Source organism: Lepisosteus platostomus, unplaced genomic scaffold (assembly GCF_059453375.1).
Source record: "Lepisosteus platostomus isolate fLepPlt1 unplaced genomic scaffold, fLepPlt1.hap1 Scaffold_42_H1, whole genome shotgun sequence".
Lineage (NCBI taxonomy): Eukaryota > Metazoa > Chordata > Actinopteri > Semionotiformes > Lepisosteidae > Lepisosteus > Lepisosteus platostomus.
In genome coordinates, this window is record NW_028291665.1 from 474748 (window position 1) to 740133 (window position 265386).

A 265386-nucleotide genomic window follows, 5' to 3' on the forward strand; every position below is an offset into this window, starting at 1 on the left:
CAATGCCCACAGCTTGGCATACAAGGGTTTTGCGGAGGGGTCTTGCCACCTGCCTGAAAAAAAAACAGTAAAATGTTTGAGTGCCTATAGAGTTTCTATTTTTATTTTCTTGAGAAAAGTTGATACCATTTCCTGGAAACCCCGTCTCCCATCAGTGCGCGGTGCCCGGGGAAAAATCTGTAGGGGGGCGTCTGAAATTCTGAGCGGGGGTGATATTTCGGTTGAAACGGAGCTGTACGGTGCAGCTACCCAAATGAAATCTCGCAGCTATGCCATTGATTAGTGCTTCATGATAGAAGATATCGACTAGCAATCTGGTATTTGCGATGAAGTTCAGTTTCACATTTTTCGTCACTCTCACTGGAGAGTATTGCCTGGAGCGAAAAGTACCATAAGCGTTCATTTTTGCAGCTACATGGACGTTCTGAATCGTTAAGAAAAAATGTTGTAAAACCAACAGAAAGCACAGACTGCTATAACTAGTCCTAGTTATATAACGATTTTAAGTATAATGATAAACTACTGCAAGGAATCGGTCCACCTGAGCAAACAGGATCGTAATGTTGACACTCAATAACGACACTGATATGTGCAGTTCCTGGACGGATAGCCCTCCTGCCCATCAAACAGACTGAGTGACTGTTCGTGTCATTTAGTGTTGTCTGACCATTGACAAAGTACAACTATTTTTTTAGGGCGCAAATTAAGTTAGGTAAATCTTTTTGCCCAAAACTGAAGGGGCGACATTCCCCCCTCCCCCCGTGATGCCAGGCCTGTCCCCATCCTATTCCATAATGTCATTATATATAATACCATACAACAGTGACCGATCCTTACTAACTACATGCGTTAAAATTGCACATCAGCTCATAGCAGGGGGCACATAGCCGCGATGTATTTTCAATGTTATATTTCAACCATAATATCGACAACATTAATAAACGCATACGTTGAGAAAATATCGAACCCAGCATATTTTCCGCTTATATACCACAATGCATTGCTAGTATTCGTTGGTCACCATTTTGGACACGTTTTTCAAATGTAGAAGTATATCCGCAAATATCTCAGCAATCCTCTTTTGACGAGTAAGTATGAACAATAATAATACTATCTGAATACATACAGATCTTTCTTAATATTATTTTGATTAAAATAGTACGTGAATAAGCAAAAAATGGCACATAAAATAGTGTGAATGGGGAAGATGACACAAAATCGTTTTGCCGTTTCTCTATTCTTATTCTATGTTGTACTTTCAAACTTTGGGTACTCTTTAATTAGGACAGACTTTATTGCTCAACTGCTATGATGCAAGCTAAATTTTATACATTTATTTCAGTTTTGAGCTTAGTAAACCGTTCATTTTTTAGATTATACTAAAGAAGATATTAATCATCATTTATTTGGGAAGTAATATTATAGAATTTTCTCCTAGCTGCGGTGCTGAAGTCCCACCCTACATCAACAGAAAAAGAAATAAAGGACCATGCAATGTGTTACTTGAAGAATGCATATGCAAGGCAGGGGGCCAGGAGATCTGGACACTGAAAATAATAGGTTTTTGGTTCTAACTGTTAGGACAATTAGACAGGGTTTGCAAATAGTGGACAAAAATCATCTTAACTTCCATTGTAATATTTTTTTTTCTTGGAAATATAGAAGTTGTACATTTTAAAATGTATATTTGAATCAAAATGTGGTTTTGAGTTAGTGTGTTAATGTAATTAGTTTTGTGTTTGTCATTACTATACTGTATATTGGAACAAGTAATAGGTTTATTCCATGCTGAAAAAAAGAAGAAAGAGAACACAACGTTTCGGCCGTGGAGCCTTCTTCAGGTGCTACTCACCTATACTGTATATTGCCATGTTACCAGAATTTGTAGCTGAAGTTCAAGACTAGTTGTGTTTTTTATGATTATTGCCCATATGTTGATTGTTGATTGATTGTATACAATGTATAATTTGAAATACATGTTTCAGGTGTGAATGTGTATTTTCAGAATACATTTCTAAATCTAATCATTGGCTTGGTTTACTTGTTTCTACACCTATAAAACCTATCTTTGATGTATAATAGACCTCTACCCATATACGTATAATAGACCTCTAATGTTATCCGTATAATAGACCTCTAACCATATACGTATAACAGACCTCTAACCATATACGTATAATAGACCTCTAAAGTTATGCGTATAATAGACCTCTAACCATATACGTATAATAGACCTCTAAAGTTATCCGGAACTCCAACCATATATGTATAATAGTCCTCTAAATTTATCCGTATAATAGAACTCCAACCATTTATGTATAATGAACGTCTAAACATAGACGTATAATTGACGTATAACTTTAGACGTATATTAGAATTTCATTCTAGACGAATTGTAGACCACATTTAGACGTCTAAGGTATGCGTTTAATAGACGTATATTATACGTCTTTTGCCCACTGGGTGGGCTCCAGATGCACATGGAAGAAATCAAGTGTTTCATCCGAGCTGTTTCAAAGACTGCCCAAGAGCTTTCCTTTCACAGAGGCGCAACGATTAATGATGGGGGTGCACCCTTCAATGCGCCTTACGACTCTAGGGAGTGATTGAGACGATTCGTAGCGTGTGCTCATTTCTCTCTATTCCCCGTGTTGCAGTGGTAGGATGACGTAAATTACTGCTTCGACACGTAACGGCATTATAATCAAGTGCAGGAGCTGAGGGCTTTAGTTTAGTTTCGTTTTCCATGGCGTTCGTAAGCGCGCAAATCAAAGGCAAGTCCTGCGTCTAACACGAACGTAAATGCTTTTGAAAGTGCAGTGTGGTGCAGCTTGTAAAATCCTTGTCCACATTTGTGGTTTGTTGATGTTTGTTCTGTCTGACAACGTTGCATTTTGACATCCGGACGGGGGGACTTTATCATTTGAACGTGAAGCCAGCCTTAAACCCTCTGAGGCGTGTCTGTCTGCCGGCACGTATCTTGTGAAAGGTATTTTTTTTTTAACGGAGAGCAACTTTAAAAAGGTTTCCGCAGCCACCTCGCAGTCCGTGTTTGATTATAGGAGGAATGCGGCGGCGGCGGCGGGCTCGCTTTTGTCGTGCTCGAGTGGTTAAGGCGATGGGCTCGAAATGCGTTGGGGCTTCCCCGCGCAGGTTCGAAACCTGCCGACTCCGGCGTCTGCCGCACGTCACCTTGTGCCTGCGAGGCAGAGGCTAAGTGCCGCTTCTCCTTTCCTGGTACTATAAGAACGCTAAATCGCTTGGCCCTGCTGCCATGGAAATACATTCTTCAGATAACCACACATTTTGCGTTCGCACCTCTGGTGCTCTACTTATGCCTTTGAAAACCTAATGAATACAGCTGAAAGAACCGACACAATATGTAGGTGCTCGTAAAGCACGCAGTAAAGAACTGTTAACAGCAAGGGTTTCAGTGGGTTAACTGAGGAGAAGGCGTGATCGCTAATTGTTGACTTTTTATTTGGTGTTAGAAACACTCTTACTGTGCATGACGTGCAACAAATGTAGCCACAGAAATTGCATCACGCTTTCATGTATGCTATTGCAGACACCAACGTTGCCTAGATAGAAAACCGAAATAGCCGTGGGTTTGCTTGCTGGTCTGAAGGATCTCTCTTCGAATCTCTGTCATTTGTCAATGGAAGTAAAAGGCGCTGAAATCTCATACGTTCAGAATCAAACCCGCAGCTGTTGTTCGACTTTATTTCTTGACTAATTACAACTCAGTGTCGCATGAGCAGTTACGTAAACTTGTCTGGTATATTTGAACACAAATGCCGTTCTTCAATTAAAACTAACAGTACATTGTCAGGGACATTCAGTTCTATACAAACAAGAGACAGACAAGAGAATATTTCTACCGTTCATGTGGACTACGTGTTGACTTACTGATCGGAATAATTGAAAAGTTCGGGTTCATAGCCGATGCAGTGCGTGCTAATTAGAATAGCAAAGCTGAGCTCTCAGCACCGTACTGAGCCCAGGTGTTTTTCTAAAGCTTTCAGGTGCAGTTCCTTTACATGAAGGGAATCTCTTACTGGGTACTCTTACAATGCAGTAAGTAGCACAGACTACTTAGGGAGTAGCCCGATGCGTTTAAAAACAACCCGAGCCAGGCAGGAGTCGAACTTACAATCTCCTGATCCGTAGTCAGACACGTTATCCAGTGTGATACTGCAGGACTGTAACCCAGTAAGATCAGCACTGCAACTAGTAAAATATTACCCCCGGTCCATTCTTTTCCAAAAGTGAGAAACACCTGTTTTCTACATTTTGTCTGTTTTAAAACCATATCTCTTTAAACCAAACCAAGAGTCTGTCTTTTGCACTGATATTCTGATTCATTTCGATTTCAAAGAAAAAAAAAACTATCTTCCAAAGCATCATAAAATTGTCCCTTCCTCCAGACTCTACTTCTCTCTTGTAGTAGTACAGCAGACCTTTCCAGGTGAGCAGATCACAGAGTCCGAAATGAGCTTCCTCCATCAAGCAAAGTACCTGAACATGACTCTGTCATCATAAAAGCGCCCCTGTAATAAAGAAATTAAATCCGAAATCAAGAGGGCAGCACAGTGGGCAAAAGACGTATAATATTCGTCTATTAAACGCATACCTTAGACGTCTAAATGTTGTCTGCAATTTGTCTAGAATCTCTGCACAGTGTTCGAAGTAAATTATTTTCGCAGTAATAAATTTACACGTGTATAATAAATATAGTAAATATAATAAATTTATTACTGCGAAAATAATTTACTTCGAACACTGTGCAGAGTGCCGTATACTCCTAGTTGCGGCACACACGATACATACAGTAAAAAGCCTCAGGCACTGTGTTAGATGTGTTTTCGATGTTATATATGCGTTTATTCATGTCGTCGATTTTATGGTTGCAATTCGACGTTGATTATACGTCGAGGCGACGTATATATACGTATAGCCGTATTTTCGCTGTAAATATACGTATATTCGACGAATCAATGCCCACTGGGAAGGCGCATTGAAGGGTGCACCCCCATCATTAATCGTTGCGCCTCTGTGAAAGGAAAGCTCTTGAGCAGTCTTTGAAACAGCTCGGATGAAACACTTGATTGCTTCCATGTGCATCTGGAGCCCATTTCTTATTTTCACTTCACGCCGCCCAAAGCATTTCTAAAACAGGAGATTCGCATTTGGGAATGCGCCCTGCCCTACAAATAAAACAGGTCTGCGGGTCTGAAAGCTGCTCCACGGAAAACAGTTCTGTTGCGCTTTTGATCAAAGGGAGATTCGCTGTTCTTACTTTTTGATGACATAACACCCAAAGGGGCTTCTTTGGAGCTGGATTCCAACCAGCATCCTAAAGTTTCTTGGCGGTATCCTTTACAGTACTCTGTTCGGTCGACAAGGGACAGAAGGGGGCAGCTTTCCTCACACATACAGTGCAATGTACTGTAGTGTTCCCCTTCATTGAATTCGCAGTTCTGCATCAGACATCTAACTCGTTTCCTTAGCTTGGATTTAAGCCACGAAGCAGGCTTCTACTGTATAAACGTCTAGAGGAATCACAAACTATTTGAGAGGCCACCATCCCAGGGGGAACTTACAAAGTCTATCCCTAAGCACCTAGCGCAGTCTCTCAAGAGACTGTCAAAAATCGCTTTCTCCGTTTGCGTTGCAAGTAAGTGGAAACGCGGTCTCAACCCAGAGCCACTTGGCAGCAGCGGCACGTAAATACTGTTACTGTCACTGCTCGATACCGACGTTAGCCTACTATACCATGTTCAGCCACCGCTAGAAAATGTACAGCTCTAGATCTGGAGCAAACAACAGGAGGGCCAACGTCACACATGTCAGACATGGAAACCGACGAGGATGGGATTCAAACCCATGCGTGCAGAGCACAATGGATTAGCAGTCCATCGCCTTGACCACTCGGCCACTTCGTCAACAAAACTGGGTTGTCCCAACTGGGTTGGCACACTCCAGATGATCTTTTTCTTTTTTTTCCCTTGTACTCGAGGGTCATTTTCCTGTTCCACATGCGATTTCAACATTTTCCTTGGGAGATGTCAAGCCAGCAAGCCACTGCTGTAGTTCAGTGGCCAGTGTGGAGTTCAGTGGCCCTGTTGTACACAGAAAGCACATTGAGCTCCTTGCACATGAAAAGTTCCAGATAAAAGCCATTTGTCATCCTTTCTCTTGGTGTCGATGTTGCTATTGTATGTAAAGGTGGCAACTTGCTCAGCGAGCAGGCGGAGCACACACCGAATGCAGATGTGTCTGAGTGGTGTGTCCAAGTGGCTGCAAAAGGACAGCACTCCCGGGGCTGTTTCAATGTAACAGATTTACTCCAGGGAAAGGCAGCATTGAGAGTAGCTCAAGCTTTCAGCACCCGTATCGGACTGCGTGTATGCAGACACCGCTCAGAATCCCCTGTAAGATTCTCCCTCAATTCCGTTTTGCAGTGCTTTAGCTCTTTCAGAAGGCTTCGCTTTGCTAGTCACAATCCAAGGCTTGTGACAGCATTTGAAAATATTCACCACTGCGTTGGCTGGGAATCAAACCTGGGTCAACTGCATGGAAGGCAGCTATGCTCACCACTATACCACCAACGCTCAAATGAGTTGCATGGCCAGATGGACTGTTTCCTCCAGCGGTATAGTATTGCAGTGAGACAGCAAGATGCCTGCAAGACTATGTCACGCTAAACGCCACAGATTGTGTTTGTCCGTTCGTGTCAGTCGTCCTGCAGTCACGGGAAGTGGGACACAAACATGCTGCAATGCTTTCAAGACGTTAGGATTTGTTTGTGCAACATCCGAGAAGAGTACTTGTGGCTTGAATGTGAACTGTACGTGCCCGCCCCCTTTCCACTGTAGTGCATGAGTTCCTCCCGGCATGCCCTTCGTCATTGTTCTGTCATCTTGTATTTAAAGGGTTGTATTTCTGGTGCTGAAAATAAGCAACTGTTTTCTCACAACGGCCTTTGTTCCCGACGGAGCCCTTGTCTGTCATGAAATTCTTCAAAACCTCAAGCTAGAAGAAGAAGACGACAAATATGAAGCGTTACAGCAACGACATGCCATGAGACGATCGATAACAATTTCCATAGGATCCCTGCGGTTGCCTGGCAACCGTCAGCTTTGCGCAGTGGCAGTATCGTAGCCTGTGAGGTTTAGCCGAGGCGCGATTATTGCTAGTTGAAAACTTTTCCCAATACCCTGCTTCCGCCGGTTTGCAATACAATCGGCGAAAGCAATTTTTGACAGTCTCGTCAGAGACTGAGCAAGGTGTTTAAAGACAGATTTGGTCATGGTGACATCATGGTAGAAAGAAACGAGCTTGTTACGTCTCAACAGAAACGCTCTTTAGCTCTTTCAGCGTTATGCAGAGAACAGCGTCTGTCGAGATCACTTTTGAGTCAGCGCGAACCGCCGTGTGCTGTCAGTTTGATTTCATATTGCTCGTAGCGGCGCCCGGCTTTTGTCTGTCAAACGTTAGGTTGCGCTTCTTCATGCTGCATCGTCGGCATGAGTGGAGCTTTTTAAACGTCTGTACTTACTGCGCCCCATAAGAAATCGTTTGTCCCCGTTCAAAAGAGATTGTGCGATGTCCTGCAGCGTTCGCAAAGCAAACCTTTGACAGTTTGAAAAGAGGAATTTATTCTGCTTCCTGTGCGTGCAGTAGTTACAAAGTTGAACGCCTTTACACGATCTGCTGCAGTTTTCAGTGGGCGGGCGTTGTCAAATGGCTTGGAAAAACGCACTGTGTTTCGGCTCGGGAAACATCGTGAGCAGTGTCCTGCATGTTTTCTGTGTATAGCTGTCTTTTAACGCATACAGAATTCATTCGAAATCATTGATTTCTCCAATTAACAAGGGTCCCTTTTTGAACCTGCGAGAAGCATTCTTTCAATGTAACAGATTTACTCCGGGGAAAGGCAGCATGACATTGAGAGTAGCTCAAGCTTTCAGCACCCGTATCAGACTGCGTGTATGCAGACACCGCTCAGAATCCCCTGTAAGAGTTTGAGCAATCCAGCACTGAGCGTAAAAAGATGAGTCAAAGTAACGTCTAATCGGATTAGTTTCCTTAGAGCTGGTTCAGGGTTTGCTCAAGAGTTTACCTTTCACAGATGCACAAAGAAGAATGTTGGGGGTGCACGCTTCAAGGCGCCTTACAGCTGTAGGGAGTGTTTCGAGATGATTCGCGGCGTGTGCTCGTTCCCTTATACCGTACGCCCCGGGGTGCAGTGCTAGGATGATGTACAATACCGCTTGGGCACGTAACGGCGTTATATGCAAGTGCGGGACGTGAGGGTTTTCGTTTGTTCGTTTTGTTTTGCTCTGCTTTGCTTTGTTTTGCTTTCCATCGCGTTGGTAAGAGCGTAAATAAAAAGGCGATTCCTGCGTCTACCTCTAATGTAAGAGCTATTTCAAGTGCGGCGTGGTGCGGCTTTTGAAATGCTTGTGGGCATTTCTCTGTTGTTGATTCTTTTTGTGTGTGTAACAAAGTGGCATTTTCATGTCCGGACGGGGAGACTTTATCATTCCGACATGAAGCCACCCTTAAGTCCTCTGAGGCGTGTCTGTCTGCAAGGCTTGTATTTTGGAAATGTTTTTTTGAAACGGAGAACGACTTTGAAATAGGCTTCCGCCGGCGCCTCGCGATCCAGGTAAGAATGTAGCAAGAACGCAACGGCGGTGGGGCTTGCTGTAGTCGTGGCCGAGTGGTTAAAGCGATGGACTAGAAATCCATCCGCGAAATACCTCACCCATTTTGAATGGCTGCATCTGTACGTTCAGAATCAAACCCGCAGCTGTTGTTCGACTTTATTTCTTGACTAATTACAACTGAGTGTCGCACGAGCAGTTACGTAAACTTGTCTGGTATATTTGAACACAAATGCCGTTCTTCAATTAAAACTAACAGTACATTGTCAGGGACATTCAGTTCTATAAAAGCAAGAGACAGACAAGAGATTATTCTTCCTTTCATGTGGACTACGTGTTGACTTACTGATCGGAATAATTGAAAAGTTCGGGTTCATAGCCGATGCAGTGCGTGCTAATTAGAACAGCAACGCTGAGTTCTCAGCACCGTACTGAGCCCAGGTGTTTTTCTAAAGCTGTCAGGTGCAGTTCATTTACATGAAGGAAATCTCTTACTGGGTGCAATTACAATGCAGTAAGTAGCACAGACTACTTAGGGAGCAGCCCGATGCGTTTAAAAATGACCTGAGCCAGGTAGGAGTCGAACCTACAATCTCCTGATTCGTAATCAGACGCGTTATCCATTGCGCCACTGGACGTGGTGTGACACTGCAGGACTGTAACCCAGTGAGCTCAGCCCTGCAACTAGTAAAATATTACCCCCGGTCCATTCTTTTCCAAAAGTGAGAAACACCTGTTTTCTCCATGTTGTCTGTTTTAAAACCATATCTCTTTAAACCAAACCAAGAGTTTGTCTTTTGCACTGCTATTCTGATTCATTTCGATTTCAAAGAAAAAAAAAACATTACCTTCCAAAGCATCATAAAATTGTCCCTTCTTCCAGACTACTTCTCTCTTGTAGTAGTACAGCAGACCTTTCCAGGTGAGCAGATCACAGAGTCCGAAATGAGCTTCCTCCATCAAGCAAAGTACCTGAACATGACTCTGTCATCATAAAAGCGCCCCTGTAATATAGAAATTAAATCCGAAATCAAGAGGGCAGTTGCCTACTGAAATACAAGAAGTCATCAATTTTAACCTAGCAACACATTAAAGGCTGCATCTATACAAGTACGATTCTAGAAATGCTCACCAGATTACGTTTTAAGAAGGAACTGTGCCTCAGGTTCCGCCGAGATCTTAACTCGGATGGCAGGATTCAGAGTCCGGAGTGCGGACTGATGGCGCACGGAGGGTCCATATACTGTGGATCCCTCAGTGATCTTCCGCGTATTCAAACCGCCAGCGTGTGACTCCCCTGTCCCCGTGACCTCATTGCTCTGCTCTCTCCTCTGTGCAGCCGAGCCCGACTCACGGTAAAGTGAAAAAAAATATGCCCTCAACGTGAGATTTAGTCTGGAGCGAGGATAGATGTTACCTTTTTATCATTGAACAGGATGTATGTGATGTGGCGACTAGGTTCAATTTTGTATCCTCTTTAAAAGATTAAGGACTGGGGTGAGCGTGATTTACCAGCTAAGAACCCGACGTGCGCACCGTTTAAGCTGCATAGACTCGGTCGTTTAACTCTTCTCCATTAGTAGGGTTAAGGTTAAAGAAAAAAACATTGCTGACTTCTTTTTTTTTTGCCAGCCGCTAGCGCTGATTAGCAAGGTTTGTATTTCATGTTTTGCAAGTTGCATCCATTTTAAGAAAAACAAGTCGCGTTAAAGACAGGAAATGAATACTTGCATTTAATTAAGTCTAGCTGTAGGCGGTTGTCCATAATGACCAGTACTGTTCAAGAAGACAGAACAAAGAAGGCACCGCTGGGATTCGAACCCAGGATCTCCTGTTTACTAGACAGGCGCTTTAACCAACTAAGCCACAGCACCCCAGGAGCGTTGTCCTTTTGCAGCCACTTGGACACACCTTTAGAAAAACATTTTGTTAACAGGCATTCTGCCTCAGCCTAAACACCTATAGCTTGCAAAGCGCATGCTATTAGACAGGCACCTCTGCAAGACCTTAAGAGTCTCTTAAACTAGTGATAGTAAGGTGTTCCCAATGGGTGATGTTCGGCTTTCAAATCATCTCTCCGTGGAAGCGCCGAGATGCAGCTGTTTAAGGCTTAGAAGCAGCTGACTGTTTCACTACCTAGCTGATCACTGTCAGTCAGGGAGCTTAGAGGTGAAAAGCCTGTCTGAGAGACAATTCGCCGTCGATCAGTTCAATATGTTCCGTACCAGCTCGGCGCACCCGAGATCATCTTGGTAGCCATGTAGCTCAGATGAGTGAGAGCTTGTGTGTATTTACCACCGTGATTGGATGCCGGCCCTTCTCAGGTCACAGTAAACCTTCTGCTCAAAAAAAGTGAGGTAAAACCTCACTCTGCACAGTAAAACCTAAAAAAGTGAGGTTTTATTTAATCTCTGACCAAGGGAAACGTTTCATTTTTTCAAAGAAATGTTTGTTAAAAAATAAAGTCATAGTTCCATGGGATTCAATCATAGACCGTGTGACATGGAAGTCAGGAACCTAACCCACTAAAGCACTACAGAAACATTATCGACAGACAATGTACAGCGTGTACTATTCTTGTGTTGCGGTACATGAATATAATTATATCGTTATTAATTTCTAATTTATAACTTTATAAATTTATTAACGTTATTAATTAATTTCACGACGCACAGACAGAGCGTGGGGAGCTGCCGCCTGCAAACACGGCTCCAGGCAGGACTCCGCTCTGCAGGAGCCGCAGAGCAGAGGAGATGGGGGCAGCTTAGCTCCTGTGCAGGGACCTGAGCTGTTGTTGCTGCGGACGCTGTCTTTTCTGCACTCGGGGTAGGAGTGAATGTTGAGTTGCCCTTAGAAATGAAGCAAAGCACTTCAACGGCACGGGTGTGTGTGTGTGCGCCCTGGTGATTCTGGGAGACAGATCGAACCTGGGCTAAAAGAGAGGGGGCTTAGCCCTCTTCCATTTGCTACTTCAAAGTTGTACAACCCATTTGTATCTGCTAGGCGGCGCAGTCGTCGTGCACAAAGAACGCTTTGAAAAGCGTCAAAGGCAAGTCATTCTGAGTTGGTCGTTTGTGTTTTCCGTTCAGACGCGAAATGCTGAAATGATCTCTCGGCTCCTCGGTTGTCATTTCTGCTCCGTAAAGGAATCACAGCACGCGTCGGCTTCCAGCACGGTGGGTCGGGACACGATGCCGGGGGGTCGGAGAGAGCGATGTCTTCCTCGTTAGTATAGGACCTGTCACCTGTCCCCACCTGTCACGCGGGAGACAGGGGTACATCAGGACGCGCATTGAAGTGAAAGCAGGATGCGCTGCGACATGCACTGTGCAGATCCCGCCACACTAAGAGGTGAGTGGGTCTGTTCGATCACAGCGCTAGGCGAATCCCCAATCCCCTTTTGTGCGTGGCGACAAAAGAAATCTGTTTTCGCCCGGTTTCGAACCGGGGACCTTTCGCGTGTGAGGCGAACGTGATAACCACTACACTACGGAAACAGTGGTAAGACATGCCCAGCGGCCCAGTGCTGAGCTTCGCCAATGCGATTCAGCTGCTTCCAGTGCCTTTATTGGAGTGCGCTGATGGACCGTGCTCTCTCTCCAGAGACCAGCACGCCTGTCATGGACGGAGCAGGAAAGACGGCGCCACATTCTACAGCCCTCTCCACGCAATCGACGAAATCGGGCTACTGAAGTGGAGAAAATGGCCTCTCCAGAAAGTGCAAATATCATCTTGGAGAGTATAAATCCTGTTGCCGAAGGTCAGCCCTGTCTACCAGAGTGACCCTCCCACCTCCTGCAGCGATGGTCAGCTCGTCTCACACGCGAGAAGTTTCGGCTGGAAACAAGCGCCCCCTCTTCTCGCACGTTGAGTAGTTTTAATGCGGCTCCTTCGTACACAGTGCTGATTTTTTGGAAAGCAGGAGGCAAGATTGACACGTTCCCATACCGGGAGTCGAACCCGGGCCGCCTGGGTGAAAACCAGGAATCCTAACCGCTAGACCATATGGGAGTGCACAACCCTGCTGTTCCGGGCATCATGCAAGCAAACTACATAAATATGAGAAAACACGCAAGAGAGCTGTCACTCAGAGTGTCGAAGGGTCGATGTATACTGGGGCTCAGTTGAAATGCAACGTCAGGACTTTCCCGAATTATGTCACACGAAGAGAGCACAGCCTTTTCCGCCCTGCCACGTGTGTATCGGTAACTCGCCGTGATCGTATAGTGGTCAGTACTTTGTGTTGTGGCCGCAACAACCCCGGTTCGAATCCGGGTCACGGCAGAATAGGGGCGTCTGCTTTTACTACTTGCACGAATGAAGGCAAAAAAAAGCCAATTGATGTGAACGAACGGCGCTTTACAGAGGAGTACTGCCTGACTGGATCGTTGATGAACGACAGAGACCACTCCGACCTCTTCTCGGGTTTCTTCAATGACTTACTAAGGATCTTCTTCACATTCGCCCATGCAGGGGAAGCCAGTTACACCAAAGCAAACGCAGGAAAGTGCAATTCAAGCAGAGACCAGGAGGGACTTGTTTACACCGAGAGTGGTCGGAGAATGGAACAATGCGCCCAGCCCTGTTGCTGGAGCCGATTCTTGATGAGATCTTGGGCTCACTAAGAAGCCCCCGCTGGATGCTAATCTTTCTGTTGTTCTTGCAGGTCCTGCGCTGCTATTGAGCCGACAGAGCTCGTCCTGATCTGTCGGCACAGCCCAATTGCAAATGATCGGCTCCGCATACAGAAGGAACGTGCGTTTGGTACAAGAGTGCATGAAGGCACCGGAAATACATTGGGAACAAATGACCGGTCGCTCAATACCTCTGTGAAGTACAGGAGCGTGCAAAACGAGGCTGTTTCCGCCCGGTCTCGAACCGGGGACCTTTCGCGTGTTAGGCGAACGTGATAGCCGCTACACCACGGAAACCTGCAGGGACTGCTGCTGGTGTCTCGCTTGCGTTTCGGACTGAGAAAGGGACGCGTCACTTTAGGCAGGGGGCGCTGGAGAGAGGAACAAAGGGCGCGATGAAACAAAACACCGAAACCCGGGATCTTTAGATCTTCAGTCTAACGCTCTCCCAGCTGAGCTATTTCGGCGGTGCACAGAGCCCACAGCCACCTGCTCCAGCCTTCCTGTGTTGCGGCATGAGCGCACCAAGAGTAGCGGGAGAGTGTTGCAGGAACGTCACTCAGAAGGAAAGCCACCCAGGTGCGCCCTCTGAGATCTGTCCAGCGCATCTTCCTCGCATGGACTCCTGCCTGCGACGGGCAGGAAACAATTAGCAAGAACAGAACAACACCCCATGGGTGTCTCATGACCACACCTTAGGTTGTGACACGTGCAGGTGTGAGGGGTTGCCGGGCTACTTTGGAGCAGAGCTTGGGCGGAGGGAGGGCGGGAAAGCAGACAAAGAGGTGACACCTCAAGGTCTGCACGATCACAGCTCTCCGCCGCCCCAGGCTTCCGCTCGATAAGCTGCTGGACACACCCGCCCCTCCTCACACAGACCGTGGAAAAGCCCCCGAGTCGGAGGGCTCTCTCTTCCTCCCAGGAGCTCTTGGACACGACGCACAGACAGGGTGCGGGGAGCCGCCGCCTGCAAACACGGCTCCAGGCAGGACTCCACTCCGTAGGAGCCGCAGAGCAGAGGAGATGGGGGCAGCTTAGCTCCTGTGCAGAGACCTGAGCTGCTGTTGCTGCAGACGCTGTCTTTTCTGCACTCGGGGTAGGAGTGAATGTTGAGTTGCCCTTAGAAATGAAGCAGAGTACTTCAACGGCACGGGTGTGTGTGTGTGCGTGCGCCCTGGTGATTCTGGGAGACAGATCGAACCTGGGCTAAAAGAGAGGAGGCTTAGCCCTCTTCCATTTGCTACTTCAAAGTTGTACAACCCATTTGTATCTGCTAGGCGGCGCAGTTGTCGTGCACAAAGAACGCTTTGAAAAGCGTCCAAAGCAAGTCATTCCGAGTTGGTCGTTTGTGTTTTCCGTTCAGACGCGAAATGCTGAAATGATCTCTCGGCTCCTCGGTTGTCATTTCTGCTCCGTAAAGGAATCACAGCACGCGTCGCCTTCCAGCACGCTGGGTCGGGACACGATGCCGGGGGTCGGAGCGTGTGATGTCTTCCTCGTTAGTATAGTGGCAAGTATCCCCGCCTGTCACGCAGGAGACCGGGGTTCGATTCCCCGACGGGGAGTAGCTTTTCTTTTACCTCCTTAGAGAAAGGACTGCCTTTCACTTCTCTGTTTTCTAACACAGCGTCGTGCACCTTTTCATTGCTCTCGCTTTCAGAGCCTCCGCACGGCACACGACTCGACATCAGGAAGCACATTGAAGTGAAAGCAGGGAGCGCTGCGACATGCACTGTGCAGATCCCGCCACACTAAGAGGTGAGTGGGTCTGTTCGATGCACAAAGAACGCTTTGATAAGCGTCAAAGGCAAATCATTCTGAGTTGGTCGTTTGTGTTTTCCGTTCAGACGCGAAATGCTGAAATGATCTCTCGGCTCCTCGGTTGTCATTTCTGCTCCGTAAAGGAATCACAGCACGAGTCGGCTTCCAGCACGGTGGGTCGGGACACGATGCCGGGGGTCGGAGAGAGCGATGTCTTCCTCGTTAGTATAGGACCTGTCACGTGGACCTGTCACCTGTCCCCACCTGTCACGCGGGAGACCGGGGTACATCAGGACGCGCATTGAAGTGAAAGCAGGATGCGCTGCGACATGCACTGTGCAGATCCCGCCACACTAAGAGGTGAGTGGGTCTGTTCGATCACAGCACTAGGCGAATCCCCAATCCCCTTTTGTGCGTGGTGACAGAAGAAGTCTGGTCTGTTTCCTCCCGGTTTCGATCCGGGGATCTTTCGTGTGTGAGGCAAACGTGATAACCACTACACTACGGAAACTGTGGTCAGATGTGCCCAGCGGCCCAGCGCTGAGCTTCACCAATGCGATTCAGCTGCTTCCAGTGCCTTTATTGGGGTGCGCTGATGGACCGTGCTCTCTCTCCAGAGACCAGCACGCCTGTCATGGACGGAGCAGGAAAGACGGCGCCACATTCTACAGCCCTCTCCACGCAATCGACGAAATCGGGCTACTGAAGTGGAGAAAATCGCCTCTCCAGAAAGTGCAAATATCATCTTGGAGAGTATAAATCCTATTGCCGAAGGTAAGCCCCGCTAAGCCCCGGCGCAAAATAGGCAGGCAGGACCGCACTAAGCGTCAGAGCCGCCGTGAGCGCTACGGGGAAGGCAAGGGCTCAGGCAGAGTCTATCATAAGACTGGACGAAGGGAGTCGACTGCAGCCCGCCTGGCCAGGCTTGAACAAGCCCTGCCTGAGAGATCAGGACAGGGTAAACCTTCCGCAGCGAATGCCAGAAGTGTGAATGAGCTTAGGGGGACCACGCCCCTTCTCACTGGAGGAGGCGGGGATCCGTCCCAAGCCCCTCCCTCAGTCTATCTGATTGGGTGGGAGGGTTCCTGTCTGGAAGAAGGCTGTGACTCTGAGTTGGGCGCTGACCCCGCCCCTGAAGTCAAAGAAAAGGCAGGCTTCCTACAATTCTTAGGGAATCTCAGCCAGAAAGGCAAAGCAAGGCGTATTTATATCAAGGTTTCTCTTGAAAACGTCTTAGATAGAGAAGCACTGATTGACACTGGGGCTGAAATTAGTTTGATGTCAGCCGATCTACTCAGCGAGCTCAAACGAGTAGCGAAAGGAAAAGGCATCAGACTTAAGGTAGAACCGTGTAAGATAGATATTTCCAGCTATACCCAGGATCATGCCAGGATCACACACCGAGTGTGGGTGGCACTTAGGTTCGGGCCAATGAACGTGGTGCATCCTGTTTACATCTCTAGGTTAAAAACAGAGCCACTACTCATTGGCCAAGACCTGCTTGACAGGCTGGAGCCTCTGGTGGACTGCCAGCGTGGAAAATTGTGGGCTCAGGTCAAAAACCCTAAGCCTGTTGCACAGCAAAAAGGGGGATTCAGTGGTTATGCTGTGATCACACAGTGCCCACTGAACACTATAGCTGAGTTGGAGGTTCCTCCTGGTTCCTCTGGACGAGAATAAATGTCTCTTCTTGCTTTCCAAAACTACAGGGAAGTCCTGCCCAGGCCAGCACTCCCACGGTCTCCCAACTACAGGAGCAGTGCTCCGAGCAGCTGCTTGACCCGCCAGGTAAAGCACACCCCCTTTTCATCCCTGAAGAAGAGTGGATCTCCCTGTCCGGTAATGAATGGGAGTCCTTTCTGTGCACCCTGGTACCTCAGGGGGTCCAGGACTACCACCCCATGGTGGTGGGAGGGGGTCCAGGTGGCAGAAGTGCAGGTTGATGATGTAATTCTTAGCCTCAGCTCTGAGAAGTCCATAATCAGTGAAGGTCTGTTCGAGGACCTGTCGCGAAGCTGTCAGGTGACCCTGGTGACGCAGTCACAGGTTCTGTGGTGGGCACCCCCACCTCATAGGTCCATTTGGAGCAAAGGAAGCTGTGTAGCTTCCATCTCCATCGGAAAAAGGAAGTTTGCTCACTACTTCCAGGTAGCACCTCAGCTGACCCATTCGGTCTGCATTGGTGCAGACCTATTGGTTCGACTGGGCGCCCAGCTGGACACAGTAAACAGTGTGCTGTGGAAACGGGTGGACCCAGATGCCCACTCTCTAAGCGGTGACCCCGAGAACATTCGGTCAGGTCAGACGATTCCTCAGGCCTGCCAGGTAGTAAACGAATCGGACCTGATCGTTCCTGCGTCAACAGCAGGGTTTCCGGTACGCCTTGTCCTAAAGAAGGGACAGAGAATGGACGCTGAGATGGTTTTCTTCCAACCATCAGCTCAGTTTATCAGACTGAACCTAGCAGTCTGTTGAACCCCCAGACTGGAACGGAATGGCTGAGCCACCTGCCTGTTGGTGCAGAACATAGCAAAACAAGATGTCAAAATCCCTGCTCGCACTGACATGGGACTGGAATTGACAATAGTTTCTATGATTTCGAACTGGCCATCCCAGTACTGGGGCAGCTCCCTGGTCCCTTGGCTTCATAAAAGCGCCCCTGTAATAAAGAAATTAAATCCAAAATCAAGAGGGCAGTTGCCTACTGAAATACAAGAAGTCATCAATTTTAACCTAGCAACACATTAAAGGCTGCATCTATACAAGTACGATTCTAGAAATGCTCACCAGATTACGTTTTAAGAAGGAACTGCGCTTCAGGTTCTGCCGAGATCTTAACTCGGATGGCAGGATTCAGAGTCCGGAGTGCGGACTGATTGCGCACGGAGGGTCCATATACTGTGGATCCCTCAGTGATCTTCCGCGTGTTCAAACAGCCAGCGTGTGACTCCCCTGTCCCCGTGACCTCATTGCTCTGCTCTCTCCTCTGTGCAGCCGAGCCCGATTCACGGTAAAGTGAAAAAAAATATGCCCTCAACGTGAGATTTACTCTGGAGCGAGGATAGATGTTACCTTTTTATCATTGAACAGGATGTATGTGATGTGGCGACTAGGTTCAATTTTGTATCCTCTTTAAAAGATTAAGGACTGGGGTGAGCGTGATTTACCACCCTTTCAGCTAAGAACCCGACGTGCACACCGTTTAAGCTGCATAGACTCGGTCGTTTAACTCTTCTCCATTAGCAGGGTTAAGGTTAAAGAAAAAAAACATTGCTGACTTCTTTTTTTTTTGCCAGCTGCTAGCGCTGATTAGCAAGGTTTGTATTTCATGTTTTGCAAGTTGCATCCATTTTAAGAAAAACAAGTCGTGTTAAAGACAGGAAATGAATACTTGCATTTAATTAAGTCTAGCCGTAGGCGGTTATCCACTGGGATTCAGACCCAGGGCCTCCTGTTTACTAGACAGGCGCTTTAACCAACTAAGCCACAGCGCCCCGGGAGTGCTGTCCTTTTGCAGCCACTTGGACACACCACTCAGACACATCTGCATTCGGTGTGTGCTCCGCCTGCTCGCTGAGCAAGTTGCCACCTTTACATACAATAGCAACATCGACACCAAGAGAAAGGATGACAAATGGCTTTTATCTGGAACTTTTCATGTCCAAGGAGCTCAATGTGCTTTCTGTGTACAACAGGGCCACTGAACTCCACGCTGGCCACTGAACCACAGCAGTGGCTTGCTGGCTTGACATCTCCCAAGGAAAATGTTGAAATCGCATGTGGAACAGGAAAATGACCCTCGAGTACAAGGGAAAAAAAAGAAAAAGATCATCTGGAGCGCACCAACCCAGTTGGGACAGCCCAGTTTTGTTAATGAGGTGGCCGAGTGGTTAAGGCGATGGATTGCTAATCCATTGTGCTTTGCACGCATGGGTTCAAATCCCATCCTCGTTGGTTTCCATGTCTGTTTCCATTCTGTTTTTGATCCCTATTGCTCAATGCACAGTGAAAGCATTGCATACATGTGTCTGACAATGAGAAATGGGCCCCTGAGACAGTCATTTGCCTGTTTCACAAATGATCGTATTTTACTAGAGATTCTGTTTGGGATTCAGATGTGCATTCGGACAGCAATCCCTTTCAAGAAATGATACGTTCTGGATGAGGTCAAAGGTGCATCATTTGGACACTTTGTGGGCTTGAAATACAAAGAAAATCATGTTCTATGGTACAAGATAAATACAAAACTTAAGCTTTTATTATAATTAGATTTGTTTATAAAGCATAAGCAATCATTTATTACATTAATATGTGTAAAAATAACATTTTAGCATCATACGTTTAGTATATTTAGTCCCTAATGCTGAAAGAAATGATCATAGAACATGACTTCTAACCTTACCTGCGGTGTTTTTGATCCCTATTGCTCAATGCACAGTGAAAGCATTGCATACATGTGTCTGACAATGAGAAATGGGCCCCTGAGACAGTAATTTGCCTGTTTCACAAATGATCGTATTTTACTAGAGATTCTGTTTGGGATTCAGATGTGCATTCGGACAGCAATCCCTTTCAAGAAATGATACGTTCTGGATGAGGTCAAAGGTGCTGGAACACTGTATTTAGGATGTGTTTGCAGTTATTCTGTGTTTCTAGCTTCAACCCAGTGATATATATATATATATGCTCACTGATTTTTTGGTACATGCCCAGGGCAATAATCATTATGAGGATTTATTTCCATATGTGCTAGAGGTAGTGTTGTGAAATTCTTCAACACACTGGATCGCAGGTTTAAACCTGCACTCTTACTCCTCAAATACCAACAAATGCAGATATGTAGCAATCATATTGTAGCTGACACTCATTTGCCTGTTTCACAAATGATCATATTTTACTAGAGATTCTGTTTGGGATACGGATGTGCATTCTGACAACAATCTCTTTCAAAAAATGATTTTACCTTATCGCAGCTTTGCCCCTCTTGCCTCTTTGGAAAATATCTCCATCTTGTGGTCGTTGTTGGTAATGTCTAGACAATATCTCCATCTTGTGGTCGTTGTTGGTAATGTCTTCTTATGCCCTTTTTTTATTTCAATTCTTTATTAGTTGATTCTAGAATCTCTACAATAGAGCTGAAAATATCAGTTGTGTAGCAGACAATATGACATTAGTTATAGTCCAATTAAGACTTTATTACCCTGTTTGTAACATAACAAATTAAAATTGATTAAAACTAAGTTTGGAACACCAGGGAACATAAAAAATGATTTTTAGGAAAACCATGAGGTTCTCTGTGTCCGATGCCTGCAAGGGGAGAAAGCTAGAATCCTTTGCTTTTTCAAAATTTGAAAATAAACATCATATAACAACAGCTTTCATTCCTAGGAGTGAAAAATAACCATTTTTGAAGACATTAGTTTCTAAAACACTACAATAAAGTTAAAAACATCCGTTTTATATTACTTTTAGTATTTTTAGTGAAATTAATCATTTATTGCACTATTTTTAATATAATCTCTAATTAAAAGTGAATAGAATTAAGTTTGGAGCAACAAGGAACACAAAAAAAAAAAGATTTTAAGGAAAAAAATGATGTCTTCTGTGCCAGGTGCCTGCAAGGGGAGAAAGCTAGAATCCTACCCAGGCTCCTGGAGCTCTGTCCTGGCTAAAGGAGGGTGAATCCATCCCATTCAAATCTCCATGAAAAAATGATATTTTTAAATTTGAAAAAAAAAACATTATAGAACAACATCTCTTGGTCCACAGAGTGCAAAAATCCAACTTTGAAGAAAATCCATTGACTGATCCCGGAATCCTGAAGTTTCTTCGCATGATATCGGGCTTGCAACCACTTTCTGGAAAATGATGAAAAATGCCAAAAATGAAAAAAAAAGTTATCAATTCTAGAGCCTAAGAGGAAAATAAGACAAATGTATATCTCCAAATAATTTTATGTGCTTCAGAAGAGCCCAGGAAAGTTTTTTGCATACATGAAACCACGCCCGTTTGCACGTAAGCAGACATGGTTGCACACACGACTGCATGAAAGCACGCGTGCATGCAAAATCATCCTGTTAAGCATTTGAAAAGCCGCACCACGGCGCACTTGAAATAGCTCTTACATTAGTGGTCGACACAGGAATCGCCTTTTTATTTATGCTCTTACCAACGCGATGGAAAGCAAAACAAAGCAAAGCAGAGCAAAACAAAACGAACAAACGCAAAACCCTCACGTCCCGCACTTGCATATAACGCCGTTACGTGCCCAAGCGGTATTGTACGTCATCCTAGCACTGCACCCCGGGGCGTACGGTATATGGGAATGAGCACACGCCACGAATCGTCTCAAATCACTCCCTACAGCTGTAAGGCGCCTTGAAGCGTGCACCCCCAACATTCTTCTTTGCGCATCTGTGAAAGGTAAACTCTTGAGCAAACTCTGAACCAGCTCTAAGGAAACTAATCCGAATTGATTACCTTTTTTTAGGATTCTAGCTTTCTCCCCTTGCAGGCATCGGGCACAGAGGACCTCGTGGTTTTCCTAAAAATCTTTTTTTTTTGTGTTCCTTGTTGTTCCAAACTTAATTTTAATCACTTTTAATTAGAGATTTTATTAAAAATAGTGCAATAAATGACTAATTTCACTAAAAATAATGTAATATAAAACTGATGTTTTTAACTTTATTGTAGTGTTTTAGAAACTACTATGTCTTCAAAAATGGTTATTTTTCACTCCTAGGAATGAAAGCTGTTGTTATATGATGTTTATTTTCAAATTTTGAAAAAATCAAAGGATTCTAGCTTTCTCCCCTTGCAGGCATTGGACACAGAGAACCTCATGGTTTTCCTAAAAATCATTTGTTATGTTCCCTGGTGTTCCAAACTTAGTTTTAATCAATTTTAATTTGTTATTATGTTAAAAACAGGGTAATAAGTTTCTAATTGGACTATAAATAATGTCATATTGTCTGCTATAAAACTGATGTTTTCATCTCCATTGTAGAGATTCTAGAATCAACTAATAGAGAATTAAAATAAATAAGGGCATAAGAAGACATTACCAACAACGACCACAAGATGGAGATGTTGTCTAGACATTACCAATAACGACCACAAGATGGAGATATTGTCCAAAGAGGCAAGAAGGGCAAAGCCGCGATAAGGAGATGCTGTCAGAATGCACATCCGGATCCCAAACAGAATCTCTAGTAAAATATGATCATTTGTGAAACAGGCAAATGAGTGTCAGCTACAATATGATTGCTACATATCTGCATTTGTTGGTTTTTAAGGAGTAAGAGTGCAGGCGGTTTAAACCTGCGATCCAGTGTGTTGAAGTATTTCACAACACTACCCCTAGCACATCAGGAAATAAATCCTCATAATGATTATAGCCCTGGGCATGTACCGAAAAATCAGTGAGCATATACATATATCGCTGTGTTGAAGCTAGAGACAGAATAAGTGCAAACACATCCTAAATACAGTGTTCCTGCACCTTGACCTCATCCAGAATGTATCGTTTTTTGAAAGCGATTGCTGTCAGAATGCACAACTGAATCCCAAACAGAATCTCTAGTCAAATATGATCATTTGTGAAACAGGCAAATGAGTCTCTCAGGTGCCCATTGCTCATTTTCAGACACATTTATGCAATACTTTCACCATGCGTTGAGCAATAGGGATTAAAGATACCAGAGGTAAGGTTTAAAAGTGATTCTGAGGTGCAACACATCAGCGAAACAGCTAGGCATCTGAAATGCGGGGTTTGAGAGCCCTTCAGGGAACACCGTACCCTAAAGGTACCAGAAGTCCACTAGTATAAGCATTAAGTCACTGTCAGCCCTGTTGCAATGTGATTGCTACATATCTTCATTTCTTTGGTTTTTAAGGAGTAAGAGTGCAGGGGGTCTAAATCTGCGATCCAGTGTGTTGAAGTATTTCACAACACTACCTGTAGCCCGTCTGGAAATAAATCCTCATTCTGATTATTGACCTGGGCATGTACCAATAAATCACTGAGTATATATATATATCACTGTGTTGAAGCTAGAGACCTGTATGTAATAATATGATGCTAAAATGTTATTTTCACATGTAAGAAAACCGGCTCAGGGACGCCAAATATGTAATGTTGCCATAGCAAAATTAAATGTAGTGGCTCTCTGAAGGCACCAGTTCTGTAGGGTTTGGGCATTTACTGAGACAATTATTAATTGTAGCAGTAAATCACAAAGTTGATTCTTTTGATGGCTTTAGAATCCAACCATGTGACATAACTCAAACAACGCGCACACACAGGTACTAATACACGAGGATACATTTATTAATACATAAAATATGCATGTAAACCTAACAGATCTTATCGAGAGGGTTATCAGAATACAAAAGATATATATTCAGTCAGTTACGAAGTGTTACACATATCAAGAGGACATACGTTCAGTATATCATTCATTAAGACCGTTTCGTTAATGAACTTGGTTATAACTTCTACATTAGATACTCAAACAAGTACATAACTCTTAGGAATTAAATTGATATCAACTGGTTGGGATAACAATTGAATTCTCGAGCTGTAATGCATTGAAGTTGAATACTCATCCAATCTTTGGGGATTCAGATCTTCCTGCGGGCACAAAGAAACAGTTGCAGGCTGTTGCTGTCCAATCCGCGCTCTCTGGCTCCGTGCCAGGCTGTGCTGTGCGGCTTGCGACGCTGCGCTGCTGATGCTCACTGTGGGCTTTAACTAGCAAAGTTTGTGCACAGGAGAAAAGATGACTGTGGGTCCCAGCAAGTCAGGAAGAGGACCGGTTCGTTTCTGATGAAGAGCTAGTTCTGAATAGTGATTCAGCTGTCCACAGTTCCGACCTGTTCACGAGGCCTGCTGCTGGTGCTAACCTCGGGTGGATCCTCTGGTTATTCTCTGGCAACCTCCGCTCTAGACTCTTAGAACAAAGGAAAGTTCTGGCACTCGGACACACTGGCCGTTCCGTGGTTGTCCGGGCTGAATCTCAGGATGGTCAGGAGGCGCGCTGCGAGAATGTCCTGCCCTTGGGAGCCTTCTGCTCCTGGGCCGCCCTGCCCTGGAATTCTCCTTTGAATTCCCTTTAGAATTGTCCACAGAATCCTCTGAATCCTCCCTTCTGAATCTTACTGAATCTCACAGGCTCTCTGTGTTGCCTGTTTTTACCTGGAGGAACTTCAGCTCATTGATTGGCTGAAAGTTCCATGGGCATCAGAGTCCCACGTGGGTTACTCGGCCCTACCAGTCCCTGATTGATTGATCAAGGTGAGATATGAGTCACTTAGTCCTGACACTTAGTAATGCAGTCCAGATGTCCAACTGGCACTCCCTAGACAGATAGGCGCCAATGGATGACCATTGATCATGATAGCCAGGCTTAGCTAAGTGCATCCCCCTTTGGGAGCTGTCCTAGGACCTTAAATCACCCTGCATGAATAGTCTCTCTGTGGCTGCACCACAGAGATGAACAGAGAAATGGGGCCTCATTTGGGAAGGCTCAGAACACTTAATTCTGCCTTATTAATAAGCCTCGCCGCTACACACATATATTAATATAATAAATGATTGCTTATGCTTTATAAACAAATCTAATTAAAATAAAAGCTTAAGTTTTGTATTTATCTTGTACCATAGAACATGATTTTCTTTGTATTTCAATCCCACAAAGTGTCCAAATGACGCACTACATGATATAAGGAAGATTATCACATGCATATCGGTATTATCTTTCTTACGAAAATGCATTCCTTTCATTACCTTTTACTTTTTAAAATGAACTCAAATTGTGTATAATGTAATAATTTAAGTAGAATAGATTCTAATAATATAATGATCCAGTGTGTTGCACTACTTCACTGCTTCACTGCTCTATGCCGTCAGGAAATAAATCCTCAGACTGCTTACTGCCCTGGGCATGTACCATTGATTTACAGGAGCACATCTATTTCTCACTGCGTTGAAGCAGGAGACACACAGTCTCTGCAAACACATCCTAGATACAGTGTTCCAGCACCTTTGACCTCATCCAGAACGTATCATTTCTTGAAAGGGATTGCTGTCCGAATGCACATCTGAATCCCAAACAGAATCTCTAGTAAAATACGATCATTTGTGAAACAGGCAAATGACTGTCTCAGGGGCCCATTCCTCATTGTCAGACATATGTATGCAATGCTTTCACCGTGCATTGAGCAATAGGGATTAAAAACACAGCAGGTAAGGTTAGATGTCATGTTCTATGATCATTTCTTTCAGCATTAGGGACTAAATATACTAAACATATGATGCTAAAATGTTATTTTCACATATATTAATGTAATAAATGATTGCTTATGCTTTATAAATAAATCTAATTAAAATAAAAGCTTAAGTTTTGTATTTATCTTGTCCCATAGAACATGATTTTCTTTGTATTTCAAGCCCACAAAGTGTCCTTTGATCTCTATTCTGTGGTAATCCATGATGACCCCGTTCTTCAGGTGATTCATCATGTCCTCCCTCGCCTGTTGAGAGGCCACCTGATCTCTTCTGCCGTGGCGTGCTTCATACACGCCCTCTTGAAGTGAGCAGGAAGCTGATCAAAAGTATTCAGGCACATCTTGCACACCAGGGGAATCCTCGCGGGTTTCCTTTGAAAATAAATAATACCATCTGTGTATAGAAACAAGCTAAGACTGATTTCTTAAATTATCCTTAAAATTCTCTCTCATAGTTTGAGCATAATGATTTTATTGCATTTATATAAGAATTGCTCATTGCTCCTAAATAAATAATGGTCTCAGTCACAGACTTTCCAATAGAAGCCATTGTGGAGTTCAGCAACTGCAGGTCCAAGAAGTGGGGAAGGAATTTTAAAAGAGAAATTGAATTACAATACAGAAGGAATGGCTGAGGGTTCACTGAAATGTATAAATATACAAATTCCAAAGACTGAGTCCATATAGAAACAACTACTTTTCATTTTCAGTATAAGAAAAAAAAAACTATCTTCCAAAGCATCATAAAATTGTCCCTTCTTCCAGACCCTACTTCTCTCTTGTAGTAGTACAGCAGACCTTTCCAGGTGAGCAGATCACAGAGTCCGAAATGAGCTTCCTCCATCAAGCAAAGTACCTGAACATGACTCTGTCTTCATAAAAGCGCCCCTGTAATAAAGAAATTAAATCCAAAATCAAGAGGGCAGTTGCCTACTGAAATACAAGAAGTCATCAATTTTAACCTAGCAACACATTAAAGGCTGCATCTATACAAGTGCGATTCTAGAAATGCTCACCAGATTACGTTTTAAGAAGGAACTGCGCCACAGGTTCCGCCGAGATCTTAAATCGGATGGCAGGATTCAGAGTCCGGAGTGTGGACTGATGGCGAACGGAGGGTCCACATACTGTGGATCCCTCAGTGATCTTCCGCGTATTCAAACCGCCAGCGTGTGACTCCCCTGTCCCTGTGACCTCATTGCTCTGCTCTCTCCTCTGTGCAGCCGAGCCCGACTCACGGTAAAGTGAAAAAAAAGATGCCCTCAACGTGAGATTTACTCTGGAGCGAGGATAGATGTTACCTTTTTATCATTTAACAGGATGTATGTGATGTGGCGACTAGGTTCAATTTTGTATCCTCTTTAAAAGATTAAGGACTGGGGTGAGCGTGATTTACCACCCTTTCAGCTAAGAACCCGACTTGCGCACCGTTTAAGCTGCATAGACTCGGTCGTTTAACTCTTCTCCGTTAGCAGGGTTAAGGTTAAAGAAAAAAAAATAGCTGACTCCTTTTTTTTGCCAGCTGCTAGCGCTGATTAGCAAGGCTTGTGTTTCATGTTTTGCAAGTTGCATCCATTTTAAGAAAAACAAGTCGCGTTAAAGACAGGAAATGAATACTTGCATTTAATTAAGTCTAGCCGTAGGCGGGGATCTCCTGTTTACTAGACAGGCGCTTTAACCAACTAAGCCACGGGGCCCCAGGAGTGTTGTCCTTTTGCAGCCACTTGGACACACCACTCAGACACATCTGCATTCGGTGTGTGCTCCGCCTGCTCGCTGAGCAAGTTGCCACCTTTACATACAATAGCAACATCGACACCAAGAGAAAGGATGACAAATGGCTTTTATCTGGAACTTTTCATGTCCAAGGAGCTCAATGTGCTTTCTGTGTAAACAGGGCCACTGAACTCCACACTGGCCACTGAACCACAGCAGTGGCTTGCTGGCTTGACATCTCCCAAGGAAAATGTTGAAATCACATGTGGAACAGGAAAATGACCCTCGAGTATGTGGGGAAAAAAAGAAAAAGATCATCTGGAGCGCGCCAACCCATGTCCGGACAGCCCAGTTTCGTCGACAAGGTGGCTGAGTGGTTAAGGTGATGGACTGCTAATCCATTGTGCTCTGCAGGCATGGGTTCGAATCCCATTCTCATCGCTCTCCATGTCTGACACGTGTGCCTGTTCGACATCGGCCCTCCTGTTGTTTGCTCCGGTGCTAGAGCCGTACATTTTCTAGCAGTGGCTGAACATGGTATAGTAGGCCAACGTCGGTATCGAGCAGTGACAGTAACAGTACTTACTGCGCCCCATAAGAAATCGTTTGTCCCTGTTCAAAAGAGATTGTGCGATGTCCTGCGGCGTTCGTAAAGCAAACCTTTGACAGTTTGAAAAGAGGAATTTATTCTGCTTCCTGTGCGTGCAGTAGTTACAAAGTTGAACGTCTTTACACGATCTGCTGCAGTTTTCAGTGGGCGGGCTTTGTCAGATGGCTTGAAAAAACGCACTGTGTTTCGGCTCGGGAAACATCATGAGCAGTGTCCTGCATGTTTTCTGTGTATAGCTGTCTTTTAACGCATACAGAATTCATTCGAAATCATTGATTTCTCCAATTAACAAGGGTCCCTTTTTGAACCTGCGAGAAGCATTCTTTCAATGTAACAGATTTACTCCGGGGAAAGCCAGCACGACATTGAGAGTAGCTCAAGCTTTCAGCACCCGTATCGGACTGCGTGTATGCAGACACCGCTCAGAATCCCCTGTAAGATTCTCCCTCAATTCCGTTTTTCAGTGCTTTAGCTCTTTCAAAAGGCTTTGCTTTGCTAGTCACAATCCAAGGCTCATGACAGCATTTGAAAACATTCGCCACTGCATTGGCCGGGAATCGAACCCGGGTCAACTGCTTGGAAGGCAGCTATGCTCACCACTATACCACCAACGCACACCCACAGGAAGCCTGCAGGACACCACCAGAGAATGCTTTTTTTAATTTTTTTTTATTAAACATAGAATTTACAAATACAAATACAACAAGAGGATCAGAGTCATGTACAAGAGAAAAAAAACGCAGCAGAAAAAAGCATTTAACTACCAGAGGTAATTAAGTAATTATGTGATCAAATTGTATATTTTACACGTATCATATTTTCCTTGCTTTAATATTTCTCAATTATTTATAAACTTTAGTTTCAACATGCATGCGTTTCCTGTAAAAAATAAAACTCAGCACACAGTTTTTCTTTTAACAACATTTCGAGTACCTCTGGCATTCATGAAAAGCAAATAACTAACTCTAAGACTGTCTAAACTATTGAGTTTTTCAAAGAACCATGAAGAAAGATGTGAAGACGGGGGTTTGAATTTAATCCTTTCTGTAGGGGGTTTAGACTTCTAAGTCACAAGCTGGGGTTTATGGCAGGAAAGGGGGTTAACTGATAAGGATTGCAGATGCAAGCTAGGAACCCCCCTGGGTGTAATGTTAAACTGACCATTTGCCCAGAACATCGTAAACTGGCCAAATACCATGAACCCCCCTCTTTACCATCAGACCGAGTGACGTCAGAAACGTAGAAGAAAACACTATATAACCCAAAAGTTTGTAACAGTACGTGGAACAATACTTCGGTTTTGTTGTTTCTTGCGGGAAACAAGACTTCGGCTTTATTGTTCCTTGCATGCAATAAACTCATCTGTTTTACTTCATCTCGGGATCAAGAACCTTATTTCTTCTGTTACAACAAATTTGGCGTAGTCGGCGGATGCTCCAGAAGGCGCAGAACTTCCCATCGGCAGGAGAGACGGTCAGCGCGCACATAACTAAGAGGTAAGGACTCCTCTTTTATTTAAAAGTCCCGACTCTCTCTGACCGATTGGGAAATCTCTGCTCCCTGCGAGAATCGCCCGAGATGACGGAGTAAACGTGAGTTTCTGAATTCCTCTGGCCCGGGGAAGGCACCGGTGTATGTAATGGGTTGGTTGCTGTAAGCCCAGAATTTGGTCTGGCAGGGGTTCCGCGGTATTGTGTACAGGCGTTCGAAGCTGGTGTATGCCTTAATTGCGCGTGGAGTTTTTAACGGGTTTTGGACCCTTACCGTGAAGTTCAGGACTGGTGTGGGTCTTAATTGCACCCAGAGTTCTGAAGGTCAGAACTGGTTTGGGTCTTAATTGCACCCGGAGTTCTGAGGCTCAGAATCGGTGTGGGCCTTAATTGCGCCCGGGGTTCTAGAGCAAGTGGTGCATTAAATGCACGTAGTTCAGGACTGGTGTGGGTCTTAATTGCACCCGGAGTTCTGAAGGTCAGAACTGGTTTGGGTCTTAATTGCACCCGGAGTTCTGTGGCTCGGGATCGGTGTGGGCCTTAATTGCGCCCGGGGTTCTGGAGCTGAGTGGTGCATTAAATGCACGTATAATCCAGGATTGGTGTGGGCTTTAATTACGCCCGGGGTCCTGAGATTAGCTACGCCTTGATCGTGCACAGATTGGAGTGGCGTGGTTTCTGGCGTGGCGTGGTTTTTTTTTTTGTTTTAAAGGAAACAGGAGTAGAAGAGATATATGTATGTATGTTTTTGGTGTTTTCCTTGTTTGTGAAATACATATACACACGCACGACACTAACATAAACACACCTCATAATAAAGAGCAAAGCATTAAGTAGCAGGATTTAAAGGACGTTGAGACCCGAGAATCGCCCTGATTGAGCTCAGTGCGTAAGTCCACCCCGGGGCAAAAGCAGCGATGCTGGCGTTCTGGGGATGGTGAATTACTGATCAAGAAAGGGGGTTTTCGAGGTCTCGTTTCTTACCTGTGAACAGTGCGGTGTAAGTCCTCTCTAAAGTCTCGGAGAGGCATTTAGATCTGGAGGTAACAGACGCCCTTGGCTGAATGAGTGCAGTAATGCACAGGTTTTTCCAAGTGAAAACATCCCCCTACTGAATGAGCTGTTACCTCACACACGACAAAAGTAAATCTTAAAGAGACCGAACATGTGCGCTAACTGATGGTTTGAGAAAGTGGTGGAAGGGTCCGTTTAAATATCGGAAAAGTGTAAGTTGACGGAAAAGAAGGAGAAAAATATGGAAAAAGCTGAGTTTGTCAGAGGGAATTTGGGGGCGAAGACGCCTGTAAAGAAAGCATATATGAGTATTGATTGGCAAAAGCACAAGCATGTAGCTCCCACCCTGGTGCACGGCCGGCACCAGTGGTGGCAGATACATGAGAAAAAAAAAAAAGAAATTGGGATGTGACTTAAAAGTGTGTTTACGGGGAAAACAAAAACCCGGAAGAAAAGATATTTTAATCGCTACGAAAGAGTATAGAAAAAAAGCTAAAAGAGGCAGTACAGGAGAATGAGAAACTAAAGAAGGAATTAACTCCTGGTCACGCTGCACTGGTTAATGTGCTGCAGCCAGCGACTAAGTTATATCCTGCTCTCCCACAGGGGAACAAACAGGCAGGAAACGAAAATAATTGGGATCAATTCCCTCAGTGGCCATATGGAGAAGGGGGGTCTGATTGGGATAACACTTGGTATGAGTGTGATAAAGACGGATCAGGGTCTCCCCTGTTAGAGGGAGGGCGCCCGCAGATCTGTACTCTCACTCGAAGTGGGAAAGGACTTGATGTAGCAGGGGCTGGCGCCGTTGATGACAGTGCCACTCTAACACTGTCTCGCACCCCGTCGAGGGGGTCTGCAATCGCACCTACCTTCCCTGATTTCCCCCATACGATCAAATCCAAAACCGTAAGATATTGACCGGTGGGCTAAAGTACCGCACCCGAAATTAGAAATGCAGCGAACCTGGAGTGCGCTTCAGGAATTAAAAGGATTCATGTAGAAGTAAAACAAGAATACAGCACATTGTATTACGAAGAGAAAAATATATTCTCGATGTGTATGTGTGTTTTATGAATTTGTGTGCCGGCATGTATGTGTGTAACTGTGAGTTTTGGTATACTAAATGACGGTGTGAGTGTGTTTAGCCAGCGGGACTGGCTAGAGACGTAACTAAAGAGACTTGACGAAAATCAACTTAAGGAGATTGGAAAATATAAGAGCGTCTGAAACGTATAAGTACAGTGCAGGTGGACGTAAAAGTAGTTAAACAGTTTTTGTATTATTATAAATTATTATAAATTGTAATTTATACAATTAGTTGCAATAATGGAAACAATTTGGTTTTATTCGAATGTCTCGAAACCAGACATGCTGAAACGGTGTAGGTTTAGAATCGAGACTGGGGAGAATAACGTCTTGTGAGAAAATCTGTTTACCTAACGATTAGATCCTGTAAATCCCTTGTAGCCTCCCTAAGTCTGTCCCAGTCCAGTGGATAAAAATGTACTGTTAATGGAGTGTTGGTTTCTCTGTTAGGGGATACTGGAGCACTACTGTCCTGCTTGTTTCACTCCTCTGTTCAACAGTGTACTATAGAGCAATGTATATGGGAAGATGGCAGGAGGCCACAGGAGTATTGGGACAGCAAGTTTTACTTGCCGAGTACCAGATTTTAATGGGTGGTTTTATTCCAGATCTATTGGGTTGGAATATTATGCATTACAAAGAATGACTATGCAGAACAGGGTATCACGTGGCTTCAACTGGCTGTGATCACTCAGTATGTTGATGGTATTCTGAGTGCTTCCCCTGACGAGGAAACCCACAAGTCTGAGTTGCTTCAGCTTTAGAGTGTCTAATAGAAGCAGTTATGATAAGGCCCTTTTGTGTCTAGCATTGTGAAATTTTAACAGGGCCTGGGTGCAATGTTTTTTACAGGGTGAGCACAACTCTTAACAGATCTGCTTAAGGGGGGAGTGCAGTACAAGGACAAGATTGCCTTGGTTCCCGCAGCAAAAGCCGCCTTTAATAATTTGAATCAAGTTCTCTTACAGGTGCTGAGACTGGGGTTTCCTCAGATGGATCAACCATTCCTTTGTATTATTGCAAGTTGCTGACAGAGGCCACACAAGGAGCCCGCGAGCAGGTCCTGGAGGCGTGGGGACCACCACCTGAAGGAGGGCACGACCTCATCCCAGGAGAGTGGGTGTGGATCAGGAAATTTCCTTCACAGGTTCTCCAGCCCAGGTGGGACGGACCCTACCAGATCCTGTTGACAACCGAGTCTGCGGTTCGAGTGGAAGGAAAAGATCGCTGGATCCACGCGCCACACTGCCGACGAGCCTCATCCCCATTTACAGACTCAGAATGAAATCATTTCTGTTTATAACAATAATTGTTGCTGTAGGACTATGTTCCGCAGGAATTAATGATCATCTCTCCCACAAAGGAGAACATGGAATTAATTCCTTTTTAGGCCTCTCCTATCCTAGCTAAGAAAACCAACCAAAGTGCCTGCTGGGTGTGTGCCGCATTACCCAAATATGTACAGGGAGGACTTCCTATGGGAGCCATTCCTTGGCGTCGCGAGGAAGTCATAGGCATGATCATTTGGAGGGATAATTTAGGAAATTTTAATATGACAAACTATGGGGGTTGCCATAACACGACTTTAACCTGCACAACATTACAATATCTACAGGAGCGAGGCTTAGAGCCCACGAGTTTCACAGGCTCTTACGCTCCTAAATATAACAGAAGCCATACACCACCATACCTGACTCTAAATAAGGAACGTGAGGGAAACATATGTTTTCAGCACACTAATGGTCTGCACTTGGTTGGATGGAGTCGTTGCAACCTTACCATCGCTGCAAATATATCCACCTCTACCTTCCAAATTCCAGGATGGGATCGGCACACCCCACAATTCGGTATAAGTTTCTTATTTTCAGAGGCATGGGGAGCGCCAAACGGAACATATTTCATTTGTGGAAAACGAGCCTACCCATGGTTGCCAGCCCAGTGGTCTGGCTCATGTTATTTAGGATATGTGGTTCCTCATATCTGTGTTCAAATCCACAGCCCCTTCGGACCTAACCACAGACCACAAAGAAAATTGGCTGATTGGGAATATTATTTAGGTATAATATTTCCACAAGCCGGCATGAACTTTCTGAGTCGAGAGTTAATTCAAATGGCCTCGACTTTAGAAGAATTAGCAAATTCTACCTCATCTAGTCTGAAGGCTGTTAATGATGAAATGGTAGCCCTCAGAACAGTGGCCATGCAGAACCGACTAGCTTTAGATTATGTACTGGCGGCCCAAGGAGGAACTTGTGCAGTAATTGGCACTGAATGCTGCACATATATTCCTGAAAATTCTGAGCACATCTCAGATCTGGCCCAACACATTTACAATGAGGGACAGAAATTTCAGTATGGGTAAAGTCTGTGTTTGGGGCCTGGGGTGGAACCTTTTTATAGTGTTTATCCGTAGGAGTAGTATTGTTTATATGTATAATTGTAATCATCACATTCACAAAAAAATGTATCACATCTTGCTATAACCGTGGAACGTACAATGACATGGCAATACATACCTGTTCGCCAAGAAAGGAAAGATCTGCCCTGACATTGTATTTATAAAAATAGGCTACACTGACGTATGCCATATTTTATAAGGGGGGAATGAAGAAAGATGTGAAGACGGGGGTTTGAATTTAATCCTTTCTGTAGGGGGTTTAGACTTCTAAGTCACAAGCTGGGGTTTATGGCAGGAAAGGGGGTTAACTGATAAGGATTGCAGATGCAAGCTAGGAACCCCCCTGGGTGTAATGTTAAACTGACCATTTGCCCAGAACATCGTAAACTGGCCAAATACCATGAACCCCCCTCTTTACCATCAGACCGAGTGACGTCAGAAACGGAGAAGAAAACACTATATAACCCAAAAGTTTGTAACAGTACGTGGAACAATACTTCGGTTTTGTTGTTTCTTGCGGGAAACAAGACTTTGGCTTTATTGTTCCTTGCATGCAATAAACTCATCTGTTTTACTTCATCTCGGGATCAAGAACCTTATTTCTTCTGTTACAACAACCAGAACTATAACAGTCCTTAACACTTAACTACACCATTCCAAACTAACACTAAAGAAACACTAGTATATACTGGTATAACAAATATAACCAAACATAATCATTAACTGAGCAGTCACTGGGAGCAAATCTCCTTCCCATCCACAAAGGCCCTCGCTCCCACAAAGTAGGCTCTCCTCCCCTCTCTTCTGGCAGCTTCAACCTGGGGCCACAGCTGGTTCCTGGTACTCCTGTCCGCGGCAGACAGGTCCTCTGCAAACCTCAGTTTGTTCCCATTCAAATACTCATTCTCCCTCGCCACTCGCCACAGCATGTCCCTCGCCGTCCTCTTGGTGAACTGTATTATAATCGATCTGGGGCGCACTTGCCCAGACATGTTCGCTCTCCCGAGCCTGTGAACAAAGTCAATGGCCGATATTACGTCCTCCTGGTCCGGCAGGTTCCTTTTACAGATACCCTTCACTGTTGCAACAAGGTCCTTATCACGTTCCTCTTTAACTCCAAATAATTTTAAATTCCATCATCGACGGTATCTATCTACATCGTTCACTTTCAATTCAAGTTCTTTAATATGCTTTTCTTGTTTGGTATTTACTTGTTTAAGAACTTTTACTTCACTCTTTAAGTCTTCAACCTCTTTAAACACACAGTCCATGGACTTTTTAAGACTTTCGATTGCGACTGTATTAGATCAAATCATTTCCTTCAGCTCACCCATGCTCTGTGCCATCATGTTGAAGATGTTGGTCTGGAGCTCCTCCAGCGTCAGGTCGCCCCTTCCTCTCTTGGCTGCCGGGGTTTTCACAGGTGTGCTGGGCAGGGACTCCGGCTCTTCCTCTGGCAGCTGAGTCTCACTTGGGCTGCGAACGCTCGCGTACGAGCGCATCTCCAGCACTCTTTCCACGTCCCCTCCAGCTGCTTCACTTTTCCCTTTAGTTGCCATCAATTTTCTTGTAGTGCTATACATATACGATTGAGGTTTCTTAGACTTCTCCTTCGAAGACCCAGCACTCTCTTTTCTTTTCCCAGTGTTACTCATATCGAAATTCTTAAACCTAAAAAAAAACGTTTTTTTTTCTTTCAATTATAACTGAAGTTTAAACAAGTAGTGTTAAGTCCTTATTTTTCTGTAGTCAAAAAAAGCAAAAATTAACATTCAGGTCATGAAAAACTCAAAAAAAATCCTCAACCACTAAACTTTACCTCCCACCTGAGCGCCATCTTGAACGCCCCTACCACCAGAGAATGCTCACGATTTCGGAAGCTGTCTCCGGGACGTGCTGATTCCACACATCCTGAATAAATCATGATATTGTTAGTTGCTGTAGCTAGACGTTCAAATGAGTTTCATGGCCAGATGGACTGTTTCCTCCAGCGGTATAGTATTGCAGTGAGACAGCACGATGCCTGCAAGACTATGTCACGCTAAACGCCACAGATTGTGTTTGTCCGTTCATGTCAGTCATCCTGCAGCCACGGGAAGTGGGACACAAACATGCCGCAATGCTTTCAAGACGTTAGGATTTGTTTGTGCAACATCCGAGAAGAGTACTTGTGGCTTGAATGTGAACTGTACGTGCCCGCCCCCTTTCCTCTGTAGTGCATGAGTTCCTCCCGGCATGCCCTTCGTCATTGTTCTGTCATCTTGTATTTAAAGGGTTGTATTTCTGCTGCTGAAAAGAATCAACGGGTTTCTTTGTTCCCAACGGAGCCCTTGTCTGTCATGAAATTCTTCAAAACCTCAAGCTAGAAGAAGACGACAAATATGAAGCGTTACAGCAACGACATGCCATGAGACGATTGATAACGATTTCCATAGGATCCCCGCGGTTGCCTGGCAACCGTCAGCTTTGCGCAGTGGCAGTATCGTAGCCTGTGAGGTTTAGCCGAGGCGGGATTATTGCTAGTTGAAAACTTTTCCCAATACCCCGCTTCCGCCGGTTTGCAATACAATCGGCAAAAGCAATTTTTGACAGTCTCGTTAGAGACTGAGCAAGGTGTTTAAAGACAGATTTGGTCATGGTGACATCATGGTAGAAAGAAGCGAGCTTGTTCCCAGTGGGCATTGATTCGTCGAATATACGTATATTTACGGTGAAATTACGGCTATACGTATATATACGTCGCCTCGAAGTATAATCAACGTCGAATTGCAACCGTAAAATTGACGACATTAACAAACGCATATATAACGTCGAAAACACATCTAACACAGTGCCTGAGGCTTTTTACTGTATGTATCGTGTGTGCCGCAACTAGGAGTATACGGCACTCTGCACAGTGTACGAAGTAAATTATTTTCGCAGCAATTAATTTACACGTGTATAATAAATATAGTAAATATAATAAATTAATTACTGCGAAAATAATTTACTTCGTACACTGTGCAGAGTGCCGTATACTCCTAGTTGCGGCACACAATCAATGCCCACAGCTTGGCATACAAGGGTTTTGCTGAGGGGGTCTTGCCACCTGCCTGAAAAAAAACAGTAAAATGTTTGAGTGCCTATAGAGTTTCTATTTTTATTTTCTTGACAAAAGTCCCCCATCAGTGCGCGGTGCCCGAGGAAAAATCTGTAGGGGGGCGTCTGAAATTCTGAGGGGGGAGTGATATTTCAGTTGAAACGGAGCTGTACGGTGCAGCTACCCAAATGAAATCTCGCAGCTATGCCATTGATTAGTGCTTCATGATAGAAGATAACGACTAGCAATCTGGTATTTGCGATGAAGTTTAGTTTCACATTTTTCGTCACTCTCAAGGTTTGTATTGCCTGGAGCGAAAAGTACCATAAGCGTTCATTTTTGCAGCTACATGGACGTTCTGAATCGTTAAGAAAAAAATGTTGTAAAACCAACAGAAAGCACAGACTGCTATAACTAGTCCTAGTTATAAAACGATTTTAAGTATAATGATAAACTACTGCAAGGAATCGGTCCACCTGAGCAAACAGGATCGTAATGTTGACACTCAATAATATGTGCAGTTCCTGGACGGATAGCCCTCCTGCCTATCAAACAGACTGAGTGACTGTTCGTGTCATTTAGTGTTGTCTGACCATTGACAAAGTACAACTATTTTTTTAGGGTGCAAATTAAGTTAGGTAAAACTTTTTGCCCAAAACTGAAGGGGCGACATTCCCCCCTCCCCCCGTGATGCCAGGCCTGTCCCCATCCTATTCCATAATGTCATTATATATAATACCATACAACAGTGACCGATCCTTACTTATTGCATGCGTTAAAATTGCACATCAGCTCATAGCAGCGATGTATTATCAATGTTAAATTTCAACCATAATATCGACAACATTAATAAACGCATACGTTGAGAAAATATCGAACCCAGCATATTTTCCGGTTATATACCACAATGCATTGCTAGTATTCGTTGGTCACCATTTTGGACACGTTTTTCAAACGTAAAAGTATATCCGAAAATATCTCAGCAATCCTCTTTTGACGAGTAAGTATGAACAATAATAATACTATCTGAATACATACAGATCTTTCTTAATATTATTTTGATTAAAATAGTATGTGAATAAGCAAAAAAATGGCACATAAAATAGTGTGAATGGGGAAGATGACACAAAATCGTTTTGCCGTTTCTCTTATTCTTATTCTATGTTGTACTTTCAAACTTTGGGTACTCTTTAATTAGGACAGACTTTATTGCTCAACTGCTATGATGCAAGCCAAATTTTATACATTTATTTCAGCTTTGAGCTTAGTAAACCGTTCATTTTTTAGATTATACTAAAGAAGATATTAATCATCATTTATTTGGGAAGTAATATTATATAATTTTCTCCTAGCTGCGGTGCTGAAGTCCCACCCTACATCAACAGAAAAAGAAATAAAGGAGCACGCAATGTGTTACTTGAAGAATGCATATGCAAGGCAGGGGGCCAGGAGATCTGGACTCTGAAAATAATAGGTTTTTGGTTCTAACTGTTAGGACAATTAGACAGGGTTTGCAAATAGTGGACAAAAATCGTCTTAACTTCCATTGTAATATTTTATATTTTATGTAATATTTTTTTCTTGGAAATATAGAAGTTGTACATTTTAAAATGTATATTTGAATCAAAATGTGGTTTTGAGTTAGTGTGTTAATGTAATTAGTTTTGTGTTTGTCATTACTATACTGTATATTGCCATGTTACCAGAATTTGTAGCTGAAGTTTAAGACTAGTTGTGTTTTTATGATTATTGCCCATATGTTGATTGTTGATTGATTGTATACAATGTATAATTTGAAATACATATGTTTCAGGTGTGAATGTGTATTTTCAGAATACATTTCTAAACCTAATCATTGGCTTGTTTTACTTGTTTCTACACCTATAAAATCTATCTTTGATGTATAATAGACCTCTACCCATATACGTATAATAGACCTCTAATGTTATCCGTATAATAGACCTCTAACCATATACGTATAATAGACCTCTAAAGTTATCCGGAACTCCAACCATATATGTATAATAGTCCTCTAAATTTATCCGTATAATAGAACTCCAACCATTTATGTATAATGAACGTCTAAATATAGACGTATAATTGACGTTTAACTTTAGACGTATATTAGAATTTCATTCTAGACGAATTGTAGACCACATTTAGACGTCTAAGATATGCGTTTAATAGACGTATATTATACGTCTTTTGCCCAATGGGTTACGTCTCAACAGAAACGCTCTTTAGCTCTTTCAGCGTTATGCAGAGAACATCGTCTGTCGAGATCACTTTTGAGTCAGCGCGAAACGCCGTGTGCTGTCAGTTTGATTTCATATTGCTCGTAGCGGCGCCCGGCTTTTGTCTGTCAAACGTTAGGTTGCGCTTCTTCATGCTGCATCGTCGGCATGAGTGGAGCTTTATAAACGTCTGTACTTACTGCGCCCCATAAGAAATCGTTTGTCCCCGTTCAAAAGAGATTGTGCGATGTCCTGCAGCAAACCTTTGACAGTTTGAAAAGAGGAATTTATTCTGCTTCCTGTGCGTGCAGTAGTTACAAAGTTGAACGCCTTTACACGATCTGCTGCAGTTTTCAGTGGGCGGGCTTTGTCAAATGGCTTGGAAAAATGCACTGTGTTTCGGCTCGGGAAACATCATGAGCAGTGTCCTGCATGTTTTCTGTGTATAGCTGTCTTTTAACGCATACAGAATTCATTCGAAATCATTGATTTCTCCAATTAACAAGGGTCCCTTAAAGGATGAGTCAAAGTAACGTCTAATCGGATTAGTTTCCTTAGAGCTGGTTCAGAGTTTGCTCAAGAGTTTACCTTTCACAGATGCGCAAAGAAGAATGTTGGGGGTGCACGCTTCAAGGCGCCTTACAGCTGTAGGGAGTGATTCGAGACGATTCGTGGCGTGTGCTCGTTCCCATATACCGTACGACCCGGGGTGCAGTGCTAGGATGACGTACAATACCGCTTGGGCACGTAACAGCGTTATATGCAAGTGCGGGACGTGAGGGTTTTCGTTTGTTCGTTTTGTTTTGCTCTGCTTTGCTTTGTTTTGCTTTCCATCGCGTTGGTAAGAGCGTAAATAAAAAGGCGATTCCTGTGTCTACCACTAATGTAAGAGCTATTTCAAGTGCGACGTGGTGCGGCTTTTCAAATGCTTGTGGGCATTTCTCTGTTGTTGATTCTTTTTTTGTGTGTAACAAAGTGGCATTTTCATGTCCGGACGGGGAGACTTTATCATTCCGACATGAAGCCACCCTTAAGTCCTCTGAGGCGTGTCTGTCTGCAAGGCTTGTATTTTGGAAATGTTTTTTTGAAACGGAGAACGACTTTGAAATAGGCTTCCGCCGGCGCCTCGCGATCCAGGTAAGATTGTAGCAAGAACGCAGCGGCGGTGGGGCTTGCTGTAGTCGTGGCTGAGTGGTTAAGGCGATGGACTAGAAATCCATTGGGGTCTCCCCGCACAGGTTCCAATCCTGCCGACTACGTTGTCCGCCTTCAGTCGGTGTGTTTCGGCACAAGCAAAGAAGCGTGCCTCTTTGCTGTTCCTGGTGGTTTTAAAACGCCCAATCGCTTGTACCCGCTGCCTTGGAAATAAGTTCTTCAGCGTCCGCAAATGACATTTTGCAGCTGGAAGCAGATGTCGACGCGTTTTGCACAGAGCACCAAAAAAGCGTCTTTTTTGAAGGCCCAGGCACTGAGCATTGGTGGTTCAGTGGTAGAATTCTCGCTTGCCACGCGGGAGGCTCGGGTTAGATTCCCGGCCAATGCAGTGGCTTTTGCAGCGAGCGGCTCCATCACTTGCATCCCCTTGCAACTCGCAACTGAATACCCACTGAAGCTAAGCAGGTGTGAGCCAGGTCAGTACCTGGATGAGGATGAGCTACAGGGAAAAACAAAGCTTCCAGCTGGAAGCGGTGTTAATGGTGCCGGCGGGGGGGTGCTCACCCTGAGGTCTGTGTGGGTCCCAATGCCCCAGTATAGTGACGGAGATGCTGTGTTGTAAAAGGGCGCTGTCTTTTGGATGAGATGTAAAACCGAGGTCACAGCGCTCTGTGGTCATTCAAAATGACCACCAAAACCTTTGACAAAAGCTCTTGGTAATTGATGGTCTTCAATAATGCTTCTCCTTTAGGTACATTTTAAATCAGCTGAAAAATGCTGTGAAATGGGGGGGCACTTTAGGCCAGTGTAGGATTTGGGTTACAAGAACCATGAAACTGCACGAGAAAGCCCGTACACTGAATTACACGGCTTTCTATTCAAAGGAAGACAAAAGAAATTCCCTGAGTTTGATTTTTTGCAACACAGAGAGGAGCACTGTCGTGAGGCCGGTTAGCTCAGTTGGTTAGAGCGTGGTGCTAATAACGCCAAGGTCGCGGGTTTGAGCCCTGTACGGGCCAGGTCTAGGTCCAGGTCCCTGTTTGTGAAACAGGCAAATGACTGTCTCAGGGGCCCATTCCTCATTCTCAAGACACATGTGTGCAGTATGTACACCGTGCATTGAGCAATAGGGACTGAATACACCACAGGTAAGGTTAGAAGTCATTCTGAGGTGCCACATGTGAGGGATACAGCTAGGCATCCGAAATGTAGGGTTTGAGACCCTTCAGGAGTACTGCATCCTTTGAGACAGACCCGTGCATGTTAAACAAATGATCATTTCTTTCGGCATTAGGGACTAAATATACTAAACATATGATGCTAAAATGTTATTTCCACATATATTAATGTAATAAATGATTGCTTATGCTTTATAAACAAATCTAATTAAAATAAAAGCTTAAGTTTTGTATTTATCTTGTACCATAGAACATGATTTTCTTTGTATTTCAAGCCCACAAAGTGTCCAAATGACGCACTACATGATATAAGGAAGATTATCACATGCATATCGGTATTATCTTTCTTATGAAAATGCATTCCTTTCATTACCTTTTACTTTTTAAAATGAACTCAAATTGAGTATAATGTAATAATTTAAGTAGAATAGATTCTAATAATATAATGATCCAGTGTTTTGCACTACTTCACTGCTTCACTGCTCTATGCCATCTGGAAATAAATCCTCAGACTGCTTACTGCCCTGGGCATGTACCAATAAATTAAAGGAGCACATCTGTTTATCACTGCATTGAAGCAGGAGACACACAGTCTCTGCAAACACATCCTAGATACAGTGTTCCAGCACCTTTGACCTCATCCAGAACGTATCATTTCTTGAAAGGGATTGCTGTCCGAATGCACATCTGAATCCCAAACAGAATCTCTAGTAAAATACGATCATTTGTGAAACAGGCAAATGACTGTCTCAGGGGCCCATTCCTCATTGTCAGACACATGTATGGAATGCTTTCACCGTGCATTGAGCAATAGGGATTAAAAACACCGCAGGTAAGGTTAGATGTCATGTTCTATGATCATTTCTTTCAGCATTAGGGACTAAATATACTAAACGTATGATGCTAAAATGTTATTTTCACATATATTAATGTAATAAATGATTGCTTATGCTTTATAAACAAATCTAATTAAAATAAAAGCTTAAGTTTTGTATTTATCTTGTACCATAGTACATGATTTGCTTTGTATTTCAAGCCCACAAAGTGTCCAAATGTTCTATGATCATTTCTTTCAGCATTAGGGACTAAATATACCAAACGTATGATGCTAAAATCCTGAAAAAAGGATGTGCTCCATCTCGTCAGTAGATTGGATTCCAAAACTGATTTGGGTCAATATACATTACCTTTGAAATTAAAGTACAGTCTACTGTAGGGAACCATCAACTTAGAAAGCATTGGCCTTCCCTGGGGGTCAGGTAGGTGCAAAAGATAAACCTTTATCCTATCTTTATCTTAAGATAAGTGGCCAAGCAGTATTTTTCCAAGTTTCACCAAGCACATCATGTTGCCATAGTAGACAAAGTTCTATAAAATGTTAAATAACTTTTAAAAAAAGCATCTTGGTCTTACAGTACTGTACAAGGTGAATTAAACTGTCCCTGGTAATAAAAAGTAATTAGAAGCATCTCAGAAACTTTATCTCTAGAAACATTAGCTGTTTTATATCATGTAATTTAGTGTGATGTTGTCAGAATTCAAGGACATTATCACACACAGAAATTGGTTCAGTTAAATCTAAAAAACACAGCTAAACATGGGTTTAAATGTAACAGAAGTCTTACCTCTTGTCAAAAGATTTAATTCAAGAAGCGATGTAATAAATGATTGCTTATGCTTTATAAAGAAGCTTAAGTTTTGTATTTATCTTGTACCATAGAACATGATTTTCTTTGTATTTGAAGCCCACAAAGTGTCCAAATGATGCACTACATGATATAAGGAAGATTATCACATGCATATCGGTATTATCTTTCTTATGAAAATGCATTCCTTTCATTACCTTTTACTTTTTAAAATGAACTCAAATTGTGTATAATGTAATAATTTAAGTAGAATAGATTCAGGTAGGAAATATAGAGTCATGATGTTTATGGCTGACATCATTTCACATGGGTGAATTTTAAGCTAAGAAATAAAAACATTTACAATGAAGATACCATTGCTTAATTTTAAATGCCTTTAAAAAATAAATACCTCCTGAGAATAATTTGCCACTCCCAGATCCTTGGTAAGGTACTGTTTGAATCCAATCAGGAGAGGAGCATCCAGGGAGTGCTTTCTATAGAGTCCAGCTTGGGCCACTCTCTTCCGGCCTGCTGATACTTTTTAACTACTCAGGGCCTGTAAGGATATAAAACACCGGTTTAAACATTTTATACCTATAAGACAAATTAGAATTTTAGTAAAAAATAGATACATCTGAAAAATAAAAAAGTCTTACTGCTGATAGAGTTCTTCAGAGCTCACATCTTCCCCTTCCTTATCCGCTTCTGTTTCAGTTTCTAGAGCAGCCTCTGGCATCTCTTCCTCCTGGACAGCGGCCTCTTGCTCAGGGCCGCTGGAATGCAGGTAGATTCTTTTCAACATGCTTTTACATAATATGTTGTAACAATGATTTCAAAAAGAAACTACAGAAGCCTTACAGATTAAAAATATCTCACCTTGCCAATGTGTCTTCAGGCTTCTCATGTACAAAAAGGCCCAAGGACTCTAGCAGTCTTACAACCACTATCCTGTTTGCCTCACCAGACACGATCTCTATTCTGTGGTAATCCACGATGACCCCGTTCTTCAGGTGATTCATCATGTCCTCCCTCGCCTGTTGAGAGGCCATCCTGATCTTTTCTGCCGTGGCGTGCTTCATACACGCCCTCTTCAAGTGAGCAGGAAGCTGATCAAGAGTATTCAGGTACATCTTGCACACCAGGGGAATCCGCGCGGGTTTCCTTTGAAAATAAATAATACCATCTGTGTATAGAAACAAGCTAAGACTGATTTCTTAAATTATCCTTAATTTTCTCTCTCATAGTTTGAGCATAATGATTTTATTGCATTTATATAAGAATTGCTCATTGCTCCTAAATAAATAATGGTTTCATAAAAAAGTGAACACTTACTTGGTCTCAGTCACAGACTTTCCAATAGAAGCCATTGTGGAGTTCAGCAACTGCAGGTCCTAGAAGTGGGGAAGGAATTTTAAAAGAGAAACTGAATTACAATACAGAAGGAATGGCTGAGGGTTCACTGAAATATATAAATATACAAATTCCAAAGACTGAGTCCATATAGAAACAACTACCTTTCATTTTCAGTATAAGAAAAAAAAACATTATCTTCCAAAGCATCATAATATTGTCCCTTCTTCCAGACTCTACTTCTCTCTTGTAGTAGTATAGCAGACCTTTCCAGGTGAGCAGATCACAGAGTCCGAAATGAGCTTCCTCCATCAAGCAAAGTACCTGAACATGACTCTGTCTTCATAAAAGCGCCCCTGTAATAAAGAAATTAAATCCGAAATCAAGAGGGCAGTTGCCTACTGAAATACAAGAAGTCATCAATTTTAACCTAGCAACACATTAAAGGCTGCATCTATACAAGTACGATTCTAGAAATGCTCACCAGATTACGTTTTAAGAAGGAACTGCGCCTCAGGTTCCGCCGAGATCTTAACTCGGATGGCAGGATTCAGAGTCCGGAGTGCGGACTGATGGCGCACGGAGGGTCCATATACTGTGGATCCCTCAGTGATCTTCCGCGTATTCAAACCGCCAGCGTGTGACTCCCCTGTCCCCGTGACCTCATTGCTCTGCTCTCTCCTCTGTGCAGCTGAGCCCGACTCACGGTAAAATGGAAAAAAATATGCCCTCGACGCGAGATTTATTCTGGAGCGAGCCAGTGTTGCGCATAGCTGCCTTCAAAGCAGTTAACCCAGGTCCGATTCCCGGCCAACGCAGTTGCGAATGTTTTCAAATGCTGTCATGAGCCTTGGATTGTGACTAGCAAAGCGAAGCCTTTTGAAAGAGCTAAAGCACTGCAAAACGTAATTGAAGGAGAATCTTACAGGGGATTCTGAGCAGTGTCTGCATACATGCAGTCAGATAAAGGTGCTGAAAGCTTGAGCTACTCTCAATGTCATGCTGCCCTTCCCCGGAGTAAATCTGTTACATTGAAAGAATGCTTCTGGCAGGTTCAAAAAGGGACCCTTGTTAATTGGAGAAATCAATGATTTCGAATGAATTCTGTATGCGTTAAAAGACAGCTATACACAGAAAACATGCAGGACACTGCTCATGATGTTTCCCGAGCCGAAACACAGTGCGTTTTTCCAAGCCATTTGACAAAGCCCACCCACTGAAAACTGCAGCAGATCGTGTAAAGACGTTCAACTTTGTAACTACTGCACGCACAGGAAGCAGAATAAATTCCTCTTTTCAAACTGTCAAAGGTTTGCTTTGCGAACGCTGCAGGACATCGCACAATCTCTTTTGAATGGGGACAAACGATTTCTTATGGGGCGCAGTAAGTACAGACGTTTAAAATGCTCCACTCATGCCGACGATGCAGCATGAAGAAGCGCAACCTAACTTTTGACAGACAAAAGCCAGGCGCCGCTACGAGCAATATGAAATCATACTGACAAGCACACGGCGTTTCGCGCTGACACAAAAGTAATCTCGACAGACGCTGTTCTCTGCATAAAGCTGAAAGAGCTAAAGAGCGTTTCTGTTGACACGTAACAAGTTCGTTTCTTTCTACCATGATATCACCGTGACCAAATCTGTCTTTAAACACCTTGCTCAGTCTCTGACGAGACTGTCAAAAATTGCTTTCGCCGATTGTATTGCAAACCGGCGGAAGCGGGGTATTGGGAAAAGTTTTCAACTAGCAAAAATCACGCCTCGGCTAAACCTCACAGGCTACGATACTGCCACTGCGCAAAGCTGACGGTTGCCAGGCAACCGCGGGGATCCTATGGAAATCGTTATCGATCGTGTCATGGCATGTCGTTGCTATAACGCTTCATATTTGTCGTCTTCTTCTTCTTCTAGCTTGAGGTTTTGAAGAATTTCATGACAGACAAGGGCTCCGTTGGGAACAAAGGGCGTTGTGAGAAAACCGTTGCTTATTTTCAGCAGCAGAAATACAACCCTTTAAATACAAGATGACAGAACAATGACGAAGGGCATGCCGGGAGGAACTCATGCACTACAGAGGAAAGGGGGCGGGCACTTACAGTTCACATTCAAGCCACAAGTACTCCTCTTGGATGTTGCACAAACAAATCCTAACGTCTTGAAAGCATTGCAGCATGTTTGTGTCCCACTTCCCGTGGCTGCGGGACGACTGACACGAACGGACAAACACAATCTGTGGCGTTTAGCGTGACATGGTCTTGCAGGCATCGTGCTGTCTCACTGCAATATTATACCGCTGGAGGAAACAGTCCATCTGGCCATGAAACTCATTTGAACGTCTAGCTACAGCAACTAACAATATCATGATTTATTCAGGATGTGTGGAATCAGCACGTCCCGGAGACAGCTTCCGAAATCGTGAGCATTCTCTGGTGGTAGGGGCGTTCAAGATGGCGCTCAGGTGGGAGGTAAAGTTTAGTGGTTGGGGAGTTTTTTTGAGTTTTTCATGACCTGAATGTTAATTTTTGCTTTTTTTGACTACAGAAAAATAAGGACTTAACACTAGTTGTTTAAACTTCAGTTATAATTGAAAGAAAAAAAACGATTTTTTTTTAGGTTTAAAAAGTCCGATATGAGTAACACTGGGAAAAGAAAAGAGAGTGCTGGGTCTTCGAAGGAGAACTCTAAGATACCTCAATCGTATATGTATAGCACTACAAAAAAATCGATGGCAACTAAAGGGAAAAGTGAAGCAGCTGCAGGGGCAGCAAGAGGGCGGAGGCGCCGCGCGCCCGGCCGAAGTGTTGGACCGGTGCGCTTTACGTGCTGAAATAAACACGCGACAGCCCCGAAATGTTTCCAGAGTGCTGTGCACTGAAGACTTGCCTGGTGCTCCTCCGTGCAGATTCTTTGTCCTCCTCCAGTGCGGGACGAGCCAACACAAGGGAGCGCATTCGCCAACATCCAGGCACGCAATGCGATTTGGAAAGCAGCTCCTTTCCAAAGAGTTGCACACGAACGATCCTTCAGTCCCGCTCGGGGGGCACGGAACCCCCGCCACACACAGCTTCAAGTAGCGAGTCAGGCGCCGGGGCTTTCGCTTACGGCCACACCACCCTGAACATGCCCGATCTCGTCTGATCTCGGAAGCTAAGCAGCGTCGGGCCTGGTTAGTACTTGGATGGGAGACTGCCTGGGAATACCAGGTGCTGTAAGCTTTTGCTCTCCCGGCCAGCAGGGGTCGCCGTTGGTGCCGTAGGCTTTGGGAGGAAAACCTGCAGGATGGAAAGGTGATCTATAGCCTCATCTCTAGAGATGTTTTGTTGCTGTGGCATGTGTGTGACCCATATTCAAAAAAAAAAACCCGTCTGTAAAACGAATATCGAAGCTGCCTCTAAATCTGCAAATGAAGATGAGTCGATAAACCACTCGTTTTTCGTATAACTAGACATATATTCATTTGTTACCGATTTCATTCATTGAGCACGGATACAATAGAGGTACAGCCATTCACTGTTTGACATGTCTGCACTGGTACAGAACCGATCAATCAGAAAACGGGTGAAACTGTCTTTAGACTCAGCATACAGTACCGAGGCCCCCCATGACCAAATAAAGGCTAACCTCGATAATCAGCCTAAAGAACGCAGACTACAGCAAAACGACTGACTTTGAAAAGGGAATGAACGTCCGGAAGGAGTAGTGGAACTAGCTTGAGATGCTTCTCCGGACCCCTAACTAAAAGCTAGCGAGAACCAGCAGCGGCGTCCACTCCTGTCGAACCGGGATCCTTCCGCAGCCACGCAGCTCGTGGTGTCCTAACCCTCCCGTATCTGATTTTGGACCAAGCACATCAGGGGAGAGCGCGAACGCAGTCCCCCACTATCAGAAATTATGCAGTCGAGATTCCCACATTTGGGGAATTCGCAGGGGTCAGCACAGCCGGAGTGCAATGGCCGAGCCTCGCCCTGGGTGAACCTCCTTCTTGATCAAGGTATCTCCCCTGCCAGGTAAGTATGAGTTAAACAGGCCCCTGCAAGCGGCCCGCACCCACAGCACAAATCGCGCAGCCTAGGCCACCTCCTCGCCCCGCACGCCACTGCCTCCTGCTGGGCCCACTCTTTCACACACTCACACGCCACACTAACACTCAAAAGTGTGGGCAAAACGAGAAAACGAGCGCGCCGTTTCCTACACATCTGCAGTCGCCGTTGCGCATTCGCAGCATGTCCCGGGATGCAATTCGGCCTCATTTGCATAACTCCAGACCGGCAGATGGCCACGCAAGCTCGCGACGTGCACCTGCCACACACCAAACAAACCTTTTCAGCAATTTCCAAAAAACGGGCCTGCTCGCCTGCCCACAAGGCTCCGTCTCTTACCTGCTCTCCAGAGCCTGCTGCCTTCTGTGCTTTTCTCTCGGCACCGCTGCAGTGCACACAACTCCTGCAGCGGGAGGGGGGGAGAAAGTTCCCGCGCTCCGCCGCAGGGAAGGCTCGCTCCGTGCGCACACGTCCTTTCGATGCCAGTCCAACAAGTGCTCCGCATTAGCTGCGTCGGGGCTCCGGCGTGTCGCACCTCACCTCACCTCGCCCTACCCCCTCCTTGAATGTCTGCCGCTGGGCATGCCCCGCTCTCCTCCGCCTTATCTTATCGCGTGTGAGCACCAACAATGGCCACAATGCCGGGGAATGGCACCTGTAAAGTGTTAATTGGGGCACAGGAACAGCCCGTCTCGTCTCGGGGGGGCCGGCTTCAGAGACAATACAGCAAACACAGCGGGGCGGGGGAAGAAGACGACACCACACATGCGGGTACATTCAGCTCCGGCGGGAACGAGACATTTGTCGGTCTTTTCAAGTGCCGAGAGCCGAGCAATCCTTCACTTGTATCGTTTCTCCCCGGTGACTAGATCTGGCCCTGCGACTCTCGACTGGGCTCACCCCCGGGGCAGCCCAGCAGGTGTGAGCCTGGCCGGCACCCGGATAGGAGATTCCACCCCGGAAAAGCTCCGGTTGCTGCTGCTCCTGCAAGAGGTGTGACTGGGACCAGTAGGGAGCGCTCACCCTGCGGGCTGTGTGGCTCTCTTACGCCCCAGCCTCCTGATGGCGACACTCTGCTGCACAAACAGGCGCCGTCCTTCGGGGGAGGCGTCAAACCGAGGTCCCGACCCTCCTTGGCCATTAGGAAACCCCAGGGCGTCTCTCAAAAAGAGACGCCGGGGGTGTCCCTCTGGTGTTAGTGCTCCCCTTTACACATCAGTCGGGGTCTCCTCCTAATCCCCGTCTCACCTGTAACAATCAATGACGAGGCCCCCCTGTCCGTGAGATTTAGTACTCGCGCAAGAGACCGGGGGCAGAGCGCGAACGCGGTCCCCCGCCCCCCACAAAGTGCGCGCTCCGGGTTCCCTCTCGGGGCCCTGCAACACAGCGGAAGGGCAGCGAGAAGGAGCCTCTTGCTCTGACGCCGCAAGGCCACAAGAGGGCGGAGGCGCCGCGCGCCCGGCCGACGTGTTGGACCGGTGCGCTTTATGTGCTGAAATAAACACGCGAAAGCCCCGAAATGTTTCCAGAGTGCTGTGCACTGGAGGTTTTTGTCTGGTGAAGACTTGCCTGGTGCTCCTCCGTGCAGATTGTTTGTCCTCCTCCAGTGCGGGACGAGCCAACACAAGGGAGCGCATTCGCCAACATCCAGGCACGCAATGCGATTTGGAAAGCAGCTCCTTTCCAAAGAGTTGCACACGAACGATCCTTCAGTCCCGCTCGGGGGGGCACGGAACCCCCGCCACACACAGCTTCAAGTAGCGAGTCAGGCGCCAAGGCTTTCGTTTACGGCCACACCACCCTGAACACGCCCGATCTCGTCTGATCTCGGAAGCTAAGCAGCGTCGGGCCTGGTTAGTACTTGGATGGGAGACTGCCTGGGAATACCAGGTGCTGTAAGCTTTTGCTCTCCCGGCCAGCAGGGGTCGCCGTTGGTGCCGTAGGCTTTGGGAGGAAAACCTGCAGGATGGAAAGGTGATCTATAGCCTCATCTCTAGAGATGTTTTGTTGCTGTGGCATGCGTGTGACCCATATTCCAAAAAAAAAACCCGTCTGTAAAACGAATATCGAAGCTGCCTCTAAATCTGCAAATGAAGATGAGTCGATAAACCACTCGTTTTTCGTATAACTAGACATATATTCATTTGTTACCGATTTCATTCATTGAGCACGGATACAATAGAGGTACAGCCATTCACTGTTTGACATGTCTGCACTGGTACAGAACCGAGCAATCAGAAAACGGGTGAAACTGTCTTTAGACTCAGCATACAGTACCGAGGCCCCCCATGACCAAATAAAGGCTAACCTCGATAATCAGCCTAAAGAACGCAGACTACAGCAAAACGACTGACTTTGAAAAGGGAATGAACGTCCGGAAGGAGTAGTGGAACTAGCTTGAGATGCTTCTCCGGACCCCTAACTAAAAGCAGCAGCGGCGTCCACTCCTGTTGAACCGGGATCCTTCCGCAGCCACGCAGCTCGTGGTGTCCTAACCCTCCCGTATCTGATTTTGGACCAAGCACATCAGGGGAGAGCGCGAACGCAGTCCCCCACTACCAGAAATTATGCAGTCGAGATTCCCACATTTGGGGAATTCGCAGGGGTCAGCACAGCCGGAGTGCAATGGCCGAGCCTCGCCCTGGGTGAACCGATTTCGATTTTTAAGAACTTTATTTTCTTTTCACAAAAAAATACAGGACATCACAAATCAGAAAGCTTTACATTCATATACATACTTAAAACAGTATATATGATCACATCTCATTACATTTTGACATGGTAACAGTTACATAGCAACAATTTTCTTTTTTTCTGGTGCAAATCACATTCTTTACTTAAACTTGATAATGTTTTTCACAGTTTCTTGAGATATTGACCTATGCTCTCTATTTCCCACAGATTTTCTGCTTCCTCCCTCCCTTCTCTCCACAGATCTCTGAGGTAATAGTTCTCTCGGGTGATGAACAGGGCCAGGCTACCTGCTGCCTTGACTGGGATCTCGATGCCTTTGAACAGCCCCATGTTCCTCACTCTCCACAGGGCAACTTTCCCACTGTTCACCACGGCCCAGATCCTGTCAAACACGTCAGGAGGAAGTTTGACAGGAGAGATGCCGTATATGACGAAAGCAGCGGTCAGGGTAAATTGGGGCGAGAGAGCCAGCAACCAATCTTCAAACTGTGCCCAGAAGGCCTTAGCAAAAAAGCAGGACCACAGGAGATGGGATACAGTCTCCTCCTCGCCGCAGCCCACCCTAATGCAGCGAGGGCTGGGGGTGAGGCCCCTACGGTACAAGAAAGTTCGTACCGGTAAGCACTGGTGGACGACACTCCAGGCTAAATCTCTGTGAATGTTGCACAGAAACTTAGAGGATGTGTGTTTCCACACCTTCCTTGTTTGGGCTGATGTTAAAATGCCCACATGGGTCTGCCTATTGTTCTGGGGTGCAACGAAATCTTCCAGTTTTTGGACGCTGACATCTCGGAGGGGAATATGGCCAATTGGGTGAGATCTTAGAAAACTTTTAACTGTCCCATAAATTGCAGGGCATGTGTCAGAGAGTGGGACGTCCAGCTTGGGTCTGACACCCCACACTCTGAACACCTCCCTACCTACCCAGAGCCTGGAAAAATAAGTCCAGGTACGCGCTGCAGGTGCTGTTGCAAAGCCTCTCAGCACAGAGGCCAGGAAAATGCACAGCAGCTTCGTAGCAATATCTGGGACAGACTTCCCCCCTGAGGGTAGCGGCCTGTACATTATTTCCCTTCTGAGTCTTTCCTGCTTCCCACCCCATAGAAATTGAAACATCAATCTCCTCAGCACCGCCGCAACACGGTGTGGGATTGGGAAGGTAGAAGCCAGAAAATTCAAGACAGGCAAGAGCTCGGCTTTGATGACCAGCACCTTCCCTGTCATGGTGAGGTCTCGGTCCTTCCATTGCATCAGTTTTTTGTTTAAGATTGGCAATTTGTTCTGCCAATTTACTGTTCCCATCTCTTCTCCAAAATACACCCCCAGGACCTTAATTCTCTTCTCTTGCAGCCTGAGATCATGTCCTTCTTTTGGCTCCCTCCAGTTCTGATAAAAAATCTCACTCTTAGATTTGTTAATTTTTGCGGAGGAAGCCAAAGAGAAACGATCACAGCACTGCAGAGCTCTGCTAATTGAGGCATTGTCAGAGAGGAGCAGGGTGACGTCATCCATGTATAGAGATGTCTTTACCTCTCCTCCCCCACTTCCAGGCACTGGTATCCCATTAATGGCCTGATCCTGGCGCAAGGCACAGGCTAAGGGCTCCATAGCCAAAACGCATAACAAGGGGGATAATGGGCAGCCCTGCCTCACCCCTGAACAGACTTCAAAGGGGCGTGATCTATTGCCATTAACCATGACTCTGCTGTTGCTACCTGTGTACAGCAGGTTAATCCACTTTCTCATGATGGGGCCAAACTTCATGTGCTCAAGTCCCGATGTTAAGTACTGCCGGTTTAGGCGGTCAAAGGCCTTTTCTAGGTCTACACCTAAAATGCAAAGAGGGAGGGAGCGATCCTCAGAGTACAGACAGACATCCCTCAACAAGGCCAGGTTGTCGCTCATCAGGCGTCCTGCTATCCCACAAGTCTGTTCTTTCCCTACCAGTGAGGCCACTACATTTTGTAGGTGCAGGAAAAGGGCTTTGGACAGGATCTTAGTGTCCACGCCTAACAGGCTGAGGGGTCTCCAGTTCTTTATGTCATTTTTTGCTCCTTTCTTAAACAAGAGAGAGATAGTGCCTTCTCTTAAGGAGTCAGGCAGCAATTCTGTCTTATATCTTTCCTCGAATAGGACCAGTAGCGGATCCTGAAGCAGATCCCAAAAGGTGCAATAAAATTCTTTAGGGAGCCCGTCAGCACCTGGAGTTTTCCCCTTCTGTAAGCTCTCCATAGCCTGTCTCAGCTCTTCTACTGTCAAATCCCTCTCAAGTACTTCCCTATCTTCTTCACTCAAAACGTTTTCTAGCTTTGAGGTAAAAAAATGAATTTCTTCATCCTTTACCTCTGTAGAGCTGTACAGTCTTGAGTAGAAGGCCTTGGTGCAGGAGAGGATAGCACTCGGCTCTGTTCTCTCTCGTCCCTCCTCATCAACTACACTTTCCATGACAGACTTGGAGCCTACCACTTTCCTGAAAAAGAAGCGAGTACACTTCTCATTTTCTTCCAAGAACTGCACTCTGCCTCTTAACAGCACTCCTCGACTACTTTCTTCGGCTATGCTCCGGATGTCCTTTTTTAAAAGGGTGATATCCTCGAGCACATCGAAGCCACTGTGCAGCATCGTGTAGAGACGCTGCAGCTGCCTCTGTTTCCTGGCTAGCACTCCTCTCCGTCTGGCAGCAGCCTTCCTTCCCTCAGCCATGAAAAAGGTCTTTGTCCTCATCTTCACCTCCTCCCACCACTCTCCTACTGACCCGTACAGACACTGCAAGGACAGCCACTGTGATAGTTTCTCCTTGTAGCGGGATACTACCCCCTCGTTCTCTAGCAGCTTTGTGTTGAGTTTCCAGAGGCCTGGGCCAAAGACAGTCCCGCCCTGGAGTTCCACTCTACACCCTAAAGCCTGATGATCTGAGAAGAAGACAGGCTGAAGAGTGACCCCAACAACTTTCACTCTCTCTGAGACAAAGCAATAGTCAATTCTGGAGCTGCTATTCCTCCCTGACCATGCATATCCTGCTGTTGTGGGATATATACATCTATATGTGTCTGAGAGTTTAAAGTCTTGAACTAAGTTTTGCAGGGCCAGTGAGCTGGAATCCAATTTTATCGGAGAGCTAGACTGCCTGTCTGTGTGCTCTAAGATACAATTAAAATCCCCTCCCACTATCACGTCTGTGCTACTTAACAATAGGGGAGAGAGTGCCTTGAGTAGCTCCACCCTTCCTCCCACGTCAGTAGGACAATACACATTGATTAGCCGCAGGTTAACGGTCCCCCATTCCACATCCACACACAGCAACCTGCCATCTATGACCCTCTGAATACTTTTCAATTTGAAAGCCCATCCTTTGAAAAGAATGGCCACGCCAGAGGCTCTGTTGTTATTGTCCCCTGACCAAACAGAAGGCCCTTTATCCCACCTATCTTCAAAGCTTTTATACCTCTCTTGATAGGCTAAAGCACACTCCTGCAACATCAACACATCTCCCTCTCTCTGCTGGAGGTAATCAAAGACACACTGACATTTAACTCCGTCATTGATACCTCTGGTGTTAAGAGAAATTATGTTTAGAGCCATATTACATAAGAAAGTGGAACCAGTCTTTACAAAACACATTTCTCTTCGGTCTCACCTGTTACCTTCTTCTTTTTCTTTTTCTTCTTACCAATTTCCTGCCAGCCATCCTCTGAATGAGCCTTCATCAGGGTGGCAGCAGTAAAAGCATTCACGGAGTCCATTTCAAGGAAGGGGGTAGAGGGAGGGGTGGAGGGGTTCCAGCTGTCCCCATCGCCATTCTCTCCTTCCTCCTCGCTCGGGGAGAAAACAGAGTCATTTTTCCTTTTCCTCAAGTCCAGCTCCTGGGAGCACTGAGGGGAAAGGGGTGCAGCCGATGCACCAGTCTCCTCTTCCCCCTCACCCACCAGCTGTTGCAGATCCTCCGTGATGGACTGGATGGAGGAGAGGAGGGCATCTGTAGCACTTGCAGAGTCTGAGAAAAGCAGCTCCGCTGAATCCTGGGTATCGTCGCTGGACCCGCTCCACCGGGGGGCCCCACACTGGCCCTCGTTCTGAGGAGCAGGAGTGGGGGAGGGGTCCTCGCTGTTCTCGGGGGTTTTCAAACCCTCGTGCTTGTCTGGTGCAGTCTGCGGTTGTGGGAGCGTAGTGGATTTCTCTTCCACCGGCCCCGGAGCCACAGCAGGACTGATCCTGGCTGGAGGCTGAGACTCTTTGTCCAACAAGGGTTCTTTGTTTGACTTGTTGTTTGCTTTGGCTTTTCGGGCCGGTTTGGCTGAAACAAGCACTGCCTCATCCTTTCTCATTTTGAGTTTATTGGCGTAGGCGTGAGGGCAGTTCTTAAAAACGTGTCCTTCCGAGCCACATAAATTGCACTTTGGCAGCATTGAACAGTCAGAGGCTAAATGTCCCTGTTTGCCACAGGTCTTGCAGCATTTCACAGTGCAGGAAGATGCCAGGTGTCCCACAGCACCACAGCGCCGACACACCTTTGGTTGTCCCACATAAAAAACATAGCCATTGCAGGCGCCCAGCCGGATTGTAGAGGGCAGGTGCCTTAAGCCTCCATTTACATTGTCCGGTAGTAAGCGAACCTCGAATTTCCTTGCTCCTGTTTTTATACCGTCAACATCTCTAACCTCAGTTCCATGGTGGACGGTGCAGTACTGGTTAAGCCAGGTGTGAATGTCCTCCGTCTTTGCCAGTTCCGAGAACATAACAACATGCACCGTTTTCCTCTCTCTCTGTGTCAGAGGCTGCAAGTTGATCTTCTCAAGTGCAGGAACTTTCCCTCTTTTTGCCTCAAACACATCCACGCATTGTTCAAACAGAGGATAGGTACCAAATACAACCTCAAATGCTTTCTGACCTGGGAGAGCAAAGATGAAATCCAAGTGCCGAGGTTCAAAGCCAAGTTCCTTCTGTAACACTTTTCTGCTGAACTGCATACGATCCATGAAGAGGTCATCCAAAAGCTCAAAACGTACAGCATTCTTGCGGGATCCAAAGGTTGCCATCTCAAACTGCAAAACAAACACTGCTTCCACAAAACAAGAAAACAATCCAACTACTCCAACTACAGGCTGATCAAGGTATCTCCCCTGCCAGGTAAGCCGAGAGCCGCAGGCGATGAGCCCGGAGCTGAACGGGCCCCACTGGCTCGTTTGTAAGGCCAGGTGCATTGCCAACCACGACCGGCAGGGCAGAGGCCTTGAAGGCAGCCTGGGCTCCTGCAGCTGTCCAGCCACGCACTCTGGTTTCTCTTCATCTCGTACAAATCTTTTGCCTTTTACTAAAGATTTCCATGAAGAGGAGCATGAATGAGTTCCATACAATTTTTGTGCTTTCCTGCCTTCGGGTGGGGCGCAGCTGGGCTGGTCAAAGAGAGAAAACAAAACCGCTCACAATCACTCTTATTACTGCGACTGTGGCCGTCTGCTCTGCGAGTCCTCGGTCTCCGCCTGTCTGATTGGTGCTCTTTTCTTTGGGGGGCGGGAAGTGTCCGGCCGCAAATATGAAGCGTTACAGCAACGACATGCCATGAGACGATTGATAACGATTTCCATAGGATCCACGCGGTTGCCTGGCAACCGTCAGCTTTGCGCAGTGGCAGTATCGTAGCCTGTGAGGTTTAGCCGATGCGCGATTATTGCTAGTTGAAAACTTTTCCCAATACCCCGCTTCCGCCGGTTTGCAATACAATCGGCGAAAGCAATTCTTGACAGTCTCGTCAGAGACTGAGCAAGGTGTTTAAAGACAGATTTTGTCATGGTAACATCATGGTAGAAAGAAACAAGCTTGTTACGTCTCAACAGAAACACTCTTTAGCTCTTTCAGCGTTATGCAGAGAACAGCGTCTGTCGAGATCACTTTTGAGTCAGCGCGAAACGCCGTGTGCTGTCAGTTTGATTTCATATTGCTCGTAGCGGCGCCCGGCTTTTGTCTGTCAAACGTTAGGTTGCCCTTCTTCATGCTGCATCGTCGGCATGAGTGGAGCTTTTTAAACGTCTGTACTTACTGCGCCTCATAAGAAATCGTTTGTCCCCGTTCAAAACAGATTGTGCGATGTCCTGCAGCGTTCGCAAAGCAAACCTTTGACAGTTTGAAAGAGGAATTTATTCTGCTTCCTGTGCGTGCAGTAGTTACAAAGTTGAACGTCTTTACACGATCTGCCGCAGATCTTACAAACGAGCCAGTGGGGCCCGTTCAGCTCGGGGCTCATCGCCTGCGGCTCACGGCTTGCGAGCGTGCCCAATCCGTGCGATAACTCGGAAAACACCCGGCCACACTGTGCCGGAAACGACGCACTCTGGGAAGCCGCTATGCAAAGCGAGGTCCCAAGATCCCCTGCGGCCGGACACTTCCCACCCCCCAAAGAAAAGAGCGCCAATCAGACGGCCGGAGACCGAGGACTCGCGGAGCAGACTGCCACAATCGCCATAACAAGACCGATTGCGAGCGTTTTTGTTTTCTCTCTTTGACCAGCCAGGCTGCGCCCCACCCGAAGGCAGGGAAGCACAAAAATTGCATGGAACTCATTCATGCTCCTCTCCACGGAAATCTTTAGTAAAAGGCAAAAGATTTGTACGAGATGAAGAGAAACCAGAATGCATGGCTGCACAGCTGCAGGAGCCCAGGCCGCCTTCAAGGCCTCTGCCCTGCCGGTCGTGGTTGGCAATACACCTGGCCTTACAAACGAGCCAGTGGGGCCCGTTCAGCTCCGGGCTCATCGCCTGCGGCTCACGGTTTGCGAGCGTGCCCAATCCGTGCGATAACTCGGAAAACACCCGGCCACACTGTGTCGGAAACAACGCACTGTAAGGCACCTTGAAGCGTGCACCCCCAACATTCTTCTTTGCACATCTGTGAAAGGTAAACTCTTGAGCAAACTCTGAACCAGCTCTAAGGAAACTAATCCGATTAGACGTTACTTTGACTCATCCTTTAAGGGACCCTTGATAATTGGAGAAATCAATGATTTCGAATGAATTCTGTATGCGTCAAAAGACAGCTATACACAGAAAACATGCAGGACACTGCTCATGATGTTTCCCGAGCCGAAACACAGTGCGTTTTTCCAAGCCATCTGACAAAGCCCGCCCACTGAAAACTGCAGCAGATCGTGTAAAGACGTTCAACTTTGTAACTACTGCACGCACAGGAAGCAGAATAAATTCCTCTTTTCAAACTGTCAAAGGTTTGCTTTGCGAACGCTGCAGGACATCGCAAAATCTCTTTTGAACGGGGACAAACGATTTCTTATGGGGCGCAGTAAGTACAGACGTTTAAAAAGCTCCACTCATGTCGACGATGCAGCATGAAGAAGCGCAACCTAACGTTTGACAGACAAAAGCCGGGCGCCGCTACGAGCAATATGAAATCAAACTGACAGCACACGGCGTTTCGCGCTGACTCAAAAGTGATCTCGACAGACGCTGTTCTCTGCATAACACTGAAAGAGCTAAAGAGCGTTTCTGTTGAGACGTAACCCAGTGGGCAAAAGACGTATAATATACGTCTATTAAACGCATACCTTAGACGTCTAAATGTGGTCTGCAATTCGTCTAGAATGAAATTCTAATATACGTCTATTGTTATACGTCAATTATACGTCTATGATTAGATGTTCATTATACGTAAATGGTTGGAGTTCTATTATACGGATAAATTTAGAGGACTATTATACATATATGGTTGGAGTTCCGGATAACTTTAGAGGACTAGTCTACGTATATGGTTGGAGGTCTATTATACGGATAACTTTAGAGGTCTATTATACGTATATGGGTAGAGGTCTATTATATGGATAACTTTAGAGGTCTATTATATGTATATGGTTAGAGGTCTATTATACGGATAACTTTAGAGGTCTATTATACGTATATGGGTAGAGGTCTATTATACATCAAAGTTAGGTTTTACAGGTGTAGAAACTAGTAAATCAACCCAATGATTTGGTTTAGAAATTTATTCTGAAAATACACCTTCACACCTGAAAAATATGTATTTCAAATTATACATTGTATACAATCAATCAACAATCAACATATGGGCAATAATCATAAAAAACACAACTAGTCTTAAACTTCAGCTACAAATTCTGGTAATATGGCAATATACAGTATAGTAACGGCAAACACAAACTAATTACATTAACACACTAACTCAAAACCACATTTTGATTCAAATATACATTTTAAAATGTACAACTTCTATATTTCCAAGAAAAAAAATATTACAATGGAAGTTAAGACGATTTTTGTCCACTATTTGCAAACCCTGTGTAATTGTCCTAACAGTTAGAACCAAAAACCTAGTATTTTCAGTGTCCAGATCTCCTGGCCCCCTGCCTTGCATATGCATTCTTCAAGTAACACATTGCGTGCTCCTTTATTTCTTTTTCTGCTGATTTAGGGCGGGACTTCAGCACCGCAGCTAGGAGAAAATTATATAATATTACTTCCCAAATTAATGATGATTAATATCTTCTTTAGTATAATCTAAAAAATGAACGGTTTACTAAGCTCAAAGCTGAAATAAATGTATAAAATTTGGCTTGCATCATAGAAGTTGAGCAATAAAGTCTGTCCTAATTAAAGAGTACCCAAAGTTTGAAAGTACAACATAGAATAAGAATAGAGAAACGGCAAAACGATTTAGTGTCATCTTCCCCATTCACACCATTCCCCATTTCGAATGAATTCTGTATGCGTTAAAAGACAGCTATACACAGAAAACATGCAGGACACTGCTCACGATGTTTGCCGAGCCGAAACACAGTGCGTTTTTCCAAGCCATTTGACAACGCCCGCCCACTGAAAACTGCAGCAGATCGTGTAAAGACGTTCAACTTTGTAACTACTGCACGCACAGGAAGCAGAATAAATTCCTCTTTTCAAACTGTCAAAGGTTTGCTTTGCGAACGCTGCAGGACATCGCACAACCTCTTTTGAATGGGGACAAACGATTTCTTATGGGGCGCAGTAAGTACAGACGTTTAAAAAGCTCCACTATTTTTATGTGCCATTTTTTGCTTATTCACTTACTATTTTAATCAAAATAATATTAAGAAAGATCTGTATGTATTCAGATAGTATTATTATTGTTCATACTTACTCGTCAAAAGAGGATTGCTGAGATATTTGCGGATATACTTCTACGTTTGAAAAACGTGTCCAAAATGGTGACCAACGAATACTAGCAATGCATTGTGGTATATAACCGGAAAATATGCTGGGTTCGATATTTTCTCAACGTATGCGTTTATTAATGTTGTCGATATTATGGTTGAAATTTAACATTGATAATACATCGCGGCTATGTGCCCCCTGCTATGAGCTGATGTGCAATTTTAACGCATGCAGTTAGTAAGGATCGGTCACTGTTGTATGGTATTATATACAGTATAATGACATTATGGAATAGGATGGGGACAGGCCTGGCATCACGGGGGGAGGGAGGAATGTCGCCCCTTCAGTTTTGGGCAAAAAGATGTACCTAACTTACCTAGGAGTATACGGCACTCTGCACAGTGTACGAAGTAATTTTCGCAGTAATTAATTTATTATATTTACTATATTTATTATACACGTGTAAATTAATTACTGCAAAAATAATTTACTTCGTACACTGTGCAGAGTGCCATATACTCCTAGTTGCGGCACACACGATACATACAGTAAAAAGCCTCAGGCACTGTGTTAGATGTGTTTTCGACGTTATATATGCGTTTATTAATGTCGTCGATTTTACGGTTGCAATTCGACTTTGATTATACGTCGAGGCGACGTATATATACGTATAGCCGTATTTTCGCCGTGAATATACGTATATTCGACGAATCAGTGCCCACTGGGTAAACTCTTCAGCAAACTCTGAACCAGCTCTAAGGAAACTAATCCGATTAGACGTTACTTTGACTCATCTTTTTACGCTAGGGTTAGGGTTAGCATTCCCACGCTACTTAGACACTTTGTTTACGCTCAGTGCTTGATTTTGGGAACTTCAGGACGAGTGGGAATTTTCTCCTATCTGTCAATTCTGTTTTGTTTTGGAGACTCTTGGCTGCCTATGTTGTACAGTGCAGCGTGAAGGAAACATTTTCCAAAACTGTGTCAGCTCAAAAGTTGTAAGAAAACCTCTCCAGCTGCTTTAACTCTCTTCATTTTTGTCATTTAATGTGACACTCGATGTATAACTGGAGCCTCACATATGCAAATGGTGAGGCTCCAGTTCGACACCCAGTTCAATACCACTTTACAGTAAATGACAAAAGCATGGCAGACTGTGCCGGACCGGCAGATTACTTCCGCTTATTTTTACCATATTAAACAATGGAAATCCAACCACTTGCATTTGTGACACTTGATTTTGGCTGCACCTAAGACACTCTTAAATCTTCAAACACATTTCTCTTCTCCCGCAACACTCTTGTCTGTCGGCGCTATGTGGCAGCGTTGCATGACAACCCATCTCACCACGGAAAGGAACCTAACAGCTTTGGTAAGAGAGGAGAAAAGGACCTGGCCCGTACGCGGCTCAAACCCACAACCTTGGCGTTACTAGCACCACCATCTAACCAACTGAGCTAACCGACCTCACAACAGTGGTCCTCTCTGTGCTGCAAAAAATCAAGCTCAGGGAATTTCTTTTGTCCTTTGAATAGAAAGCCGTGTAATTCAGTGTACGGGCTTTCTCGTGCAGTTTCATAGTTCTTGTAACCCAAATCCTACACTGGCCTGAAGTGCCCCCCCATTTCACAGCATTTTTCAGCTGATTTAAAATGTACCTAAAGGAGAAGCATTATTGAAGACCATCAATTACCAAGAGCTTTTGTCAAAGGTTTTGGTGGTCATTTTTAATGACCACAGAGCACTATGACCTCGGTTTTACATCTCATCCAAAAGACAGCGCCCTTTTTCCAACACAGCTTCTCCGTCACTATATTGGGACATTGGGACCCGTACAGACCTCAGAGTGAGCGCCCATTAACACCACTTCCAGCTGGAAGCTTTGTTTTTCCCTGTAGCTCACCCTCATCCTGGTACTGACCTGGCTCACACCTGCTTAGCTTCAGTGGGTTTTCAGTTGCGAGTTGCAAAAGTTGGGATACAAGTGTAGCGGCAATGCTTGTTAATAAGACAGAATTAAGCGTTGGTATGCTGTCCTAAATGAAGCCCCATCTCACCCCCCATCTCTGTGGTGCAGCCACAGAGAAAGTATTCATGCAGACTGATTTAAGTTGTTTTCTTTTGATAGGGAACAGCTCCCAGACAGGGATGCACTTAGCTAAGCCTGGCTATCATGATCAATGGTCATCCATTGGCGCCTATCTGTCTAGGGAGTGCTGAATGGACATCTGGACTGCATTCTTAAGTGTCAAGAGTAAGTGACTTATATCTCACCTTGACCAACCAATCAGGGACTGGCAGGGCGTGGTAATACCACGTGGGTCTCCAATGCCCGCCAAACTCTCAACCAATCAGCACACATCTGTGTCTTGGTCAAAAAGGGAGCGCAAGCTCAGATCGGGGCTCTCCTTGGCCATTTTCGCGCATCCTCAGAGACAATCACGTGACAACTGCTGTTGTCTGCATAGGGACTTGGACTTTGTTCTAAGCGCGAGGCCAAGCATCCCGTACGTACTCAGAATTCTACTAACGTGAATGCTCTGTTTGATCAACGGCAGCCTACAGTTGGACCCTCGTCGACAACCTGAATAGCTTATTCAGAAGCAGCGCTGGACCGGGAACGAACCAGTTTCTTCCCAGGCAAAAGAGTGACTTGTGAGGACTCGCGGTCACACTCTGTGCATAGAGACTTTCTACTAGCCAGCCGGACTGCTGGTAGATCCCCTCGGAGCAACGACTGCCCTGCGCGCCGCAGTCAGATTCCTCCGCCCGTCCTACTCCGAGCTGCACCTTGACTGGTTGGCTGGTAGCCAGAGGACGCCGACACAACGCCCATTGGACAACCGCTGGAACAGAGGCTGCAACAGAGCTTGTCAGCTGGTTTGGTGTTCGTGCCGGGAAATTCCAAATCCATACACAGTGGATAAGTTAACCCCATGTTCTACATTGCGTCTCGAGAATTCAATTGTACCTCAACACAAGTTGTTATCAATTTAATTCATGAGTAATGTATTTACTTCCGAGTTTAGAGTAACAATGGGTAATAACACTGATTAGCGATTTGGTAACCGAACGATATATATTGACATATATTCTCTGTTGTGTATCTCTTTGTGTTTGCATCTCTTCGAGATTATATATCTTGTATATTGATAACCCTCACAGTAAGGTCTGCCGCTCGTATCCAGGCAGACTAGTATATGTTTGGTGCACAATTTATATTAATAAATGTATCTCGTGTATTGAACCCGTGTGTGTGCGTTGTTAGTTGTTCTGGCGATTGATTTTCTAAAAGCCCCAACGAACAACCTCGTGATTACTGCTACAATTAATAAGTGTCTCAGTAAACCCATCAAACCACTACATTTAATGGCGTCCCTGGGTGGGCGAGTTTAGAATGAAATGAGACTCAATCGCACAGAATAACTGATGTTGCTGTGAGTTCAAGTTCAGCACAGCACCGTGGCTTTTATACGCGAATACCGGGTGTGCTGATAACTGCGTAAAGAAATCCCCCTGTTTTCTAGCGTTTAGTGTAACGTGTGCTGATTGGAAATCCATCTGCTCGGGTGTTTAGATTCCATACTGTATTTTGGTAAAAGGAAAAAAAGTAATACTCTTAAAGTTTCTCTGACGTAATGACAATGGCTGCTAAAATGTCTGAAGTGGAGTCGCTTATAAGTACTATTTCTAGCGACGACAATCCTGGTTACTGGAGCGGTATCGAAAAGTTGAACTTTGATGATATTGAGAAGCTGCAAGTAGATTTAGTAGCTAAGGTAGCGAACCAGCTTAACACAGGAGGGTCTGTGAACGCAGTTCAGGTCCTATCTAGTTTCGCCTTAAATCTAGCTAAACAGCTGGAACTGTCTTTGTCCGAGCTGACAAAGTTTCAAACGCTTCAGGGAAAGCTAGAAAGATATAAGGCGGAGCGAGTTGAGTTGTTGGATATAATCAGAGAAAAGAGAGTGAAAAGTGAGGAAAGTGAAGACAGACTCAGGGAAGTTTTAGGTAAATTAGATGACCTGTCTGCTAGAGAAACTGCGGCTGAGGTAGCTAGGAGAGACCTAGAAGCGAGCTTGAAAGAAAAAGAAAAAGAAATTGAGAGTTTAAATGAGCTCAGCCAGGAAAGGCAAAAGGAGTTAGATGCTGCCGTACTGGAAGCAAAACAGGCTAGATCCCACTTACATGCCAGCCCACCTAGCAGCCCGGAGCGCTCACCCAGGAGGTTTCTCCCGGCCAGGGTCTGTGGTCGGATCGGCATGGGGGAGATCGCCGAGTCCTGCGCGAGACGCAAGGGCGATTCAATTCAGGCATAGACCCCCTGCTCCTGATCACGGCCGTCTCCCTGCCCACTGAGAAACTGTAAAAATTAACCTCCACTCCCTGAGGCAGTTAGCCAAAGATGTAGAAAGGTTTGACCCGACAGTGTCAGGGAATAATGTGGAGACCTACATTGATGAGCTGAGATATACTTTGCAGTTTATGCCCGAAGCGTCCGAACAGGAAAAGGCTATGTTAGTAAGGAAAACTACCAGCCGAGCGGTCCACGAGTGGATGTCTAGACAAGGACCTGAGGTCTGTAATAGCTTTGAGGAGCTGTGTCAGGCAATGATCGGAGAATTTTCGGCTTTTATAGATCCCATATCTGCCGTGGCCACAGCGCACCATATTAAGCACGAAAAAGCTGAAGCCCCTCGCGACTATTACCCCTATTATATAATATTTTACTATTATATAACTTGTAAAATATTACCCCCGGTCCATTCTCTTCCAAAAGTGAGAAACACCTGTTTTCTACATTTTGTCTGTTTTAAAACCATATCTCTTTAAACCAAACCAAGAGTTTGTCTTTTGCACTGATATTCTGATTCATTTCAATTTCAAAGAAAAAAAAAACATTATCTTCCAAAGCATCATAAAATTGTCCATTCTTCCAGACTCTACTTCTCTCTTGTAGTAGTACAGCAGACCTTTCCAGGTGAGCAGATCACAGAGTCCGAAATATGCTTCCTCCATCAAGCAAAGTACCTGAACATGACTCGGTCTTCATAAAAGCGCCCCTGTAATAAAGAAATTAAATCCAAAATCAAGAGGGCAGTTGCCTACTGAAGTTCAAGAAGTCATCAATTTTAACCTAGCAACACATTAAAGGCTGCATCTATACAAGTACGATTCTAGAAATGCTCACCAGATTACGTTTTAAGAAAGAACTGCGCCTCAGGTTCCGCCGAGATCTTAACTCGGATGGCAGGATTCAGAGTCCGGAGTGCGGACTGATGGCGCACGGAGGGTCCACATACTGTGGATCCCTCAGTTTTCTTCCGCGTGTTTAAACCGCCAGCGTGTGGCTCTCCTGTCCCCGTGACCTCATTGCTCTGCTCTCGCCTCTGTGCAGCCGAGCCCGACTCATGGTAAAGTGGAAAAAAATATGCCCTCAACGTGGGATTTACTCTGGATCGAGGATAGATGTCACCTTTTTATCGTTGAACAGGATGTATGTGATGTGGCGACTAGGTTCAATTTTGTATCCTTTTAAAAGATTAAGGACTGGGGTGAGCGGGATTTATCACCCTTTCAGCTAAGAACCCGACGTGAGCACCGTTTAAGCTGCATAGACTCGGTCGTTTAACTCTTCTCCATTAGCAGGGTTAAGGTTAAAGAAAAAAAACATTGCTGACTTCTTTTTTTTTTGCCAGCCGCGAGCGCTGATTAGCGAGGTTTGTATTTCATGTTTTGCAAGTTGCATCCATTTTAAGAAAAACAAGTCGTTCAAGACAGGAAATGAATACTTGCATTTAATTAAGTCTAGGCGTATGCGGTTGTCCATAATGACCAGTTCTGTTCGAGAACACAGCACAAAAAAAGGCACCGCTGGGATTCGGACCCAGGATTTCTTGTTTACTAGACAGGCGCTTTAACCAACTAAGCCACGGCTCCCCGGGAGTACTGTTTTTTTGCAGCCACTTGGACACACCACTCAGACACATCTGCATTCGGTGTGTGCTCCGCCTGCTCGCTGAGCAAGTTGCCACCTTTACATACAATAGCAACATCGACACCAAGAGAAAGGATGACAAATGGCTTTTATCTGGAACTTTTCATGTCCAAGGAGCTCAATGTGCTTTCTGTGTACAACAGGGCCACTGAACTCCACACTGGCCACTGAACCACAGCAGTGGCTTGCTGGCTTGACATCTCCCAAGGAAAATGTTGAAATCGCATGTGGAACAGGAAAAGGACCCTCGAGTACGAGGGAAAAAAAAGAAAAAGATCATCTGGAGCGTGCCAACCCGTGTCTGGACAGCCCTGTTTCATTGACGAGGTGGCCGAGTGGTTAAGGCGATGGACTGCTAATCCATTGTGCTCTGCACGCATGGGTTCGAATCCCATCCTCGGCGCTCTCTATGTCTGACACGTGTGCCTGTTAGATGTTGGCCCTCCTTCTGTTTGCTCCAGTACTAGAGCTGTACATTTTCTAGCGGTGGCTGAACATGGTATAGTAGGCTAACGTCGGTATCGAGCAGTGGCAGTAACAGTATTTACGTGCCGCTGCTGCCAAGTGGCTCTGGGTTGAGACCGCATTTTCACTTACTTGCAGCACAAACGGAGAAAGCGATTTTTGACAGTCTCTCGAGAGACTGCGCTAGGTGTTTAGGGATAAACTTTGTCAGTTCCCCCTGGGATGATGGCCTCTCAAATAGTTTGTGATTCCTCTAGACGTTTATACAGTAGAAGCCTGCTTCGTGGCTTAAATCCAAGCTAAGGAAACGAGTTAGAGGTCTGATGCAGAACTGCACTGTATGTATGAGGAAAGCTGCCCCCTTCTGTTCCATGTCGACCGAACAGAGGACTGTAAAGGATACGACCAAGAAACTTTAGGATGCTGGTTGGAATCCAGCTCCAAAGAAGCCCCTTTGGGTGTTATGTCATGAAAAAGTAAGAACAGAGAATCTCCCTTTGATCAAAAGCGCAACAGAACTGTTTTCCGTGGAGCAGGTTTCAGACCCGTAGACCTGTTTTATTTGTATGGCGTTCGTAAGCGCGCAAAACAAGGACAATTCCTGCGTCTAACACGAATGTAAATGCTTTTGAAAGTGCAGTGTGGTGCAGCTTGTAAAATCCTTGTCCACATTTGTGGTTTGTTGATGTTTTTTTTCTGTCTGCCAAAGTTGCATTTTGACATCCGGACGGTGAGACTTTATCATTTGAACGTGAAGCCAGCCTTAAACCCTCTGAGGCGTGTCTGTCTGCCGGCATGTATCTTGTGAAAGGTATTTTTTTTTTAACGGAGAGCGACTTTAAAAAGGTTTCCGCAGACACCTCGCACTCCGGAGGAGGAATGCGGCGGCGGCGAGCTCACTGTAGTTGTGGCCGAGTAGTTAAGGCGATGGACTTGAAATCCATTGAGGACTCCCCGCTCAGGTTCGAATCCTGCTGACTACGGCGTCTGCTGCACGTCGCCTTGTGCCTGTGTGGCAAAGGCGAAGTGCCGCTTCTCCTTTCCTGGTACTATAAAAATGCTACATCGCTTGGTCCTGCTTCCATGGAAAGCAGTTCTTCAGGTAATTCTACTCTCTTACCAAAGCTGTTAGGTTCCTTTCCGTAGTGAGATGGGTTGTCATGCAACGCTTCCACATAGTGCCGACAGACAAGTGTGTTGCGGGAGAAGAGAAAAGTGTTAGAAGATTTAAGAGTTTCTTAGGTGGAGCCAAAATCAAGTGTCACAAATGCAAGTGGGAAGATTTCCAATGTTTAATATGGTCAAAATAAGCGGAAGTTATCTGCTGGTCCGGCACAGTTTGCCATGCTTTTGTCATATACTGTAAAGTGGTGTCGAACTGGGTGTCGAACTGGAGCCGCACCATTTGCATATGTGAGGCTCCAGTTATACATCGAGTGTCACATTAAATGACAAAAATGAAGAGAGTTGTAGCAGCTGGAGAGGTTTTCTTACAACTCTTGAGCTGACACAGTTTTGGAAAATGTTTCCTTCACGCTGCACTGTACAACATAGGCAGCCAAGAGTCTCCAAAACAAAACAGAATGGACAGATAGGAGAAAATTCCCACTCGTCCTGAAGTTCCCAAAATCCAGCACTGAGCGTAAACAAAGTGTCTAAGTAGCGTGGTAATGCTAACCCTAACCCTAGCTGGAGTTTGAGCAATCCAGCACTGAGCGTAAAAAGATGAGTCAAAGTTACGTCTAATCGGATTAGTTTCCTTAGAGCTGGTTCAGAGTTTGCTCAAGAGTTTACCTTTCACAGATGCGCAAAGAAGAATGTTGGGGGTGCACGCTTCAAGGCGCCTTACAGCTGTAGGGAGTGATTCGAGACGATTCGTGGCGTGTGCTCGTTCCCATGTACCGTACGCCCCGGGGTGCAGTGCTAGGATGACCTACAATACCACTTGGGCACGTAACGGCGTTATGTGCAGGGTTTTCGTTTGTTCGTTTTGTTTTGCTCTGCTTTGCTTTGTTTTGCTTTCCATCGCGTTGGTAAGAGCGTAAATAAAAATGCGATTCCTGCGTCTACCACTAATGTAAGAGCTATTTCAAGTGCGACGTGGTGCGGCTTTTCAAATGCTTGTGGGCATTTCTCTGTTGTTGATTCTTTTTTTGTGTGTAACAAAGTGGCATTTTCATGTCCGGACGGGGAGACTTTATCATTCCGACATGAAGCCAGCCTTAAACCCTCTGAGGCGTGTCTGTCTGCCGGCACGTATTTTGTCAAAGGTATTATTTTTTTTTAACGGAGAGCGACTTTGAAAAGGTTTCCGCAGCCACGTCGCACTCCGTGTTAGATTAAAGGAGGAATGCGGCGATGGTGAACTCGCTGTAGTCGTGGCCGAGTGGTTAAGGCGATGGACTTGAAATCCGTTGGGGACTCCCCATGCAGGTTCAAATCTTGCCGACTACGGCGTCTGCCGCACGTCTCCTTGTGCCTGCGCGGCAAAGGTGAAGTGCCGCTTCTCCTTCCCTGGTACTATAAAAACACTAAATAGCTTGGCCCCGCTGCCATGGAAATGAGTTCTTCAGATAACCACACATCTTGCGTTCGCACCTCTGGTGTTCTACTTATGCCTTTGAAAACCTAATGAATAAAACTGAAAGAACCGACACAATATGTAGGTGCTCGTAAAGCATGCATTAAAGAATTGTTAACAGCAAGGGTTTCAGTGGGTTAACTGAGGAGAAGGCGTGATCGCTAATTGTTGACTTTTTATTTGGTGTTAGAAACACTCTTACTATGCATGACGTGCAACAAATTTAGCCACAGAAATTGCATCACGCTTTCATGTATGCTATTGCAGACACCAACGTTGCCTAGATAGAAAACCGAAATAGCCGTGGGTTTGCTTGCTGGTCTGAAGGATCTCTCTTCGAATCTCTATCATTTGTCAATGGAAGTAAAAGGTGCTGCAATCTGATACGTTCAGAATCAAACCCGCAGCTGTTGTTCGACTTTATTTCTTGACTAATTACAACTGAGTGTCGCATGAGCAGTTACGTAAACTTGTCTGATATATTTGAACACAAATGCCGTTCTTCAATTAAAACTAACAGTACATTGTCAGGGACATTCAGTTCTATACAAACAAGAGACAGACAAGAGAACATTTAGTATATAATAGACAGAAAGAGGTTCGAATCCTGCCGACTACGTTGTCCACCTCCTGTCGTTGTGTTTCGGCGCAAGCAAAGAAGCGCGCCTGTTCGGTGTTCCTGGTGGTTTTAAAATGCCAAATTGCTTGTACCCGCTCCCTTGCAAATAAGTTCTTCAGCGTCCGCGAATGGCATTTTACAGCTGGAAGCAGATGTCGACGCTTTTTGCACAGAGCACCAAAAAAGCGTCTTTTTTGAAGGCCCGGGTTCTGAGCATTGGTGGTTCAGTGGTAGAATTCTCGCCTGCCACGCGGGAGGCTCGGCTTTGATTCCCCGCCAATGCAGTGGCTTTTGCAGCTAGCTGCTCCATCACTTGCATCCCCTTGCAACTCGCAACTGAAAACCCACTGAAGCTAAGCAGGTGTGAGCCAGGTCAGTACCCGGATGAGGGTGAGCTACAGGGAAAAACAAAGCTTCCAGCTGGAAGCGGTGTTAATGGTGCCGGCGGTGGGGCGCTCACCCTGAGGTCTGTGCGGGTCCCAATGCCCCAGCATAGTGACGGAGACACTGTGTTGTAAAAGGGCGCTGTCTTTTGGATGAGATGTAAAACCGAGGTCACATCGCTCTGTGGTCATTAAAAATGACCACCAAAACCTTTGACAAAAGCTCTTGGTAATTGATCGTCTTCAATAATGCTTCTCCTGTAGGTACATTTTAAATCAGCTGAAAAATTCTGTGAAATGGGGGGCACTTCAGGCCAGTGTAGGATTTGGGTTACAAGAACCATGAAACTGCATGAGAAAGCCCGTACACTGAATTACACGGCTTTCTATTCAAAGGAGGGCAAAAGAAATTCCCTGAGTTCGATTTTTTGCAGCACAGAGAGAACCACTGTCGTGAGGCCGGTTAGCTCAGTTGGTTAGAGCATGGTGCTAATAACGCCAAAGTCACGGGTTTGTGCCCCTTACTGGCCAGGTCCTTTTCTCCTCTCTTACCAAAGCTGTTAGGTTCCTTTCCGTGGTGAGAGGGGTTGTCATGCAACGCTGCCACATAGTGCCGACAGACAATTAAATGACAAAAATGAAGAGAGTTAAAGCAGCTGGAGAGGTTCTCTTACAACTTTTGAGCTGACACAGTTTTGGAAAATAATTCCTTCACGCTGCAGTGTACCATATAGGCAGCCAAGAGTCTCCAAAACAAAACAGAATTGACAGTCATATAATGTCCATTAACCCCGGTTTTAAACGCAGCATCATGTCTGCCATCATAAGAATATGAGTCCAATATTTTAGAATATAGTCAGAATGACTTCTAACCTTAGCTGTGGTGTCTTTAATCCCTATTGCTCAATGCATGGTGTACGTACTGCATACATGTGTCTTGAGAATGAGGAATGGGCCCCTGAGACAGTCATTTGCCTGTTTCACAAATGATCGTATTTTACTAGAGATTCTGTTTGGGATTCAGATGTGCATTCGGACAGCAATCCCTTTCAAGAAATGATATGTTCTGGATGAGGTCAAAGGTGCTAGAACACTGTATTTAGGATGTGTTTGCAGTGATTGTGTGTCTCCTGCTTCAACGCAGTGATATATAGATGTGCTCCTGTAATTTATTGGTACATGCCCAGGGCAGTAAGTAGTCTGAGGATTTATTTCCAGACGGCATAGAGCAGTGAAGCACTTCTACTTAAATTATTACATTATACACAATTTGAGTTCATTTTAAAAAGTAAAAGGTAATGAAAGGAATGCATTTTCATAAGAAAGATAATACCGATATGCATGTGATAATCTTCCTTATATCATGTAGTGCGTCATTTGGACACTTTGTGGGCTTGAAATACAAAGAAAATCATGTTCTATGGTACAAGATAAATACAAAACTTAATCATTTATTTTAATTAGATTTGTTTATAAAGCATAAGCAATCATTTATTACATTAATATATGTGAAAATGACATTTTAGCACCATAATATTACATACAGGTCTCTAGCTTCAACACAGTGATATATATATATATGCTCAGTGATTTATTGGTACATGCCCAGGGCAATAATCAGAATTAGTATTTATTTCCATACGGGCTACAGGTAATGTTGTGAAATACTTCAACACACTGGATCGCAGATTTAGACCCCCTGCACTCTTACTCCTTAAAAACCAAAGAAATGAAGATATGTAGCAATCACATTGTAACAGGGGTGACAGTGACTTAATGCTTATACTACTGGACTTCTGGTACCTTTAGGGTACGGTGTTCCCTGAAGGGCTCTCAAACCCCGCATTTCAGATGCCTAGCTGTATTGCTGATGTGTTGCACCTCAGAATCACTTTTAAACCTTACCTCTGGTATCTTTAATCCCTATTGCTCAACGCATGGTGAAAGTATTGCATAAATGTGTCTGAAAATGAGCAATGGGCACCTGAGAGACTCATTTGCCTGTTTCACAAATGATCATATTTGACTAGAGATTCTGTTTGGGATTCAGTTGTGCATTCTGACAGCAATCTCTTTCAAAAAATGATTTTACCTTATCGCGGCTTTGCCCTTCTTGCCTTTTTGGACAATATCTCCATCTTGTGGTCGTTGTTGGTAATGTCTAGACAATATCTCCATCTTGTGGTCGTTGTTGGTAATGTCTTCTTATGCCCTTTTTTTATTTCAATTCTCTATTAGATGATTCTAGAATCTCTACAATAGAGTTGAAAACATCAGTTTTATAGCAGACAATATGACATTATTTATAGTCCAATTAGAAATTTATTACCCTGTTTTTAACATAATAACAAATTAAAACTAAGTTTGGAACACCAGGGAACATAAAAAATGATTTTTAGGAAAACCATGAGGTTCTCTGTGTCCGATGCCTGCAAGGGGAGAAAGCTAGAATCCTTTGATTTTTCCAAATTTGAAAATAAACATCATATAACAACAGCTTTCATTCCTAGGAGTGAAAAACAACCATTTTTGAAGACATATTAGTTTCTAAAACACTACAATAAAGTTAAAAACATCCATTTTATATTACATTATTTTTTGTGAAATAATTAAATTGGCTTATTTCTCTCGCATTAAATTGGCTACAAATGCAAGAATTCAACCAGATATTCTTGTAAAATGTATAATGTTGCATTGCAGTTAGTTAATGTAGTTAGTCCATAGTCAGCAATCTAAACTTTATTGTTAAGCTTTAATGATTGATGTTGTACCAGTAACCTTTAGAAATACTATAGTACTTCACAAATGCTTTGTGTGTTTGGAAACCTTTTGAGTAAAAGCCTTATAAAAATAGGTTTAGTTTTTACAGGACATCACAAAGAAATAGGATGGTATAATTCTTATAATTGCTTAGTGATTGTATTTGGAAGATTATGCACTAAACAGACTTCAGGAATGCCAGTGGATCATTGTGCTATTTGGAATTATTCCAAAAATCAAGTGACCTCTTTGCTGTAGTATTTTTAGTATTATTTATTTAGTATTAATAAAGAATAGATTTATTAAAGTCGTGCGATGTGCAAGCGGGATATGTAAAATAATTTAAAATAAAGTTTTTTATTATTGTTATAGAGAAACATGATCAGATTTTCCCTGGTTCAGAGAAAAAACGATTAAAATCTGTAATCTTTCCACTTGTATGTCATCAGACATTAACGAGTACAACCCCCCTCTCTGCCGGAGTGCTGGCTGTGACGAATTAAACCAATTTCACAGGTGTTTTCAAAGTAGGAAGTACAGTGTTAACTAGTAGATGGCCTCCTCAATGAAATCGCTTCAACATGCTAATGCGTTGGTGTAACAGTCCGGGCGTGGCAAGCTTCCAATGTCAACTCGACTCGATTGGAAGACAATGAACGTATTTTAGCCCTAAATGAATTAATAGCAAACATGGTTTACATAAAAGACATTTTTCCAAGAAAGTTTATAATAATACAATCTATAGTTGAAATCTGAGCCTAAATATAAAGAAAAAAGCATTTTCAGAGAGCAATCACGCTGTGTTTATGTAGAAAAAGCGATTAGGTTTATGAGCAATCTAATTACCTATTCGCTTAAAACGCTATATAAAATAAAGTTTATTTAAAGATGAATGATAAGTGTCGCAGTTTTAATAATTTTCGTAGTAGGGCTTGGACAGATTCCAAGTGCATTTTTGCAATTTACGTTGCATTGTCCAATGTGATGTTGTAATACAGTTTAGAATACAGTAAGTCTAAACTGTATCAGCTTTATTTATGGATTGCAATTTAGAAAAAGTCAAAAACCGCACTCAAAATCCAATTTAGAGCTTTCTGGCAAGAGGAGACACCCAAATTATAATGTAACATGCCACTGTTTGTGCATGAACAAAGTTATACTGCAATTTTCCTTAGATACGCGATTAAAAAAAATAATTTTTTTGAATCCCCGGCCAAACACATTCCATAAGAATCAGCGCTTTTATACAGTATATCGCCTTTAAACACGCGTTTACGATTTAAATCAAAACTCGATTCAAATCAATATAAATGTTTATTTTGTAACGCATAGGTGACTATTCATTGTTATTAAAAAGACGTAAATTCGATCATGTTGTGATATTTAGAAATATAAATTTGTTTTGATGCGAGTGAGGTTTTATTTAATCTCTGACCAAGGGAAATGTTTCATTTTTTCAAAGAAATGTTTGTTAAAAATTAAAGTCATAGTTCCATGAGATTCAACCACAGACCATGTGACATAGGAGTCAGGAACCTAACCCACAGCACCACCAGCGCAGTCACATGCTGAGGGCTGAAAAAGCACTACAGAAACATTATCGACTATAAAATAATGTAATTAGGCACAGAAGAAGTTTACAGCACAGTACAATAATAAATGCTGACCATGACTTTAGAAGCATAAATTACCTTACACTCAATTTAAACACAAGCTGTCTTTAGCCCTCTAAGCTGGTTCATACAGAAATGTAGAGAACCAGGCTCAGAACACACAGCTTCATTAGCGAATACATATGCAGAACAACTAGAGAAGATGTTTTACAGAGGATGGATTTTTAGAAACATCCCATCAGTGACATCACTGAAGTCAACTCCTAGGTAACTGTCGTGTGGATAGTTTCACAAGAATCAGACAAAGGTTTAAGCATCGCTTATTTTAGATAAAACTGCAAAAAAACAACAACAACCCATAATGTACTTCTTTGCGGCTCTGTTTGCCCAAATCATATATTCACAACGTGAAATTAGAAAATAGTATTACGTAACCAAAAACCGCAATATGGAAACAGAACCTGTGTAATTGTTGACAGATGATGTACTCGTAACATTTTTACAAGACGAACTACAACATTTAAAAAATGACTTGTATGTACTTGATATCTCTAATCAATCCACTGCACTGCATTAAAACAAAACAAAAACTAAAACGCCCTGGGCATACCGTTTCGCGCTTCTTATCAGTTGCTCAAAAGCAATTTGACCGTATGAAATGCATAATATAAACCTAGAAACACATACGTGAGGAGTATTTACGTAGTATCGGTGTCAAGACATACCTCTCAAATACTGTAAATCAAGTTAAAAATATCTCAAGACCGATTCTGGTCATAATGAAACCATGTTTCGTGTATGTTTTCTTTAAAGTACCGAGACCAGCCATATACTGTATGTTTATGTTCCAAAATTAATATCGTTTATGGCCTTCACACGCGTTGCATTACGCTCCTATTCTTTTTATGCTCAGGCACTAAGATTTCCCTTCAGTGGTAAAATTCCATATAAATATTCAATACTTAAACGGGCACAGTTAAGACATTAAATATACATATACATATACATATACATATACAAACTGTATACAGTACAGTTTGCATACGGTAATATGTTTATGTTCCTAAATCAATCTCTTTTATGAGCATGTGAAAGGCATGGTGAATCGATTCTCAAAAATTACTGTACTTTGCATGATTGGAAAAAAATGCGTGATTGCGAAATGCTGTGGTGTTACTTTTACAATGAAGGTCAGTGAAAAAAATAATGTGGACCAGGGCAATACTTTGAGTTTACAGCTTGTCCAAGGTCATTTATTATTAATACTATTAGTAATATCTTCATTAAAGACTTTGATGGCTACAGCTCAAACATGAGAAGTTGAGCTTTATTAGCTCCACCTTGCGGAAATTCCGGATACTATTATTTTGCTAGCGGTATTTAAAATAATGCAGTATCGCCCGCACATTTTGAATGGCTGCATCTGTAGCAATCATATTGTAGCAGACACTCATTTGCCTGTTTCACAAATGATCACATTTTACTAGAGATTCTGTTTGGGATACGGATGTGCATTCTGACACCAATCTCTTACAAAAAATGATTTTACCTTATCGCGGCTTTGCCCTTCTTGCCTCTTTGGACAATATCTCCATCTTGTGGTCGTTGTTGGTAATGTCTAGACAATATCTCCATCTTGTGGTCGTTGTTGGTAATGTCTTCTTATAGATAGATACTTTATTGATCCCGTGAGGGAAATTGCAGTGCAACAGCAGCTTAACACACACAACACAGCCACAGTGTAACGAATTATATAATAATAGTACAATACTGTATATATACACTGTATATATATATATGAAACAGAAATAGAAACAGAAACAGGAATCGCTTACTCACCTGGAGAATCTCTGTAGGAATATATAGCATTTATCAATGGAAATAAAAGCTGCTTTAATACAGTGCATGTTCAAACTCAAACCCTCAGCTGCTGTTCTTGTTTGTTTTGGGACAAATTGCAACTGAGCATCGCATGAGCCGTTACGTACCCTTATCTGTTTGGCAATTTCAAGGGAGGAGTTAGGTCAGAATGGGTAGGCTGCAAAACAACAAGTAAAGATTTATTCCAAGATGAAACGTTGTGGCGGTTTTCTTATCTTTTCAGCATGGACTAAACTTTTACGTGTTCCTTATATGCTATATATGTATATATTAGCACCAATGTCGTTCTTAAAAACTAACATGAAATTGTCAGGGACATTCAGCTATATACAAAGACGAGACAGACAAAGTAATAATTCTGTATTAACGTGGCCTACATATTGACGCAATGATCGAACTAACTGACATGTTCTGATTCAGATCCCCTGCAGTTCATGCCAATTAGAACAAAAGCAATGCTGAGTCCTCCCCACCCTACTGAGCACAAATTCAGCTGCTCTCCAGTTCTGTTCTGCATGTTTTTTCATTGCAATTGAGCTCGGAGCTGGAGATGATCTCCATACAGTTCTGTGTTAACTAGCCCGCACTTGCGTGCTAATTTACGGGTTGTGGCAGATGCTTTTCTATAGTTCATATACATGACGGCAACCTGTTACCGAGGAACCTGAGAGGTTTAAAAGCCTCACGAGCCAGGCAGGACTTGAACCTACAATCTTCTGATCCGAAGTCAGACGCGTTATCCATTACGCCACTGGCCCATAGAACATGCGCTTGCACTCCACCACAGAGAGCTCTACACTGCTACTAGTAGTACACCTCCCCATCTAAATTTTCACAGCAAGAAACTTGTGTTTCCTACTATTTTTATCAGGTTTAAAATATCATCTCCTTAAAACAGAAAAAGTGTTGATGTGTTGTGCTGAAATTCCGATTGATTTTGAATTCAAAGAAAAAACGTTTTCTTCCAAAACACCGTGAAATTGTCACATCTTGCAGACAATAGGTGTATTCCATGTTGAAAAGAGAAAAAAGAAAACAATGGAGCCTTTTACAGGTGTGAGGCTTCTTCAGGTGTGAGAAGACCTCACGGCCGAAACGTTGTGTTTCCTTTCTTCTCTTTTCAGCATGCAATAAACCTATTACTTGTTCCTTTGCAGCCGAGGAATGCTGACATAGCTACCCAGCTGAACATCTTGCAGACTCTACTTCTCTCCTGTAGAAGTAAAGCAGGGCTTGCTGGGTGAGCTTTTGCTCCGGTATGTTAGGTCACGTGTCATGTTAAATCAATTCTTCTAAACACAACATTTGCTGGTGCTAGCTTTCCCCATGAAAAGAGACATTTCCCTTACAGTACATGACATATCGTTTTTTTTCTATCAATAAGTATAGAAATAAAACAAAAGAAAAAATGTTGTCGCCAAAGAATGCTCTGTCGCCTTGGGGAGGTGTCAAGGGCATTGAGCTCCTTGGACATGAAAAGTGCCCGATAAATGCCATTTCTCATCATTTCTCTTGGCGTCAGTTCTGCTATTAAATGGGACGGAGGCAACGGGCTCAGAGAGCAGGTTAAGTGCACACCGAACGCAGATGTGTCCAAGTGTCTGTAAAAGCGCGGTGCTCTGCTGGCGCTGTTCCCTAGTGGCTTAAAGTGCCTGCCTAGTAAGCAAGCGATCCTGGGTCTGAATACCAGCGGTGCCTCTCTCCGTGTCTTGTTGTGCCGAATGTCTCATTTCAGACAAACATGTACAGCTTGGTTCAGTTTAATGCAAGAATTCATTTCCTTTCTGGAATAACTTGTTTTTGAAGAAATCCATACAGCTTGTGAAAGATGAAATCCATTTCTTGGTTGTCAGTGGAAAAAGATTGCTGGCTGCAAGAAGCGCAAGTGATTGTTTTCTTTGACCATAAACCTGCAAATGTAGGGAGCACAAGTGGCCGTCAGTCTCTGTGGCGCAATCGGTTAGCGCGTTCGGCTGTTAACCGAAAGGTTGGTGGTTCAAGCCCAAAACATCATCACCGCTAAAGATGATGGCGCAGAAGGCTCCACAGTCGAAACGTTGTGCTTCTTTTCTTCTCTTTTCAGCATGGAGTAAACCTTTGCTTGATCCTTTGCAGCCTACGCATGCTGACACAGCTACCTTTCTCTTAACGCGCCTCAATCATTATTCACCAAAACCATCAGCAGAATGTGTCGCCTTTGTGGTGATGTCACTCCTCTGCTTCACAAATGTCCTTAGTGACGGACCATTTTTTTCTGCCATTTTTCCGGAGCGGTTATTGATTGCTCCATCATTTCCCTCATACTTTCCATCCCTAGATTGAAAAAAAAAACAGAAACAGGCTGACAGGACAACAATCAAATTGCAAAAACTCATCAAAGCACTCAATAGAGTATTTGAATCCACAAGTAGCTACGAGCAACTTTGTCCTGGCTTGCATGAAAGTCGGAAAATGTCAAAAAGAAAAAGATGGTGGCTTTTTCATATTTGTTCTTTCATTTTTAGTTCGTTGGCTCTTCTGTCCATTGTCCTCCTGCCTGGCTCTTGACCTGTGACTGTCTGAACGCACACATTAGACTTTCAGGCGGGGGATTTGTCCTGAGCCTCTGTGAAAGACCCACCCACCCCCATAAATAACTGCTCTAGAAACACATGAATGCAAAACTAAACCACAGCTTAAAGAGGAGCTCCAACTCAGTGCCATACTAATGTAAACAAAGTAATACTAAGACATGTTCTTATGGATTTGTCTTACCTTGAGATATGTAATTGGATTTCAGGATTAACTTCCTCATTCAATGTAGTGGTGATTCTTTGCCTGGTCAGTACCTGGGTGGGAGACCTCCAGCGAACAATTAAGCTTGCTGCTGGAAGTGGTGTTAAGAGACTCTTAGGATCTTCCAGAGGTCTCTGTCCAATAGCACTAGTTGCCTTAGAGCTGGCTCAAACATTGCTCAAGAGTCTACCTTTCACAGATGCGCAAAGATGAATGATGGGGGTGCACTCTTCAAGGAGCCTTCCAACTGTAGGGACCGATTAGAGACGATCCGTAGCATGTGTTCGTTTCCATATACGCCCCGTGTCTCAACGGTAGGACAGAGTCAAATACTGCCTCGACACGTAACAGCGTTATATTAAACCGCAGGACTTGAGGGCTGTTTTGTTTGAATGTTCAAGGCATTGGTAAGAGCGTAGGTCAAGGGCCATTGGTGCATCTCCTGTAACTGGAGCAAAAATGCTATTCAAAGTGCAGTGACTAAAATCGTCGTCCACATGTCTCCGTTGTTGATTGCTTTCTGTCTAAGAACGTTCTGTTTTCATGTCCGAACGGGGAGACTTTATCATTCCAACTTGAAGCCACCCTTAAGTCCTCTAAGGTGTGTGTGTGTGTGCTTGCACGTATGGCGTAAAAGGTTTCTTAAACGGAGAGCGAACTTGAAAAAAGTTGCCTCCGCTGCCGCCGCCGCCTCGCACTCCCTGTTCGATTGTAGCAAGAAGGCAGCGGCCGCGGCGCTCGCTGTAGTCGTGGCCGAGTGGTTAAGGTGACGGACTTGAAATCCGTTGGGGTCTCCCTGCGCAGGTTCAAATCCTGCCGACTACGGCGTCCTTTGCATTTGGTTGCGTGCGTGTAAAAGGACCAGCGCCGTTTCGTTTTCGCTGGGACCTTTAACACTCTAAATCGCCTGGACCCGCAGCCTGTGAAATCGATTCTTCAGCACCCACGAAAGGACGCTTTGCCGCTGGACACAGATACCGATGCTTTTCTGCAACGAGCTTTCCAGCTGAATTTTCTCGGCAGCTCCGTACTGAACCTGTTCTCCATTGCAACATAGCGGAGGCTCGTCACGTCTATAGCAAGGCTGTGTAGGACCGCATACGCCACAGTGACTTGTACACAGACCACATGAAAGGCAAGCAAAATACACTTTTAAAATTCCAAAGACTCACAAGGTCAGAGGAAAAGCGATGACCTGAACAGATCTGTTCCAGAAGTCTAGGTTGACCTTTTTAGAGCTGTAATTGCATTTTTGTTTAATAGAAGATCAAATCTACTCGCATGTACCAGCACCTTACAGTTTATTGATGTTAATTCTGTTTAAGTAATAAGATTGCTAACGATGTTGGACTTTAGCCGGTGTTTTTTAGAACAAATTGCTTACACTTCTGTAAGGAATACGCAGTACGTGCCTTTGTCAGTCATTGCTCACCATACCTGTAACTTTCTTATCTAACTCACTTCCTCAAATGGTGAAGGTCCACAAACATAAATGAAAAAAAAACCCTTGTTGTAGATGAGGTGCACAAAAAAGCAGCCCCTGATAGTGTATAACACATTTGTACTATTGCAGAGACACATGTAACATATATATATATACTGTATATATATATATGAAACAGAAATAGAAACAGAAACAGGAATCGCTTACTCACCTGGAGAATCTCTGTAGGAATATCTAGCATTTATCAATGGAAATAAAAGCTGCTTTAATACAGTGCATGTTCAAACTCAAACCCTCAGCTGCTGTTCTTGTTTGTTTTGGGACAAATTGCAACTGAGCATCGCATGAGCCGTTACGTACCCTTATCTGTTAGGGAATTAAAGGGAGGAGTTAGGTCAGAATGGGTAGGCTGCAAAACAACAAGTAAAGATTTATTCCAAGATGAAACGTTGTGGCGGTTTTCTTATCTTTTCAGCATGGACTAAACTTTTACGTGTTCCTTATATGCTATATGTGTATCTATTAGCACCAATGTCGTTCTTAAAAACTAACATGAAATTGTCAGGGACATTCAGCTATATACAAAGACGAGACAGACAAAGTAATAATTCTGTATTAACGTGGCCTACATATTGACGCAATGATCGAACTAACTGACATGTTCTGATTCAGATCCCCTGCAGTTCATGCCAATTAGAACAATAGCAATGCTGAGTCCTCCCCACCCTACCGAGCACAAATTCAGCTGCTCTCCAGTTCTGTTCTGCATGTTTTTTCATTGCAATTGAGCTCGGAGCTGGAGATGATCTCCATACAGTTCTGTGTTCACTAGCCCGCACTTGCGTGCTAATTTACGGGTTGTGGCAAATGCTTTTCTATAGTTCATATACATGACGGCAACCTGTTACCGAGGAACCTGAGAGGTTTAAAAGCCTCATGAGCCAGGCAGGACTCGAACCTACAATCTTCTGATCCGAAGTCAGACGCGTTATCCATTACGCCACTGGCCCATAGAACATGCACTTGCACTCCACCACAGAGAGCTCTACACTGCTACTAGTAGTACACTTCCCCATCTAAATTTTCACAGCAAGAAACTTGTGTTTCCTACTATTTTTATCAGGTTTAAAATATCATCTCCTTAAAACAGAAAAAGTGTTGATGTGTCGTGCTGAAATTCCGATTGATTTTGAATTCAAAGAAAAAAGGTTTTCTTCCAAAACACCATGAAATTGTCACATCTTGCAGACAATAGGTGTATTCCATGTTGAAAAGAGAAGAAAGAAAACCATGGAGCCTTTTACAGGTGTGAGGCTTCTTCAGGTGTGAGAAGACCTCACAGTCGAAACGCTGTGTTTCCGTTCTTCTCTTTTCAGCATGCAATAAACCTAGTACTTGTTCCTTTGCAGCCGAGGCATGCTGACGTAGCTACCAAGCTGAACATCTTGCAGACTCTACAGTACTTCTCTCCTGTAGAAGTAAAGCAGGGCTTGCTGGGTGAGCTTTTGCTCCGGTAAATTAGGTCACGTGTCATGTTAAATCACTTCTTCTAAACACAACATTTGCTGGTGCTAGCTTTCCCCATGAAAAGAGACATTTCCCTTACAGTACATGACATATCATTTTTATTCTATCAATAAGTATAGAAATTAAACAAAAGAAGAAATGGTGTCGCCAAAGAATGCACAGCTCTGTCGCCTTGTGGAGGTGTCAAGGGCATTGAGCTCCTTGGACATGAAAAGTGCCCGATAAATGCCATTTCTCATCATTTCTCTTGGCGTCAGTTCTGCTATTAAATGGGACGGAGGCAACGGGCTCAGAGAGCAGGTTAAGTGCACACCGAACGCAGATGTGTCCAAGTGTCTGTAAAAGCGCGGTGCTCCGCTGGCGCTGTTCCCTAGTGGCTTAAAGTGCCCGCCTAGTAAGCAGGCGATCCTGGGTCTGAATACCAGCGGTGCCTCTCTCCGTGTCTTGTTGTGCCGAATGTCTCATTTCAGACAAACATGTACAGCTTGGTTCAGTTTAATGCAAGAATTCATTTCCTTTCTGGAATAACTTGTTTTTGAAGAAATCCATACAGCTTGTGAAAGATGAAATCCATTTCTTGGTTGTCAGTGGAAAAAGATTGCCGGCTGCAAGAAGCGCAAGTGATTGTTTTCTTTGACCATAAACCTGCAAATGTAGGGTGCACAAAAGACTGTCAGACTCTGTGGTGCTGAAAAGTTGGTGGTTCAAGCCCCTCCAGTATGCGTGTCTCAGTTTTTCCAATGTAAACATCATCACCATCGCTAAAGAAGATGGTGCAGAAGGCTCCACAGTCGAAACGTTGTGCTTCTTTTCTTCTCTTTTCAGCATGGAGTAAACCTTTGCTTGATCCTTTGCAGCCTAAGCATGCTGACGCAGCTACCTTTCTCTTAACACGCCTCAATCATTATTCACCAAAACGATCAGCAGAATAAGTCGCCTTTGTGGTGATGTCACTCCTCTGCTTCACAAATGTCCTTAGTGACGGACCATTTCTTTCTGCCATTTTTCCGGAGCGGTTATTGATTGCTCCATCATTTCCCTCATACTTTCCATCCCTAGATTGAAAAAAAAAAACAGAAACAGGCTGACAGGACGACAATCAAATTGCAAAAACTCATCAAAGCACTCGATAGAGTATTTGAATCCACAAGTAGCTACGAGCAACTTTGTCCTGGCTTGCATGAAAGTCGGAAAATGTCAAAAAGAAAAAGATGGTGGCTTTTTCATATCTGTTCTTTTATTTTTAGTTCGTTGGCTCATCTGTCCATTGTCCTCCTGCCTGGCTCTTGACCTGTGACTGTTTGAACGCACACAGTAGACTTTCATGCAGGGGATTTGTCCTGAGCCTCTGTGAAGGACCCACCCACCCCCATAAATAACTGCTCTAGAAACACATGAATGCAAAACTAAACCACAGCTTAAAGAGGAGCTTGTCATGACCGCCAGGCAGTTAAGACCAACTCTTAAGCAATCTAAACAGCACCAGCAGAGGGTGATTATTAACAAACGCCGCCGCACGAGTTAACCCACCTGCACACACTCCACCGTGGGGTACGCAGTGCTATTTTTACCATCTTTACTTGCTTCCCGCTGGTATTGAGTCTACTCCTTGAGAGCTCTACCTGGCGTTTTTTCCATTACCTCGTTTATTCTGGATATTGGACTCCCCTTCTGCCTTTTCGACTTTGGACCTCGCCTCTCACCTCGGACTGTTTGCCACCAGTGTTCTCCCTGGATTACGACTTACCTTACGCCTCTTGACCACGAAACAAAGCAAAGCAGAGCAAAACAAAATGAACAAACGAAAAGCCTCACGTCCCGCACTTGCGTGTAACGCCGTTACGTGCCCAAGCGGTATTGTACTTCATCTTAGCACTGCACCCCGGGGCGTACGGTATATGGGAACGAGCACACGCCACAAATCGTCTCGAATCACTCCCTACAGCTGTAAGGCACCTTGAAGCGTGCACCCCCAACATTTTTCTTTGCGCATCTGTGAAAGGTAAACTCTTGAGCAAACTCTGAACCAGCTCTAAGGAAACTAATCCGATTAGACGTTACTTTGACTCATCCTTTAAGGGAACCTTGTTAATTGGAGAAATCAATGATTTCGAATGAATTCTGTATGCGTTAAAAGACAGCTATACACAGAAAACATGCAGGACACTTCTCATGATGTTTCCCGAGCCGAAACACAGTGCGTTTTTCCAAGCCCTCTGACAAAGCCCGCCCACTGAAAACTGCAGCAGATCGTGTAAAGACGTTCAACTTTGTAACTACTGCACGCACAGGAAGCAGAATAAATTCCTCTTTTCAAACTGTCAAAGGTTTGCTTTGCGAACACTGCAGGACATCGCACAATCTCTTTTGAATGGGGACAAACGATTTCTTATGGGGCACAGTAAGTACAGACGTTTAAAAAGCTCCACTCATGCCGACGATGCAGCATGAAGAAGCGCAACCTAACGTTTGCATTCCTAGCAAATTCCTTTTATTTTTTGATAAATAAAGACAGTCTTGTTTAACAAACAACACACACAACATTTTACATTGTCAATTCAATTCAAATCAATGTATTTCTATATAGCGCCTTTCACAACAAGGTTACGTGCTGTCTCTTTGAGGCAGATGTTTAAATCCTCTGAGTTAAGTGCTGAAGTTATAGTAGTCCTATCAGTATTGTTGCCTCCGATCAACAGATCCTCATTTTTCTCAGAGTTGAGTAACAAAAAGTTTTCACACATCCAAGTATTTCCTTCCTTAATGCATTTAACTAAACTGATAATAGAAGAGTTGTCGTTTGGTGTAAACAAAATGTTTATTTGAGTGTCATCAGCATATGAATGAAAGTTCATATTATTTTTTCATATTATCCTACCTAGCAGCAGCATGTAGAGAGAGAGAGCAATATTGGTCCCAGCACTGATCTTCTGGTACCCCAAATTGAACTGGTGACATTGATGAAGCACTACAATTATTAGATATTTGAACATAATGAAAACGATGAGTAAAATGTGAAGTAAACCACTGAAGGACGGTTCCAGATAAGCCAACCTCAAACTCAAGCCTGTGTAACAAAACAGAGAGGTCAACCGTGTCAAAGGCAGCTCTAAGATCTAGAAGCAAAGCACAAGCACTGTTGCATTCCCTGCATCAGTAGCTAAGAGAATATCATTTACGACTCTTGTTAATGCAGTTTCAGAAACCAGACTAAAATTTCTCAAGTATATTATTTGAATCCAGATATGATTGACGTTGGGCAACAACTATTCTCCCAAGACTTTTAGATTGAAATGGGACCTTTGAGACAGGCCTGTAGTTGTTAAGAACTTGTTGATCCAAATTTGACTTCTTAAGAGCGGTCTAACAACCGCTACCTTAAATTGATCAGGTACAACGCCTGACGCAAGCGATGCATTCATCATACTAATTATAGGTCCTGCCAGTCCTTCGAGGGAATCTTTGACTAGCTGAGTGGGGATGGGATCTAGCGAACAGGTGGTTGACTTTGTCTTACGTCTGTGTTTATGAGTCCACCATAAGAAGAAATCTGAACAGGAGTGGTGATCATGCGAGGTCACCATGGAGGAAACCACTGCTCTCCCCCCCAAAAAAACCACCACTGCCCCTCTCAAGTTTGCTAAAGACCACATGGATGTTCCACAGCAACTCCTGGAACAATGTTCTGTGGACAGTGACAAAAGTTGAACATGTTGGTAAATGTGCACAACGTTATGTTTGGAGATAACAAAACACTGCATACCAACTCCAAAACCTCATCCCACCTGGGAAGCATAGCGGAGGCTGTACGGCTTGCAATCATCGAGGGACCGATGAATTCCAAGATGTATCAGGAAATTCTACAGCAGAATGTCAGGGTGTCTGCCTGTGATCTAAAACTCGAAAGACGCTGGGTCATGCAGCATGACAAAAACAAAGGAGTACATCAACAACAGAGTGGCTGAAACAATAGAAATTCCGTATTTTGGGATGGCCGAGTAAGAGTCCTGACCCCAATCCCATTGAAGTGCTGTGGCGTGATCTGAAGCAGGCCGTTCAGTGCAAGACATCTCCCAACTGTATGTGAGAGAAAAGCAGAGACGCTCACTGAGTAAGGTGGGGTTGCAGCTTTGCAAATCAAAAGGACATTTGTACGCTCAAAAAGGGACAGTAGCACCCCAGATGGGACTCGAACCCACAATCCCTGGCTTAGGAGGCCAGTGCCTTATCCATTAGGCCACTGGGGCACACTGGGTTGGGTCGATCACGCTGATGAAGAGCCAGTTTTTTTTTTCCTTTGCTTTTTCAAAGGGATCCCCAAAATTAGGAAAGTTAGGCAGCAGAAGGTTTACTGTGACCTGAGAAGGACCGGCATCCAATCACGGTGGTACACACACACACGCTCTCACTCATCTGAGCTACACGGCTACCAAGATGATCTCAGGTGCGCCGAGCTGGTACGGAACATATTGAACTGATCGACGGCGAATTGTCTCTCAGACAGGCTTTTCACCTCTGAGCTCCCTGACTGACAGTAATCAGCTAGGTAGTGAAACAGTCAGCTGCTTCTAAGCCTTAAACAGCTGCATCTCGGCGCTTCCACAGAGAGATGATTTGAAAGCCAAACATCGCCCATTGGGAACACCTTACTATCACTAGTTTAAGAGACTCTTAAGGTCTTGCAGAGGTGCCTGTCTAATAGCATGCGCTTTGCAAGCTATAGGTGTTTAGGCTGAGGCAGAATGCCTGTTAACAAAATGTTTTTCTAAAGGGGCCTCGCACTCTTTTCCAAGCAATGGTCACCATCCCCACCGAGTGTCACAATGTAGTCATGTCCTAGGACATCACCTGTTAGTCTCCATTTGTCTGCCACCAACACTTTAGGTTAAGGGGTCACAACCGCACCCCAAAGACCAGAGGAGCCGTTGGCGTTCTGGCGGCGCAGATTGGGCTGAAGGTGGGGCGCTTGAATCTCGCTGTTGGAGGCCGTCTGAAACTGACCCAAGCCTTTCCCTTGAATTAAATGTAAATAAGAAATGAACCCCAGATGCTCATGGAATCAATCACGTGTTTCCTTTGAGCCGTTTCAGAGACTGCTCCAGAGTTTACCTTGCACAGATGCGCAAAGATTAATGATGGGGGTGCACGCTTCCAGGCGTCTTACAACTGTAGGGACTGATTAGAGACAATTCGTAGCTTGTGCTCATTTCCCTCTGTAACGCTTACGGCCGACAGGCACTGTGTAAGAGCCGGCGTACAAGAGCGGGTGACGTCACCGCCCTTCCCTGTGATAGCAGGACCACAGCTACTGGGCTGTGGAGAGATCTCTCTTTAGCTCACGGGGCTAGGTCGCTGCAGAGAGACGCGGAAGTCCCGGGTTTGAGCCTCCAGTCGGGATGGGGCCGACCAGATGCGGCAAGGGCGCCCGCCTGAGCCCCCGTTGCGTTACATCTCTATTCCCCGTGTTGCAGTGGTAAGATGACGTAAATTCCTGCTTCGACACGTAACGGGATTATAATCAAGTGCAGGAGCTGAGGGCTTTAGTTTTGTTTCGTTTTCCATGGCGTTCGTAAGCGCGCAAATCAAAGGCAATTCCTGCGTCTAACACGAATGTAAATGCTTTTGAAAGTGCAGTGTGGTGCAGCTTGTAAAATCCTTGTCCACATTTTTGGTTTGTTGATGTTTTTTCTGTCTGCCAAAGTTGCATTTTGACATCCGGACTGGGGGACTTTATCATTTGAACGTGAAGCCAGCCTTAAACCCTCTGAGGCGTGTCTGTCTGCCGGCACGAATCTTGTGAAAGGTATTTTTTTTAACGGAGAGCAACTTTAAAAAGGTTTCCGCAGCCACCTCGCAGTCCGTGTTAGATTATAGGAGGAATGCGGCGGTGGTGGGCTCGCTTTTGTTGTGGTCGAGTGGTTAAGGCGATGGGCTCGAAATGCGTTGGGGCTTCCCCGCGGAGGTTCGAAACCTGCCGACTCCGGCGTCTGCCGCACGTCGCCTTGTGCCTGCGCGGCAGAAGTGAAGTGCCGCTTCTCCTTTCCTGGTACTATAACAACGCGAAATCACTTGGACCCGCCGCCATGGGAAGCAATTCTTCAGATAACCACACATTTTGCGTTCGCACCTCTGGTGCTCTACTTATGCCTTTGAAAACCTAATGAATAAAGCTGAAAGAACCGACACGATATGTAGGTGCTGGTAAAGCACGCAGTAAAGAACTGTTAACAGCAAGGGTTTCAGTGGGTTAACTGAGGAGAAGGCGTGATCGCTAATTGTTGACTTTTTATTTGGTGTTAGAAACACTCTTACTGTGCATGACGTGCAACAAATGTAGCCACAGAAATTGCATCACGCTTTCATGTATGCTATTGCAGACACCAACGTTGCCTAGATAGAAAACCGAAAAAGCCGTGGGTTTGCTTGCTGGTCTGAAGGATCTCTCTTCGAATCTCTATCATTTGTCAATGGAAGTAAAAGGCGCTGCAATCTCATACGTTCAGAATCAAACCCGCAGCTGTTGTTCGACTTTTTTTTCTTGACTAATTACAACTGAGTGTCGCATGAGCAGTTACATAAACTTGTCTGGTATATTTGAACACAAATGCCGTTCTTCAATTAAAACTAACAGTACATTGTCAGGGACATTCAGTTCTATACAAACGAGACAGACGAGAATATTTCTACCGTTCATGTGGACTACGTGTTGACTTACTGATCGGAATAATTGAAAAGTTCGGGCTCATAGCCGATGCAGTGCGTGCTAATTAGAACAACAGCAACGCTGAGCTCTCAGCACCGTACTGAGCCCAGGTGTTTTTCTGAAGCTGGCAGGTGCAGTTCATTTACATGAAGGAAATCTCTTACTGGGTACGATTACAATGCAGAAAGTAGCACAGACTGCTTAGGGAGTAGCCCGATGCGTTTAAAAATGACCCGAGCCAGGCAGGAGTCGAACCTGCAATCTCCTGATCCGTAGTCAGACGCGTTATCCATTGCGCCACTGGCCCTGGTGTGACACTACAGGACTGTAACCCAGTGAGATCAGCACTGCAACTAGTAAACTCGGATGGCAGGATTCAGAGTCCGGAGTGTGGACTGATGGCGCATGGAGGGTCCATATACTGTGGATCCCTCAGTGATCTTCCGCGTATTCAAACCGCCAGCGTGTGACTCCCCTGTCACCTGTCCTCTCTCCTCTGTGCAGCCGAGCCCGATTCACGGTAAAGTGAAAAAAAATATTCCCTCAACGTGAGATTTACTCTGGAGTGAGGATAGATGTTACCTTTTTATCATTGAACAGGATGTACAGTGCCTTGCGAAAGTATTCGGCCCCCTTGAACTTTTCAACCTTTTGCCACATTTCAGGCTTCAAACATAAAGATATAAATTTTTTATTTTATGTGAAGAATCACCAACAAGTGGGACACAATTGTGAAGTGGAACGAAATCTATTGGATTTTTGAAACTTTTTTAACTAATAAAAAAATGAAAAGTGGGGCGTGCAAAATTATTCGGCCCCTTTACTTTCAGTGCAGCAAACTCACTCCAGAAGTTCAGCGAGGATCTCTGAATGATCCAATGTTGTCCTAAATGACTGATGGTGATAAATAGAATCCACCTGTGTGTAATCAAGTCTCTGTATAAATGCACCTGCTCTGTGATAGTCTCAAGGTTCTGTTGAAAGCGCAGAGAGCATCATGAAGACCAAGGAACACACCAGGCAGGTCCGTAATACTGTTGTGGAGAAGTTTAAAGCCGGATTTGGATACAAAAAGATTTCCCAAGCTTCAAACATCCCAAGGAGCACTGTGCAAGCGATCATCTTGAAATGGAAGGAGTATCAGACCACTGCAAATCTACCAAGACCTGGCCGTCCCTCTAAACTTTCAGCTCAGACAAGGAGAAGACTGATCAGAGATGCAGCCAAGAGGCCCATGATCACTCTGGATGAACTGCAGAGAACTACAGCTGAGGTGGGAGAGTCTGTCCATAGGACAACAATCAGTCTTACACTGCACAAATCTGGCCTTTATGGAAGAGTGGCAAGAAGAAAGCCATTTCTCAAAGATATCCATAAAAAGTCTCGTCTAAAGTTTGCCACAAGCCACCTGGGAGACACCCCAAACATGTGGAAGAAGGTGCTCTGGTCAGATGAAACCAAAATCAAACTTTTTGGCCACAATGCAAAACGATATGTTTGGCTTAAAAGCAACACAGCTCATCACCCTCAACACACCATCCCCACTGTCAAACATGGTGGTGGCAGCATCATGGTTTGGGCCTGCTTTTCTTCAGCAGGGACAGGGAAGATGGTTAAAATTGAGGGGAAGATGGATGCAGCCAAATACAGGACCATTCTGGATGAAAACCTGTTGGAGTCTGCAAAAGACCTGAAACTGGGACGGAGATTTATCTTCCAACAAGACAATGATCCCAAACATACAGCAAAATCTACAAAGGAATGGTTCACAAATAAACGTATCCAGGTGTTTGAATGGCCAAGTCAAAGTCCAGACCTGAATCCATTCGAGAATCTGTGGAAAGAGCTGAAAACTGCTGTTCACAAACGCTCTCCATCCAACCTCACTGAGCTCGAGCTGTTTTGCAAGGAAGAATGGGCAAGAATTTCAGTCTCTCGATGTGCAAAACTGATAGAGACATACCCCAAGCGACTTGCAGCTGTAATCGCAGCAAAAGGTGGCTCTACAAAGTATTAACGCAAGGGGGCCGAATAATTTTGCACGCCCCACTTTTCATTTTTTTATTAGTTAAAAAAGTTTCAAAAATCCAATAGATTTCGTTCCACTTCACAATTGTGTCCCACTTGTTGGTGATTCTTCACATAAAATAAAAAAATTATATATTTATGTTTGAAGCCTGAAATGTGGCAAAAGGTTGAAAAGTTCAAGGGGGCCGAATACTTTCACAAGGCACTGTATGTGATGTGGCGACTAGGTTCAATTTTGTATCCTGTTTAAAAGATTAAGGACTGGGGTGAGTGTGATTTACCAGCCTTTCAGCTAAGAACCCGACGTGCGCACCGTTTAAGCTGCATAGACTCGGTCGTTTAACTCTTCTCCATTAGCAGGGTTAAGGTTAAAGAAAAAAAACATTGCTGACTTCTTTTTTTTTTGCCAGCTGCTAGTGCTGATTAGCAAGGTTTGTATTTCATGTTTTGCAAGTTGCATCCATTTTAAGAAAAACAAGTCGTGTTAAAGACAGGAAATGAATACTTGCATTTAATTAAGTCTAGCGGTTGTCTGCTGGGATTCAGACCCAGGGTCTCCTGTTTACTAGACAGGTGCTTTAACCAACTAAGCCACAGCGCCCCGAGAGCGCTGTCCTTTTGCAGCCACTTGGACACACCACTCAGACACATCTGCATTCGGTGTGTGCTCCGCCTGCTCGCTGAGCAAGTTGCCATCTTTACATACAATAGCAACATCGACACCAAGAGAAAGGATGACAAATGGCTTTTATCTGGAACTTTTCATGTCCAAGGAGCTCAATGTGCTTTCTGTGTACAACAGGGCCACTGAACTCCACACTGGCCACTGAACCACAGCAGTGGCTTGCTGGCTTGACATCTCCCAAGGAAAATGTTGAAATCGCATGTGGAACAGGAAAATGACCCTCGAGTACGAGGAAAAAAAAGAAAAAGATCATCTGGAGCGCGCCAACTCAGTTGGGACAGCCCAGTTCTGTTGATGAGGTGGCTGAGTGGTTAAGGCGATGGCTTGTTAATCCATTGTGCTCTGCATGTATGGGTTCGAATCTCACTCTTGTCGGTTTCCATGTCTGACATGTGTGCCCATTTGATGTTGGCCCTCCTGTCGTTTGCTCCAGAACTAGAGCCATACATTTTCTAGCGGTGGCTGAACATGGTATAGTAGGCTAACATCGGTATCGAGCAGTGACAGTAACAGTATTTACGTGCCGCTGCTGCCAAGTGGCTCTGGGTTGAGACCGCGTTTTCACTTACTTGCAACGCAAACGGAGAAAGCGATTTTTGACAGTCTCTTGAGAGACTGCGCTAGGTGTTTAGGGATAGACTTTGTCAGTTCCCCCTGGGATGATGGCCTCTCAAATAGTTTGTGATTCCTCTAGACGTTTATACAGTAGAAGCCTGCTTCGTGGCTTAAATCCAAGCTAAGGAAACGAGTTAGAGGTCTGATGCAGAACTGCGAATTCAATGAACGGGAACACTACAGTACATTGCACTGTATGTGTGAGGAAAGCTGCCCCCTTCTGTCCCTTGTCGACCGAACAGAGGACTGTAAAGGATACCGCCAAGAAACTTTAGGATTCTGGTTGGAATACAGCTCCAAAGAAGCCCCTTTGGGTGTTATGTCATCAAAAAGTAAGAACAGCGAATCTCCCTTTGATCAAAAGCGCAACAGAACTGTTTTCCGTGGAGCAGCTTTCAAACCCGTAGACCTGTTTTATTTGTAGGGCAGGGCGCATTCCCAAACGCGAATCTCCTGTTTTAGAAATGCTTTGGGCGGCGTGAAGTGAAAATAAGAAATGGGCTCCAGATGCACATGGAAGCAATCAAGTGTTTCATCCGAGCTGTTTCAAAGACTGCTCAAGAGCTTTCTTTTCACAGAGGTGCAACGATTAATGATGGGGGTGCACCCTTCAATGCGCCTTCCCAGTGGGCATTGATTCGTCGAATATACGTATATTTACGGCGAAAATACGGCTATACGTATATATACGTCGCCTCGACGTATAATCAACGTCGAATTGCAACTGTAAAATCGACGACATGAATAAACGCATATATAACATCAAAAACACATCTAACACAGTGCCTGAGGCTTTTTACTGTATGTATCGTGTGTGCCGCAACTAGGAGTATACAGCACTCTGCACAGTGTACGAAGTAAATTATTTTCGCAGTAATTAATTTATTATATTTACTATATTTATTATACATGTGTAAATTAATTACTGCGAAAATAATTTACTTTGTACACTGTGCAGAGATTCTAGACGAATTGCAGACCACATTTAGACGTCTAAGGTATGCGTTTAATAGATGCAGCCATTCAAAATGCGCGGTAAAAACCTGCGGTACAGTAACCTACCCACATGCCACCGCGGGGCACCGGAGGGTACCGCAGGGCAAGTGATTGGCTGGCCAAAATGACCGACAGGGGCACTCGTGGTGCATTGGTTGGTAGTGCAAAGATTTAATCATTTAATGTCTTTACTGTGCACATTTTAATCCGCTTAGTTTTGAATATTTATATGGATTTTACCACTAAAGGGAAATTTTAGTAGCTGAGCATAAAAAGAAGAGGAGCATAACGCATCTGAAGGTCATAAACGATATTAATTTAGGAACATAAACATTACTGTATGTATGTAAACTGTACTGTGTATGGCTGGTCTTGGTAGTTTAAAGAAAAAATACACACCAGTCTTCCATTTCTCCCTAAACATTTTAAGCATGAAAGTTTTATGAAACGGTACCCAAATATGCGATTGCTGTATAGAATGAATTTTAATGTAAAAAAAATATTTAACACGAACATTAAGCTGTTTACATCTTCCGGCTGAGAACAGTCACCCGTTGCTACCCAACGCAGAAACACAGCCACTAACTAGCAAAGAGAGGACATTACCTAGCCAATATGATAAAGAAATAAATTATTATTTTGTTTATTTCTTTTGCACATTTATTTGAACATTTCCATCGATTGTACAAGCACTTGGAAACTGTCCAATCCCTAGTTCATCAGGCATTTTCTTTTAAGCTGCGGGCATTCTCCTGGTCTGGCGCCGGTCTGTGTCTTCCAGGATATAATGCCAGCGAACTCTTGTTTTTATGTCCACTATAACAGACAATCTCCTTTGCTTTTAACCGAGCGTTTAATAATTTCCTAAAATGAAAATGATTGACTTTATTTCCCTCACGGGATCAATAAAAGTATCTATCATCTATCTAAACTATGGGACAGAATTCTGGGGTCTCCCCATACCAGAGATTATGGTAGGGCTTCAGAATGGTGATTGGCTGACACCACCTGACACCCCTCTGATTGGAGAAAAAAGACGTGCTGGTTTGCTATACATACTGTACAAGGAAGAGGATTTCTTTCTATTCGAAACGTGTATTTTAAAAGTTTAAGAAGTAAAAACCTTACAGCGTACACAGATTTCTAAACTGATCAGGATCGTTATCTTTGTCTTATGCATAATAATGTTCACCGCTCTGTCCAGCAAATTAATAATAAACTTTATTTTATATAGCTTTTTAAACGAATAAGTAATTAGATTGCTCATAAACCTAATCACTTGCTTTTTCTTTTTATTTAGGCTCAGATTTCAACTATAGATCATATTATTAATAACCATAATAACAACCAACCAACAAAAACAACCATATAAACATAATACCAACCAAAAACATAGATAACAACCACAATACAAAATCAAATAATCAAACCATTTTACTCTCGCAAAGTCCTCCAATTATCATAATCCCGCCCCTTATGCAAAACCAAACCTTCCTCCTATCCCAGTTTATCCTGTTTATCATAAACAAAATCCACCTCAATTTTCAACATAAAGCATTACACAAAATCAATACCTCAACACTCCATACTCAACAACGATAATTCACAAGCAGCCAGAACATGTAACTACACATTCCCAAACAGACCTAATTTCCATAACCCCGCCCCTTATGCAAAACCAACATCCCTCCCCTGTTCTCTCTCTCCCCTGGCGGTTGTAATTGTTTTTATTTTCAAATAAATTTTAGCAAAGTCATGTATTTTAAAAATCTTAAGATTTTTATATTTATGTCTTTATTTAGTGGTTTCATTAGTGACAAAGGCTAAACTTTCTTGGAAAAATGTCTTTTATGTAAACCATGTTTGCTATTAATTCATTCAGGGCTAAAATATGTTCATTGTCTTCTAATGAAAGAAGGGTTCCTTTTGCCGTAGTCGGGAGCCTAGCCTTTAACTAGTAAGTACTGTATTTACTGGGTTTTTGAGGGGGGGGGGGTGTCTTTCGCTGGAAATCTCGCCTCCTACTTTGAAAATACCCGTGAAACCGGTTCAATTCGTCACAGCCAGCACTCCTGCAGAGAGGGGGGTTGTACTTGCAGTGTATACAGTACACGCGTTATGCTCTTCGTTAATGTCTGTGAAGTTTTATTTAATCTCTGAGCCATACTGATTCTTTTGGAAGCCAGTTTCCGCCAGGGAGTAAAAAACAAAAAACAATATGGTATTCTCTCCAATGCAGTGCAGTTAAAAACATACCTCTGATGCTGCTCCTAAATGAATATCGTTTATGACCATCAGAAGCTTTATGCTCCTTTTCTTTTTTCCAGTGGATTGAACAGGGAGAGGCATTTCATGATGTACTTTTCACTGATGAAACAACAGTGGCTCTGGAACAGTTTTCAACCAAGTCGTTTTATAAAAAGGGGAGATATGTACACGTTACTCAAGCTAAAAGTTTAGCCTTTGTCACTAATGTAACCACTAAATAAAGACATATAGAAATCCCTACGTTACAGACTGTATATGGCTGGTATTGGTAGTTTAAAGAAAAAATACACACCAGTATTCCACTTTCTCCCTAAACATTTTAAGCATCAGAGTCTTACATGTGGTTATTTCGAAAACGTTTGTACGTGCTCCTTCTTACCATGTTACTGTTTACTGTTACTGACCATATTAAGTTTAAGTGCCTGTGGGCACTTTTCCTGTCCGTGGGGGGTGGACCGTCTTTCATTAGAAGGTTAGTCTGTTCTACTCTGAGAATGTAGAGGGGGTGGAAAGTGCCCGCGGTCATTTAATTAGTATTAAAATCTTAGTTATCTTTCTAGTTCACAGGTTTGCATGCATAATTTAATTTTGAAAGCCACTGAGACATCAGGTACTACTGTTGTATTTATGAAAAAGAAACAAAACAACTGTGCCATCCTACTCCTTAGTTAATACATTTTATTATTCATAAACAGTTAACATTGTTAGCAAAATATTTTGAATTATATTTAACCCTATTTTTTCTTTAGTTTTGTATTTAACTTATTATATGATAGTCAGACTTAATGTATATTAATGTATATTTGAACAATGAAAATATATTTTTACAAGATTTTACATTAAGCACTTAAAATTAATATGGTTAATAATAGTAAACTGTAACATGCTGTAACAAGATCGGTTAAACTGCGAAGAAAATCCTTTCAGAGAAAATGTTTCAGGTGTGAAGAACAAACCTGTTCCCACACACCCTGCCCCCACCACCATTAGAATATACACAAACATTTTAGCGTTTCATTCTGAGCAGAAGACCCTCACACCTGAAGAGTGCTGGCTGTGACGAATTAAACCGGTTTTACAGGTTTCAATCACAGACCATGTGACATGGGACTCAGTAAAGTAACACACAGCGCCACTGGATTTGATAATACTGTACCTAACCAAAATCCGCAATATGGAAACAGAACCTGTGTAATTGTTGATAGATGATGTAATCGTAACATTTTTTCAAGACGAACTACAACATTTAAAAAATGACTTGTATGTACTTGATATCTCTAATCAATCCACGGGTTCCAGCACAAAACGAAACTAAAACGCATACCGTTTCGCGCTTCTTATTAGTTGCTCAAAAGTAATTTGACCGTATGAAATGCATAATATAAACCTAGAAACATATACGTGAGCAGTACTTAAGCACTGTAGTATCGGTGTTAAGACATACCTCTCAAATACTGTAAATCAAGTTAAAAATATCTCAAGACCGATTCTGGTCGTAATGAAACCATGTTTCGTGTATGTTTTCTTTTTCATCTTGAAATAACTCATTTCTAAATACCTTTTTCACTGTTAACATCTTGTAGCAACTTTGTGACAAAATATACACTCTGACAGTTCATCCTGCTACCAACATTAAATAAAACAAATCTTAAGATTTCTATATTTATGTCTTTATTTAGTGGTTTCATTTGAAACTTACAATGTTTAGGGAGAAATGGAATACTGGTGTGTATTTTTTTCTTTAAAGTACCGAGACCAGCCATATACTGTATGTTTATGTTAAGATTTCCCTTCAGTGGTAAAATTAGATATGAATATTCAATACTTAAACGGGCACAGTTAAGACATTAAATATACATATACATATTGTATACAGTACAGTTTGCATACGGTAATATGTTTATGTTACGCGATTAAAAAAAAAATAAATAAAACTGAAAGGTCCAGCACCAGCTGGATTCGAACACACACCCTGCCAGTTGGTAGTCACACACCTAGACCAGTAGACTACAAGACAGCTCGCATTAACAGGCAGGCGAAACAGCCCTACACAAACCTGCCGCAGTACACGGATATAATCATACCGTTATTAAATTCTTGAGATACGCAATTCCATATTATATTCCCTTTTAATCAAATTCTAAAAGTATGCTTGTTGACTCCGGTATCACGTTAGTTAAAGACTTCGAAGCTTACAATGTTTAGGGAGAAATGGAATACTGGTGTGTATTTTTTTCTTTTCATGATAGGTGTCGCATTTTAAATCATTTTCGTAGTTAGAAATTATGAAACGCCCTGTTAAAAGCAAGGAAGTTTTTATGCCCGTTGAAGTAAAACAAAATGCCTGACAAAGTATGGCTTGGACAGATTCCAAGTGCTTGTACAAATGTGCTAAAGAAATTATACTTTGAGTATACAGCTTGTCCAAAGTCATCCATTATTAATACTATTAGTAATATCTTCAGTAAAGGCTTTGATGCATAAATATTTCTGATAAAGGTAGGTTGTGTACTTTTGTCCAACTGAGCAATCTTGCTTTCATAAAATATACCAACATTTTAATGACTGATGATACCCCGGTTGGCGTGTCGCGGACTGCCGCGAAATACCTCACCCATTTTGAATGGCTGCATCTGTATCGTGTGTGCCGCAACTAGGAGTATACGGCACTCTGCACAGTGTACGAAGTAAATTATTTTCGCAGTAATTAATTTATTATATTTACTATATTTATTATACACATGTAAATTAATTACTGCGAAAATAATTTACTTCGTACACTGTGCAGAGATTCTAGACGAATTGCAGACCACATTTAGACGTCTAAGGTATGCGTTTAATAGACGAATATTATACGTCTTTTGCCCACTGTGCTGCCCTCTTGATTTCGGATTTAATTTCTTTATTACAGGGGCGCTTTTATGAAGACAGAGTCATGTTCAGGTACTTTGCCTGATGGAGGAAGCTCATTTCGGACTCTGTGATCTGCTCACCTGTGTAGCGGCGAGGCTTATTAATAAGGCAGAATTAAGTGTTTCTGAGCTTTCCCAAATTAGGCCTCATTTCTCTGTTCATCTCTGTGGTGCAGCCACAGAGAAAGAATTCATGCAAGCTGATTTAAGATGTTTTCTTGTGATAAGAAACCAGCTCCCAAAGGGGGATGCACTTAGCTAAGCCTGGCTATCATGATCAATGGTCATCCATTGGCGCCTATCTGTCTAGGGAGTGCGAGTTGGACATCTGGATTGCATTCCTAAGTGTCAGGAGTAAGTGACTCATATCTCACCTTGATCAACCAATCAGGGACTGGTAGGGCCGAGTAACCCACGTGGGACTCTGATGCCCATGGAACTTTCAGCCAATCAATGAGCTGAAGTTCCTCCAGGTAAAAACAGGCAACACAGAGATTCAACAAGATTCAGAAGGGATTCTGGAGAGGATTCTGTGGACTGTTCTAAAGGGAATTCAAAGGAGAATTCCAGGGCAGGACGGCCCAGGAGCAGAAGGCTCCCAAGGGCAGGACATCCTCGCAGCGCGCCTCCTGACCATCCTGAGACTCAGCCCGGACAACCACGGAACGGCCAGTGTGTCCGAGTGCCAGAACTTTCCTTTGTTCTAAGAGTCTAGAGTGGAGGTTGCCAGAGAGTAACCAGCAGCAGGCCTCGTGAACAGGTCGGAACTGTGGACAGCTGAATCACTATTCAGAACTAGCTCTTCATTAGGAACGAACCGGTCCTCTTCCTGACTTGCTGGGACCCACAGTCATCTTTTCTCCTGTGCACAAACTTTGCTAGTTAAAGCCAACACTAACTAGCCGGTCAGTGAGCATCAGCAGCGCACCGTCGCAAGCCGCACAGCACATCCTGGCACCGAGCCAGAGAGCGCGGATTGGACAGCAACAGCCTGCAACTGTTTCTTTGTGCCCGCAGGAGATCTGAATCCCCAAAGATTGGATGAGTATTCAACTTCAATGCATTACAGCTCAAGAATTCAATTGTTATCCCAACCAGTTGATATCAATTTAATTCCTAAGAGTTATGTACTTGTTTCGAGTATCTAATGTAGAAGTTATAACCAAGTTCATTTATGAAACGGTCTTAATGAATGATATACTGAACGTATGTCCTCTTGATATATGTAACACTTCGTAACTGATTGAATATATATCTTTTGTATTCTGATAACCCTCTCGATAAGATCTGTTAGTTTAAGGCATATTCTATGTATTAATAAATGTATCCTCGTGTATTAGCACCTGTGTGTGTGCGTTGTTTGAGTTATGTCGCATGGTTGGACTCTAGAGCCATCAAAAGAATCAACTTTGTGATTTACTGCTACAATTAATAATTGTCTCAGTAAATGCCCAAACCCTACAGAACTGGTGCCTTCAGAGAGCCACTAACATTACATATTTGGCGTCCCTGAAACGGCTATGAATCACTACACCTGTAAAGGTCTGCTGTACTACTACAAGAGAGAAGTAGAGTCTGGAAGAAGGGACAATTTTATGATGCTTTGGAAGATAAAGTTTTTTTTTTTCTTTGAAATCGAAATGAATCAGAATATCAGTGCAAAAGACAAACTCTTGGTTTGGTTTAAAGAGATATGGTTTTAAAACAGACAAAATGTAGAAAACAGGTGTTTCTCACTTTTGGAAAAGAATGGACCGGGGGTAATATTTTACTAGTTGTAGTGCTGATTTCACTGGGTTACAGTCCTGCAGTATCACACTGGATAACGCGTCTGACTAGAGATCAGGAGATTGTAGGTTCGACTCCTGCCTGGCTCGGGTTGTTTTTAAATGCATCGGGCTACTCCCTAAGTAGTCTGTGCTACTTACTGCATTGTAATAGTACCCAGTAAGAGATTTCCTTCATGTAAATGAACTGCACCTGACAGCTTTAGAAAAACACCTGGGCTCAGTACGGTGCTGAGAGCTCAGCTTTGCTGTTCTAATTAGCACGCACTGCATCGGCTATGAACCCGAACTTTTCAATTATTCCGATCAGTAAGTCAACACGTAGTCCACATGAAAGGTAGAAATATTCTCTTGTCTGTCTCTTGTTTGTATAGAACTGAATGTCCCTGACAATGTACTGTTAGTTTTAATTGAAGAACGGCATTTGTGTTCAAATATACCAGACAAGTTTACGTAACTGCTCATGCGACACTCAGTTGTAATTAGTCAAGCAATAAAGTCGAACAACAGCTGCGGGTTTGATTCTGAACGTATGAAATTGCAGCGCCTTTTACTTCGATTGACAAATGATAGAGATTCGAAGAGAGATCCTTCAGACCAGCAAGCAAACCCACGGCTATTTCGGTTTTCTATCTAGGCAACGTTGGTGTCTGCGATAGCATACATGAAAGCGTGATGCAATTTCTGTGGCTACATTTGTTGCACGTCATGCACAGTAAGAGTGTTTCTAACACCAAATAAAAAGTCAACAATTAGCGATCACGCCTTCTCCTCAGTTAACCCACTGAAACCCTTGCTGTTAACAGTTCTTTACTGCGTGCTTTAAGAGCACCTACACATCGTGTCGGTTCTTACAGCTTTATTCATTAGGTTTTCAAAGGCATAAGTAGAGCACCAGAGGTGCGAACGCAAAATCTAGGTTATCTGAAGAATTGCTTTCCATGGCAGCGGGGCCAAGCGATTTAGCGTTTTTATAGTACCAGGAAAGGAGAAGCGGCACTCCGCCTCTGCCGCGAAGGCACAAGGTGACGTGCGGCAGACGCCGGAGTCGGCAGGTTTCGAACCTGCGCGGGGAAGCCCCAACGCATTTCGAGCCCATCGCCTTAACCACTCGAGCACGACAAATGCGAGCTCCCCGCCGCCGCATTCCTCCTATAATCAAACACGGACTGCGAGGTGGCTGCGGAAACCTTTTTAAAGTTGCTCTCCGTTAAAAAAAATACCTTTCACAAGATTCGTGCCGGCAGACAGACACGCCTCAGAGGGTTTAAGGCTGGCTTCACGTTCAAATGATAAAGTCCCCCAGTCCGGATGTCAAAATGCAACTTTGGCAGACAGAAAAAACATCAACGAACCAAAAATGTGGACAAGGATTTTACAAGCTGCACCACACTGCACTTTCAAAAGCATTTACATTCGTGTTAGACGCAGGAATTGCCTTTGATTTGCGCGCTTACGAACGCCATGGAAAACGAAACAAAACTAAAGCCCTCAGCTCCTGCACTTGATTATAATCCCGTTACGTGTCGAAGCAGGAATTTAAGTCATCCTACCACTGCAACACGGGGAATAGAGGGAAATGAGCACAAGCTACGAATTGTCTCTAATCAGTCCCTACAGTTGTAGGACGCCTGGAAGCGTGCACCCCCATCATTAATCTTTGCGCATCTGTGCAAGGTAAACTCTGGAGCAGTCTCTGAAACGGCTCAAAGGAAACACGTGATTGATTCCATGTGCATCTGGGGTTCATTTCTTATTTACATTTAATTCAAGGGAAAGGCTTGGGTCAGTTTCAGACGGCCTCCAACAGCGAGATTCAAGCGCCCCACCTTCAGCCCAATCTGCGCCGCCAGAACGCCAACGGCTCCTCTGGTCTCCGGGGTGCGGTTGTGACCCCGTAACCTAAAGTGTTGGTGGCAGACAAATGGAGACTAACAGGTGATGTCCTAGGACATGACTACATTGTGACACTCGGTGGGGATGGAGACCATTGCTTGGAAAAGAGTGCGAGGCCCCTTTAGAAAAACATTTTGTTAACAGGCATTCTGCCTCAGCCTAAACACCTATAGCTTGCAAAGCGCATGCTATTAGACAGGCACCTCTGCAAGACCTTAAGAGTCTCTTAAACTAGTGATAGTAAGGTGTTCCCAATGGGCGATGTCCATGTGGTCTTTAGCAAACTTGAGAGGGGCAGTGGTGGTTTTTTTTGGGGGGAGAGCAGTGGTTTCCTCCGTGGTGACCTCGCATGATCACCGCTCCTGTTCAGATTTCTTCTTATGGTGGACTCATGAACACAGACGTAAGACAAAGTAAACCACCTGTTTGCTAGATCCCATCCCGACTCAGCTAGTCAAAGATTCCCTCGAAGGACTGGCAGGACCTATAATTAGTATGATGAATGCATCGCTTGCGTCAGGCGTCGTACATGATCAATTTAAGGTAGCGGTTGTTAGACCGCTCCTTAAGAAGTCAAATTTGGATCCACAAGTTCTTAACAACTACAGGCCTGTCTCAAAGGTCCCATTTCAATCTAAAAGTCTTGAAAGAATAGTTGTTGCCCAACATCAAATGGATTCAAATAATATACTTGAGAAATTTCAGTCTGGTTTCTGAAACTGCATTAACAAGAGTCGTAAATTATATTCTCTTAGCTACTGATGCGGGGAATGCAACAGTGCTAGGTTGCAACGGTGCTAGGAATGCAAACTTTAGGTTGCGCTTCTTCATGCTGCATCATTGGCATGAGTGGAGCTTTTTAAACGTCTGTACTTACTGCGCCCCATAAGAAATCGTTTGTCCCTGTTCAAAAGAGATTGTGCGATGTCCTGCAGCGTTCGCAAAGCAAACCTTTGACAGTTTGAATAGAGGAATTTATTCTGCTTCCTGTGCGTGCAGTAGTTACAAACTTGAACGTCTTTACACGATCTCCTGCAGTTTTCAGTGGGCAGGCTTGGTCAGATGGCTTGGAAAAACGCACTGTGTTTCGGCTCGGGAAACATCATGAGCAGTGTCCTGCATGTTTTCTGTGTATAGCTGTCTTTTAACGCATACAGAATTCATTCGAAATCATTGATTTCTCCAATTAACAAGGATCCCTTAAATGATGAGTCAAAGTAACATCTAATCGGATTAGTTTCCTTAGAGCTGGTTCAGAGTTTGCTCAAGAGTTTACCTTTCACAGATGAGCAAAGAAGAATGTTGGGGGTGCACGCTTCAAGGCACCTTACAGCTGTAGGGAGTGATTCGAGACGATTCGTGGCGTGTGCTCGTTCCCATATACCATACGCACCGGCGTGCAGTGCTAGGATGACGTACAATACCGCTTGGGCACGTAACAGCGTTATATGCAAGTGCGGGACGTGAGGGTTTTCGTTTGTTCGTTTTGTTTTGCTCTGCTTTGCTTTGTTTTGCTTTCCATCGCGTTGGTAAGAGCGTAAATAAAAAGGCGATTCCTGCGTCTACCACTAATGTAAGAGCTATTTCAAGTGCGACGTGGTGCGGCTTTTCAAATGCTTGTGGGCATTTCTCTGTTGTTGATTCTTTTTTTGTGTGTAACAAAGTGGCATTTTCATGTCCGGACGGGGAGACTTTATCATTCCGACATGAAGCCACCCTTAAGTCCTCTGAGGCGTGTCTGTCTGCAAGGCTTGTATTTTGGAAATGTTTTTTTGAAACGGAGAACGACTTTGAAATAGGCTTCCGCCGGCGCCTCGCGATCCAGGTAAGATTGTAGCAAGAACGCAGCGGCAGCAGGGCTTGCTGTAGTCGTGGCCGAGTGGTTAAGGCGATGGACTAGAAATCCATTGGGGTCTCCCCGCGCATGTTCGAATCCTGCCAACTACGTTGTCCGCCTCCAGTCGGTGTGTTCCTGCGCAAGCAAAGAAGCGCGCCTCTTTGCTGTTCCTGGTGGTTTTAAAACGCCCAATCGCTTGTACCCGCTGCCTTGAAATAAATTCTTCAGCATCCGCGAATGGCATTTTGCAGCTGGAAGCATATGTCGACGCTTTTTGCACAGAGCACCAAAAAAGCGTCTTTTTTGAAGGCCCAGACACTGAGCATTGGTGTTTCAGTGGTAGAATTCTTGCCTGCCACGCGGGAGGCTTGGGTTTGATTCCTGGCCAATGCAGTGGCTTTTGCAGTGAGCGGCTCCATCACTTGCATCCCCCTGCAACTCGCAACTGAAAACCCACTGAAGCTAAGCAGGTGTGAGCCAGGTCAGTACCCGGATGAGGGTAAGCTACAGGGAAAAACAAAGCTTCCAGCTGGAAGCGGTGTTAATGGTGCCGGCGGGGGGGCGCTCACCCTGAGGTCTGTGCGGGTTCCAATGTCCCAGCATAGTGACGGAGACGCTGTGTTGTAAAAGGGCGCTGTCTTTCGGATGAGATGTAAAATCGAGGTCACAGTGCTCTGTGGTCATTAAAAATGACCACCAAAACCTTTGACAAAAGCTCTTGGTAATTGATGGTCTTCAATAATGCTTCTCCTTTAGGTACATTTTAAATCAGCTGAAAAATGCTGTGAAATGGGGGGACACTTCAGGCCAGTGTAGGATTTGGGTTACAAGAACCATGAAACTGCACGAGAAAGCCCGTACACTGAATTACACGGCTTTCTATTCAAAGGAGGGCAAAAGAAATTCCCTGAGTTCGATTTTTTGCAGCACAGAGAGGACCACCGTCGTGAGGCCGGTTAGCTCAGTTGGTTAGAGCGTGGTGCTAATAACGCCAAGGTCATGGGTTCGATCCCCATACGGGCCATGTTCTTTTCTCCTCTCTTACCAAAGCTGTTAGGTTCCTTTCCATGGTGAGATGGGTTGTCATGCAACGCTGCCACATAGTGCCGACAGACAAGAGTGTTGCGGGAGAAGAGAAAAGTGTTTGAAGATTTAAGAGTGTCTTAGGTGGAGTCAAAATCAAGTGTCACAAATGCAAGTGGGAGGATTTCCAATGTTTAATATGGTAAAAATAAGCAGAAGTTATCTGCCGGTCATGGCACAGTCTGCCATGCTTTTGTCAGATACTGTAAAGTGGTGTCGAACTGGAGCCTCACCATTTGCATATGTGAGGCTCCAGTTATACATCGAGTGTCACATTAAATGACAAAAATGAAGAGAGTTAAAGCAGCTGGAGAGGTTTTCTTACAACTTTTGAGCTGACACAGTTTTGGAAAATGTTTCCTTCACGCTGCACTGTACAACATAGGCAGCCAAGAGTCTCCAAAACAAAACAGAATTGACAGATAGGAGAAAATTCCCACTCGTCCTGAAGTTCCCAAAATCCAGCACTGAGCGTAAACAAAGTGTCTAAGTAGCGTGGGAATGCTAACCCTAACCCTAGCTGGAGTTTGAGCAATCCAGCACTGAGCGTAAAAAGATGAGTCAAAGTAACGTCTAATCGGATTAGTTTCCTTAGAGCTGGTTCAGAGTTTGCTCAAGAGTTTACCCAGTGGGCATTGATTCGTCGAATATACGTATATTCACGGCGAAAATACGGCTATACGTATATATACGTCGCCTCGACGTATAATCAACGTCGAATTGCAACCGTAAAATCGACGACATTAATAAAAGCATATATAACGTCGAAAACACATCTAACACAGTGCCTGAGGCTTTTTACTGTATGTATCGTGTGTGCAGCAACTAGGAGTATACGGCACTCTGCACAGTGTACGAAGTAAATTATTTTCGCAGTAATTAATTTACACGTGTATAATAAATATAGTAAATATAATAAATTAATTACTGCGAAAATAATTTTCTTCGTAAATCCTGCAATCCAGATGATTGGGGTATTGGTGCATGGCTACAGTCTGTGCTAGGAACATGGAGAGGGTCTCTGGTTCAATACATATTTGTGGGTCTGGTATTATTCGTTATGATCATATCGTTAATATCCTGTTTGAAAAACATGTGGACTAAAGCTGCTGCTTCTGTGCTAATTGTACGCCCTGAAGGGATCATGAAGGTCAAAAAATGATTTCATGGGAAAGGTTCTCTTATCTAGTGGCAGAACCTGATGGGTAGAACAATATAGCTTTAAGGGGGGTTACCCTTGGGAGTGATTCCCCTAGATGCAAATGATTATTGTGGTTTGTTTGTTCATAATAAGATGTTTTGCAGGAACGGAACAAAGAGAAATTTTACAACTTCAGCTAGAATTGTTCTACAAAACGTCACAGCTGAGGCAGGGGAACAATGTGTAGATTTTTCTAAGAGTTATTACCCAGTTGTTGACCAATCTGTTGACCAATGTTGACCAAAAAAGCCTAGGATTATGCTGGGCTCCAGCCCACAGGGATTTACCTGTGCTGTAAGAACTAATGAGTGAATAAGGAGACTGGATTCTGGTGAAAGACTTCAGGAAAAAGAAATGGTGTTCACTCAGGTGGAGGGGGCTGTACCAGGTGCTGCTGACCACTGCCACTGCTGTGAAGGTCACAGAAATGGTGCCCTGGATTCATGCTTCCCACTGTAAAAAGGTCACAAACGAACTGAACAAAGTGCAGGAGTGATGTCTCCACAAGGACAGATGGGGATAACCTGCTTGGGACTGATGTGCACAGCCTTTTTCCTTTTTATGTAGAAGCCTGTCACCACCCCAAAAGAGGAAGAATCTAAACACGAAGCCTCTTTGTATACAAACTGGCTGAATGAAACTGATAATGAGGGGGATATGAGTAATTTGTGGTATAAATTTATAAATCATACTGTAAAGTTAAAGAAATTTAATGCATCTTGTTATATATGTGCTTTAATGCCTCATTCTACAGCCTCACCCATGCGACTTTTTATGAAATGTACTCTTTTATTAATATCATGTTAGAAGGCTTAGACGCTATCAAACAAGAATTAAGGGGAGTTAGATTAATGGCACTTCAGAACAGGTTCGTGCTGGACCTTCAAAATGCAGCATCTGGAGGAGTCTATGCTTTAGTAGGAGACTCCTGTTGTACATATATTCCAGCTAATGACTATGATTACGGAAATCTTACGCTCGCTATTCAGCATTTAAAAGAACTAAAAGACAAGGTGAATAAAGAGAGAGGCATAAAAGATACACCGGCTTTTCTCTCCTGGTTAGAATCACTGTTTGGGCCAGGGGGAATGTTTTTCTTTTAAGTTACTAACACCGATTATAGGGGCTGTGATACTTGTCTTCCTGTTTTTATGTTGCTGTATGACATGTATTATTCCAATGCTTCGAAATATGGAAATATGGTACCTAGGGGGATAAACTGTTCATCCTTCCAGTCTGGAGAATTGGCAGCTGTCTGACGTCAGTAAGTGATCCTTAAAAAATTAATAGTTCCATGACAGTGTGCATCACCAGAAAATCAATTTCAATGCATTAAAACTCTTGTTATCCTTCTGATCATTGAAGTGTCATTGCCCCAGCACTGTATACTCTTACTTTTGACGCCTGTCTGAAGTTGGATCCATTTCTAAGAATGGTGACTCACATATCCTCATGCTCAACTTTGGCTCAACCACACAAACTATGAAGTTAATCATCTGCTTTTGCTCCAAGATTTGTTACTAGGCTCTCTCCTGGGGATCCTCGTGTTCAAACATTGCCCTTATTGTGGATGATCCATGACAGAATTCAGGGAATTCAGAATTCTGATACCTCAGCTCAGATTCTGACTGGGCAGACTGTCATTGCCTGGTGTGAATGTGTGCATATCTGTTTTTGTGCATGTTCTGTGGCCTGTTGTACAGTACATCACAAATGAAAGGGAAATGGAAAACTAAAATAAGACTCAAGTGTTTTATCTTTCATTAACAGTGTTTCATTAGTATCTGTGCTAGATCCTGTCATCCACTGCTTACCACGACAGGCTCTAGCACAGGATAGCAGCTAATACATTTAACAATCTCACTGCACAATGTTGTATATTCAAGGGCTGATCTTCTGTACTTTTTCTTTCACTTTTCATTTCCTAGAAACTCAGTCCTGCCAGGAATAATCTGAGAACAAAATCAATCTGAGTGAAAATCTAAGCAGAGGAAGATTGTTTTACAGAGTCAACAAGGTCTAATTCAAGGTCATCAGCACTAACAACATTCTCTCTGGAGACAGGCGATAAGAAAATTGAAAGTGTGTATTGTTACATAACAGCAGAGACTATGAGTTATGCTATCATGAGAGTGGTGATGGATTTTTTTCATTGCTTAGTTTTGCAGGTTCTATACATTTGAACATTCAAAGTGACTAAAGTAAAGGAGTTTTCCCTTTTTACCACATAATTCCCAAAGATCAACACTAATAGAAAGCCTAATTCCAGCCAAGATTCAATTACTGGCTCTCAGGCATCCCAGCAGTGGATTTCATGACTTCAGACAGCCATCTTTATCAGTGGAGAACTCAATGCTCTGAGGTTTACTGGCAGAGTCTCACACTGGGTAATATGTTGGTAAATAATGTCCTATGGAATTCTACTATTGATAAATTCTACTATGGAACTGCGATGTGTCCTGAAAAAATCTTCTATGATAGTGGTACAGTCCATCACACCCCACCTACAGCCTTTAAAAGAGAAAAAAATATTCTGATATGGTGGAAAAAGAGCCCTGGAATCTTTGTAGAAGGACAAAAGACGGAAAGAACGGGCAGTGTAACCATGGCGAAGAGAAGGGAAATATTGGAGAGAGCTTTTTTCATACACTTTTTATCATTGTTTTTCCAGCCCAACAATGATCAACAAATATGGGCAGGCGTCCTGTGCCAAATCCAATCTACCTTTCTTCCAAGCATACAGGAATGTCAGTGAATTAAATATTGACATATGAAAATACCCAAAAATATGCAATCACACATATGCAGTTTGAGCAAACATAAGACAATACCCAAGTACCACAAACTACCAGGCATCATTAGCAGTTCAGGTGGGGAGCTGTGTCAGCATGCGTAGGCTGCAAAGGAACAAGTAATAGGTCTATTCCATGCTTAAAAGAGAAGAAAGAAAACACAACATTTCAGCCGTGGAGCCCTCACACCTGAAGAAGGCTCCACGGCCGAAACGTTGTGTTTTCTTTCTTCTCTTTTCATCTAGTGTCATTAGCCAGTTCCTGTCAAAATAAAATAGAAATGGATAACATTCTAGAGAGAGTTTGAAATACCAAGGTACAATTTAAACCATATTTCTTCCACTACAACCACAATATTTTGGAGAGATCGCTGAGCCTAACTGTTCTGGCATGCCCGTTAGCCTCCGTCCTGCTTCAGCAATGAATGCAACGGGGCACATTCTGAGGGAGATGCGGTCAATCAGGTTGCAGGAAAACCACGCTATGCTTTTTTTTGAGATCCTGAAAAGGACAGAGGGGCCATGTATATGTGTGCAGCTGGATATGTAATTGCAGGTGGCGTAGCAAATTCTGCTGAAGCCCCACTGCCTGGTGTGGACGGTAGCTGTGCATGTTGCAGCAGAATTGTGCATGTGAGATCAAGGGGGCATGTCATGTGTTTGAGCACTTCACTCCCTTCCGGAAGCACGTGATTCCCTGAGTCCAAAAAATTTGTAAGTTCTTTGGATGACCTGTGGACCGATCTTTCACGATGAAGAATTCCTTAAGAAGAATAGATCTCGGCCCACCATCCCAATGCCTCCATCTGAAAACAGCAACCTCCCACTGCCCTTAGTCTGCAAGGCAGTCCTTTCAAGTGCGATGATGACGCCGGGACCTTCGTTGCCTATTGTACGAGCTGAACTTTTGTGCTCATCAATTCAACGCTCTTTCCATCAACTCATCTTGTCTTTTGACGCTTCGTGTTTTGTGCTCCTTTGACTATCGGCATATCGGGTGACTGCAAACACTGAAGTTCTTGCTTACGGAGTGTGGAATAGTGTTTTCAAGTGATCGCTGTTCTGTCATGTTGACGCCGAGTGAATCTTTCTTTGGCAACATGGGCAGGCTGACAGCAGCGCGAGCGAAAGTAATGGCAAATTTCTTGACTTATTTCTGAATGTGAATGTTCTTTAGAAAAGGGATGCGGCGTTGCTTCTCCCCCGTGTAAAGGTCACGCATTCCAGACGTGGTTATGAGCGAACAGTTGCCGCAAGTGTTTGAAAAGAGCAAGAGAGGAAGCAGCCCTGCCCCGTGTGAGGATCAAACTCAGGACCTTCAGATGATGAGACTGACGTGCTACCAACTACGCCAACGAGGCCAGTTGCAGTACACAGCCGGAAAGTTTGCCTCATGGATTTCAGTCGCCCGTTCCCTACTCTTTAGACGCCCTCTGCTGGATGTTGCATTTGCCTTTTGATCTCACCGATACTTTTTTGGTCTGTTTCTGTTGCGAGTCTGTTTTTCAGATCTCACCTAGCACAAGTCTCTCTGGCTGAAGTGGCCTCTCTGCTTCAGCATCATGCCCTCACTCAGCCATTAAAAACGTCACTCAGACTTCTGACATGCTGACATGAAATGTCAAGAGAGAGTGGCGGAGACGCTTAAGGCAGAGAGAAGATGAAGAGGGGGCGTGGCTGCGAAATGATTGACAGCTGCATGACGCTCTCCATGCAAGGTGTGACCACAGGCTAAAGGACACCTTTCGGCACATCAAGCTCTAAGCACACACCTGGAGGACATGGGAAATGATCCCACTAACTCTCGCATGCAAAGCGAGCGCTGTACCATGCAAGCTAACCCCCCTCGCTGGGGCTCATGCCTCGGTGTCGCCTAGTGCCGCTTGTTCCCCTCTTACCGGGTGCAGTTCACTGCCCTTCGTCTGCAAGGCAGTCGTGTAATTGCGGCTTTCTTGACTTATTGATGAAGGTCTGACTGGACGAGCGAATGACGCCTCTCCCCCGTCCTCAAGCTCGCTGACAGAATAAAATGGAAAGTGCTGCCGTGGCTCATTGGTTTAGGGGTATGATTCTCGCTTAGGGTGTGGGAGGTCCTGGGTTCAACTCGCGGATGAGCCCTTGTGTGCTCTTTTTGTCCTCGTCCACAAGACTGGGAACTGATATCCACATCACCTTGCAGCATCTGCTTATGGCAAACGATGGAATGTGATTAATGACTGAACGAGCCTGGTGAATACTCATCACGTGGCACAATGAGAGCGTGCAGTCAGCTGTCCAAGGCAGCAACCTCATTGCTCGTTCAAAAGAACACGTACTGAAAACTCATCACCACTATGTCGTAAATGAGCACCGCGATCGCTTGTTGTCATGCGTCCTTACTTGGGAAATGCAGAAGCAAAAACTGCCCTCTCTCAGCCACCGAAACGTGTGCGGCTCGCCTTGCACTCTCTGCGCCTCGCATATTTATGGAGCTGTCTGCTCTTCTTTCTGTTGAAGTACGCAAGTTACGGGGCGTACTGCAGACTATGATGTGCTCAATGACAGCTTTCAAGATTTGAAAACTATGAGCTTGATGGCTCAAGTCGAACGAATGTGGTTGTTACGCAATTGATGATCAAACGCACGTATTCTAACGATTCGTGAGAGTATGTTCTAAAGGTCCCTGGCTCGATCCCGGGTTTCGGCATTTTGTTTCATCGCGCCCTTTGTTCCTCTCTCCAGCGCCCTCTGCCTAAAGTGACGCGTCCCTTTCTCAGCCCGAAACGCAAGCGAGACACCAGCAGCAGTCCCTACAGGTTTCCGTAGTGTAGCGGCTATCACGTTCGCCAAACACGCGAAAGGTCCCCGGTTCGAGACTGGGTGCAAACAGCCTCTTCTTGCACGCTCCTGCACTTCACAGAGGTCTTGAACCACCAGTCATTTGTTCCCAATGTATTTCCGGTGCCTTCATGCACTCTTGTACCAAACGCACGTTTTTTCTGTACCTGGAGCCGATCATTTGCAATTGGGCTGTCCCGACAGACCAAGACGAGCTCTGTCGGCTCAAAAGCAGCGCAACACCTGCGAGAACAACAGAAAGATTAGTACCCAGTGGGGGCCTCTTAGTGAGCCCAAGATCTAATCAAGAATCGACTCCAGAAACAGGGCTTGGCGCATTGTTCCATACTCCAACCACTCTTGGTGTAAACAGGTCCCTCCTGGTCTCTGCATGAAATGCACTTTCCTGCGTTTGCTTTGGTGTAACTGGCTTCCCATGCATGGGCGAATGTGAAGAAGATCCTTAGTAAGTCATTGAAGAAACCCGAGAAGAGGTCGGAGTGGCCTCTGTCGTTCATCAACGATCCAGTCAGGCAGTACTCCTCTGTAAAGCGCCGTTCCTTCACATCGATTGGCTTTTTTTTGCCTTCATTCATGCAAGTAGTAAAAGCAGACGCCCCTATTCTGCCGTGACCCGGATTTGAACCAGGGTTGTTGCGGCCACAACGCAAAGTACTGACCACTATACGATCACGGCGAGTTACCGATACACACATGGCAGGGCGGAAAAGGCTGTGCTCTCTTCATGTGACATAATTCGGAAAAGTCCTGACGTTGCATTTCAACTGAGCCCCAGTATACATCGACCCTTCGACACTCTGAGTGACAACTCTCTTGCGTGTTTTCTCATATTTATGTAGTTTGCTTGCATGATGCCCGGAACAGCAGGGTTGTGCACTCCCATATGGTCTAGCGGTTAGGATTCCTGGTTTTCACCCAGGCGGCCCGGGTTCGACTCCCGGTATGGGAACGTGTCAATTTTGCCTCCTGCTTTCCAAAAGATCAGCACTGTGTACGAAGGAGCCGCATTAAAACTACTCAACGTGCAAAACGTGCGAGAAGAGGGGGCGCTTGTTTCCAGCCGAAACTTCTCGCGTGTGAGACGAGCTGACCATCGCTGCAGGAGGTGGGAGGGTCACTCTGGTAGACAGGGCTGACCTTCGGCAATAGGATTTATACTCTCCAAGATGATATTTGCACTTTCTGGAGAGGCGATTTTCTCCACTTCAGTAGCCCGATTTCGTCGATTGCGTGGAGAGGGCTGTAGAATGTGGCGCCGTCTTTCCTGCTCCGTCCATGACAGGCGTGTCCATAAAGACAGATTTGGTCACGGTGATATCATGGTAGAAAGAAACGAGCTTGTTACGTGTCAACAGGAACGCTCTTTAGCTCTTTCAGCTTTATGCAGAGAACAGCGTCTGTCGAGATTACTTTTGTGTCAGCGCGAAACGCCGTGTGCTGTCAGTATGATTTCATATTGCTCATAGCGGCGCCTGGCTTTTGTCTGTCAAACGTTAGGTTGCGCTTCTTCATGCTGCATCGTCGGCATGAGTGGAGCATTTTAAACGTCTGTACTTACTGCGCCCCATAAGAAATCGTTTGTCCCCATTCAAAAGAGATTGTGCGATGTCCTGCAGCGTTCGCAAAGCAAACCTTTGACAGTTTGAAAAGAGGAATTTATTCTGCTTCCTGTGCGTGCAGTAGTTACAAAGTTGAACGTCTTTACACGATCTGCTGCAGTTTTCAGTGGGTGGGCTTTGTCAAATGGCTTGGAAAAACGCACTGTGTTTCGGCTCGGGAAACATCGTGAGCAGTGTCCTGCATGTTTTCTGTGTATAGCTGTCTTTTAACGCATACAGAATTCATTCGAAATCATTGATTTCTCCAATTAACAAGGGTCCCTTTTTGAACCTGCCAGAAGCATTCTTTCAATGTAACAGATTTACTCCGGGGAAGGGCAGCATGACATTGAGAGTAGCTCAAGCTTTCAGCACCTTTATCTGACTGCATGTATGCAGACGCTGCTCAGAATCCCCTGTAAGATTCTCCTTCAATTCCGTTTTGCAGTGCTTTAGCTCTTTCAAAAGGCTTCGCTTTGCTAGTCACAATCCAAGGCTCATGACAGCATTTGAAAACATTCGCAACTGCGTTGGCCGGGAATCGAACCTGGGTTAACTGCTTTGAAGGCAGCTATGCGCAACACTGGCTCGCTCCAGAATAAATCTCACGTCGAGGGCATATTTTTTTCCATTTTACCGTGAGTCGGGCTCAGCTGCACAGAGGAGAGAGCAGAGCAATGAGGTCACGGGGACAGGGGAGTCACACGCTGGCGGTTTGAATACGCGGAAGATCACTGAGGGATCCACAGTATATGGACCCTCCGTGCGCCATCAGTCCGCACTCCGGACTCTGAATCCTGCCATCCGAGTTAAGATCTCGGCGGAACCTGAGGCGCAGTTCCTTCTTAAAACGTAATCTGGTGAGCATTTCTAGAATCGTATTTGTATAGATGCAGCCTTTAATGTGTTGCTAGGTTAAAATTGATGACTTCTTGTATTTCAGTAGGCAACTGCCCTCTTGATTTCGGATTTAATTTCTTTATTACAGGGGCGCTTTTATGAAGACAGAGTCATGTTCAGGTACTTTGCTTGATGGAGGAAGCTCATTTCAGACTCTGTGATCTGCTCACCTGGAAAGGTCTGCTATACTACTACAAGAGAGAAGTAGAGTCTGGAAGAAGGGACAATTTTATGATGCTTTGGAAGATAATGTTTTTTTTTTCTTATACTGAAAATGAAAGGTAGTTGTTTCTATATGGACTCAGTCTTTGGAATTTGTATATTTATATATTTCAGTGAACCCTCAGCCATTCCTTCTGTATTGTAATTCAATTTCTCTTTTAAAATTCCTTCCCCACTTCTAGGACCTGCAGTTGCTGAACTCCACAATGGCTTCTATTGGAAAGTCTGTGACTGAGACCAAGTAAGTGTTCATTTTTTTATGAAACCATTATTTATTTAGGAGCAATGAGCAATTCTTATATAAATGCAATAAAATCATTATGCTCAAACTATGAGAGAGAAAATTAAGGATAATTTAAGAAATCAGTCTTAGCTTGTTTCTATACACAGATGGTATTATTTATTTTCAAAGGAAACCCGCGCGGATTCCCCTGGTGTGCAAGATGTACCTGAATACTCTTGATCAGCTTCCTGCTCACTTGAAGAGGGCGTGTATGAAGCACGCCACGGCAGAAAAGATCAGGATGGCCTCTCAACAGGCGAGGGAGGACATGATGAATCACCTGAAGAAGGGGGTCATCGTGGATTACCACAGAATAGAGATCGTGTCTGGTGAGGCAAACAGGATAGTGGTTGTAAGACTGCTAGAGTCCTTGGGCCTTTTTGTACATGGGAAGCCTGAAGACACATTGGCAAGGTGAGATATTTTTAATCTGTAAGGCTTCTGTAGTTTCTTTTTGAAATCATTGTTACAACATATTATGTAAAAGCATGTTGAAAAGAATCTACCTGCATTCCAGCGGCCCTGAGCAAGAGGCCGCTGTCCAGGAGGATTAGATGCCAGAGGCTGCTCTAGAAACTGAAACAGAAGCGGATAAGGAAGGGGAAGATGTGAGCTCTGAAGAACTCTATCAGCAGTAAGACTTTTTTATTTTTCAGATGTATCTATTTTTTACTAAAATTCTAATTTGTCTTATAGGTATAAAATGTTTAAACCGGTGTTTTATATCCTTACAGGCCCTGAGTAGTTAAAAAGTATCAGCAGGCCGGAAGAGAGTGGCCCAAGCTGGACTCTATAGAAAGCACTCCCTGGATGCTCCTCTCCTGATTGGATTCAAACAGTACCTTACCAAGGATCTGGGAGTGGCAAAGTATTCTCAGGAGGCATTTATTTTTTAAAGGCATTTAAAATTAAGCAATGGTATCTTCATTGTAAATGTTTTTATTTCTTAGCTTAAAATTCACCCATGTGAAATGATGTCAGCCATATACATCATGACTCTATATTTCCTACCTGAATCTATTCTACTTAAATTATTACATTATACACAATTTGAGTTCATTTTAAAAAGTAAAAGGTAATGAAAGGAATGCATTTTCATAAGAAAGATAATACCGATATGCATGTGATAATCTTCCTTATATCATGTAGTGCATCATTTGGACACTTTGTGGGCTTCAAATACAAAGAAAATCATGTTCTATGGTACAAGATAAATACAAAACTTAAGCTTTTATTTTAATTAGATTTCTTTATAAAGCATAAGCAATCATTTATTACATCGCTTCTTGAATTAAATCTTTTGACAAGAGGTAAGACTTCTGTTACATTTAAACCCATGTTTAGCTGTGTTTTTTAGATTTAACTGAACCAATTTCTGTGTGTGATAATGTCCTTGAATTCTGACAACATCACACTAAATTACATGATATAAAACAGCTAATGTTTCTAGAGATAAAGTTTCTGAGATGCTTCTAATTACTTTTTATTACCAGGGACAGTTTAATTCACCTTGTACAGTACTGTAAGACCAAGATGCTTTTTTTAAAAGTTATTTAACATTTTATAGAACTTTGTCTACTATGGCAACATGATGTGCTTGGTGAAACTTGGAAAAATACTGCTTGGCCACTTATCTTAAGATAAAGATAGGATAAAGGTTTATCTTTTGCACCTACCTGACCCCCAGGGAAGGCCAATGCTTTCTAAGTTGATGGTTCCCTACAGTAGACTGTACTTTAATTTCAAAGGTAATGTATATTGACCCAAATCAGTTTTGGAATCCAATCTACTGACGAGATGGAGCACATCCTTTTTTCAGGATTTTAGCATCATACGTTTGGTATATTTAGTCCCTAATGCTGAAAGAAATGATCATAGAACATTTGGACACTTTGTGGGCTTGAAATACAAAGCAAATCATGTACTATGGTACAAGATAAATACAAAACTTAAGCTTTTATTTTAATTAGATTTGTTTATAAAGCATAAGCAATCATTTATTACATTAATATATGTGAAAATAACATTTTAGCATCATACGTTTAGTATATTTAGTCCCTAATGCTGAAAGAAATGATCATAGAACATGACATCTAACCTTACCTGCGGTGTTTTTAATCCCTATTGCTCAATGCACGGTGAAAGCATTCCATACATGTGTCTGACAATGAGGAATGGGCCCCTGAGACAGTCATTTGCCTGTTTCACAAATGATCGTATTTTACTAGAGATTCTGCTTGGGATTCAGATGTGCATTCGGACAGCAATCCCTTTCAAGAAATGATATGTTCTGGATGAGGTCAAAGGTGCTGGAACACTGTATCTAGGATGTGTTTGCAGAGACTGTGTGTCTCCTGCTTCAACGCAGTGATAAACAGATGTGCTCCTTTAATTTATTGGTACATGCCCAGGGCAGTAAGCAGTCTGAGGATTTATTTCCAGATGGCATAGAGCAGTGAAGCAGTGAAGTAGTGCAAAACACTGGATCATTATATTATTAGAATCTATTCTACTTAAATTATTACATTATACTCAATTTGAGTTCATTTTAAAAAGTAAAAGGTAATGAAAGGAATGCATTTTCATAAGAAAGATAATACCGATATGCATGTGATAATCTTCCTTATATCATGTAGTGCGTCATTTGGACACTTTGTGGGCTTGAAATACAAAGAAAATCATGTTCTATGGTACAAGATAAATACAAAACTTAAGCTTTTATTTTAATTAGATTTGTTTCTAAAGCATAAGCAATCATTTATTACATTAATATATGTGAAAATAACATTTTAGCATCATATGTTTAGTATATTTAGTCCCTAATGCCGAAAGAAATGATCATTTGTTTAACATGCACGGGTCTGTCTCAAAGGATGCAGTACTCCTGAAGGGTCTCAAACCCTACATTTCGGATGCCTAGCTGTATCCCTCACATGTGGCACCTCAGAATGACTTCTAACCTTACCTGTGGTGTATTCAGTCCCTATTGCTCAATGCACAGTGTACATACTGCATACATGTGTCTTGAGAATGAGGAATGGGCCCCTGAGACAGTCATTTGCCTGTTTCACAAACAGGGACCTGGACCTAGCCCGTACAGGGCTCAAACCCGCGACCTTGGCGTTATTAGCACCACGCTCTAACCAACTGAGCTAACCAGCCTCACGACAGTGCTCCTCTCTGTGCTGCAAAAAATCAAACTCAGGGAATTTCTTTTGTCCTCCTTTGAATAGAAAGCCGTGTAATCAGTGTACGGGCTTTCTCGTGCAGTTTCATGGTTCTTGTAACCCAAATCCTACACTGGCCTGAAGTGCCCCCCCATTTCACAGCATTTTTCAGCTGATTTAAAATGTACCTAAAGGAGAAGCATTATTGAAGACCATCAATTACCAAGAGCTTTTGTCAAAGGTTTTGGTGGTCATTTTGAATGACCACAGAGCGCTGTGACCTCGGTTTTACATCTCATCCAAAAGACAGCGCCCTTTTACAACACAGCATCTCCGTCACTATACTGGGGCATTGGGACCCGCACAGACCTCAGGGTGAGCGCCCCCCCGCCGGCACCATTAACACCGCTTCCAGCTGGAAGCTTTGTTTTTCCCTGTAGCTCATCCTCATCCAGGTACTGACCTGGCTCACACCTGCTTAGCTTCAGTGGGTTTTCAGTTGCGAGTTGCAAGGGGATGCAAGTGATGGAGCCGCTCGCTGCAAAAGCCACTGCATTGGCCGGGAATCGAACCCGAGCCTCCCGCGTGGCAGGCGAGAATTCTACCACTGAACCACCAATGCTCAGTGCCTGGGCCTTTAAAAAAGACGCTTTTTTGGTGCTCTGTGCAAAACGCGTCGACATCTGCTTCCAGCTGCAAAATGCCATTTGCGGACGCTGAAGAACTTATTTCTAAGGCAGCGGGTACAAGCGATTGGGCGTTTTAAAACCACCAGGAACAGCAAAGAGGCGCGCTTCTTTGCTTGTGCCGAAACACACCGACTGAAAGCGGACAACGTAGTCGGCAGGATTGGAACCTCTGCGGGGAGACCCCAATGGATTTCTAGTCCATTGCCTTAACCACTCAGCCACGACTACAGCAAGCCCCACTGCCGCTGCGTTCTTGCTACAATCTTACCTGGATCGCGAGGCGCCGGCGGAAGCCTATTTCAAAGTCGTTCTCCGTTTCAAAAAAACATTTCCAAAATACAAGCCTTGCAGACAGACACGCCTCAGAGGACTTAAGGGTGGCTTCATGTCGGAATGATAAAGTCTCCCCGTCCGGACATGAAAATGCCACTTTGTTACACACAAAAAAAGAATCAACAACAGAGAAATGCCCACAAGCATTTGAAAAGCCGCACCACGTCGCACTTGAAATAGCTCTTACATTAGTGGTAGACACAGGAATCGCCTTTTTATTTACGCTCTTACCAACGCGATGGAAAGCAAAACAAAGCAAAGCAGAGCAAAACAAAACGAACAAACGAAAACCCTCACGTCCTGCACTTGCATATAACCCCGTTACGTGCCCAAGCGGTATTGTACGTCATCCTAGCACTGCACCCCGGGTCGTACGGTATATGGGAACGAGCACACGCCACGAATCGTCTCGAATCACTCCCTACAGCTGTAAGGCGCCTTGAAGCGTGCACCCCCAACATTCTTCTTTGCGCATCTGTGAAAGGTAAACTCTTGAGCAAACTCTGAACCAGCTCTAAGGAAACTAATCCGATTAGACGTTACTTTGACTCATCTTCTTACGCTCAGTGCCGGATTGCTCAAACTCCAGCTAGGGTTAGGGTTAGCATTCCCACGCTACTTAGACACTTTGTTTACGCTCAGTGCTGGATTTTGGGAACTTCAGGACGAGTGGGAATTTTCTCCTATCTGTCCATTCTGTTTTGTTTTGGAGACTCTTGGCTGCCTATGTTGTTCAGTGCACCGTGAAGGAAACATTTTCCAAAACTGTGTCAGCTCAAAAGTTGTAAGAAAACCTCTCCAGGTGCTTTAACTCTCTTCATTTTTGTCATTTAATGTGACACTCGATGTATAACTGGAGCCTCACATATGCAAATGGTGAGGCTCCAGTTCGACACCCAGTTCCACACCACTTTACAGTATATGACAAAAGCATGGCAGACTGTGCCGGACCAGCTGGTAACTTCCGCTTATTTTGACCATATTAAACATTGGAAATCTTCCCACTTGCATTTGTGACACTTGATTTTGGCTCCACCTAAGACACTCTTAAATCTTCAAACACTTTTCTCTTCTCCCGCAACACACTTGTCTGTCGGCACTATGTGGCAGCGTTGCATGACAACCCATCTCACCACGGAAAGGAACCTAACAGCTTTGGTAAGAGAGTAGAATTACCTGAAGAACTGCTTTCCATGGAAGCAGGACCAAGCGATGTAGCATTTTTATAGTACCAGGAAAGGAGAAGCGGCACTTCGCCTTTGCCGCACAGGCACAAGGTGACGTGCGGCAGACGCCGTAGTCGGCAGGATTCGAACCTGAGCGGGGAGTCCCCAATGGATTTCAAATCCATCGCCTTAACTACTCGGCCACGACTACAGCGAGCTCGCCGCCGCCGCATTCCTCCTATAATCTAACACGGAGTGCGAGGTGGCTGCGGAAACCTTTTTAAAGTCGCTCTCTGTTAAAAAAAAAACCTTTCACAAGATACATGCCGGCAGACAGACACGCCTCAGAGGGTTTAAGGCTGGCTTCACGTTCAAATGATAAAGTCTCCCCGTCCGGATGTCAAAATGCAACTTTGGCAGACAGAAAAAACATCAACAAACCACAAATGTGGACAAGGATTTTACAAGCTGCACCACACTGCACTTTCAAAAGCATTTACATTCGTGTTAGACGCAGGAATTGTCTTTGTTTTGCGCGCTTACGAACGCCATAGAAAACGAAACAAAACAAAAGCCCTCAGCTCCTGTACTTGATTATAACGCCGTTATGTGTCGAAGCAGGAATTTACGTCATCTTACCACTGCAACATGGGGAATAGAGGGAAATGAACACACGCTACGAATCGTCTCAATCACTCCCTAGAGTCGTAAGGCACATTGAAGGGTGCACCCCCATCATTAATCGTTGGGCCTCTGTAAAAGGAAAGCTGTTGAGCAGTCTTTGAAACAGCTCGGATGAAACACTTGATTGCTTCCATGTGCATCTGGAGCCCACTTCTTATTTTCACTTCATGCCGCCCAAAGCATTTCTAAAACAGGAGATTCGCGTTTGGGAATGCGCCCTGCCCTACAAATAAAACAGGTCTACGGGTCTGAAACCTGCTCCACGGAAAACAGTTCTGTTGCGCTTTTGATCAAAGGGAGATTCTCTGTTCTTACTTTTTGATTACATAACACCCAAAGGGGCTTCTTTGGAGCTGGATTCCAACCAGCATCCTAAAGTTTCTTGGCGGTATCCTTTACAGTCCTCTGTTCGGTCGACAAGGAACAGTAGGGGGCAGCTTTCCTCACACATACAGTGCAATGTACTGTAGTGTTCCCCTTCATTGAATTCGCAGTTCTGCATCAGACCTCTAACTCGTTTCCTTAGCTTGGATTTAAGCCACGAAGCAGGCTTCTACTGTATAAACGTCTAGAGGAATCACAAACTATTTGAGAGGCCATCATCCCAGGGGGAACTGACAAAGTCTATCCCTAAACACCTAGCGCAGTCTCTCGAGAGACTGTCAAAAATCGCTTTCTCCATTTGTGCTGCAAGTAAGTGAAAACGCGGTCTCAACCCAGAGCCACTTGGCAGCAGCGGCACGTAAATACTGTTACTACCACTGCTCGATACCAACGTTAGCCTACTATACCATGTTCAGCCACCGCTAGAAAATGTAAGGCTCTAGTACTGGAGCAAACAAAAGGAGAGCCAACGTCAAACGTAGAGAGCGACGAGGATGGGATTCGAACCCATGCGTGCAGAGCACAATGGATTAGCAGTCCATCGCCTTAACCACTCGGCCACCTCGTCGATGAAACTGGGCTGTCCAGACATGGGTTGGCGCGCTCCAGATGATCTTTTTCTTTTTTTTCCCTCGTACTCAAGGGTCCTTTTCCTGTTCCACATGCGATTTCAACATTTTCCTTGGGAGATGTCAAGCCAGCAAGCCACTGCTGTGGTTCAGTGGCCATTGTGGAGTTCAGTGGCCCTGTTGTACACAGAAAGCACATTGAGCTCCTTGGACATGAAAAGTTCCAGATAAAAGCCATTTGTCATCCTTTCTCTTGGTGTCGATGTTGCTATTGTATGTAAAGGTGGCAACTTGCTCAGCGAGCAGGCGGAGCACACACCGAATGCAGATGTGTCTGAGTGGTGTGTCCAAGTGGCTGCAAAAGGACAACACTACCGGGGCGCCGTTGCTTAGTTGGTTAAAGCGCTTGTCTCTTAAACAGGAGATCCTGAGTCCGAATCCCAGTGGTGCCTTCTTTGTTCTGTCTTCTCGAACAGAACTGGTCCTTACAGAAAACCGCCTACGGCTAGACTTAATTAAATGCAAGTATTCATTTCCTGTCTTTAACGCGACTTGTTTTTCTTAAAATGGATGGAACTTGCAAAACATGAAATACAAACATTGCTAATCAGCGCTAGCGGCTGGCAAAAAAAAAGAAGTCAGCAATGTTTTTTTTCTTTAACCTTAACCCTGCTAATGGAGAAGAGTTAAACGACCGAGTCTATGCAGCTTAAACGGTGCTCATGTCGGGTTCTTAGCTGAAAGGGTGGTAAATCACGCTCACCCCAGTCCTTAATCTTTTAAAAGGATACAATATTGAACCTAGTCGCCACATCACATACATCCTGTTCAACGATAAAAAAGTGACATCTATCCTCGATCCAGAGTAAATCCCACGATGAGGGCATATTTTTTTCCACTTTACCATGAGTCGGGCTCAGCTCCACAGAGGCGAGAGCAGAGCAATGAGGTCACGGGGACAGGGGAGTCACACGCTGGCGGTTTGAATACGCGGAAGATCACTGAGGGATCCACAGTATATGGACCCTCCGTGCGCCATCAGTCCGCACTCCGGACTCTGAATCCTGCCATCCGAGTTAAGATCTCGGCGGAACCTGAGGCACAGTTCCTTCTTAAAACGTAATCTGGTGAGCATTTCTAGAATCGTACTTGTATAGATGCAGCCTTTAATGTGTTGCTGGGTTAAAATTGATGACTTCTTGAACTTCAGTAGGCAACTGCCCTCTTGATTTCGGATTTAATTTCTTTATTACAGGGGCGCTTTTATGAAGACAGAGTCATGTTCAGGTACTTTGCTTGATGGAGGAAGCTCATTTCGGACTCTGTGATCTGCTCACCTGGAAAGGTCTGCTGTACTACTACAAGAGAGAAGTAGAGTCTGGAGGAAGGGACAATTTTATGATGCTTTGGAAGGTAATGTTTTTTTTTTCTTTGAAATCGAAATGAATCAGAATATCAGTGCAAAAGACAAACTCTTGGTTTGGTTTAAAGAGATATGGTTTTAAAACAGACAAAATGTAGAAAACAGGTGTTTCTCACTTTTGGAAAAGAATGGACCGGGGGTAATATTTTACTAGGTGCAGTGCTCATCTCACTGGGTTACAGTCCTGCAGTGTCACACCAGGGCCAGTGGCGCAATGGATAACGCGTCTGACTACGGATCAGGAGATTGCAGGTTCGACTCCTGCCTGGCTCGGGTCGTTTTTAAACACATCGGGCTACTCCCTAAGTAGTCTGTGCTACTTACTGCATTGTAATCGTACCCAGTAAGATATTTCCTTCATGTAAATGAACTGCACCTGACAGCTTTAGAAAAACACCTGGGCTCAGTACGGTGCTGAGAGCTTAGCGTTGCTGTTCTAATTAGCACGCACTGCATCGGCTATGAGCCCGAACCTTTCAATTATTCCGATCAGTAAGTCAACACGTAGTCCACATGAACGGTAGAAATATTCTCTTGTCTGTCTCTTGTTTGTATAGAACTGAATGTCCCTGACAATGTACTGTTAGTTTTAATTGAAGAACGGCATTTGTGTTCAAATATACCAGACAAGTTTATGTAACTGCTCATGCGACACTCAGTTGTAATTAGTCAAGAAAAAAAAGTCGAACAACAGCTGCGGGTTTGATTCTGAACGTATGAGATTGCAGCGCCTTTTACTTCCATTGACAAATGATAGAGATTCGAAGAGAGATCCTTCAGACCAGCAAGCAAACCCACGGCTTTTTCGGTTTTCTATCTAGGCAACGTTGGTGTCTGCAATAGCATACATGAAAGCGTGATGCAATTTCTGTGGCTACATTTGTTGCACGTCATGCACAGTAAGAGTGTTTCTAACACCAAATAAAAAGTCAACAATTAGCGATCACGCCTTCTCCTCAGTTAACCCACTGAAACCCTTGCTGTTAACAGTTCTTGACTGCGTGCTTTACCAGCACCTACATATCGTGTCGGTTCTTTCAGCTTTATTCATTAGGTTTTCAAAGGCATAAGTAGAGCACCAGAGGTGCGAACGCAAAATGTGTAGTTATCTGAAGAATTGATTTCCATGGCAGCGGGTCCAAGCGATTTCGCGTTGTTATAGTACCAGGAAAGGAAAAGCGGCACTTCGACTCTGCCGCGCAGGCACAAGGCGACGTGCGGCAGACGCCGGAGTCAGCAGGTTTCGCACCTGCGCGGGGAAGCCCCAACGCATTTCGAGCCCATCGCCTTAACCACTCGAGCACGACAAATGCGAGCTCGCCGCCGCCGCATTCCTCCTATAATCAAACACGGACTGCGATTTGGCTGCGGAAACCTTTTTAAAGTTGCTCTCCGTTAAAAAAAATACCTTTCACAAGATTCGTGCCGGCAGACAGACACGCCTCAGAGGGTTTAAGGCTGGCTTCACGTTCAAATGATAAAGTCCCCCAGTCCGGATGTCAAAATGCAACTTTGGCAGACAGAAAAAACATCAACAAACCAAAAATGTGGACAAGGATTTTACAAGCTGCACCACACTGCACTTTCAAAAGCATTTACATTCGTGTTAGACGCAGGAATTGCCTTTGATTTGCGCGCTTACGAACGCCATAGAAAACGAAACAAAACTAAAGCCCTCAGCTCCTGCACTTGATTATAATGCCGTTACGTGTCGAAGCAGGAATTTACGTCATCCTACCACTGCAACACGGGGAATAGAGGGAAATGAGCACAAGCTACGAATTGTCTCTAATCAGTCCCTACAGTTGTAAGACGCCTGGAAGCGTGCACCCCCATCATTAATCTTTGCGCATCTGTGCAAGGTAAACTCTGGAGCAGTCTCTGAAACGGCTCAAAGGAAACACGTGATTGATTCCATATGCATCTGGGGTTCATTTCTTATTTACATTTAATTCAAGGGAAAGGCTTGGGTCAGTTTCAGACGGCCTCCAACAGCGAGATTCAAGCGCCCCACCTTCAGCCCAATCTGCGCCGCCAGAACGACAACAGCTCCTCTGGTCTTTGGGGTGCGGTTGTGACCCCGTAACCTAAAGTGTTGGTGGCAGACAAATGGAGACTAACAGGTGATGTCCTAGGACATGACTACATTGTGACACTTGGTGGGGATGGTGACCATTGCTTGGAAAAGAGTGCGAGGCCCCTTTAGAAAAACATTTTGTTAACAGGCATTCTGCCTCAGCCTAAACACCTATAGCTTGCAAAGCGCATGCTATTAGACAGGCACCTCTGCAAGACCTTAAGAGTCTCTTAAACTAGTGATAGTAAGGTGTTCCCAATGGGCGATGTTTGGCTTTCAAATCATCTCTCTGTGGAAGCGCCGAGATGCAGCTGTTTAAGGCTTAGAAGCAGCTGACTGTTTCACTACCTAGCTGATTACTGTCAGTCAGGGAGCTCAGAGGTGAAAAGCCTGTCTGAGAGACAATTCGCCGTCGATGAGTTCAATATGTTCCGTACCAGCTCGGCGCAACTGAGATCATCTTGGTAGCCGTGTAGCTCAGATGAGTGAGAGCGTGTGTGTGTGTACCACCGTGATTGGATGCCGGTCCTTCTCAGGTCACAGTAAACCTTCTGCTGCATAACTTCCCTAATTTTGGGGATCCCTTTGAAAAAGCAAAGGAAAAAAAACTGGCTCTTCATCAGCATGATCGACCTCACCCAGTGTGGCGCAGTGGCCTAATGGCTAAGACACTGGCCTCCTAAGCCATGGATTGTGGGTTTGAGTACCATCTGGGGTGCTCCTGTCCCATTTTGAGCGTACAAATGTCCTTTTGATTTGCAAAGCTACAACCCCACCTTACTCAGTGAGCGTCTCTTCTTTTCTCTCACATACAGTTGGGAGAAAAACTTTTGTAAACAGCCCTTCGGAATGATGTGGATTTCTGCATGAATGGCTCCTAACATGTGATCTTATCTTTATCTAAGTCATAATAATTAATAAAGAGAGTCTGATTTAACAAACAACACACGCCCAACATTTGACATTGCTGTTTCTTTATTGACCAAATGGTTTAAACAATCAAGGTCATTGATGGAAAAAGTACGTGAACCCTTATATTAAGGAGCTAGTGGAACCTCCTTTATGACAAAAACCTCAATCCCCACTTTCTGTAGCGGCTGGTCAGACCTGAGCAGCGGTTAGGAGGTATTTTGGCCTATTCCTCTATGCAAAACTGTTTCAGTTCATGTATATTTTTGGGATGTCTTGCGCTGAACGGCCTGCTTCAGATCACGCCACAGCACTTCAATGGGATTGGGGTCAGGACTCTTACTTGGCCATCCCAAAATACGGAATTTCTTCTGTTTCAGCCACTCTGTTGTTGATGTACTCCTTTGTTTTTGTCATGCTGCATGACCCAGCCTCTTTCGAGTTTTAGATCACAGGCAGACACCCTGACATTCTGCTGTAGAATTTCCTGATACATCTTGGAATTCATCGGTCCCTCGATGATTGCAAGCCGTACAGCCTCCGCCATGTTTCCCAGGTGGGATGAGGTTTTGGAGTTGGTATGCAGTGTTTTGTTATCTCCAAACATAACGCTGTGCACATTTACCAACAAGTTCAACTTTTGTCATGTCTGTCCACAGAACATTGTTCCAGGAGTTGCTGTGGAACATCCATGTGGTCTTTAGCAAACTTGAGAGGGGCAGTGGTGGTTTTTTTTGGGGGGAGAGCAGTGGTTTCCTCCGTGGTGACCTCGCATGATCACCGCTCCTGTTCAGATTTCTTCTTATGGTGGACTCATGGACACAGACGTAAGACAAAGTCAACCACCTGTTCGCTAGATCCCATCCCCACTCAGCTAGTCAAAGATTCCCTCGAAGGACTGGCAGGACCTATAATTAGTATGATGAATGCATCGCTTGCGTCAGGCGTTGTACCTGATCAATTTAAGGTAGCGGTTGTTAGACCGCTCCTTAAGAAGTCAAATTTGGATCCACAAGTTCTTAACAACTACAGGCCTGTCTCAAAGGTCCCATTTCAATCTAAAAGTTTTGAGAGAATAGTTGTTGCCCAATGTCAATCGTATCTGGATTCAAATAATATACTTGAGAAATTTCAGTCTGCTTTCTGAAACTGCATTAACGAGAGTCGTAAATGATATTCTCTTAGCTACTGATGTGGGGAATGCAACAGTGCTTGTGCTTCTAGATCTTAGAGCTGCCTTTGACACGGTTGACCTCTCTGTTTTGTTACACAGGCTTGAGTTTGAGGTTGGCTTATCTGGAACCGTCCTTCAGTGGTTTACTTCACATTTTACTCATCGTTTTCATTATGTTCAAATATCTAATAATTGTACTGCTTCATCAACGTCACCAGTTCAATTTGGGGTACCAGACGGATCAGTGCCGGGGCCAATATTGCTCTCTCTCTCTACATGCTGCTGCTAGGTAGGATAATACGAAAAAATAATATGAACTTTCATTCATATGCTGATGACACTCAAATAAACATTTTGTTCACACCAAACGACAAGTTTTCTATTATCACTTTAGTTAAATGCATTAATGAAGGAAAGACTTGGATGTGTGAAAACTTTTTGTTACTCAACTCTGAGAAAACTGAGGATCTGTTGATCGGAGGCAACAATACTGATAGGACTACTATAACTTCAGCACTTAACTCAGAGGATTTAAACATTTGCCTCAAAGAGACAGCACGTAACCTAAGTGGCATATTAGACACAAGGCTCTTAACAACTTGCATTGTTAAGTGCCTTGAGACAACCTTGTTGTGAAAGGTGCTATATAGAAATACATTGATTTGAACTGAATTGACAATGTAAAATGTTGTGTGTGTTGTTTGTTAAACAAGACTGTCTTTATTTATTATTATGCGTCAGATGAAGATCAGATCACATTTTAAGAGCCAATCATGTAGAAATCCAGATCATTCGCGTTTTAAAAGTTGCGGGAAAAGCAAAACAGGTGCTTTTCCTTTGTTGCGCAGACACACGACGACACCGTAGGCGGCAGGACTTGAAGCTTCGCAGGGAGACCCCGATGGCTTTCTAGTCCATCACCCTAACCACTCAGCCGCCGCCGCCGCCACTGCCTTTTTGATGCAGTCTAACATAGAGTGCCGGGCAGCGGCGGAAACCTTTTTCAAAGTCGCTTTCCGTTTAACAACAACAAAAAAAACTTTCACAAAATGCATGCTAGCAGACAAATGCGCCTCAGAGGACTTAAGGCTGGCTTCAAGTTGGAATGATAAAGTCTCCCCGTCCGGTCAGGAAAAGGGAACTTTGTTAGACAGAAAGAAGGAAGTAACAATAACGGAGAATTGTGTGCAAGGATTTTAGAAGCTGCGCAGCCCTGCAGTTTCAATAGCCCTTTTATTCGTGTTAGATGCTGGAATTGCCTTTTTTTGACGCTCTTACGAATGCGATGTCAACGAAAACAGAACAAAGCACAAAAAACCCTCAAGTCCTGCAGTTGGATAGAATGCCGTTACGCGTCCAAGCCGTATTTGACTTCATCCTACCATTGCAACACGGGGCGTATATGGAAACGAACACACGCTACGAATTGTCTCTAATCAGTCCCTACAGTTGTAAGGCGCCTGGAAGCGTGCACCCCCATCATTAATCTTTGCGCATCTGTGCAAGGTAAACTCTGGAGCAGTCTTTGAAACGGCTCAAAGGAAACACGTGATTGATTCCATGTGCATCTGGGGTTCATTTCTTATTTACATTTAATTCAAGGGAAAGGCTTGGGTCAGTTTCAGACGGCCTCCAACAGCGAGATTCAAGCGCCCCACCTTCAGCCCAATCTGCGCCGCCAGAACGACAACGGCTCCTCTGCTCTCCGGGGTGCGGTTGTGACCCCGTAACCTAAAGTGTTGGTGGCAGACAAATGGAGACTAACAGGAGACATCCTAGGACATGACTACGTTGTGACACTCGGTGGGGATGGTGACCATTGCTTGGAAAAGAGTGCGAGGCCCCTTTAGAAAAACATTTTGTTAACAGGCATTCTGCCTCAGCCTAAACACCTATAGCTTGCAAAGCGCATGCTATTAGACAGGCACCTCTGCAAGACCTTAAGAGTCTCTTAAACTAGTGATAGTAAGGTGTTCCCAATGGGCGATGTTTGGCTTTCAAATCATCTCTCTGTGGAAGCGCCGAGATGCAGCTGTTTAAGGCTTAGAAGCAGCTGACTGTTTCACTACCTAGCTGATTACTGTCAGTCAGGGAGCTCAGAGGTGAAAAGCCTGTCTGAGAGACAATTCGCCGTCGATCAGTTCAATATGTTCCGTACCAGCTCGGCGCACCTGAGATCATCTTGGTAGCCGTGTAGCTCAGATGAGTGAGAGCGTGTGTGTGTGTACCACCGTGATTGGATGCCGGTCCTTCTCAGGTCACAGTAAACCTTCTGCTGCCTAACTTTCCTAATTTTGGGGATCCCTTTGAAAAAGCAAAGGAAAAAAAAAACTGGCTCTTCATCAGCGTGATCGACCCAACCCAGTGTGCCCCAGTGGCCTAATGGATAAGGCACTGGCCTCCTAAGCCAGGGATTGTGGGTTCGAGTCCCATCTGGGGTGCTACTGTCCCTTTTTGAGCGTACAAATGTCCTTTTGATTTGCAAAGCTGCAACCCCACCTTACTCAGTGAGCGTCTCTGCTTTTCTCTCACATACAGTTGGGAGATGTCTTGCACTGAACGGCCTGCTTCAGATCACGCCACAGCACTTCAATGGGATTGGGGTCAGGACTCTTACTCGGCCATCCCAAAATACGGAATTTCTATTGTTTCAGCCACTCTGTTGTTGATGTACTCCTTTGTTTTTGTCATGCTGCATGACCCAGCGTCTTTCGAGTTTTAGATCACAGGCAGACACCCTGACATTCTGCTGTAGAATTTCCTGATACATCTTGGAATTCATCGGTCCCTCGATGATTGCAAGCCGTACAGCCTCCGCTATGCTTCCCAGGTGGGATGAGGTTTTGGAGTTGGTATGCAGTGTTTTGTTATCTCCAAACATAACGTTGTGCACATTTACCAACATGTTCAACTTTTGTCACTGTCCACAGAACATTGTTCCAGGAGTTGCTGTGGAACATCCATGTGGTCTTTAGCAAACTTGAGAGGGGCAGTGGTGGTTTTTTTTGGGGGGAGAGCAGTGGTTTCCTCCATGGTGACCTCGCATGATCACCACTCCTGTTCAGATTTCTTCTTATGGTGGACTCATAAACACAGACGTAAGACAAAGTCAACCACCTGTTCGCTAGATCCCATCCCCACTCAGCTAGTCAAAGATTCCCTCGAAGGACTGGCAGGACCTATAATTAGTATGATGAATGCATCGCTTGCGTCAGGCGTTGTACCTGATCAATTTAAGGTAGCGGTTGTTAGACCGCTCTTAAGAAGTCAAATTTGGATCAACAAGTTCTTAACAACTACAGGCCTGTCTCAAAGGTCCCATTTCAATCTAAAAGTCTTGGGAGAATAGTTGTTGCCCAACGTCAATCATATCTGGATTCAAATAATATACTTGAGAAATTTTAGTCTGGTTTCTGAAACTGCATTAACAAGAGTCGTAAATGATATTCTCTTAGCTACTGATGCAGGGAATGCAACAGTGCTTGTGCTTTGCTTCTAGATCTTAGAGCTGCCTTTGACACGGTTGACCTCTCTGTTTTGTTACACAGGCTTGAGTTTGAGGTTGGCTTATCTGGAACCGTCCTTCAGTGGTTTACTTCACATTTTACTCATCGTTTTCATTATGTTCAAATATCTAATAATTGTACTGCTTCATCAATGTCACTAGTTCAATTTGGGGTACCAGAAGATCAGTGCTGGGACCAATATTGCTCTCTCTCTCTACATGCTGCTGCTAGGTAGGATAATATGAAAAAATAATATGAACTTTCATTCATATGCTGATGACACTCAAATAAACATTTTGTTTACACCAAACGACAACTCTTCTATTATCAGTTTAGTTAAATGCATTAAGGAAGGAAATACTTGGATGTGTGAAAACTTTTTGTTACTCAACTCTGAGAAAAATGAGGATCTGTTGATCGGAGGCAACAATACTGATAGGACTACTATAACTTCAGCACTTAACTCAGAGGATTTAAACATCTGCCTCAAAGAGACAGCACGTTACCTAGGCGGCATATTAGACACAAGGCTCTTAACAACTTGCATTGTTAAGTGCCTTGGGACAACCTTGTTGTGAAAGGTGCTATATAGAAATACATTGATTTGAATTGAATTGACAATGTAAAATGTTGTGTGTGTTGTTTGTTAAACAAGACTGTCTTTATTTATCAAAAAATAAAAGGAATTTGCTAGGAATGCAAACGTTAGGTTGCGCTTCTTCATGCTGCATCGTCGGCATGAGTGGAGCTTTTTAAACGTCTGTACTTACTGTGCCCCATAAGAAATCGTTTGTCCCCATTCAAAAGAGATTGTGCGATGTCCTGCAGTGTTCGCAAAGCAAACCTTTGACAGTTTGAAAAGAGGAATTTATTCTGCTTCCTGTGCGTGCAGTAGTTACAAAGTTGAACGTCTTTACACGATCTGCTGCAGTTTTCAGTGGGCGGGCTTTGTCAGAGGGCTTGGAAAAACGCACTGTGTTTCGGCTCGGGAAACATCATGAGAAGTGTCCTGCATGTTTTCTGTGTATAGCTGTCTTTTAACGCATACAGAATTCATTCGAAATCATTGATTTCTCCAATTAACAAGGTTCCCTTAAAGGATGAGTCAAAGTAACGTCTAATCGGATTAGTTTCCTTAGAGCTGGTTCAGAGTTTGCTCAAGAGTTTACCTTTCACAGATGCGCAAAGAAAAATGTTGGGGGTGCACGCTTCAAGGTGCCTTACAGCTGTAGGGAGTGATTCGAGACGATTTGTGGCGTGTGCTCGTTCCCATATACCGTACGCCCCGGGGTGCAGTGCTAAGATGAAGTACAATACCGCTTGGGCACGTAACGGCGTTACACGCAAGTGCGGGACGTGAGGCTTTTCGTTTGTTCATTTTGTTTTGCTCTGCTTTGCTTTGTTTCGTGGTCAAGAGGCGTAAGGTAAGTCGTAATCCAGGGAGAACACTGGTGGCAAACAGTCCGAGGTGAGAGGCGAGGTCCAAAGTCGAAAAGGCAGAAGGGGAGTCCAATATCCAGAATAAACGAGGTAATGGAAAAAACGCCAGGTAGAGCTCTCAAGGAGTAGACTCAATACCAGCGGGAAGCAAGTAAAGATGGTAAAAATAGAACTGCGTACCCCACGGTGGAGTGTGTGCAGGTGGGTTAACTCGTGCGGCGGCGTTTGTTAATAATCACCCTCTGCTGGTGCTGTTTAGATTGCTTAAGAGTTGGTCTTAACTGCCTGGCGGTCATGACAAGCTCCTCTTTAAGCTGTGGTTTAGTTTTGCATTCATGTGTTTCTAGAGCAGTTATTTATGGGGGTGGGTGGGTCCTTCACAGAGGCTCAGGACAAATCCCCTGCATGAAAGTCTACTGTGTGCGTTCAAACAGTCACAGGTCAAGAGCCAGGCAGGAGGACAATGGACAGATGAGCCAACGAACTAAAAATAAAAGAACAGATATGAAAAAGCCACCATCTTTTTCTTTTTGACATTTTCCGACTTTCATGCAAGCCAGGACAAAGTTGCTCGTAGCTACTTGTGGATTCAAATACTCTATCGAGTGCTTTGATGAGTTTTTGCAATTTGATTGTCGTCCTGTCAGCCTGTTTCTGTTTTTTTTTTTCAATCTAGGGATGGAAAGTATGAGGGAAATGATGGAGCAATCAATAACCGCTCCGGAAAAATGGCAGAAAGAAATGGTCCGTCACTAAGGACATTTGTGAAGCAGAGGAGTGACATCACCACAAAGGTGACTTATTCTGCTGATCGTTTTGGTGAATAATGATTGAGGCGTGTTAAGAGAAAGGTAGCTGCGTCAGCATGCTTAGGCTGCAAAGGATAAAGCAAAGGTTTACTCCATGCTGAAAAAAGAAGAAAAGAAGCACAACGTTTCGACTGTGGAGCCTTCTGCGCCATCTTCTTTAGCGATGGTGATGATGTTTACATTGGAAAAACTGAGACACGCATACTGGAGGGGCTTGAACCACCAACTTTTCAGCACCACAGAGTCTGACAGTCTTTTGTGCACCCTACATTTGCAGGTTTATGGTCAAAGAAAACAATCACTTGCGCTTCTTGCAGCCGGCAATCTTTTTCCACTGACAACCAAGAAATGGATTTCATCTTTCACAAGCTGTATGGATTTCTTCAAAAACAAGTTATTCCAGAAAGGAAATGAATTCTTGCATTAAACTGAACCAAGCTGTACATGTTTGTCTGAAATGATACATTCGGCACAACAAGACACGGAGAGAGGCACCGCTGGTATTCAGACCCAGGATCGCCTGCTTACTAGGCGGGCACTTTAAGCCACTAGGGAACAGCGCCAGCGGAGCACCGCGCTTTTACAGACACTTGGACACATCTGCGTTCGGTGTGCACTTAACCTGCTCTCTGAGCCCGTTGCCTCCGTCCCATTTAATAGCAGAACTGACGCCAAGAGAAATGATGAGAAATGGCATTTATCGGGCACTTTTCATGTCCAAGGAGCTCAATGCCCTTGACACCTCCCCAAGGCGACAGAGCTGTGCATTCTTTGGCGACACCATTTTTTCTTTTGTTTAATTTCTATACTTATTGATAGAATAAAAACGATATGTCATGTACTGTAAGGGAAATGTCTCTTTTCATGGGGAAAGCTAGCACCAGCAAATGTTGTGTTTAGAAGAAGTGATTTAACATGACACGTGACCTAATTTACCGGAGCAAAAGCTCACCCAGCAAGCCCTGCTTTACTTCTACAGGAGAGAAGTACTGTAGAGTCTGCAAGATGTTCAGCTGGGTAGCTACGTCAGCATGCCTCGGCTGCAAAGGAACAAGTACTAGGTTTATTGCATGCTGAAAAGAGAAGAACGGAAACACAGCGTTTCGACTGTGAGGTCTTCTCACACCTGAAGAAGCCTCACACCTGTAAAAGGCTCCATGGTTTTCTTTCTTCTCTTTTCAACATGGAATACACCTATTGTCTGCAAGATGTGACAATTTCATGGTGTTTTGGAAGAAAACCTTTTTTCTTTGAATTCAAAATCAATCGGAATTTCAGCACAACACATCAACACTTTTTCTGTTTTAAGGAGATGATATTTTAAACCTGACAAAAATAGTAGGAAACACAAGTTTCTTGCTGTGAAAATTTAGATGGGGAAGTGTACTACTAGTAGCAGTGTAGAGCTCTCTGTGGTGGAGTGCAAGCGCATGTTCTATGGGCCAGTGGCGTAATGGATAACGCGTCTGACTTCGGATCAGAAGATTGGAAGTTCGAGTCCTGCCTGGCTCGTGAGGCTTTTAAACCTCTCAGGTTCCTAGGTAACAGGTTGCCGTCATGTATATGAACTATAGAAAAGCATTTGCCACAACCCGTAAATTAGCACGCAAGTGCGGGCTGGTGAACACAGAACTGTATGGAGATCATCTCCAGCTCCGAGCTCAATTGCAATGAAAAAACATGCAGAACAGAACTGGAGAGCAGATGAATTTGTGCTCAGTAGGGTGGGGAGGACTCAGCATTGCTATTGTTCTAATTGGCATGAACTGCAGGGGATCTGAATCAGAACATGTCAGTCAGTTTGATCATTGCGTCAGTATGTAGGCCACGTTAATACAGAATTATTACTTTGTCTGTCTCGTCTTTGTATATAGCTGAATGTCCCTGACAATTTCATGTTAGTTTTTAAGAACGACATTGGTGCTAATATATACATATATAGTATATAAGGAACACGTAAAAGTTTAGTCCATGCTGAAAGGATAAGAAAACCGCCACAACGTTTCATCTTGGAATAAATCTTTACTTGTTGTTTTGCAGCCTACCCATTCTGACCTAACTCCTCCCTTGAAATTCCCTAACAGATAAGGGTACGTAACGGCTCATGCGATGCTCAGTTGCAATTTGTCCCAAAACAAACAAGAACAGCAGCTGAGGGTTTGAGTTTGAACATGCACTGTATTAAAGCAGCTTTTATTTCCATTGATAAATGCTAGATATTCCTACAGAGATTCTCCAGGTGAGTAAGCGATTCCTGTTTCTGTTTCTATTTCTGTTTCATATATACAGTATATATATGTTACATGTGTCTCTGCAATAGTATAAATGTGTTATACACTATCAGGGGCTGCTTTTTTGTGCACCTCATCTACAACAAGGGTTTTTTTTTTCATTTATGTTTGTGGACCTTCACCATTTGAGGAAGTGAGTTAGATAAGAAAGTTACAGGTATGGTGAGCAATGACTGACAAAGGCACGTACTGCGTATTCCTTACAGAAGTGTAAGCAATTTGTTCTAAAAAACACCGGCTAAAGTCCAACATCGTTAGCAATCTTATTACTTAAACAGAATTAACATCAATAAACTGTAAGGTGCTGGTACATGCGAGTAGATTTGATCTTCTATTAAACAAAAATGCAATTACAGCTCTAAAAAGGTCAACCTAGACTTCTGTAACAGATCTGTTCAGGTCATCGCTGTTTCTCTGACCTTGTGAGTCTTTGGAATTTTAAAAGTGTATTTTGCTTGCCTTTCATGTGGTCTGTGTACAAGTCACTGTGGCGTATGCGGTCCTACACAGCCTTGCTATAGACGTGACGAGCCTCCGCTATGTTGCAATGGAGAACAGGTTCAGTACGGAGCTGCCGAGAAAATTCAGCTGGAAAGCTCGTTGCAGAAAAGCATCGTTCTCTGTGTCCAGCGGCAAAGCGTCCATCGTGGGTGCTGAAGAATCGATTTCACAGGCTGTGGGTCCAGGCGATTTAGAGTGTTAAAGGTCCCAGTGAAAACGAAACGGCGCCGGTCCTTTTACACGCACGCACGCAACCAAATGCAAAGGACGCCGTAGTCGGCAGGATTTGAACCTGCGCGGGGAGACCCCAACGGATTTCAAGTCCGTCACCTTAACCTCTCGGCCACGACTACAGCAAGCGCCGCGGCCGCTGCCTTCTTGCTACAATCGAACAGGGAGTGCGAGGCGGCGGCGGCAGCGGAGGCAACTTTTTTCAAGTTCGCTCTCCGTTTAAGAAACCTTTTACGCCATACGTGCAAGCACACACACACACACCTCAGAGGACTTAAGGGTGGCTTCAAGTTGGAATGATAAAGTCTCCCCGTTCGGACATGAAAACAGAACGTTCTTAGACAGAAAGCAATCAACAACAGAGACATCTGGACGACGATTTTAGTCACTGCACTTTGAATAGCATTTTTACTCCAGTTACAGGAGATGCACCAATGGCCCTTGACCTACGCTCTTACCAATGCCTTGAACATTCAAACAAAACAGCCCTCAAGTCCTGCGGTTTAATATAACGCTGTTACGTGTCGAGGCAGTATTTGACTCTGTCCTACCGTTGAGACACGGGGCGTATATGGAAATGAACACATGCTACGGATCGTCTCTAATCGGTCCCTACAGTTGGAAGGCTCCTTGAAGCGTGCACCCCCATCATTCATCTTTGCGCATCTGTGAAAGGTAGACTCTTGAGCAATGTTTGAGCCAGCTCTAAGGCAACTAGTGCTATTGGACAGACACCTCTGGAAGATCCTAAGAGTCTCTTAACACCACTTCCAGCAGCAAGCTTAATTGTTCGCTTTAGGTCTCCCACCCAGGTACTGACCAGGCAAAGAATCACCAGTACATTGAATGAGGAAGTTAATCCTGAAATCCAATTACATATCTCAAGGTAAGACAAATCCATAAGAACATGTCTTAGTATTACTTCGTTTACATTAGTATGGCACTGAGTTGGAGCTCCTCTTTAAGCTGTGGTTTAGTTTTGCATTCATGTGTTTCTAGAGCAGTTATTTATGGGGGTGGGTGGGTCTTTCACAGAGGCTCAGGACAAATCCCCCGCCTGAAAGTCTAATGTGTGCGTTCAGACAGTCACAGGTCAAGAGCCAGGCAGGAGGACAATGGACAGAAGAGCCAACGAACTAAAAATAAAAGAACAGATATGAAAAAGCCACCATCTTTTTCTTTTTGACATTTTCCGACTTTCATGCAAGCCAGGACAAAGTTGCTCGTAGCTACTTGTGGATTCAAATACTCTATCGAGTGCTTTGATGAGTTTTTGCAATTTGATTGTCGTCCTATCAGCCTGTTTCTGTTTTTTTTTTTCAATCTTGGGATGGAAAGTATGAGGGAAATGATGGAGCAATCAATAACCGCTCCGGAAAAATGGCAGAATGAAATGGTCCGTCACTAAGGACATTTGTGAAGCAGAGGAGTGACATCACCACAAAGGCGACACATTCTGCTGATGGTTTTGGTGAATAATGATTGAGGTGCGTTAAGAGAAAGGTAGCTGTGTCAGCATGCGTAGGCTGCAAAGGATCAAGCAAAGGTTTACTCCATGCTGAAAAGAGAAGAAAAGAAGCACAACGTTTCGACTGTGGAGCCTTCTGCGCCATCTTCTTTAGCGGTGATGATGTTTACATTGGAAAAACGGAGACATGCGTCCCTGGGTGGGCTTGAACCACCAACCTTTCGGTTAACAGCCGAACGCGCTAACCGATTGCGCCACAGAGACTGACGGCCGCTTGTGCTCCCTACATTTGCAGGTTTATGGTCAAAGAAAACAATCACTTGCGCTTCTTGCAGCCGGCAATCTTTTTCCACTGACAACCAAGAAATGGATTTCATCTTTCACAAGCTGTATGGATTTCTTCAAAAACAAGTTATTCCAGAAAGGAAATGAATTCTTGCATTAAACTGAACCAAGCTGTACATGTTTGTCTGAAATGAGACATTCGGCACAACAAGACACGGAGAGAGGCACCGCTGGTATTCAGACCCAGGATCCCCTGCTTACTAGGCGGGCACTTTAAGCCACTAGGGAACAGCGCCAGCGGAGCACCGCGCTTTTACAGACACTTGGACACATCTGCGTTCGGTGTGCACTTAACCTGCTCTCTGAACCCGTTGCCTCCGTCCCATTTAATAGCAGAACTGACGCCAAGAGAAATGATGAGAAATGGCATTTATCGGGCACTTTTCATGTCCAAGGAGCTCAATGCCCTTGACACCTCCCCAAGGCGACAGAGCTGTGCATTCTTTGGCGACACCATTTTTTCTTTTGTTTAATTTCTATACTTATTGATAGAATAAAAACGATATGTCATGTACTGTAAGGGAAATGTCTCTTTTCATGGGGAAAGCTAGCACCAGCAAATGTTGTGTTTAGAAGAAGTGATTTAACATGACACGTGACCTAATTTACCGGAGCAAAAGCTCACCCAGCAAGCCCTGCTTTACTTCTACAGGAGAGAAGTACTGTAGAGTCTGCAAGATGTTCAGCTGGGTAGCTACGTCAGCATGCCTCGGCTGCAAAGGAACAAGTACTAGGTTTATTGCATGCTGAAAAGAGAAGAACGGAAACACAGCGTTTCGACTGTGAGGTCTTCTCACACCTGAAGAAGCCTCACACCTGTAAAAGGCTCCATGGTTTTCTTTCTTCTCTTTTCAACATGGAATACACCTATTGTCTGCAAGATGTGACAATTTCATGGTGTTTTGGAAGAAAACCTTTTTTCTTTGAATTCAAAATCAATCGGAATTTCAGCACGACACATCAACACTTTTTCTGTTTTAAGGAGATGATATTTTAAACCTGATAAAAATAGTAGGAAACACAAGTTTCTTGCTGTGAAAATTTAGATGGGGAAGTGTACTACTAGTAGCAGTGTAGAGCTCTCTGTGGTGGAGTGCAAGCGCATGTTCTATGGGCCAGTGGCGTAATGGATAACGCGTCTGACTTCGGATCAGAAGATTGGAGGTTCGAGTCCTGCCTGGCTCGTGAGGCTTTTAAACCTCTCAGGTTCCTCGGTAACAGGTTGCCGTCATGTATATGAACTATAGAAAAGCATTTGCCACAACCCGTAAATTAGCACGCAAGTGCGGGCTGGTGAACACAGAACTGTATGGAGATCATCTCCAGCTCTGAGCTCAATTGCAATGAAAAAACATGCAGAACAGAACTGGAGAGCAGCTGAATTTGTGCTCGGTAGGGTGGGGAGGACTCAGCATTGCTATTGTTCTAATTGGCATGAACTGCAGGGGATCTGAATCAGAACATGTCAGTTAGTTTGATCATTGCGTCAGTATGTAGGCCACGTTAATACAGAATTATTACTTTGTCTGTCTCGTCTTTGTATATAGCTGAATGTCCCTGACAATTTCATGTTAGTTTTTAAGAACGACATTGGTGCTAATATATACATATATAGCATATAAGGAACACGTAAAAGTTTAGTCCATGCTGAAAAGATAAGAAAACCGCCACAACGTTTCATCTTGGAATAAATCTTTACTTGTTGTTTTGCAGCCTACCCATTCTGACCTAACTCCTCCCTTGAAATTCCCTAACAGATAAGGGTACGTAACGGCTCATGCGATGCTCAGTTGCAATTTGTCCCAAAACAAACAAGAACAGCAGCTGAGGGTTTGAGTTTGAACATGCACTGTATTAAAGCAGCTTTTATTTCCATTGATAAATGCTAGATATTCCTATAGAGATTCTCCAGGTGAGTAAGCGATTCCTGTTTCTGTTTCTATTTCTGTTTCATATATATATACAGTATATATATGTTACATGTGTCTCTGCAATAGTATAAATGTGTTATACACTATCAGGGGCTGCTTTTTTGTGCACCTCATCTACAACAAGGGTTTTTTTTTCATTTATGTTTGTGGACCTTCACCATTTGAGGAAGTGAGTTAGATAAGAAAGTTACAGGTATGGTGAGCAATGACTGACAAAGGCACGTACTGCGTATTCCTTACAGAAGTGTAAGCAATTTGTTCTAAAAAACACCGGCTAAAGTCCAACATCGTTAGCAATCTTATTACTTAAACAGAATTAACATCAATAAACTGTAAGGTGCTGGTACATGCGAGTAGATTTGATCTTCTATTAAACAAAAATGCAATTACAGCTCTAAAAAGGTCAACCTAGACTTCTGTAACAGATCTGTTCAGGTCATCGCTGTTTCTCTGACCTTGTGAGTCTTTGGAATTTTAAAAGTGTATTTTGCTTGCCTTTCATGTGGTCTGTGTACAAGTCACTGTGGCGTATGCGGTCCTAACCAGCCTTGCTATAGACGTGACGAGCCTCCGCTATGTTGCAATGGAGAACAGGTTCAGTACGGAGCTGCTGAGAAAATTCAGCTGGAAAGCTCGTTGCAGAAAAGCATCGTTATCTGTGTCCAGCGGCAAAGCGTCCATCGTGGGTGCTGAAGAATCGATTTCACAGGCTGCGGGTCCAGGCGATTTAGAGTGTTAAAGGTCCCAGCGAAAACGAAACGGCGCTGGTCCTTTTACACGCACGCACGCAACCAAATGCAAAGGACGCCGTAGTCGGCAGGATTTGAACCTGCGCGGGGAGACCCCAACGGATTTCAAGTCCGTCACCTTAACCACTCGGCCACGACTACAGCAAGCACCGCGGCCGCTGCCTTCTTGCTACAATCGAACAGGGAGTGCGAGGTGGCGGCGGCAGCGAAGGCAACTTTTTTCAAGTTCGCTCTCCGTTTAAGAAACCTTTTACGCCATACGTGCAAGCACACACACACCTCAGAGGACTTAAGGGTGGCTTCAAGTTGGAATGATAAAGTCTCCCCGTTCGGACATGAAAACAGAACGTTCTTAGACAGAAAGCAATCAACAACGGAGACATGTGGACGACGATTTTAGTCACTGCACTTTGAATAGCATTTTTACTCCAGTTACAGGAGATGCACCAATGGCCCTTGACCTACGCTCTTACCAATGCCTTGAACATTCAAACAAAACAGCCCTCAAGTCCTGCGGTTATATATAATGCTGTTACGTGTCGAGGCAGTATTTGACTCTGTCCTACCGTTGAGACACGGGGCAGATATGGAAACGAACACATGCTACGGATCGTCTCTAATCGGTCCCTACAGTTGGAAGGCTCCTTGAAGCGTGCACCCCCATCATTCATCTTTGCGCATCTGTGAAAGGTAGACTCTTGAGCAATGTTTGAGCCAGCTCTAAGGCAACTAGTGCTATTGGACAGACACCTCTGGAAGATCCTAAGAGTCTCTTAACACCACTTCCAGCAGCAAGCTTAATTGTTCGCTGGAGGTCTCCCACCCAGGTACTGACCAGGCAAAGAATCACCAGTACATTGAATGAGGAAGTTAATCCTGAAATCCAATTACATATCTCAAGGTAAGACAAATCCATAAGAACATGTCTTAGTATTACTTCGTTTACATTAGTATGGCACTGAGTTGGAGCTCCTCTTTAAGCTGTGGTTAAGTTTTGCATTCATGTGTTTCTAGAGCAGTTATTTATGGGGGTGGGTGGGTCTTCCACAGAGGCTCAGGACAAATCCCCCGCCTGAAAGTCTAATGTGTGCGTTCAGACAGTCACAGGTCAAGAGCCAGGCAGGAGGACAATGGACAGAAGAGCCAACGAACTAAAAATAAAAGAACAGATATGAAAAAGCCACCATCTTTGTCTTTTTGACATTTTCCGACTTTCATACAAGCCAGGACAAAGTTGCTCGTAGCTACTTGTGGATTCAAATACTCTATCGAGTGCTTTGATGAGTTTTTGCAATTTGATTGTCGTCCTGTCAGCCTGTTTCTGTTTTTTTTTTCAATCTAGGGATGGAAAGTATGAGGGAAATGATGGAGCAATCAATAACCGCTCCGGAAAAATGGCAGAAAGAAATGGTCCGTCACTAAGGACATTTGTGAAGCAGAGGAGTGACATCACCACAAAGGCGACACATTCTGCTGATGGTTTTGGTGAATAATGATTGAGGCGCGTTAAGAGAAAGGTAGCTGTGTCAGCATGCGTAGGCTGCAAAGGATCAAGCAAAGGTTTACTCCATGCTGAAAAGAGAAGAAAAGAAGCACAACGTTTCGACTGTGGAGCCTTCTGCGCCATCTTCTTTAGCGGTGATGATGTTTACATTGGAAAAACGGAGACATGCGTCCCTGGGTGGGCTTGAACCACCAACCTTTCGGTTAACAGCCGAACGCGCTAACCGATTGCGCCACAGAGACTGACGGCCGCGTGTGCTCCCTACATTTGCAGGTTTATGGTCAAAGAAAACAATCACTTGCGCTTCTTGCAGCCGGCAATCTTTTTCCACTGACAACCAAGAAATGGATTTCATCTTTCACAAGCTGTATGGATTTCTTCAAAAACAAGTTATTCCAGAAAGGAAATGAATTCTTGCATTAAACTGAACCAAGCTGTACATGTTTGTCTGAAATGATACATTCGGCACAACAAGACACGGAGAGAGGCACCGCTGGTATTCAGACCCAGGATCGCCTGCTTACTAGGCGAGCACTTTAAGCCACTAGGGAACAGCGCCAGCGGAGCACCGCGCTTTTACAGACACTTGGACACATCTGCGTTCGGTGTGCACTTAACCTGCTCTCTGAGCCCGTTGCCTCCGTCCCATTTAATAGCAGAACTGACGCCAAGAGAAATGATGAGAAATGGCATTTATCGGGCACTTTTCATGTCCAAGGAGTTCAATGCCCTTGACACCTCCCCAAGGTGACAGAGCTGTGCATTCTTTGGCGACACCATTTTTTCTTTTGTTTAATTTCTATACTTATTGATAGAATAAAAACGATATGTCATGTACTGTAAGGGAAATGTCTCTTTTCATGGGGAAAGCTAGCACCAGCAAATGTTGTGTTTAGAAGAAGTGATTTAACATGACACGTGACCTAATTTACCGGAGCAAAAGCTCACCCAGCAAGCCCTGCTTTACTTCTACAGGAGAGAAGTACTGTAGAGTCTGCAAGATGTTCAGCTGGGTAGCTACGTCAGCATGCCTCGGCTGCAAAGGAACAAGTACTAGGTTTATTGCATGCTGAAAAGAGAAGAACGGAAACACAGCGTTTCGACTGTGAGGTCTTCTCACACCTGAAGAAGCCTCACACCTGTAAAAGGCTCCATGGTTTTCTTTCTTCTCTTTTCAACATGGAATACACCTATTGTCTGCAAGATGTGACAATTTCATGGTGTTTTGGAAGAAAACCTTTTTTCTTTGAATTCAAAATCAATCGGAATTTCAGCACAACACATCAACACTTTTTCTGTTTTAAGGAGATGATATTTTAAACCTGACAAAAATAGTAGGAAACACAAGTTTCTTGCTGTGAAAATTTAGATGGGGAAGTGTACTACTAGTAGCAGTGTAGAGCTCTCTGTGGTGGAGTGCAAGCGCATGTTCTATGGGCCAGTGGCGTAATGGATAACGCGTCTGACTTCGGATCAGAAGATTGGAGGTTTGAGTCCTGCCTGGCTCGTGAGGCTTTTAAACCTCTCAGGTTCCTAGGTAACAGGTTGCCGTCATGTATATGAACTATAGAAAAGCATTTGCCACAACCCGTAAATTAGCACGCAAGTGCGGGCTGGTGAACACAGAACTGTATGGAGATCATCTCCAGCTCCGAGCTCAATTGCAATGAAAAAACATGCAGAACAGAACTGGAGAGCAGCTGAATTTGTGCTCGGTAGGGTGGGGAGGACTCAGCATTGCTATTGTTCTAATTGGCATGAACTGCAGGGTATCTGAATCAGAACATGTCAGTTAGTTTGATCATTGCGTCAGTATGTAGGCCACGTTAATACAGAATTATTACTTTGTCTGTCTCGTCTTTGTATATAGCTGAATGTCCCTGACAATTTCATGTTAGTTTTTAAGAACGACATTGGTGCTAATATATACATATATAGCATATAAGGAACACGTAAAAGTTTAGTCCATGCTGAAAAGATAAGAAAACCGCCACAACGTTTCATCTTGGAATAAATCTTTACTTGTTGTTTTGCAGCCTACCCATTCTGACCTAACTCCTCCCTTGAAATTCCCTAACAGATAAGGGTACGTAACGGCTCATGCGATGCTCAGTTGCAATTTGTCCCAAAACAAACAAGAACAGCAGCTGAGGGTTTGAGTTTGAACATGCACTGTATTAAAGCAGCTTTTATTTCCATTGATAAATGCTAGATATTCCTACAGAGATTCTCCAGGTGAGTAAGCGATTCCTGTTTCTGTTTCTATTTCTGTTTCATATATATATACAGTATATATATGTTACATGTGTCTCTGCAATAGTATAAATGTGTTATACACTATCAGGGGCTGCTTTTTTGTGCACCTCATCTACAACAAGGGTTTTTTTTTCATTTATGTTTGTGGACCTTCACCATTTGAGGAAGTGAGTTAGATAAGAAAGTTACAGGTATGGTGAGCAATGACTGACAAAGGCACGTACTGCGTATTCCTTACAGAAGTGTAAGCAATTTGTTCTAAAAAACACCGGCTAAAGTCCAACATCGTTAGCAATCTTATTACTTAAACAGAATTAACATCAATAAACTGTAAGGTGCTGGTACATGCGAGTAGATTTGATCTTCTATTAAACAAAAATGCAATTACAGCTCTAAAAAGGTCAACCTAGACTTCTGTAACAGATCTGTTCAGGTCATCGCTGTTTCTCTGACCTTGTGAGTCTTTGGAATTTTAAAAGTGTATTTTGCTTGCCTTTCATGTGGTCTGTGTACAAGTCACTGTGGCGTATGCGGTCCTACACAGCCTTGCTATAGACGTGACGAGCCTCCGCTATGTTGCAATGGAGAACAGGTTCAGTACGGAGCTGCCGAGAAAATTCAGCTGGAAAGCTCGTTGCAGAAAAGCATCGTTATCTGTGTCCAGCGGCAAAGCGTCCATCGTGGGTGCTGAAGAATCGATTTCACAGGCTGCGGGTCCAGGCGATTTAGAGTGTTAAAGGTCCCAGCGAAAACGAAACGGCGCTGGTCCTTTTACACGCACGCACGCAACCAAATGCAAAGGACGCCGTAGTCGGCAGGATTTGAACCTGCGCGGGGAGACCCCAACGGATTTCAAGTCCGTCACCTTAACCACTCGGCCACGACTACAGCGAGCACCGCGGCCGCTGCCTTCTTGCTACAATCGAACAGGGAGTGCGAGGTGGCGGCGGCAGCGGAGGCAACTTTTTTCAAGTTCGCTCTCCGTTTAAGAAACCTTTTACGCCATACGTGCAAGGACACACACACACACACCTCAGAGGACTTAAGGGTGGCTTCAAGTTGGAATGATAAAGTCTCCCCGTTCGGACATGAAAACAGAACGTTCTTAGACAGAAAGCAATCAACAACGGAGACATGTGGACGACGATTTTAGTCACTGCACTTTGAATAGCATTTTTACTCCAGTTACAGGAGATGCACCAATGGCCCTTGACCTACGCTCTTACCAATGCCTTGAACATTCAAACAAAACAGCCCTCAAGTCCTGCGGTTATATATAATGCTGTTACGTGTCGAGGCAGTATTTGACTCTGTCCTACCGTTGAGACACGGGGCAGATATGGAAACGAACACATGCTACGGATCGTCTCTAATCGGTCCCTACAGTTGGAAGGCTCCTTGAAGCGTGCACCCCCATCATTCATCTTTGCGCATCTGTGAAAGGTAGACTCTTGAGCAATGTTTGAGCCAGCTCTAAGGCAACTAGTGCTATTGGACAGACACCTCTGGAAGATCCTAAGAGTCTCTTAACACCACTTCCAGCAGTAAGCTTAATTGTTCGCTGGAGGTCTCCCACCCAGGTACTGACCAGGCAAAGAATCACCAGTACATTGAATGAGGAAGTTAATCCTGAAATCCAATTACATATCTCAAGGTAAGACAAATCCATAAGAACATGTCTTAGTATTACTTCGTTTACATTAGTATGGCACTGAGTTGGAGCTCCTCTTTAAGCTGTGGTTTAGTTTTGCATTCATGTGTTTCTAGAGCAGTTATTTATGGGGGTGGGTGGGTCTTCCACAGAGGCTCAGGACAAATCCCCCGCCTGAAAGTCTAATGTGTGCGTTCAGACAGTCACAGGTCAAGAGCCAGGCAGGAGGACAATGGACAGAAGAGCCAACGAACTAAAAATAAAAGAACAGATATGAAAAAGCCACCATCTTTGTCTTTTTGACATTTTCCGACTTTCATACAAGCCAGGACAAAGTTGCTCGTAGCTACTTGTGGATTCAAATACTCTATCGAGTGCTTTGATGAGTTTTTGCAATTTGATTGTCGTCCTGTCAGCCTGTTTCTGTTTTTTTTTTTCAATCTAGGGATGGAAAGTATGAGGGAAATGATGGAGCAATCAATAACCGCTCCGGAAAAATGGCAGAAAGAAATGGTCCGTCACTAAGGACATTTGTGAAGCAGAGGAGTGACATCACCACAAAGGCGACACATTCTGCTGATGGTTTTGGTGAATAATGATTGAGGCGCGTTAAGAGAAAGGTAGCTGTGTCAGCATGCGTAGGCTGCAAAGGATCAAGCAAAGGTTTACTCCATGCTGAAAAGAGAAGAAAAGAAGCACAACGTTTCGACTGTGGAGCCTTCTGCGCCATCTTCTTTAGCGGTGATGATGTTTACATTGGAAAAACGGAGACATGCGTCCCTGGGTGGGCTTGAACCACCAACCTTTCGGTTAACAGCCGAACGCGCTAACCGATTGCGCCACAGAGACTGACGGCCGCTTGTGCTCCCTATATTTGCAGGTTTATGGTCAAAGAAAACAATCACTTGCGCTTCTTGCAGCCGGCAATCTTTTTCCACTGACAACCAAGAAATGGATTTCATCTTTCACAAGCTGTATGGATTTCTTCAAAAACAAGTTATTCCAGAAAGGAAATGAATTCTTGCATTAAACTGAACCAAGCTGTACATGTTTGTCTGAAATGATACATTCGGCACAACAAGACACGGAGAGAGGCACCGCTGGTATTCAGACCCAGGATCGCCTGCTTACTAGGCGGGCACTTTAAGCCACTAGGGAACAGCGCCAGCGGAGCACCGCGCTTTTACAGACACTTGGACACATCTGCGTTCGGTGTGCACTTAACCTGCTCTCTGAGCCCGTTGCCTCCGTCCCATTTAATAGCAGAACTGACGCCAAGAGAAATGATGAGAAATGGCATTTATCGGGCACTTTTCATGTCCAAGGAGTTCAATGCCCTTGACACCTCCCCAAGGTGACAGAGCTGTGCATTCTTTGGCGACACCATTTTTTCTTTTGTTTAATTTCTATACTTATTGATAGAATAAAAACGATATGTCATGTACTGTAAGGGAAATGTCTCTTTTCATGGGGAAAGCTAGCACCAGCAAATGTTGTGTTTAGAAGAAGTGATTTAACATGACACGTGACCTAATTTACCGGAGCAAAAGCTCACCCAGCAAGCCCTGCTTTACTTCTACAGGAGAGAAGTACTGTAGAGTCTGCAAGATGTTCAGCTGGGTAGCTACGTCAGCATGCCTCGGCTGCAAAGGAACAAGTACTAGGTTTATTGCATGCTGAAAAGAGAAGAACGGAAACACAGCGTTTCGACTGTGAGGTCTTCTCACACCTGAAGAAGCCTCACACCTGTAAAAGGCTCCATGGTTTTCTTTCTTCTCTTTTCAACATGGAATACACCTATTGTCTGCAAGATGTGACAATTTCATGGTGTTTTGGAAGAAAACCTTTTTTCTTTGAATTCAAAATCAATCGGAATTTCAGCACAACACATCAACACTTTTTCTGTTTTAAGGAGATGATATTTTAAACCTGACAAAAATAGTAGGAAACACAAGTTTCTTGCTGTGAAAATTTAGATGGGGAAGTGTACTACTAGTAGCAGTGTAGAGCTCTCTGTGGTGGAGTGCAAGCGCATGTTCTATGGGCCAGTGGCGTAATGGATAACGCGTCTGACTTCGGATCAGAAGATTGTAGGTTTGAGTCCTGCCTGGCTCGTGAGGCTTTTAAACCTCTCAGGTTCCTAGGTAACAGGTTGCCGTCATGTATATGAACTATAGAAAAGCATTTGCCACAACCCGTAAATTAGCACGCAAGTGCGGGCTGGTGAACACAGAACTGTATGGAGATCATCTCCAGCTCCGAGCTCAATTGCAATGAAAAAACATGCAGAACAGAACTGGAGAGCAGCTAAATTTGTGCTCAGTAGGGTGGGGAGGACTCAGCATTGCTATTGTTCTAATTGGCATGAACTGCAGGGGATCTGAATCAGAACATGTCAGTCAGTTTGATCATTGCGTCAATATGTAGGCCACGTTAATACAGAATTATTACTTTGTCTCTCTCGTCTTTGTATATAGCTGAATGTCCCTGACAATTTCATGTTAGTTTTTAAGAACGACATTGGTGCTAATATATACATATATAGCATATAAGGAACACGTAAAAGTTTAGTCCATGCTGAAAAGATAAGAAAACCGCCACAACGTTTCATCTTGGAATAAATCTTTACTTGTTGTTTTGCAGCCTACCCATTCTGACCTAACTCCTCCCTTGAAATTCCCTAACAGATAAGGGTACGTAACGGCTCATGCGATGCTCAGTTGCAATTTGTCCCAAAACAAACAAGAACAGCAGCTGAGGGTTTGAGTTTGAACATGCACTGTATTAAAGCAGCTTTTATTTCCATTGATAAATGCTAGATATTCCTACAGAGATTCTCCAGGTGAGTAAGCGATTCCTGTTTCTGTTTCTATTTCTGTTTCATATATACAGTATATATATGTTACATGTGTCTCTGCAATAGTATAAATGTGTTATACACTATCAGGGGCTGCTTTTTTGTGCACCTCATCTACAACAAGGGTTTTTTTTTCATTTATGTTTGTGGACCTTCACCATTTGAGGAAGTGAGTTAGATAAGAAAGTTACAGGTATGGTGAGCAATGACTGACAAAGGCACGTACTGCGTATTCCTTACAGAAGTGTAAGCAATTTGTTCTAAAAAACACCGGCTAAAGTCCAACATCGTTAGCAATCTTATTACTTAAACAGAATTAACATCAATAAACTGTAAGGTGCTGGTACATGCGAGTAGATTTGATCTTCTATTAAACAAAAATGCAATTACAGCTCTAAAAAGGTCAACCTAGACTTCTGTAACAGATCTGTTCAGGTCATCGCTGTTTCTCTGACCTTGTGAGTCTTTGGAATTTTAAAAGTGTATTTTGCTTGCCTTTCATGTGGTCTGTGTACAAGTCACTGTGGCGTATGCGGTCCTACACAGCCTTGCTATAGACGTGACGAGCCTCCGCTATGTTGCAATGGAGAACAGGTTCAGTACGGAGCTGCCGAGAAAATTCAGCTGGAAAGCTCGTTGCAGAAAAGCATCGTTCTCTGTGTCCAGCGGCAAAGCGTCCATCGTGGGTGCTGAAGAATCGATTTCACAGGTTGTGGGTCCAGGCGATTTAGAGTGTTAAAGGTCCCAGCGAAAACGAAACGGCGCTGGTCCTTTTACACGCACGCACGCAACCAAATGCAAAGCACGCCGTAGTCGGCAGGATTTGAACCTGCGCGGGGAGACCCCAACGGATTTCAAGTCCGTCACCTTAACCCCACTCGGCCACGACTACAGCAAGCGCCGCGGCCGCTGCCTTCTTGCTACAATCGAACAGGGAGTGCGAGGCGGCGGCGGCAGCGGAGGCAACTTTTTTCAAGTTCGCTCTCCGTTTAAGAAACCTTTTACGCCATACGTGCAAGCACACACACACACACACCTCAGAGGACTTAAGGGTGGCTTCAAGTTGGAATGATAAAGTCTCCCCGTTCGGACATGAAAACAGAACGTTCTTAGACTGAAAGCAATCAACAACGGAGACATGTGGACGACGATTTTAGTCACTGCAGTTTGAATAGCATTTTTACTCCAGTTACAGGAGATGCACCAATGGCCCTTGACCTACGCTCTTACCAATGCCTTGAACATTCAAACAAAACAGCCCTCAAGTCCTGCGGTTTAATATAACGCTGTTACGTGTCGAGGCAGTATTTTTCTCTGTCCTACCGTTGAGACACGGGGCGTATATGGAAACGAACACATGCTACGGATCGTCTCTAATCGGTCCCTACAGTTGGAAGGCTCCTTGAAGCGTGCACCCCCATCATTCATCTTTGCGCATCTGTGAAAGGTAGACTCTTGAGCAATGTTTGAGCCAGCTCTAAGGCAACTAGTGCTATTGGACAGACACCTCTGGAAGATCCTAAGAGTCTCTTAACACCACTTCCAGCAGCAAGCTTAATTGTTCGCTGGAGGTCTCCCACCCAGGTACTGACCAGGCAAAGAATCACCAGTACATTGAATGAGGAAGTTAATCCTGAAATCCAATTACATATCTCAAGGTAAGACAAATCCATAAGAACATGTCTTAGTATTACTTCGTTTACATTAGTATGGCACTGAGTTGGAGCTCATCTTTAAGCTGTGGTTTAGTTTTGCATTCATGTGTTTCTAGAGCAGTTATTTATGGGGGTGGGTGGGTCTTCCACGGAGGCTCAGGACAAATCCCCCGCCTGAAAGTCTAATGTGTGCGTTCAGACAGTCACAGGTCAAGAGCCAGGCAGGAGGACAATGGACAGAAGAGCCAACGAACTAAAAATAAAAGAACAGATATGAAAAAGCCACCATCTTTTTCTTTTTGACATTTTCCGACTTTCATGCAAGCCAGGACAAAGTTGCTCGTAGCTACTTGTGGATTCAAATACTCTATCGAGTGCTTTGATGAGTTTTTGCAATTTGATTGTCGTCCTGTCAGCCTGTTTCTGTTTTTTTTTTTCAATCTAGGGATGGAAAGTATGAGGGAAATGATGGAGCAATCAATAACCGCTCCGGAAAAATGGCAGAAAGAAATGGTCCGTCACTAAGGACATTTGTGAAGCAGAGGAGTGACATCACCACAAAGGCGACACATTCTGCTGATGGTTTTGGTGAATAATGATTGAGGCGCGTTAAGAGAAAGGTAGCTGTGTCAGCATGCGTAGGCTGCAAAGGATCAAGCAAAGGTTTACTCCATGCTGAAAAGAGAAGAAAAGAAGCACAACGTTTCGACTGTGGAGCCTCCTGCGCCATCTTCTTTAGCGGTGATGATGTTTACATTGGAAAAACGGAGACATACGTCCCTGGGTGGGCTTGAACCACCAACCTTTCGGTTAACAGCCGAACGCGCTAACCGATTGTGCCACAGAGACTGACGGCCGCTTGTACTCCCTACATTTGCAGGTTTATGGTCAAAGAAAACAATCACTTGCGCTTCTTGCAGCCGGCAATCTTTTTCCACTGACAACCAAGAAATGGATTTCATCTTTCACAAGCTGTATGGATTTCTTCAAAAACAAGTTATTCCAGAAAGGAAATGAATTCTTGCATTAAACTGAACCAAGCTGTACGTTTGTCTGAAATGAGACATTCGGCACAACAAGACACGGAGAGAGGCACCGCTGGTATTCAGACCCAGGATCGCCTGCTTACTAGGCAGGCACTTTAAGCCACTAGGGAACAGCGCCAGCGGAGCACCGCGCTTTTACAGACACTTGGACACATCTGCGTTCGGTGTGCACTTAACCTGCTCTCTGAACCCGTTGCCTCCGTCCCATTTAATAGCAGAACTGACGCCAAGAGAAATGATGAGAAATGGCATTTATCGGGCACTTTTCATGTCCAAGGAGCTCAATGCCCTTGACACCTCCCCAAGGCGACAGAGCTGTGCATTCTTTGGCGACACCATTTTTTCTTTTGTTTAATTTCTATACTTATTGATAGAATAAAAACGATATGTCATGTACTGTAAGGGAAATGTCTCTTTTCATGGGGAAAGCTAGCACCAGCAAATGTTGTGTTTAGAAGAAGTGATTTAACATGACACGTGACCTAATTTACCGGAGCAAAAGCTCACCCAGCAAGCCCTGCTTTACTTCTACAGGAGAGAAGTACTGTAGAGTCTGCAAGATGTTCAGCTGGGTAGCTACGTCAGCATGCCTCGGCTGCAAAGGAACAAGTAATAGGTTTATTGCATGCTGATGTAGCGGCGAGGCTTATTAATAAGGCAGAATTAAGTGTTTCCGAGCTTCCCAAATGAGGCCCCATTTCTCTGTTCATCTCTGTGGTGCAGCCACAGAGAGACTATTCCCAGGGTGATTTAAGGTCCTAGGACAGCTCCCAAAGGGGGATGCACTTAGCTAAGCCTGGCTATCATGATCAATGGTCATCCATTGGCGCCTATCTGTCTAGGGAGTGCCAGTTGGACATCTGGACTGCATTACTAAGTGTCAGGAGTAAGTGACTCATATCTCACCTTGATCAACCAATCAGGGACTGGTAGGGCCGAGTAACCCACGTGGGACTCTGATGCCCATGGAACTTTCAGCCAATCAATGAGCTGAAGTTCCTCCAGGTAAAAACAGGCAACACAGAGAGCCTGAGAGATTCAGTGAGATTCAACAAGATTCAGAAGGGATTCTGGAGAGGATTCTGTGGACTGTTCTAAAGGGAATTCAAAGGAGAATTCCAGGGCAGGACGGCCCAGGAGCAGAAGGCTCCCAAGGGCAGGACATCCTCGCAGCGCGCCTCCTGACCATCCTGAGACTCAGCCCGGACAACCACGGAACGGCCAGTGTGTCTGAGTGCCAGAACTTTCCTTTGTTCTAAGAGTCTAGAGTGGAGGTTGCCAGAGAGTAACCAGCAGCAGGCCTCGTGAACAGGTCGGAACTGTGGAAAGCTGAATCACTATTCAGAACTAGCTCTTCATTAGGAACGAACCGGTCCTCTTCCTGACTTGCTGGGACCCACAGTCATCTTTTCTCCTGTGCACAAACTTTGCTAGTTAAAGCCAACACTAACTAGCCGGTCAGTGAGCATCAGCAGCGCACCGTCGCAAGCCGCACAGCACAGCCTGGCACGGAGCCAGAGAGCGCGGATTGGACAGCAACAGCCTGCAACTGTTTCTTTGTGCCCGCAGAAGATCTGAATCCCCAAAGATTGGATGAGTATTTAACTTCAATGCATTACAGCTCGAGAATTCAATTGTTATCCCAACCAGTTGATATCAATTTAATTCCTAAGAGTTATGTACTTGTTTGAGTATCTAATGTAGAAGTTATAACTAAGTTCATTTACGAAACGGTCTTAATGAATGATATACTGAACGTATGTCCTCTTGATATGTGTAACACTTCGTAACTGACTGAATATATACCTTTTGTATTCTGATAACCCTCTCGATAAGATCTGTTAGTTTTATATGCATATTCTATGTATTAATAAATGTATCCTCGTGTATTAGTACCTGTGTGTGTGCGTTGTTTGAGTTATGTCGCATGGTTGGACTCTAAAGCCATCAAAAGAATCAACTTTGTGATTTACTGCTACAATTAATAATTGTCTCAGTAAATGCCCAAACCCTACAGAACTGGTGCCTTCAGAGAGCCACTATGATTACATATTTGGCGTCCCTGAACCGGTTTTCTTACATATTTGGGGTCCCTGAACGGCTATGAATCACTACACTGAAAAGAGAAGAACGGAACCACAGCGTTTCGACTGTGAGGTCTTCTCACACCTGAAGAAGCCTCACACCTGTTAAAGGCTCCATGGTTTTCTTTCTTCTCTTTTCAACATGGAATACACCTATTGTCTGCAAGATGTGACAATTTCATGGTGTTTTGGAAGAAAACCTTTTTTCTTTGAATTCAAAATCAATCGGAATTTCAGCACGACACATCAACACTTTTTCTGTTTTAAGGAGATGATATTTTAAACCTGATAAAAATAGTAGGAAACACAAGTTTCTTGCTGTGAAAATTTAGATGGGGAAGTGTACTACTAGTAGCAGTGTAGAGCTCTCTGTGGTGGAGTGCAAGTGCATGTTCTATGGGCCAGTGGCGTAATGGATAACGCGTCTGACTTCGGATCAGAAGATTGTAGGTTCGAGTCCTGCCTGGCTCATGAGGCTTTTAAACCTCTCAGGTTCCTCGGTAACAGGTTGCCGTCATGTATATGAACTATAGAAAAGCATTTGCCACAACCCGTAAATTAGCACGCAAGTGCGGGCTAGTGAACACAGAACTGTATGGAGATCATCTCCAGCTCCGAGCTCAATTGCAATGAAAAAACATGCAGAACAGAACTGGAGAGCAGCTGAATTTGTGCTCGGTAGGGTGGGGAGGACTCAGCATTGCTATTGTTCTAATTGGCATGAACTGCAGGGGATCTGAATCAGAACATGTCAGTTAGTTCGATCATTGCGTCAATATGTAGGCCACGTTAATACAGAATTATTACTTTGTCTGTCTCGTCTTTGTATATAGCTGAATGTCCCTGACAATTTCATGTTAGTTTTTAAGAACGACATTGGTGCTAATAGATACACATATAGCATATAAGGAACACGTAAAAGTTTAGTCCATGCTGAAAAGATAAGAAAACCGCCACAACGTTTCATCTTGGAATAAATCTTTACTTGTTGTTTTGCAGCCTACCCATTCTGACCTAACTCCTCCCTTGAAATTCCCTAACAGATAAGGGTACGTAACGGCTCATGCGATGCTCAGTTGCAATTTGTCCCAAAACAAACAAGAACAGCAGCTGAGGGTTTGAGTTTGAACATGCACTGTATTAAAGCAGCTTTTATTTCCATTGATAAATGCTAGATATTCCTACAGAGATTCTCCAGGTGAGTAAGCGATTCCTGTTTCTGTTTCTATTTCTGTTTCATATATATATATACAGTATATATATATATGTTACATGTGTCTCTGCAATAGTACAAATGTGTTATACACTATCAGGGGCTGCTTTTTTGTGCACCTCATCTACAACAAGGGTTTTTTTTTCATTTATGTTTGTGGACCTTCACCATTTGAGGAAGTGAGTTAGATAAGAAAGTTACAGGTATGGTGAGCAATGACTGACAAAGGCACGTACTGCGTATTCCTTACAGAAGTGTAAGCAATTTGTTCTAAAAAACACCGGCTAAAGTCCAACATCGTTAGCAATCTTATTACTTAAACAGAATTAACATCAATAAACTGTAAGGTGCTGGTACATGCGAGTAGATTTGATCTTCTATTAAACAAAAATGCAATTACAGCTCTAAAAAGGTCAACCTAGACTTCTGGAACAGATCTGTTCAGGTCATCGCTGTTCCTCTGACCTTGTGAGTCTTTGGAATTTTAAAAGTGTATTTTGCTTGCCTTTCATGTGGTCTGTGTACAAGTCACTGTGGCGTATGCGGTCCTACACAGCCTTGCTATAGACGTGACGAGCCTCCGCTATGTTGCAATGGAGAACAGGTTCAGTACGGAGCTGCCGAGAAAATTCAGCTGGAAAGCTCGTTGCAGAAAAGCATCGGTATCTGTGTCCAGCGGCAAAGCGTCCTTCGTGGGTGCTGAAGAATCGATTTCACAGGCTGCGGGTCCAGGCGATTTAGAGTGTTAAAGGTCCCAGCGAAAACGAAACGGCGCTGGTCCTTTTACACGCACGCAACCAAATGCAAAGGACGCCGTAGTCGGCAGGATTTGAACCTGCGCAGGGAGACCCCAACGGATTTCAAGTCCGTCACCTTAACCACTCGGCCACGACTACAGCGAGCGCCGCGGCCGCTGCCTTCTTGCTACAATCGAACAGGGAGTGCGAGGCGGCGGCGGCAGCGGAGGCAACTTTTTTCAAGTTCGCTCTCCGTTTAAGAAACCTTTTACGCCATACGTGCAAGCACACACACACACACCTTAGAGGACTTAAGGGTGGCTTCAAGTTGGAATGATAAAGTCTCCCCGTTCGGACATGAAAACAGAACGTTCTTAGACAGAAAGCAATCAACAACGGAGACATGTGGACGACGATTTTAGTCACTGCACTTTGAATAGCATTTTTGCTCCAGTTACAGGAGATGCACCAATGGCCCTTGACCTACGCTCTTACCAATGCCTTGAACATTCAAACAAAACAGCCCTCAAGTCCTGCGGTTTAATATAACGCTGTTACGTGTCGAGGCAGTATTTGACTCTGTCCTACCGTTGAGACACGGGGCGTATATGGAAACGAACACATGCTACGGATCGTCTCTAATCGGTCCCTACAGTTGGAAGGCTCCTTGAAGAGTGCACCCCCATCATTCATCTTTGCGCATCTGTGAAAGGTAGACTCTTGAGCAATGTTTGAGCCAGCTCTAAGGCAACTAGTGCTATTGGACAGAGACCTCTGGAAGATCCTAAGAGTCTCTTAACACCACTTCCAGCAGCAAGCTTAATTGTTCGCTGGAGGTCTCCCACCCAGGTACTGACCAGGCAAAGAATCACCACTACATTGAATGAGGAAGTTAATCCTGAAATCCAATTACATATCTCAAGGTAAGACAAATCCATAAGAACATGTCTTAGTATTACTTTGTTTACATTAGTATGGCACTGAGTTGGAGCTCCTCTTTAAGCTGTGGTTTAGTTTTGCATTCATGTGTTTCTAGAGCAGTTATTTATGGGGGTGGGTGGGTCTTTCACAGAGGCTCAGGACAAATCCCCCGCCTGAAAGTCTAATGTGTGCGTTCAGACAGTCACAGGTCAAGAGCCAGGCAGGAGGACAATGGACAGAAGAGCCAACGAACTAAAAATGAAAGAACAAATATGAAAAAGCCACCATCTTTTTCTTTTTGACATTTTCCGACTTTCATGCAAGCCAGGACAAAGTTGCTCGTAGCTACTTGTGGATTCAAATACTCTATCGAGTGCTTTGATGAGTTTTTGCAATTTGATTGTCGTCCTGTCAGCCTGTTTCTGTTTTTTTTTTTTCAATCTAGGGATGGAAAGTATGAGGGAAATGATGGAGCAATCAATAACCGCTCCGGAAAAATGGCAGAAAGAAATGGTCCGTCACTAAGGACATTTGTGAAGCAGAGGAGTGACATCACCACAAAGGCGACACATTCTGCTGATGGTTTTGGTGAATAATGATTGAGGCGCGTTAAGAGAAAGGTAGCTGTGTCAGCATGCGTAGGCTGCAAACGATCAAGCAAAGGTTTACTCCATGCTGAAAAGAGAAGAAAAGAAGCACAACGTTTCGACTGTGGAGCCTTCTGCGCCATCTTCTTTAGCGGTGATGATGTTTACATTGGAAAAACGGAGACATGCGTCCCTGGGTGGGCTTGAACCACCAACCTTTCGGTTAACAGCTGAACGCGCTAACCGATTGCGCCACAGAGACTGACGGCCGCTTGTGTTCCCTACATTTGCAGGTTTATGGTCAAAGAAAACAATCACTTGCGCTTCTTGCAGCCGGCAATCTTTTTCCACTGACAACCAAGAAATGGATTTCATCTTTCACAAGCTGTATGGATTTCTTCAAAAACAAGTTATTCCAGAAAGGAAATGAATTCTTGCATTAAACTGAACCAAGCTGTACATGTTTGTCTGAAATGAGACATTCGGCACAACAAGACACGGAGAGAGGCACCGCTGGTATTCAGACCCAGGATCGCCTGCTTACTAGGCGGGCACTTTAAGCCACTAGGGAACAGCGCCAGCGGAGCACCGCGCTTTTACAGACACTTGGACACATCTGCGTTCGGTGTGCACTTAACCTGCTCTCTGAGCCCGTTGCCTCCGTCCCATTTAATAGCAGAACTGACGCCAAGAGAAATGATGAGAAATGGCATTTATCGGGCACTTTTCATGTCCAAGGAGCTCAATGCCCTTGACACCTCCACAAGGCGACAGAGCTGTGCATTCTTTGGCGACACCATTTTTTCTTTTGTTTAATTTCTATACTTATTGATAGAATAAAAATGATATGTCATGTACTGTAAGGGAAATGTCTCTTTTCATGGGGAAAGCTAGCACCAGCAAATGTTGTGTTTAGAAGAAGTGATTTAACATGACACGTGACCTAATTTACCGGAGCAAAAGCTCACCCAGCAAGCCCTGCTTTACTTCTACAGGAGAGAAGTACTGTAGAGTCTGCAAGATGTTCAGCTGGGTAGCTACGTCAGCATGCCTCGGCTGCAAAGGAACAAGTACTAGGTTTATTGCATGCTGAAAAGAGAAGAACGGAAACACAGCGTTTCGACTGTGAGGTCTTCTCACACCTGAAGAAGCCTCACACCTGTAAAAGGCTCCATGGTTTTCTTTCTTCTCTTTTCAACATGGAATACACCTATTGTCTGCAAGATGTGACAATTTCATGGTGTTTTGGAAGAAAACCTTTTTTCTTTGAATTCAAAATCAATCGGAATTTCAGCACGACACATCAACACTTTTTCTGTTTTAAGGAGATGATATTTTAAACCTGATAAAAATAGTAGGAAACACAAGTTTCTTGCTGTGAAAATTTAGATGGGGAAGTGTACTACTAGTAGCAGTGTAGAGCTCTCTGTGGTGGAGTGCAAGCGCATGTTCTATGGGCCAGTGGCGTAATGGATAACGCGTCTGACTTCGGATTAGAAGATTGTAGGTTCGAGTCCTGCCTGGCTCGTGAGGCTTTTAAACCTCTCAGGTTCCTCGGTAACAGGTTGCCGTCATGTATATGAACTATAGAAAAGCATTTGCCACAACCCGTAAATTAGCACGCAAGTGCGGGCTGGTGAACACAGAACTGTATGGAGATCATCTCCAGCTCCGAGCTCAATTGCAATGAAAAAACATGCAGAAAAGAACTGGAGAGCAGATGAATTTGTGCTCAGTAGGGTGGGGAGGACTCAGCATTGCTATTGTTCTAATTGGCATGAACTGCAGGGGATCTGAATCAGAACATGTCAGTTAGTTCGATCATTGCGTCAGTATGTAGGCCAAGTTAATACAGAATTATTACTTTGTCTGTCTCGTCTTTGTATATAGCTGAATGTCCCTGACAATTTCATGTTAGTTTTTAAGAACGACATTGGTGCTAATATATACATATATAGCATATAAGGAACACGTAAAAGTTTAGTCCATGCTGAAAAGATAAGAAAACCGCCACAACATTTCATCTTGGAATAAATCTTTACTTGTTGTTTTGCAGCCTACCCATTCTGACCTAACTCCTCCCTTGAAATTCCCTAACAGATAAGGGTACGTAACGGCTCATGCGATGCTCAGTTGCAATTTGTCCCAAAACAAACAAGAACAGCAGCTGAGGGTTTGAGTTTGAACATGCACTGTATTAAAGCAGCTTTTATTTCCATTGATAAATGCTAGATATTCCTACAGAGATTCTCCAGGTGAGTAAGCGATTCCTGTTTCTGTTTCTATTTCTGTTTCATATATATATACAGTATATATATGTTACATGTGTCTCTGCAATAGTATAAATGTGTTATACACTATCAGGGGCTGCTTTTTTGTGCACCTCATCTACAACAAGGGTTTTTTTTTCATTTATGTTTGTGGACCTTCACCATTTGAGGAAGTGAGTTAAATAAGAAAGTTACAGGTATGGTGAGCAATGACTGACAAAGGCACGTACTGCGTATTCCTTACAGAAGTGTAAGCAATTTGTTCTAAAAAACACCGGCTAAAGTCCAACATCGTTAGCAATCTTATTACTTAAACAGAATTAACATCAATAAACTGTAAGGTGCTGGTACATGCGAGTAGATTTGATCTTCTATTAAACAAAAATGCAATTACAGCTCTAAAAAGGTCAACCTAGACTTCTGTAACAGATCTGTTCAGGTCATCGCTGTTTCTCTGACCTTGTGAGTCTTTGGAATTTTAAAAGTGTATTTTGCTTGCCTTTCATGTGGTCTGTGTACAAGTCACTGTGGCGTATGCGGTCCTACACAGCCTTGCTATAGACGTGACGAGCCTCCGCTATGTTGCAATGGAGAACAGGTTCAGTACAGAGCTGCCGAGAAAATTCAGCTGGAAAGCTCGTTGCAGAAAAGCATCGTTATCTGTGTCCAGCGGCAAAGCGTCCTTCGTGGGTGCTGAAGAATCGATTTCACAGGCTGCGGGTCCAGGCGATTTAGAGTGTTAAAGGTCCCAGCGAAAACGAAACGGCGCTGGTCCTTTTACACGCACGCACGCAACCAAATGCAAAGGACGCCATAGTCGGCAGGATTTGAACCTGCGCGGGGAGACCCCAACGGATTTCAAGTCCGTCACCTTAACCACTCGGCCACGACTACAGCAAGCGCCGCGGCCGCTGCCTTCTTGCTACAATCGAACAGGGAGTGCGAGGCGGCGGCGGCAGCGGAGGCAACTTTTTTCAAGTTCGCTCTCCGTTTAAGAAACCTTTTACGCCATACGTGCAAGCACACACACACACACCTCAGAGGACTTAAGGGTGGCTTCAAGTTGGAATGATAAAGTCTCCCCGTTCGGACATGAAAACAGAACGTTCTTAGAAAGAAAGCAATCAACAACGGAGACATGTGGACGACGATTTTAGTCACTGCACTTTGAATAGCATTTTTACTCCAGTTACAGGAGATGCACCAATGGCCCTTGACCTACGCTCTTACCAATGCCTTGAACATTCAAACAAAACAGCCCTCAAGTCCTGCGGTTTAATATAACGCTGTTACGTGTCGAGGCAGTATTTTTCTCTGTCCTACCGTTGAGACACGGGGCGTATATGGAAACGAACACATGCTACGGATCGTCTCTAATCGGTCCCTACAGTTGGAAGGCTCCTTGAAGCGTGCACCCCCATCATTCATCTTTGCGCATCTGTGAAAGGTAGACTCTTGAGCAATGTTTGAGCCAGCTCTAAGGCAACTAGTGCTATTGGACAGACACCTCTGGAAGATCCTAAGAGTCTCTTAACACCACTTCCAGCAGTAAGCTTAATTGTTCGCTGGAGGTCTCCCACCCAGGTACTGACCAGGCAAAGAATCACCAGTACATTGAATGAGGAAGTTAATCCTGAAATCCAATTACATATCTCAAGGTAAGACAAATCCATAAGAACATGTCTTAGTATTACTTCGTTTACATTAGTATGGCACTGAGTTGGAGCTCCTCTTTAAGCTGTGGTTTAGTTTTGCATTCATGTGTTTCTAGAGCAGTTATTTATGGGGGTGGGTGGGTCTTTCACAGAGGCTCAGGACAAATCCCCCGCCTGAAAGTCTAATGTGTGCGTTCAGACAGTCACAGGTCAAGAGCCAGGCAGGAGGACAATGGACAGATGAGCCAACGAACTAAAAATAAAAGAACAGATATGAAAAAGCCACCATCTTTTTCTTTTTGACATTTTCCGACTTTCATGCAAGCCAGGACAAAGTTGCTCGTAGCTACTTGTGGATTCAAATACTCTATCGAGTGCTTTGATGAGTTTTTGCAATTTGATTGTCGTCCTGTCAGCCTGTTTCTGTTTTTTTTTTTCAATCTAGGGATGGAAAGTATGAGGGAAATGATGGAGCAATCAATAACCGCTCCGGAAAAATGGCAGAAAGAAATGGTCCGTCACTAAGGACATTTGTGAAGCAGAGGAGTGACATCACCACAAAGGCGACACATTCTGCTGATGGTTTTGGTGAATAATGATTGAGGCGCGTTAAGAGAAAGGTAGCTGTGTCAGCATGCGTAGGCTGCAAACGATCAAGCAAAGGTTTACTCCATGCTGAAAAGAGAAGAAAAGAAGCACAACGTTTCGACTGTGGAGCCTTCTGCGCCATCTTCTTTAGCGGTGATGATGTTTACATTGGAAAAACGGAGACATGCGTCCCTGGGTGGGCTTGAACCACCAACCTTTCGGTTAACAGCCGAACGCGCTAACCGATTGCGCCACAGAGACTGACGGCCGCTTGTGCTCCCTACATTTGCAGGTTTATGGTCAAAGAAAACAATCACTTGCGCTTCTTGCAGCCGGCAATCTTTTTCCACTGACAACCAAGAAATGGATTTCATCTTTCACAAGCTGTATGGATTTCTTCAAAAACAAGTTATTCCAGAAAGGAAATGAATTCTTGCATTAAACTGAACCAAGCTGTACATGTTTGTCTGAAATGATACATTCGGCACAACAAGACACGGAGAGAGGCACCGCTGGTATTCAGACCCAGGATCGCCTGCTTACTAGGCGGGCACTTTAAGCCACTAGGGAACAGCGCCAGCGGAGCACCGCGCTTTTACAGACACTTGGACACATCTGCGTTCGGTGTGCACTTAACCTGCTCTCTGAGCCCGTTGCCTCCGTCCCATTTAATAGCAGAACTGACGCCAAGAGAAATGATGAGAAATGGCATTTATCGGGCACTTTTCATGTCCAAGGAGCTCAATGCCCTTGACACCTCCCCAAGGCGACAGAGCTGTGCATTCTTTGGCAACAACATTTTTTCTTTTGTTTAATTTCTATACTTATTGATAGAATAAAAACGATATGTCATGTACTGTAAGGGAAATGTCTCTTTTCATGGGGAAAGCTAGCACCAGCAAATGTTGTGTTTAGAAGAAGTGATTTAACATGACACGTGACCTAATTTACCGGAGCAAAAGCTCACCCAGCAAGCCCTGCTTTACTTCTACAGGAGAGAAGTACTGTAGAGTCTGCAAGATGTTCAGCTGGGTAGCTATGTCAGCATGCCTCGGCTGCAAAGGAACAAGTAATAGGTTTATTGCATGCTGAAAAGAGAAGAAAGGAAACACAACGTTTCGGCCGTGAGGTCTTCTCACACCTGAAGAAGCCTCACACCTGTAAAAGGCTCCATTGTTTTCTTTTTTCTCTTTTCAACATGGAATACACCTATTGTCTGCAAGATGTGACAATTTCACAGTGTTTTGGAAGAAAACGTTTTTTCTTTGAATTCAAAATCAATCGGAATTTCAGCACGACACATCAACACTTTTTCTGTTTTAAGGAGATGATATTTTAAACCTGATAAAAATAGTAGGAAACACAAGTTTCTTGCTGTGAAAATTTAGATGGGGAGGTGTACTACTAGTAGCAGTGTAGAGCTCTCTGTGGTGGAGTGCAAGCGCATGTTCTATGGGCCAGTGGCGTAATGGATAACGCGTCTGACTTCGGATCAGAAGATTGTAGGTTCGAGTCCTGCCTGGCTCGTGAGGCTTTTAAACCTCTCAGGTTCCTCGGTAACAGGTTGCCGTCATGTATATGAACTATAGAAAATCATCTGCCACAACCTGTAAATTAGCACGCAAGTGCGGGCTAGTTAACACAGAACTGTATGGAGATCATCTCCAGCTCCGAGCTCAATTGCAATGAAAAAACATGCAGAACAGAACTGGAGAGCAGCTGAATTTGTGCTCAGTAGGGTGGGGAGGACTCAGCATTGCTATTGTTCTAATTGGCATGAACTGCAGGGGATCTGAATCAGAACATGTCAGTTAGTTCGATCATTGCGTCAATATGTAGGCCACGTTAATACAGAATTATTACTTTGTCTGTCTCGTCTTTGTATATAGCTGAATGTCCCTGACAATTTCATGTTAGTTTTTAAGAACGACATTGGTGCTAATATATACATATATAGCATATAAGGAACACGTAAAAGTTGAGTCCATGCTGAAAAGATAAGAAAACCGCCACAATGTTTCATCTTGGAATAAATCTTTACTTGTTGTTTTGCAGCCTACCCATTCTGACCTAACTCCTCCCTTGAAATTGCCAAACAGATAAGGGTACGTAACGGCTCATGCGATGCTCAGTTGCAATTTGTCCCAAAACAAACAAGAACAGCAGCTGAGGGTTTGAGTTTGAACATGCACTGTATTAAAGCAGCTTTTATTTCCATTGATAAATGCTATATATTCCTACAGAGATTCTCCAGGTGAGTAAGCGATTCCTGTTTCTGTTTCTATTTCTGTTTCATATATATATATACAGTATATATACAGTATTGTACTATTATTATATAATTCGTTACACTGTGGCTGTGTTGTGTGTGTTAAGCTGCTGTTGCACTGCAATTTCCCTCACGGGATCAATAAAGTATCTATCTATAAGAAGACATTACCAACAACGACCACAAGATGGAGATATTGTCTAGACATTACCAACAACGACCACAAGATGGAGATATTGTCCAAAGAGGCAAGAAGGGCAAAGCCGCGATAAGGTAAAATCATTTTTTGTAAGAGATTGGTGTCAGAATGCACATCCGTATCCCAAACAGAATCTCTAGTAAAATATGATCATTTGTGAAACAGGCAAATGAGTGTCTGCTACAATATGATTGCTACAGATGCAGCCATTCAAAATGTGCGGGCGATACTGCATTATTTTCCGGTACGCTGTACGCAGTCTACCGCGAGTTACCGGTAAATACCGCGAGTTACCGGTAAATACCGCTAGCAAAATAATAGTATCCGGAATTTCCGCAAGGTGGAGCTAATAAAGCTCAACTTCTCATGTTTGAGCTGTAGCCATCAAAGTCTTTAATGAAGATATTACTAATAGTATTAATAATAAATGACCTTGGACAAGCTGTAAACTCAAAGTATTGCCCTGGTCCACATTATTTTTTTCACTGACCTTCTTTGTAAAAGTAACACCACAGCATTTCGCAATCACGCATTTTTTTCCAATCATGCAAAGTACAGTAATTTTTGAGAATCGATTCACCATGCCTTTCACATGCTCATAAAAGAGATTGATTTAGGAACATAAACATATTACCGTATGCAAACTGTACTGTATACAGTTTGTATATGTATATGTATATGTATATGTATATTTAATGTCTTAACTGTGCCCGTTTAAGTATTGAATATTTATATGGAATTTTACCACTGAAGGGAAATCTTAGTGCCTGAGCATAAAAAGAATAGGAGCGTAATGCAACGCGTGTGAAGGCCATAAACGATATTAATTTTGGAACATAAACATACAGTATATGGCTGGTCTCGGTACTTTAAAGAAAACATACACGAAACATGGTTTCATTATGACCAGAATCGGTCTTGAGATATTTTTAACTTGATTTACAGTATTTGAGAGGTATGTCTTGACACCGATACTACGTAAATACTCCTCACGTATATGTTTCTAGGTTTATATTATGCATTTCATACGGTCAAATTGCTTTTGAGCAACTGATGAGAAGCGCGAAACGGTATGCCCAGGGCGTTTTAGTTTTTGTTTTGTTTTAATGCAGTGCAGTGGATTGATTAGAGATATCAAGTACATACAAGTCATTTTTTAAATGTTGTAGTTCGTCTTGTAAAAATGTTACGAGTACATCATCTGTCAACAATTACACAGGTTCTGTTTCCATATTGCGGTTTTTGGTTACGTAATACTATTTTCTAATTTCACGTTGTGAATATATGATTTGGGCAAACAGAGCCGCAAAGAAGTACATTATGGGTTGTTGTTGTTTTTTTGCAGTTTTATCTAAAATAAGCGATGCTTAAACCTTTGTCTGATTCTTGTGAAACTATCCACACGACAGTTACCTAGGAGTTGACTTCAGTGATGTCACTGATGGGATGTTTCTAAAAATCCATCCTCTGTAAAACATCTTCTCTAGTTGTTCTGCATATGTATTCGCTAATGAAGCTGTGTGTTCTGAGCCTGGTTCTCTACATTTCTGTATGAACCAGCTTAGAGGGCTAAAGACAGCTTGTGTTTAAATTGAGTGTAAGGTAATTTATGCTTCTAAAGTCATGGTCAGCATTTATTATTGTACTGTGCTGTAAACTTCTTCTGTGCCTAATTACATTATTTTATAGTCGATAATGTTTCTGTAGTGCTTTTTCAGCCCTCAGCATGTGACTGCGCTGGTGGTGCTGTGGGTTAGGTTCCTGACTCCTATGTCACATGGTCTGTGGTTGAATCTCATGGAACTATGACTTTAATTTTTAACAAACATTTCTTTGAAAAAATGAAACATTTCCCTTGGTCAGAGATTAAATAAAACCTCACTCGCATCAAAACAAATTTATATTTCTAAATATCACAACATGATCGAATTTACGTCTTTTTAATAACAATGAATAGTCACCTATGCGTTACAAAATAAACATTTATATTGATTTGAATCGAGTTTTGATTTAAATCGTAAACGCGTGTTTAAAGGCGATATACTGTATAAAAGCGCTGATTCTTATGGAATGTGTTTGGCCGGGGATTCAAAAAAATTATTTTTTTTAATCGCGTATCTAAGGAAAATTGCAGTATAACTTTGTTCATGCACAAACAGTGGCATGTTACATTATAATTTGGGTGTCTCCTCTTGCCAGAAAGCTCTAAATTGGATTTTGAGTGCGGTTTTTGACTTTTTCTAAATTGCAACCCATAAATAAAGCTGATACAGTTTAGACTTACTGTATTCTAAACTGTATTACAACATCACATTGGACAATGCAACGTAAATTGCAAAAATGCACTTGGAATCTGTCCAAGCCCTACTACGAAAATTATTAAAACTGCGACACTTATCATTCATCTTTAAATAAACTTTATTTTATATAGCGTTTTAAGCGAATAGGTAATTAGATTGCTCATAAACCTAATCGCTTTTTCTACATAAACACAGCGTGATTGCTCTCTGAAAATGCTTTTTTCTTTATATTTAGGCTCAGATTTCAACTATAGATTGTATTATTATAAACTTTCTTGGAAAAATGTCTTTTATGTAAACCATGTTTGCTATTAATTCATTTAGGGCTAAAATACGTTCATTGTCTTCCAATCGAGTCGAGTTGACATTGGAAGCTTGCCACGCCCGGACTGTTACACCAACGCATTAGCATGTTGAAGCGATTTCATTGAGGAGGCCATCTACTAGTTAACACTGTACTTCCTACTTTGAAAACACCTGTGAAATTGGTTTAATTCGTCACAGCCAGCACTCCGGCAGAGAGGGGGGTTGTACTCGTTAATGTCTGATGACATACAAGTGGAAAGATTACAGATTTTAATCGTTTTTTTTCTGAACCAGGGAAAATCTGATCATGTTTCTCTATAACAATAATAAAAAACTTTATTTTAAATTATTTTACATATCCCGCTTGCACATCGCACGACTTTAATAAATCTATTCTTTATTAATACTAAATAAATAATACTAAAAATACTACAGCAAAGAGGTCACTTGATTTTTGGAATAATTCCAAATAGCACAATGATCCACTGGCATTCCTGAAGTCTGTTTAGTGCATAATCTTCCAAATACAATCACTAAGCAATTATAAGAATTATACCATCCTATTTCTTTGTGATGTCCTGTAAAAACTAAACCTATTTTTATAAGGCTTTTACTCAAAAGGTTTCCAAACACACAAAGCATTTGTGAAGTACTATAGTATTTCTAAAGGTTACTGGTACAACATCAATCATTAAAGCTTAACAATAAAGTTTAGATTGCTGACTATGGACTAACTACATTAACTAACTGCAATGCAACATTATACATTTTACAAGAATATCTGGTTGAATTCTTGCATTTGTAGCCAATTTAATGCGAGAGAAATAAGCCAATTTAATTATTTCACAAAAAATAATGTAATATAAAATGGATGTTTTTAACTTTATTGTAGTGTTTTAGAAACTAATATGTCTTCAAAAATGGTTGTTTTTCACTCCTAGGAATGAAAGCTGTTGTTATATGATGTTTATTTTCAAATTTGGAAAAATCAAAGGATTCTAGCTTTCTCCCCTTGCAGGCATCGGACACAGAGAACCTCATGGTTTTCCTAAAAATCATTTTTTATGTTCCCTGGTGTTCCAAACTTAGTTTTAATTTGTTATTATGTTAAAAACAGGGTAATAAATTTCTAATTGGACTATAAATAATGTCATATTGTCTGCTATAAAACTGATGTTTTCAACTCTATTGTAGAGATTCTAGAATCATCTAATAGAGAATTGAAATAAAAAAAGGGCATAAGAAAACATTACCAACAACGACCACAAGATGGAGATATTGTCTAGACATTACCAACAACGACCACAAGATGGAGATATTGTCCAAAAAGGCAAGAAGGGCAAAGCCGCGATAAGGTAAAATCATTTTTTGAAAGAGATTGCTGTCAGAATGCACAACTGAATCCCAAACAGAATCTCTAGTCAAATATGATCATTTGTGAAACAGGCAAATGAGTCTCTCAGGTGCCCATTGCTCATTTTCAGACACATTTATGCAATACTTTCACCATGCGTTGAGCAATAGGGATTAAAGATACCAGAGGTAAGGTTTAAAAGTGATTCTGAGGTGCAACACATCAGCAATACAGCTAGGCATCTGAAATGCGGGGTTTGAGAGCCCTTCAGGGAACACCGTACCCTAAAGGTACCAGAAGTCCAGTAGTATAAGCATTAAGTCACTGTCACCCCTGTTACAATGTGATTGCTACATATCTTCATTTCTTTGGTTTTTAAGGAGTAAGAGTGCAGGGGGTCTAAATCTGCGATCCAGTGTGTTGAAGTATTTCACAACATTACCTGTAGCCCGTATGGAAATAAATACTAATTCTGATTATTGCCCTGGGCATGTACCAATAAATCACTGAGCATATATATATATATCACTGTGTTGAAGCTAGAGACCTGTATGTAATATTATGGTGCTAAAATGTCATTTTCACATATATTAATGTAATAAATGATTGCTTATGCTTTATAAACAAATCTAATTAAAATAAATGATTAAGTTTTGTATTTATCTTGTACCATAGAACATGATTTTCTTTGTATTTCAAGCCCACAAAGTGTCCAAATGACGCACTACATGATATAAGGAAGATTATCACATGCATATCGGTATTATCTTTCTTATGAAAATGCATTCCTTTCATTACCTTTTACTTTTTAAAATGAACTCAAATTGTGTATAATGTAATAATTTAAGTAGAAGTGCTTCACTGTTCTATGCCGTCTGGAAATAAATCCTCAGACTACTTACTGCCCTGGGCATGTACCAATAAATTACAGGAGCACATCTATATATCACTGCGTTGAAGCAGGAGACACACAATCACTGCAAACACATCCTAAATACAGTGTTCTAGCACCTTTGACCTCATCCAGAACATATCATTTCTTGAAAGGGATTGCTGTCCGAATGCACATCTGAATCCCAAACAGAATCTCTAGTAAAATACGATCATTTGTGAAACAGGCAAATGACTGTCTCAGGGGCCCATTCCTCATTCTCAAGACACATGTATGCAGTACGTACACCATGCATTGAGCAATAGGGATTAAAGACACCACAGCTAAGGTTAGAAGTCATTCTGACTATATTCTAAAATATTGGACTCATATTCTTATGATGGCAGACATGATGCTGCGTTTAAAACCGGGGTTAATGGACATTATATGACTGTCAATTCTGTTTTGTTTTGGAGACTCTTGGCTGCCTATATGGTACACTGCAGCGTGAAGGAATTATTTTCCAAAACTGTGTCAGCTCAAAAGTTGTAAGAGAACCTCTCCAGCTGCTTTAACTCTCTTCATTTTTGTCATTTAATTGTCTGTCGGCACTATGTGGCAGCGTTGCATGACAACCCCTCTCACCACGGAAAGGAACCTAACAGCTTTGGTAAGAGAGTAGAAAAGGACCTGGCCAGTAAGGGGCACGAACCTGTGACTTTGGCGTTATTAGCACCATGCTCTAACCAACTGAGCTAACCGGCCTCACGACAGTGGCTCTCTCTGTGCTGCAAAAAATCGAACTCAGGGAATTTCTTTTGCCCTCCTTTGAATAGAAAGCCGTGTAATTCAGTGTACGGGCTTTCTCATGCAGTTTCATGGTTCTTGTAACCCAAATCCTACACTGGCCTGAAGTGCCCCCCATTTCACAGAATTTTTCAGCTGATTTAAAATGTACCTAAAGGAGAAGCATTATTGAAGACGATCAATTACCAAGAGCTTTTGTCAAAGGTTTTGGTGGTCATTTTTAATGACCACAGAGCGCTGTGACCTCGGTTTTACATCTCATCCAAAAGACAGCGCCCTTTTACAACACAGTGTCTCCGTCACTATGCTGGGGCATTGGGACCCGCACAGACCTCAGGGTGAGCGCCCCACCGCCGGCACCATTAACACCGCTTCCAGCTGGAAGCTTTGTTTTTCCCTGTAGCTCACCCTCATCCGGGTACTGACCTGGCTCACACCTGCTTAGCTTCAGTGGGTTTTCAGTTGCGAGTTGCAAGGGGATGCAAGTGATGGAGCAGCTCGCTGCAAAAGCCACTGCATTGGCCGGGAATCAAAGCCGAGCCTCCCGCGTGGCAGGCGAGAATTCTACCACTGAACCACCAACGCTCAGAACCCGGGCCTTCAAAAAAGACGCTTTTTTGGTGCTCTGTGCAAAAAGCGTCGACATCTGCTTCCAGCTGTAAAATGCCATTCGCGGACGCTGAAGAACTTATTTGCAAGGGAGCGGGTACAAGCAATTTGGCATTTTAAAACCACCAGGAACACCGAACAGGCGCGCTTCTTTGCTTGCGCCGAAACACAACGACAGGAGGTGGACAACGTAGTCGGCAGGATTCGAACCTCTTTCTGTCTATTATATACTAAATGTTCTCTTGTCTGTCTCTTGTTTGTATAGAACTGAATGTCCCTGACAATGTACTGTTAGTTTTAATTGAAGAAAGGCATTTGTGTTCAAATATATCAGACAAGTTTACGTAACTGCTCATGCGACACTCAGTTGTAATTAGTCAAGAAATAAAGTCGAACAACAGCTGCGGGTTTGATTCTGAACGTATCAGATTGCAGCACCTTTTACTTCCATTGACAAATGATAGAGATTCGAAGAGAGATCCTTCAGACCAGCAAGCAAACCCACGGCTATTTCGGTTTTCTATCTAGGCAACGTTGGTGTCTGCAATAGCATACATGAAAGCGTGATGCAATTTCTGTGGCTAAATTTGTTGCACGTCATGCACAGTAAGAGTGTTTCTAACACCAAATAAAAAGTCAACAATTAGCGATTACGCCTTCTCCTCAGTTAACCCACTGAAACCCTTGCTGTTAACAGTTCTTTAATGCATGCTTTACGAGCACCTACATATTGTGTCGGTTCTTTCAGTTTTATTCATTAGGTTTTCAAAGGCATAAGTAGAACACCAGAGGTGCGAACGCAAGATGTGTGGTTATTTGAAGAACTCATTTCCATGGCAGCGGGGCCAAGCTATTTAGTGTTTTTATAGTACCAGGGAAGGAGAAGCGGCACTTCACCTTTGCCGCGCAGGCACAAGGAGACGTGCGGCAGACGCCGTAGTCGGCAAGATTTGAACCTGCATGGGGAGTCCCCAACGGATTTCGAGTCCATCGCCTTAACCACTCGGCCACGACTACAGCGAGTTCACCATCGCCGCATTCCTCCTTTAATCTAACACGGAGTGCGACGTGGCTGCGGAAACCTTTTCAAAGTCGCTCTCCGTTAAAAAAAAATAATACCTTTGACAAAATACGTGCCGGCAGACAGACACGCCTCAGAGGGTTTAAGGCTGGCTTCATGTCGGAATGATAAAGTCTCCCCGTCCGGACATGAAAATGCCACTTTGTTACACACAAAAAAAGAATCAACAACAGAGAAATGCCCACAAGCATTTGAAAAGCCGCACCACGTCGCACTTGAAATAGCTCTTACATTAGTGGTAGACACAGGAATCGCATTTTTATTTACGCTCTTACCAACGCGATGGAAAGCAAAACAAAGCAAAGCAGAGCAAAACAAAACGAACAAACGAAAACCCTGCACATAACGCCGTTACGTGCCCAAGTGGTATTGTACGTCATCCTAGCACTGCACCCCGGGGCGTACGGTACATGGGAACGAGCACACGCCACGAATCGTCTCGAATCACTCCCTACAGCTGTAAGGCACCTTGAAGCGTGCACCCCCAACATTCTTCTTTGCGCATCTGTGAAAGGTAAACTCTTGAGCAAACTCTGAACCAGCTCTAAGGAAACTAATCCGATTAGACGTTACTTTGACTCATCTTCTTACGCTCAGTGCCGGATTGCTCAAACTCCAGCTAGGGTTAGGGTTAGCATTCCCACGCTACTTAGACACTTTGTTTACGCTCAGTGCTGGATTTTGGGAACTTCAGGACGAGTGGGAATTTTCTCCTATCTGTCCATTCTGTTTTGTTTTGGAGACTCTTGGCTGCCTATGTTGTACAGTGCAGCGTGAAGGAAACATTTTCCAAAACTGTGTCAGCTCAAGAGTTGTAAGAAAACCTCTCCAGCTGCTACAACTCTCTTCATTTTTGTCATTTAATGTGACACTCGATGTATAACTGGAGCCTCACATATGCAAATGGTGCGGCTCCAGTTCGACACCCAGTTCGACACCACTTTACAGTATATGACAAAAGCATGGCAAACTGTGCCGGACCAGCAGATAACTTCCGCTTATTTTGACCATATTAAACATTGGAAATCTTCCCACTTGCATTTGTGACACTTGATTTTGGCTCCACCTAAGAAACTCTTAAATCTTCTAACACTTTTCTCTTCTCCCGCAACACACTTGTCTGTCGGCACTATGTGGAAGCGTTGCATGACAACCCATCTCACCACGGAAAGGAACCTAACAGCTTTGGTAAGAGAGTAGAATTACCTGAAGAACTGCTTTCCATGGAAGCAGGACCAAGCGATGTAGCATTTTTATAGTACCAGGAAAGGAGAAGCGGCACTTCGCCTTTGCCACACAGGCACAAGGCGACGTGCAGCAGACGCCGTAGTCAGCAGGATTCGAACCTGAGCAGGGAGTCCTCAATGGATTTCAAGTCCATCGCCTTAACTCTTCGGCCACAACTACAGTGAGCTCGCCGCCGCCGCATTCCTCCTCCGGAGTGCGAGGTGTCTGCGGAAACCTTTTTAAAGTCGCTCTCCGTTAAAAAAAAAATACCTTTCACAAGATACATGCCGGCAGACAGACACGCCTCAGAGGGTTTAAGGCTGGCTTCACGTTCAAATGATAAAGTCTCACCGTCCGGATGTCAAAATGCAACTTTGGCAGACAGAAAAAAAACATCAACAAACCACAAATGTGGACAAGGATTTTACAAGCTGCACCACACTGCACTTTCAAAAGCATTTACATTCGTGTTAGACGCAGGAATTGTCCTTGTTTTGCGCGCTTACGAACGCCATACAAATAAAACAGGTCTACGGGTCTGAAACCTGCTCCACGGAAAACAGTTCTGTTGCGCTTTTGATCAAAGGGAGATTCTCTGTTCTTACTTTTTCATGACATAACACCCAAAGGGGCTTCTTTGGAGCTGGATTCCAACCAGCATCCTAAAGTTTCTTGGTCGTATCCTTTACAGTCCTCTGTTCGGTCGACATGGAACAGAAGGGGGCAGCTTTCCTCACACATACAGTGCAGTTCTGCATCAGACCTCTAACTCGTTTCCTTAGCTTGGATTTAAGCCACGAAGCAGGCTTCTACTGTATAAACGTCTAGAGGAATCACAAACTATTTGAGAGGCCATCATCCCAGGGGGAACTGACAAAGTCTATCCCTAAACACCTAGCGCAGTCTCTCGAGAGACTGTCAAAAATCGCTTTCTCCGTTTGTGCTGCAAGTAAGTGAAAATGCGGTCTCAACCCAGAGCCACTTGGCAGCAGCGGCACGTAAATACTGTTACTGCCACTGCTCGATACCGACGTTAGCCTACTATACCATGTTCAGCCACCGCTAGAAAATGTACAGCTCTAGTACTGGAGCAAACAGAAGGAGGGCCAACATCTAACAGGCACACGTGTCAGACATAGAGAGCGCCGAGGATGGGATTCGAACCCATGCGTGCAGAGCACAATGGATTAGCAGTCCATCGCCTTAACCACTCGGCCACCTCGTCAATGAAACTGGGCTGTCCAGACACGGGTTGGCACGCTCCAGATGATCTTTTTCTTTTTTTTCCCTCGTACTCGAGGGTCCTTTTCCTGTTCCACATGCGATTTCAACATTTTCCTTGGGAGATGTCAAGCCAGCAAGCCACTGCTGTGGTTCAGTGGCCAGTGTGGAGTTCAGTGGCCCTGTTGTACACAGAAAGCACATTGAGCTCCTTGGACATGAAAAGTTCCAGATAAAAGCCATTTGTCATCCTTTCTCTTGGTGTCGATGTTGCTATTGTATGTAAAGGTGGCAACTTGCTCAGCGAGCAGGCGGAGCACACACCGAATGCAGATGTGTCTGAGTGGTGTGTCCAAGTGGCTGCAAAAAAACAGCACTCCCGGGGCGCCGTGGCTTAGTTGGTTAAAGCGCCTGTCTAGTAAACAAGAAATCCTGGGTCCGAATCCCAGCGGTGCCTTTTTTTGTGCTGTGTTCTCGAACAGAACTGGTCATTATGGACAACCGCATACGCCTAGACTTAATTAAATGCAAGTATTCATTTCCTGTCTTGAACGACTTGTTTTTCTTAAAATGGATGCAACTTGCAAAACATGAAATACAAACCTCGCTAATCAGCGCTCGCGGCTGGCAAAAAAAAAAGAAGTCAGCAATGTTTTTTTTCTTTAACCTTAACCCTGCTAATGGAGAAGAGTTAAACGACCGAGTCTATGCAGCTTAAACGGTGCTCACGTCGGGTTCTTAGCTGAAAGGGTGATAAATCCCGCTCACCCCAGTCCTTAATCTTTTAAAAGGATACAAAATTGAACCTAGTCGCCACATCACATACATCCTGTTCAACGATAAAAAGGTGACATCTATCCTCGATCCAGAGTAAATCCCACGTTGAGGGCATATTTTTTTCCACTTTACCATGAGTCGGGCTCGGCTGCACAGAGGCGAGAGCAGAGCAATGAGGTCACGGGGACAGGAGAGCCACACGCTGGCGGTTTAAACACGCGGAAGAAAACTGAGGGATCCACAGTATGTGGACCCTCCGTGCGCCATCAGTCCGCACTCCGGACTCTGAATCCTGCCATCCGAGTTAAGATCTCGGCGGAACCTGAGGCGCAGTTCTTTCTTAAAACGTAATCTGGTGAGCATTTCTAGAATCGTACTTGTATAGATGCAGCCTTTAATGTGTTGCTAGGTTAAAATTGATGACTTCTTGAACTTCAGTAGGCAACTGCCCTCTTGATTTTGGATTTAATTTCTTTATTACAGGGGCGCTTTTATGAAGACCGAGTCATGTTCAGGTACTTTGCTTGATGGAGGAAGCATATTTCGGACTCTGTGATCTGCTCACCTGGAAAGGTCTGCTGTACTACTACAAGAGAGAAGTAGAGTCTGGAAGAATGGACAATTTTATGATGCTTTGGAAGATAATGTTTTTTTTTTCTTTGAAATTGAAATGAATCAGAATATCAGTGCAAAAGACAAACTCTTGGTTTGGTTTAAAGAGATATGGTTTTAAAACAGACAAAATGTAGAAAACAGGTGTTTCTCACTTTTGGAAGAGAATGGACCGGGGGTAATATTTTACAAGTTATATAATAGTAAAATATTATATAATAGGGGTAATAGTCGCGAGGGGCTTCAGCTTTTTCGTGCTTAATATGGTGCGCTGTGGCCACGGCAGATATGGGATCTATAAAAGCCGAAAATTCTCCGATCATTGCCTGACACAGCTCCTCAAAGCTATTACAGACCTCAGGTCCTTGTCTAGACATCCACTCGTGGACCGCTCGGCTGGTAGTTTTCCTTACTAACATAGCCTTTTCCTGTTCGGACGCTTCGGGCATAAACTGCAAAGTATATCTCAGCTCATCAATGTAGGTCTCCACATTATTCCCTGACACTGTCGGGTCAAACCTTTCTACATCTTTGGCTAACTGCCTCAGGGAGTGGAGGTTAATTTTTACAGTTTCTCCGTGGGCAGGGAGACGGCCGTGATCAGGAGCAGGGGGTCTATGCCTGAATTGAATCGCCCTTGCGTCTCGCGCAGGACTCGGCGATCTCCCCCATGCCGATCCGACCACAGACCCTGGCCGGGAGAAACCTCCTGGGTGAGCGCTCCGGGCTGCTAGGTGGGCTGGCATGTAAGTGGGATCTAGCCTGTTTTGCTTCCAGTACGGCAGCATCTAACTCCTTTTGCCTTTCCTGGCTGAGCTCATTTAAACTCTCAATTTCTTTTTCTTTTTCTTTCAAGCTCGCTTCTAGGTCTCTCCTAGCTACCTCAGCCGCAGTTTCTCTAGCAGACAGGTCATCTAATTTACCTAAAACTTCCCTGAGTCTGTCTTCACTTTCCTCACTTTTCACTCTCTTTTCTCTGATTATATCCAACAACTCAACTCGCTCCGCCTTATATCTTTCTAGCTTTCCCTGAAGCGTTTGAAACTTTGTCAGCTCGGACAAAGACAGTTCCAGCTGTTTAGCTAGATTTAAGGCGAAACTAGATAGGACCTGAACTGCGTTCACAGACCCTCCTGTGTTAAGCTGGTTCGCTACCTTAGCTACTAAATCTACTTGCAGCTTCTCAATATCATCAAAGTTCAACTTTTCGATACCGCTCCAGTAACCAGGATTGTCGTCGCTAGAAATAGTACTTATAAGCGACTCCACTTCAGACATTTTAGCAGCCATTGTCATTACGTCAGAGAAACTTTAAGAGTATTACTTTTTTTCCTTTTACCAAAATACAGTATGGAATCTAAACACCCGAGCAGATGGATTTCCAATCAGCACACGTTACACTAAACGCTAGAAAACAGGGGGATTTCTTTACGCAGTTATCAGCACACCCGGTATTCGCGTATAAAAGCCACGGTGCTGTGCTGAACTTGAACTCACAGCAACATCAGTTATTCTGTGCGATTGAGTCTCATTTCATTCTAAACTCGCCCACCCAGGGACGCCATTAAATGTAGTGGTTTGATGGGTTTACTGAGACACTTATTAATTGTAGCAGTAATCACGAGGTTGTTCGTTGGGGCTTTTAGAAAATCAATCGCCAGAACAACTAACAACGCACACACACGGGTTCAATACACGAGATACATTTATTAATATAAATTGTGCACCAAACATATACTAGTCTGCCTGGATACGAGCGGCAGACCTTACTGTGAGGGTTATCAATATACAAGATATATAATCTCGAAGAGATGCAAACACAAAGAGATACACAACAGAGAATATATGTCAATATATATCGTTCGGTTACCAAATCGCTAATCAGTGTTATTACCCATTGTTACTCTAAACTCGGAAGTAAATACATTACTCATGAATTAAATTGATAACAACTTGTGTTGAGGTACAATTGAATTCTCGAGACGCAATGTAGAACATGGGGTTAACTTATCCACTGTGTATGGATTTGGAATTTCCCGGCACGAACACCAAACCAGCTGACAAGCTCTGTTGCAGCCTCTGTTCCAGCGGTTGTCCAATGGGCGTTGTGTCGGCGTCCTCTGGCTACCAGCCAACCAGTCAAGGTGCAGCTCGGAGTAGGACGGGCGGAGGAATCTGACTGCGGCGCGCAGGGCAGTCGTTGCTCCGAGGGGATCTACCAGCAGTCCGGCTGGCTAGTAGAAAGTCTCTATGCACAGAGTGTGACCGCGAGTCCTCACAAGTCACTCTTTTGCCTGGGAAGAAACTGGTTCGTTCCCGGTCCAGCGCTGCTTCTGAATAAGCTATTCAGGTTGTCGACGAGGGTCCAACTGTAGGCTGCCGTTGATCAAACGGAGCATTCACGTTAGTAGAATTCTGAGTACGTACGGGATGCTTGGCCTCGCGCTTAGAACAAAGTCCAAGTCCCTATGCAGACAACAGCAGTTGTCACGTGATTGTCTCTGAGGATGCGCGAAAATGGCCAAGGAGAGCCCCGATCTGAGCTTGCGCTCCCTTTTTGACCAAGACACAGATGTGTGCTGATTGGTTGAGAGTTTGGCGGGCATTGGAGACCCACGTGGTATTACCACGCCCTGCCAGTCCCTGATTGGTTGGTCAAGGTGAGATATAAGTCACTTACTCTTGACACTTAAGAATGCAGTCCAGATGTCCATTCAGCACTCCCTAGACAGATAGGCGCCAATGGATGACCATTGATCATGATAGCCAGGCTTAGCTAAGTGCATCCCTGTCTGGGAGCTGTTCCCTATCAAAAGAAAACAACTTAAATCAGTCTGCATGAATACTTTCTCTGTGGCTGCACCACAGAGATGGGGGGTGAGATGGGGCTTCATTTAGGACAGCATACCAACGCTTAATTCTGTCTTATTAACAAGCATTGCCGCTACACTTGTATCCCAACTTTTGCAACTCGCAACTGAAAACCCACTGAAGCTAAGCAGGTGTGAGCCAGGTCAGTACCAGGATGAGGGTGAGCTACAGGGAAAAACAAAGCTTCCAGCTGGAAGTGGTGTTAATGGGCGCTCACTCTGAGGTCTGTACGGGTCCCAATGTCCCAATATAGTGACGGAGAAGCTGTGTTGGAAAAAGGGCGCTGTCTTTTGGATGAGATGTAAAACCGAGGTCATAGTGCTCTGTGGTCATTAAAAATGACCACCAAAACCTTTGACAAAAGCTCTTGGTAATTGATGGTCTTCAATAATGCTTCTCCTTTAGGTACATTTTAAATCAGCTGAAAAATGCTGTGAAATGGGGGGGCACTTCAGGCCAGTGTAGGATTTGGGTTACAAGAACTATGAAACTGCACGAGAAAGCCCGTACACTGAATTACACGGCTTTCTATTCAAAGGACAAAAGAAATTCCCTGAGCTTGATTTTTTGCAGCACAGAGAGGACCACTGTTGTGAGGTCGGTTAGCTCAGTTGGTTAGATGGTGGTGCTAGTAACGCCAAGGTTGTGGGTTTGAGCCGCGTACGGGCCAGGTCCTTTTCTCCTCTCTTACCAAAGCTGTTAGGTTCCTTTCCGTGGTGAGATGGGTTGTCATGCAACGCTGCCACATAGCGCCGACAGACAAGAGTGTTGCGGGAGAAGAGAAATGTGTTTGAAGATTTAAGAGTGTCTTAGGTGCAGCCAAAATCAAGTGTCACAAATGCAAGTGGTTGGATTTCCATTGTTTAATATGGTAAAAATAAGCGGAAGTAATCTGCCGGTCCGGCACAGTCTGCCATGCTTTTGTCATTTACTGTAAAGTGGTATTGAACTGGGTGTCGAACTGGAGCCTCACCATTTGCATATGTGAGGCTCCAGTTATACATCGAGTGTCACATTAAATGACAAAAATGAAGAGAGTTAAAGCAGCTGGAGAGGTTTTCTTACAACTTTTGAGCTGACACAGTTTTGGAAAATGTTTCCTTCACGCTGCACTGTACAACATAGGCAGCCAAGAGTCTCCAAAACAAAACAGAATTGACAGATAGGAGAAAATTCCCACTCGTCCTGAAGTTCCCAAAATCAAGCACTGAGCGTAAACAAAGTGTCTAAGTAGCGTGGGAATGCTAACCCTAACCCTAGCGTAAAAAGATGAGTCAAAGTAACGTCTAATCGGATTAGTTTCCTTAGAGCTGGTTCAGAGTTTGCTGAAGAGTTTACCCAGTGGGCACTGATTCGTCGAATATACGTATATTCACGGCGAAAATACGGCTATACGTATATATACGTCGCCTCGACGTATAATCAAAGTCGAATTGCAACCGTAAAATCGACGACATTAATAAACGCATATATAACGTCGAAAACACATCTAACACAGTGCCTGAGGCTTTTTACTGTATGTATCGTGTGTGCCGCAACTAGGAGTATACGGCACTCTGCACAGTGTACGAAGTAAATTATTTTCGCAGTAATTAATTTACACGTGTATAATAAATATAGTAAATATAATAAATTAATTACTGCGAAAATTACTTCGTACACTGTGCAGAGTGCCGTATACTCCTAGGTAAGTTAGGTACATCTTTTTGCCCAAAACTGAAGGGGCGACATTCCTCCCTCCCCCCGTGATGCCAGGCCTGTCCCCATCCTATTCCATAATGTCATTATACTGTATATAATACCATACAACAGTGACCGATCCTTACTAACTGCATACGTTAAAATTGCACATCAGCTCATAGCAGGGGGCACATAGCCGCGATGTATTATCAATGTTAAATTTCAACCATAATATCGACAACATTAATAAACGCATACGTTGAGAAAATATCGAACCCGGCATATTTTCCGGTTATATACCACAATGCATTGCTAGTATTCGTTGGTCACCATTTTGGACACGTTTTTCAAACGTAGAAGTATATCCGCAAATATCTCAGCAATCCTCTTTTGACGAGTAAGTATGAACAATAATAATACTATCTGAATACATACAGATCTTTCTTAATATTATTTTGATTAAAATAGTAAGTGAATAAGCAAAAAATGGCACATAAAAATAGTGGAGCTTTTTAAACGTCTGTACTTACTGCGCCCCAAAGAAATCGTTTGTCCCCGTTCAAAAGAGGTTGTGCGATGTCCTGCAGCGTTCGCAAAGCAAACCTTTGACAGTTTGAAAAGAGGAATTTATTCTGCTTCCTGTGCGTGCAGTAGTTACAAAGTTGAACGTCTTTACACGATCTGCTGCAGTTTTCAGTGGGCGGGCGTTGTCAAATGGCTTGGAAAAACGCACTGTGTTTCGGCTCGGCAAACATCGTGAGCAGTGTCCTGCATGTTTTCTGTGTATAGCTGTCTTTTAACGCATACAGAATTCATTCGAAATGGGGAATGGTGTGAATGGGGAAGATGACACTAAATCGTTTTGCCGTTTCTCTATTCTTATTCTATGTTGTACTTTCAAACTTTGGGTACTCTTTAATTAGGACAGACTTTATTGCTCAACTTCTATGATGCAAGCCAAATTTTATACATTTATTTCAGCTTTGAGGTTAGTAAACCGTTCATTTTTTAGATTATACTAAAGAAGATATTAATCATCATTAATTTGGGAAGTAATATTATATAATTTTCTCCTAGCTGCGGTGCTGAAGTCCCGCCCTAAATCAGCAGAAAAAGAAATAAAGGAGCACGCAATGTGTTACTTGAAGAATGCATATGCAAGGCAGGGGGCCAGGAGATCTGGACACTGAAAATACTAGGTTTTTGGTTCTAACTGTTAGGACAATTACACAGGGTTTGCAAATAGTGGACAAAAATCATCTTAACTTCCATTGTAATATTTTTTTTCTTGGAAATATAGAAGTTGTACATTTTAAAATGTATATTTGAATCAAAATGTGGTTTTGAGTTAGTGTGTTAATGTAATTAGTTTGTGTTTGCCGTTACTATACTGTATATTGCCATATTACCAGAATTTGTAGCTGAAGTTTAAGACTAGTTGTGTTTTTTATGATTATTGCCCATATGTTGATTGTTGATTGATTGTATACAATGTATAATTTGAAATACATATTTTTCAGGTGTGAATGTGTATTTTCACAATAAATTTCTAAACCAAATCATTGGGTTGATTTACTAGTTTCTACACCTGTAAAACCTAACTTTGATGTATAATAGACCTCTACCCATATACGTATAATAGACCTCTAAAGTTATCCGTATAATAGACCTCTAACCATATACATATAATAGACCTCTAAAGTTATCCGTATAATAGACCTCTACCCATATACGTATAATAGACCTCTAAAGTTATCCGTATAATAGACCTCCAACCATATACGTAGAATAGTCCTCTAAAGTTATCCGGAACTCCTACCATATATGTATAATAGTCCTCTAAATTTATCCGTATAATAGAACTCCAACCATTTACGTATAATGAACATCTAATCATAGACGTATAATTGACGTATAACAATAGACGTATATTAGAATTTCATTCTAGACGAATTGCAGACCACATTTAGACGTCTGAGGTATGCGTTTAATAGACGTATATTATACGTCTTTTGCCCACTGGGTTACGTCTCAACAGAAACGCTCTTTAGCTCTTTCAGTGTTATGCAGAGAACAGCGTCTGTCGAGATCACTTTTGAGTCAGCGCGAAACGCCGTGTGCTGTCAGTTTGATTTCATATTGCTCGTAGCGGCGCCCGGCTTTTGTCTGTCAAACGTTAGGTTGCGCTTCTTCATGCTGCATCGTCGGCATGAGTGGAGCTTTTTAAACGTCTGTACTTACTGCGCCCCATAAGAAATCGTTTGTCCCCGTTCAAAAGAGATTTTGCGATGTCCTGCAGCGTTCGCAAAGCAAACCTTTGACAGTTTGAAAAGAGGAATTTATTCTGCTTCCTGTGCGTGCAGTAGTTACAAAGTTGAACGTCTTTACACGATCTGCTGCAGTTTTCAGTGGGCGGGCTTTGTCAGATGGCTTGGAAAAACGCACTGTGTTTCGGCTCGGGAAACATCATGAGCAGTGTCCTGCATGTTTTCTGTGTATAGCTGTCTTTTGACGCATACAGAATTCATTCGAAATCATTGATTTCTCCAATTATCAAGGGTCCCTTAAAGGATGAGTCAAAGTAACGTCTAATCGGATTAGTTTCCTTAGAGCTGGTTCAGAGTTTGCTCAAGAGTTTACCTTTCACAGATGTGCAAAGAAGAATGTTGGGGGTGCACGCTTCAAGGTGCCTTACAGTGCGTTGTTTCCGACACAGTGTGGCCGGGTGTTTTCCGAGTTATCGCACGGATTGGGCACGCCCACAAGCCGAGAGCCGCAGGCGATGAGCCCGGGGCTGAACGGGCCCCACTGGCTAGTTTGTAAGGCCAGGTGCATTGCCAACCACGACCGGCAGCGCAGAGGCTTTGAAGGTGGTCTGGGCTCCTGCAGCTGTGCAGCCACGCACTCTGGTTTCTCTTCATCTCGTACAAATCTTTCACCTTTTATTAAAGATTTCCGTGGAGAGGAGCATGAATAAGTTCCATGCAATTTTTGTGCTTCCCTGCCTTCGGGTGGGGCGCAGCCTGGCTGGTCAAAGAGAGAAAACAAAAACGTTCGCAATCACTCTTGTTATGGCAATTGTGGCCGTCTGCTCCGCGAGTCCTCGGTCTCCGGCTGTCTGATTGGCGCTCTTTTCTTTGGGGGGCGGGAAGTGTCCGGCCGCAGGGGATCTTGGGACCTCGCTTTGCATAGCGGCTTCCCAGAGTGCGTCGTTTCCGGCACAGTGTGGCTGGGTGTTTTCCGACTTATCGCACGGATTGGGAACGGCCGCAAGCTGAGAGCCGCAGGCGATGAGCCCGGAGCTGAACGGGCCCCACTGGCTCGTTTGTAAGGCCAGGTGTATTGCCAACCATGACCGGCAGCGCAGAGGCTTTGAAGGCGGCCTGGGCTCCTGCAGCTGTGCAGCCACGCACTCTGGTTTCTCTTCATCTCGTACAAATCTTTCGCCTTTTACTAAAGATTTCCGTGGAGAGGAGCATGAATGAGTTCCATGCAATTTTTGTGCTTCCCTGCCTTCGGGTGGGGCGCAGCCTGGCTGGTCAAAGAGAGAAAACAAAAACGCTCGCAATCGGTCTTGTTATGGCGATTGTGGCAGTCTGCTCCGCGAGTCCTCGGTCTCCGGCCGTCTGATTGGCGCTCTTTTCTTTGGGGGGTGGGAAGTGTCCGGCCGCAGGGGATCTTGGGACCTCGCTTTGCATAGCGGCTTCCCAGAGTGCGTCGTTTCCGGCACAGTGTGGCCGGGTGTTTTCCGAGTTATCGCACGGATTGGGCACGCTCGCAAGCCGTGAGCCGCAGGCGATGAGCCCGGAGCTGAACGGGCCCCACTGGCTCGTTTGTAAGGCCAGGTGCATTGCAAACCACGACCGGCAGCGCAGAGGCTTTGAAGGCGGACTGGGCTCCTGCAGCTGTGCAGCCACGCACTCTGGTTTCTCTTCATTTCGTACAAATCTTTCGCCTTTTACTAAAGATTCCCGCGGAGAGAAGCATGAATGAGTTCCATGCAATATTTGTGCTTCTCTGCTTTCGGGTGGGGCGCAGCTGGGCTGGTCAAAGAGAGAAAACAAAAACGCTCGCAATCGGTCTTGTTATGGCGATTGTGGCCGTCTGCTCCGCGAGTCCTCGGTCTCCGGCCGTCTGATTGGCGCTCTTTTCTTTGGGGGGCGGGAAGTGTCCGGCCGCAGGGGATCTTGGGACCTCGCTTTGCATAGCGGCTTCCCAGAGTGCGTCGTTTCCGGCACAGTGTGGCCGGGTGTTTTCCGAGTTATCGCACGGATTGGGCATGCTCGCAAGCCGTGAGCCGCAGGCGATGAGCCCGGAGCTGAACGGGCCCCACTGGCTCGTTTGTAAGGCCAGGTGTATTGCCAACCACGACCGGCAGGGCAGAGGCCTTGAAGGCGGCCTGGGCTCCTGTAGCTGTGCAGCCACGCACTCTGGTTTTTCTTCATCTCGTACAAATCTTTCGCCTTTTACTAAAAATTTCCATGGAGAGGAGCACGAATGAGTTCCCTGCAGTTTTTGTGCTTCCCTGCTTTCGGGTGGCGGGCAGCTGGGCTGGTCAAAGAGAGAAAACAAGCACGTTCGCAATCGCTCTTGTAATGGTGATTGTGGCCGTCTGCTCCGCGAGTCCTCGGTCTCCGGCCGTCTGATTGGCGCTCTTTTCTCTGGGGGGCGGGAAGTGTCCGGCCGCAGGGGATCTTGGGACCTCGCTTTTCATAGCGGCTTCCCAGAGTGCGTCGTTTCCGGCACAGTGTGGCTGGGTGTTTTCCGACTTATCGCACGGATTGGGCACGGCCGCAAGCTGAGAGCCGCAGGCGATGAGCCCGGAGCTGAACGGGCCCCACTGGCTAGTTTGTAAGGCCAGGTGCATTGCCAACCATGACCGGCAGCGCAGAGGCTTTGAAGGCGGCCTGGGCTCCTGCAGCTGTGCAGCCACGCACTCTGGTTTCTCTTCATCTCATACGAATCTTTCGCCTTTTACTAAAGATTTCCGTGGAGAGGCGCATGAATGAGTTCCATGCAATTTTTGTGCTTCTCTGCCTTCGGGTGGCGGGCAGCTGGGCTGGTCAAAGAGAGAAAACAAGCACGTTCGCAATCGCTCTTGTAATGGTGATTGTGGCCGTCTGCTCCGCGAGTCCTCGGTCTCCGGCCGTCTGATTGGCGCTCTTTTCTCTGGGGGGCGGGAAGTGTCCGGCCGCAGGGGATCTTGGGACCTCGCTTTTCATAGCGGCTTCCCAGAGTGCGTCGTTTCCGGCACAGTGTGGCTGGGTGTTTTCCGACTTATCGCACGGATTGGGCACGGCCGCAAGCTGAGAGCCGCAGGCGATGAGCCCGGAGCTGAACGGGCCCCACTGGCTAGTTTGTAAGGCCAGGTGCATTGCCAACCATGACCGGCAGCGCAGAGGCTTTGAAGGCGGCCTGGGCTCCTGCAGCTGTGCAGCCACGCACTCTGGTTTCTCTTCATCTCATACGAATCTTTCGCCTTTTACTAAAGATTTCCGTGGAGAGGCGCATGAATGAGTTCCATGCAATTTTTGTGCTTCTCTGCCTTCGGGTGGGGCGCAGCTGGGTTGGTCAAAGAGAGAAAACAAGCACGTTCGCAATCGCTCTTGTAATGGTGATTGTGGCCGTCTGCTCCGCGAGTCCTTGGTCTCCGGCCGTCTGATTGGCGCTCTTTTCTTTGGTGGGCGGCAAGTGTCCGGCCGCAGGGGATCTTGGGACCTTGCCTGGATAGCGGCTTCCCAGAGTGCGTCGTTTCCGGCACAGTGTGGCCGGGTGTTTTCCGAGTTATCGCACGGATTGGGCACGCTCGCAAACCGTGAGCCGCAGGCGATGAGCCCGGAGCTGAACGGGCCCCACTGGCTCGTTTGTAAGGCCAGGTGTATTGCCAACCACGACCGGCAGGGCAGAGGCCTTGAAGGCGGCCTGGGCTCCTGCAGCTGTGCAGCCATGCACTCTGGTTTCTCTTCATCTCGTACAACTCTTTCGCCTTTTACTAAAGATTTCCGTGGAGAGGAGCACGAATGAGTTCCCTGCAATTTTTGTGATTTCCTGCTTTCGGGTCGCGGGCAGCTGGGCTGGTCAAAGAGAGAAAACAAGCACGTTCGCAATCGCTCTTGTAATGGTGATTGTGGCCGTCTGCTCCGCGAGTCCTCGATCTCCGGCCGTCTGATTGGCGCTCTTTTCTTTGGGGGGCGGGTTGTGTCCGGCCGCAGGGGATCTTGGGACCTCGCTTTGCATAGCGGCTTCCCAGAGTGCGTCGTTTCCGGCACAGTGTGGCCGGGTGTTTTCCAAGTTATCGCACGGATTGGGCACGCTCGCAAGCCGTGAGCCGCAGGCGATGAGCCCCGAGCTGAACGGGCCCCACTGGCTCGTTTGTAAGATCTGCGGCAGATCGTATAAAGACGTTCAACTTTGTAACTACTGCACGCACAGGAAGCAGAATAAATTCCTCTTTCAAACTGTCAAAGGTTTGCTTTGCGAACGCTGCAGGACATCGCACAATCTGTTTTGAACGGGGACAAACGATTTCTTATGAGGCGCAGTAAATACAGACGTTTAAAAAGCTCCACTCATGCCGACGATGCAGCATGAAGAAGGGCAACCTAACGTTTGACAGACAAAAGCCGGGCGCCGCTACGAGCAATATGAAATCAAACTGACAGCACACGGCGTTTCGCGCTGACTCAAAAGTGATCTCGACAGACGCTGTTCTCTGCATAACGCTGAAAGAGCTAAAGAGTGTTTCTGTTGAGACGTAACAAGCTTGTTTCTTTCTACCATGATGTTACCATGACAAAATCTGTCTTTAAACACCTTGCTCAGTCTCTGACGAGACTGTCAAGAATTGCTTTCGCCGATTGTATTGCAAACCGGCGGAAGCGGGGTATTGGGAAAAGTTTTCAACTAGCAATAATCGCGCATCGGCTAAACCTCACAGGCTACGATACTGCCACTGCGCAAAGCTGACGGTTGCCAGGCAACCGCGTGGATCCTATGGAAATCGTTATCAATCGTCTCATGGCATGTTGTTGCTGTAACGCTTCATATTTGCGGCCGGACACTTCCCGCCCCCCAAAGAAAAGAGCACCAATCAGACAGGCGGAGACCGAGGACTCGCAGAGCAGACGGCCACAGTCGCAGTAATAAGAGTGATTGTGAGCGGTTTTGTTTTCTCTCTTTGACCAGCCCAGCTGCGCCCCACCCGAAGGCAGGAAAGCACAAAAATTGTATGGAACTCATTCATGCTCCTCTTCATGGAAATCTTTAGTAAAAGGCAAAAGATTTGTACGAGATGAAGAGAAACCAGAGTGCGTGGCTGGACAGCTGCAGGAGCCCAGGCTGCCTTCAAGGCCTCTGCCCTGCCGGTCGTGGTTGGCAATGCACCTGGCCTTACAAACGAGCCAGTGGGGCCCGTTCAGCTCCGGGCTCATCGCCTGCGGCTCTCGGCTTACCTGGCAGGGGAGATACCTTGATCAGCCTGTAGTTGGAGTAGTTGGATTGTTTTCTTGTTTTGTGGAAGCAGTGTTTGTTTTGCAGTTTGAGATGGCAACCTTTGGATCCCGCAAGAATGCTGTACGTTTTGAGCTTTTGGATGACCTGTTCATGGATCGTATGCAGTTCAGCAGAAAAGTGTTACAGAAGGAACTTGGCTTTGAACCTCGGCACTTGGATTTCATCTTTGCTCTCCCAGGTCAGAAAGCATTTGAGGTTGTATTTGGTACCTATCCTCTGTTTGAACAATGCGTGGATGTGTTTGAGGCAAAAAGAGGGAAAGTTCCTGCACTTGAGAAGATCAACTTGCAGCCTCTGACACAGAGAGAGAGGAAAACGGTGCATGTTGTTATGTTCTCGGAACTGGCAAAGACGGAGGACATTCACACCTGGCTTAACCAGTACTGCACCGTCCACCATGGAACTGAGGTTAGAGATGTTGACGGTATAAAAACAGGAGCAAGGAAATTCGAGGTTCGCTTACTACCGGACAATGTAAATGGAGGCTTAAGGCACCTGCCCTCTACAATCCGGCTGGGCGCCTGCAATGGCTATGTTTTTTATGTGGGACAACCAAAGGTGTGTCGGCGCTGTGGTGCTGTGGGACACCTGGCATCTTCCTGCACTGTGAAATGCTGCAAGACCTGTGGCAAACAGGGACATTTAGCCTCTGACTGTTCAATGCTGCCAAAGTGCAATTTATGTGGCTCGGAAGGACACGTTTTTAAGAACTGCCCTCACGCCTACGCCAATAAACTCAAAATGAGAAAGGATGAGGCAGTGCTTGTTTCAGCCAAACCGGCCCGAAAAGCCAAAGCAAACAACAAGTCAAACAAAGAACCCTTGTTGGACAAAGAGTCTCAGCCTCCAGCCAGGATCAGTCCTGCTGTGGCTCCGGGGCCGGTGGAAGAGAAATCCACTACGCTCCCACAACCGCAGACTGCACCAGACAAGCACGAGGGTTTGAAAACCCCCGAGAACAGCGAGGACCCCTCCCCCACTCCTGCTCCTCAGAACGAGGGCCAGTGTGGGGCCCCCCGGTGGAGCGGGTCCAGCGACGATACCCAGGATTCAGCGGAGCTGCTTTTCTCAGACTCTGCAAGTGCTACAGATGCCCTCCTCTCCTCCATCCAGTCCATCACGGAGGATCTGCAACAGCTGGTGGGTGAGGGGGAAGAGGAGACTGGTGCATCGGCTGCACCCCTTTCCCCTCAGTGCTCCCAGGAGCTGGACTTGAGGAAAAGGAAAAATGACTCTGTTTTCTCCCCGAGCGAGGAGGAAGGAGAAAATGGCGATGGGGACAGCTGGAACCCCTCCACCCCTCCCTCTACCCCCTTCCTTGAAATGGACTCCGTGAATGCTTTTACTGCTGCCACCCTGATGAAGGCTCATTCAGAGGATGGCTGGCAGGAAATTGGTAAGAAGAAAAAGAAAGAGAAGGTAACAGGTGAGACCGAAGAGAAATGTGTTTTGTAAAGACTGGTTCCACTTTCTTATGTAAAATGGCTCTAAACATAATTTCTCTTAACACCAGAGGTATCAATGACAGAGTTAAATGCCAGTGTGTCTTTGATTACCTCCAGCAGAGAGAGGGAGATGTGTTGATGTTGCAGGAGTGTGCTTTAGCCTATCAAGAGAGGTATAAAAGCTTTAAAGATAGGTGGGATAAAGGGCCTTCTGTTTGGTCAGGGGACAATAACAACAGAGCCTCTGGCGTGGCCATTCTTTTCAAAGGATGGGCTTTCAAATTGAAAAGTATTCAGAGGGTCATAGATGGCAGGTTGCTGTGTGTGGATGTGGAATGGGGGACCGTTAACCTGCGGCTAATCAATGTGTATTGTCCTACTGACGTGGGAGGAAGGGTGGAGCTACTCAAGGCACTCTCTCCCCTATTGTTAAGTAGCACAGACGTGATAGTGGGAGGGGATTTTAATTGTATCTTAGAGCACACAGACAGGCAGTCTAGCTCTCCGATAAAATTGGATTCCAGCTCACTGGCCCTGCAAAACTTAGTTCAAGACTTTAAACTCTCAGACACATATAGATGTATATATCCCACAACAGCAGGATATACATGGTCAGGGAGGAATAGCAGCTCCAGAATTGACTATTGCTTTGTCTCAGAGAGAGTGAAAGTTGTTGGGGTCACTCTTCAGCCTGTCTTCTTCTCAGATCATCAGGCTTTAGGGTGTAGAGTGGAACTCCAGGGCGGGACTGTCTTTGGCCCAGGCCTCTGGAAACTCAACACAAAGCTGCTAGAGAACGAGGGGGTAGTATCCCGCTACAAGGAGAAACTATCACAGTGGCTGTCCTTGCAGTGTCTGTACGGGTCAGTAGGAGAGTGGTGGGAGGAGGTGAAGATGAGGACAAAGACCTTTTTCATGGCTGAGGGAAGGAAGGCTGCTGCCAGACGGAGAGGAGTGCTAGCCAGGAAACAGAGGCAGCTGCAGCGTCTCTACACGATGCTGCACAGTGGCTTCGATGTGCTCGAGGATATCACCCTTTTAAAAAAGGACATCCGGAGCATAGCCGAAGAAAGTAGTCGAGGAGTGCTGTTAAGAGGCAGAGTGCAGTTCTTGGAAGAAAATGAGAAGTGTACTCGCTTCTTTTTCAGGAAAGTGGTAGGCTCCAAGTCTGTCATGGAAAGTGTAGTTGATGAGGAGGGACGAGAGAGAACAGAGCCGAGTGCTATCCTCTCCTGCACCAAGGCCTTCTACTCAAGACTGTACAGCTCTACAGAGGTAAAGGATGAAGAAATTCATTTTTTTACCTCAAAGCTAGAAAACGTTTTGAGTGAAGAAGATAGGGAAGTACTTGAGAGGGATTTGACAGTAGAAGAGCTGAGACAGGCTATGGAGAGCTTACAGAAGGGGAAAACTCCAGGTGCTGACGGGCTCCCTAAAGAATTTTATTGCACCTTTTGGGATCTGCTTCAGGATCCGCTACTGGTCCTATTCGAGGAAAGATATAAGACAGAATTGCTGCCTGACTCCTTAAGAGAAGGCACTATCTCTCTCTTGTTTAAGAAAGGAGCAAAAAATGACATAAAGAACTGGAGACCCCTCAGCCTGTTAGGCGTGGACACTAAGATCCTGTCCAAAGCCCTTTTCCTGCACCTACAAAATGTAGTGGCCTCACTGGTAGGGAAAGAACAGACTTGTGGGATAGCAGGACGCCTGATGAGCGACAACCTGGCCTTGTTGAGGGATGTCTGTCTGTACTCTGAGGATCGCTCCCTCCCTCTTTGCATTTTAGGTGTAGACCTAGAAAAGGCCTTTGACCGCCTAAACCGGCAGTACTTAACATCGGGACTTGAGCACATGAAGTTTGGCCCCATCATGAGAAAGTGGATTAACCTGCTGTACACAGGTAGCAACAGCAGAGTCATGGTTAATGGCAATAGATCACGCCCCTTTGAAGTCTGTTCAGGGGTGAGGCAGGGCTGCCCATTATCCCCCTTGTTATGCGTTTTGGCTATGGAGCCCTTAGCCTGTGCCTTGCGCCAGGATCAGGCCATTAATGGGATACCAGTGCCTGGAAGTGGGGGAGGAGAGGTAAAGACATCTCTATACATGGATGACGTCACCCTGCTCCTCTCTGACAATGCCTCAATTAGCAGAGCTCTGCAGTGCTGTGATCGTTTCTCTTTGGCTTCCTCCGCAAAAATTAACAAATCTAAGAGTGAGATTTTTTATCAGAACTGGAGGGAGCCAAAAGAAGGACATGATCTCAGGCTGCAAGAGAAGAGAATTAAGGTCCTGGGGGTGTATTTTGGAGAAGAGATGGGAACAGTAAATTGGCAGAACAAATTGCCAATCTTAAACAAAAAACTGATGCAATGGAAGGACCGAGACCTCACCATGACAGGGAAGGTGCTGGTCATCAAAGCCGAGCTCTTGCCTGTCTTGATTTTTCTGGCTTCTACCTTCCCAATCCCACACCGTGTTGCGGCGGTGCTGAGGAGATTGATGTTTCAATTTCTATGGGGTGGGAAGCAGGAAAGACTCAGAAGGGAAATAATGTACAGGCCGCTACCCTCAGGGGGGAAGTCTGTCCCAGATATTGCTACGAAGCTGCTGTGCATTTTCCTGGCCTCTGTGCTGAGAGGCTTTGCAACAGCACCTGCAGCGCGTACCTGGACTTATTTTTCCAGGCTCTGGGTAGGTAGGGAGGTGTTCAGAGTGTGGGGTGTCAGACCCAAGCTGGACGTCCCACTCTCTGACACATGCCCTGCAATTTATGGGACAGTTAAAAGTTTTCTAAGATCTCACCCAATTGGCCATATTCCCCTCCGAGATGTCAGCGTCCAAAAACTGGAAGATTTCGTTGCACCCCAGAACAATAGGCAGACCCATGTGGGCATTTTAACATCAGCCCAAACAAGGAAGGTGTGGAAACACACATCCTCTAAGTTTCTGTGCAACATTCACAGAGATTTAGCCTGGAGTGTCGTCCACCAGTGCTTACCGGTACGAACTTTCTTGTACCGTAGGGGCCTCACCCCCAGCCCTCGCTGCGTTAGGGTGGGCTGCGGCGAGGAGGAGACTGTATCCCATCTCCTGTGGTCCTGCTTTTTTGCTAAGGCCTTCTGGGCACAGTTTGAAGATTGGTTGCTGGCTCTCTCGCCCCAATTTACCCTGACCGCTGCTTTCGTCATATACGGCATCTCTCCTGTCAAACTTCCTCCTGACGTGTTTGACAGGATCTGGGCCGTGGTGAACAGTGGGAAAGTTGCCCTGTGGAGAGTGAGGAACATGGGGCTGTTCAAAGGCATCGAGATCCCAGTCAAGGCAGCAGGTAGCCTGGCCCTGTTCATCACCCGAGAGAACTATTACCTCAGAGATCTGTGGAGAGAAGGGAGGGAGGAACCAGAAAATCTGTGGGAAATAGAGAGCATAGGTCAATATCTCAAGAAACTGTGAAAAACATTATCAAGTTTAAGTAAAGAATGTGATTTGCACCAGAAAAAAAGAAAATTGTTGCTATGTAACTGTTACCATGTCAAAATGTAATGAGATGTGATCATATATACTGTTTTAAGTATGTATATGAATGTAAAGCTTTCTGATTTGTGATGTCCTGTATTTTTTTGTGAAAAGAAAATAAAGTTCTTAAAAATCGAAATCGGTTCACCCAGGGCGAGGCTCGGCCATTGCACTCCGGCTGTGCTGACCCCTGCGAATTCCCCAAATGTGGGAATCTCGACTGCATAATTTCTGGTAGTGGGGGACTGCGTTCGCGCTCTCCCCTGATGTGCTTGGTCCAAAATCAGATACAGGAAGGTTAGGACACCACGAGCTGCGTGGCTGCGGAAGGATCCTGGTTCGACAGGAGTGGACGCCGCTGCTGGTTCTCGCTGGCTTTTAGTTAGGGGTCCGGAGAAGCATCTCAAGCTAGTTCCACTACTCCTTCCGGACGTTCATTCCCTTTTCAAAGTCAGTCGTTTTGCTGTAGTCTGCGTTCTTTAGGCTGATTATCGAGGTTAGCCTTTATTTGGTCATGGGGGGCCTCGGTACTGTATGCTGAGTCTAAAGACAGTTTCACCCGTTTTCTGATTGCTCGGTTCTGTACCAGTGCAGACATGTCAAACAGTGAATGGCTGTACCTCTATTGTATCCGTGCTCAATGAATGAAATCGGTAACAAATGAATATATGTCTAGTTATACGAAAAACGAGTGGTTTATCGACTCATCTTCATTTGCAGATTTAGAGGCAGCTTCGATATTCGTTTTACAGACGGGTTTTTTTTTTGGAATATGGGTCACACACATGCCACAGCAACAAAACATCTCTAGAGATGAGGCTATAGATCACCTTTCCATCCTGCAGGTTTTCCTCCCAAAGCCTACGGCACCAACGGCGACCCCTGCTGGCCGGGAGAGCAAAAGCTTACAGCACCTGGTATTCCCAGGCAGTCTCCCATCCAAGTACTAACCAGGCCCGACGCTGCTTAGCTTCCGAGATCAGACGAGATCGGGCGTGTTCAGGGTGGTGTGGCCGTAAGCAAAAACCCCGGCGCCTGACTCGCTACTTGAAGCTGTGTGTGGCGGGGGTTCCGTGCTCCCCGAGCGGGACTGAAGGATCGTTCGTGTGCCACTCTTTGGAAAGGAGCTGCTTTCCAAATCGCATTGCGTGCCTGGATGTTGGCGAATGCGCTCCCTTGTGTTGGCTCGTCCCGCACTGGAGGAGGACAAACAATCTGCACGGAGGAGCACCAGGCAAGTCTTCACCAGACAAAAACCTCCAGTGCACAGCACTCTGGAAACATTTCGGGGCTTTCGCGTGTTTATTTCAGCACGTAAAGCGCACCGGTCCAACACGTCGGCCGGGCGCACGGCGCCTCCGCCCTCTTGTGGCCTTGCGGCGTCAGAGCAAGAGGCTCCTTCTCGCTGCCCTTCCGCTGTGTTGCAGGGCCCCGAGAGGGAACCCGGAGCGCGCACTTTGTGGGGGGCGGGGGACCGCGTTCGCGCTCTGCCCCCGGTCTCTTGCGCGAGTACTAAATCTCACGGACAGGGGGGCCTCGTCATTGATTGTTACAGGTGAGACGGGGATTAGGAGGAGACCCCGACTGATGGGTAAAGGGGAGCACTAACACCAGAGGGACACCCACGGCGTCTCTTTTTGAGAGACGCCCTGGGGTTTCCTAATGGCCAAGGAGGGTCGGGACCTCGGTTTGACGCCTCCCCCGAAGGACGGCGCCTGTTTGTGCAGCAGAGTGTCGCCATCAGGAGGCTGGGGCGTAAGAGAGCCACACAGCCCGCAGGGTGAGCGCTCCCTACTGGTCCCAGTCACACCTCTTGCAGGAGCAGCAGCAACCGGAGCTTTTCCGGGGTGGAATCTCCCATCCGGGTGCCGGCCAGGCTCACACCTGCTGGGCTGCCCCGGGGGTGAGCCCAGTCGAGAGTCGCAGGGCCAGATCTAGTCACCGGGGAGAAACGATACAAGTGAAGGATTGCTCGGCTCTCGGCACTTGAAAAGACCGACAAATGTCTCGTTCCCGCCGGAGCTGAATGTACCCGCATGTGTGGTGTCGTCTTCTTCCCCCGCCCCGCTGTGTTTGCTGTATTGTCTCTGAAGCCGGCCCCCCCGAGACGAGACGGGCTGTTCCTGTGCCCCAATTAACACTTTACAGGTGCCATTCCCCGGCATTGTGGCCATTGTCGGTGCTCACACGCGATAAGATAAGGCGGAGGAGAGCGGGGCATGCCCAGCGGCAGACATTCAAGGAGGGGGCAGTGCGAGGTGAGGTGAGGTGCGACACGCCGGAGCCCCGACGCAGCTAATGCGGAGCACTTGTTGGACTGGCATCGAAAGGACGTGTGCGCACGGAGCGAGCCTTCCCTGCGGCGGAGAGCGGGAACTTTCTCCCCCCCTCCCGCTGCAGGAGTTGTGTGCACTGCAGCGGTGCCGAGAGAAAAGCACAGAAGGCAGCAGGCTCTGGAGAACAGGTAAGAGACGGAGCCTTGTGGGCAGGCGAGCAGGCCCGTTTTTTGGAAATTGCTGAAAAGGTTTGTTCGGTGTGTGGCAGGCGCACGTCGCGAGCTTGCGTGGCGATCTGCCGGTCTGGAGTTATGCAAATGAGGCCGAATTGCATCCCGGGACATGCTGCGAATGCGCAACGGCGACTGCAGATGTGTAGGAAACGGCGCGCTCGTTTTCTCGTTTTGCCCACACTTTTGAGTGTTAGTGTGGCGTGTGAGTGTGTGAAAGAGTGGGCCCAGCAGGAGGCGGTGGCGTGCGGGGCGAGGAGGTGGCCTAGGCTGCGCGATTTGTGCTGTGGGTGCGGGCCGCTTGCAGGGGCCTGTTTAACTCATACTTACCTGGCAGGGGAGATACCTTGATCAAGAAGGAGGTTCACCCAGGGCGAGGCTCGGCCATTGCACTCCGGCTGTGCTGACCCCTGCGAATTCCCCAAATGTGGGAATCTCGACTGCATAATTTCTGGTAGTGGGGGACTGCGTTCGCGCTCTCCCCTGATGTGCTTGGTCCAAAATCAGATACAGGAAGGTTAGGACACCACGAGCTGCGTGGCTGCGGAAGGATCCCGGTTCGACAGGAGTGGACGCCGCTGCTGGTTCTCGCTGGCTTTTAGTTAGGGGTCCGGAGAAGCATCTCAAGCTAGTTCCACTACTCCTTCCGGACGTTCATTCCCTTTTCAAAGTCAGTCGTTTTGCTGTAGTCTGCGTTCTTTAGGCTGATTATCGAGGTTAGCCTTTATTTGGTCATGGGGGGCCTCGGTACTGTATGCTGAGTCTAAAGACAGTTTCACCCGTTTTCTGATTGCTCGGTTCTGTACCAGTGCAGACATGTCAAACAGTGAATGGCTGTACCTCTATTGTATCCGTGCTCAATGAATGAAATCGGTAACAAATGAATATATGTCTAGTTATACGAAAAACGAGTGGTTTATCGACTCATCTTCATTTGCAGATTTAGAGGCAGCTTCGATATTCGTTTTACAGACGGGTTTTTTTTTTGGAATATGGGTCACACACATGCCACAGCAACAAAACATCTCTAGAGATGAGGCTATAGATCACCTTTCCATCCTGCAGGTTTTCCTCCCAAAGCCTACGGCACCAACGGCGACCCCTGCTGGCCGGGAGAGCAAAAGCTTACAGCACCTGGTATTCCCAGGCAGTCTCCCATCCAAGTACTAACCAGGCCCGACGCTGCTTAGCTTCCGAGATCAGACGAGATCGGGCGTGTTCAGGGTGGTGTGGCCATAAGCGAAAGCCCCGGCGCCTGACTCGCTACTTGAAGCTGTGTGTGGCGGGGGTTCCGTGCCCCCCGAGCGGGACTGAAGGATCGTTCGTGTGCAACTCTTTGGAAAGGAGCTGCTTTCCAAATCGCATTGCATGCCTGGATGTTGGCGAATGCGCTACCTTGTGTTGGCTCGTCCCGCACTGGAGGAGGACAAACAATCTGCACGGAGGAGCACCAGGCAAGTCTTCACCAGACAAAAACCTCCAGTGCACAGCACTCTGGAAACATTTCGGGGCTTTCGCGTGTTTATTTCAGCACGTAAAGCGCACCGGTCCAACACGTCGGCCGGGCGCGCGGCGCCTCCGCCCTCTTGTGGCCTTGCGGCGTCAGAGCAAGAGGCTCCTTCTCGCTGCCCTTCCGCTGTGTTGCAGGGCCCCGAGAGGGAACCCGGAGCGCGCACTTTGTGGGGGGCGGGGGACCGCGTTCGCGCTCTGCCCCCGGTCTCTTGCGCGAGTACTAAATCTCACGGACAGGGGGGCCTCGTCATTGATTGTTACAGGTGAGACGGGGATTAGGAGGAGACCCCGACTGATGGGTAAAGGGGAGCACTAACACCAGAGGGACACCCCCGGCGTCTCTTTTTGAGAGACGCCCTGGGGTTTCCTAATGGCCAAGGAGGGTCGGGACCTCGGTTTGACGCCTCCCCCGAAGGACGGCGCCTGTTTGTGCAGCAGAGTGTCGCCATCAGGAGGCTGGGGCGTAAGAGAGCCACACAGCCCGCAGGGTGAGCACTCCCTACTGGTCCCAGTCGCACCTCTTGCAGGAGCAGCAGCAACCGGAGCTTTTCCGGGGTGGAATCTCCCATCCGGGTGCCGGCCAGGCTCACACCTGCTGGGCTGCCCCGGGGGTGAGCCCAGTCGAGAGTCGCAGGGCCAGATCTAGTCACCGGGGAGAAACGATACAAGTGAAGGATTGCTCGGCTCTCGGCACTTGAAAAGACCGACAAATGTCTCGTTCCCGCCGGAGCTGAATGTACCCGCATGTGTGGTGTCGTCTTCTTCCCCCGCCCCGCTGTGTTTGCTGTATTGTCTCTGAAGCCGGCCCCCCCGAGACGAGACGGGCTGTTCCTGTGCCCCAATTAACACTTTACAGGTGCCATTCCCCGGCATTGTGGCCATTGTCGGTGCTCACACGCGATAAGATAAGGCGGAGGAGAGCGGGGCATGCCCAGCGGCAGACATTCAAGGAGGGGGCAGTGCGAGGTGAGGTGAGGTGCGACACGCCGGAGCCCCGACGCAGCTAATGCGGAGCACTTGTTGGACTGGCATCGAAAGGACGTGTGCGCACGGAGCGAGCCTTCCCTGCGGCGGAGAGCGGGAACTTTCTCCCCCCCTCCCGCTGCAGGAGTTGTGTGCACTGCAGCGGTGCCGAGAGAAAAGCACAGAAGGCAGCAGGCTCTGGAGAACAGGTAAGAGACGGAGCCTTGTGGGCAGGCGAGCAGGCCCGTTTTTTGGAAATTGCTGAAAAGGTTTGTTCGGTGTGTGGCAGGCGCACGTCGCGAGCTTGCGTGGCGATCTGCCGGTCTGGAGTTATGCAAATGAGGCCGAATTGCATCCCGGGACATGCTGCGAATGCGCAACGGCGACTGCAGATGTGTAGGAAACGGCGCGCTCGTTTTCTCGTTTTGCCCACACTTTTGAGTGTTAGTGTGGCGTGTGAGTGTGTGAAAGAGTGGGCCCAGCAGGAGGCGGTGGCGTGCGGGGCGAGGAGGTGGCCTAGGCTGCGCGATTTGTGCTGTGGGTGCGGGCCGCTTGCAGGGGCCTGTTTAACTCATACTTACCTGGCAGGGGAGATACCTTGATCAAGAAGGAGGTTCACCCAGGGCGAGGCTCGGCCATTGCACTCCGGCTGTGCTGACCCCTGCGAATTCCCCAAATGTGGGAATCTTGACTGCATAATTTCTGGTAGTGGGGGACTGCGTTCGCGCTCTCCCCTGATGTGCTTGGTCCAAAATCAGATACAGGAAGGTTAGGACACCACGAGCTGCGTGGCTGCGGAAGGATCCCGGTTCGACAGGAGTGGACGCCGCTGCTGGTTCTCGCTGGCTTTTAGTTAGGGGTCCGGAGAAGCATCTCAAGCTAGTTCCACTACTCCTTCCGGACGTTCATTCCCTTTTCAAAGTCAGTCGTTTTGCTGTAGTCTGCGTTCTTTAGGCTGATTATCGAGGTTAGCCTTTATTTGGTCATGGGGGGCCTCGGTACTGTATGCTGAGTCTAAAGACAGTTTCACCCGTTTTCTGATTGCTCGGTTCTGTACCAGTGCAGACATGTCAAACAGTGAATGGCTGTACCTCTATTGTATCCGTGCTCAATGAATGAAATCGGTAACAAATGAATATATGTCTAGTTATACGAAAAACGAGTGGTTTATCGACTCATCTTCATTTGCAGATTTAGAGGCAGCTTCGATATTCGTTTTACAGACGGGTTTTTTTTTTGGAATATGGGTCACACTCATGCCACAGCAACAAAACATCTCTAGAGATGAGGCTATAGATCACCTTTCCATCCTGCAGGTTTTCCTCCCAAAGCCTACGGCACCAACGGCGACCCCTGCTGGCCGGGAGAGCAAAAGCTTACAGCACCTGGTATTCCCAGGCAGTCTCCCATCCAAGTACTAACCAGGCCCGACGCTGCTTAGCTTCCGAGATCAGACAAGATCGGGCGTGTTCAGGGTGGTGTGGCTGAAAGCGAAAGCCCCGGCGCCTGACTCGCTACTTGAAGCTGTGTGTGGCGGGGGTTCCGTGCCCCCCGAGCGGGACTGAAGGATCGTTCGTGTGCAACTCTTTGGAAAGGAGCTGCTTTCCAAATCGCATTGCGTGCCTGGATGTTGGCGAATGCGCTCCCTTGTGTTGACTCGTCCCGCACTGGAGGAGGACAAACAATCTGCACGGAGGAGCACCAGGCAAGTCTTCACCAGACAAAAACCTCCAGTGCACAGCACTCTGGAAACATTTCGGGGCTTTCGCGTGTTTATTTCAGCACGTAAAGCGCACCGGTCCAACACGTCGGCCGGGCGCGCGGCGCCTCCGCCCTCTTGTGGCCTTGCGGCGTCAGAGCAAGAGGCTCCTTCTCGCTGCCCTTCCGCTGTGTTGCAGGGCCCCGAGAGGGAACCCGGAGCGCGCACTTTGTGGGGGGCGGGGGACCGCGTTCGCGCTCTGCCCTCGGTCTCTTGCGCGAGTACTAAATCTCACGGACAGGGGGGCCTCGTCATTGATTGTTACAGGTGAGACGGGGATTAGGAGGAGACCCCGACTGATGGGTAAAGGGGAGCACTAACACCAGAGGGACACCCACGGCGTCTCTTTTTGAGAGACGCCCTGGGGTTTCCTAATGGCCAAGGAGGGTCGGGACCTCGGTTTGACGCCTCCCCCGAAGGACGGCGCCTGTTTGTGCAGCAGAGTGTCGCCATCAGGAGGCTGGGGCGTAAGAGAGCCACACAGCCCGCAGGGTGAGCGCTCCCTACTGGTCCCAGTCACACCTCTTGCAGGAGCAGCAGCAACCGGAGCTTTTCCGGGGTGGAATCTCCTATCCGGGTGCCGGCCAGGCTCACACCTGCTGGGCTGCCCCGGGGGTGAGCCCAGTCGAGAGTCGCAGGGCCAGATCTAGTCACCGGGGAGAAACGATACAAGTGAAGGATTGCTCGGCTCTCGGCACTTGAAAAGACCGACAAATGTCTCGTTCCCGCCGGAGCTGAATGTACCCGCATGTGTGGTGTCGTCTTCTTCCCCCGCCCCGCTGTGTTTGCTGTATTGTCTCTGAAGCCGGCCCCCCCGAGACGAGACGGGCTGTTCCTGTGCCCCAATTAACACTTTACAGGTGCCATTCCCCGGCATTGTGGCCATTGTCGGTGCTCACACGCGATAAGATAAGGCGGAGGAGAGCGGGGCATGCCCAGCGGCAGACATTCAAGGAGGGGGTAGGGCGAGGTGAGGTGAGGTGCGACACGCCGGAGCCCCGACGCAGCTAATGCGGAGCACTTGTTGGACTGGCATCGAAAGGACGTGTGCGCACGGAGCGAGCCTTCCCTGCGGCGGAGCGTGGGAACTTTCTCCCCCCCTCCCGCTGCAGGAGTTGTGTGCACTGCAGCGGTGCCGAGAGAAAAGCACAGAAGGCAGCAGGCTCTGGAGAGCAGGTAAGAGACGGAGCCTTGTGGGCAGGCGAGCAGGCCCTTTTTTTGGAAATTGCTGAAAAGGTTTGTTCGGTGTGTGGCAGGCGCACGTCGCGAACTTGCGTGGCGATCTGCCGGTCTGGAGTTATGCAAATGAGGCTGAATTGCATCCCGGGACATGCTGCGAATGCGCAACGGCGACTGCAGATGTGTAGGAAACGGCGCGCTCGTTTTCTCGTTTTGCCCACACTTTTGAGTGTTAGTGTGGCGTGTGAGTGTGTGAAAGAGTGGGCCCAGCAGGAGGCGGTGGCGTGCGGGGCGAGGAGGTGGCCTAGGCTGCGCGATTTGTGCTGTGGGTGCGGGCCGCTTGCAGGGGCCTGTTTAACTCATACTTACCTGGCAGGGGAGATACCTTGATCAAGAAGGAGGTTCACCCAGGGCGAGGCTCGGCCATTGCACTCCGGCTGTGCTGACCCCTGCGAATTCCCCAAATGTGGGAATCTCGACTGCATAATTTCTGGTAGTGGGGGACTGCGTTCGCGCTCTCCCCTGATGTGCTTGGTCCAAAATCAGATAGGGAGGGTTAGGACACCACGAGCTGCGTGGCTGCGGAAGGATCCCGGTTCGACAGGAGTGGACGCCGCTGCTGGTTCTCGCTGGCTTTTAGTTAGGGGTCCGGAGAAGCATCTCAAGCTAGTTCCACTACTCCTTCCGGACGTTCATTCCCTTTTCAAAGTCAGTCGTTTTGCTGTAGTCTGCGTTCTTTAGGCTGATTATCGAGGTTAGCCTTTATTTGGTCATGGGGGGCCTCGGTACTGTATGCTGAGTCTAAAGACAGTTTCACCCGTTTTCTGATTGCTCGGTTCTGTAACAGTGCAGACATGTCAAACAGTGAATGGCTGTACCTCTACTGTATCCATGCTCAATGAATGAAATCGGTAACAAATGAATATATGTCTAGTTATACGAAAAACGAGTGGTTTATCGACTCATCTTCATTTGCAGATTTAGAGGCAGCTTCGATATTCGTTTTACAGACGGGTTTTTTTTTTGGAATATGGGTCACACACATGTCACAGCAACAAAACATCTCTAGAGATGAGGCTATAGATCACCTTTCCATCCTGCAGGTTTTCCTCCCAAAGCCTACGGCACCAACGGCGACCCCTGCTGGCCGGGAGAGCAAAAGCTTACAGCACCTGGTATTCCCAGGCAGTCTCCCATCCAAGTACTAACCAGGCCCAACGCTGCTTAGCTTCCGAGATCAGACGAGATCGGGCGTGTTCAGGGTGGTGTGGCCGTAAGCGAAAGCCCCGGCGCCTGACTCGCTACTTGAAGCTGTGTGTGGCGGGGGTTCCGTGCCCCCCGAGCGGGACTGAAGGATCGTTCGTGTGCCACTCTTTGGAAAGGAGCTGCTTTCCAAATCGCATTGCGTGCCTGGATGTTGGCGAATGCGCTCCCTTGTGTTGGCTCGTCCCGCACTGGAGGAGGACAAACAATCTGCACGGAGGAGCACCAGGCAAGTCTTCACCAGACAAAAACCTCCAGTGCACAGCACTCTGGAAACATTTCGGGGCTTTCGCGTGTTTATTTCAGCACGTAAAGCGCACCGGTCCAACACGTCGGCCGGGCGCACGGCGCCTCCGCCCTCTTGTGGCCTTGCGGCGTCAGAGCAAGAGGCTCCTTCTCGCTGCCCTTCCGCTGTGTTGCAGGGCCCCGAGAGGGAACCCGGAGCGCGCACTTTGTGGGGGGCGGGGGACCGCGTTCGCGCTCTGCCCCCGGTCTCTTGCGCGAGTACTAAATCTCACGGACAGGGGGGCCTCGTCATTGATTGTTACAGGTGAGACGGGGATTAGGAGGAGACCCCGACTGATGGGTAAAGGGGAGCACTAACACCAGAGGGACACCCACGGCGTCTCTTTTTGAGAGACGCCCTGGGGTTTCCTAATGGCCAAGGAGGGTCGGGACCTCGGTTTGACGCCTCCCCCGAAGGACGGCGCCTGTTTGTGCAGCAGAGTGTCGCCATCAGGAGGCTGGGGCGTAAGAGAGCCACACAGCCCGCAGGGTGAGCGCTCCCTACTGGTCCCAGTCACACCTCTTGCAGGAGCAGCAGCAACCGGAGCTTTTCCGGGGTGGAATCTCCCATCCGGGTGCCGGCCAGGCTCACACCTGCTGGGCTGCCCCGGGGGTGAGCCCAGTCGAGAGTCGCAGGGCCAGATCTAGTCACCGGGGAGAAACGATACAAGTGAAGGATTGCTCGGCTCTCGGCACTTGAAAAGACCGACAAATGTCTCGTTCCCGCCGGAGCTGAATGTACCCGCATGTGTGGTGTCGTCTTCTTCCCCCGCCCCGCTGTGTTTGCTGTATTGTCTCTGAAGCCGGCCCCCCCGAGACGAGACGGGCTGTTCCTGTGCCCCAATTAACACTTTACAGGTGCCATTCCCCGGCATTGTGGCCATTGTCGGTGCTCACACGCGATAAGATAAGGCGGAGGAGAGCGGGGCATGCCCAGCGGCAGACATTCAAGGAGGGGGCAGTGCGAGGTGAGGTGAGGTGCGACACGCCGGAGCCCCGACGCAGCTAATGCGGAGCACTTGTTGGACTGGCATCGAAAGGACGTGTGCGCACGGAGCGAGCCTTCCCTGCGGCGGAGCGCGGGAACTTTCTCCCCCCCTCCCGCTGCAGGAGTTGTGTGCGCTGCAGCGGTGCCGAGAGAAAAGCACAGAAGGCAGCAGGCTCTGGAGAGCAGGTAAGAGACGGAGCCTTGTGGGCAGGCGAGCAGGCCCGTTTTTTGGAAATTGCTGAAAAGGTTTGTTCGGTGTGTGGCAGGCGCACGTCGCGAGCTTGCGTGGCGATCTGCCGGTCTGGAGTTATGCAAATGAGGCTGAATTGCATCCCGGGACATGCTGCCAATGCGCAACGGCGACTGCAGATGTGTAGGAAACGGCGCGCTCGTTTTCTCGTTTTGCCCACACTTTTGAGTGTTAGTGTGGCGTGTGAGTGTGTGAAAGAGTGGGCCCAGCAGGAGGCGGTGGCATGCGGGGCGAGGAGGTGGCCTAGGCTCCGCGATTTGTGCTGTGGGTGCGGGCCGCTTGCAGGGGCCTGTTTAACTCATACTTACCTGGCAGGGGAGATACCTTGATCAAGAAGGAGGTTCACCCAGGGCGAGGCTCGGCCATTGCACTCCGGCTGTGCTGACCCCTGCGAATTCCCCAAATGTGGGAATCTCGACTGCATAATTTCTGGTAGTGGGGGACTGCGTTCGCGCTCTCCCCTGATGTGCTTGGTCCAAAATCAGATACAGGAAGGTTAGGACACCACGAGCTGCGTGGCTGCGGAAGGATCCCGGTTCGACAGGAGTGGACGCCGCTGCTGGTTCTCGCTGGCTTTTAGTTAGGGGTCCGGAGAAGCATCTCAAGCTAGTTCCACTACTCCTTCCGGACGTTCATTCCCTTTTCAAAGTCAGTCGTTTTGCTGTAGTCTGCGTTCTTTAGGCTGATTATCGAGGTTAGCCTTTATTTGGTCATGGGGGGCCTCGGTACTGTATGCTGAGTCTAAAGACAGTTTCACCCGTTTTCTGATTGCTCGGTTCTGTAACAGTGCAGACATGTCAAACAGTGAATGGCTGTACCTCTACTGTATCCATGCTCAATGAATGAAATCGGTAACAAATGAATATATGTCTAGTTATACGAAAAACGAGTGGTTTATCGACTCATCTTCATTTGCAGATTTAGAGGCAGCTTCGATATTCGTTTTACAGACGGGTTTTTTTTTTGGAATATGGGTCACACACATGCCACAGCAACAAAACATCTCTAGAGATGAGGCTATAGATCACCTTTCCATCCTGCAGGTTTTCCTCCCAAAGCCTACGGCACCAACGGCGACCCCTGCTGGCCGGGAGAGCAAAAGCTTACAGCACCTGGTATTCCCAGGCAGTCTCCCATCCAAGTACTAACCAGGCCCAACGCTGCTTAGCTTCCGAGATCAGACGAGATCGGGCGTGTTCAGGGTGGTGTGGCCGTAAGCAAAAGCCCCGGCGCCTGACTCGCTACTTGAAGCTGTGTGTGGCGGGGGTTCCGTGCCCCCCGAGCGGGACTGAAGGATCGTTCGTGTGCAACTCTTTGGAAAGGAGCTGCTTTCCAAATCGCATTGCGTGCCTGGATATTGGCGAATGCGCTCCCTTGTGTTGACTCGTCCCGCACTGGAGGAGGACAAACAATCTGCACGGAGGAGCACCAGGCAAGTCTTCACCAGAGAAAAACCTCCAGTGCACAGCACTCTGGAAACATTTCGGGGCTTTCGCGTGTTTATTTCAGCACGTAAAGCGCACCGGTCCAACACGTCGGCCGGGCGCGCGGCGCCTCCGCCCTCTTGTGGCCTTGCGGCATCAGAGCAAGAGGCTCCTTCTCGCTGCCCTTCCGCTGTGTTGCAGGGCCCCGAGAGGGAACCCGGAGCGCGCACTTTGTGGGGGGCGGGGGACCGCGTTCGCGCTCTGCCCCCGGTCTCTTGCGCGAGTACTAAATCTCACGGACAGGGGGGCCTCGTCATTGATTGTTACAGGTGAGACGGGGATTAGGAGGAGACCCCGACTGATGGGTAAAGGGGAGCACTAACACCAGAGGGACACCCACGGCGTCTCTTTTTGAGAGACGCCCTGGGGTTTCCTAATGGCCAAGGAGGGTCGGGACCTCGGTTTGACGCCTCCCCCGAAGGACGGCGCCTGTTTGTGCAGCAGAGTGTCGCCATCAGGAGGCTGGGGCGTAAGAGAGCCACACAGCCCGCAGGGTGAGCGCTCCCTACTGGTCCCAGTCACACCTCTTGCAGGAGCAGCAGCAACCGGAGCTTTTCCGGGGTGGAATCTCCTATCCGGGTGCCGGCCAGGCTCACACCTGCTGGGCTGCCCCGGGGGTGAGCCCAGTCGAGAGTCGCAGGGCCAGATCTAGTCACCGGGGAGAAACGATACAAGTGAAGGATTGCTCGGCTCTCGGCACTTGAAAAGACCGACAAATGTCTCGTTCCCGCCGGAGCTGAATGTACCCGCATGTGTGGTGTCGTCTTCTTCCCCCGCCCCGCTGTGTTTGCTGTATTGTCTCTGAAGCCGGCCCCCCCGAGACGAGACGGGCTGTTCCTGTGCCCCAATTAACACTTTACAGGTGCCATTCCCCGGCATTGTGGCCATTGTCGGTGCTCACACGCGATAAGATAAGGCGGAGGAGAGCGGGGCATGCCCAGCGGCAGATATTCAAGGAGGGGGTAGGGCGAGGTGAGGTGAGGTGCGACACGCCGGAGCCCCGACGCAGCTAATGCGGAGCACTTGTTGGACTGGCATCGAAAGGACGTGTGCGCACGGAGCGAGCCTTCCCTGCGGCGGAGCGCGGGAACTTTCTCCCCCCCTCCCGCTGCAGGAGTTGTGTGCACTGCAGCGGTGCCGAGAGAAAAGCACAGAAGGCAGCAGGCTCTGGAGAGCAGGTAAGAGACGGAGCCTTGTGGGCAGGCGAGCAGGCCCTTTTTTTGGAAATTGCTGAAAAGGTTTGTTCAGTGTGTGGCAGGCGCACGTCGCGAACTTGCGTGGCGATCTGCCGGTCTGGAGTTATGCAAATGAGGCTGAATTGCATCCCGGGACATGCTGCGAATGCGCAACGGCGACTGCAGATGTGTAGGAAAGGCGCGCTCGTTTTCTCGTTTTGCCCACACTTTTGAGTGTTAGTGTGGCGTGTGAGTGTGTGAAAGAGTGGGCCCAGCAGGAGGCGGTGGCGTGCGGGGCGAGGAGGTGGCCTAGGCTGCGCGATTTGTGCTGTGGGTGCGGGCCGCTTGCAGGGGCCTGTTTAACTCATACTTACCTGGCAGGGGAGATACCTTGATCAGCCTGTAGGTGGAGTAGTTGGATTGTTTTTCTTTTGTTGGAAGCAGTGTTCGATTTGCGGTTTTTGAAATGGCAATCTTTGGATCCCGTAAGAATGCTGTACGTTTTGAGCTCTTGGACGACCTCTTCATGGATCGTATGCAGTTCAGCAGAAAAGTGTTACAGAAGGAACTTGGCTTTGAACCTCGGCACTTGGATTTCATCTTCGCTCTCCCAGGTCAGAAAGCATTTGAGGTTGTATTTGCTACCTATCCTCTGTTTGAACAATGCGTGGATGTGTTTGAGGCAAAAAGAGGCAAAGTTCCTGCACTTGAGAAGATCAACTTGCAGCCTCTGACACAGAGAGAGAGGAAAACGGTGCATGTTGTTATGTTCTCGGAACTGGCAAAGACGGAGGACATTCACACCTGGCTTAACCAGTACTGCACCGTCCACCATGGAACTGAGGTTAGAGATGTTGATGGTATAAAAACAGGAGCAAGGAAATTCGAGGTTCGCTTGCTACCGGACAGCGTAAATGGAGGCTTAAGGCACCTGCCCTCTACAATCCGGCTGGGCGCCTGCAATGGCTATGTGTTTTATGTGGGACAACCAAAGGTGTGTCGGCGCTGTGGTGCTGTGGGACACCTGGCATCGTCCTGCACTGTGAAATGCTGCAAGACCTGTGGCAAACAGGGACATTTAGCCTCTGACTGTTCAATGCTGCCAAAGTGCAATTTATGTGGCTCGGAAGGACACGTTTTTAAGAACTGCCCTCACGCCTACGCCAATAAACTCAAAATGAGAAAGGATGAGGCAGTGCTTGTTTCAGCCAAACCGGCCCGAAAATCCAAAGCAAACAACAAGTCAAACAAAGAACCCTTGTTGGACAAAGACTCTCAGCCTCCAGCCAGGATCAGTCCTGCTGTGGCTCCGGGGCTGGTGGAAGAGAAATCCACTACGCCCCCACAACCGCAGACTGCACCAGACAAGCACGAGGGTTTGAAAACCCCCGAGAACAGCGAGGACCCCTCCCCCACTCCTGCTCCTCAGAACGAGGGCCAGTGTGGGGCCCCCCGGTGGAGCGGGTCCAGCGAGGATACCCAGGATTCAGCGGAGCTGCTTTTCTCAGACTCTGCAAGTGCTACAGATGCCCTCCTCTCCTCCATCCAGTCCATCACGGAGGATCTGCAGCAGCTGGTGGGTGAGGGGGAAGAGGAGACTGGTGCATCGGCTGCACCCCTTTCCCCTCAGTGCTCCCAGGAGCTGGACTTGAGGAAAAGAAAAAATGACTCTGTTTTCTCCCCGAGCGAGGAGGAAGGAGAGCATGGCGATGGGGACAGCTGGAACCTCTCCACCCCTCCCTCTACCCCCTTCCTTGAAATGGACTCTGTGAACGCTTTTACTGCTGCCACCCTGATGAAGGCTCATTCAGAGGATGGCTGGCAGGAAATTGGTAAGAAGAAAAAGAAAAAGAAAAAGGTAACAGGTGAGACCGAAGAGAAATGTGTTTTGTAAAGACTGGTTCCACTTTCTTATGTAATATGGCTCTTAACATAATTTCTCTTAACACAAGAGGTATCAATGACAGAGTTAAATGCCAGTCTGTCTTTGATTACCTCCAGCAGAGAGAGGGAGATGTGTTGATGTTGCAGGAGTGTGCTTTAGCCTATCAAGAGAGGTATAAAAGTTTTGAAGATAGGTGGGATAAAGGGCCTTCTGTTTGGTCAGGGGACAATAACAACAGAGCCTCTGGCGTGGCCATTCTTTTCAAAGGATGGGCATTCAAATTGAAAAGTATTCAGAGGGTCATAGATGGCAGGTTGCTGTGTGTGGATGTGGAATGGGGGACCGTTAACCTGCGGCTAATCAATGTGTATTGCCCTACTGACGTAGGAGGAAGGGTGGAGCTACTCAAGGCACTCTCCCCCCTATTGTTATGCAGCACAGACGTGATAGTGGGAGGGGATTTTAATTGTATCTTAGAGCACACAGACAGGCAGTCTAGCTCGCCGATAAAATTGGATTCCAGCTCACTGGCCCTGCAAAACTTAGTTCAAGACTTTAAACTCTCAGACACATATAGATGTGTATATCCCACAACAGCAGGATATACATGGTCAGGGAGGAATAGCAGCTCCAGAATTGACTATTGCTTTGTCTCAGAGAGAGTGAAAGTTGTTGGGGTCACTCTTCAGCCTGTCTTCTTCTCAGATCATCAGGCTTTAGGGTGTAGAGTGGAACTCCAGGGCGGGACTGTCTTTGGCCCAGGCCTCTGGAAACTCAACACAAAGCTGCTAGAGAACGAGGGGGTAGTATCCCGCTACAAGGAGAAACTATCACAGTGGCTGTCCTTGCAGTGTCTGTACGGGTCAGTAGGAGAGTGGTGGGAGGAGGTGAAGGTGAGGACAAAGGCCTTTTTCATGGCTGAGGGAAGGAAGGCTGCTGCCAGACGGAGAGGAGTGCTAGCCAGGAAACAGAGGCAGCTGCAGCGTCTCTACACGATGCTGCACAGTGGCTTCGATGTGCTCGAGGATATCGCCCTTTTAAAAAAGGACATCCGGAGCATAGCCGAAGAAAGTAGTCGAGGAGTGCTGTTAAGAAGCAGAGTGCAGTTCTTGGAAGAAAATGAGAAGTGTACTCGCTTCTTTTTCAGGAAAGTGGTAGGCTCCAAGACTGTCATGGAAAGTGTAGTTGATGAGGAGGGACGAGAGAGAACAGAGCCGAGTGCTATCCTCTCCTGCACCGAGGCCTTCTACTCAAGACTGTACAGCTCTACAGAGGTAAAGGATGAAGATATTCATTTTTTTACCTCAAAGCTAGAAAACATTTTGAGTGAAGAAGATAGGGAAGTACTTGAGAGGGATTTGACAGTAGAAGAGCTGAGACAGGCTATGGAGAGCTTACAGAAGGGGAAAACTCCGGGTGCTGACGGGCTCCCTAAAGAATTTTATTGCACCTTTTGGGATCTGCTTCAGGATCCGCTACTGCTCCTATTCGAGGAAAGCTACAAGACAGAATTGCTGCCTGACTCCTTAAGAGAAGGCACTATCTCTCTCTTGTTTAAGAAAGGAGCAAAAAATGACATAAAGAACTGGAGACCCCTCAGCCTGTTAGGCGTGGACACTAAGATCCTGTCCAAAGCCCTTTTCCTGCGCCTACAAAATGTAGTGGCCTCACTGGTAGGGAAAGAACAGACTTGTGGGATAGCAGGACGCCTGATGAGCGACAACCTGGCCTTGTTGAGGGATGTCTGTCTGTACTCTGAGGATCGCTCCCTCCCTCTGTGCATTTTAGGTGTAGACCTAGAAAAGGCCTTTGACCGCCTAAACCGGCAGTACTTAACATCGGTACTTGAGCACATGAAGTTTGGCCCCATCATGAGAAAGTGGATTAACCTGCTGTACACAGGTAGCAACAGCAGAGTCATGGTTAATGGCAATAGATCACGCACCTTTGAAGTCTGTTCAGGGGTGAGGCAGGGCTGCCCATTATCCCCCTTGTTATTCGTTTTGGCTATGGAGCCCTTAGCCTGTGCCTTGCGCCAGGATCAGGCCATTAATGGGATACCAGTGCCTGGAAGTGGGGGAGGAGAGGTAAAGACATCTCTATACATGGATGACGTCACCCTGCTCCTCTCTGACAATGCCTCAATTAGCAGAGCTCTGCAGTGCTGTGATCGGTTCTCTTTGGCTTCCTCCGCAAAAATTAACACATCTAAGAGTGAGATTTTTTATCAGAACTGGAGGGAGCCAAAAGAAGGACATGATCTCAGGCTGCAAGAGAAGAGAATTAAGGTCCTGGGGGTGTATTTTGGAGAAGAGATGGGAACAGTAAATTGGCAGAACAAATTGCCAATCTTAAACAAAAAACTGATGCAATGGAAGGACCGAGACCTCACCATGACAGGGAAGGTGCTGGTCATCAAAGCCGAGCTCTTGCCTGTCTTGAATTTTCTGGCTTCTACCTTCCCAATCCCACACCGTGTTGCGGCGGTGCTGAGGAGATTGATGTTTCAATTTCTATGGGGTGGGAAGCAGGAAAGACTCAGAAGGGAAATAATGTACAGGCCGCTACCCTCAGGGGGGAAGTCTGTCCCAGATATTGCTACGAAGCTGCTGTGCATTTTCCTGGCCTCTGTGCTGAGAGGCTTTGCAACAGCACCTGCAGCGCGTACCTGGACTTATTTTTCCAGGCTCTGGGTAGGTAGGGAGGTGTTCAGAGTGTGGGGTGTCAGACCCAAGCTGGACGTCCCACTCTCTGACACATGCCCTGCAATTTATGGGACAGTTAAAAGTTTTCTAAGATCTCACCCAATTGGCCATATTCCCCTCCGAGATGTCAGCGTCCAAAAACTGGAAGATTTAGTAGCACCCCAGAACAATAGGCAGACCCCTGTGGGCATTTTAACATCAGCCCAAACAAGGAAGGTGTGGAAACACACATCCTCTAAATTTCTGTGCAACATTCACAGAGATTTAGCCTGGAGTGTCGTCCACCAGTGCTTACCGGTACGAACTTTCTTGTACCGTAGGGGCCTCACCCCCAGCCCTCGCTGCGTTAGGGTGGGCTGCGGCGAGGAGGAGACTGTGACCCATCTCCTGTGGTCCTGCTTTTTTGCTAAGGCCTTCTGGGCACAGTTTGAAGATTGGTTGCAGGCTCTCTCGCCCCAATTTACCCTGACCGCTGCTTTCATCATATACGGCATCTCTCCTGTCAAACTTCCCCCTGACGTGTTTGACAGGATCTGGGCCGTGGTGAACAGTGGGAAAGACGCCCTGTGGAGAGTGAGGAACATGGGGCTGTTCAAAGGCATCGAGGTCCCAGTCAAGGCAGCAGGTAGCCTGGCCCTGTTCATCACCCGAGAGAACTATTACCTCAGAGATCTGTGGAGAGAAGGGAGGGAGGAAGCAGAAAATCTGTGGGAAATAGAGGGCATTGGACAGTATCTCAAGAAACTGTGAAAAACATTATCATGTTTAAATAAAGAATGTGATTTGCACCAGAAAAAAAGAAAATTGTTGCTATGTAACTGTTACCGTGTCAAAATGTAATGAGATGTGATCATATATACTGTTTTAAGTATGTATATTAATGTAAAGCTTTCTGATTTGTGATTTCCTGTATTTTTTTGTGAAAAGAAAATAAAGTTCTTAAAAATCGAAATCGGTTCACCCAGGGCGAGGCTCGGCCATTGCACTCCGGCTGTGCTGACCCCTGCGAATTCCCCAAATGTGGGAATCTCGACTGCATAATTTCTGGTAGTGGGGGACTGCGTTCGCGCTCTCCCCTGATGTGCTTGGTCCAAAATCAGATAGGGAGGGTTAGGACACCACGAGCTGCGTGGCTGCGGAAGGATCCCGGTTCGACAGGAGTGGACGCCGCTGCTGATTCTCGCTGGCTTTTAGTTAGGGGTCCGGAGAAGCATCTCAAGCTAGTTCCACTACTCCTTCCGGACGTTCATTCCCTTTTCAAAGTCAGTCGTTTTGCTGTAGTCTGCGTTTTTTAGGCTGATTATCGAGGTTAGCCTTTATTTGGTCATGGGGGGCCTCGGTACTGTATGCTGAGTCTAAAGACAGTTTCACCCGTTTTCTGATTGCTCGGTTCTGTAACAGTGCAGACATGTCAAACAGTGAATGGCTGTACCTCTACTGTAACCGTGCTCAATGAATGAAATCGGTAACAAATGAATATATGTCTAGTTATACGAAAAACGAGTGGTTTATCGACTCATCTTCATTTGCAGATTTAGAGGCAGCTTCGATATTCATTTTACAGACGGGTTTTTTTTTTTGAATATGGGTCACACACATGCCACAGCAACAAAACATCTCTAGAGATGAGGCTATAGATCACCTTTCCATCCTGCAGGTTTTCCTCCCAAAGCCTACGGCACCAACGGCGACCCCTGCTGGCCGGGAGAGCAAGAGTTTATAGCACCTGGTATTCCCAGGCGGTCTCCCATCCAAGTACTAACCAGGCCCGACCCTGCTTAGCTTCCAAGATCAGACGAGATCGGGCGTGTTCAGGGTGGTGTGGCCGTAAGCGAAAGCCCTGGCGCCTGACTCGCTACTTGAAGCTGTGTGTGGCGGGGGCTCCGTGCCCCCCGAGCGGGACTGAAGGATCGTTCGTGTGCAACTCTTTGGAAAGGAGCTGCTTTCCAAATCGCATTGCGTGCCTGGATGTTGGCGAATGCGCTCCCTTGTGTTGGCTCGTCCCGCACTGGAGGAGGACAAAGAATCTGCACGGAGGAGCACCAGGCAAGTCTTCAGTGCACAGCACTCTGGAAACATTTCGGGGCTGTCGCGTGTTTATTTCAGCACGTAAAGCGCACCGGTCCAACACTTCGGCCGGGCGCGCGGCGCCTCCGCCCTCTTGCTGCCCCTGCAGCTGCTTCACTTTTCCCTTTAGTTGCCATCGATTTTTTTGTAGTGCTATACATATACGATTGAGGTATCTTAGAGTTCTCCTTCGAAGACCCAGCACTCTCTTTTCTTTTCCCAGTGTTACTCATATCGGACTTTTTAAACCTAAAAAAAAATCGTTTTTTTTTTCTTTCAATTATAACTGAAGTTTAAACAACTAGTGTTAAGTCCTTATTTTTCTGTAGTCAAAAAAAGCAAAAATTAACATTCAGGTCATGAAAAACTCAAAAAAACTCCCCAACCACTAAACTTTACCTCCCACCTGAGCGCCATCTTGAACGCCCCTACCACCAGAGAATGCTCACGATTTCGGAAGCTGTCTCCGGGACGTGCTGATTCCACACATCCTGAATAAATCATGATATTGTTAGTTGCTGTAGCTAGACGTTCAAATGAGTTTCATGGCCAGATGGACTGTTTCCTCCAGCGGTATAGTATTGCAGTGAGACAGCACGATGCCTGCAAGACTATGTCACGCTAAACGCCACAGATTGTGTTTGTCCGTTCGTGTCAGTCGTCCCGCAGCCACGGGAAGTGGGACACAAACATGCTGCAATGCTTTCAAGACGTTAGGATTTGTTTGTGCAACATCCAAGAGGAGTACTTGTGGCTTGAATGTGAACTGTACGTGCCCGCCCCCTTTCCTCTGTAGTGCATGAGTTCCTCCCGGCATGCCCTTCGTCATTGTTCTGTCATCTTGTATTTAAAGGGTTGTATTTCTGCTGCTGAAAATAAGCAACGGTTTTCTCACAACGCCCTTTGTTCCCAACGGAGCCCTTGTCTGTCATGAAATTCTTCAAAACCTCAAGCTAGAAGAAGAAGAAGACGACAAATATGAAGCGTTATAGCAACGACATGCCATGACACGATCGATAACGATTTCCATAGGATCCCCGCGGTTGCCTGGCAACCGTCAGCTTTGCGCAGTGGCAGTATCGTAGCCTGTGAGGGTTAGCCGAGGCGTGATTATTGCTAGTTGAAAACTTTTCCCAATACCCCGCTTCCGCCGGTTTGCAATACAATCGGCGAAAGCAATTTTTGACAGTCTCGTCAGAGACTGAGCAAGGTGTTTAAAGACAGATTTGGTCACGGTGATATCATGGTAGAAAGAAACGAACTTGTTACGTGTCAACAGAAACGCTCTTTAGCTCTTTCAGCTTTATGCAGAGAACAGCGTCTGTCGAGATTACTTTTGTGTCAGCGCGAAACGCCGTGTGCTTGTCAGTATGATTTCATATTGCTCGTAGCGGCGCCTGGCTTTTGTCTGTCAAACGTTAGGTTGCGCTTCTTCATGCTGCATCGTCGGCATGAGTGGAGCATTTTAAACGTCTGTACTTACTGCGCCCCATAAGAAATCGTTTGTCCCCATTCAAAAGAGATTGTGCGATGTCCTGCAGCGTTCGCAAAGCAAACCTTTGACGAAGATGAAGAGAAACCAGAGTGCGTGGCTGCACAGCTGCAGGAGCCCAGGCCGCCTTCAAAGCCTCTGCGCTGCCGGTCGTGGTTGGCAATGCACCTGGCCTTACAAACTAGCCAGTGGGGCCCGTTCAGCTCCGGGCTCATCGCCTGCGGCTCACGGCTTGCGAGCGTGACCAATCCGTGCGATAACTCGGAAAACACCCGGCCACACTGTGCCGGAAACGACGCACTCTGGGAAGCCGCTATGCAAAGCGAGGTCCCAAGATCCCCTGCGGCTGGACACTTCCCAACCCCCAAAGAAAAGAGCGCCAATCAGACGGCCGGAGACCGAGGACTCGCGGAGCAGACTGCCACAATCGCCATAACAAGACCGATTGCGAGCGTTTTTGTTTTCTCTCTTTGACCAGCCAGGCTGCGCCCCACCCGAAGGCAGGGAAGCACAAAAATTGCATGGAACTCGTTCATGCTCCTCTCCACGGAAATCTTTAGTAAAAGGCGAAAGATTTGTACGAGATGAAGAGAAACCAGAGTGCGTGGCTGCACAGCTGCAGGAGCCCAGGCCACCTTCAAAGCCTCTGCCCTGCCGGTCGTGGTTCGCAATACACCTGGCCTTACAAACGAGCCAGTGCGGCCCGTTCAGCTCCGGGCTCATCGCCTGCGGCTCACGGCTTGCGAGCGTGCCGAATCCGTGCGATAACTCGGAAAACACCCGGCCACACTGTGCCGGAAATGACGCACTCTGGGAAGCCGCTATGCAAAGCGAGGTCCCAAGATCCCCTGCGGCCGGACACTTCCCGCCCCCCAAAGAAAAGAGCGCCAATCAGACGGCCGGAGACCGTGGACTCGCGGAGCAGACTGCCACAATCGCCATAACAAGACCGATTGCGGGTTGTTTTTGTTTTCTCTCTTTGACCAGCCAGGCTGCGCCCCACCCGAAGGCAGGGAAGCACAAAAATTGCATGGAACGCATTCATGCCCCTCTCCACGGAAATCTTTAGTAAAAGGCGAAAGATTTGTACGAGATGAAGAGAAACCAGAGTGCGTGGCTGCACAGCTGCAGGAGCCCAGGCCGCCTTCAAAGCCTCTGCGCTGCCGGTCGTGGTTGGCAATGCACCTGGCCTTACAAACTAGCCAGTGGGGCCCGTTCAGCTCCGGGCTCATCGCCTGCGGCTCACGGCTTGCGAGCGTGACCAATCCGTGCGATAACTCGGAAAACACCCGGCCACACTGTGCCGGAAACGACGCACTCTGGGAAGCCGCTATGCAAAGCGAGGTCCCAAGATCCCCTGCAGCCGGACACTTCCCAAACCCCAAAGAAAAGAGCGCCAATCAGACGGCCGGAGACCGAGGACTCGCGGAGCAGACTGCCACAATCGCCATAACAAGACCGATTGCGAGCGTTTTTGTTTTCTCTCTTTGACCAGCCAGGCTGCGCCCCACCCGAAGGCAGGGAAGCACAAAAATTGCATGGAACTCATTCATGCTCCTCTCCACGGAAATCTTTAGTAAAAGGCGAAAGATTTGTACGAGATGAAGAGAAACCAGAGTGTGTGGCTGCACAGCTGCAGGAGCCCAGGCCGCCTTCAAAGCCTCTGCGCTGCCGGTCGTGGTTGGCAATGCACCTGGCCTTACAAACTAGCCAGTGGGGCCCGTTCAGCTCCGGGCTCATCGCCTGCGGCTCACGGCTTGCGAGCGTGACCATTCCAATAACTCGGAAAACACCCGGCCACACTGTGCCGGAAACGACGCACTCTGGGAAGCCGCTATGCAAAGCGAGGTCCCAAGATCCCCTGCGGCCGGACACTTCCCAACCCCCAAAGAAAAGAGCGCCAATCAGACGGCCGGAGACCGAGGACTCGCGGAGCAGACTGCCACAATCGCCATAACAAGACCGATTGCGAGCGTTTTTGTTTTCTCTCTTTGACCAGCCAGGCTGCGCCCCACCCAAAGGCAGGGAAGCACAAAAATTGCATGGAACTCGTTCATGCTCCTCTCCACGGAAATCTTTAGTAAAAGGCGAAAGATTTGTACGAGATGAAGAGAAACCAGAGTGTGCGGCTGCACAGCTGTAGGAGCCCAGGCCGCCTTCAAAGCCTCTGCGCTGCTGGTCGTGGTTGGCAATACACCTGGCCTTACAAACGAGCCAGTGGGGCCCGTTCAGCTCCGGGCTCATCGCCTGCGGCTCACGGCTTGCGAGCGTGCCGAATCCGTGCGATAACTCGGAAAACACCCAGCCACACTGTGCCGGAAACGACGCACTCTGGGAAGCCGCTATGCAAAGCGAGGTCCCAAGATCCCCTGCGGCCGGACACTTCCCAACCCCCAAAGAAAAGAGCGCCAATCAGACGGCCGGAGACCGAGGACTCGCGGAGCAGACTGCCACAATCGCCATAACAAGACCGATTGCGAGCGTTTTTGTTTTCTCTCTTTGACCAGCCAGGCTGCGCCCCACCCGAAGGCAGGGAAGCACAAAAATTGCATGGAACTCATTCATGCTCCTCTCCACGGAAATCTTTAGTAAAAGGCGAAAGATTTGTACGAGATGAAGAGAAACCAGAGTGCGTGGCTGCACAGCTACAGGAGCCCAGGCCGCCTTCAAAGCCTCTGCCCTGCCGGTCGTGGTTGGCAATGCACCTGGCCTTACAAACTAGCCAGTGGGGCCCGTTCAGCTCCGGGCTCATCGCCTGCGGCTCACGGCTTGCGAGCGTGACCAATCCGTGCGATAACTCGGAAAACACCCGGCCACACTGTGCCGGAAATGACGCACTCTGGGAAGCCGCTATGCAAAGCGAGGTCCCAAGATCCCCTGCGGCCGGACACTTCCCGCCCCCCAAAGAAAAGAGCGCCAATCAGACGGCCGGAGACCGTGGACTCGCGGAGCAGACTGCCACAATCGCCATAACAAGACCGATTGCGGGCGTTTTTGTTTTCTCTCTTTGACCAGCCAGGCTGCGCCCCACCTGAAGGCAGGGAAGCACAAAAATTGCATGGAACGCATTCATGCCCCTCTCCACGGAAATCTTTAGTAAAAGGCGAAAGATTTGTACGAGATGAAGAGAAACCAGAGTGCGTGGCTGCACAGCTGCAGGAGCCCAGGCCGCCTTCAAAGCCTCTGCGCTGCCGGTCGTGGTTGGCAATGCACCTGGCCTTACAAACTAGCCAGTGGGGCCCGTTCAGCTCCGGGCTCATCGCCTGCGGCTCACGGCTTGCGAGCGTGACCAATCCGTGCGATAACTCGGAAAACACCCGGCCACACTGTGCCGGAAACGACGCACTCTGGGAAGCCGCTATGCAAAGCGAGGTCCCAAGATCCCCTGCAGCCGGACACTTCCCAACCCCCAAAGAAAAGAGCGCCAATCAGACGGCCGGAGACCGAGGACTCGCGGAGCAGACTGCCACAATCGCCATAACAAGACCGATTGCGAGCGTTTTTGTTTTCTCTCTTTGACCAGCCAGGCTGCGCCCCACCCGAAGGCAGGGAAGCACAAAAATTGCATGGAACTCATTCATGCTCCTCTCCACGGAAATCTTTAGTAAAAGGCGAAAAATTTGTACGAGATGAAGAGAAACCAGAGTGTGTGGCTGCACAGCTGCAGGAGCCCAGGCCGCCTTCAAAGCCTCTGCGCTGCCGGTCGTGGTTGGCAATGCACCTGGCCTTACAAACTAGCCAGTGGGGCCCGTTCAGCTCCGGGCTCATCGCCTGCGGCTCACGGCTTGCGAGCGTGACCATTCCAATAACTCGGAAAACACCCGGCCACACTGTGCCGGAAACGACGCACTCTGGGAAGCCGCTATGCAAAGCGAGGTCCCAAGATCCCCTGCGGCCGGACACTTCCCAACCCCCAAAGAAAAGAGCGCCAATCAGACGGCCGGAGACCGAGGACTCGCGGAGCAGACTGCCACAATCGCCATAACAAGACCGATTGCGAGCGTTTTTGTTTTCTCTCTTTGACCAGCCAGGCTGCGCCCCACCCAAAGGCAGGGAAGCACAAAAATTGCATGGAACTCGTTCATGCTCCTCTCCACGGAAATCTTTAGTAAAAGGCGAAAGATTTGTACGAGATGAAGAGAAACCAGAGTGTGCGGCTGCACAGCTGTAGGAGCCCAGGCCGCCTTCAAAGCCTCTGCGCTGCCGGTCGTGGTTGGCAATGCACCTGGCCTTACAAACTAGCCAGTGGGGCCCGTTCAGCTCCGGGCTCATCGCCTGCGGCTCACGGCTTGCGAGCGTGACCAATCCGTGCGATAACTCGGAAAACACCCGGCCACACTGTGCCGGAAACGACGCACTCTGGGAAGCCGCTATGCAAAGCGAGGTCCCAAGATCCCCTGCGGCCGGACACTTCCCAACCCCCAAAGAAAAGAGCGCCAATCAGACGGACGGAGACCGATGACTCGCGGAGCAGACTGCCACAATCGTCATAACAAGACCAATTGCGAGCATTTTTGTTTTCTCTCTTTGACCAGCCAGGCTGCGCCCCACCCGAAAGCAGGGAAGCACAAAAATTTCATGGAACTCGTTCATGCTCCTCTCCACGGAAATCTTTAGTAAAAGGCGAAAGATTTGTACGAGATGAAGAGAAACCAGAGTGCGTGGCTGCACAGCTGCAGGAGCCCAGGCCACCTTCAAAGCCTCTGCCCTGCTGGTCGTGGTTGGCAATACACCTGGCCTTACAAACGAGCCAGTGGGGCCCGTTCAGCTCCGGGCTCATCGCCTGCGGCTCACGGCTTGCGAGCGTGCCGAATCCGTGCGATAACTCGGAAAACACCCAGCCACACTGTGCCGGAAACGACGCACTCTGGGAAGCCGCTATGCAAAGCGAGGTCCCAAGATCCCCTGCGGCCGGACACTTCCCAACCCCCAAAGAAAAGAGCGCCAATCAGACGGCCGGAGACCGAGGACTCGCGGAGCAGACTGCCACAATCGCCATAACAAGACCGATTGCGAGCGTTTTTGTTTTCTCTCTTTGACCAGCCAGGCTGCGCCCCACCCGAAGGCAGGGAAGCACAAAAATTGCATGGAACTCATTCATGCTCCTCTCCACGGAAATCTTTAGTAAAAGGCGAAAGATTTGTACGAGATGAAGAGAAACCAGAGTGCGTGGCTGCACAGCTACAGGAGCCCAGGCCGCCTTCAAAGCCTCTGCCCTGCCGGTCGTGGTTGGCAATGCACCTGGCCTTACAAACTAGCCAGTGGGGCCCGTTCAGCTCCGGGCTCATCGCCTGCGGCTCACGGCTTGCGAGCGTGACCAATCCGTGCGATAACTCGGAAAACACCCGGCCACACTGTGCCGGAAATGACGCACTCTGGGAAGCCGCTATGCAAAGCGAGGTCCCAAGATCCCCTGCGGCCGGACACTTCCCGCCCCCCAAAGAAAAGAGCGCCAATCAGACGGCCGGAGACCGTGGACTCGCGGAGCAGACTGCCACAATCGCCATAACAAGACCGATTGCGGGCGTTTTTGTTTTCTCTCTTTGACCAGCCAGGCTGCGCCCCACCTGAAGGCAGGGAAGCACAAAAATTGCATGGAACGCATTCATGCCCCTCTCCACGGAAATCTTTAGTAAAAGGCGAAAGATTTGTACGAGATGAAGAGAAACCAGAGTGCGTGGCTGCACAGCTGCAGGAGCCCAGGCCGCCTTCAAAGCCTCTGCGCTGCCGGTCGTGGTTGGCAATGCACCTGGCCTTACAAACTAGCCAGTGGGGCCCGTTCAGCTCCGGGCTCATCGCCTGCGGCTCACGGCTTGCGAGCGTGACCAATCCGTGCGATAACTCGGAAAACACCCGGCCACACTGTGCCGGAAACGACGCACTCTGGGAAGCCGCTATGCAAAGCGAGGTCCCAAGATCCCCTGCAGCCGGACACTTCCCAACCCCCAAAGAAAAGAGCGCCAATCAGACGGCCGGAGACCGAGGACTCGCGGAGCAGACTGCCACAATCGCCATAACAAGACCGATTGCGAGCGTTTTTGTTTTCTCTCTTTGACCAGCCAGGCTGCGCCCCACCCGAAGGCAGGGAAGCACAAAAATTGCATGGAACTCATTCATGCTCCTCTCCACGGAAATCTTTAGTAAAAGGCGAAAGATTTGTACGAGATGAAGAGAAACCAGAGTGTGTGGCTGCACAGCTGCAGGAGCCCAGGCCGCCTTCAAAGCCTCTGCGCTGCCGGTCGTGGTTGGCAATGCACCTGGCCTTACAAACTAGCCAGTGGGGCCCGTTCAGCTCCGGGCTCATCGCCTGTGGCTCACGGCTTGCGAGCGTGACCATTCCAATAACTCGGAAAACACCCGGCCACACTGTGCCGGAAACGACGCACTCTGGGAAGCCGCTATGCAAAGCGAGGTCCCAAGATCCCCTGCGGCCGGACACTTCCCAACCCCCAAAGAAAAGAGCGCCAATCAGACGGCCGGAGACCGAGGACTCGCGGAGCAGACTGCCACAATCGCCATAACAAGACCGATTGCGAGCGTTTTTGTTTTCTCTCTTTGACCAGCCAGGCTGCGCCCCACCCAAAGGCAGGGAAGCACAAAAATTGCATGGAACTCGTTCATGCTCCTCTCCACGGAAATCTTTAGTAAAAGGCGAAAGATTTGTACGAGATGAAGAGAAACCAGAGTGTGCGGCTGCACAGCTGCAGGAGCCCAGGCCGCCTTCAAAGCCTCTGCGCTGCCGGTCGTGGTTGGCAATGCACCTGGCCTTACAAACTAGCCAGTGGGGCCCGTTCAGCTCCGGGCTCATCGCCTGCGGCTCACGGCTTGCGAGCGTGACCAATCCGTGCGATAACTCGGAAAACACCCGGCCACACTGTGCCGGAAACGACGCACTCTGGGAAGCCGCTATGCAAAGCGAGGTCCCAAGATCCCCTGCGGCCGGACACTTCCCAACCCCCAAAGAAAAGAGCGCCAATCAGACGGACGGAGACCGATGACTCGCGGAGCAGACTGCCACAATCGTCATAACAAGACCGATTGCGAGCATTTTTGTTTTCTCTCTTTGACCAGCCAGGCTGCGCCCCACCCGAAGGCAGGGAAGCACAAAAATTTCATGGAACTCGTTCATGCTCCTCTCCACGGAAATCTTTAGTAAAAGGCGAAAGATTTGTACGAGATGAAGAGAAACCAGAGTGCGTGGCTGCACAGCTGCAGGAGCCCAGGCCACCTTCAAAGCCTCTGCCCTGCTGGTCGTGGTTGGCAATACACCTGGCCTTACAAACGAGCCAGTGGGGCCCGTTCAGCTCCGGGCTCATCGCCTGCGGCTCACGGCTTGCGAGCGTGCCGAATCCGTGCGATAACTCGGAAAACACCCAGCCACACTGTGCCGGAAACGACGCACTCTGGGAAGCCGCTATGCAAAGCGAGGTCCCAAGATCCCCTGCGGCCGGACACTTCCCAACCCCCAAAGAAAAGAGCGCCAATCAGACGGCCGGAGACCGAGGACTCGCGGAGCAGACTGCCACAATCGCCATAACAAGACCGATTGCGAGCGTTTTTGTTTTCTCTCTTTGACCAGCCAGGCTGCGCCCCACCCGAAGGCAGGGAAGCACAAAAATTGCATGGAACTCATTCATGCTCCTCTCCACGGAAATCTTTAGTAAAAGGCGAAAGATTTGTACGAGATGAAGAGAAACCAGAGTGCGTGGCTGCACAGCTACAGGAGCCCAGGCCGCCTTCAAAGCCTCTGCGCTGCCGGTCGTGGTTGGCAATGCACCTGGCCTTACAAACTAGCCAGTGGGGCCCGTTCAGCTCCGGGCTCATCGCCTGCGGCTCACGGCTTGCGAGCGTGACCAATCCGTGCGATAACTCGGAAAACACCCGGCCACACTGTGCCGGAAATGACGCACTCTGGGAAGCCGCTATGCAAAGCGAGGTCCCAAGATCCCCTGCGGCCGGACACTTCCCGCCCCCCAAAGAAAAGAGCGCCAATCAGACGGCCGGAGACCGTGGACTCGCGGAGCAGACTGCCACAATCGCCATAACAAGACCGATTGCGAGCGTTTTTGTTTTCTCTCTTTGACCAGCCAGGCTGCGCCCCACCCGAAGGCAGGGAAGCACAAAAATTGCACGGAACTCATTCATGCTCCTCTCCACGGAAATCTTTAGTAAAAGGCGAAAGATTTGTACGAGATGAAGAGAAACCAGAGTGCGTGGCTGCACAGCTGCAGGAGCCCAGGCCGCCTTCAAAGCCTCTGCGCTGCCGGTCGTGGTTGGCAATGCACCTGGCCTTACAAACTAGCCAGTGGGGCCCGTTCAGCTCCGGGCTCATCGCCTGCGGCTCACGGCTTGCGAGCGTGACCAATCCGTGCGATAACTCGGAAAACACCCGGCCACACTGTGCCGGAAACGACGCACTCTGGGAAGCCGCTATGCAAAGCGAGGTCCCAAGATCCCCTGCGGCCGGACACTTCCCGCCCCCCAAAGAAAAGAGCGCCAATCAGACGGCCGGAGACCGTGGACTCGCGGAGCAGACTGCCACAATCGCCATAACAAGACCGATTGCGGGCGTTTTTGTTTTCTCTCTTTGACCAGCCAGGCTGCGCCCCACCCGAAGGCAGGGAAGCACAAAAATTGCATGGAACTCCTTCATGCTCCTCTCCACGGAAATCTTTAGTAAAAGGCGAAAGATTTGTACAACATGAAAAGAAACCAGAGTGCGTGGCTGCACAGCTACAGGAGCCCAGGCCGCCTTCAAAGCCTCTGCGCTGCCGGTCGTGGTTGGCAATGCACCTGGCCTTACAAACTAGCCAGTGGGGCCCGTTCAGCTCCGGGCTCATCGCCTGCGGCTCACGGCTTGCGAGCGTGACCAATCCGTGCGATAACTCGGAAAACACCCGGCCACACTGTGCCGGAAACGACGCACTCTGGGAAGCCGCTATGCAGGCAAGGTCCCAAGATCCCCTGCGGCCGGACACTTCCCGCCCCCCAAAGAAAAGAACGCCAATCAGACGGCCGGACCCAACAACCTTGGCGTTATTAGCACCACGCTCTAACCAACTGAGCTAACTGGCCTCGCAACAGTGCCCCTCTCAGTGCTGCAAAAAATCGAACTCAGGGAATTTCTTTTGTCCTCTTTTGAATAGAAAGCCGTGTAATTCAGTGTACGGGCTTTCTTGTGCACTTTCATGGTTCTTGTAACCAAAATCCTACACTGGCCTGAAATGCCCCCCATTTCACAGCATTTTTCAGCTGATTTAAAATGTACCTAAAGGAGAAGCATTTTTGAAGACCATCAATTACCAAGAGCTTTTGTCAAAGGTTTTGGTGGTCATTTTTAATGACCACAGAGCGCTGTGACCTCGGTTTTACATCTCATCCAAAAGACAGCGCCCTCTTACAACACAGCATCTCCGTCACTATACTGGGGCATTGGGACCCGCACAGACCTCAGGGTGAGCGCCCCCCCGCCGGCACCATTAACACCGCTTCCAGCTGGAAGCTTTGTTTTTCCCTGTAGCTCACCCTCATCCGGGTACTGACCCAGCTCACACCCGCTTAGCTTCAGTGGGTTTTCAGTTGCGAGTTGCAAAAGCCACTGCATTGGCTGGGAATCAAAACCAAGCCTCCCGCGTGGCAGGCGAGAATTCTAACACTGAACCACCAATGCTCAATGCCTGTACCTTCAAAAAAGACGGAGGACATTCACACCTGGCTTAACCAGTACTGCACCGTCCACCATGGAACTGAGGTTAGATATGTTGACGGTATAAAAGCAGGAGCAAGGAAATTCGAGGTTCGCTTGCTACCGGACAATGTAAATGGAGGCTTAAGGCACCTGCCCTCTACAATCTGGCTGGGCGCCTGCAATGGCTATGTTTTTTATGTGGGACAACCAAAGGTGTGTCGGCGCTGTGGGACACCTGGCATCGCCCTGCACTGTGAAATGCTGCAAGACCTGTGGCAAACAGGGACATTTAGCCTCTGACTGTTCAATGCTGCCAAAGTGCAATTTACTTGGCTTGGAAGGACACGTTTTTATAAACTGCCCTCATGCCTACGCCAATAAACTCAAAATGAGAAAGGATGAGGCAGTGCTTGTTTCAGCCAAACCGGCCCGAAAAGCCAAAGCAAACAACAAGTCAAACAAAGAACCCTTGTTTGATAAAGTCTCAGCCTCCAGCCAGGATCTGCCCTGCTGTGGTTCCGGGGCCGGTGGAAGAGAAATCCACTACGCCCCCACAACAGACTGCACCAGACAAGCACGAGGGTTTGAAAACCCCCGAGAACAGCGAGGACCCCTCCCCCACTCCTGCTCCTCAGAACGAGGGCCAGTGTGGGGCCCCCCGGTGGAGCGGGTCCAGCGAGGATACCCAGGATTCAGCGGAGCTGCTTTTCTCAGACTCTGCAAGTGCTACAGATGCCCTCCTCTCCTCCATCCAGTCCATCACAGAGGATCTGCAGCAAATGGTTGGTGAGGGGGAAGAGGAGACTGGTGCATCGGCTGCACCCCTTTCCCCTCAGTGCTCCCAGGAGCTGGACTTGAGGAAAAGGAAAAATGACTCTGTTTTCTCCCCGAGCGAGGAGGAAGGAGAGCATGGCGATGGGAACAGCTGGAACCCCTCCACCCCTCCCTCTACCCCCTTCCTTGAAATGGACTCCGTGAATGCTTTTACTGCTGCCACCCTGATGAAGGCTCATTCAGAGGATGGCTGGCAGGAAATTGGTAAGAAGAAAAAGAAAAGAAGAAGGGACCAGGTGAGACAGAAGAGAAATGTGTTTTGTAAAGACTGGTTCCACTTTCTTATGTAATATGGCTCTAAACATAATATCTCTTAACACCAGAGGTATCAATGACAGAGTTAAATGCCAGTCTGTCTTTGATTACCTCCAGCAGAGAGAGGGAGATGTGTTGATGTTGCAGGAGTGTGCTTTAGCCTATCAAGAGAGGTATAAAAGCTTTGAAGAAAGGTGGGATAAAGGGCTTTCTGTTTGGTCAGGGGACAATAACAACAGAGCCTCTGGCGTGGCCATTCTTTTCAAAGGATGGGCATTCAAATTGAAAAGTATTCAGAGGGTCATAGATGGCAGGTTGCTGTGTGTGGATGTGGAATGGGGGACCATTAACCTGCGGATATTCAATGTGTATTGCCCTACTGACGTGGGAGGAAGGGTGGAGCTACTCAAGGCACTCTCTCACCTATTGTTATGTAGCACAGACGTGATAGTGGGAGGGGATTTTAATTGTATCTTAGAGCACACAGACAGGCAGTCTAGCTCTCTGATAAAATTGGATTCCAGGTCACTGGCCCTGCAAAACTTAGTTCAAGACTTTAAACTCTCAGACACATATAGATGTATATATCCCACAACAGCAGGATATACATGGTCAGGGAGGAATAGCAGCTCCAGAATTGACTATTGCTTTGTCTCAGAGAGAGTGAAAGTTGTTGGGGTCACTCTTCAGCCTGTCTTCTTCTCAGATCATCAGGCTTTAGGTCGTAGAGTGGAACTCCAGGGCTTTGGCCCAGGCATCTGGAAACTCAACACAAAGCTGCTAGAGAACGAGGGGGTAGTATCCTGCTACAAGGAGAAACTATCACAGTGGCTGTCCTTGCAGTGTCTGTACGGGTCAGTAGGAGAGTGGTGGGAGGAGGTGAAGGTGAGGACAAAGGCCTTTTTCATGGCTGAGGGAAGGAAGGCTGCTGCCAGACGGAGAGGAGTGCTAGCCAGGAAACAGAGGCAGCTGCAGCGTCTCTACACGATGATGCACAGTGGCTTCGATGTGCTCGAGGATATCACCCTTTTAAAAAAGGACATCCGGAGCATAGCCGAAGAAAGTAGTCGAGTGCAGTTCTTGGAAGAAAATGAGAAGTGTTCTCGCCTCTTTTTCAGGAAAGTGGAAGGCTCCAAGTCTGTCATGGAAAGTGTAGTTGATGAGGAGGGACGAGAGAGAACAGAGCCGAGTGCAATCCTCTCCTGCACCGAGGCCTTCTACTCAAGACTGTACAGCTCTACAGAGGTAAAGGATGAAGAAATTCATTTTTTTACCTCAAAGCTAGAAAACGTTTTGAGTGAAGAAGATAGGGAAGTACTTGAGAGGGATTTGACAGTAGAAGAGCTGAGACAGGCTATGGAGAGCTTACAGAAGGGGAAAACTCCGGGTGCTGACGGGCTCCCTAAAGAATTTTATTGCACCTTTTGGGATCTGCTTCAGGATCCGCTGCTGCTCCTATTCGAGGAAAGCTATAAGACAGAATTGCTGCCTGACTCCTTAAGAGAAGGCACTATCTCTCTCTTGTTTAAGAAAGGAGCAAAGAATGACATAAAGAACTGGAGACCCCTCAGCCTGTTAGGCGTGGACACTAAGATCCTGTCCAAAGCCCTTTTCCTGCGCCTACAAAATGTAGTGGCCTCACTGGTAGGGAAAGAACAGACTTGTGGGATAGCAGGATGCCTGATGAGCGACAACCTGGCCTTGTTGAGGGATGTCTGTCTGTACTCAGAGGATCGCTCCCTCCCTCTGTGCATTTCAGGTGTAGACCTAGAAAAGGCCTTTGACCGCCTAAACCGGCAGTACTTAACTTCGGTACTTGAGCACATGAAGTTTGGCCCCATCATGAGAAAGTGGATTAACCTGCTGTACACAGGTAGCAACAGCAGAGTAATGGTTAATGGCAATAGATCACGCCCCTTTGAAGTCTGTTGTGAGGCAGGGCTGGCCATTATCCCCCTTGTTATTCGTTTTGGCTATGGAGCCCTTAGCCTGTGCCTTGCGCCAGGATCAGGCCATTAATGGGATACCAGTACCTGGAAGTGGGGGAGGAGAGGTAAAGACATCTCTATACATGGATGACGTCACCCTGCTCCTCTCTGACAATGCCTCAATTAGTAGAGCTCTGCAGTGCTGTGATCGGTTCTCTTTGGCTTCCTCTGCAAAAATTAACAAATCAAAGAGCGAGATTTTTTATCAGAACTGGAGGGAGCCAAAAGAAGGACATGATCTCAGGCTGCAAGAGAAGAGAATTAAGGTCCTGGGGGTGTATTTTGGAGAAGAGATGGGAACAGTAAATTGGCAGAACAAATTGCCAATCTTAAACAAAAAACTGATGCAATGGAAGGACCGAGACCTCACCATGACAGGGAAGGTGCTGGTCATCAAAGCCAAGCTCTTGCCTGTCTTGAATTTTCTGGCTTCTACCTTCCCAATCCCACACCGTGTTGCGGCGGTGCTGAGGAGATTGATGTTTCAATTTCTATGGGGTGGGAAGCAGGAAAGACTCAGAAGGGAAATAATGTACAGGCCGCTACCCTCAGGGGGGAAGTCTGTCCCAGATATTGCTACGAAGCTGCTGTGCATTTTCCTGGCCTCTGTGCTGAGAGGCTTTGCAACAGCACCTGCAGCGCGTACCTGGACTTATTTTTCCAGGCTCTGGGTAGGTAGGGAGGTGTTCAGAGTGTGGGGTGTCAGACCCAAGCTGGATGTCCCACTCTCTGACACATGCCCTGCAATTTATGGGACAGTTAAAAGTTTTCTAAGATCTCACACAATTGGCCATATTCCCCTCCGAGATGTCAGCGTCCAAAAACTGGAAGATTTCTTTGCACCCCAGAACAATAGGCAGACCCCTGTGGGCATTTTAACATCAGCCCAAACAAGGAAGGTGTGGAAACACACATCCTCTAAGTTTCTGTGCAACATTCACAGAGATTTAGCCTGGAGTGTCGTCCACCAGTGCTTACCGGTACGAACTTCCTTGTACCGTATGGTCCTCACACCCAGCCCTCGCTGCGTTAGGGTGGGCTGCAGCGAGGAGGAGACTGTGACCCATCTCCTGTGGTCTTGCTTTTTTGCTAAGGCCTTCTGGGCACAGTTTGAAGATTGGTTGCAGGCTCTCTCGCCCCAATTTACCCTGACCGCTGCTTTCGTCATATACGGCATCTCTTTGACACGGCCCAGATCCTGTCAAACACGTCAGGAGGAAGTTTGACAGGATCTGGGCCGTGGTGAACAGTGGGAAAGACGCCCTGTGGAGAGTGAGGAACATGGGGCTGTTCAAAGGCATCAAGATCCCAGTCAAGGCTGCAGGTAGCCTGGCCCTGTTCATCACCCGAGAGAACTATTACCTCAGAGATCTGTGGAGAGAAGGGAGGGAGGAAGCAGAAAATCTGTGGGAAATAGAGGGCATAGGTCAATATCTCAAGAAACTGTGAAAAACACTATCATGTTTAAGTAAAGAATGTGATTTGCTTCAGAAAAAAGAAATTGTTGCTATGTAACTCGTACCGTGTCAAAATGTAATAAGATGTGATCATATATACTGTTTTAAGTATGTATATTAATGTAAAGCATTTGTGATGCCCTGTATTTTATTGTGAAAAGGAAATAAAAGTTCTTAAAAATCGAAATCGCTGGAGGAAACAGTCCATCTGGCCATGAAACTCATTTGAACGTCTAGCTACAGCAACTAACAATATCATGATTTATTCAGGATGTGTGGAATCAGCACGTCCCGGAGACAGCTTCCGAAATCGTGAGCATTCTCTGGTGGTGTCCTGCAGGGCACCTGTGGGCGTGCATTGGTGGTATAGTGTTGAGCATAGCTGCCTTCCAAGCAGTTGACCTGGGTTCGATTCCTGGCCAACGCAGTGGCAATTGGTTTCAAATGCTGTCATGAGCCTTGGATTATGACTAGCAAAGCGAAGCCTTTTGAAAGAGCTAAAGCACTGCAAAACGGAATTGAAGGAGAATCTTACAGGGGATTCTGAGCGGTGTCTGCATACACGCAGTCCGATACGGGTGCTGAAAGCTTGAGCTACTCTCAATGTCATGCTGCCTTTCCCCGGAGTAAATCTGTTACATTGAAGGAATGCTTCTCGCAGGTTCAAAAGGGACCCTTGTTAATTGGAGAAATCAATGATTTCTAATGAATTCTGTATGTGTTAAAAGACAGCTATACACAGAAAACATGCAGGACACTGCCCATGATGTTTCCCGAGCCGAAACACAGTGCGTTTTTCCAAGCCATCTGACAAAGCTCGCCCACTGAAAACTGCAGCAGATCGTGTAAAGACCTTCAACTTTGTAACTACTGCACGCACAGGAAGCAGAATAAATTCCTCTTTTCAAACTGTCAAAGGTTTGCTTTGCAAACGCTGCAGGACATCGCACAATCTCTTTTGAACGGGGACAAACGATTTCTTATGGGGCGCAGTAAGTACAGACGTTTAAAAAGCTCCACTCATGCCGACGATGCAGCATGAAGAAGCGCAACCTAACGTTTGACAGACAAAAGCCGGGCGCCGCTACGAGCAATATGAAATCAAACTGACAGCACACGGCGTTTCGCGCTGACTCAAAAGTGATCTCGACAGACGCTGTTCTCTGCATAACGCTGAAAGAGATAAAGAGCGTTTCTGTTGAGACGTAACAAGCTCGTTTCTTTCTACCATGATGTCACCATGACAAAATCTGTCTTTAAACACCTTGCTCAGTCTCTGACGAGACTGTCAAAAATTGCTTTCGCCGATTGTATTGCAAACCAGCGGAAGCGGGGTATTGGGAAAAGTTTTCAACTAGCAACAATCGTGCGTGCTAATTAGAACAGCAACGCTGAGCTCTCAGCACCGTACTGAGCCCAGGTGTTATTCTAAAGCTGTCAGGTGCAGTTCATTTATATGAAGGAAATCTCTTACTGGGTACGATTACAATGCAGTAAGTAGCACAGGCTACTTGGGGAATAGCCCGATGTGTTTTAAAACGACCCGAGCCAGGTAGGAGTCGAACCTACAATCTCCTAATCCGTAGTCAGATGCATTATGCATTGCGCCACTGTCCCTGGTGTGACACTACAGGACTGTAACCCAGTGATCTCAGCCCTGCAACTAGTAAAATATTACCCCCGGTCCATTCTTTTCCAAAAGTGAGAAACACCTGTTTTCTACATTTTGTCTGTTTTAAAACCATATCTCTTTAAACCAAACCAAGAGTTTGTCTTTTGCACTGATATTCTGATTCATTTCGATTTCAAAGAAAAAAAAGCATTACCTTCCAAAGCATCATAAAATTGTCCCTTCTTCCAGACTCTACTTCTCTCTTGTAGTAGTACAGTAGACCTTTCCAGGTGAGCAGATCACAGAGTCCGAAATGAGCTTCCTCCATCAAGCAAAGTACCTGAACATGACTCTGTCTTCATAAAAGCGCCCCTGTAATAAAGAAATTAAATCCGAAATCAAGAGGGCAGTTGCCTACTGAAGTTCAAGAAGTCATCAATTTTAACCTAGCAACACATTAAAGGCTGCATCTATACAAGTACGATTCTAGAAATGCTCACCAGATTACGTTTTAAGAAGGAACTGCGCCTCAGGTTCCGCCGAGATCTTAACTCGGATGGCAGGATTCAGAGTCCGGAGTGCGGACTGATGGCGCACGGAGGGTCCACATACTGTGGATCCCTCAGTGATCTTCCGCGTATTCAAACCGCCAGCATGTGACTCCCCTGTCCCCGTGACCTCATTGCTCTGCTCTCTCCTCTGTGCAGCCGAGCCCGACTCATGGTAAAGTGGAAAAAAATATGCCCTCAACGTGAGATTTACTCTGGACGAGGATAGATGTTACCTTTTTATCGTTGAATAGGATGTATGTGATGTGGCGACTAGGTTCAATTTTGTATCCTCTTTAAAAGATTAAGGACTGGGGTGAGCGTGATTTACCACCCTTTCAGCTAAGGACCCGACATGCGCACCGTTTAAGCTGCATAGACTCGGTCGATTAACTCTTCTCCATTAGCAGGGTTAAGGTTAAAGAAAAAAAACATTGCTGACTTCTTTTTTTTTTGCCAGCCGCTAGCGCTGATTAGCAAGGTTTGTATTTCATGTTTTGCAAGTTGCATCCATTTTAAGAAAAACAAGTCGCGTTAAAGACAGGAAATGAATACTTGCATTTAATTAAGTCTAGCCGTAGGCGGTTGTCCATAATGACCAGTACTGTTCGAGAAGACAGAACAAAGAAGGCACCGCTGGGATTCGGACCCAGGATCTCCTGTTTACTAGACAGGCGCTTTAACCAACTAAGCCACGGCGCCCCAGGAGTGTTGTCCTTTTGCAGCCACTTGGACACACCTTTAGAAAAACATTTTGTTAACAGGCATTCTGCCTCAGCCTAAACACCTATAGCTTGCAAAGTGCATGCTATTAGACAGGCACCTCTGCAAGACCTTAAGAGTCTCTTAAACTAGTGATAGTAAGGTGTTCCCAACGGGTGATGTTCGGCTTTCAAATCATCTCTCCGTGGAAGCGCCGAGATGCAGCTGTTTAAGGCTTAGAAGCAGCTGACTGTTTCACTACCTAGCTGATCACTGTCAGTCAGGGAGCTCAGAGGTGAAAAGCCTGTCTGAGAGACAATTCGCCGTCGATCAGTTCAATATGTTCCGTACCAGCTCGGCGCACCTGAGATCATCTTGGTAGCCGTGTAGCTCATATAGGTGAGAGCGTGTGTGTGTACCACCGTGATTGGATGCCGGCCCTTCTCAGGTCACAGTAAACCTTCTGCTCAAAAAAAGTGAGGTTTTATTTAATCTCTGACCAAGGGAAACGTTTCATTTTTTCAAAGAAATGTTTGTTAAAAAATAAAGTCATAGTTCAATGGGATTCAATCATAGACCGTGTGATATGGAAGTCAGGAACCTAACCCACAGCACCACCAGCTGAGTGCTGAAAAAGCACTACAGAAACATTATCGACAGACAATGTACAGCGTGTACTATTCTTGTGTTGCGGTACATGAATATAATTATATCGTTATTAATTTCTAATTTATAACTTTATTAACTTTATAAATTTATAAATTAACTTTATAAATTTATTAACGTTATTAATTAATTTCACGACGCACAGACAGGGCGCGGGGAGCCGCCGCCTGCAAACACAGCTCCAGGCAGGATTCCACTCCGCAGGAGCCGCAGAGCAGAGGAGATGGGGGCAGCTTAGCTCCTGTGCAGAGACCTGAGCTGCTGTTGCTGCAGACACTGTCTTTTCTGCACTCGGGGTAGGAGTGAATGTTGAGTTGCCCTTAGAAATGAAGCAGAGCACTTCAACGGCACGGGTGTGTGTGTGTGCGCCCTGGTGATTCTGGGAGACAGATTGAACCTGGGCTAAAAGAGAGGGGGCTTAGCCCTCTTCCATTTGCTAGTTCAAAGTTGTACAACCCATTTGTATCTGCTAGGCGGCGCAGTCGTCGTGCACAAAGAACGCTTTGAAAAGCGTCAAAGGCAAGTCATTCCGAGTTGGTCGTTTGTGTTTTCCGTTCAGACGCGAAATGCTGAAATGATCTCTCGGCTCCTCGGTTGTCATTTCTGCTCCTTAAAGGAATCACAGCACCCGTCGGCTTCCAGCACGGTGGGTCGGGACACAATGCCGGGGGTCGGAGAGAGCGATGTCTTCCTCGTTAGTATAGGACCTGTCACCTGTCCCCACCTGTCACGCGGGAGACCGGGGTACATCAGGACGCGCATTGAAGTGAAAGCAGGATGCGCTGCGACATGCACTGTGCAGATCCCGCCACACTAAGGGGTGAGTGGGTCTGTTCGATCACAGCGCTAGGCGAATCCCCAATCCCCTTTTGTGCGTGGCGACAAAATAAGTCTGTTTCCGCCCGGTTTCGAACCGGGGACCTTTCGCGTGTGAGGCAAACGTGATAACCACTACACTACGGAAACGGTGGTAAGATATGCCCAGCGGCCCAGCGTTGAGCTTCGCCATTGCGATTCAGCTGCTTCCAGTGCCTTTATTGGAGTGCGCTGATGGACCGTGCTCTCTCTCCAGAGACCAGCACGCCTGTCATGGACGGAGCAGGAAAGGCGCTGCCACATTCTACAGCCCTCTCCACGCAATCGACGAAATCTGGCTACTGAAGTGGAGAAAATCGCCTCTCCAGAAAGTGCAAATATCATCTTGGAGAGTATAAATCCTATTGCCGAAGGTCAGCTCTGTCTACCAGAGTGACCCTCCCACCTCCTGCAGCGATGGTCAGCTCGTCTCACACGCGAGAAGTTTTGGCTGGAAACAAGCGCCCCCTCTTCTCGCACGTTTTGCACGTTCGAGAAGGATCTTCTTCACATTCGCCCATGCAGTTCCCAGTCTTGTGGACGAGGACAAAAAGAACACACAAGGGCTCATCCAGGAGTTGAACCCAGGACCTCCCACACCCTAAGCGAGACTCATACCCCTAAACCAATGAGCCACGGCAGCACTTTCCATTTTATTCTGTCAGCGAGCTTGAGGACGGGGGAGAGGCGTCATTCGCTCGTCCAGTCAGACCTTCATCAATAAGTCAAGAAAGCTGCAATTACACGACTGCCTTGCAGACGAAGGGCAGTGAACTGCACCCGGTAAGAGGGGAACAAGCGGCACTAGGTGACACCGAGGCATAACCCCAGCGAGGGGGGTTAGCTTGCATGGTACAGCGCTCGCTTTGCATGCGAGAGATAACGGGATCATTTCCCACGTCCTCCAGGTGTGTGCTTAGAGCTTGATGTGCCGAAAGGTGTCCTTTAGCCTGTGGTCACGCCTTGCATGGAGAGCGTCATGCAGCTGTCAATCAATTTGCAGCCACGCCCCCTCTTCATCTTCTCTCTGCCTTAAGCGTCTCCGCCACTCTCTCTTGACATTTCATGTCAGCATGTCAGAAGTCCGAGTGACGTTTTTAATGGCTGAGTGAGGGCACGATGCTGAAGCAGAGAGGCCACTTCAGCCAGAGAGACTTGTGCTAGGTGAGATCTGAAAAACGGACTCGCAACAGAAACAGACCAAAAAAGTATCGGTGAGATCAAAAGGCAAATGCAACATCCAGCAGAGGGCGTCTAAAGATTAGGGAACGGGCGTCTGAAATCCATATGAGGCAAACTTTCCAGCTGTGTACTGCAGCTGGCCTCGTTGGCGTAGTTGGTAGCGCGTCAGTCTCATTGTCTGAAGGTCCTGAGTTTGATCCTCACACGGGGCAGGGCTGCTTCCTCTCTTGCTCTTTTCAAACACTTGCGGCAACTGTTCGCTCATAACCACGTCTGGAATGCGTGACCTTTACACGGGGGAGAAGCAACGCCGCATCCCTTTTCTAAAGAACATTCACATTCAGAAATAAGTCAAGAAATTTGCCATTACTTTAGCTCGCGCTGCTGTCAGCCTGCCCATGTTGCCAAAGAAAGATTCACTCGGCGTCAACATGACAGAACAGCGATCACTTGAAAACACTGTTCCACACTCCGTAAGCAAGAACTTCAGTGTTTGCAGTCACCCGATATGCCGATAGTCAAAGGAGTACAAAACATGAAGCGTCAAAAGACAAGATGAGTTGATGGAAAGAGCCTTGAATTGATGAGCACAAAAGTTCAGCTCGTACAATAGGCAACGAAGGTCCCGGCGTCATCATCGCACTTGAAAGGACTGCCTTGCAGACTAAGGGCAGTGGGAGGTTGCTGTTTTCAGATGGAGGCATTGGGATGGTGGGCCGAGATCTATTCTTCTTAAGGAATTCTTCATCGTGAAAGATCGGTCCACAGGTCATCCAAAGAACTTACAAATTTTTTGGACTCAGGGAATCACGTGCTTCCGGAAGGGAGTGAAGTGCTCAAACACATGACATGCCCCCTTGATCTCACATGCACAATTCTGCTGCAACATGCACAGCTACCGTCCACACCAGGCAGTGGGGCTTCAGCAGAATTTGCTACGCCACCTGCAATAACATATCCAGCTGCACACATATACATGGCCCCTCTGTCCTTTTCAGGATCTCAAAAAAAAGCATAGCATGGTTTTCCTGCAACCTGATTGACCGCATCTCCCTCAGAATGTGCCCCGTTGCATTCATTGCTGAAGCAGGACGGAGGCTAACGGACATGCCAGAACAGTTAGGCTCAGCGATCTCTCCAAAATATTGTGGTTGTAGTGGAAGAAATATGGTTTAAATTGTACCTTGGTATTTCAAACTCTCTCTAGAATGTTATCCTTTTCTATTTTATTTTGACAGGAACTGGCTAATGACACTAGATGAAAAGAGAAGAAAGAAAACACAACGTTTCGGCCGTGGAGCCTTCTTCAGGTGTGAGGGCTCCACGGCTGAAATGTTGTGTTTTCTTTCTTCTCTTTTAAGCATGGAATAGACCTATTACTTGTTCCTTTGCAGCCTACGCATGCTGACACAGCTCCCCACCTGAACTGCTTATGATGCCTGGTAGTTTGTGGTACTTGGGTATTGTCTTATGTTTGCTCAAACTGCATATGTGTGATTGCATATTTTTGGGTATTTTCATATGTCAATATTTAATTCACTGACATTCCTGTATGCTTGGAAGAAAGGTAGATTGGATTTGGCACAGGACGCCTGCCCATATTTGTTGATCATTGTTGGGCTGGAAAAACAATGATAAAAAGTGTATGAAAAAAGCTCTCTCCAATATTTCCCTTCTCTTCGCCATGGTTACACTGCCTGTTCTTTCCGTCTTTTGTCCTTCTACAAAGATTCCAGGGCTCTTTTTCCACCATAATATCAGAAGCCAAAAAATAACCATCTAATGTGTAAACAGCATTTGTAATGTTGGTAGCTGGAAGAGGTTAAGTATGTTTGCAAGACCTAGTTGATTACACCAGACTTACTTTGTTGTTGTCAGTTTTTTTTTTCTCTTTTAAAGGCTGTAGGTGGGGTGTGATGGACTGTACCACTATCATAGAAGATTTTTTCAGGACACATCGCAGTTCCATAGTAGAATTTATCAATAGTAGAATTCCATAGGACATTATTTACCAACATATTACCCAGTGTGAGACTCTGCCAGTAAACCTCAGAGCATTGAGTTCTCCACTGATAAAGATGGCTGTCTGAAGTCATGAAATCCACTGCTGGGATGCCTGAGAGACAGTAATTGAATCTTGGCTGGAATTAGGCTTTCTATTAGTGTTGATCTTTGGGAATTATGTGGTAAAAAGGGAAAACTCCTTTACTTTAGTCACTTTGAATGTTCAAATGTACAGAACCTGCAAAACTAAGCAATGAAAAAAATCCATCACCACTCTCATGATAGCATAACTCATAGTCTCTGCTGTTGTGTAACAATACACACTTTCAATTTTCTTATCGCCTGTCTCCAGAGAGAATCTTGTTAGTGCTGATGACCTTGAATTAGACCTTGTTGACTCTGTAAAACAATCTTCCTCTGCTTAGAATTTCACTCAGATTGATTATGTTCTCAGATTATTCCTGGCAGGACTGAGTTTCCAGGAAATGAAAAGTGAAAGAAAAAGTACAGAAGATCAGCCCTTGAATATACAACATTGTGCAGTGAGATTGTTAAATGTATTAGCTGCTATCCCGTGCTAGAGCCTGTCGTGGTAAGCAGTGGATGACAGGATCTAGCATAGATACTAATGAAACACTGTTAATGAAAGATAAAACACTTGAGTCTTATTTTAGTTTTCCATTTCCCTTTCATTTGTGATGTACTGTACAACAGGCCACAGAACATGCACAAAAACAGATATGCACACATTCACACCAGGCAATGACAGTCTGCCCAGTCAGAATCTGAGCTGAGGTATCAGAATTCTGAATTCCCTGAATTCTGTCATGGATCATCCACAATAAGGGCAATGTTTGAACACGAGGATCCCCAGGAGAGAGCCTAGTAACACAAATCTTGGAGCAAAAGCAGATGATTAACTTCATAGTTTGTGTGGTTGAGCCAAAGTTGAGCATGAGGATATGTGAGTCACCATTCTTAGAAATGGATCCAACTTCAGACAGGCGTCAAAAGTAAGAGTATACAGTGCTGGGGCAATGACACTTCAATGATCAGAAGGATAACAAGAGTTTTAATGCATTGAAATTGATTTTCTGGTGATGCACACTGTCATGGAACTATTAATTTTTTAAGGATCACTTACTGACGTCAGACAGCTGCCAATTCTCCAGACTGGAAGGATGAACAGTTTATCCCCCTAGGTACCATATTTCCATATTTCGAAGCATTGGAATAATACATGTCATACAGCAACATAAAAACAGGAAGACAAGTATCACAGCCCCTATAATCGGTGTTAGTAACTTAAAAGAAAAACATTCCCCCTGGCCCAAACAGTGATTCTAACCAGGAGAGAAAAGCCAGTGTATCTTTTATGCCTCTCTCTTTATTCACCTTGTCTTTTAGTTCTTTCAAATGCTGAATAGCGAGCGTAATATTTCCGTAATCATCGTCATTAGCTGGAATATATGTACAACAGGAGTCTCCTACTAAAGCATAGACTCCTCCAGATGCTGCATTTTGAAGGTCCAGCACGAACCTGTTCTGAAGTACCATTAATCTAACTCCCCTTAATTCTTGTTTGATAGCGTCTAAGCCTTCTAACGTGATATTAATAAAAGAGTACATTTCATAAAAAGTCGCATGGGTGAGGCTGTAGAATGAGGCATTAAAGCACATATATAACAAGATGCATTAAATTTCTTTAACTTTACAGTATGATTTATAAATTTATACCACAAATTACTCATATCCCCCTCATTATCAGTTTCATTCAGCCAGTTTGTATACAAAGAGGCTTCGTGTTTAGATTCTTCCTCTTTTGGGGTGGTGACAGGCTTCTACATAAAAAGGAAAAAGGCTGTGCACATCAGTCCCACGCAGGTTATCCCCATCTGTCCTTGTGGAGACATCACTCCTGCGCTTTGCTCAGTTCGTTTGTGACCTTTTTACAGTGGGAAGCATGAATCCAGGGCACCATTTCTGTGACCTTCACAGCAGTGGCAGTGGTCAGCAGCACCTGGTACAGCCCCCTCCACCTGAGTGAACACCATTTCTTTTTCCTGAAGTCTTTCACCAGAATCCAGTCTCCTTATTCACTCATTAGTTCTTACAGCACAGGTAAATCCCTGTGGGCTGGAGCCCAGTATAATCTTAGGCTTTTTTGGTCAACATTGGTCAACAGATTGGTCAACAACTGGGTAATAACTCTTAGAAAAATCTACACATTGTTCCCCTGCCTCAGCTGTGACGTTTTGCAGAACAATTCTAGCTGAAGTTGTAAAATTTCTCTTTGTTCCGTTCCTGCAAAACATCTTATTATGAGCAAACAAACCACAATAATCATTTGCATCTAGGGGAATCACTCCCAAGGGTAACCCCCCTTAAAGCTATATTGTTCTACCCATCAGGTTCTGCCACTAGATAAGAGAACCTTTCCCATGAAATCATTTTTTGACCTTCATGATCCCTTCAGGGTGTACAATTAGCACAGAAGCAGCAGCTTTAGTCCACATGTTTTTCAAACAGGATATTAACGATATGATCATAACGAATAATACCAGACCCACAAATATGTATTGAACCAGAGACCCTCTCCATGTTCCTAGCACAGACTGTAGCCATGTACCAATGCCCCAATCATCTGGATTATAATTATGATATATATTTTTCTTCATCATAGATGTGCTTTGCTAAGTCCTAGCAACCTACAATACTACAATAGAGAATTAGCAAATTCAACAATCCATTCCTCCAGCTAAATTCATCCCTCCAGGAAGTTTCATTGATTGGCCCGTGATGATATCAAACAGGCTGTTACACAGTTCTGTTTGATCCAGCCCGCATCCCATGGCGTTCCTTCAGTCTGATGTCTAGTCGATCTTTCAGAGATCTGTTCCTTCATTCCACTGTTCCAGCAGACTGAGGGTGATCTCAGTCCATCTCACTCCGAACAATGCAGCCACAGCCTGACACACCTTCCCTGTGAAGTGTGTTCCTTGATCATAATACAAGGGGCAGGGCAGTGCCCACCGAGGGCTTATCTCTGTTATCAAGTGTTTGGTAGACACAGAGGCAGTGGCAGCAACCCACCAGGAAAACAGATTATAAGAGCCCAGGTTTCCCTTTACAATTTTCAATTTCCCAGGTTTGAAAGGTTCCTCAGTAGCAGGCCTTTTGAGCTGTTGCACCCGCACCTGAACTGTAGTTGAGTTCCTTTGATAAACATTACATCCAGATACCACATAAGTGGTTACGGCTTCAAACCCGGTTCTCACCCAGTTTTGGGTAACCGGCACACCATTTGACTCCCACCTGGGTGTCCAACAGAGTGCATTTGTCGGGCTATAAAGGGCATTAGGCTGTGAGGGCATGCAGGGCGTCTGGTGTGCTGTCAGCTCCACACCCCATCATCATGCAGCCCCACAATCTTTTCTAACCATGTCCATTTCTCTGCTTCACAGAGGTCTCAGACTACTGTTCTACAAGTATTGCTCACCTGACAGTTGCATCTGCAAAGTTGTTCCCTCGAGTTACTGGAAACATTTCTTTATTATGTGATTTACACATTACCACAGCTACTTCAGTCAGTAGCTGCAAAGCTTCTAACAGTTCAGAGATAAACCCAGCATTCTTAACTGGAGTCCCTGCTGTGTTGAGAAAATCCCTATTCCTCCACCACCATCCAAAATTGTGGCATGCACCAAATGTATATATAGAGTCTATATACATATGCAGCCATTCAAAACAAGCGGGGTACGCTGCGGTATAACACGGTGGGCGTGTCGCAGTATACCGCATCATACCGGACGCAAATTAGATTATGTTAATAGTATCCGGAATCACCTTGTAAAATCGCCAGGTGGAGCTAATAAAGGTTAACCTCTCCTGTACAGCATTTGAGCTGTCAGCAGAAAACGTCGGTTTTGAATCCTGATCACTGCTGAGGGACAATCTTTATTCAATTAAGAATTTAAGGTGTATACTCTTTAGACTTTAAATTTAAACAGTGTATTACAGCATGTTAATCATTAAACATTAAAAAGGCGGTATATTTTATAAAAGCAAGATTGTTCTGTTGGACAAAAGTACACAACCTACCACCTTTATCATAAATATTTTAATTATGCAGGAATATTTTATGCATCAAAGTCTTTACTGAAGATATTACTAAGAGTATTAATAATGAATGACCTTGGACAAGCTGTAAGCTCAAAGTATTACCCTGGTCCACATTCTTTGTAACCGTCTTTGTAAACGAAAATAGTTTATTTTTTCATTGACAAAAAGTAACACCACAGCATTTAGTTGATCCGATCACGCATTCATTTCTAATCATACAATGTAATTCTTGAGAATCTCCGATTCACCATGCCTTTCACATGCTCATAAACGATTTTAATTTAGGAATATAAACATATTAATGTATGTAAACTGTACTGTATATTGCTGGTCTTGGTAGTTTAAAGAAAAAATACACACCAGTATTCCATTTCTCCCTAAACATTTTAAGCATCAAAGTCTTACATGTTGTTATTTGGGAAACATTTTTACGTGCTCCTTCTGACCATATTAGGATTATATACTTTGTGAAAAGTGATAGTATTTAACCTTTTCTGTGAATTCGCTTGTTATCTAACAAATGCATACTTTTAGAATTTGATTAACAGGGAATATAATATGGAATTGCGTATCTAAACAACTTAATAATGATATAATTATAATAATGTACTGTCTGGCGGAATAAACTGAAGAGGTTAGTTAATGCGACACGGAATTATTAAGAATTATCACCTCTTTTTACACTTGAGAACAAATGAGAACATTCCACTCAGTGGGATGTTATCTCAAGCACCTGCTAATTCGTTTTACACCACTGGACGACAGGAGAATGTGACTGTACTGTATCTGTACAGAATGTATCTTTCAATCAATACAGTAATTGATTAAAATCGCAATCTTGCGTTTAATTAAATGCCTTTTTTGATTCACAATCTGAAAATGAAAACAGCGGTAAAGTCACCTTGAATTTAAAAAAAACGATTTTGGCACGCCTGTAGCATTTTCACGAAACCTCCTAAAGTTATGAGAACACTTGCTTTGTGTATAAAGTACATTGTGAATGTTTTCACAGCCTTCACTTTGTTGTTTTTATGCCATTTTTTTGACCACACACAAATATTCCTATGTCCGTATCTTCGCAAGGGAATCAGTGCGAATTTTAATACTAATTAAATGACCGCGGGCACTTTCCACCCCCGCTACATTCTCAGAGTAGAACAGACTAACCTTCTAATGAAAGACGGTCCACCTCCCACGGACAGGAAAAGTGCCCACAGGCACTTAAACTTAATATGGTCAGTAACAGTAAAGAGTAACATGGTCAGAATGTTTAGGGAGAAAGTGGAATACTGGTCTGTATTTTTTCTTTAAACTACCAATACTAGCCATATACAGTCTGTAATGTAGGGATTTCTATATGTCTTTATTTAGTGGTTACATTAGTGAAAAGGCTAAGCTTTTAGCTTCAGTAACGCGTACGCGTACGCGTACGCGTACGTATGGTGTACATGTTTGTTTTGGGTTTTGCTTGTTCACATATCTCCCCTTTTTATAAAACAACGTGGTTGAAAACTGTTCCAGAGACACTGTTGTTTCATCAGTTAAAAGTACATCATGAAATGCCTCTCCCTGTTCAATCTACTGTTAAAAAGAAAAGGAGCATAAAGCGTCTGATGGTCATAAACGATATTCATTTAGGAACAGCATCAGAGATATGTTTTTAACTGCACTGCATCGGAGAGAATACCATAGTGTGTTTTTTTTTTTTACTCCCTGGCGGAAATTGGCTTCCATAAGAATCAATATGGCTCAGAGATTAAATAAAACTTCACTCGCACCAAACAAATGTATATTTCTAATCACAACATGATCGAATTTAAGTCATTTTAATAACAATGAATAGTCACCTATGCGTTACAATATAAACATTTATATTGATTTAAATCGCGTTTAAATCGCCGTTATTTAAAACCCATAAATAAAGCTGATACTGTTTAGACTTTTAATTATTTAAAACTGTATTACAGCAGCACAATGCACAATGCAACGTAAATCGCTATCTTTGTCTTCTGTGTAATAATGTTCACCTCTCTGTCCAGCAAATTAACAATAGTAATAATAATGAACTTTATTGTATATGGCGCCTTTAAAGGTGGCTCCTCAAAGCACTTTACAGGTTAAAAACAATAACAACAATACTGTTTGACTGGGCAAACGATTTTTTTTTTAAGAACTACAAAATGAGATATAATGATGTGTTCCGGTTTAGACATAAACGAAGAGCATAACACGTGGGCGGCGTAGCGGTCGGCTCTGGCTTTCCCATCTACTGTATACCGATACGCTGCATACAACCCCCCTCTCTGCGGGAGTTCTGGCTGTGGCGAATTAAACCGGTTTCACAAGTATTTTCAAAGTAGAAGGGGGCGAGATTTCCAGCAAAAGACACCTCCCCCCCTCAAAAACCAAGGAAGTACAGTACTTACTAGTTAAGAAAGCTAGACTCCTCAATGAAATCGCTTTAACATGCTAATGCTTTGGTGTAACAGTCCGGGCGTGGCCAGCTTCTAATGTCAACCTGACTATGGCGAAAGGAACCCTCCTTTCATTGGAAGACTATGAACATATTCTAGCCATAAATGAATTAATAGCAAACATGGTTTACATAAAATACATTTTTCCAAGAAAGTTTAGCCTTTGTTACTAATGAAACCACAAAATAAAGACATAAATATAGAAATCTTAATATTTTTAAAATACATGACTTTGCTAAAATTTATTTGAAAATAAAAACGATTACAAACGCCAGCGGATAGAGAGAACAGGGGAGGGATGTTGGTTTTGCATAAGGGGTGGGGCTATAGAAATGAGGTCTATTTGAGAATGTGGAGTTACATGTTCTGGCTGTTGGTGAATTATCGTTGTTGAGTATGGCGTGTTGAGGTATTGATTTTGTGTAATGCTTTATGTTGAAAATTTAGGTGGATTTTGTTTATAATAACGAGGATAAACTGGGATGGGAGGAGGATTTGGTTTTGCATAAGGGGCGGGAATATGATAATTTGAGGAATTTGAGAGAGATTCACAGAGATTCCCTCTGCTGTGACCCAGGGAACCTGCAGTCAGGTAACATTATTTCTCACAACTACCAGGTATTGAGTGAGATTGACCTGATTGTTCCTGCCTCAACGGCAGGGTTGCCAATACACCCAGTCCCCCAGAAGGGACAGGGAATGAAAGCCAAGCCGGTTTTCTTACAGCCACCAGCTCAGTTTGTCAGTCTGAGTCTGACCAACAGTGGTTCAGCCAGACTGGAGCTGGATGGGCAAGCCACCCGACTGTTAGTGCAGAACATGGAAAAGGGGGGTGTCAGAATCCCCGCCTGCACTGACATGGGCCTGGTGGGTGATGGTGAGTTCGAAGACAGTGAACTAGCTATCCCAGTGCTGGGGCAGCTCCCTGAACCCCTAGAGAGGGAAGGGGGGAGCGAGCAGGTGTCCTACACCCACGTCCAGCGAACGATTGTAAACATGCCGATAGAGGGATTCCTCAATCAGGAAGTGTGCAGGGTGGACCTGAACAGTGAGAATGGAGTAACAATCCCAGATCCCTCAGGTGCTCCAGATAACCACTAAGCCAAGGGTCAGGCATGCTCCACCGCTGCACCACCCCCTGCAGGGTTCCTAGAGCACAGGCATGAACAAATCGAAAAAGCAGATGTCCTGGAAATGGAGGAGCAGCATCAGCAGCTGCGTCAGATCTCCTCAGATTTCCAGGATGTTGGTGCCCAAGATGCCACATGGCATACTGAGAAAGAGACCATGTACATGCTGCGCCAGCTTAGAAAGGGGACAGTCACTCAGAAGGAGATGACTGGGATCAGCCACCCGAAAAGACTTTTGGGAGGACTGATTGCTGCCGCCACTGTTGTGTGTTTGCTATTTCTGGTAGGTTTGTGTGCTACTGGCACTCTCACCCTGACTGCCCCAAGAAGGCAGGTGTCAGAGGTGCCAGAGGGTAGTGACAGACTGTATCAACAGCAGCAAAAGTTGGAAAGCTTAGGGAAAACCCTACAGGCAACTTCCTATGCAACAGGGTTGAATCTTATCCCCCACCTAGTGGACATGATTGTTGGTGTTATACAGTGGGTTTATGCTTGTGTGCAACAGGCCAGAATGTTGACACAAGACCTGTTAAGGGAGCTTAGTGCCACTGTAGCCAGTCTAGCCATAGCACAAATCCTAACCCACTTGATTTCACTCTTCTCAGTAGAGGAGTATGTGACATTAAACCCATTGCTCATAGCTCACCCAGAAGGCAATCCAAGATTGAATTCGGTTCCAAATCTTGAGATGGGTATGGCTACCAAAGCTATCCATTGGCTGTGTCTAACTGATCCACCAATGAAGGGTGTAAAGCTACTAACGAGCAGAGGGAGGTTAATGAACCCCATGAAGAGCAGATGGGAAGTAAATGGCTGGTCAGCACACCACATTTAACTGTCACTATAACTTGTGACAGGCATGATACAGCTACCACAATGCAGCTACCTAACCAACAGTTTCCTGCAAGTTCCCAAGGAGGCCATAGTACAGCATGGTAACTTAACACTGTACGGTCTGCAACCAGACAACATAAGACCAAACTTGAGGTCGTGGATGCCTTCAGGTGCCACACTATTGAATTGGATAGAAATCCAAGAAACAGTAAGCCCTGAAGATGTACAGGTAGTTAGTTTGCTTTAATGGAACAAACCTCCAAACCACCCTGGCAGGTGCCCAACACAGGTGTCATGGTTCTTCAGGGGGGCTGGGAACAGGAACCGGTGTTATTGTAACACTGGTGCTGGGAAGCTGGATCATGACTGACAATGTACTCTGAATGCTGTACTCTTACATCAAGATGTACTCCGGGTAGCACGAATGAGTCAAAGGTAGCATTTCAAAAGAAAGGAAGTTACCTCTTCCCCAAATATCTGCCTACAGAGGTATCAGATACTGACAGTGAACTTCCTGATTTGTAATGCCTAGACTGAGATGATGTCTCCTACCTTGTTTATACATACTCCAGATGTTATTCATCCTGTTTGTTCCCAATGCTGGTTCCGGTATGAATTCTCGAGGAGTAATGTGGACATTTAAGGTTAATGTTCTAATGACAAGGGACATCACTTAACTCTGTTTTGTTTTGAAGGCAACAACGCCTCAGGACCTCGTGACCTTCAAAAAGGGGGGATATGTAGAGGCAATGCTTGTTAATAAGACAGAATTAAGTGTTGCTGTGCTTTCCCAAATGAGGCCCCATCTCTCTCTTCATCTCTGTGGCTGCACCACAGAGAAACTATTCATGCAGGCTGATTTAAAGATGTTTTCTTTTGATAAGGGACAGCTCCCAAATGGGGATGCACTTAGCTGAGCCTGGCTATCATGATCAATGGTCATCCATTGGCGCCTATCTGTCTAGGGAGTGCCAGATGGACATCTGGATTGCATTCCTAGGTGTCAGGAGTAAGTGACTCATATCTCACCTTGATCAACCAGTCAGGGATTGGTAGGGCCATGTAACCCATGTGGGACTCTGATGCCCATTAAACTTTCAGCCAATGACAAGCTGAAGTTCCTCCAGGTAAAAACAGGCAACAGAGAGCCTGGAGAAGGAGAACTAGTAGGACTATTCCAGTAGGAGAATTCTAAGGAGAATTCCAGGGGTGCAAGACAAATCCATGGCAGGACGGCCCAGGAGCAGAAGGCTCCCAAGGGCAGGACATTCTCACAGCGCGCCTCTTGACCATCCTGAGACTCAGCCCGGACAACCACGGAACGGCCAGTGCGTCTGAGTGCCAGTACTTTCCTCTGTTCTAAAAGTCGAGAGCGGAGGTTGCCACGAGTAACCAGAGGATCCACCCGAGGTTAGCATCAGCAGCAAACCTCATGAACAGGTCAGAACTGTGGACAGCTGAATCACTATTCAGAACAAGCGCTTCATCAGGAACGAATCGGTCCTCTTCCTGACCTGCTGGGACCCACAGTCATCTTTTCTCCTGTGCACAAACTTTGCTAGTTAAAGCCAACACTAACTAGCCGGTCAGTGAGCATCAGCAGCGCACCGTCGCAAGCAGCACAGCACAGCCTGGCACCTAGCCAGAGAGTGCGGATTGGATAGCAACAGCCTGCAACTGTTCCTTTGTGCCCACAGGAGATCTGAATCCCGAGAGATTGGATGAGTATTCAACTTCACTGCATTACAGCTCGAGAATTCCATTGTTATCCCAACCAGTTGATATCAGTTTAATTCCTAAGAGTTATGTACTTGTTTTGAGTATCTAATGTAGAAGTTGTAATCAAGTTCAATTATGAAACGGTCTAGATGAATGATATACTGAACGTATGTCCTCTTGATATATGTAACTCTTTGTAACTGAATGAATATATACCTTTTGTATTCTGATAACCCTCTCGATAAGATCTGTTAGGTTTACATGCATATTCTATGTATTAATAAATGTATCCTCGTGTATTAGTACCTGTGTGTGTGCGTTGTTTGAGTTATATCGCATAGTTGGATTCTAAAGCCATTAAAATAATTATTTTTGTGACTTACACAAAAATAATTTTTGGCTACAATTAATAATTGTCCCCGTAAATGCCCAAACTCTACAGAACTGGTGCCTCGTGAGAGCACACTACACCAGCTTCCGCGGGCTTGCAATACAATCGGCGAAAGCGAAAGCGAGAGCAAGGTGTTTAAAGACAGATTTTGTCGTGGTGACATCATGGTAGAAAGAAACGAACTTGTTACGTCTCAACAGAAACGCTCTTTAGCTCTTTCGGCTTTATGCAGAGAACAGCGTCTGTCGAGATCACTTTTGAGTCAGCGGGAAACGCCCTGTGCTGTCAGTTTGATTTCATATTGCTCGTAGCGGCGCCCGGCTTTTGTCTGTCAAACGTTAGGTTGCGCTCCTTCATGCTGCATCGTCGGCATGAGTGGAGCTTTTTAAACGTCTGTACTTACTGCGCCCCATAAGAAATCGTTTGTCCCCGTTCAAAAGAGATTGTGCGATGTCCTGCAGGGTTCGCAAAGCAAACCTTTGACAGTTTGAAAAGAGGAATTTATTCTGCTTCCTGTGCGTGCAGTAGTTACAAAGTTGAACGTCTTTACACGATCTGCTGCAGTTTTCAGTGGGCGGGCTTTGTCAGATGGCTTGGAAAAACGCACTGTGTTTCGGCTCGGGAAACATCATGAGCAGCTATACTGTGTATAGCTGACTTTTAACGCATACAGAATTCATTAGAAATCATTGATTTCTCCAATTAACAAGGGTCCCTTAAAGGATGAGTCAAAGTAACGTTTAATCGGATTAGTTTCCTTAGAGCTGGTTCAGAGTTTGCTCAAGAGTGTACCTTTCACAGATGCGCAAAGAAGAATGTTGGGGGTGCACGCTTCAAGGCGCCTTACAGCTATAGGGAGCGATTCGAGATGATTCGTGGCGTGTGCTCGTTCCCATATACCGTACGCCCCGGGGTGCAGTGCTAAGATGACGTACAATACCGCTTGGGCACGTAACGGCGTTATATGCAAGTGCGGGACGTGAGGGTTTTCGTTTGTTCGTTTTGTTTTGCTCTGCTTTGCTTTGTTTTGCTTTCCATCGCGTTGGTAAGAGCGTAAATAAAAAGGCGATTCCTGCGTCTACCACTAATGTAAGAGCTATTTCAAGTGCGACGTGGTGCGGCTTTTCAAATGCTTGTGGGCATTTCTCTGTTGTTGATTCTTTTTTTGTGTGTAACAAAGTGGCATTTTCATGTCCGGACGGGGAGACTTTATCATTCCGACATGAAGCCACCCTTAAGTCCTCTGAGGCGTGTCTGTCTGCAAGGCTTGTATTTTGGAAATGTTTTTTTGAAACGGAGAACGACTTTGAAATAGGCTTCCGCCGGCGCCTCGCGATCCAGGTAAGATTGTATCAAAAACGCAGCCGCGGCGGGGCTTGCTGTAGTCGTGGCCGAGTGGTTAAGGCGATGGACTAGAAATCAATTGGGGTCTCCCCGCGCAGGTTCGAATCCTGCCGACTACGTTGTCCACCTCCTGTCGTTGTGTTCCGGCGCAAGCAAAGAAACGTGCCTCTTTGCTGTTCCTGGTGGTTTTAAAACGCCAAATCGCTTGTACCCGCTGCCTTGGAAATAAATTCTTCAGCGTCTGCGAATGGCATTTTGCAGCTGGAAGCAGATGTCGACGCTTTTTGCACAGAGCACCAAAAAAGCGTCTTTTTTGAAGGCCCAGGCACTGAGCATTGGTGGTTCAGTGGTCGAATTCTTGCCTGCCCCGCTGGAGGCTCGGGTTCGATTCCCGGCCAATGCAGTGGCTTTTGCAGCGAGCGGCTCCATCACTTGCATCCCCTTGCAACTCGCAACTGAAAACCCACTGAAGCTAAGCAGGTGTGAGCCAGGTCAGTACCCGGATGAGGGTGAGCTACAGGGAAAAACAAAGCTTCCAGCTGGAAGCGGTGTTAATGGTGCCGGCGGGGGGGCGCTCACCCTGAGGTCTGTGCGGGTCCCAATGCCCCAGTATAGTGACGGATATGCTGTGTTGTAAAAGGGCGCTGTCTTTTGGATGAGATGTAAAACCGAGGTCACAGCGCTCTGTGGTCATTCAAAATGACCACCAAAACCTTTGACAAAAGCTCTTGGTAATTGATGGTCTTCAATAATGCTTCTCCTTTAGGTACATTTTAAATCAGCTGAAAAATGCTGTGAAATGGGGGGGCACTTCAGGCCAGTGTAGGATTTGGGTTACAAGAACCATGAAACTGCACGAGAAAGCCCGTACACTGAATTACACGGCTTTCTATTCAAAGGAGGACAAAAGAAATTCCCTGAGTTCGATTTTTTGCAGCACAGAGAGGAGCACTGTTGTGAGGCCGGTTAGCTCAGTTGGTTCGAGCGTGGTGCTAATAACGCCTAATCGTACGGGCCAGGTCCTTTTCTCCTTTCTTACCAAAGCTGTTAGGTTCCTTTCCGTGGTGAGATGGGTTGTCATGCAACACTGCCACATAGTGCCGACAGACAAGAGTGTTGCGGGAGAAGAGAAAAGTGTTTGAAGATTTAAGAGTGTCTTAGGTGGAGCCAAAATCAAGTGTCACAAATGAAAGTGGTTGGATTTCCAATGTTTAATATGGTAAAAATAAGCGGAAGTTATCTGCCGGTCCGGCACAGTCTGCCATGCTTTTGTCATATACTGTAAAGTGGTGTCGAACTGGAGCCTCACCATTTGCATATGTGAGGCTCCAGTTATACATCGAGTGTCACATTAAATGACAAAAATGAAGAGAGTTAAAGCAGCTGGAGAGGTTTTCTTACAACTTTTGAGCTGACACAGTTTTGGAAAATGTTTCCTTCACGCTGCACTGTACAATATAGGCAGCCAAGAGTTTCCAAAACAAAACAGAATTGACAGATAGGAGAAAATTCCCACTCGTCCTGAAGTTCCCAAAATCCAGCACTGAGCGTAAACAAAGTGTCTAAGTAGGGTGGGAATGCTAACACTAACCCTAGCTGGAGTTTGAGCAAACCAGCACTGAGAGTAAAAAGATGAGTCAAAGTAACGTCTAATCGGATTAGTTTCCTTAGAGCTGGTTCAGAGTTTGCTCAAGAGTTTACCTTTCACAGATGCGCAAAGAAGAATGTTGGGGGTGCACGCTTCAAGGCACCTTACAGCTGTAGAGACTGATTCGAGACGATTCATGGCGTGTGCTCGTTCCCATATACCGTACGCCCCGGGGTGCAGTGCTAGGATGACGTACAATACCGCTTGGGCACGTAACGGCGTTATATGCAAGTGCGGACGTGAGGGTTTTCATTTGTTCGTTTTGTTTTGCTCTGCTTTGCTTTGTTTTGCTTTCCATCGCGTTGGTAAGAGCGTAAATAAAAAGGCGATTCCTGCGTCTACCACTAAGGTAAGAGCTATTTCAAGTGCGGCGTGGTGCGGCTTTTCAAATGCTCAACAGGATGACTTCGCATGCACGCGTGTGTGCAACCATGTCTGCTTACGTGCAAACGGGCGTGGTTTCATGTATGCAAAAAACTTTCCTGGGCTCTTCTGAAGCACATAAAATTATTTGGAGATATACATTTGTCTTGTTTTCCTCTTAGGCTCTAGAATTGATAACTTTTTTTTCATTTTTGGCATTTTTCATAATTTTCTAGAAAGTGGTTGCAAGCCCGATATCATGCAAAGAAACTTCAGGATTCGGGGATCAGTCAATGGATTTTCTTCAAAGTTGGATTTTTGCACTCTGTTGACCAAGAGATGTTGTTCTATAATGTTTTTTTTTTCAAATTTAAAAATATCATTTTTTCATGGAGCTTTGAAGGGGATGGATTCACCCTCCTTTAGCCAGGACAGAGCTCCAGGAGCCTGCGTAGGATTCTAGCTTTCTCCCCTTGCAGGCACCTGGCACAGAAGACAATATTTTTTTCCTTAAAATCTTTTTTTTTGTGTTCCTTGTTGTTCCAAACTTAATTTTAATCACTTTTAATTAGAGATTTTATTAAAAATAGTGCAATAAATGACTAATTTCACAAAAATTAATGTAATATAAAACGGATGTTTTCAACTTTATTGTAGTGTTTTAGAAACTAATATGTCTTCAAAAATGGTTGTTTTTCACTCCTATGAATGAAAACTGTTGTTATATGATGTTTTTTTTTTCAAATTTTAAATGATCATTTTTTCATGGAGCTTTGAAGGGGATGGATTCACCCTCCTTTAGCCAGGACAGAGCTCCAGGAGCCTGGGTAGGATTCTAGCTTTCTCCCCTTGCAGGCACCTGGCACAGAAGACATCATTTTTTTCCTTAAAATCTTTTTTTTTGTGTTCCTTGTTGCTCCAAACTTAATTCTATTCACTTTTAATTAGAGATTATATTAAAAATAGTGCAATAAATGACTAATTTCACTAAAAATACTAAAAGTAATATAAAACGGATGTTTTTAACTTTATTGTAGTGTTTTAGAAACTAATATGTCTTCAAAAATGGTTATTTTTCACTCCTAGGAATGAAAGCTGTTGTTATATGATGTTTATTTTCAAATTTTGAAAAAGCAAAGGATTCTAGCTTTCTCCCCTTGCAGGCATCGGACACAGAGAACCTCATGGTTTTCCTAAAAATCATTTTTTATGTTCCCTGGTGTTCCAAACTTAGTTTTAATCAATTTTAATTTGTTATGTTACAAACAGGGTAATAAAGTCTTAATTGGACTATAACTAATGTCATATTGTCTGCTACAAAACTGATATTTTCAGCTCTATTGTAGAGATTCTAGAATCAACTAATAAAGAATTGAAATAAAAAAAGGGCATAAGAAGACATTACCAACAACGACCACATGATGGAGATATTGTCTAGACATTACCAACAACGACCACAAGATGGAGATATTGTCTAGACATTACCAACAACGACCACAAGATGGAGATATTTTCCAAAGAGGCAAGAGGGGCAAAGCTGCGATAAGGTAAAATCATTTTTTGAAAGAGATTGTTGTCAGAATGCACATCCGTATCCCAAACAGAATCTCTAGTAAAATATGATCATTTGTGAAACAGGCAAATGAGTGTCAGCTACAATATGATTGCTACATATCTGCATTTGTTGGTATTTAAGGAGTAAGAGTGCAGGTTTAAACCTGCGATCCAGTGTGTTGAAGAATTTCACAACACTACCTCTAGCACATATGGAAATAAATCCTCATAATGATTATTGCCCTGGGCATGTACCAAAAAAGCAGTGAGCATATATATATATATCACTGGGTTGAAGCTAGAAACACAGAATAACTGCAAACACATCCTAAATACAGTGTTCCAGCACCTTTGACCTCATCCAGAACGTATCATTTCTTGAAAGGGATTGCTGTCCGAATGCACATCTGAATCCCAAACAGAATCTCTAGTAAAATACGATCATTTGTGAAACAGGCAAATGACTGTCTCAGGGGCCCATTTCTCATTGTCAGACACATGTATGCAATGCTTTCACTGTGCATTGAGCAATAGGGATCAAAAACAGAATGGAAACAGACATGGAAACCAACGAGGATGGGATTTGAACCCATGCGTGCAAAGCACAATGGATTAGCAATCCATCGCCTTAACCACTCGGCCACCTCGTTAACAAAACTGGGCTGTCCCAACTGGGTTGGCGCGCTCCAGATGATCTTTTTCTTTTTTTTCCCTCGTACTCGAGGGTCATTTTCCTGTTCCACATGCGATTTCAACATTTTCCTTGGGAGATGTCAAGCCAGCAAGCCACTGCTGTGGTTCAGTGGCCAGCGTGGAGTTCAGTGGCCCTGTTGTACACAGAAAGCACATTGAGCTCCTTGGACATGAAAAGTTCCAGATAAAAGCCATTTGTCATCCTTTCTCTTGGTGTCGATGTTGCTATTGTATGTAAAGGTGGCAACTTGCTCAGCGAGCAGGCGGAGCACACACCGAATGCAGATGTGTCTGAGTGGTGTGTCCAAGTGGCTGCAAAAGGACAGCACTCCCGGGGCGCTGTGGCTTAGTTGGTTAAAGCGCCTGTCTAGTAAACAGGAGGCCCTGGGTCTGAATCCCAGTGGATAACCGCCTACGGCTAGACTTAATTAAATGCAAGTATTCATTTCCTGTCTTTAACACGACTTGTTTTTCTTAAAATGGATGCAACTTGCAAAACATGAAATACAAACCTTGCTAATCAGCGCTAGCAGCTGGCAAAAAAAAAGAAGTCAGCAATGTTTTTTTTCTTTAACCTTAACCCTGCTAATGGAGAAGAGTTAAACGACCGAGTCTATGCAGCTTAAACGGTGCGTACGTCGGGTTCTTAGCTGAAAGGGTGGTAAATCACGCTCACCCCAGTCCTTAATCTTTTAAAGAGGATACAAAATTGAACCTAGTCGCCACATCACATACATCCTGTTCAATGATAAAAAGGTAACATCTATCCTCGCTCCAGAGTAAATCTCACGTTGAGGGCATATTTTTTTTCACTTTACCGTGAATCGGGCTCGGCTGCACAGAGGAGAGAGCAGAGCAATGAGGTCACGGGGACAGGGGAGTCACACGCTGGCGGTTTGAATACGCGGAAGATCACTGAGGGATCCACAGTATATGGACCCTCCGTGCGCAATCAGTCCGCACTCCGGACTCTGAAACCTGCCATCCGAGTTAAGATCTCGGCAGAACCTGAGGCGCAGTTCCTTCTTAAAACGTAATCTGGTGAGCATTTCTAGAATCGTACTTGTATAGATGCAGCCTTTAATGTGTTGCTAGGTTAAAATTGATGACTTCTTGTATTTCAGTAGGCAACTGCCCTCTTGATTTTGGATTTAATTTCTTTATTACAGTGGCGCTTTTATGAAGCCAAGGGACCAGGGAGCTGCCCCAGTACTGGGATGGCCAGTTCGAAATCATAGAAACTATTGTCAATTCCAGTCCCATGTCAGTGCGAGCAAGGATTTTGACATCTTGTTTTGCTATGTTCTGCACCAACAGGCAGGTGGCTCGGCCATTCCGTTCCAGTGTGGGGGTACAACAGACTGCTAGGTTCAGTCTGATAAACTGAGCTGATGGTTGGAAGAAAACCATCTCAGCGTCCATTCTCTGTCCCTTCTTTAGGACAAGGCGTACCGGAAACCCTGCTGTTGACGCAGGAACGATCAGGTCCGATTCGTTTACTACCTGGCAGGCCTGAGGAATCGTCTGACCTGACCGAATGTTCTCGGGGTCACCGCTTAGAGAGTGGGCATCTGGGTCCACCCGTTTCCACAGCACACTGTTTACTGTGTCCAGCTGGGCGCCCAGTCGAACCAATAGGTCTGCACCAATGCAGACCGAATGGGTCAGCTGAGGTGCTACCTGGAAGTAGTGAGCAAACTTCCTTTTTCCGATGGAGATGGAAGCTACACAGCTTCCTTTGCTCCAAATGGACCTATGAGGTGGGGGTGCCCACCACAGAACCTGTGACTGCGTCACCAGGGTCACCTGACAGCTTCGCGACAGGTCCTCGAACAGACCTTCACTGATTATGGACTTCTCAGAGCTGAGGCTAAGAATTACATCATCAACCTGCACTTCTGCCACCTGGACCCCCTCCCACCACCATGGGGTGGTAGTCCTGGACCCCCTGAGGTACCAGGGTGCACAGAAAGGACTCCCATTCATTACCGGACAGGGAGATCCACTCTTCTTCAGGGATGAAAAGGGGGTGTGCTTTACCTGGCGGGTCAAGCAGCTGCTCGGAGCACTGCTCCTGTAGTTGGGAGACCGTGGGAGTGCTGGCCTGGGCAGGACTTCCCTGTAGTTTTGGAAAGCAAGAAGAGACATTTATTCTCGTCCAGAGGAACCAGGAGGAACCTCCAACTCAGCTATAGTGTTCAGTGGGCACTGTGTGATCACAGCATAACCACTGAATCCCCCTTTTTGCTGTGCAACAGGCTTAGGGTTTTTGACCTGAGCCCACAATTTTCCACGCTGGCAGTCCACCAGAGGCTCCAGCCTGTCAAGCAGGTCTTGGCCAATGAGTAGTGGCTCTCTTTTTAACCTAGAGATGTAAACAGGATGCACCATGTTCATTGGCCCGAACCTAAGTGCCACCCACACTCGGTGTGTGATCCTGGCATGATCCTGGGTATAGCTGGAAATATCTATCTTACACGGTTCTACCTTAAGTCTGATGCCTTTTCCTTTCGCTACTCGTTTGAGCTCGCTGAGTAGATCGGCTGACATCAAACTAATTTCAGCCCCAGTGTCAATCAGTGCTTCTCTATCTAAGACGTTTTCAAGAAAAACCTTGATATAAATACGCCTTGCTTTGCCTTTCTGGCTGAGATTCCCTAAGAATTGTTGGAAGCCTGCCTTTTCTTTGACTTCAGGGGCGGGGTCAGCGCCCAACTCAGAGTCACAGCCTTCTTCCAGGCAGGAACCCTCCCACCCAATCAGATAGACTGAGGGAGGGGCTTGGGACGGATCCCCGCCTCCTCCAGTGAGAAGGGGCGTGGTCCCCCTAAGCTCATTCACACTTCTGGCATTCGGTGCAGAAGGTTTACCCTGTCCTGATCTCTCAGGCAGGGCTTGTTCAAGCCTGGCCAGGCGGGCTGCAGTCGACTCCCTTCGTCCAGTCTTATGATAGACTCTGCCTGAGCCCTTGCCTTCCCCGTAGCGCTCACGGCGGCTCTGACGCTTAGTGCGGTCCTGCCTGCCTATTTTGTGCCGGGGCTTAGCGAGCTCAGGAACCTCAGCTGCCTCGAGCTGAGGCGAGTCGTCAACCCTGCTGGCTTTAGTGGCGAACACGGCCGTTTTAGCAGGTTTTCGCTCTGAGGAAGCAGAGACTTCAGCTCCCCAGGCTTTTTGAGCCAACCTTCTAATGTCAGCCATTTTCATCGCTGTGTGTGCATCACAATCATTTTCCTGACTGAGGGATGCAGATTAGCAATGAATAAACCTTTGAAATTCACGTTCTCTTCGCAACCCTCTTCATTCCGCCCTGCAAAATAAGTGCGCCTAAGCCTCTGATAATAGTCGCGAGGGGCTTCAGCTTTTTCGTGCTTAATATGGTGCACAGCAGCCACGGCAGCTATGGGATCGATAAAAGCCGAAAATTCTCCGATCATTGCCTGACACAGCTCCTCAAAGCTATTACAGACTTCCGGTCCTTGTCTAGACATCCACTCGTGGATCGCTCGGCTGGTAGTTTTCCTTACTTACATAGCCTTTTCCTGTTCGGACGCTTCGGGCATAAACTGCAAAGTATATCTCAGCTCATCGATGTAGGTCTCCACATTATTCCCTGACACTGACGGGTCAAACCTTTCTACATCTTTGGCTAACTGCCTCAGGGAGTGGAGGTTAATTTTTACGGTTTCTCCGCGGGCAGGGAGACGGCCGTGATCAGGAGCAGGGGGTCTATGCCTGAACTGACTCGCCCTTGCGTTTCGCGCAGGACTCGGCGATCTCCCCCATGCCGATCCGACCACAGACCCTGGCCGGGAGAAACCTCCTCCCGGCGCGCTGGGTGAGCGCTCCGGGCTGCTAGGTGGGCTGGCATGCAAGTGGGATCTAGTCTATTTTGCTTCCAGTACGGCAGCATCTGACTCCTTTTGCCTTTCCTGGCTGAGCTCATTTAAACTCTCAATTTCTTTTTCTTTTTCTTTCGAGCTCCCTTCCAGGTCTCTCCTAGCTACCTCAGCCGCAGTTTCTCTAGCAGACAAGTCATCTAATTTACCTAAAACTTCCCTGAGTCAGTCTTCACTTTCCTCATTTTTCACTCTCTTTTCTCTGATTATATCCAACAACTCGACTCGCTCCACCTTATATCTTTCTAGCGTTCCCTGAAGCTTTTGAAACTTTGTCAGCTCGGACAAAGACAGTTCCAGCTGTTTAGCTAGATTTAAGGTGAAACTCGATAGGACCAGAACTGCGTTCACAGACACTCCTGTGTTAAGCTGGTTCGCTACCTTAGCTACTAAATCTACTTGCAGCTTCTCAATATCATCAAAGTTCAACTTTTCGATACCACTCCAGTAACCAGGATTGTCGTCGCTAGAAATAGTACTTATAAGCGACTCCACTTCAGACATTTTAGCAGCCATTGTCATTACGTCAGAAAAACTTTAAGAGTATTACTTTTTTTTTTCTTTTTCCAAAATACAGTATGGAATCTAGACACCCGAGCAGATGGATTTCCAATCAGCACACGTTACACTAAACGCTAGAAAACAGGGGGATTTCTTTACGCAGTTATCAGCACACCCGGTATTCGCGTATAGAAGCCGCGGTGCTGTGCTGAACTTCAGTTATTCTGTGCGACTGATTCTCATTTCATTCTAAACTCACCCACCCAGGGACGCCATTAAATGTAATGGTTTGATGGGTTTACTGAGACAATTATTAATTGTAGCAGTAATCACAAGGTTGTTCGTTGGGGCTTTTAGAAAATCAATCGTCAGAACAACTAACAACGCACACACAGGGGTTCAATACACTAGATACATTTATTAATATAAATTGTGCACCAAACATATACTAGTCTGCCTGGATACGAGTGGCAGACCTTACTGTGAGGGTTATCAATATACAAGGTATATAATCCCGAAGAGATGCAAACACAAAGAGATACACAACAGAGAATATATGTCAATATATATCGTTCGGTTACCAAATCGCTAATCAGTGTTATTACCCACTGTTACTCCAAACTCGGAAGTAAATACATTACTCATGAATTAAATTGATAACAACTTGTGTTGAGGTACAATTAAATTCTCGAGACGCAATGTAGAACATGGGGTTTACTTATCCACTGTGTATGGATTTGGAATTTCCCGGCACGAACACCAAACCAGCTGACAGGCTCTGTTGCAGCCTCTGTTCCAGCGGTTGTCCAATGGGCGTTGTCCCGGCGTCCTCTGGCTACCGGCCAACCAGTCAAGGTGCAGCTCGGAGTAGGACGGGCGGAGGAATCTGACTGCGGCGCGCAGGGCAGTCGTTGCTCCGAGGGGATCTACCAGCAGTCCGGCTGGCTGGTAGAAAGTCTCTATGCACAGAGTGTGACCGCGAGTCCTCACAAGTCACTCTTGTGCCTGGGAAGAAGCTGGTTCGTTCCCGGTCCAGCACTGCTTCTGAATAAGCTATTCAGGTTGTCGACGAGGGTCCAACTGTAGGGTCCAACTGTCCAACACAAACACAATCTGTGGCGTTTAGCGTGACAGTCTTGCAGGCATCGTGCTGTCTCACTGCAATACTATACCGCTGGAGGAAACAGTCCATCTGGCCATGAAACTCATTTGAACGTCTAGCTACAGCAACTAACAATATCATGATTTATTCAGGATGTGTGGAATCACCACGTCCGTGCGCACACGTCCTTTCGATGCCAGTCCAACAAGTGCTCCGCATTAGCTGCGTCGGGGCTCCGGGGTGTCGCACCTCACCTCACCTCACCTCACCTCGCACTGCCCCCTCCTTGAATGTCTGCCGCTGGGCATGCCCCACTCTCCTCCGCCTTATCTTATCGCGTGTGAGCACCGACAATGGCCACAATGCCGGGGAATGGCACCTGTAAATTAATTCTCTTCTCTTGCAGCCTGAGATCATGTCCTTCTTTTGGCTCCCTCCAGTTCTGATAAAAAATCTCACTCTTAGATTTGTTAATTTTTGCGGATGAAGCCAAAGAGAAACGATCACAGCACTGCAGAGCTCTGCTAATTGAGGCATTGTCAGAGAGGAGCAGGGTCATCCATGTATAGAGATGTCTTTACCTCTCCTCCCCCACTTCCAGGCACTGGTATCCCATTAATGGCCTGATCCTGGCGCAAGGCACAGGCTAAGGGCTCCATAGCCAAAACGAATAACAAGGGGGATAATGGGCAGGCCTGCCTCACCTCTGAACAGACTTCAAAGGGGTGTGATCTATTGCCATTAACCATTACTCTGCTGTTGCTACCTGTGTACAGCAGGTTAATCCACTTTCTCATGATGGGGCAAAAATTCATGTGCTCAAGTACCAATGTTAAGTACTGCCGGTTTAGGCGGTCAAAGGCCTTTTCTAGGTCTACACCTAAAATGCACAGAGGGAGGGAGCGATCCTCTGAGTACAGACAGACATCCCTCAACAAGGCCAGGTTGTCGCTCATCAGGCGTCCTGCTATCCCACAAGTCTGTTCTTTCCCTACCAGTGAGGCCACTACATTTTGTAGGCGCAGGAAAAGGGCTTTGGACAGGATCTTAGTGTCCACGCCTAACAGGCTGAGGGGTCTCCAGTTCTTTATGTCATTCTTTGCTCCTTTCTTAAACAAGAGAGAGATAGTGCCTTCTCTTAAGGAGTCAGGCAGCAATTCTGTCTTATAGCTTCGCTCGAATAGGAGCAGTAGCGGATCCTGAAGCAGATCCCAAAAGGTGCAATAAAATTCTTTAGGGAGCCCGTCAGCACCCGGAGTTTTCCTCTTCTGTAAGCTCTCCATAGCCTGTCTCAGCTCTTCTATTGTCAAATCCCTCTCAAGTACTTCCCTATCTTCTTCACTCAAAACGTTTTCTAGCTTTGAGGTAAAAAAATGAATTTCTTCATCCTTTACCTCTGTAGAGCTGTACAGTCTTGAGTAGAAGGCCTTGGTGCAGGAGAGGATAGCACTCGGCTCTGTTCTCTCTCGTCCCTCCTCATCAACTACACTTTCCATGACAGACTTGGAGCCTACCACTTTCCTGAAAAAGAAGCGAGTACACTTCTCATTTTCTTCCAAGAACTGCACTCTGCTTCTTAACAGCACTCCTCGACTACTTTCTTCGGCTATGCTCCGGATGTCCTTTTTTAAAAGGGTGATATCCTCGAGCACAGCGAAGCCACTGTGCAGCATCGTGTAGAGACGCTGCAGCTGCCTCTGTTTCCTGGCTAGCACTCCTCTCCGTCTGGCAGCAGCCTTCCTTCCCTCAGCCATGAAAAAGGCCTTTGTCCTCATCTTCACCTCCTCCCACCACTCTCCTACTGACCCGTACAGACACTGCAAGGACAGCCACTGTGATAGTTTCTCCTTGTAGCGGGATACTACCCCCTCGTTCTCTAGCAGCTTAGTGTTGAGTTTCCATAGGCCTGGGCCAAAGACAGTCCCGCCCTTGAGTTCCACTCTACACCCTAAAGCCTGATGATCTGAGAAGAAGACAGGCTGAAGAGTGACCCCAACAACTTTCACTCTCTCTGAGACAAAGCAATAGTCAATTCTGGAGCTGCTATTCCTCCCTGACCATTTATATCCTGCTGTTGTGGGATATATACATCTATATGTGTCTGAGAGTTTAAAGTCTTGAACTAAGTTTTGCAGGGCCAGTGAGCTGGAATCCAATTTTATCGGAGAGCTAGACTGCCTGTCTGTGTGCTCTAAGATACAATTAAAATCCCCTCCCACTATCACGTCTGTGCTACTTAACAATAGGGGAGAGAGTGCCTTGAGTAGCTCCACCCTTCCTCCCACGTCAGTAGGACAATACACATTGATTAGCCGCAGGTTAACGGTCCCCCATTCCACATCCACACACAGCAACCTGCCATCTATGACCCTCTGAATACTTTTCAATTTGAAAGCCCATCCTTTGAAAAGAATGGCCACGCCAGAGGCTCTGTTGTTATTGTCCCCTGACCAAACAGAAGGCCCTTTATCCCACCTATCTTCAAAGCTTTTATACCTCTCTTGATAGGCTAAAGCACACTCCTGCAACATCAACACATCTCCCTCTCTCTGCTGGAGGTAATCAAAGACACACTGGCATTTAACTCTGTCATTGATACCTCTGGTGTTAAGAGAAATTATGTTTAGAGCCATATTACATAAGAAAGTGGAACCAGTCTTTACAAAACACATTTCTCTTCGGTCTCACCTGTTACCTTCTCTTTTTCTTTTTCTTCTTACCAATTTCCTGCCAGCCATCCTCTGAATGAGCCTTCATCAGGGTGGCAGCAGTAAAAGCGTTCACGGAGTCCATTTCAAGGAAGGGGGTAGAAGGAGGGGTGGAGGGGTTCCAGCTGTCCCTATCGCCATGCTCTCCTTCCTCCTCGCTCGGGGAGAAAACAGAGTCATTTTTCCTTTTCCTCAAGTCCAGCTCCTGGTAGCACTGAGGGGAAAGGGGTGCAGCCGATGCACCAGTCTCCTCTTCCCCCTCACCCACCAGCTGTTGCAGATCCTCCGTGACGGACTGGATGGAGGAGAGGAGGGCATCTGTAGCACTTGCAGAGTCTGAGAAAAGCAGCTCCGCTGAATCCTGGGTATCGTCGCTGGACCCGCTCCACCGGTGGGGGCCCCACAATGGCCCTCGTTCTGAGGAGCAGGAGTGGGGGAGGGGTCCTCGCTGTTCTCTGGGGTTTTCAAACCCTCGTGCTTGTCTGGTGCAGTCTGCGGTTGTGGGAGCGTAGTGGATTTCTCTTCCACCGGCCCCGGAGCCACAGCAGGACTGATCCTGGCTGGAGGCTGAGACTCTTTGTTCAACAAGGGTTCTTTGTTTGACTTGTTGTTTGCTTTGGCTTTTCGGGCCGGTTTGGCTGAAACAAGCACTGCCTCATCCTTTCTCATTTTGAGTTTATTGGCGTAGGCGTGAGGGCAGTTCTTAAAAACGTGTCCTTCCGAGCCACATAAATTGCACTTTGGCAGCATTGAACAGTCAGAGGCTAAATGTCCCTGTTTGCCAGAGGTCTTGCAGCATTTCACAGTGCAGGACGATGCCAGGTGTCCCACAGCACCACAGCGCCGACGCACCTTTGGTTGTCCCACATAAAAAACATAGCCATTGCAGGCGCCCAGCCGGATTGTAGAGGGCAGGTGCCTTAAGCCTCCATTTACATTGTCCGGTAGCAAGCGAACCTCGAATTTCCTTGCTCCTGTTTTTATACCGTCAACATCTCTAACCTCAGTTCCATGGTGGACTGTGCAGTACTGCTTAAGCCAGGTGTGAATGTCCTCCGTCTTTGCCATTTCCGAGAACATAACAACATGCACCGTTTTCCTCTCTCTCTGTGTCAGAGGCTGCAAGTTGATCTTCTCAAGGGCAGGAACTTTCCCTCTTTTTGCCTCAAACACATCCACACATTGTTCAAACAGAGAATAGGTAGCAAAAACAACCTCAAATGCTTTCTGACCTGGGAGAGCGAAGATGAAATCCAAGTGCCGAGGTTCAAAGCCAAGTTCCTTCTGTAACACTTTTCTGCCTAACTGCATACGATCCATGAAGAGGTCATCCAAAAGCTCAAAACGTACAGCATTCTTGCGGGATCCAAAGGTTGCCATCTCAAACTGCAAAACAAACACTGCTTCCAGAAAACAAGAAAACAATCCAACTACACCAACTACAGGCTGATCAAGGTATCTCCCCTGCCAGGTAAGCCGAGAGCCGCAGGCGATGAGCCCGGAGCTGAACGGGCCCCACTGGCTCGTTTGTAAGGCCAGGTGCATTGCCAACCACGACCGGCAGGGCAGAGGGCTTGAAGGCGGCCTGGGCTCCTGCAGCTGTCCAGCCACGCACTCTGGTTTCTCTTCATCTCGTACAAATCTTTTGCCTTTTACTAAAGATTTCCATGGAGAGGAGCATGAATGAGTTCCATACAATTTTTGTGCTTCCCTGCCTTCGGGTGGGGCGCAGCTGGGCTGGTCAAAGAGAGAAAACAAAACCGCTCACAATCGCTCTTACAATGCAGTAAGTAGCACAGGCTACTTAGGGAGTAGGCTGATGTGTTTAAAAACAACCAGCGCCAGGCAGGAGTCGAACCTCCAAACTCCTAATCCATAGTCAGACACATTATCCATTGCACCACTGACCCTGGTGTGACATTGCAGGACTGTAACCCAGTGAGCTTAGCACTGCAACTAGTAAAATATTACCCCCGGTCCATTCTTTTCCAAAAGTGAGAAACACCTGTTTTCTACATTTTGTCTGTTTTAAAATCATATCTCTTTAAACCAAACCAAGAGTTTGTCTTTTGCACTGATATTCTGATTCATTTCGATTTCAAAGAAAAAAAAACATTACCTTCCAAAGCATCATAAAATTGTCCCTTCCTCCAGACTCTACTTCTCTCTTGTAGAAGTACAGCAGACCTTTCCAGGTGAGCAGATCACAGAGTCCGAAATGAGCTTCCTCCATCAAGCAAAGTACCTGAACATGACTCTGTCATCATAAAAGCGCCCCTGTAATAAAGAAATTAAATCCGAAATCAAGAGGGCAGTTGCCTACTGAAGTTCAAGAAGTCATAAATTTTAACCTAGCAACACATTAAAGGCTGCATCTATACAAGTACGATTCTAGAAATGCTCACCAGATTACGTTTTAAGAAAGAACTGCGCCTCAGGTTCCGCCGAGATCTTAACTCGGATGGCAGGATTCAGAGTCTGGAGTGTGGAATGATGGCGCACGGAGGGTCCACATACTGTGGATCCCTCAGTGATCTTCCGCGTGTTCAAACCGCCAGCGTGTGACTCCCCTGTCCCCGTGACCTCATTGCTCTGCTCTCGCCTCTGTGCAGCTGTGCCCGACTCATGGTAAAGTGGAAAAAAATATGCCCTCAACGTGAGATTTACACTGGAGTGAGGATAGTTGTTACCTTCTTATCGTTGAAACGGATGTATGTGATATGGCGACTAGGTTCTTCTCCATTAGCAGGCTTAAGGTTAAAGAAAAAAACATTGCTGACTTCTTTTTTTTTTGCCAGCCGCGAGCGCTGATTAGCGAGGTTTGTATTTCATATTTTGCAAGTTGCATCCATTTTAAGAAAAACAAGTCGTTCAAGACAGGAAATGAATACTTGCATTTAATTAAGTCTAGACGTATGCGGTTGTCCATAATGACCAGTTCTGTTAGAGAACACAGAACAAAAAAAGGCACCACTGGGATTCAGACCCAGGATCTCTTGTTTACTAAACAGGCGCTTTAACCAACTAAGCCACGGCGCCCTGGGAGTGCTGTCTTTTTGCAGCCACTTGGACACACCACTCAGACACATCTGCATTCGGTGTGTGCTCCGCCTGCTCGCTGAGCAAGTTGCCACCTTTACATACAATAGCAACATCGACACCAAGAGAAAGGATGACAAATGGCTTTTATCTGGAACTTTTCATGTCCAAGGAGCTCAATGTGCTTTCTGTGTACAACAGGGCCACTGAACTCCACACTGGCCACTGAACCACAGTAGTGGCTTGCTGGCTTGACATCTCCCAAGGAAAATGTTGAAATCGCATGTGGAACAGGAAAATGACCCTCGAGTATGAGGGAAAAAAAAGAAAAAGATCAACTGGAGTGCGCCAACCCATGTCAGGACAGCCCAGTTTTGTTGACGAGGTGGCCGAGTGGTTAAGGCGATGGACTGCTAATCCATTGTGCTCTGCACACATGGGGTCGAGTCCCATCCTTGTCGCTCTCCTTGTCTGACACTTGTGCCCGTTCGGTGTTGGCCCTCCTGTTCTTTGCTCCGGTACTAGAGCCGTACATTTTCTAGCGGTGGCTGAACATGGTATAGTAGCCTAACGTCGGTATCGAGCAGTGACAGTAACAGTATTTACATGCCCGTGCTGCCAAGTGGCTCTGGGTTGATACCGCGTTTTCACTTACTTGCAACGCAAACGGAGAAAGCGATTTTTGACAGTCTCTCGAGAGACTGCACTAGGTGTTTAGGGATAGACTTTGTCAGTTCCCCCTGGGATGATGGCCTCTCAAATAGTTTGTGTTTCCTCTAGACGTTTATACAGTAGAAGCCTGCTTCGTGGCTTAAATCCAAGCTAATGTAACGAGTTAGAGGTCTGATGCAGAACTGCGAATTCAATGAACGGGAACAGTACAGTACATTGCACTGTATGTGTGAGGAAAGCTGCCCCCTTCTGTCCTTGTCGACCGAACAGAGGACTGTAAAGGATACCGCCAAGAAACTTTAGGATGCTGGTTGGAATACAGCTCCAAAGAAGCCCCTTTGGGTGTTATGTCATCAAAAAGTAAGAACAGCGACTCTCCCTTTGATCAAATGCGCAACAGAGCTGTTTTCCGTGGAGCAGGTTTCAGACCCGTAGACCTGTTTTATTTGTAGGGCAGGGCGCATTCCCAAATGCGAATCTCCTGTTTTAGAAATGCTTTGGGCGGCGTGAAGTGAAAATAAGAAATGGACTCCAGATGCACATGGAAGCAATCAAGTGTTTCATCCGAGCTGTTTCAAAGACTGCTCAAGAGCTTTCCTTTCACAGAGGCACAACGATTAATGATGGGGGTGCACCCTTCAATGCGCCTTACGACTCTAGGGAGTGATTGAGACGATTCGTAGCGTGTGCTAATTTCCCTCTATTTCCCGTGTTGCAGTGGTAGGATGACGTAAATTCCTGCTTCGACACGTAATGGCATTATAATCAAGTGCAAGAGCTGAGGGCTTTAGTTTTGTTTCGTTTTCCATGGCGTTTGTAAGCACGCAAATCAAAGGCAATTCCTGTGTCTAACAGGAATGTAAATGCTTTTGAAAGTGCAGTGTGGTGCAGCTTGTAAAATCCTTATCCACATTTGTGGTTTGTTGTTGTTTTTTTTGTCTGCCAAAACTGCATTTTGACATCCGGACGGGGAGACTTTATCATTTGAACGTGAAGCCAGCCTTAAACCCTCTGAGGCGTGTCTGTCTGCCGGCACGTATTTTGTCAAAGGTATTTATTTTTTTTTAACGGAGAGCGACTTTGAAAAGGTTTCCGCAGCCACGTCGCACTCCGTGTTAGATTAAAGGAGGAATGCGGCGATGGCGAACTCGCTGTAGTCGTGGCCGAGTGGTTAAGGCGATGGACTCGAAATCCGTTGGGGACTCCCCGCGCAGGTTTGAATCCTGCCGACTATGGCGTCTGCCGCACGTCTCCTTATGCCTGCGCGGCAAAGGCGAAGTGCCGCTTCTCCTTTCCTGGTACTATAAAAACGCTAAATCGCTTGGCCCCGCTGCCATGGAAATGAGTTCTTCAGATAACCACACATCTTGCGTTCGCACCTCTGGTGTTGTACTTATGCCTTTGAAAACCTAATGAATAAAACTGAAAGAACCGACACAATATATAGGTGCTCGTAAAGCACGCATTAAAGAACTGTTAACAGCAAGGGTTT

The 265386-nt window shown here is 45.7% G+C and overlaps 1 long non-coding RNA gene, 98 other non-coding genes and 1 pseudogene across 99 annotated transcripts; 40 read left to right on the plus strand and 60 right to left on the minus strand.

Annotated features, from left to right (window-relative positions):
- The first annotated feature begins 1012 nt into the window (after positions 1–1012).
- Positions 1013–2024, plus strand: LOC148633885 (uncharacterized). The gene is made up of 2 exons (XR_015933763.1): positions 1013–1088; positions 1439–2024. It is a non-coding gene; the product is annotated as an uncharacterized LOC148633885 (long non-coding RNA).
- Positions 2025–5863: 3839 nt separating this feature from the next.
- Positions 5864–5945, minus strand: trnas-gcu (transfer RNA serine (anticodon GCU)). The gene has a single exon. It is a non-coding gene; the product is annotated as a tRNA-Ser (tRNA).
- A 1193-nt stretch (positions 5946–7138) lies between these two features.
- On the plus strand, positions 7139–7280 carry LOC148633887 (U4 spliceosomal RNA). The gene has a single exon (XR_015933827.1). It is a non-coding gene; the product is annotated as a U4 spliceosomal RNA (small nuclear RNA).
- A 3192-nt stretch (positions 7281–10472) lies between these two features.
- On the minus strand, positions 10473–10546 carry trnat-agu (transfer RNA threonine (anticodon AGU)). The gene has a single exon. It is a non-coding gene; the product is annotated as a tRNA-Thr (tRNA).
- A 2065-nt stretch (positions 10547–12611) lies between these two features.
- Positions 12612–12683, minus strand: trnae-uuc (transfer RNA glutamic acid (anticodon UUC)). Its single transcript has one exon. It is a non-coding gene; the product is annotated as a tRNA-Glu (tRNA).
- A 201-nt stretch (positions 12684–12884) lies between these two features.
- trnah-gug (transfer RNA histidin (anticodon GUG)) lies at positions 12885–12956 on the plus strand. The gene has a single exon. It is a non-coding gene; the product is annotated as a tRNA-His (tRNA).
- A 574-nt stretch (positions 12957–13530) lies between these two features.
- On the minus strand, positions 13531–13603 carry trnav-aac (transfer RNA valine (anticodon AAC)). The gene has a single exon. It is a non-coding gene; the product is annotated as a tRNA-Val (tRNA).
- Positions 13604–18939: 5336 nt separating this feature from the next.
- trnas-gcu (transfer RNA serine (anticodon GCU)) lies at positions 18940–19021 on the plus strand. Its single transcript has one exon. It is a non-coding gene; the product is annotated as a tRNA-Ser (tRNA).
- Positions 19022–28222: 9201 nt separating this feature from the next.
- trnag-ucc (transfer RNA glycine (anticodon UCC)) lies at positions 28223–28294 on the minus strand. The gene has a single exon. It is a non-coding gene; the product is annotated as a tRNA-Gly (tRNA).
- Positions 28295–36133: 7839 nt separating this feature from the next.
- LOC148633894 (U4 spliceosomal RNA) lies at positions 36134–36275 on the plus strand. Its single transcript, XR_015933839.1, has one exon. It is a non-coding gene; the product is annotated as a U4 spliceosomal RNA (small nuclear RNA).
- A 9686-nt stretch (positions 36276–45961) lies between these two features.
- Positions 45962–46103, minus strand: LOC148633895 (U4 spliceosomal RNA). Its single transcript, XR_015933829.1, has one exon. It is a non-coding gene; the product is annotated as a U4 spliceosomal RNA (small nuclear RNA).
- A 1291-nt stretch (positions 46104–47394) lies between these two features.
- On the plus strand, positions 47395–47513 carry LOC148633896 (5S ribosomal RNA). The gene has a single exon (XR_015933889.1). It is a non-coding gene; the product is annotated as a 5S ribosomal RNA (ribosomal RNA).
- A 636-nt stretch (positions 47514–48149) lies between these two features.
- LOC148633897 (U1 spliceosomal RNA) lies at positions 48150–48313 on the minus strand. Its single transcript, XR_015933852.1, has one exon. It is a non-coding gene; the product is annotated as a U1 spliceosomal RNA (small nuclear RNA).
- A 1808-nt stretch (positions 48314–50121) lies between these two features.
- Positions 50122–50240, plus strand: LOC148633898 (5S ribosomal RNA). The gene has a single exon (XR_015933887.1). It is a non-coding gene; the product is annotated as a 5S ribosomal RNA (ribosomal RNA).
- A 625-nt stretch (positions 50241–50865) lies between these two features.
- LOC148633899 (U1 spliceosomal RNA) lies at positions 50866–51035 on the minus strand. Its single transcript, XR_015933862.1, has one exon. It is a non-coding gene; the product is annotated as a U1 spliceosomal RNA (small nuclear RNA).
- A 5264-nt stretch (positions 51036–56299) lies between these two features.
- On the plus strand, positions 56300–56413 carry LOC148633900 (U5 spliceosomal RNA). The gene has a single exon (XR_015933796.1). It is a non-coding gene; the product is annotated as a U5 spliceosomal RNA (small nuclear RNA).
- Positions 56414–56646: 233 nt separating this feature from the next.
- On the plus strand, positions 56647–56788 carry LOC148633901 (U4 spliceosomal RNA). Its single transcript, XR_015933842.1, has one exon. It is a non-coding gene; the product is annotated as a U4 spliceosomal RNA (small nuclear RNA).
- Positions 56789–57545: 757 nt separating this feature from the next.
- On the minus strand, positions 57546–57662 carry LOC148633902 (U5 spliceosomal RNA). The gene has a single exon (XR_015933791.1). It is a non-coding gene; the product is annotated as a U5 spliceosomal RNA (small nuclear RNA).
- An 8838-nt stretch (positions 57663–66500) lies between these two features.
- trnas-gcu (transfer RNA serine (anticodon GCU)) lies at positions 66501–66582 on the plus strand. The gene has a single exon. It is a non-coding gene; the product is annotated as a tRNA-Ser (tRNA).
- A 963-nt stretch (positions 66583–67545) lies between these two features.
- On the plus strand, positions 67546–67627 carry trnas-uga (transfer RNA serine (anticodon UGA)). The gene has a single exon. It is a non-coding gene; the product is annotated as a tRNA-Ser (tRNA).
- A 1389-nt stretch (positions 67628–69016) lies between these two features.
- trnas-uga (transfer RNA serine (anticodon UGA)) lies at positions 69017–69098 on the plus strand. Its single transcript has one exon. It is a non-coding gene; the product is annotated as a tRNA-Ser (tRNA).
- Positions 69099–77166: 8068 nt separating this feature from the next.
- Positions 77167–77239, minus strand: trnar-ucg (transfer RNA arginine (anticodon UCG)). Its single transcript has one exon. It is a non-coding gene; the product is annotated as a tRNA-Arg (tRNA).
- Positions 77240–79999: 2760 nt separating this feature from the next.
- On the plus strand, positions 80000–80081 carry trnas-uga (transfer RNA serine (anticodon UGA)). The gene has a single exon. It is a non-coding gene; the product is annotated as a tRNA-Ser (tRNA).
- Positions 80082–81637: 1556 nt separating this feature from the next.
- trnar-ucg (transfer RNA arginine (anticodon UCG)) lies at positions 81638–81710 on the minus strand. The gene has a single exon. It is a non-coding gene; the product is annotated as a tRNA-Arg (tRNA).
- Positions 81711–86401: 4691 nt separating this feature from the next.
- trnar-ccu (transfer RNA arginine (anticodon CCU)) lies at positions 86402–86474 on the minus strand. The gene has a single exon. It is a non-coding gene; the product is annotated as a tRNA-Arg (tRNA).
- A 2690-nt stretch (positions 86475–89164) lies between these two features.
- Positions 89165–89237, minus strand: trnar-acg (transfer RNA arginine (anticodon ACG)). Its single transcript has one exon. It is a non-coding gene; the product is annotated as a tRNA-Arg (tRNA).
- Positions 89238–104904: 15667 nt separating this feature from the next.
- Positions 104905–104978, plus strand: trnai-aau (transfer RNA isoleucine (anticodon AAU)). Its single transcript has one exon. It is a non-coding gene; the product is annotated as a tRNA-Ile (tRNA).
- A 7493-nt stretch (positions 104979–112471) lies between these two features.
- On the minus strand, positions 112472–112543 carry trnah-gug (transfer RNA histidin (anticodon GUG)). Its single transcript has one exon. It is a non-coding gene; the product is annotated as a tRNA-His (tRNA).
- A 201-nt stretch (positions 112544–112744) lies between these two features.
- On the plus strand, positions 112745–112816 carry trnae-uuc (transfer RNA glutamic acid (anticodon UUC)). The gene has a single exon. It is a non-coding gene; the product is annotated as a tRNA-Glu (tRNA).
- A 5772-nt stretch (positions 112817–118588) lies between these two features.
- On the minus strand, positions 118589–118659 carry trnag-gcc (transfer RNA glycine (anticodon GCC)). The gene has a single exon. It is a non-coding gene; the product is annotated as a tRNA-Gly (tRNA).
- A 1695-nt stretch (positions 118660–120354) lies between these two features.
- trnas-uga (transfer RNA serine (anticodon UGA)) lies at positions 120355–120436 on the minus strand. The gene has a single exon. It is a non-coding gene; the product is annotated as a tRNA-Ser (tRNA).
- A 1343-nt stretch (positions 120437–121779) lies between these two features.
- On the minus strand, positions 121780–121861 carry trnas-gcu (transfer RNA serine (anticodon GCU)). Its single transcript has one exon. It is a non-coding gene; the product is annotated as a tRNA-Ser (tRNA).
- Positions 121862–123485: 1624 nt separating this feature from the next.
- Positions 123486–123558, plus strand: trnar-acg (transfer RNA arginine (anticodon ACG)). Its single transcript has one exon. It is a non-coding gene; the product is annotated as a tRNA-Arg (tRNA).
- Positions 123559–129813: 6255 nt separating this feature from the next.
- On the plus strand, positions 129814–129886 carry trnar-ccu (transfer RNA arginine (anticodon CCU)). Its single transcript has one exon. It is a non-coding gene; the product is annotated as a tRNA-Arg (tRNA).
- A 6377-nt stretch (positions 129887–136263) lies between these two features.
- Positions 136264–136345, minus strand: trnas-uga (transfer RNA serine (anticodon UGA)). The gene has a single exon. It is a non-coding gene; the product is annotated as a tRNA-Ser (tRNA).
- A 1536-nt stretch (positions 136346–137881) lies between these two features.
- Positions 137882–137955, minus strand: trnan-guu (transfer RNA asparagine (anticodon GUU)). The gene has a single exon. It is a non-coding gene; the product is annotated as a tRNA-Asn (tRNA).
- A 1193-nt stretch (positions 137956–139148) lies between these two features.
- trnar-ucg (transfer RNA arginine (anticodon UCG)) lies at positions 139149–139221 on the plus strand. Its single transcript has one exon. It is a non-coding gene; the product is annotated as a tRNA-Arg (tRNA).
- A 1554-nt stretch (positions 139222–140775) lies between these two features.
- On the minus strand, positions 140776–140857 carry trnas-uga (transfer RNA serine (anticodon UGA)). Its single transcript has one exon. It is a non-coding gene; the product is annotated as a tRNA-Ser (tRNA).
- Positions 140858–142388: 1531 nt separating this feature from the next.
- On the minus strand, positions 142389–142462 carry trnan-guu (transfer RNA asparagine (anticodon GUU)). The gene has a single exon. It is a non-coding gene; the product is annotated as a tRNA-Asn (tRNA).
- A 2820-nt stretch (positions 142463–145282) lies between these two features.
- Positions 145283–145364, minus strand: trnas-uga (transfer RNA serine (anticodon UGA)). The gene has a single exon. It is a non-coding gene; the product is annotated as a tRNA-Ser (tRNA).
- A 1538-nt stretch (positions 145365–146902) lies between these two features.
- Positions 146903–146976, minus strand: trnan-guu (transfer RNA asparagine (anticodon GUU)). Its single transcript has one exon. It is a non-coding gene; the product is annotated as a tRNA-Asn (tRNA).
- A 1193-nt stretch (positions 146977–148169) lies between these two features.
- Positions 148170–148242, plus strand: trnar-ucg (transfer RNA arginine (anticodon UCG)). The gene has a single exon. It is a non-coding gene; the product is annotated as a tRNA-Arg (tRNA).
- A 1550-nt stretch (positions 148243–149792) lies between these two features.
- Positions 149793–149876, minus strand: trnas-uga (transfer RNA serine (anticodon UGA)). The gene has a single exon. It is a non-coding gene; the product is annotated as a tRNA-Ser (tRNA).
- Positions 149877–151414: 1538 nt separating this feature from the next.
- Positions 151415–151488, minus strand: trnan-guu (transfer RNA asparagine (anticodon GUU)). Its single transcript has one exon. It is a non-coding gene; the product is annotated as a tRNA-Asn (tRNA).
- Positions 151489–154167: 2679 nt separating this feature from the next.
- On the plus strand, positions 154168–154240 carry trnar-ucg (transfer RNA arginine (anticodon UCG)). The gene has a single exon. It is a non-coding gene; the product is annotated as a tRNA-Arg (tRNA).
- A 1556-nt stretch (positions 154241–155796) lies between these two features.
- On the minus strand, positions 155797–155878 carry trnas-uga (transfer RNA serine (anticodon UGA)). The gene has a single exon. It is a non-coding gene; the product is annotated as a tRNA-Ser (tRNA).
- Positions 155879–157415: 1537 nt separating this feature from the next.
- trnan-guu (transfer RNA asparagine (anticodon GUU)) lies at positions 157416–157489 on the minus strand. The gene has a single exon. It is a non-coding gene; the product is annotated as a tRNA-Asn (tRNA).
- A 1193-nt stretch (positions 157490–158682) lies between these two features.
- trnar-ucg (transfer RNA arginine (anticodon UCG)) lies at positions 158683–158755 on the plus strand. The gene has a single exon. It is a non-coding gene; the product is annotated as a tRNA-Arg (tRNA).
- Positions 158756–160309: 1554 nt separating this feature from the next.
- trnas-uga (transfer RNA serine (anticodon UGA)) lies at positions 160310–160391 on the minus strand. The gene has a single exon. It is a non-coding gene; the product is annotated as a tRNA-Ser (tRNA).
- Positions 160392–161927: 1536 nt separating this feature from the next.
- Positions 161928–162001, minus strand: trnan-guu (transfer RNA asparagine (anticodon GUU)). Its single transcript has one exon. It is a non-coding gene; the product is annotated as a tRNA-Asn (tRNA).
- Positions 162002–163194: 1193 nt separating this feature from the next.
- On the plus strand, positions 163195–163267 carry trnar-ucg (transfer RNA arginine (anticodon UCG)). The gene has a single exon. It is a non-coding gene; the product is annotated as a tRNA-Arg (tRNA).
- Positions 163268–171390: 8123 nt separating this feature from the next.
- Positions 171391–171472, minus strand: trnas-cga (transfer RNA serine (anticodon CGA)). Its single transcript has one exon. It is a non-coding gene; the product is annotated as a tRNA-Ser (tRNA).
- Positions 171473–173906: 2434 nt separating this feature from the next.
- trnas-gcu (transfer RNA serine (anticodon GCU)) lies at positions 173907–173988 on the minus strand. Its single transcript has one exon. It is a non-coding gene; the product is annotated as a tRNA-Ser (tRNA).
- Positions 173989–182825: 8837 nt separating this feature from the next.
- Positions 182826–182942, plus strand: LOC148633938 (U5 spliceosomal RNA). Its single transcript, XR_015933818.1, has one exon. It is a non-coding gene; the product is annotated as a U5 spliceosomal RNA (small nuclear RNA).
- A 391-nt stretch (positions 182943–183333) lies between these two features.
- Positions 183334–183450, plus strand: LOC148633939 (U5 spliceosomal RNA). Its single transcript, XR_015933778.1, has one exon. It is a non-coding gene; the product is annotated as a U5 spliceosomal RNA (small nuclear RNA).
- Positions 183451–183841: 391 nt separating this feature from the next.
- On the plus strand, positions 183842–183958 carry LOC148633940 (U5 spliceosomal RNA). The gene has a single exon (XR_015933816.1). It is a non-coding gene; the product is annotated as a U5 spliceosomal RNA (small nuclear RNA).
- Positions 183959–184349: 391 nt separating this feature from the next.
- LOC148633941 (U5 spliceosomal RNA) lies at positions 184350–184464 on the plus strand. Its single transcript, XR_015933822.1, has one exon. It is a non-coding gene; the product is annotated as a U5 spliceosomal RNA (small nuclear RNA).
- A 393-nt stretch (positions 184465–184857) lies between these two features.
- Positions 184858–184972, plus strand: LOC148633942 (U5 spliceosomal RNA). Its single transcript, XR_015933806.1, has one exon. It is a non-coding gene; the product is annotated as a U5 spliceosomal RNA (small nuclear RNA).
- Positions 184973–185365: 393 nt separating this feature from the next.
- Positions 185366–185482, plus strand: LOC148633943 (U5 spliceosomal RNA). The gene has a single exon (XR_015933810.1). It is a non-coding gene; the product is annotated as a U5 spliceosomal RNA (small nuclear RNA).
- Positions 185483–185872: 390 nt separating this feature from the next.
- LOC148633944 (U5 spliceosomal RNA) lies at positions 185873–185987 on the plus strand. Its single transcript, XR_015933809.1, has one exon. It is a non-coding gene; the product is annotated as a U5 spliceosomal RNA (small nuclear RNA).
- Positions 185988–186746: 759 nt separating this feature from the next.
- On the minus strand, positions 186747–186888 carry LOC148633945 (U4 spliceosomal RNA). The gene has a single exon (XR_015933843.1). It is a non-coding gene; the product is annotated as a U4 spliceosomal RNA (small nuclear RNA).
- Positions 186889–187121: 233 nt separating this feature from the next.
- On the minus strand, positions 187122–187235 carry LOC148633946 (U5 spliceosomal RNA). Its single transcript, XR_015933798.1, has one exon. It is a non-coding gene; the product is annotated as a U5 spliceosomal RNA (small nuclear RNA).
- A 5261-nt stretch (positions 187236–192496) lies between these two features.
- On the plus strand, positions 192497–192666 carry LOC148633947 (U1 spliceosomal RNA). The gene has a single exon (XR_015933863.1). It is a non-coding gene; the product is annotated as a U1 spliceosomal RNA (small nuclear RNA).
- Positions 192667–193302: 636 nt separating this feature from the next.
- LOC148633948 (5S ribosomal RNA) lies at positions 193303–193421 on the minus strand. Its single transcript, XR_015933880.1, has one exon. It is a non-coding gene; the product is annotated as a 5S ribosomal RNA (ribosomal RNA).
- Positions 193422–195228: 1807 nt separating this feature from the next.
- Positions 195229–195392, plus strand: LOC148633949 (U1 spliceosomal RNA). The gene has a single exon (XR_015933841.1). It is a non-coding gene; the product is annotated as a U1 spliceosomal RNA (small nuclear RNA).
- Positions 195393–196028: 636 nt separating this feature from the next.
- LOC148633950 (5S ribosomal RNA) lies at positions 196029–196147 on the minus strand. Its single transcript, XR_015933885.1, has one exon. It is a non-coding gene; the product is annotated as a 5S ribosomal RNA (ribosomal RNA).
- Positions 196148–197954: 1807 nt separating this feature from the next.
- LOC148633951 (U1 spliceosomal RNA) lies at positions 197955–198118 on the plus strand. Its single transcript, XR_015933855.1, has one exon. It is a non-coding gene; the product is annotated as a U1 spliceosomal RNA (small nuclear RNA).
- Positions 198119–198754: 636 nt separating this feature from the next.
- Positions 198755–198873, minus strand: LOC148633952 (5S ribosomal RNA; annotated as a pseudogene).
- Positions 198874–200680: 1807 nt separating this feature from the next.
- Positions 200681–200844, plus strand: LOC148633953 (U1 spliceosomal RNA). Its single transcript, XR_015933849.1, has one exon. It is a non-coding gene; the product is annotated as a U1 spliceosomal RNA (small nuclear RNA).
- A 635-nt stretch (positions 200845–201479) lies between these two features.
- Positions 201480–201598, minus strand: LOC148633954 (5S ribosomal RNA). The gene has a single exon (XR_015933867.1). It is a non-coding gene; the product is annotated as a 5S ribosomal RNA (ribosomal RNA).
- Positions 201599–203405: 1807 nt separating this feature from the next.
- LOC148633955 (U1 spliceosomal RNA) lies at positions 203406–203569 on the plus strand. Its single transcript, XR_015933850.1, has one exon. It is a non-coding gene; the product is annotated as a U1 spliceosomal RNA (small nuclear RNA).
- A 636-nt stretch (positions 203570–204205) lies between these two features.
- Positions 204206–204324, minus strand: LOC148633956 (5S ribosomal RNA). The gene has a single exon (XR_015933868.1). It is a non-coding gene; the product is annotated as a 5S ribosomal RNA (ribosomal RNA).
- A 6939-nt stretch (positions 204325–211263) lies between these two features.
- LOC148633957 (U1 spliceosomal RNA) lies at positions 211264–211433 on the plus strand. Its single transcript, XR_015933864.1, has one exon. It is a non-coding gene; the product is annotated as a U1 spliceosomal RNA (small nuclear RNA).
- Positions 211434–212068: 635 nt separating this feature from the next.
- Positions 212069–212187, minus strand: LOC148633958 (5S ribosomal RNA). The gene has a single exon (XR_015933769.1). It is a non-coding gene; the product is annotated as a 5S ribosomal RNA (ribosomal RNA).
- Positions 212188–213480: 1293 nt separating this feature from the next.
- LOC148633959 (U4 spliceosomal RNA) lies at positions 213481–213622 on the plus strand. Its single transcript, XR_015933835.1, has one exon. It is a non-coding gene; the product is annotated as a U4 spliceosomal RNA (small nuclear RNA).
- Positions 213623–214400: 778 nt separating this feature from the next.
- Positions 214401–214517, minus strand: LOC148633960 (U5 spliceosomal RNA). The gene has a single exon (XR_015933783.1). It is a non-coding gene; the product is annotated as a U5 spliceosomal RNA (small nuclear RNA).
- A 392-nt stretch (positions 214518–214909) lies between these two features.
- On the minus strand, positions 214910–215026 carry LOC148633961 (U5 spliceosomal RNA). The gene has a single exon (XR_015933801.1). It is a non-coding gene; the product is annotated as a U5 spliceosomal RNA (small nuclear RNA).
- Positions 215027–215417: 391 nt separating this feature from the next.
- LOC148633962 (U5 spliceosomal RNA) lies at positions 215418–215534 on the minus strand. Its single transcript, XR_015933771.1, has one exon. It is a non-coding gene; the product is annotated as a U5 spliceosomal RNA (small nuclear RNA).
- Positions 215535–215921: 387 nt separating this feature from the next.
- On the minus strand, positions 215922–216038 carry LOC148633963 (U5 spliceosomal RNA). Its single transcript, XR_015933773.1, has one exon. It is a non-coding gene; the product is annotated as a U5 spliceosomal RNA (small nuclear RNA).
- A 391-nt stretch (positions 216039–216429) lies between these two features.
- Positions 216430–216546, minus strand: LOC148633964 (U5 spliceosomal RNA). The gene has a single exon (XR_015933779.1). It is a non-coding gene; the product is annotated as a U5 spliceosomal RNA (small nuclear RNA).
- Positions 216547–216937: 391 nt separating this feature from the next.
- Positions 216938–217054, minus strand: LOC148633965 (U5 spliceosomal RNA). The gene has a single exon (XR_015933799.1). It is a non-coding gene; the product is annotated as a U5 spliceosomal RNA (small nuclear RNA).
- A 391-nt stretch (positions 217055–217445) lies between these two features.
- LOC148633966 (U5 spliceosomal RNA) lies at positions 217446–217562 on the minus strand. The gene has a single exon (XR_015933784.1). It is a non-coding gene; the product is annotated as a U5 spliceosomal RNA (small nuclear RNA).
- A 387-nt stretch (positions 217563–217949) lies between these two features.
- Positions 217950–218066, minus strand: LOC148633967 (U5 spliceosomal RNA). The gene has a single exon (XR_015933774.1). It is a non-coding gene; the product is annotated as a U5 spliceosomal RNA (small nuclear RNA).
- A 391-nt stretch (positions 218067–218457) lies between these two features.
- On the minus strand, positions 218458–218574 carry LOC148633968 (U5 spliceosomal RNA). The gene has a single exon (XR_015933785.1). It is a non-coding gene; the product is annotated as a U5 spliceosomal RNA (small nuclear RNA).
- Positions 218575–218965: 391 nt separating this feature from the next.
- LOC148633969 (U5 spliceosomal RNA) lies at positions 218966–219082 on the minus strand. The gene has a single exon (XR_015933780.1). It is a non-coding gene; the product is annotated as a U5 spliceosomal RNA (small nuclear RNA).
- A 391-nt stretch (positions 219083–219473) lies between these two features.
- On the minus strand, positions 219474–219590 carry LOC148633970 (U5 spliceosomal RNA). The gene has a single exon (XR_015933800.1). It is a non-coding gene; the product is annotated as a U5 spliceosomal RNA (small nuclear RNA).
- A 391-nt stretch (positions 219591–219981) lies between these two features.
- LOC148633971 (U5 spliceosomal RNA) lies at positions 219982–220098 on the minus strand. Its single transcript, XR_015933772.1, has one exon. It is a non-coding gene; the product is annotated as a U5 spliceosomal RNA (small nuclear RNA).
- Positions 220099–220485: 387 nt separating this feature from the next.
- Positions 220486–220602, minus strand: LOC148633972 (U5 spliceosomal RNA). The gene has a single exon (XR_015933776.1). It is a non-coding gene; the product is annotated as a U5 spliceosomal RNA (small nuclear RNA).
- Positions 220603–220993: 391 nt separating this feature from the next.
- LOC148633973 (U5 spliceosomal RNA) lies at positions 220994–221110 on the minus strand. The gene has a single exon (XR_015933787.1). It is a non-coding gene; the product is annotated as a U5 spliceosomal RNA (small nuclear RNA).
- A 391-nt stretch (positions 221111–221501) lies between these two features.
- On the minus strand, positions 221502–221618 carry LOC148633974 (U5 spliceosomal RNA). Its single transcript, XR_015933781.1, has one exon. It is a non-coding gene; the product is annotated as a U5 spliceosomal RNA (small nuclear RNA).
- A 391-nt stretch (positions 221619–222009) lies between these two features.
- Positions 222010–222126, minus strand: LOC148633975 (U5 spliceosomal RNA). The gene has a single exon (XR_015933789.1). It is a non-coding gene; the product is annotated as a U5 spliceosomal RNA (small nuclear RNA).
- Positions 222127–222517: 391 nt separating this feature from the next.
- On the minus strand, positions 222518–222634 carry LOC148633976 (U5 spliceosomal RNA). Its single transcript, XR_015933802.1, has one exon. It is a non-coding gene; the product is annotated as a U5 spliceosomal RNA (small nuclear RNA).
- Positions 222635–229408: 6774 nt separating this feature from the next.
- Positions 229409–229547, minus strand: LOC148633977 (U4 spliceosomal RNA). Its single transcript, XR_015933848.1, has one exon. It is a non-coding gene; the product is annotated as a U4 spliceosomal RNA (small nuclear RNA).
- Positions 229548–230923: 1376 nt separating this feature from the next.
- trnat-agu (transfer RNA threonine (anticodon AGU)) lies at positions 230924–230997 on the minus strand. Its single transcript has one exon. It is a non-coding gene; the product is annotated as a tRNA-Thr (tRNA).
- A 1559-nt stretch (positions 230998–232556) lies between these two features.
- On the minus strand, positions 232557–232629 carry trnav-cac (transfer RNA valine (anticodon CAC)). The gene has a single exon. It is a non-coding gene; the product is annotated as a tRNA-Val (tRNA).
- Positions 232630–247755: 15126 nt separating this feature from the next.
- trnas-aga (transfer RNA serine (anticodon AGA)) lies at positions 247756–247837 on the plus strand. The gene has a single exon. It is a non-coding gene; the product is annotated as a tRNA-Ser (tRNA).
- Positions 247838–251851: 4014 nt separating this feature from the next.
- trnas-gcu (transfer RNA serine (anticodon GCU)) lies at positions 251852–251933 on the minus strand. Its single transcript has one exon. It is a non-coding gene; the product is annotated as a tRNA-Ser (tRNA).
- A 9861-nt stretch (positions 251934–261794) lies between these two features.
- On the plus strand, positions 261795–261911 carry LOC148633982 (U5 spliceosomal RNA). The gene has a single exon (XR_015933793.1). It is a non-coding gene; the product is annotated as a U5 spliceosomal RNA (small nuclear RNA).
- Positions 261912–263601: 1690 nt separating this feature from the next.
- On the plus strand, positions 263602–263683 carry trnas-gcu (transfer RNA serine (anticodon GCU)). The gene has a single exon. It is a non-coding gene; the product is annotated as a tRNA-Ser (tRNA).
- A 1364-nt stretch (positions 263684–265047) lies between these two features.
- trnas-cga (transfer RNA serine (anticodon CGA)) lies at positions 265048–265129 on the plus strand. The gene has a single exon. It is a non-coding gene; the product is annotated as a tRNA-Ser (tRNA).
- Positions 265130–265386: the final 257 nt, after the last annotated feature.